The sequence below is a fragment of the Tursiops truncatus genome, chromosome 11, assembly GCF_011762595.2.
Source record: "Tursiops truncatus isolate mTurTru1 chromosome 11, mTurTru1.mat.Y, whole genome shotgun sequence".
Lineage (NCBI taxonomy): Eukaryota > Metazoa > Chordata > Mammalia > Artiodactyla > Delphinidae > Tursiops > Tursiops truncatus.
This window is the reverse complement of record NC_047044.1, coordinates 30,894,603-31,138,395: the sequence shown is the minus strand read 5'-3', so window position 1 is coordinate 31,138,395 and position 243,793 is coordinate 30,894,603. Positions and strand designations below refer to the sequence as shown.

Sequence of the window (243,793 nt, the reverse complement as noted above, 5' to 3'; positions counted from 1 at the left end):
GCCAGTCCCTTCTGGCTTGCAGAGTTTCTGCTGAAAGATGAGCTGTTAACCTCATGGGGTTCCCTTGTGTGTTATTTGTTGTTTTTCCCTTGCTGCTTTTAATATGTTTTCTTTGTATTTAATTTTTGACCGTTTGATTAATATGTGTCTTGGTGTATTTCTCCTTGGATTCAGCCTGTATGGGACTCTCTGTGCTTCCTGGACTTGATTAACTATTTCCTTTCCCATATTAGGGAAGTTTTCAACTATAATCTCTTCAAATATTTTCTCAGTCCCTTTCTTTTTCTCTTCTTCTTCTGGAACCCCTATAATTCGAATGTTGGTGTGTTTAATGTTGTCCCAGAGGTCTCTGAGACTGTCCTCATTTCTTTTCATTCTTTTTTCTTTATTCTGCTGTGCAGTAGTTATTTCCACTATTTTATCTTCCAGGGCACTTATCCGTTCTTCTGCCTCAGTTATTCTGCTATTGATCCCATCTAGAGTATTTTTAAGTTCATTTATTGTGTTGTTCATCGTTGTTTGTTTCATCTTTAGTTCTTCTAGGTCCTTGTTAAATGTTTCTTGCATTTTGTCTATTCTATTTACAAGATTTTGGATCATCTTTACTATCATTATTCTGAATTCTTTTTCAGATAGACTGCCTATTTCCTCTTCATTTGTTAGGTCTGGTGGGTTTTTATCTTGCTCCTTCCTCTGCTGTGTGTTTTTCTGTCTTCTCATATTGCTTATCTTACTGTGTTTGGGGTCTCCTTTTTGCAGGCTGCAGGTTCGTAGTTCCCATTGTTTTTGGTGTCTTTCCCCAGTGGCTAAGGTTGGTTCAGTGGGTTGTGTAGGCTTCCTGGTGGAGGGGACTAGTGCCTGTGTTCTGGTGGCTGAGGCTGGATCTTGTCTTTCTGGTGGGCAGGGCCACATCTGTTGGTGTGTTTTGGGGTGTCTGTGGACTTGTTATGATTTTAGGCAGCCTCTCTGCTAACAGGTGGGGTTGTGTTCCTGTCTTTCTAGTTGTTTGGCATAGGGTGTCCAGCACTGTAGCTTGCTGGTCGTTGAGTGAAGCTGGGTGCTGGTGTTGAGATGGAGATCTCTGGGAGATTTTCGCCATTTGATATTATGTGGAGCTGGGAGGTCTCTTGTGGACCAGTGTCCTGAAGTTGGCTCTCCCACCTCAGCGGCACAGCACTGACTCCTGGCTGCAGCACCAAGAGCCTTTCATCCACATGGCTCAGAATAAAAGGGAGAAAAAGTAGAAAGAAAGAATTAGTAGAAGAAAGAAAGAAAGAAAGAAAGGAAGGAAGAAAGAAAGGAGGGAGGGAGGGAGGGAGGAAGGAAGGAGAGAAGGAAGGAAAAAAGAAAGAAGATAAAGTAAAATAAAATTATTAAAATATAAAATAAGTATTAAGAAAAATAAATAAAACAAACCAAAACAGACGGATAGAACCCTAGGACAAATGGCGGAAGCAAAGCTATACAGACAAAATCTCACACAGAAGCATACACATACACACTCACAAAAAGAGGAAAAGGGGAAAAAATCATAAATCTTGCTTTCCAAGTCCACCTCCTCAGTTTGGGATGATTCGTTGTCTAGTCATGCATTCCACAGATGCAGGGTACATGAAGTTGATTGTGGAGCTTTAATCCGCTGCTTCTGAGGCTGCTGGGAGAGATTTCCCTTTCTCTTCTTTGTTCTTACAACTCCCAGGGGCTCACCTTTGGATTTGGCCCCGCCTCTGCATGTAGGTCGCCTGAGGGCGTCTGTTCTTCGCTCAGACAGGACGGGGTTAAAGGAGCCGCTGATTTGCGAGTTCTGGCTCACTCAGGCCGGGGGCGGGGGGGAGGGAGGGGCGTGGAGTACAGGGCGAGCGTGCGGCGTCAGACGCCGGCACGGCGTTGCACCAGCCTGAGGCGCGCCGTGCGTTCTCCCGGGGAAGTTGTCTGTGGATCCCGGGACGCTGGTAGTGGCAGGCTGCACAGGCTCCCCAGAAGTGGGGTGTGGATAGTGACCTGTGCTCGCACACAGGCTTCTTGGTGGCGGCAGCAGCAGCCTTAGCGTCTCATGCCCGTCTCTGGGGTCCGCGCTTTTAGCCGCGGCTCGCGCCCGTCTCTGGAGCTCCTTTAAGCAGCGCTCTTAATCGACTCTCCTCGCGCACCAGGAAACAAAGAGGGAAGAAAAAGTCTCTTGCCTCTTCTGCAGCTCCAGACTTTCCCCCGGACTCCCTCCCGGCTAGCCGTGGTGCACTAATGCCCTGCAGGCTGTGTTCACGTCGCCAACCCCAGTCCTCTCCCGGCGCTCCGACCGAAGCCCGAGCCTCAACTCCAGGCCCCGCCTGCCCCGGCGGGTGAGCGGACAAGCCTCTCGGGTTGGTGAGTACCGGTCGGCCCTGATCCTCTGTGCGGGAATCTCTCCGCTTTGCTCTCCCCTGTTGCTGTGCTCTCCTCCGCGGCTCCGAAGCTTTCCCCCTCCGCCACCCGCAGTTTCCGCCCGCGAAGGGGCTGCCTAGTGTGTGGAAAACTTTCCTCCTTCACAGCTGCCTCCCACTGGTGCAGGTCCCGTCCCTATTCTTTTGTCTCTGTTGTTTCTTTTTTCTTTTGCCCTACCCAGGTACGTGGGGGGGTTTCTTGCCTTTTCGGAGGTCTGAGGTCTTCTGCCAGCATTCAGTAGGTGTTCTGTAGGAGTTGTTCCACGTGTAGATGTATTTCTGATGTATCTGTGGGGAGGAAGGTGATCTCCGTGTCTTACTCTTCCGCCATCTTCCCAAAAGCCTCGAGAGAAAAAATATTAATTAAAAAAAAAAGAATAGGAGAGGTCTGTCATCTGACTTCTACACCAGTCGTAGACCAGTGGTTTTCATCAGTTTTCTATGGAGCTCTTCTGTTCCGTGGCAGTGCTTCAGAGGCCTGGTGACCATACAGTTTATGAGTGTGGAAGGGGGGGACTGTTAATAATTATGCTGGAACACCTGGTGCAAACCAGGAGTGTCCTGAAGCAACTGGCACCATTTTCACTCCCTTCAGAGGCCATGGGATGAGGCTGGAGGCAGCCCTACCTGCAGGGCTTCAAATTCTCTGTCTCAATCAGAGCAGCTCTGCTTTCACCTGTTCGGTGTAGGTTATTCTGCAGAAAACATAATTCTAAAGGGAGTTTCAATTGCCATAAAAAAGACTGAAAACTATTGGCTTAGGAAAAAGTTTGAGGTTCAAGAACAAAAAGGTTTTAATGGAGGAGGTATTTTTCAGAAGTTAAAAAAAAAAACCTGGGGCTTCCCTGGTGGCGCAGTGGTTGAGAGTCCGCCTGCCGATGCAGGGGATGCGGGTTCGTGCCCCGGTCCGGGAGGATCCCACATGCCGTGGAGCGGCTGGGCCCGTGAGCCGTGGCCGCTGAGCCTGCGCGTCCGGAGCCTGTGCTCCGCAACGGGAGAGGCCACAACAGTGAGAGGCCCGCGTACCACAAAAAAAAAAAAACCTGCTTTTTTTGTTCCCTCTACCTCACAAGTCAAGGGGTGTTAAAATATTATGAAGCATGTGTACTTTTAAAATTACAACTATATTTTTAAACAAACCATTTGTTGGTGATGCAATTGCAAAAGGCATCTAAAATTCTCACATCTATACTTGATTCATAGAATGGCATGTTACAAAGGGGGGAATAGATGATAAGACTATGTTTAAAATTGACTTGTAAGTTGTGACTTTACAAGCCAGGTTTCATCCTGGATCACGTTTTTTTTATAATGCTGTGAAAATGAACAACTTTAACAATAACAACAAATGTGGTGTGAGAATCAGTTGCTAAAGAGCCCGAGATTTCCTTTTACAGTTCACTAGTGTTGAAAGGTAGAAAAATTATCCATATAACATGTGAATGCCAATAAAAATGCTTAAAAATATCCATAATAGTGAATAAGAACTAAGAGTTCAATAAAAATAAGCGTTGGAGAGATATGTTAGGATCTAGAAAATCATTGAATTCTGATTGATTTCATTCCCAGACTTCAAGTCTTTTCCTTGTATTTAATTTCACTGAAAATTTGAAATTCACACCTAAAATTTTCAATTTCAGTAGAAACTTGACACTCAAAATTTGGGAATAATATTGTGTGTATTTTTCTTCCCCTTCCTCCTCCTCCTATTTCATCTTTCTCTTCTTCTTTGAACATTTACTGAGGTTAGTGTGTGTTTAAGAACTGAACTTGATGAATTTTTGTTTCTCAAGTCTAACTTTGGTTTTCAAGTTAGGCAAAAAGATCAGTACCATCCCCCCCAAACTGAGATGCTATTAATAACAGGATTTCCTGTCTAGATCCATTTGGTGAAGTGTCATTTTTTCCTCATAACTCTAATCTATTTGTCAATATCCTCTCAGAAGTGTCCAATAGAGTCTTTAGGCAAGGGGTACCCTTCACAATGTTATATTCATTCACAATATAGAACTTTATTATGCTGAAATACTATTTGGAGGTTTTAGCGTTTAGACACCCAGTCCCTGCCCTTAGGATACACACAATCCTGTGGAGAAACAGAGAAGCAGAGAGGCAAATAGGCAGTTGCATGTAATGGTAAGTGTCACGATAGGAATAGGCACAAGTTCCCAGGGAACAAGAAACAGGGGACACCTAACTAGGTATTAGGAAATTGAGGAAGATTGGGATAGGATGTCTGAGATGCATCCTGAACACTAGTAAATGTTCTTCATAAAAACTATGTAAGTAGAGATTCAAGTATTCTAGAGAGTTCAACCTCATGTTCATTCATTCCCACCTCATTGTAAAGTCCCTTGGATAGCTATCTCCATGCTGGAACCTGCCACACTGAGACACCTGTGTTCTGATTCGGAGGAATCAGAACACAGGTGTTCTGGGAAAGGGAAAGAACACAGGTGTTCTGGGAAAGGGAAAGGTGAATGTATCAAATATCAGGGAAGTCTAAGATTGAGTGAAATACTGCAGCAGGGCCATGACTTCAGAAGTCAGAGGTCAGTATAACAAGATATAGCTCTCAGTCTACACACTTACATGGGCAAAGATGATCACATGCAAAATTGTTCATTTAAACCAACTGAATTCAAATGCCAAACCTCAGCCCATCAGATCTCAGTCATTTTTGAGGCTCTTCATTCTTTGCTGGGCAAAGTCCTTGGATCTTACCTAGCTCAAGGCTGTGGGGAATCCTCTGGTTATTGGATGTTTAGTCCATGCCACTTATCATAAGGATATTCCGTTTCTAAGTTCATGGTTCCCTAAGCTTGGGCATCTCTGCTGCTTGGACACATGCATCTTTGTCTTTGGAGAGACTAAGAACCCTGGTGCCTGGGCTCATGGCTCTCTAAATGCTCAAAAGGCGGCACACTCCCTTGGAAATCTTTCCCCTGTATGAGGTGCTACAAGGTTGCACCACAAGCCCTCTCAGACCTCTCTCCCCCTCCTCAGTCAATCCTAGAGTGCTCATAGTTTTTCCAGTGCCCTCTCCACTTTCTTATACTTCCCTGGCATAATCGTTCTAGAGATTTTGTTTTAAATAAAAGCAGAAAAAGCTCTCAACATTTGGCTGCTTCTGCTTTGGCTCTGCCCAAATCTTTGAGGCCATAATTACAAAGCTGGCTGCCTGTTAGAAATGAGGGGAGGGAATATGTAGGCAGAACATGCACACTTTAATCTTTCAATACGTTATCCTGCCATTTAGTGCATGGTCCATGGGAAGGAGTAGGGGGAGGAGGTCGGTGCCATTGAGCTAAGCTAGAAAAGTGCCAGGGACCCTGGCCACTCACGTCACCTGCATGATGCTTGGTATCATCTTGCCTGCAGCCTGTAGCAGGCCTGGTGCAGGTTATCAATGCTTGGCCTCCTGTGTCTTGAAGCCAGTGGTTTTATATCTGATGTACTTCAAATCCCCAACAACTTTGTCTCTTTCAAATTGTCAGCGACAGAGCTTTTGGTCTTCTGCTTTGGAGTCATCTTCAAAGTTATCCCGTGTGTTCTTCAGCTGCCCTACATTTTCAGGGCAGAGCTGGATTCTCCTTATGCCCCTGGGTCAGAAGTATACACCTTGTGTTCCTGCTGCCAAGGAGACCTGAGTTTTTCCAGCAGAATTGTTGTCATTATTGACTCTCATTATTATTAATAGAATATTCCACTCTATGGCAATTAAGGTTTTAAAGCTTTTTCACTCATTATCCCATTTGATCCTCGTGAGGATCCTGAAAACTAGGACAAATGTATCATCTATGCTTCCTAACTATTGTCTTGATTAGAGCCCTTAAAAGCGGTAGACTGACTGAAGGCTGGCTGATAGAAATTTCAGTTGCTAAAAACATATTCCAGATAACCAGAATGAACTGTTCCCAAGGCATTTATGTCTTATTTCAGCTGAGGACAAATCACTGCACGGTAGCCGAGGTATTCACATACAAATCTATTCAGAACATTATAGGAATTGTCATGGGGGGGTTGAAGGACATTAGTTATACACTTCACTCTGAATCAGATTATATCTCTTTGATGCCAGTTAAAATCTTCATGGGGAAGTTGTTCTCAGTGTAACAAAAGGATCACTATGAACTTTTTTCTTTGTTTCTTTTCTTTCTTTTTCTCACTTCCTCCCACCTTCCCACCTTCCCTCTCTTCTTTCTTCCTTTTTTCTCCCATTCATTCATTTGTTCATGCATTTGTTCATTTGTTCCTGCATTCCTTCCCTCCCTTCCTCCCTCCCTCCCTCCCTCCCCTCAAGCACATGTGAAAAACATCATTTTCTACTTCCAAAGCTCTAAAAGAAAAACTAAGCAATAACGATTTCTCCAGAACTCAAGGGTTATCATTAACTCAATTAACTAAATAGCAAATATGTTTGTTATACATACATAGTTAACATATATATGTAGTTTTATATTTACAATTTACTAAGGTGAAAGGAACGTTTATTTATTGATCCCCTATAATATGTCAGACACTGTGCTGAATTTTACATGTGTTTTGTCATTTAAACCTCATAACCATCCTTTGAAATAGATATTACTGTGGCTCAAAGTAGTTGAATGTATTTGCTAAGACCTTATAATTGAAAAATGACAGAAGCAGAATTCAAAATCAGTTCTTGATACATTGTCATTCCAGGAGGATGTATTGAAAATGGTATAATTCAAATCTGGACTAGAATCACAGAACATTTAACCTCAAACTAGGAAGTAACTTCAGAGGTCTCCTTGAAACAAAATGCTGCTCCTTTAAACTTCTTTGCCAAGTGATTGCCTAGTTTCTACTAGGACAAATCTAGTAAGAGGTTGGATTATTTTCTTGAGAAATTCATCCTTGTTTTGAGCCAAATTGTGTTTCTCTTTCTTTCTCTATCGCATCCTTTGATCCTGGCTATATCCTGTGTGCGGGGAGACCATACGTCCTACTTGATTCAGGACAGTCTTGGTTTATATGAATCTGTTGGCCCAGCATAATTAGTAATAATCTCTCCTTTTAACTGTCAGAAATGCCTCATTTTGGATGATAAATTATATGCCCACCCATCTATGAGGTCACATAGATTCGACAGTTTTCCAAATTTTGAGGAGAGTCATCAAGCCTCTCATCTCCTCTGCTGGCTAAATGTTCCTGGTTGATCTTTACCACAGATGATACAGTTGCAGGTTTCCCTCAAACCCCTCATAGTCACAGTCCTCTGGACATTTTCTAATTTATATGTTCTTCACTGAGTCTTCTTGGACCCTTGGGGAGTCCAAGCATAGGGTTTGATACTCTATGTGAAATATTGCATGTAAGGGGATCATATTAGTTTTTGTGCGATGCTATAACAAATTAGCACAAATTAGGTAGGTAAAACCAACAGAAATTTTTTCTCTTACAGTGTGGGGGGCCAGAAGTCTAAAACCGAAGTGTCAGAAAGGTTGGTTCCTTCTGGGGGCTCTGAGGGAGAATCCATCCCACACCTCTCTCCTAGCTGGTGGTGGCTTCCAGTAATCTCTGGCATTTCTTAGCTTGTGGCAGCATACTTCCAATCTCCACCTCTGTCTTCACATGATATTCTTCTCAGTGTTTCTGTGTCTTCTCCTTTTCTGTTCTCTAATTCCAGGATGACCCTATCTTGATATTCTTTACTTAATTACATCTGCAAGGACTCTATTTCCAAAATTCCCAGGTACTAGAGGTTAGGACCTGGGTATCTTCTGGAGGAACACAGTTCAATTCACTAAAAGCATATATGCATTGTTCTGAAAAGTGGCCTAATAGATTTTCTCATACCACAGAGGAATCTGTAATTTCCCCAAAAGATGAAAACTGTTCCAGCTTTTCATCTATCCTGCATACAATATTCCCAGCATCCTTAAGGACAGTTTTTACTGAAGTCATAATGCCTGGCACATGGTAGGCTTTTAATAAATATTTGTTTAACAAATGATTGAATGGTTTGATCATTTTAGAGAAAAGTTCCGTCCGAAAATTTGCTTTGCTTATGGCAGCCAATGGATATATTTGTTTTTGAAGGGAAAATGCTAATGCTAATTAGAACTGAGTTGGTTTGTGATTATAGCTAATTGGAGTCACCTACATTTCAGACAAAATAATAGGAGCATCTTCTTGTAAAAAGGATTCCTTACTTTCCTTATCTTACGTGGTTCAGGCGGAAATTGATCAAAACAGATCAGGTCTCCAGAAAATGCCAGGGTTCCATTAGAAACAGACATCTGTCTCCTTTTTTTCCATCAGTCCCTTGCTCCTCTGACTCTAGGCCAGGGATGCTCTGGCTTCCTGGATTACTCTGTTTTTCTCCCTGTGAGAAAAAGAACTTAACGTTGCTTTCTCCACTCCCTGGCAAAAACCTTATTAAGACACCACTCCATTTGATGGGGCCTATAAAATTAACCTCTATATTCCCCCACGTTTTCCCTTGGGGAAGAATTATTTCTTCAAAACCTCATCCTACAGTCAACTTAGATCCCTAATTGTCCCTTTCCAAAATCTAGCACCAGTCTTTTCTGGTATTTTTTATGATGTATTTCACAGCTGGAACATTGCCTTTCAGAATGAAGTCCAGCAATCTGCAGACTTTTCCCAATGATTAGTTATACTACAGTCTCAGCAACCTAGGATAAAACCAGTTTTGAAACCAGTCAATCAACTGACAATTATGCCCCAGTTAATTCTGTGCTGCATGAGACATGTTTCCTCACATTAGATTTCCAATGGTGTGCTTCCAATGTCCAAGATTCTTTTTTTGCAATGTGACTGAATAGAGACCTGATTTTAGTAATTTAATTTTACTGGGTCTTTTTCTTCTGAGTTTTAACAATTTATGCCATGAGGAAAAATGGATTCTAGAAAAATAATTTTAGATTTTTCCCTCACAGCTGAAAATCAAGAAAGGTAGATAAAATGGTGTATCAGCTATTATAATCTTGGTTACTATCAAGGGATTCTTATTGAGCTTTTGGTATTATGTAAATGGAACTTCTTTTGCCTTGATGGAACTCCCAAATAAGACGAATGTAAAATTTTTTAATGTTTATATACTCCTGCCAAGGTACCAGTTATTTGTTTAGATATATGGCTACAATGCAACAATCTTGTGAATTCCATTTAGTCCACGTATCCGACAGATGAAATAAATATTGCCATGGACTTGAATGCCAGGGTAGAGAGTAGGGTTTCCAGAGCCTTATGTCGACTCATTTTCAAGTAGGAGGATTGTTTCCCCATGGGTCATTCTTTTAAGTGGAATGTTCCTGTTCAAATTAATTTTTGGACTTTAACTTTACTAACACTGCCATTTTAAGACCCCCTCCCTCCTGCAAATACTTAGTGTCCCAGCTATGTTTGTACAGTCCTGGACTTGATTATTTTTCCTTGTCCTATTTTCTGAAATTAGAATGTAAACTGTGTCTGAGTTGTTACAAAAAGTTCTACAAACTTAAAAATATGCTTTTATGGTTTGAAGAGTTCCTGAAACTCCATTCTTATGCCTTTTAAAAGAACCTTCCCTCCTTAGCTCCTAACAGCAAATTGGCATTCTGAAGTTCTCTTATTTGTTCTTTGTTAGACTCATTTTAAGCCCTAATTTGAAGGATTACCAGGATGTTAAAAAATAATAATCCTATTTTAGCAAGTTGTCATAGAAAATGGCACTGAAAAGAAGCTACTTGGGAATGTAATTAAATTTAAATATTATTTTAAACTTATCACTTCTCAAAAACCTAAATATTACAGTTTTTGCACTTATTCCTGGACTTGGCTGTTAGAAAAATAGGGGTAGCTAGTTTAGGGAAATTACTACTACTGAATAGGTTTGTTGAGGGAGATTATAGAAATAGGATTGCTAATAAATATCTAAGAGGGGTTTATTTTTCCCAGCTGTGTAGTTCTATGAAAACAGCCTGAAAGTTTACAAATGCTAAGCCCCTCCAAGATACAAGAGCATCAGATATTCAAAGCCTGATATGACTTGTGAGTTAATCTTTCATTTCCACATGCTTCCTTTTGTCTTGCCTTCCTTCTTTCCATTTTTTTAATGTTTTCCCTTAAATACAATTAAAAGTAATAACATTACCACTGAATACACTAACAGGTATTAAAGAAAAATATTTTAGTTAATATTTAAATCTAATTAATTTTATAAATAGCTGCATACTATTCTGTAGAATATATATGCCACAATATTTTTCAACCATTTTGTATTGGCAAACATATGTTTTGCTATTACAAAAAAATCTTCAATATTTGTACATATATATATATTTTTTTTTCTATGGTACGTGGGCCTCTCACTGTTGTGGCCTCTCCCGCTGCGGAGCACAGGCTCCGGACGCGCAGGCTCAGCGGCCATGGCTCACGGGCCTAGCCGCTCCGCGGCATGTGGGATCTTCCCGGACCGGGGCATGAACCCGTGTCCCCTGCATCGGCAAGCGGACTCTCAACCACTGCGCCACCAGGGAAGCCCTGTACATATATTCTTATATACTAATTCTTTTGGGTGAAATTCTTTTAAGTGATTTCTTGATCTAATTGTAAACTTATTTTAAATTTTATTAGTTACTGCCTAAGTATTTCTTTACAGATTATAGCAATTTCTTATGACCTTTTCACATAAGTAACAATTCTGACATAATACCATCTATATGGTTTAAGAGGCATGAAGAAGAGATCTAGAAAAGCCAGTTTCTCTCCTGTTAGAATTTCTAAAGGAGAGATTAGAGAAGATACAAGAAAACAAACAATAAAAAATGTAACAAACATATCCCCATAATTCTGAAGGAAGAACTAAAACGATATCTGACTTCTTGGCTGTGAGGTAGGTTGCTAGCAAACAATGTCTCTGAGGTACTAAAGAAAAATTACTTAGGTGCTATACACAGGCCAGATTCATTCCAATGTAAGAACAAAATTAAATGTCTCTGCCCACATTTCCTTGGGTGGGTCAGTGCCTGCCCTACTGCCATGTGAGTAGGGAAGGCACAAGAGGCAGAGGTAGAGATGAATAACAAGTGCTTGAGTGTTTCCTGCTCCCCCCTTTTCCTCCCATACTCCAAGGGCTAGATGACTGCATCTAAAGAAGAGGGGTGGGGAAAAAAAGCATTCTGGCAGAATGCTGACTGGCTCCCTAAAGAGATAGGCAATTTGGTAGAAGGATGGCAAGGTGGAAAGTTGAGGCCACATTTTAACGCCAGAGGCTGTCTCTCCTGAGGCATGTGCCTCCTCAAGCAAATAGGAAGTAGGGTCTAGGTTTTTACCTTCTCATAAGATATTCTTTACCTGCTCTATTAGTTATTTATTGCTGTATAACAAATTATCCCAACACTTAGTGGCTTAAAACAATAAACTTCCATCATCTCAAAGTTTCTGTGGGTCAGCAATCTGAGTATGGCTTAGCTGGGTGCCTCTGCCTCAAGGCTTCTCATGAGGCTGCAATCAAATTGTCAGCAAAGGCTGTTGTCTTATCTGAAGGCTCAGCTGTGGAAATATCTGCTTCCCAACTAAGTTCCTTATGTGTTTCTTGGCAGGATTTAGTTTCCCATGGACTGGTGACCAGAGGCCTTCCTCACTTCTTGCTATATGGCCTCTCCATAGGACAGCTCACCCCTGGACACATGACTTTCATTAGAGTAAGAAAGTGAGGGAGCAGGAGAGGATAGAACCCAGAGTCTTTTCTAATCTGTTCTTTAAAATGACATCCCATGCCATATTCTCATTAGATTAGCATTGCTAGGTCCAGCTCACACTCAAAAGGAGGAGATTACACAAGTATAAAAACACTGGCAAACATCTGATAGACTACATACCGCGCTTGCTATTGTTAAGTTCCTATGCCTAGTGAAATATAAGCACACAGGAAAGAATAAGGAGAATCTGAGGGATGCAACAGAAAACAAAAGCAGCAAACTAAAGAGCTTATGCCAGAAGAAAAACAATGAATATATCAGAGAGAACAGGGTTTAAAGTAAGCTTAATATCCTCAAAGGAGTATGGGCAGATATTGGTAATATGACGTAGGAAACAAACATTGATTAAAAGGACTGGGGAAGGGCTTCCCTGGTGGCGCAGTAGTTGAGAGTCCACCTGCCGATGCAGGGGACATGGGTTCGTGCCCCGGTCTGGGAGGATCCCACATACCGCGGAGCAGCTGGGCCCATGAGCCATGGCCGCTGAGCCTGCGTGTCTGGAGCCTGTGCTCCGCAGTGGGAGAGGCCACAACAGTGAGAGGCCCACGTACTGCAAAAAAAAAAAAAAAAGGACTGGGGAAAATTATGGTTTTGAAAAATACGATAGAAGAATTCCATATGTAGAATGTATATCAAAAATATATAATTGAAAATGAAGGTATATGCAAGGTGCAAGAACTAATGGAAGAAATTATCATTAAGAAATGACTGAAATGGAAAATAGAAAACTCAAGAGATAAAATAAATCAATACATGAATAGCAGGAATCACAGAAGAAGAAAAATGTATAAACAGAAGGGAATAAATATTTGAAAAAATAATGACTGAGAATTTCCCTGAAGTGTTTCTAAAACTTAAATATTACTGTGTGTATCTTCAACTCGCCTAGTGAGTCTATAAACAATTTAAAACTCTGTAATTAGAGCAGAAGCAAGAAGAACTACAATCCTGCAGCCTGTGAAACAAAAACCACATTCACAGAAAGATAGACGACGAAAAGGCAGAGGGCTATGGACCAGATGAAGGAACAAGATAAAACCACAGAAAAACAACTACATGCAGTGGAGATAGGCAACCTTACAGAAAAAGAATTCAGAAAAATGAGAGTGAAGGTGATCCAGGACCTCGGAAAAAGAATGGAGGCAAAGATCGAGAAGATGCAAGAAATGTTTAACAAAGACCTAGAAGAATTAAAGAACAAACAAACAGAGATGAACAATACAATAACTGAAATGAAAACTACACCAGAAGGAATCAATAGCAGAATAACTGAGGCGGAAGAACAGATAAGTGATCTGGAAGACGGAATGGTGGAATTCACTGCTGTGGAACAGACTAAAGAAAAAAGAATGAAAAGAAACGAAGACAGCCTAAGAGACCACTGGAACAACATTAAATGCAGCAACATTTGCATTATAGGGACGCCAGAAGGAGAAGAGAGACAGAAAGGACCAGAGAAAATATTTGAAGAGATTATAGTCGAAAACTTCCCTAACATGGGAAAGGAAATAGCCACCCAACTCCAGGAAGCGCAGAGTCCCATACAGGATAAACCCAAGGAGAAACATGCCAAGACACATAGTAATCCAACTGGCAAAAATTAAAGACAAAGAAAAATTATTGAAAGCAGCAAGGGAAAAATGACAAGTACCATACAAGGGAACTCCCATAAGGTTAAAAGCTGATTTCTCAGCAGAAACTCTACAAGCCAGAAGGGAGTGGCACGATATACTTAAAGTGATGAAAGGGAAGAACCTACAACCAAGATTACTCTACCCGGCAAGGATCTCATTCAGATTTGATGGAGAAATCAAAAGCTTTACAGACAAGCAAAAGCTAACAGAATTCAGCACCACCAAACCAGCTCTACAACAAATGCTAAAGGAACTTCTCTAAGTGGAAAGCACAAGAGAAGAAAAGGACCTACAAAAACAAACCCCAAACAATTAAGAAGATGGTCATAGGAACATACATACCGATAATTACCTTAAACGTGAATGGACTAAACGCTCCAACCAAAAGACACAGGCTTGCTGAATGGATACAAAAACAAGACCCATCTATATGCTGTCTATCAGAGACCCACTGCAGACCTAGAGACACATACAGACTAAAAGTGAGGGGTTGGAAAAAGATATTCCATGCAAATGGAAATCAAAAGAAAGCTGGAGTAGCAATACTCATATAAGATAAAATAGACTTTAAAATAATGAATGTTACAAGAGACAAGGAAGGACACTACATAATGATCAAGGGATCAATCCAAGAAGAAGATATAGCAATTATAAATACATATGCACCCAACATAGGAACACCTCAATACATAACACAACTGCTAACAGCTATACAAGAGGAAACTGACAATAACACAATAATAGTGAGGGACTTTAACACCTCACCTACACCAATGGACAGATCATCCAAAATGAAAATAAATAAGGAAACACAAGCTTTAAATGACACAATAGACCAGATAGATTTAATTGATATTTATAGGACATTGCATCCCAAAACAGCAGATTACACTTTCTTCTCCAGTGCGCAGAGAACATTCTCCAGGATAGATCACATCTTGGGTCACAAATCAAGCCTCAGTAAATTTAAGAAAGTTGAAATCATATCAAGCATCTTTTCTGGCCACAACACTATGAGATTAGAAATGAATTACAGGGGAAAAAACTGTAAAAAACACAGATACGTGGAGGCTAAACAATAAGTTACTAAATAACCAAGAGATCACTGAAGAAATCAAAGAGGAAATCAAAAAATACCTGGAGACAAATGACAATGAAAACACGATGATCCAAAACCTATGGGATGCAGCAAAAGCAGTTCTAAGAGGGAAGCTTATAGCTATGACAAACCCACAGCAAACATCATTCTCAATGGTGAAAAACTGAAAGCATTTCCTCTAAGATCAGGAATGAGAGAAGGATGACCACTCTCACCACTATTATACAACATAGTTTTGGAAGTCCTAGCCACGGCAATCAGAGAAGAAAAAGAAATAAAAGGAATATAATTGGAAAAGAAGAAGTAAAACTGTCACTGTTTGCAGATCATATGATACTATACATAGAGAAGCCTAAAAATGCCACCAGAAAACTCCTAGAGCTAATCAATGATTTGGTAAAGTTGCAGGATACAAAATAATGCACAGAAATCTCTTGCATTCCTATACACTATTGATGAAAAATCTGAAAGAGAAATTAAGGAAACACTCCCATTTACCATTGCAACAAAAAGAATAAAATACCTAAGAATAAACCCACCTAGGGAGACAAAACACCAGTTTCCAGAAAAGTATAAGACACTGAGTATGACTGAGTAATATTCCATTGTATATATGAACCACATCTTCTTTATCCATTCATCTGTCGATGGGCATTTAGGTGGCTTCCATGACCTGGCTATTGAAATAGTGCTGCAATGAACATTGGGATGCATGTGTCTTTTTGAATTATGGTTTTCTCTGGGTATATGCCCAGTAGTGGGATTGTTGGATCATATGGTAATTCTATTTTTAGTTTTTTAAGGAACCTCCATACTCTTCTCCATAGTGTCTGTATCAATTTACATTCCCACCAACAGTGCAAGAGGGTTCCCTTTTCTCCACACCCTCTCCAGCATTTGTTGTTTATAGATTTTCTGATGATGCCCATTCTAACTGGTGTGAGGTGATACCTCATTGTAGTTTTGATTTGCATTTCTCTAATAATTAGTGATGTTGAGCAGCTTTTCATGTGCTTCTTGGCCATCTGTATGTATTCTTTGGAGAAATGTCTATTTAGGTCTTCTGCCCATTTTTTGATTGGGTTGTTTGCTTTTTTAATATTGAGCTGCATGAGCTGTTTATATATTTTGGAGATTAATCCTTTGTCCGTTGATTCCTTTGCAAATATTTTCTCCCATTTTGAGGGTTGTCTTTTCGCCTTGTTTATGGTTTCCTTTGTTGTGCAAAAGCTGTGAAGTTAGGTCCCATTTGTTTATTTTTGTTTTTATTTCCATTACTCTAGGAGGTGGATCAAAAAAGATCTTGCTGTGATTTATGTCAATGAGTGTTCTTCCTATGTTTTACTCTAAGAGTTGTATAGTGTCCGGTCTTACATTTAGGTCTCGAATCCATTTTGAGTTTATTTTTGTGTATGGTGTTAGGGAGTGTTCTAATTTCATTCTTTGACATGTAGCTGTCCAGTTTTCCCAGCACCACTTATTGAAGAGACTGTCTTTTCTCCATTGTATATCCTTGCCTCCTTTGTCATAGATTAGTTGACCATAGGTGCGTTGGTTTATCTCTGGGCTTTCTATCTTGTTCCATTGATCTATGTTTCTGCTTTTGTGCCAGTACCATATTTTCTTGATTACTGTAGCTGTGTAGTATAGTCTGAGGTCAGGAAGTCTGATTCCTCCAGCTCCGTTTTTTTCCTCTCAATACTGCTTTGGCTATTCAGGGTCTTTTTTGTCTCCATACAAATTTTACGATGATTTGTTCTAGTTCTGTGAAAAATGCCAGTGGTAGTTTGATAGGGATTGCATTGAATATGTAGATTGCTTTGGGTAGTATAGTCATTTTCACAATATTGATTCTTCCATATAATATATATATCTCTCCATCTGTTGGTATCATCTTTAATTTCTGACATCAGTGTATTATAGTTTTCTGCATAGAGGTCTTTTGTCTCCCTAGGTAGGTTTATTCCTAGGTATTTTATTCTTTTTGTTGCAGTGGTAAATGGGAGTGTTTCCTTAATTTCTCTTTCAGATTTTTCATCAGTAGTGTATAGGAATGCAAGAGATTTCTGTGCATTAATTTTGTATCCTGCAACTTTACCAAATTCACTGATTAGCTCTAGGAGTTTTCTGGTGGCATGTTTAGGATTCTCTTTGTATAGTATCATGTCATCTGCAAACAGTGACAGTTTTACTTCTTTTTTTCCGATTTGTATTCCTTTTATTTCTTTTTCTTCTCTGATTGCCGTGGCTAGGACTTCCAAAACTATGTTGAATAATAGTGGTGAGAGTGGACATCCTTGTCTTGTTCCTGATCTTAGAGGAAATGCTTTCAGTTTTTCACCATTGAGAATGATGTTTGGTGTGGGTTTGTTGTATGTGGCCTTTATTATGTTGAGGTAGGTTCCCTCTGTGCCCACTTTCTGGAGAGTTTTTATCATAAATGGGTGTTGAATTTTTTCAAAAGCTTTTTCTGCATCTATTGAGATGATCATATGGTTTTTATTCTTCAATTTGTTGACATGGTGTATCACATTGATTGATTTGCGTATATTGACGAATCCTTGCATCCCTGGGATAAATCCCACTTGATCATGGTGTATTATCCTTTTAATGCATTGTTGGGTTCTGCTTGCTAATATTTTGTTGAGGATTTTTGCATCTATATTCATCAGTGATATTGGTCTGTAATTTTCTTTTTTTTGTAATATCTTTGTCTGGTTTTGGTATCAGGGTGATGGTGGCCTCATAGAATGAATTAGGGAATGCTCCTTCCTCTGCAATTTGTTGGAAGAGTTTGAGAAGGATAGGTGTTAGCTCTTCTCTAAATGTTTGATAGAATTCACCTGTGAAGCCATCTGTTCCTGGAGTTTTGTTTGTTGGAAGATTTTTAATCACAGTTTCAATTTCATTACTTGTGATTTTTCTGTTCATATCTTCTGTTTCTTTCTGGTTCTGTCTTGGAAGGTTATACCTTTCTAAGAATTTGTCCATTTCTTCCAGGTTGTCCACTTTATGGGCATAGAGTTGCTTGTAGTAGTCTCTTAGGATGCTTTGTATTTCTGCAGTGTCTGTTGTAACTTCTCCTTTTTCATTTCTAATTTTATTGATTTGAGTCCTCTCCCTCTTTTTCTTGATGAGTCTGGCTAATGGTTTATCAATTTTATCTTCTTAAAGAACCAGCTTTTCGTTTTATTCATCTTTGCTATTATTTTTTTCGTGTCTATTTCATTGATTTCTGCTCTGATCTTTATGATTTCTTTCCTTCTACTAACTTTGGGTTTTGTTTGTTCTTCTTTCTCTAGTTCCTTTAGGTGTAAGGTTAGATTGTTTATTTGAGATTTTTCTTGTTCCTTGAGGTAGGCTTGTATTGCTATAAACTTCCCTCTTAGAACTGTTTTTGCTGCATCCCATAGGTTTTAGATCGTCGTGTTTTCATTGTCATTTGTCTCAGGTATTTTTTGATTTCCTCTTTGATTTCTTCAGTGATCTCTTGGTTATTTAGTAACATATTGTTTAGCCTGCATGTGTTTGTGTTTTTTACGGTTTTTTTCCCTCTAATTGATTTCTAATCTCATAGCGTTGTGGCCAGAAAAGATGCTTGATATGATTTCAATTTTCTTAAATTTACTGAGGCTTGATTTGTGACCCAAGATGTGATCTATTCTGGAGAATGTTCCGTGTGCACTTGAGAAGAAAGTGTAATCGGCTGTTTTGGGATGGAATGTCCTATAAATATCAATTAAATCTATCTGGTCTATTGTGTCATTTAAAGCTTGTGTTTCCTTATTTATTTTCATTTTGGATGATCTGTCCATTGGTGTAGGTGAGGTGTTAAAGTCCCTCACTATTATTGTGTTATTGTCAGTTTCCTCTTGTATAGCTGTTAGCAGTTGTGTTATGTATTGAGGTGTTCCTATGTTGGGTGCATATGTATTTATAATTGCTATATCTTCTTCTTGGATTGATCCCTTGATCATTATGTAGTGTCCTTCCTTGTCACTTTTAACATTCTTTATTTTAAAGTCTATTTTATCTTATATGAGTATTGCTACTCCAGCTTTCTTTTGATTTCCATTTGCATGGAATATCTTTTTCCAACCCCTCACTTTTAGTCTGTATGTGTCTCTAGGTCTGCAGTGGGTCTCTGATAGCATATAGATGGGTCTTGTTTTTGTATCCATTCAGCAAGTCTGTGTCTTTTGGTTGGAGCGTTTAGTCCATTCACGTTTAAGGTAATTATCGGTATGTATGTTCCTATGACCATCTTCTTAATTGTTTGGGGTTTGTTTTTGTAGGTCCTTTTCTTCTCTTGTGCTTTCCACTTAGAGAAGTTCCTTTAGCATTTGTTGTAGAGCTGGTTTGGTGGTGCTGAATTCTGTTAGCTTTTGCTTGTCTGTAAAGCTTTTGATTTCTCCATCAAATCTGAATGAGATCCTTGCCGGGTAGAGTAATCTTGGTTGTAGGTTCTTCCCTTTCATCACTTTAAGTATATCGTGCCACTCCCTTCTGGCTTGTAGAGTTTCTGCTGAGAAATCAGCTTTTAACCTTATGGGAGTTCCCTTGTATGGTACTTGTCATTTTTCCCTTGCTGCTTTCAATAATTTTTCTTTGTCTTTAATTTTTGCCAGTTGGATTACTATGTGTCTTGGCATGTTTCTCCTTGGGTTTATCCTGTATGGGACTCTGCGCTTCCTGGAGTTGGGTGGCTATTTCCTTTCCCATGTTAGGGAAGTTTTCGACTATAATCTCTTCAAATATTTTCTCTGGTCCTTTCTGTCTCTCTTCTCCTTCTGGCGTCCCTATAATGCAAATGTTGCTGCATTTAATGTTGTTCCAGTGGTCTCTTAGGCTGTCTTCGTTTCTTTTCATTCTTTTTTCTTTAGTCTGTTCCACAGCAGTGAATTCCACCATTCCGTCTTCCAGATCACTTATCTGTTCTTCCGCCTCAGTTATTCTGCTATTGATTCCTTCTGGTGTAGTTTTCATTTCAGTTATTGTATTGTTCATCTCTGTTTGTTTGTTCTTTAATTCTTCTAGGTCTTTGTTAAACATTTCTTGCATCTTCTCGATCTTTGCCTCCATTCTTTTTCCGAGGTCCTGGATCATCTTCACTCTCATTTTTCTGAATTCTTTTTCTGTAAGGTTGCCTATCTCCACTTCATGTAGTTGTTTTTCTGTGGTTTTATCTTGTTCCTTCATCTGGTACATAGCCGCCTGCCTTTTCATCATGTGTGTCTTTCTGTGAACGTTATTTCTTACTTCTTAATAGTAGACATGGCATGCAAATCTGCCAAGGTTTCTTCAAGGTGAGGCTCTATTAGCTGTTGAAAGGCAAGGAAATCCTTCTATCTCTAATTTGATTTTTACATAATGTTTTGGCATTTGACTATTCAATTAAACTCTCCTTTCTTCCCTAGCTCTAAAGAGGTAGCTTTTACACTTCAGAAATAAAGTTTAAGGCTCCAAATGTCAAAGGTGAACAAGTGTATCAAAGTAACTGCATTAATTTCTGTTACTTACATATTCACATCTAAGGAAGAAAATGTCATAACCTAGTTTATAAATATGAACAACCTTTTAAATTAAAGATAAATCATCTTTGCATCTGTACTTAAAAGTCAACAACACCATAGGTGAGCATCTGACCATAATTTGTTCATCAATAATTTATTAGTTATCAGTATTACTGGCTCAGTCCCTTGAGCACTTGGAAATAAGGGAAATGAGATTGCTTGTTCAGAATCAAGAATTTAGGTCCACATCAGGAGGACATGAAAAGTTATTTTAAAGAGGAAAAATGCCTTTTAGATTTGCAAAATTTGGCTATAATCAGACTAAAGATATTAATTTAGTGAAAAGACTGTAAGTCAGATGGGAGTTGACCAGGTGTGGAAGCATATAAAAGGAAGCTTGCAAAGGCACACCACAGCATGGAAGAGAAAAGCACCAAAAAGCAGTAACATGAATAAAATATTTTAAGTGTATGTATAATTAATGAATAAAAAAAACTATGCTTATAAAGTCTAAAAATTTTAATCATGTACCAAAGTAAAAATCATAGAATCATAAATATTTACATTTGAGAAGAACTCAAGGGGCATATGGCCTACCTTCTCCTCAATAATCCTCTTTCAGAAACATCCAAGAACACCTTCAGTTTTTGTTCTCTGCCCAGCAAGCTGCCCTCTCCCCTTTGGACTGAAGATGTCAATGTGCCCGTCGATTCTGTCAGTTCATTTCTGACCCACCGTAAAAGTAGCACACATAAAACCAACATTTATTCACTAGTTAGATGAGTTGTTTCCTAAAATAAATGGCAGAAATGGTTCATGTAAACAGAGTTAAAAGTAGGGATTATTTTCAGACACTCTGCTGGAGTTTTGGATTTGGGTGGCCTCTGGGGGAGAAGGGTGTATTCTCTTGATTTTCCCATTGCTCCTTTCCCCAGGCTATGTAGTGGTGGCAGGAACTTTAGACTGAGTGCAGGAAGGCACTGGCCTTGAGAAGAGTAAAGTACCCATCACACTAGAGGTTCTATTAGCCTACTCATCACTGGTTTGCCATCAACTCTATGAGGAGCATGATACTACTTGTTTTTCATAACCATGTCATGTAATTTTCACAGCATGCCTTCAAGGTAGTTTTATTAGCAGCCAGCCATGGAGATATTAAGAACCTTGTCCGTGATCATTGTTTAGAGTTTATATTTGAACACAGGGCTACCCGGCTGCAAATGTCAGGGGAGACACTAGCTGCCATGACAACATTCTCTTAGTCTCCTTTCACCAATGCCTGGCTCTCCTCTCATTGCCCACCTGCATGGCTCCGCCCACAATCTCTTAGTTCTTTTCCTCTTATAAGGCTTATTACAGTTCATATTATTTTTTTAAAATCACGCATTTATTATATATATACTACTGAAAAACTTGAAAATACAGATAAATAACAACAAAAAAGAATACCCAAAACAAAACAAAAATTGCTTAAACTGTAGTGCTACTACCCAGAGATAGCCATTGTTAACCATTGCTATACTGATACAACTTTAGGTTGCTTCTGTTTTTCTGAACACATTCGTAAATAGCATCATATTATAATACTGCTCTATATCCTGCATTTTATTATCATTTTTCCATTTCTGTAAGTAGACATGTTCATCACTATGTGTGTCTGGGTTTTTGAAACTGTTATATTAATTGAACTTTGCATCAAGTGTCTCAGTTCACTACTTTTAAAAATTATTTGTTTCTGAGTATAATATATTTTTAGTATTAAAAAAACTGTAGTAATTATATCATGTAGCAACTGAAAGCCTCCCTTGTGGTTTGGTTAGTGTACATACAATTCTTTATTTGATTTCCTTCAAAGTAGTTTTTTTAAAAAAAATGAATTTATTTATTTTTTACTACGTTGTGTCTTCGTTGCTGCACACGGGCTTTCTCTAGTTGCCGTTGTGGTGCGCGGGCTTCGCATTGTGGTGGCTCCTCTTGCTGCAGAGCACGGGTTCTAGGTGCGTGGGCTTCAGTAGTTGTGGCTTGCGGGCTCTATAGTGCAGGCTCAGTAGTTGTGGCTCATGGGCTTAGTTGCTCTGTGGCATGTGGGATCTTCCTGGACCAGGGCTTGAACCCATGTCCCCTGCATTGGCAGGCGGATTCTTAACCACTGCACCACCAGGGAAGTCCCTCAAAGTACTTTTGATATTGGTGGATGTTTCTCTTTGAAGATTTCTTTATGTCAACAGATACTCCAGTAATCTGAGAGATTTGGGTATGTATACAAGGATAGAAGAAGTGTGCCTTGGTACTTATATATTTTAATTAGGGGAAAAATTCTTATTTATTTTGTAAACAAATAGAGATTGTGGTTGAAAAAAATAATGTTTTCTTAGTGTACATTTATCCAAAGTTAATTGGTGAATTTATTAAAAATTAAAGTCTTTTAACCAAATGTAAATTAAAATTCTCAGTTTTTATTGTCTCTTTAAAATTACTCATCATACAATACTTTCAGCCTCTTAAAAATATTAACTAATCGTACTATTTCAAATATTTTATAAACAAAGCACTGCTCTAGAACACTGCTGGTGAAATATACAGCTCTACATTTGGAAGTTAAATGTATTAGAGAAATATAATGTGAGCCACGATACAAGCCACATAAGTACTTAAAACAGTAGAAACAGTTAAAGCAAACAAACAAAAAAACCAAAACCAGATGACAATCATTAATCTTAATAGTATATTTTATATATGACCCAATATATCCAAAACATTATTATGTCAATACTTAGTCAAATAAAAAGTTTTACATCCTTTTATTTGATTGTAAGATGTTTTACATTCTTTTTTTTGTATTGTCTTCTAAATCTAGTATATATTTTGCATTTGCAGCACATTTTACTTTGTACTTAGACACATTTTGAGTGCCCAATAGCTACATATAGCTAGTGTCCATTATATTGAAAGGCACAGCCCTAGACATCAACAACTGTTGATGTAATAATAATTAGCTATATAGATTTAAGACTAAAGTACAAATTCTGAATCCAAACTTTAAACAACCTAGATAAAAACAGTGATTTGCCACGTATTTTTCTTGGGTATGCATTTATGAGGCAATTGGCTCTGGTTAGACATCCAAGCTAAGTTCAAGCAAAAAGTTAACTAATTAATCTCAATGCAAAATTAGCCTGGAGCACCAATTACTGATTATGTCATGACAAGTACATAGTATATATCTCATATGTTGTTCTGTGATTGATTGGGATTATAAGACGTTGGTCTTTTAGCATTATGCTCTGACTCACCCAGCTGGTCTTGGATATATTTCCAACAGGACACTGAAAAACTTTGGTAGATTGATAATTATTTGTATGAGATGACCATTTTTTGTTAGGAAACCAGAGTTTGGTGATATCTATAGAAAGATATGGGGCTTAGGACAGAAGACATGGAGAATATGCCAATATCCAGATTTCATTTAATCTGTATTCCATTACAGTAAACAGAGGATTGGGAATTTTTGTTCAAGGAGATTGGAGAAGTAAGCACTCTGCTTTATTAGAGGACACCTTATAATTTAATGGATAGGATTTGTAATTCTGTTACTGCTTATCTATACAAAGGATAGAATATTTCTTTGGGTAAATTGGAGTGCTTTTAATTCATCTTTGTATCCTCTTTAGATAACATATTTGGAAATGAGTGAAAAACAGTAGTAATTAATGTTAATAATATATAGCTATCTCCTTTCTTAAAAAATAAAATAATGAACACAAATCTCACATATTAAAAAAGTGACCTTTTAACAATAAAAACAGAAGAAAGAAAACACACACACACACTCACACACACTCATACACAGGGAAGAGTAAGGAACATGAGAATAATACTCCAAAATATTCATTCCCTAAAAAACATATTCCGCAAAGAGAAGAGAAAATCTGAATTCAGTTGAGAACTATTTTTAATCAGACTGTGTGAAAAGTAAATGATTTGATAGTAAGTCCACAGATGAGCCAGACTAAATTGGTTGACTTAATCAGTCCTTTACTACCTGTAAATGATAAGTTCTTTTTTCAAACAGCTGAAATATTTAATTGAAAAATATTCATAATGAATGCTTTATTGCACCCCTTCTTAACTCCAGCAATCCTTTCAGAGTTTTGAGTTTACAGAATCAAATTATTAAAATCATGTTTCCTGTTTGACGAAACTGAAATGGTAAAGCACCAACATTACTGAGAGCATTTTCCTTAGCATAGAAGTTCAGCCGTATTTATTTACTATTTACCATACAGTTTCTCAATAAGAAGCATTTCTCACCTTATTTATTAGCTCATTAAGAAAAATATGGTTTGATTTTTATCCTGCATACATAAAGATTGCTTCTCCCACTTACTTCAGATGATGAAAAAAGATGTCTCCTGGCTGGATGAAGGTGATGAATCTCTCGTTTATGTTTTATAGTTATAGCTTTATGATTAGAGAAAGAAAAAGAAGTAGGGAAATACACAAAACACTAGATCTTGAAGAGCTCAAAGGGAAAACAACAGAACACTTCAAAGCCAGGAATAGAAAAATTTTAGAGCAAAATGCTAAAACAGATTATAAGGAATTTAGAAACTAATATGAATATTTAGAAATTAAACAGTACTTTTCTTGTGATGGTAAGGAAAGTTATATTTAACAGGTTTTCATTCTCTCTTTTTATTCTTCCTCTACTCTGTGATCTACATGACTACACATACCCACAGCTTGCAAAAATCTTTTATGAATAGTTCTGTCAAAATAGGTTACTTCAAGTTGAACAAAATAAAAATCTTAAATTTGAATGCACAGTAAGAAATCATTTCCAGAATTGTGTTCTGTGGAACAACACTACCACTAAAAACCCAGGAGAAAAAGGCCTCTGTGGTCAAAGTTTGGGGAATGCTATATATATTTCTCTTCTGCAGATTTACAATGGGCTTTTTCATATTAAGGTTCTGATAAATCCTGTAGTAAAGACGTTGTATAGCCTAATATTTTTCAAATTTATTTAAACAGGAAGGCTGTTTAAAATCTAGCATCTTGTGGAACAAATGTTTAAGAGAAAAAATGTTTGGGGAAATGCTACTGTAGATCCATAGTATTTACTTTGGTTACAGCTCCAAGGTAAATTTTGAGTATTATCAAATTCATAAAACCCAGAAATTAAGAAACTAAGAAACAGATGTTTGGGGATTAGCTAGGCTAGCAAGGTAACTTGCTTATCAAAACCAACATCACAGCCCATGAGATATAAATTTATGCTAGATGCTTTCATTACAAGATCTTTGTTTCTCCAGATGTTTATGTCTCAGAAGAGCCATATGGTAGTAATGCCTTTTTTTTTTTTTTTAATTTTTAAAACAAGCTCTGGCCAATTTTATTAAAGAAAAATTGTGCACGATTTACTTTTCACCAGTCTGTTCTCGCATGCCTCTAATAATATCAGAATCACCTGGATCAATGATAGCCAGTGTGCATACTCTGTAGTATTTTCAACACACTGTGCCCAATTCAATATTATTGCCACTGTAGTGACGGACACCAGTTTTGGCCAACATGGCATAATACTCTATTTCAGATTTCCTCAAGGCTGGCCAGTTGTTGGCAAGGATGACCTGTTTCGCTTTGCCGTGTCCGATCATTTTCAGAGTCTGCTTGTACCCCAGCACGTACTTTCCACTTTTCGTAACCAGTTAGAGCCCAGAGTTGATCGACTCCAGTGACTTCTCCATCTTCTTTGTGGCCACCATCTTCCTGCCTTAGTTGTGGGATGCCCCCAACCAAGAGCAGCCACCAAGATGGCCGGAGAGTGAGAAAGGGGTAGTAATGTCTTTATTCTCATTATAGTTGAATAAATCATGGAAATTTTGTGATCACTGATAAGTAGTTGGAACTGCAAATAATAAGTCTATGATAGCCAAGGATTAGAGATGCAGCATAGTCACTTAATAACTGTGTGACGTAGCTGTTTACCATCTCTGTCGCTAAGTTTTCACATCCATGAGTTGGGGTAATAGTAGTTCCTACCATGTAGAGTTTTATAAAAATTAAATGAGTTAGTACTTGTTAAAGTTCTTAGAACAGTAGTTTGATAAGTGCTATTTAAGGATTGCAAAATGAAACATAAAATACTTTCTTCATCAGTCTTAGCCTGAACATGGATGTCACAGATATGGATTTGTAAACTGTGGGCAGCAGTTTTGTGTCCCCATGAGTGGTAGGAAAATGGAAAGGAAGAGAAAGAGAAACAGGAAGGCTACCCAGTGCATCAAATGCATCAACTGCTCCACTTCCACACATTTGAGAAAATTTTTATTTTTTTGTCATTTGTGGGGTTTGGTTTGTTTGTTTAAATGTGGTCTTAAGACCAGCATCAGAAACTAAAGTTTAACAGACACTTCCAGTGGTTCTCAAACATACTGGAGTTTAAGAACCTCTACAAAAAAAACAACATAAAGAGTTCAGGTAAATAACGTATTGGTTGACATTCAGGAGCAGAAAGAGGAAAAAATACTATGTGTTGGCATCTCCACATGGTCCCCACGAGCCGCCTGTGTCCCTGATGGTTTTACACTTGTGATTTTAAGAGGTTATGGTCTTTTAATAAACTGATCTTTTCTTAAATTAAAAAAAAAGAACCTCTACCAGACACAGTTCAAAGTCTATAACTGTGCAGGGCTTCTTATGGTTGGCCTCGTCTAGTCTGCTCAGGTTCACACCGTCAGTTTGCCCAAGTAACACAAATCTGAAAACCGATGGCTTAACTAAAACTACTTAAGGCATTTCCCCTCTGATGGTGGGAGAGAAGTCTGTGATAGACTGTGTAGGGTCCACAGAGCTGTTCTCTCCTATCTCGGGGCTGCAGGCTCCTTGCATCTTTCTGCTCAACCATCCTCAGCGCTTGCTTGTTACCTTGTGGTGATGTGGCCTTGTCCTTCCTCTGGGCATCATGTTTACATTCCAGGCAGGGAGAACAGGAAGGGAAAAGGGCAAAAGGCCCATCCCAGCTGAGCCTGCTCTGCTTTTAAGGAGTTTGCCTGGAGCCTCGTTTGACAAGGAACACTTTTAACTCACTGACCAGGCCTGGGCTGCACTGCTGTTCTTCACCCTCATTTGCAAGGAAGGCTAGGGAATGTCGTGTTTTCACTGGGCACATTTTTATGCCCAACAAAACTGCAGTAGGCTCTTTGACATACTCAACATTCCAAGCTTAAAAAAATGATGTTTTCTCAGCCTCCATGCCTCTGTGTATACAATTCACTTGAACAAGACTGCCCTTCCTCACTTAAATATTTTATGACCTTCTCTTCCTTCAACATCAATGCACGTTATCCATCCCTCTGTGAAGGATTCCAATCTCACCCCCAACACCCACCCCGTGTCATATTCATAATCCTTTATTATGGCACTATCATGTACACTAAGTCAGTAGACTGGCATCACTTTGAAGGCCAAGATATATGGCTTATGCCCGGAGGCCAACTACAGCAGTTAACTCACAGTAACTGCTTTAATAACGTTTTCTGAATGAATGAATGAACAAATGAACATATGAAAATTTGAATGAACAACTGAACTTACGAATGAATAGCGGAGCATTGCTGTTTTGGGGTAATGACTTCTATTAGACTCTGCTATTCATTTGTACTCATTCAGGGAAATACTTGCTATATATTTGGGAAGATATTATATTATGAAATTAAATGAAAGTAAGGAGGAGTATAGCAAAAACAATAAATACGTGAGCTCCTCTAATAGAGAACCTATGTTTATTACCTTTCGTCTCTATTGCTTCACCCCATGAAGGGTTTGATTCATAGTAGGTTTTTAATAAATGCTGAATGAATGAGCATTGAATTAAAAGGAAAAGAGAGAATAATGAAAGAATTAGCAGGCTGCTTTCATTTCTTAAAATTCCAGCAGTATCTTTTTTTTTTTTTACATCTTTATTGGAGTATAATTGCTTTACAATGGTGTGTTAGTTTCTGCTTTATAACAAAGTGAATCAGTTATACATATACCTATGTTCCCATATATCTTCCCTCTTGTGTCTCCCTCCCTCCCACCCTTGCTATCCCACCCCTCTAGGTGGTCACAAAGCACCGAGCTATCTCCCTATGCTATGAGGCTGCTTCCTACTAGCTATCTATTTTACGTTTGGTAGTGTATATATGTCCATACCACTCTCTCGCTTTGTCACAGCTTACCCTTCCCCCTTCACATATCCTCAAGTCCATTCTCTAGTAGGTCTGTGTCTTCTTTCCCATCTTGCCCCTAGGTTCTTCATGACTTTTTTTTTCTTATATTCCATATATATGTGTTAGCATACGGTATTTGTCTTTCTCTTTCTGACTTACTTCACTCTGTATGACAGACTCTAGGTCCATCCACCTCATTACAAATAGCTCAATTTCGTTTCTTTTTATGGCTGAGTAATATTCCATTGTATATATGTGCCACATCTTCTTTATCCATTCATCCGATGTTGGACACTTAGGTTGTTTCCATCCCCTGGCTATTGTAAATAGAGCTGCAATGAACATTTTGGTACATGACCCTTTTTGAATTATGGTTTTCTCAGGGTATATGCCCAGTAGTGGGATTGCTGGGTCATATGGTAGTTCTATTTTTAAGGAACCTCCATACTGTTCTCCATAGTGGCTGTACCAATTCACATTCCCACCAGCAGTGCAAGAGTGGTCCTTTTTCTCCACACCCTCTCCAGCATTTATTGTTTCGAGATTTTTTGATGATGGCCATTCTGACTGGTGTGAGATGATATCTCATTGTAGTTTTGATTTGCATTTCTCTAATGATTAATGATGTTGAGCATTCTTTCATGTATTTGTTGGCAGTCTATATATCTTCTTTGGAGAAATGTCTATTTAGGTCTTCTGCCCATTTTTGGATTGGGGTGTTTGTTTTTCTGTTATTGAGCTGGATGAGCTGCTTGTAAATTTTGGAGATTAATCCTTTGTCAGTTGCTTCATTTGCAAGTATTTTCTCCCATTCTGAGGGTTGTCTTTTGGTTTTGTTTATGGTTTCCTTTGCTGTGCAAAAGCTTTGAAGTTTCATTAGGTCCCATTTGTTTATTTTTGTTTTTATTTCCATTTCTCTAGGAGGTGGGTCAAAAAGGATCTTGCTGTGATTTATGTCATAGAGTGTTCTGCCTATGTTTTCCTCTAAGAGTTTGATAGTTTCTGGCCTTACATTTAGGTCTTTAATCCATTTTGAGCTTATTTTTGTGTATGGTGTTAGGGAGTGATCTAATCTCATACTTTTACATGTAGCTGTCCAGTTTTCCCAGCACCACTTATTGAAGAGGCTGTCCTTTCCCCACTGTACATTCCTGCCTCCTTTATCAAAGATAAGGTGACCATATGTGCGTGGGTTTATCTCTGGGCTTTCTATCCTGTTTCATTGATCTATATTCTGTTTTTGTGCCAGTACCATACTGTCTTGATTACTGTAGCTTTGTAGTATAGCTGAAGTCAGGGAGCCTGATTCCTCCAGCTCCGTTTTTCGTTCTCAAGATTGCTTTGGCTATTCAGGGTCTTTTGTGTTTCCATACAAATTGTGAAATTTTTTGTTCTAGTTCTGTGAAAAATGCCAGTGGTAGTTTGATAGGTATTGCAGATCTGTAGATTGCTTTCCAGCAGTATATTATTAACATCATTGTTCTGAGCAAAAAATTTTAGGGTACAATAGATAAGTAATAGTAACAACAATTATTGCTCAAAATAATGATATATAGGAAGCTGGTATTTTTAACTTCTTTTAAGATATGTAGGGTAACTGCATCGAACATTGAAGCTTAAACTTTGCATTTTTATAACCACACATATGACATAACTTTGTAGCTACACACTATTAGGATTTAATTATGAAAACCAGTGCCTTCACACAGAAGTACATTTGGGAAGAATTTTTTCTGTCATTTAGGAAAAAGAAGTATTCTATCTAATTCATGCATAATAAATCCAGATATTTAATTTTCAAATATTAAAGTGGTGGGTCTTAATTTGCTCTGCAAAATCTGGTTTACAGCAGGAGAAGACTGAGACTTAGCCTCTTTGTAAGATAATACTGATGAGAGGCTGGCTTTATGTGTAAGGAGGATGTGCTCTCTTTCAATATGCCAAGGACCAAAACCTGGGGACTCCAGTTCTTAGAGTGCCCAGTCCACTGTTAAAATTGGGAAGAAGAAGGGTAGCTAGAGAAAAAAAGCTTACCCCTTTTTCATGTCCAGGGACTGGGAAAAAGAAAATGGAAATCAGAAGTAGGATATCAAGGTTAACAGATATTTGGTCCTGTCTAAAGTGTCCATAAGACATTTGGCCCATACCAAAAGGTCTTTAATATTTGGTCCTGTCCAGAATCATTTGGCACAGACCAAATATGCTCATGGACATTTTGGATAGGACCAAACTTCAAGGACCCTTTGGCATGAACCACATGTCTTACGGATGTTTTGGACAGGACCAGATTTTAAGGACATTTTTGTGTGGACCAAATGTCTTATGACAGTTTTAGATAAGATAAAACATCCGTCAAGGGGATATCAAGTTTTGCTCTCTTCCTGAATAGGACTCAAAGAGTAAGGCATGTTCTAGAAGTTGAGAGAAAGAGCAAGGCAAGGTGCTTTTCCCTATCCCCCTACTTTCAAACTTTGGGAAGGAGCCATGTTGGTGTTGGCCTCATAGTAACCTGGAAAGGTGGCTCCTGCTTCCCTGAAGTTTAGAGTTTCTGAGCCACCCTCAGTTCCGTGTATCACAGACACTGATTCAAGAACCACTGTGACTGGGCAACAGAGGCTGGGGGTAAACAGCTAGGCCAGCAAGCCAAAGGGAGGATCCAGCAGAGACTCTGCTGCTAGCTCTAGGTTTACATAAGGCACTCAAATTGAAAGGTAGAATAATATAAAAGCACGGGGAACAATGCCAGATTTGAATTTCACCAGGAATAATCTCCATCAGCAAATTTTTATATATGAATCTATTATGCATAGGAAAGCAAACGATTTGTCTTTCTGAGAATGATTTGGCTGAATTGGGCATAGACACTGAAGACATGGAACACTAATACTGCCATGTGTTGGAATTTATTTTATTAAAGAGAGTATGCCAGTACTTCAGATTTTATCAGGTAGATAAATATGAAATAATAAACAGGTGCTTTGCTTTTTTATCTTGCTTTGCTTTCTAGAAGTGGCCAAAGGGAGAGCAGGCAGGAGGGGAACTAGAAGCGATTTTGATGGGAAAGACACATTTCTCATCATATATTTGAAAACACACTTTATGTGAATGACATATGACACCCTATTCTGTATCATCAAGGAATTAACAATTGAGCTAAAGAAATTTGTTTAGGAACATAAACCTATGATCGTAGTAGCAAAAGGGAGTGCTATTGCAAAAACTTATTGGTTGATCAAGGATTTAGATGCAAGGTTATTAAGCAGTTTGGAGGAGAGTTCAGTATCAGAGAAGGCTCTAAGAAAGGAAGCAGGATTGATTCTTTTCTTAAAGATTATACAGCAACTTGATTAGAAGAAAAACATAGAAAGGCATGGTGAGTAGATGTGAACATTCTAGGGCTGTCCAAGTAGCATTTGCAGAAGCATAAAAAAAGAAAAAGTATCCTTTTCGGATACTTCTGGGGACTCCATGGCTGTGCTTAGGACATAACAGGAGGTAGATAGATGCAGATCAAACTGTCATAAAAAGCTAAAAAGAGTAGTTTATTCTTTGGGAGAGAAACACTGCAGATTCACTGTAGGTTCTTGAGCAAGATGTTGGTGCCAGAAATGGAGTTCTGGGTATATTTATCACAAGGGAGAGATTAGCAAGAAAGTGAGGAGGGTGCTATCGAACTCAGTGTATGGATGGGGGCAGAAGCAATGAAAAATGAAGAGAATTAAAGAATTGTCAGAATTTAATGACAGAAATATTAAATAGGGTGACTGTTAACCCTGGTTTCCCAGGAACAACCAGTTTATATCTGTTGTGTCCATGTAGTTATTGATAGCACTCCTTTCACTTAGAAAATCAATTATAGTGTCATTTTATATATGGGAGAAGAGCCCAGGCAGCTGTGATGATGAAACTGCCTTGCAGCACCTCTGACAAGTACAGGGAAAATGGGCATCCAGAATGGAGAAGAATTTCATTTTTGACCGGATTAGAGGAAGGAGTAGCAGGATTTCAATGTATAAATGCCCAGTAGACAGTTAAGATAAAAGACAAACTGAGACGTGCATTCCAGAAATTGATTTCATAGTTACCTGCAGACTTCTTTAGAAAAAGCCAGTTTGTACAAAGCTCTACATTTTGATTCTGTATATGAGAAGATGGACTGAACAGGGAATTAAAGACATCTAGCACAATCTACCAGAAGTCCATACACCACCAAAGGTCAAAAGTGAAAGACTATCATTCAGTGGAAATTTTCAATAAGAGTTTGACTGAAGGAGTCCCATGCTTTCCTCAATTTAACATTCCATCTTACTTCCCACTATTCCTCTTCATAAGTATCTGAATCTAGATGATTGTATCCAGACTAATTTGTCACTACCTGATATTAATACTGGATTCCCCTCTCCTCTTTGCCCTGGGTGTCTGTTACACCACACTCGCCCCCATTTTTTCCACCTCTCCCTTCCTAAGAGCCTTTCCTTAGCTTCTCCACATGCCCATTTCCTACCAGCGCTTTAATGCTCGTTAATTTCAAACTTCCCTGTGAAGTTTTCTTGGCAACACCAAGACTTCACTCAGTAGTATGACCTCATAGCACTTAATATATTTAATGCTAATTGGATTCCTATTTTAATCACATATTTGCATCATGATATCCATTTTTCTATGGTGTTATATGATCTATAACTATTCAACCATTCTATTATTTAACTTTCTATACATATCTAATTTTCTCAAGGATATATGCCTTTTGAAAGTGGGGTTGCCGTCCTTCTCTTGATTTGGTGCTAGTCTGTATTTCTCAAAAACAAAGCAAAACAAACAAAGCATTTTAATGCTTTTTATACTAATGAATGAATTCAAATCTTAACACTATTGCTAATGCATTTTCCGAATATTATTTCAACCTTTACTACAAATTATGTCAATTATATCCCTTACCAAACTTACTAGAATCATCATAATCTTGAGAGATTCTGGTAATTTGAAGGCATTTGACACAAAACATGAGTTCTTTCACTTGTTTTAAAGACATTTTTTACTGGACATATAATAATAGTATCATTTACATTTAAAAATCATATTTATTTAACCTGCTACTTCATGTCATATAATACAGTATAGTGAAGTAAACAGAATATGTTCTGTTTATTTTCAGAAAACAATCCAAATTTAGAGCTGTATATTTCACCAAATTAACAAGGATACAAACTGATTCACATTTCCAAGGTGGCAATGGCACTGAGTTCAGGGTGTGATTTTCTTTCCTATTCCTTGTGAATGTATTGATGAGCTTTAATTATTTAATCATTGAACAAACCTGAGATTTTTGTTGCTCTCCCCTGTCTACCACTGCTACAAGTGCATTTACAACTAGCAATCTCATAAATTGTTAAATAGAATGGCACCCCTTTGTGATAACACAGGAGGTGTGAAAAAGGACAGCTTCCAGTTTTACAGAGAAACTCTGAAGGGTTATAATGAATCGAGGGTCAGAATTTGCACCATGATATATATAAAACAAACTATGGAGAGAGTTATTATATTAAGATTTCATTGAATTTTCAAAGGTACCTCACAAATTCTGAATGTAGGTATTTCTTGCATTATCTGTTTAATACAAGCTTTAGAACATAGACTGTGTCCCTGGATACAGCCAGTGTAGGTTGATCAAGAAGTTAACCTTCATGGCCTTCATCAACAACAACTTCCATGAGAGTAGGTGTAATTTACTGAACATCCATCCATCTTGACCTCCAGAAACATGAGTAATGTTCTTATATTTTTAATTTGCCCTTAGTCTGTATGTTAAAGAGCCTGTGTAAGTACGTGGAAATTAAATGAGTAGAAATGTATGCCTGAAATTCAAATAGTGGCATGGGAAAATATTTTTACTATACTAAATACATCTCTGATGTCTTCAGGGGAAATTGAATAGTATTTTATTGACTAAGATCAAACAATCTCTAATTACCACCCAGAGGCACAAAGTGAAATTGCAGCAAGTACAGGCAGCATTCGGTTGCATCACATAGGCAAGCACTATTCTAGTATGTGCCCAGGCATATCCTTGGGAGCTCACACAAGGTTTACCAGAAAGTCCATCCCAACAGGCATTATATAGGAAGGTCTTTGTTGCCCTTCTCTGCCATGTCCGAGTTTGTTTCTTTTTACATTTGAGGTCCTCAACAAATTTCAATTAACTGGAAGGCAGAAACTAGGCTGTTCTGGTTAACTGAAGTACACAGTTGTTGTTTTTTTTTCCAACTTATATAAAGTATTTATATAACCTGTCAATCCATTATCTATACTAGTAACTGCAATATCCTGAATACACATGAGTCTTTTTGGCATGATTCTTATGGTCTGCATGTTTTATTCTCCTGTATGTAAATCTTCAAGATGTCCCTATTTCCTGCTGGATAAAATGCACAAGTCCTACCCTGAGACAGAAGGAACTTCCTCCAGCGTCTGCCTCCAGCCTGCATTTCCTGAGATGCTCCACCTCAGGCCCTAAACTCTAGCCTTATAAAATTAGCTTCAATTCCTGAGTGTGCCGTGTCTTTCACAATCTTGTGGCTTTGTCCATGGAGTCAGAGTGATTTTTTTTTTTTTAAGAAGATTTTGGGGGTAGGAGTTTATTAATTAATTTATTTATTTTTGCTGTGTTGGGTCTTCGTTTCTGTGCGAGGGCTTTCTCTAGTTGTGGCAAGTGGGGGCCACTCTTCATCGTGGTGCGCGGGCCTCTCACTGTTGTGGCCTCTCTCGTTGCGGAGCACAGGCTCCAGATGCGCAGGCTCAGTAGTTGTGGCTCACGGGCCTAGTTGCTCCGCGGCATGTGGGATCCTCCCAGACCAGGGCTCGAACCCGTGTCCCCTGCATTAGCAGGCAGATTCTCAACCACTGCGCCACCAGGGAAGCCCCAGAGTGATTTTTAAGATTACAAATTCAGGGCTTCCCTGGTGGCCCAGTGGTTGAGAGTCCGCCTGCCAGTGCAGGGGACATGGGTTCGTGCCCCGGTCTGGGAAGATCCCACATGCCGCGGAGCGGCTGGACCCATGAGCCATGGCCGATGAGCCTGCGCGTCCTGAGCCTGTGCTCCGCAACGGGAGAGGCCACAACAGTGAGAAGCCCGCGTACCACAAAAAAAAAAAAAAAAGATTACAAATTCGATCATTTCCTTTCTCTCTTTTTAAATCCTTCAATGGCTTCATTGACTGTTGCTCATGGGTATATTCCTTAACCAACCCCCTCCTCCACCACCCCTCTCGAAAGCCATCAGGTCACTCCTGTCCCTATTGTTTATGTCCAGACCCTGCTCATCTTTATGCGCAGCTGATTACTGCCTCAGGGCCACTAGACTGTGGTATAGTCTCTTAATGCCCTTCCTACTCCATAATCCACTTAGGGTAGTTCATTCTCCTATAAGCCTCCAGGCTTTAACTTCAGTGTCACTTCCTCAGGAAGTAGCCCTGCTTCTCTTTTATCCTCTCTATGCCCAAATTAAATCTCCTTAACAAAGATTTTTATTGTACTTTTAAAAGACAAATCACCTGTAGTTAACCCTTAGAATTCCCCGTGGGATAAAGATGCACACAGGCAGAGACCTTATTGTCTTGCTCACTCTTGTATTCTAGTATATGCAGCATATGTCCTGGCCCACAGTGGCTTTTACATGAGCATTTGATGATTGATCTATGTTGTTTCTGTTGTCTAGAATTCCACCCTCTGGTGAAATGCTCTTCCTTTTTCAAGACACAGCTCAAATGTTAACCTCTTTTGAGTAACTACCCTGGATTCCTCTCTTAGAATTTGGATTTACTTTTTTCCCCCAGAAGCACATTGTACCAGTAATCATGGGCTGGTCTGGGCTTCTCATGTGGCGTGGAGGTTGTCTGTGCTCATAGGCATGAGCAGAAGAAGACAGGCTCTTCTTCAACATGTCTGTCTTTGAGGACCATGACTGTGACTCATTGTTTTCACATTGCCAGAACCTAGCGTGGCGCCTACATAAAGTGAGTGCTCAAAAACTATTTTTATTAAATAAGTAATATTATTGAGTTTCTCAGTCATTGCATTGATATATTTTTCTCTGAGAAAATAGAGTGGAGGAAGTGAATCAAACAAGGATATTAGCTGTCCTGGAGTTAGTCTGAGCTTTATCACTAATTTATCAATGAAAAAAATAGTTAACCTCTCTGATATTTTATAAAATAAGGGAGATGTCAGTGATGATTTCTAATGTCTCTTCTAGCTATTAAAAAAAACTTGTAACTAAAGAAGTAGATGTAGGAGCTATAGAATGCATATAAGAATAATTTTAAATATATGATGGACATCTGCTTTTGTGACTAAATTTTTAATAACATTTTGTTCACTTCTAAATATGCCTTTATCTTAAAGAAGAATTTGGAAAAAAAGCATTTATTACTTGAAATGCAAGGACCCATTGAAAAGAACAAGTCAGGTGGCAAAATTCCCTCCATCTAGTACAATGAGTATATATTGAGGTCCTGGACTAAATGCTGGAGCAAATAAGAATAAGATGGAGCCTTACTCTTCAAAGCTGACCATCTCACAGGAGAAGCAGACGTTCAAACAATTAAATACAGAATAATAGTTAACACTTGAGCAATTACTGTGTGCCAGGCTCTGTTCTAAGCAGTTTACAATTATCTCACTTATTCTTCGCAACTTGTGTAGGAAGGTGGTATTATTATTCTTATTTTGGAGTTGAGAAAACTGAGAGGCCAAGTGACCATCTGTGGTTCAACAACTAGTGAGAAGTGGCAGGGCTGAGGTTTGAATCCAAGAAGTTTGGTTCCAAAGTTCATGTGCTTTAATAGCATATTCTAAAACCCTACCTTTTCATACACAAAATAACAGATACATGCAAAAGATCATGAAATATGACAGAGAAGATCATGAAATATTACAGAGAAGAAGTAATTAATTTTGTTGAGAAAGTAGTGGTTAGGGAAGGCTTAAGGAGGCAACACCTGAAGCTGAAGATGGTACAAAGCATGGAGTTCTGATGAGAAACATGCTCTCTCTCCCACCACGTACCAGCTACATAGTGGTGGTCCAGTTACTTAATCTCTCTGAGCCTGGGTTCTCATCTTCAAAACCAAGACAATAAGACCCACATCATAGGTTTATTATGAAGATTAAATCAGATATTACATACTAATATATTTTTCCCAAATGGCTGCTACTATTTTCTTGGTCTCACATGTACTTCCAGAACCTGCAGTGCAGAGGTAGAGTCTACCTCCCTCTCCTTGAACCTGGACCGGCCTTTATGACTTCTTTAGGCAATGGAATATGGTGGAAGCGATGCTATGTGACTTTTGAGGCACGTCATAGAAAGTAACACAGCTTCTACCTGATTCTTTCTTGGGATTATTGACCTTGAAACCCAGTCATGAGCTCTGAGGATGCCCAGGCCACACAGAGACAGCCAATGAAGCAGAACTAAGGTTCTTGGTCCTCATTCCTGGCTAGCTCTAACTTCCCAGCATGCCAGTGAGTTATGTAAGTTATGAAGCAAGAAATAACTGGATAATACTTAAATCAGATAATATAAAGTACTTATTGTGGTATATGACTTATAATACATGTTTAATTAAAGGTGGCAATTAACTACTAATGTTATACAGTGGAGGTTAGAATGACAGACCTGGGAGTCGGACTGCCTGGGGTTAGAGCCTAGATCTGCCACTTTCTAGCTATGTAGTTTAGGGCAAGTTACTTAACTTCTCTATGCCTCGGTTTCTCATTTGTAAATGGAGGTGATAATTGTACCCACTTCATAGTGTTGTAGTCAGAATTAAATGAGTTGCAGTTCTCCCAATAAGCTATGATTTTCATCACAGCCAAGCCTTTGTAGTAGATGTTCCTCCACCTCCAACTCCTTTGTTTAGGTCTCAGTTAGCTAGACCATCCTCTAGGAAACCTTCCACCTTCCCAGTTTGGATGCCCCTCTTATGTGTTCCCATACACCCATGTGCAGACTCTGCTGACACGTGTATTGGGCACAGCTTTCTTCACTCAGAACTCCTCTGCAGGTACCTCTGTATGTGGTGAGGCCACAGCCTGTTCCTCTGTCACTGACACTGAAGCACAGATCTGTTTTAAACTCAAGTCTGCCAAATGGGAGAGAAGTCCTTTCTCCTTCCCCTGCTCCCACCTTTTTTCTCCCCATACACTGCCTTGAAGAAGACCTAAAGCAATGCTGCTTATGGTTCAGTGTGATACCAAGATCCTGAGAAACTGTCCTTTCAGATTTAACATTCATGTGTAGGGACTAGACAGGAGTCCATGGGGCTGCTCTGATAGGCAACTAGAAAGAGAAAGACCTGCTGTTTTCAGAGTTACCTCTCCTCTGTGACCATTGAAGCTCTGCTACTGCCCTAAACTTGTTCCCCAGTCTCTCTTTTTGCTCAGAATGAATTAATTCCCAGGGGGCTTCACAAATCCTTCACGTAAATAGATTTCTGAAGATCCCATTCTAAAATTTCAATGAAAATGACCAACCTGTTCTAAATCTCAGTAAGAGACATATCCCTAGGTGAAAGCTGGGCTCTCCATTGTATTAACAATTGAGAAAAATATCTCCCCTGCATACTCTGTGGCCTCCTGTGTGTGTGTGTCTGTGTATGTGTTTCTTTTAAGTGCAGGGATGATTTTTAATTCCTTATATTGTGGTAATATCTATTCTCGTTTCTCAGCCAAGTTAAATGCAGCCTCATGTGCAGAAGACAAGTAAGTTAGTAGCAAAAAAAAAAAAAAGAAAGAAAAGAGAAGTTGGCCCAAGAGCACACAAAGCCATCCCCAAGAGTGAATATACTGCCCAGAATGGTTCCTATAAAAATCAGAAGATTGTCCTCAAGCTAATAAAAGTTCAGAGTTAGTTACTGGAGCTTATATTCAGTATAACCCCTCCTGTTTAATCAAACATCTCATATTTTCTGGCATTTGAATGAAAATGATTCCTGGTTTTACTGCATTTTTTCAGTTCAGCTAAAAGTCATAAAAGTAGCACAAATTTGTGATATGAATATTAAATATCAGTTTAGTGCTCACCACAATCCACATTCATTCTCACCTGCCATGGCCATGACCCCATTCACATTCATTCATTTATTATTTATTGAGCAGCCATAGACAGTAAGTGAACAGATGAGCAAGACTGTGTTCCAATAAGGCTACATTTATAGCCATTGATATTTGAACTTGGTGTAATTCTCACATGTCACAAAATATTATTCTTTTCATTTTATTTGAGTTTCTAAAAACTATGTAAACCATTTTTAGCTCATAGGTCATCCGTTAACAGGCAGAGTGTTGGATTATGACTCATCAACTACAGTTTGCTCACCTCTGGTTTAGAGAATGTGGCATATGAGTTCCATTAAAGGATGAGTAGGAGTTTTCCAAACAGACAAAGGCATTCTAGGTTGGGGTAATAGCATTTGGCAAAGACATAAGTAGGTAAACAGGCATGAGTTTTTTGAAGAGCCATAAATAGTAGCCTTGGCACTTACAGTTGGAGGGGGTGGAAGTAAGGCAAACGAAAGGAAACTGAAGGATCCCATCACCATACTGGGTTTTTGGCCTTTACTAAGTAGAATGTGGGAAACCATTGTAGAATCTGTAACATAAGGAGTTTTAAATTTAGAAAGGTCACTCTAGCAGCAAGGCAGAAAGCCGATGAGAGTAGTCCAAGAGAGAAAGAAAAAAAATGAGAAAATTATTCGTAGTTCAGCAAAAGACACACCCTTAGTTTCATGAAATTGTTTTCTCTACACATGCCACGTCCTTGACTAACTCAGAACCGTTGCAGATGTTATTCCTTCTTTCTGGATTTTTTTACTTTTCTTTTATCACTTAACTCCTTTTCGTCCTTTAGATTTCAGTTTCAATGTCACTTCTGCAGAAAAACCTTCATTTACCCTTCAGATCAGGATATACAGCCCTGTGACAGACAATAGGATCTTGTACTTTGTTGTAGCAGTGATCGCACCCAGGATATCTACTCAATGTCTGCCTTCTGTGCTAGACTTCAAGCCACATGTCCACCACTGTACCCTGGTGCCTACTTCATAGTAGATGCTCAGTGAATATTTGCAGTGGCCATGAGGTTGAAAGAGAGGAGATTACAAAGCAGAACTGACAGGATTTTATGGCTGAATGGTTGACATGATGGGATAATATAAAGTTAAGGATAATTCCTAGATTGGGGTGACAGAATTCTTGGTGGGACAGTGATAGAGAATAGAGGATGCAAATCATATTTGAGGCGGCTTGGAAACGTTGATTTTTTGAAGTTCCTGTGGGACCCCTAAGGAGACACACCAGAAGACATTATGTCTGTTTTCTACTAGGCTAAGCTGATCATTTCACATCTGTACTAGTGATTGCAATAACCTGTGTCCTAGTTCCTGTTTCAAATTCTTCCTATCCAACATATGCTAAGATTTTGAGCTCTTTTCCAAAAACATCACTTCTATTGTGTTATCCCCTGCTTCAGAAGTCGGTGGAAGGCGAATTAAAAGTCATGTTTTCTCAACGCAGAATCCAAGCCCCCTTCAATTAACTTCCTTTCACTGTTTTGCCTTAATTTCTTGATTCCTCAACATAAATATTCCCTGATCAGACTGGTCATCTAATTTGCCTCTGTTTTTCACCATTCTCTTTTCTGTCTTGTCTTGTGCTGCTCCTCTATCTGGAATCCTCTTTTTGACCAACCTAAAGCTTATCTTCCTCTAAAGGCCAATTTAATTTCCATCTCTTCCTTGATGCCTCCTTGAGCAGATTAAATATACAATACTCCTTCCTGGATTTGCCTTAACTCACATGGACTGCTGCTCTGATAATAGTAATGCCTTCCATTTGGGGGAGCCTAGGTGGGCTAGCCCCTCATGTGATCTCCTGTCATCTGTGCAACACTTCAGAGGTAGTTATTATTCACTTTTCAAAATATGAAGACTCTGAAACTTAGATTAATATCTAAGAAATTTATTAATAATTCTAAGAAACCTAGTATTGTAACTCTACCAAAGACTCACAGTTGGCTGTGAGTGGCTCCAGGTCTGACTGTTTACAAAGCCCACACTGCTGCTTTACTCTGTTAGAGTAGAAGGAAAATTTTTGGACTTATGAAATGTGAGGGTCTCACTTTAAATTCTTCCCAGCTGAGTGACCATAAGGAAGTCACAGAGCCTTCAATGACCTCTGTCTAATCACCTGAAAAGTTAGAACACAGTCTGTTCAAAGGGAAAAAAGATAGTTATGTGACAATACTTTGAAAATTGAAAAGCGATAGACATTGTACAAGTATTGTGGCTGTTATTAGAGGTCTTGAGTAGAATTTCAACATAAATAAAAAATTGAAAACTCAGATAAAATAAAGCTGAAGAGAATAAGAAATTGTCAGCTTAGGCATTTACCAAAGAAAGTGATTTAGGTATTTAGTAAGGATCAGTTATCAGGGTTCAGTGGATGAATTATCAAGTTCAGTGGATGAATTTTAAAACATTAAATATAATACATCATACATGCTCTCAAGAAACTTTCTTTCCTAAGGTAAATACTGTGTATATATATCTTCATTATGTGTATATATATATATATATATATATATATAAAAATACATATAATTAAAATTTTGGATATATACATACACACACACACACACACACACACACACACACACACACATACACATATAATTTGCTTAATTCTCTTTACTTAATTCTCTACCTTGGCAATTTTCAACTGCCGTTTTTGCTCTCTTAGGACCTGGTAAAGGATTGATTATATTTTATAATTATCTCCTTACATGCACGTCTTCTAGGATTCATCATTGTAGTCTCAGCATAAAACATAGAACCTTGCATATCAGTAATTAATTAATGTGGAAAGAAGAAAAGAAAGAAGGGAGGGAGGGAGAGCAGGAGGAAGAAAGAATCTATGTCACTTTGTGAATGTTTGATTTCTCCTTGGAGAATTTTCTCAACTAAGGAGAATTTTCAAATGCTAGAGTCACAGTGATCACCTGTGTCTAGATCTTCTCATCTTTTGCACATAGATTTTATTCTCAGATTATCTTCCTTCCTGTGGCTTTTTTCTAGCTCCATTCCTTGTCCAGCCCATAACCTTGCTGATTCATTGCCTAAAATCAATAACTAAGATCTTTCTTTAATCCAAAGCCGAGTAAAAATATATTGAATGAATGAATCGTGGAAAACCCATACTAGTCAGTGAAATTTCAAGATACGTTTCCCTGACCATGAAGACTTTCCAGTAAGATTTGGCAGACAACCCCCCCTAACATGTAAAGGGGTGAGCTATGGCGTCAGTCTAGGTGTGGAAGACCCCTCCCCCACTACTAGATTTGTGACCCTAGATGTGTCACTCAGTGCCTATGAGTCTCAAGGCTTCACTTATTTAAAAAAGAGTAATAATTCCAACTCTGCAGAGACTTTGGGGAAGATTAGAAATAATGTATCTAAAACATTTAGCCTAATACCTGACTCATGGAAGGAAATAAAAATATATTATTTGAAATGAGTGAGTTTTTGTTAAATGAATATTACCGATATTACAGATAATAAATTGCTTAGTAATTTAAAGAGAGAAATACAGTTAACTACTAGCAGTGCCTAAGAATATAGTAATGATGTAATAAATATTGATCAATGAGTTGAACAGTGGATATTAAATTCATTCCCAAAACACATGAAATAATTTAAAAATATTGTTTGATGATGATGTTCCCATTGGCCAGGTTTTCACACCTGATTTATTCCATTGGTGGGAGGAGTGAAATAGTGATGCATTGTGACGTTGAACATGGCCAATCATACTATTAAAAAAAAAAACAAACTAGCCTGAGGATCTTAGAAAAATACTACAAGCAACCAAACCCAGTGAATCATAGCAAGAGAAAGTTCTTGAGAAATGGTTTGTTATGTAAGTCTAGTTGAGTTATTATAAAAGAGCATGAGTTCTGTAATGCGTCAACATGGTAAGGCTTCAGAGAAACTAAGAGAAAAGTAAGCACAGGCGTGCTGGGAAGTGACATAATGGATGAGGCATTGATGCAGCATGGCTCGATCCATTTTCACATGGATTCCGTGTAAGGTAGAAAGGTGAAAAGTAACTCCTCTCCTAGAAAATACCCCCAGCTTCCCAGAAAGAGAAACCCATGTTTTCTATTTGCCTGCTTAGTGTATGTACTCATTTTACTATGACTTCCTGAACACGCCCTGAAAAACAGTGACTTTCTGAACTCGTAATGAATTCCACTAATCATCTTTTATTCATAAAATTACTTTCATAGAAACACTTCAATGAACCCCTAAAGCATATTCAGTTCTCACTCAGACAGTGGGTCTACGTACCTTCTAAAATCTTGAAAATCTTCTCCGTCTTCCCCGGCATTAAGAAAGGCTAATGCCATCCCTGTATGAAATGTGCCTGCCCAAGATTTTTTGCCCAGCATCCCTGCCACTTACGTGTATTGGTTTTCATTTGGCATATGCTGCGTGTGCTCACGGGTACTCTTCCCTATCACATCACAAGCTATAGAACAGCTGAGCCTTTCAGGGCTTTTTTTTTTTTTTTTGTCACTTTATACAGGGCTGAATTATAGAGATGGACAAAAATGGAATAAAACGGATCCCATTGCACATATTGGCTGCACTCCTTTGGTTTTGTGCAAGAGCTCTCCAAATCCAACCATAGGATGTCAATGAACTGAGCATCCAAACATATTTGTAAGAGTCAGGGCTCAGACCACCTGAAAGTATCTGTGATTTCTCTCTTTGGCAAGTTCTCACAATTTCTTAGAAATAGACTTACTTTTGTGTATGTGTGTGTGTGTGTGGTACTCGGGCCTCTCACTGTTGTGGCCTCTTCCGTTGCGGAGCACAGGCTCCGGGCGCGCAGGCTTAGCGGCCATGGCTCACGGGCCCAGCCGCTCCGTGGCATGTGGGATCTTCCCGGACCGGGGCACGAACCCGTGTCCCCTGCATCGGCAGGTGGACTCTCAACCACTGCGCCACCAGGGAAGCCCCGAGAACTACTTTTAAATCCTTCTACTGTACAATGAGTTCATGTGAGCACAGACATTCCTTTACTTGATCCCACACCTTTTCGGAGACTTTAAAGGCTGGATATGCTTACCTTGTTCATAGGACTGAGGATATCAAATGTTGTTTTAAGATTGATTTGTATTTATGTAAGCCCTGGTGTTATAACTTAAATACTTACACCAGCCTTTTGTGTTTTTTTAATTTTTTTTTTTCCTCCTGAGCTACAAAGCCTGTGACCTGTCATGCCATACTGAGACATAAAGAATCTACAGTCACATTACAGGCTTGGAATGTATGCTTAATAATGTGTTCCCCGGGGTCTTAATTGTTTAGCTAAGCTCTCCCAATTGGTTTACAATTTCTATCTCCTTTCCGCTCCCTTTCTTCCTTCCTCAACTCAAACGTGACACTTGCACTTGTTAATAGTCAGAAATGTTTGATTTTAAAAAAGGTTTCCAGTTTTTCATTTCCTCTCCCAACAAGCATTTTATGTATGTACATCTACTCTAATATGTCTTTGGAGGTTTAGGAGAAAAAGTAAGGCTAAGCACTCCTTGAATTGTAAGAACTAAGAATTTTGGGAAGGGTGGCAAAAACAGGGCAGTTATCTGCCCCCAGACATTCACTTGCCTCAATTTTCTGGGACCCTGACAACCACATACTAGAAATAAAGCAGCGGTCTGATGACTTGATGGGAAGTCATCCTAGGGATACCCAAGTAACTTGTCTCAGCTGTATCACCATCTGGGAAGGATGTCATTATGAGATAGTTTATTAGGTGCTGGAGCCAAAACATGAAGGAAATATCACAAGAAACATTAACTTAGAAAATGGAAAGCTTCCCAAGAATCCAAAGCATTTGCTTGTAATTCGGAGTGCTGTTTTCTACCTTTGGAACTAGAATAAGGCAAACTTATAATAATAATAGTAATACTGACACTTAGTAAAATCTTGAGAGCCTATATTTTGCTACTGTGCTAAGCACTTTCCATATATTATCTCTTCCCTTTTAATCCTCACATCAACCATGTGAGATATTATCTCCATTTTACAGATAAGGGAATTGAGTAATTGAATAATTAATAGCTGATTAATAGTAGTAATAGTTACAATGATAACAGCAATAACAATAATCAACACTATTTTAAGGATATAAGTTACCCAATTTAATCTCAATAACAAGTCAATAATATAGGTTCTAGAATTAGAAACTTTACACAAGAGGAAACTGAGGCACAGAGAAGTTAAATAAATTTCCCAAGGGTACTCAGCAAATAAATGGTAGAGCTGGCATATGGATGCAGAAATTAGTTTCATAATCAAGGCCACTAAGCATTATGCATCTCCCAAGAAGCAAAGTATAAATAAATGTAGATATAGTTAATCAAAACCCACCTCATAACAATAGCTTCTCATTTCACTGATAGAACTCAGGTGGTATTAGGATGAATAAAATAGTGTACTCCTGGTTGCTAAAGCTCTCTAAGCATGACATAAACAAATCAGCTAGAGAGACCAACCCTTTCCGATTTGCCCAGTACATTCCCAGTTTTTAGCACTGACAGTCCCCACATCCCAGGAAATCCTTCAGTTCTGGATAAACTGGGACAGTTGGTAATAGTAATGTAGACCATAAACATTGCTTAACTGGTACCCTAACCCCTCCACCCTCCAATATCAATTTCGACTGGATGTTACCAAGAAGAGAAATAAGACATCCATCATTGGAAGCCTAGCAAATATACCCTATCCTAAGGATCCTGTTATAACGCTTAGCAACTTTGTGGCTTTCAATATCCCCAACTTTTATGCCTAAGAAAGACTCAATAAACCTGAACTGAGATTAAGGAATTCATAGGCACTAAGAAATAAGTATACCACATGCACCATTTAATTCTTTCTGAATTTTTTCCCTTCTCTATCATACTACATGAAAGCCGGTCCTATCTTGTCTGGGCAGACAGGCTAGGTCCTAAAGGCTGTGACCTTCACTAAGAATTTGGGCTGAGAGTCAACAAGGGCCTTCTCAGGGTACCCAGAGAGTGACCTCTTGTCCCTGGATAGTCTGTGAGAAAAGCTTCTCCAACTAAATTAATTTGTGTGTTTGAGAAAGCCAGTCCTAGCAGCAAATGTTGGAAAACACAAAGACAGTGGCACATCTATACCTGGTGAGGTTTGGCAGGTAATAGGACCCATATATTTAACAATATCAGTAATCACCCTTAGTAAACAGAGCCCTACAATCCTGAAAAGAAAATTGAAATGACTTTACAGCACTACATGAAAAATCCATATTATACTAAAAGCAAACAACCTGCTCATTTGCATTCACACATTCTCACAGTAAGCATTTTTGCCTGTTATATGCTGACTATGCTCTAGAAGCTTGAAAGGGGTAAAAGTCATTAAGATAAAAATATGAAGCAAAATGTGCTAAAAGTACTATGGACAAAGTGCCATGAGATTGAGATGAACTCGGACGTGGAAGCCTTGAAGTCAGGACTGAGTGTGCTAAGGAGACTAGGAAAAGGAGAGCCTTGCAGACAGAGCAAATGTCATATGCAAAGGTGAGAAGTTCACGTGGACATGGTGTTCTAGAGCAATCTCAAACAATTTTCTGTGGATGGGGCATAGCGTGGGAAAGAGGGGCTAGAGGTAAGACTGGCAAAACACATAGCTTTGGACACTATTTGGATAGCAGGCTTTCACATTTGTGTTATGAATGCAATAAGCATATAGTACTAATTTTATTAATGATGATACTAATAAGTAATTAATTGAGCACTTACTATGTTCCAGGCACTTTGCTACAAGCTTGACTTGGATTTTCTCTGGCTAGCATAATTTATCTATTACTATGAAAAGTAAACATGTTATCCAGAATAATAAAAAATAAAAAAGTAGTGAGAAGAGTGGCGATGTTTTACATTCTTGCAAATTTGTTTGCTTCCCAGCTTTATTGAGATATAATTGACATATAGCTTTTTGTAAGTTTGAGGTGTACAGTGTGATGACTCGATACACATGTGTATTGTGAAATGATTGCCACAATAAGGTTAATCAACACATACATCACCTCACATAGTTACCTATTATTTATTTATTTTTTTGTGATGAGAACTTTAGCAGCTTTCAAGTATATAATACAGTATTGTTAACTATAGTCACCACGCTTTGCATTAGATCCCCAGAACTTATTTATCTTATAACTGGAAGTTTGTACCCCTTGACTATTATCACCCATTATCTACCACTGCCCCCACCCCTGCCCCCAGTAACTACCAATCAAATCTCTGTTTCTATGAGTTTGGAGTCTTTGTTTTTTGTGTTTTTTTAGATTTTTTTATGTAAGTAAGATCAAACAGTATATTTTTCTCCATCTGATTTATTTCAGTTAGCATAATTCCCTGAAAATTCATCAAGTTGTTGCAAATTGCAGGATTTCCTTCTTTCTCGTGGCTGAATAATATTCCTGTGTGTGTGTGTGTGTGTGTGTGTGTGTGTGTACACATACATACATACTACATTTTCTTTATTCATTCACCCATTTACAGACACATAGGCTATTTCTGTGTCTTGGCTATTGTAAATAATGCTCCAATGAACATAAGGGTACAGATCTCTCTTCAGGATATTTCCTTTGGATTTATACTTAGAAGTGGAATAGCTAGATCATATGGTAGTTCTATTTTTAATTTTTTGAGGAACCCCTATACTGTTTTCCATGGCAGCTGTACCAATTTACATTCCCCCCAACAGTGTCTGCCCAAGTTGGGGAGCAAATTTGTACTTCCACTCAAATGATGAACATAGTCTCCAATTCTGCCCTACAGGAAGCATGGGCACAGATGCCCAGGAGCTGGGGAGCACATCCTAAGGACCACTTGGGCTGGAAGCCAAGCCAGCAACTGTGCCCAACTGTTGAGCATAGCCTCTGGCCTTGTATAACCAGTAAAACAATGTAAAACAATGACCCTGAGCAGCCTCAGAGCCCAGCTTGCAGTACCATCCAGCCACGGAGCCCATTCTACCATCCCACCCAGCAGCAGAGCCCAGCATGTGGCCTGCTGGTTTGATGGACACAGCCTGAAGCCTTTTCCAGGCAGGGAGTCCATCAGTGACCCCTTCCAATTATGGAGCATAGCCTGTGGCCCTACCCAACCTGGGCATCTGGACAGCAACTCCATCTGACTGGGGAGCCCAGACAACACACCCACCCTGTGCCCTCAGAGCAAAGGGAGTAACCATGTCTGACTAGAGACCCCACACCCAGCTGAAATAAAAGGATGCTTATTAGCATCGTAAAAACATGAACATGCAAAACTCATCAGTAAAGATAAATATATAAGGTCAGATTTTCTAATATTGTAATAGTGGTATGTAAATCACAACTCTAGATTAAAAATTAACAAACGTGTTAAAAATAACCATAACTACAATAATTTATTATTGGATACACAATATAAAAAAGATGTAAATTATAACATCAATAACCTAAAATGTGAGGGGCGGCGAGAAGTAAAAGGTTCTGGGTGCTATTGAAGTTACCAGCTTAAAATAAGATGTTGTGAGATACTTTGTGTAAGTCTCATGGTGACCACAGAAAAAACCCTGTGATAGAAACAAGAAAGATTATGATAAAGGAGTTGGAACATACAGCAACAGAAAGTCATCAATGCACAAAGAAAGACAGCAAGAGAGGCAGCAGAAAACAAAGGATCTACAAAACAGTTAACGAAATGGCAATAGTATTAAGTCCCTACCTATCAATATTAAGTCCCTGCCTATCAATAATTTAAACATAAATGGATTAAATTCTCCAAACTTGCAAATTTCTTAATGTCTGGCTTAAATATAGCTGGTTCTAATATCTGTATCTGCATTACATACATGATATGCTGTTTTTGGTTGAAGTCTATCTACTTGTTACGTATTGAGCTCTTTGCTGGACAGCAGAAATATGATGAACAAAACAAATGTGATCCCTCTATTCATAGAGTCTACAGCCTATGGAGGGATGCAGTCTATCAACCATGGTTACACCAATAATTTCCTAACTGCTCCTGCAATAACAGCTATAAATGAGGAGCAGAGGATGCAGTGAGAGTACCTGACCAGGGAGACTGATCTAGGGTAAGGAATCTGGGATTAGGTGATTTGACAATATAACCACATTACAGCCTTCAGAAAAAAAGAAATGCACATTTTCATATCTTCATTTAAAATGTTCATTTTAAAAAATAAAATTCATTATTAGCAAACTCACATTGAAGCAATCAGCTAGCCAGATGGAAACTTTGCATTCAGAGCAGATTCATGTCTTTCTATCAGCTAGCAATTAGACATGTGAAAGCATATTCTTAAACCATAATGTGTCAAAGATTTGCAGTTTTTAAAGCAATACTGTCAAGCTGCAAAACTTATGAAATTATCCACTTTTTTTTATTACTGCCTTTGATTTTTATGTTCCCAAAAGCAAGGCTTGGAAATCTTCCCATTTTGTTACTGAAGTCACTAGAGAAAATTGAAAACATAACATTTTTTTTAACCTTCTTAAAATTGTATTAGAGTCTTTAAGGGGATCAAATTTTATTAATTTATTCTCTTTGGTGTACCGAATATCCTGCTTTCTTAGTAGCAATAACGACAATAAAAAGACTATTTTAGGAATCTGGAAATGTCTAGTCAACTCTGCTTTTGAATTTTGAACCAGGAGCCAGAGATAAATGAGCAGCCCTATAATGTTAGACCGGCGAGCACAGTGCAAACTGTTGGTTTAAATTAGCCTCTGCTACTTCCTCTCTCAAATCCAGACCTAGAAGCTACATACAGAATTTCAGAGCATCACTATAACTCAACTGAGCACTGGGAAGATTCCAGCCTGCCCCTGTAGGGCAAGGAGCTCTGACCTGGTAGACAGAAGCAGAGCAGATGAGGGAGGCCTGAGGACAGGCAGATCGCAAAAAGCCAAGTGGAATCTGAGTCAAGCGAGTCCTGTGACTCTCGGTTCACTCCTTTGTCGTCTCCTCCTCCTTGGCCTCTGGAAAGGGGGCTAGTGGAAGAGGAGAGAAAGGACTAAGGAAAGAACTTGGAAAAAGGGAGAACACATTCGCTTCTTCCAAATAGGATGGGATTTAAAATCAGGGTCCGGGAATAAATAGCTTCGCTTCTTTGTTACCTTCATAATTTCTTTCTGCTGGGGCCGGCACTAGAAACAGAGGCATGTAAAAGGCGCTCTTCTCCGCACCTTCAGCTAACCCATTAACTCCGGCTTGAAAACCTGACATGTTCCTATGAAATCTAGACTTCCAGCCTTCTCTGAAATCGATCCTAGAAATGATTTACAAATAATAAGATTTCGACATGGTACGAGGTGAAGAGCTTGGTAATCAGAGACCCACCCCTCCCCCAACACACTCCCCCAAATGATACAACCTTTGGTGAATTAACTTTCTGAAACACAATTTCCTCTATATAATTGGGTAAAGTAATATGAGCTCAAATCTTTTTAAAAAAACTCAAATGAGAGAATACGTGCACATGCAGTATTTAAATAAATCACTATTCAAATAAATATTCAATTATTTCTTATTGATTACAACTTTATTTGAAGGTCGGTAAGAGGTACAATGTCATTGATGGTATACAGAATGCACTTTATTCAGTTTTTCAGAATTTTCAGTAAAGTTCCTAGGGATGTGTACTCTTAAAGATATTTCTAATTTAATTCCTCCTACCCTCCCTCCCTCCCTTCATCCTTCCTTCTTCCCTTTCTTCCTTGCCTCCATTCTTTCTTCCTTTATATCTTTCTTTCCTTTTGGGGGGATGGGGTCCAAAGAGTATGCCCTTTTTTGTATTAAATGACGTGTATAATTTTAGAACTCCCTTGGGTGTAGGATTCTTTGTACTATCTATAAAGACTTTAGTGCTTTATTTTAAAAATGCCCAGTTAAAACCTGATTCATCATAATTCAGCCTTAACATCAGAATTGGAAATGCATGAGTAGTCCCATGCACTTGTAATTTAATAGTTACCTAAGTTACTAATAGCACTCTGAACTTAGGGCTATTTACTGTCCAACACTGATTTTTATTATACTCCATATATCACTGCAAGGGAGGCAAATATCTTACAAAGTAAAAAACAAAAAAACACCCCTCAACTCTGAGATTCTAAGATAATTACTCTAGTAAGTGTTTTAGTTTCTACACACACAGAGACAAAATTCAGTGCTTTTCATTATTTGACTTAATTTGTCATTCTTTTTAAATTTTTTGGCTTCCTTTAAAATATAACCATACAGGGGGCTTCCCTGGTGGCGCAGTGGTTGAGAGTCTGCCTGCCGATGCAGGGGACGCAGGTTCATGCCCTGGTCTGGGAGGATCCCACATGCCGCGGAGCGGCTGGGCCCGTGAGCCATGGCCACTGAGCCTGTGCGTCCGGAGCCTGTGCTCCGCAAAGGGAGAGGCCACAAGAGTGAGAAGCCCGCATACCCCCCCCACCACACACACAAAATATATATATATATATATATATATATAACCATATGACTTTAACACACTGCCAGTTTATTACAACTTTCATAAGTTCACTAGTGTACTTTAATTGCTCCCTCCTCCCTCTCTTCCTTTTTTCCTCCCTTTCTTTATTCCTTCTTTCTTTCCTTTTTTCCTACCTTCCTTACCTTCTCCTTTGTTTTGAATCTCAGTCTACACATTTTCCTCAAACAAATGTTTGCAACATTGTGTTAAATATATAAAACAATAGCAAAAAAGAAATAGTGGACCTGTGAAGATAACAAGTCAGTATAGGCCTAGGTGGAAAAGGAGAATGTATTTCTCCATTTTGCCTTAAATACATGCTCCATTTTTATTTTACTTACATAGAAATCAATGAATCTATCCATATATGACCATATAGTGAGTCCATCCTCAGGAAGGAAAAAGTACTCATTTTTCAATTTTAAGTATTAATCTGTAGAGCCCAATACACCACTTATTTATCTGTGGTATATCTATATAGACTAAGAAAATTGCTCCCAGAAAAAAAAAAAATACTGGTTTACCACGTGAAGGATATGTTAGGATATCTTTTTTTTTTTAATAAATGTATTTATTTTTGGCTGTGTTGGGTCTTCGTTGCTGCACAAGGGCTTTCTCTAGTTTCAGCGAGCGGGGGCTATTCTTCGTTGCGATACACGGGCTTCTCATTGGGTTGGCTTCTCTTTGTTGTGGAGCACGGGCTCTAGGCGCATGGGCTTCACTAGTTGTGACACGTGGGCTCAGTAGTTGTGGCGCACAGGCTTAGTTGCTCCACGGAATGTGGGACCTTCTCGGACCGGGGATTGAACCCGTGTCCCCTGCATTGCCAGGCGGATTCTTAACCACTGCGCCACCAGGAAAGTCCCATTAGGATATCTTTTGAAGCTGTGGTGGTAGGGGAATTCTGCTGTTGTGTTTACTCAGAAAATACTTTTATCTCAGTTACCAAGATAAATTTCAGCACATGTAGCACCAGTTAGTACATTCAATATGGTCACACAGCTTTGTAACAACACTTCCCATGCTCTTCCACTCCCATATCAGAAAAAGGCAGACGTTTCCAGATTTTGGTTGCACAACACAGCTGTAGTGGGAGGGCCTTGGCAAATAACTGGTCTGGATATTCTGGCCCCATAACTTATCTTCTGTTATCATTGTTATGCTCCTAACATAAGTCATAGTTTGGGCAATAGCTCCGCCAAATTCTTTGGGGGTTTATTTGGTTTTAAATATTTTAAAAAGCGCTTAGTAATATTGTCTAACTCTCATATATGGTTGTAAAAAAATTTGTTCGTAGATGTTAAAAAATCTCGTGTACTGGGAAGTATTTCAGTGGAGTAGCATGATATGTTTATTTAACTTAAATAAATTCAATTATATGTGTGCGGAGGGCAGAGAGAGAGAGAGAGAGAGAGAGAGAGAGAGAGAGGAAAGGATCAGTTGATTTTGTCCTCTGTCCACAGGGTGAATTTTTGGCTCTGAGTGAGCATGAAATGGAAGACACGAATCTGCTGTTTGCCTGGTTATCTCAGTTTCCTACCACCTGAGTGTATCTTGCTGTGGTAAGTGTAATCCTCATTTTAAAACACACAGTAAGTATTTTTTTCTGCGACATGGTCTTTAAATGCCTTACATGCAAGCCAGCTGTCATCTGGTAATTAACCAAAAAAAACAGAATTCTGTACTAACACTGGAGAAGAAATTGTGTTGGACTTAACTAATTCCCACATGAGATGCTACTGTGCTGTGAATCCATCATTAGTAGTTGGAACCATAATTTAGCTAGTATCATCAACAATTTTTTGATGCAAATCAGGAGAAAATTATAGTGTGAATGGGAAAAAGAACCTTGTTACTAAGATGCTGTTAAATAGTTTGGTTTCCGTTTTATAATTAAAGTAAGATGCTGAAGACGTTTTTAAGCTGAGACCGGGCTCTCGTGCAAATCTGAGATTGCTGGAATCTGAATCAAGAAGGCCATAGGTTTGCTTAGTGAAAGTGCTAAAAATGAGTGAATGCTTAATAAATGCTATGGCTACTTGTAGAAACTGAGTCTTAAGTTAATAAAAACAGTATTATCTGATTGGACAAAGTAAACAGGCAACTTGATTTTTTTTTCTTTTTTTCTCTTTTGCATTTTGTTATTCTTAATTAATGATGCCCATATTATTATACATTGGAATATAAGTATAAAGGTTTAGTTTACATATCATAAATTGATAGCCCCTCATCATTTATTGTTGAACAAAACTTATTTAGATATACTAGTTACTTAATGCAGAATGAAGAGGGGTTAAATTTTTTAAAATATAGTAATAGCAGTAGTAGTAAACATCAATTGAATACTTTGTATGTGATTGGCATGGTGATAAGTGCTTTCCTTACATTATGTAACAATCTTCAGAGCATGTTTATGTAATGAGTATTATTATTATTGGCTACAGTTTACCAATGAGAAAGTTGAGGGGTAGAGAACTTCGCTAATTTTTCCAAGAATCACAAAGAGTGTTAGAGCCAGTTCTTAATCTCTCTAATCTCAAAGCCCATTTAATAAGCTACTATACGATTCTGACACACACAAGGACATTAGAAACAGACCCAAAAACAATTTAGAAAAATTAAAGGATGGATGCTCATTAAATTAGAAGTGGATATGCTTCATTAAAAATCCTTGTAAGTCATTACTTTTTTGTATATTCTTTTCATTCTTTCATTCTTAAACTTTGTCTCACATTCCTTCTGCGCTGCTGCCTTAGAAATTAATGTGGTCAGCTTTTCGGTGTTGACTCCCTCTTCTGTGGTTGTTATTGTTAGGAATGGTGTGTGTCAGTCTCCTTTGCCTCACAATGAGACACCGGACTTGCATGGCAAGAATGCAGAGGCAGTGCCAGGAGGGGCAGCAGGAGGTGGTGGCAGTCCAGCACCACTTACGTTTGACTCCATTAGTGGTCAAGTTTACTTGTTCCCAGAATAATGAAGCTGTAATTGTGAACTTAACTACCAGGCTGGTACTCACTTCTTCTCCTTCACAGTTAAAAGAGTTGTTTATACTCCCAGCCTCCACCACTGTACCAATTTTTCATTTGGGGCACTCCATTCTCCCTTCTGACCCACCACACTTTGAAACTTCTTTGCCAAGGTCATAAATCATCATTTTGTTGCTAAATCAAATGACTATTTTACATTCTTTTTGTAGTTGCCTTAGCACCATCGTTAGTCACAACTGACCATTTCCAACTTCTTGAATATACTCTTCTGTTGGTTTCTTTAGCACCATAATTTCCTATCACCTTCCTGGACATTTTTCTGTTTTCCTATGTCCATTTTATAATGTGTGGATTACATGACTGCAGTGGACATTTTTAGCCATTCAATCTGGCCACAGAGGTTGAATTAGGGATTCCACATGACCCAAATCAGGTCAAATAGAGCCAAGGAGATTCTTTCCTAGAACTTCTGTTGAAGCCATCAAGGAAGAATTATGTTCTTTCTACTGGGATTGCTGGTGGTGAGAATGATGTTAAGTACAGTGTTGCTAGAGGTCAGAAAAATGAGGCCATTACTGTGGAAGCAGATAAATACTAAGTCCTGAGTAATTCATTTAAGTCCTGGATCCAGATGGGTCTGAAATCTTAAGTATACTTATGGATTTTTCCATAACATGAGGCAATACATTTCCTTGATTATATGGGTGAGATACTGTGTCAATTGTAAATGAAAGGGTCTTTCATGATAAGATATTCCCCTCCCATCTACCCATCCATTTCCACTGAACTCTAGACTCCATAAATATAATTTTCTATTAGAAATCTCATTTTAGATGTCTCACAGGCCCCATACACTCAACATGCTCACTTCTATCCACCTAGTATCCCAACCAGAAACTCGAGCATGATCTTTGACTCTTTCCTCTCCCTTAGCCACAGCGCCCCATATCCAAATCGATCACCCAGTCCTATTTACCTACTTTATTCCATCTAATTCTCCTCATCTTCAGGGCCCCAACATAGGGTACACCACTATCTCTTGCCTAAATTACTTTAAGTTTCCTAAGTGATTTGCTTGCCTCCAGTCCATTTTTTGCCTTGCATTCACGGTGATGTGTGTCCAAAGTGCAAATGTAATTATAATCTTCTGTTTAAGACTATATATGGCTCTCCTCTGCTCACAGAGTACTATGAACCTAAACACTTCACCATGGCTCACATCATGATCTGGTCCCTGCTTACCTCTTCAGCCTCAGCTTCTGTTAGTCCCTCCACCCACGCAATCTTCTCACACACGGAACTACGCTTAATCCCAAAAGGGCCATGCTCTCTCTGGACTTGTGGAATGCCACGCTCTTTCCTTTGCTTTAGAACACTCTTCTCCACTGCTGTGCCTGGTACAATTCTATGTACCCAGAGTAAAACTTCTATCAGACACTGCACTCCTCTAAGACAACTTCCAAGTCTGAGTTAAATGCCCTTATTTGTGCTCCTTGAGCTACTCAACCACATTCACCTACTGTAATGTTTAATTGCCTATTTACGTTATCATTGCCAATTTATATCACTCAGCCTGAAGGAAAACCGCTCGAGAGCAAGGGTCTCAGTGCCTTCAGCAGCGCTGCTTCATAACTACTTGTGTAAATGAATGAATGAACAGTGATTAAACAATCAGTCATGCCATAGAATCGACAGAGATTGAGTTTTCCACTTATATAATTGTATAAGCCTCTCTCCAGTATATTCTAAGCAGCTTAGGCTGGAACAAAAGTTTAAAAAATGGGGTCTTTGGATACAGGAATTTCAGATCTTACTTGAAATATTTCTCTTCCCAAACTCGTTTGATTGACGTTACACTTAAAATTAGGCAAAGGTTTATATCGGGGAAAATGAGGGCATGCCCTTAATTTCCCAAATCCATTTTCTTATTGAAACATAGACCTTTTGACCCCAGTTTACATATTCATTTTTAAACTTAAAATAATAAAATTATACAACAGATAGGTTGATAGTTCATGAAGGAAATTTTGCTGCTGTGTGATAACTGACTGAGTGCTTTACACAAAACATCACAGCTGAGAGGCTGCCCTGACAAGCCCAATGCCTCAAGTAAGAGATGCCTGAGGGCGGGAGGACACAAAGCAAGAGAAATAAAGGACACTCTGAAGAGAACCCAGTTCTCAAGTCCCCAGCCCTTCTGACCTCTCCTTACCGCCCCCCCCCCCCCCCCCCCCACACACACAGCCTGTTTCTAACCTATTACTTGTTGGTTACCAAGTATGAATTCAGATTTCAGTGATTTGGGTTTCTTGGCCCCTAAAGAAACAATCATTTGAATCTTAAAAACCTGTCAAGGAAATTTCCTATTCTTTATTCCTAATTTCTTATTAAGGAAAACAAAGCACCAAACATAAGGAACAGAAAATTCAACAAAAAGTTGGCAAGATGCAAAAGTTCCCAACAGGCTTCCTTGAATATACTTTTCCTCTCCTCCAGTCTGATCATCGCAAAGATGTCAGAGCAATATTGCAAAATTCAAAACTGATCAGATTCTGCTTCAAACTCTTCAACAGCTGCCCATTACCTTTCAGATAAAGCCCCTAATCTACAAAATGCCTCTCTTTCTCACCACATGCTGGTCCATGTAGACAGCCCTTCACTTCCCTGAAGGCACCATGTTCTTCTCTGTCGTAGGCTTTTGCACATGCTCTTCTTTCTGCCTGAAACTCACTCCTCTACTTGCTTAATTAACTATTACCCACCTATCAGTTCAAATCTCACTTTCTCAAAGAAGTCTTCTCTGAGTTATCAGAGTGGGTTAAGTTACTCTTACCTTTGACACCTCCTTTCGATGACCTTATTGGAATTACTTATCACCCTTATCAAATTCCATGTTAGATTATAAACTCCATGAAGACAAAGACTGTGTCTGATCATTTTCTTTGAAGCTCTGTTACTTCTCACAGTATCTAACAGCTACTGGTGGTTCATAAATGTTTGTTGAATGAATAAGTATTAATTGGGGGAAAGAGATTAGATGTGTATGTAATTCACAGATCAGGGAAGGTCTCTCAGTAAGGCTTTGTTGTCAGTTGCTTTGGTAGGAACCAGTTCTAATCAGGGCCAATTTCTTAAGCTGTGTTCCACAGCATCTTGTCTCATGGCTTATTAAAAATTTGCTTAAATTTTAATACATATATGGATATACTTAATCAGCTTTTCCTCCATGTTACTAAATATCCTTCTGCTACCAAAATGTATGCATGGACAACTTTGAGATCATATAAAATTACTAACCCTGGGTGCTGAAAATCTTTTATAATTGTGGTCACTTAGCCCAACTGAGAGGTGTGCCAGTCCTTCTATATTTTATCAGCATTTTTTACAACAGTTAAAATCTTCCTGCGAATTTCCCACCCCATCATTCTCTGCAATATCGCTAGTTTCTGATAGCATGTAGCCTCAAATAAGTTTCAGTGATCACTTGAAAACTAGCCTCACCAGAGCAGTCTAGACAAAATCTTGTTTCTGCAGGTAGATCAAGGTAGTAGCCCTTAGTCAGCTATCTCCTGCCCTCCTACATACCCTCTTTTCTTCTAGGAAAGAATCCAGTTTCTTAAGAAGTTGCAGATCTGGTTGGATTAATTCCCAATTTCCAACCTAATTCTTACACTTTCAATTTTTGAAAACTACTTACATAGTTTAAAAGGTGAAAATAATTCCCAATTTCCAACCTAGTTCTTACACTTTCAATTTTTGAAAACTACTTACATAGTTTAAAAGGTGAAATAGTTTATAAAGAAAATCAGTTTATTTATTTCCTACAGCTTAACTCTTTATTTTTTCTATGATTTTCTTTTAAATTTATCTTCTAACTTCTCCTTTTAATTTTTTATTTCTACTCCTCAATTTTTAATTTTCAAGACTAGCTTTTTTCTCTGAACCTTTCCTACTGCTTCCTGCTCTTATAATGCAATTTAATTTCTCTTCGATTATAATTTCTACAAGAGTCTGTTCCTTTCACTGTCTGTTTCAGTTTTTCTTTTTTTTTTTTTTTTTAATCATTTTGATTTCTGTCTTTCATTTTAGAGGATTTTCTCTCAAGTTTGGTGATTGTTGGCTGCCCATTTATCTTTAAAAGAGGCTAAAATGCTAATTGGATGTTCAGTGAATGAAAACAGGCTTTTCTACTTCTGGGCTTCACCATAGTGTGATCTGGCTGGGCTGTTTCATTGGACAAGCAGTATCGAAGACTGTCAATATCTACAGATTCCTTTTCTGAGACTGGGCAGTTTTCCAGAGAGGAATTCTGTAATGTAATTCTGAAGAGAATGAGACTGGCTACCAGCTACTCATTCATAACTAAATGAGTCAAGGAGGCCCACTGTTTATATATAGCCTTTTACTTTGCTCCCCTATATTTCTTGTGATGCCCTTGCCTTCGTCTTTATATGGTGTCCCTCATTTTCAGCTTTCTAGAAGATAAAATCTTATCTTCTACTGGGGTACACGGGGGAATTTCCTGACTGTGGGGAGCATGGGAGTGGATCTGGGGTTTGAACTACTGTTTACACAGATTTTTAAAAATAATTTCCCCTTTCAAGCCCCAGCTGTGCCCTACTCCACTTTAGGGTAACCAGTGTTTCCTATTCCTGAGTTTTGCTGGGCTTCTGCATTGTGACTAGCTTGCTTCAGAGGTTCCCACCCTTCTGGATGAAGCTTCAGCTTTCTCTAGTCTTTTAAATCAGTCATTAAAAGACTGATTAAGCTTCTAAAACATAGGTATCACCTTTCTCCTGTTTATTTTTTCCTTGTAGGTTTATACCATTTTTTAAATCCTTTTATGGTCATTTTAGTATGATTTTAAGAGAAAATACAGGAGTTTATGGTCAATCCACCATATTTAATCAGAACTTTGTAATTTCATTCTTTTTTATTGAGATATAATTGACATATACTGTTTAGTTTCAGGTGTACAACACAATATTTGATATTTGTATATACTGCAAAATGATCACCACAATAAGCCTAATTAATATCCATCACCATACATAGTTATAATTTTTTTTCCTTAGGATGAGACCCTTTAAGGTTTACTCTCTTAACAACTGTCACATGTACATTACAGCATTATTAACTATGGTCACCATGCTGTACATCACATCCCCATGACTTATTTATTTTATAACTGGAAGTTTGTACCTTTTGACCATATTTACCCATCTGTAACTTGATTCTTTATAAGAGAATTTGTTATACTTATACCAATAAATTTACTTCATTCTGGGTATACCAGCCTCCATTTGAAATATCATGATTCCAAAATGGCAATGAAAGTCAACCTAATAGTCATTTCCAAAATTTTCTTCTAAGTGATGATTTTCACAGGACCATCATAGCTTGTCCAGGTCAGAATATGCTTCTCAATATCATGTCTAAATCACTTGGAAACTCAAAAACACACTTATAACTAATTTGAGTAAAAGAGACAGTCTCAAGGAAATAAAAAAAATTTAAATACATTGAATTAAATGAAAATGAGAGTACAACATATATTTTGTGGGACGCTGTTAAAATAGTGCTGAGAGGAACATTCATAGCACTAAATTCTTACAATGGAAAAAGAAAAATTTACAGACTAATGATCTAAGCTCCCATCACAGGAAACTGGGGAAAACAAAAACACAGATAAGGAGAGACTACTGTACCCTGTTTCTAAATAAGGTCACATTCTGAGGTACAAGAGATTAGGTCTTCAACATATAAATTTTGGAGAAATGCAATTCAGTCCACAACAGTGGGGAACTTCAACTTGTTTAAGAACATGTATAAAAAACCTACAGCTGAGGTTCCCTGGTGGCGCAGTGGTTAAGAGTCCGCCTGCCGATGCAGGGGACACGGGTTTGAGCCCTGGTCTGGGAAGATCCCACATGCCACGTAGCAACTGGGCCCGTGAGCCACAATTACTGAGCCTGTGCATCTCGAGCCTGTGCTCTGCAACAAGAGAGGCCGCGATAGTGAGAGGCCCGCACACCGTGATGAAGAGTGGCCCCTGCTTGCCACAACTAGAGAAAGCCCTCGCACAGAAACGAAGACGCAACACAGCCATAAATAATAAATAAATAAATAAAAGTGTTAAGTGGAAAAACAGCATAAAAATTGATCTTAAAAAGAAAAAAACCTACAGCTATCATCATACTTAATCATGAAAAACTAAATGCTTTCCCTCTATGACTGGCAACAAAGCAAGGATGTTTACTCTCACCATTGCTATTCAATCTATTATTGAAAATTCTATCCAGTGCCATAAGCTAATAAAAGGAAGTGATAGACATACAAATGAGAAATAAACTGTCCCTTTTTATAGATGGTATGATGATCTACATCAAAAAAAACACCAAAAACTAATAAATGAGTTCAGCAAGACTGTAGGGTATAATTATACTTCTATATACTAACAATGAACATGTGGAAGCTGAAATTTAAAATATAATATCATTTGCAGTTGCTCAAAAAAAATGAAATACTTAGGTGTAAACCTAATATGACTTGTGTAGGATTTGTATGTTGAAAAAATACAAAATGAAAAATGTTAATGATAGAAATCAAAGAGGTCTAAATAAACAGAGATATACCATGTTTCCTGGATTGGAAGACTCAACATAATAAAGATGTCAATTTGTTACAGTTGCAATTTAATATAATTCTTATCCAGATCCCAGCATGATTTTTTATATATAGACAGGATGATTTTAAAATTAATATGGAAATGGAAAGAACTAGAATAGCTAAATCAATTTTGAAAAGGAAAAATAAAATGGGAAGACTCACTCTTCCCATTTCTTCTGTGAAAAACCATGTGGAAAGATGAAAAAACAAACTATAAACTGGCAGAAAATATTTGCAAACCACATATCTGACACAACACTCATGCCCAGAATGTATAAAGAACTTTCAAACTCAACAATAAAAAACCAAACAGTCCAATTACAAAATAGGCTAAATACATGAAGAAACACTTCACCAAAGAAGATATATAGATGGCAAGTAAGCACACAAAAATGTTCACCATATCACTAATCATCATGGTAATGAAAATTAAGAACATGATCAGATACCATTACACATTTATGGAAACAGCTAAAATTAAAAATAGTGACAAAACCAACTGCTGGTGGGGATGCAGAGAAACCAAATCTCTAATACATTGCTGATAGCAATGCAAAATGTTACAATCACTCTGGAAATTGGTTTAGCAATTTCCATTTAAAAAACTAAACATATGCTAATGATATGGCTCAGCAATTGCACTGCTGAGCATTGTATCCCAGAGAAATGAAAACTTAATGTTCACACAAAAACCTCTATGCAGTTGTTGATAGTAGCTTTATTTGCAATAGCCAAAAACTGGAAATAGCCAACATGTCCTATAGTTGATGATTGGCTAAACAAACTGTGGTATATTCATATCATGGATTAATACTCAGCAGTAAAAAGGAAAAAACTTCTTGATACGTGCAACAACTTGGATGGATCTCAAGGATGTTATACCAAACGATAAAAACCAATCTCAAAAATGCATGTACTGTATGATTCCACATATATAACATTCTTGAAATGATGTAATTATAAAGATGGTGATTAAATTAGTGGTTTCGAGGGGTTAGGGATGATGGTAAGGAAGAGGGTAAGTATGATTCTAAAGGAGTAATATAAGTGAGATATTTATGGGATAAAATAGTTTTGTATTTTGATTTCAGTGGTGGTTAAATGAATCCAATGTGCAATTACAACAAAAAAACAAAACACTGTATACATGTTGTACCAATATCAATGATTTTGATATTGCATTATAGTTATGTAAGGTGTAACTGTGAAAAACTGGGTGAAGGATATCTGGCTCCTCTCTCTACTATCTTTGTAGCTTCATGTGAATTGATAATTATTTCAAAATAAAATGTTAAAAGTAATATATAAAAGCTGGGGAGGGGATAGGATGAGCACATTGGTAAAATAAAACTTTTAATAAATTAATAATTATTAATGCAGAGTGATGAATATGGGACATTTTTATAATTATTCTAATTTTGTGTATATTGGGAATTCTTTATAATGAAAAGTTAGAAAACAAAACCAGGGACTATGTCATATTTATTTGTGTATCCCCAGTGTTCAGCATAATGGTAGATGCTTAAAAATATTTACTAAATAACAAACTTCAAGAAAGTCAACCTTTCAGTCTTGCTTTCCTCCTTTACAAAATGAACCACATAGTATTTACCTCTCAGGGTCATTGTGTGGGTAAAAAGACAGTAAATATGAGCATTTTACACATAAAAGTAATGAAAAAATCATCAGTGAGTTGTGGAGCCACTTCAAGCAACCTAATCTACATGTATTTGGAGTCTCTGAAGGAGAGGAGAGAGAAGAAAAGACAGAAAAATATTTGAGAATATAATGGCCTAAATTCTCTAACTTTGATGAAAACTATCAACCCACAGTTCAAAGAAGCTCAAAGAAACCTGATGACAAGAAACATGAGGAAAACTACACCAGGGTGCATAGTAATCAAATATCTCAAAACCAGTGTTAAAGATCAGACTATAAAAGCAGCCAGAAAAAAAGTGACAGGTACATACAGAGGAACAGTACATAAGACTGATCGCATTGTTAGAAACAATGCAAGCAATAAGGCAAGATGAAATAGATAAAATGGATACACTTATAACTTAAAGTTTAGAAAATAAACTTAAAGTTTAGCAAATATAACATAATCCAGTAATATATGAAGAAAAAATACAATATGAGCAAGTGGGATTTCTCTCAGCAATGCAATGTGGGTTCAACATATGAAAACTAGTCAATGTAATTCACCTATTAACAGGTTATAAAGAAAAAACTGATATAGTTGTCTGCAGAGATACAGAAAAAGCATGTGACAAAATTCAAAAGTTCTTAGTAAACTAGAAAGCTAGAAAGCTCTTAGTAAACAAGGAATAGAATAGAAAATCCTCAGTATGATAAAGAACATTTATGAGAAACCCACAACTAGCACCATACTTAATAATGAAACACTGAATATTTTCCTCCTCGACTGGGAAGAGACAAACATGTCCCCTCTCTCCACTTTTTTTCTACATTGCACTGGAAGACCTAGCCAGGAGAATAAACCCCCTCCCCTGCAAAAATACCCATATAAATTGGAATAGAAGAATAAAACTGACTTTGTTTGCTGTAGGCATGTTTATGTAGAAAATCCTAAGGATTCTACAAAAAAGCAAGAAAAATTTATAAGTGAATTTAGCAAGATTGCAGATTCAAAGCAATTATACAAAATCAATTTTGTTTCTATATATTAGCAAGGCATAACTAGAAGGAGACATTTGAAAAACAATACCAGTTAAAATAGAGACTTCCCTGGTGGTCCAGTGGTTAAGACTCTGCACTCCCAGTACAGGGGGCACAGTTTTGACCCCTGGTCAGGGAACTAAGATCCCACATGCTGCATGGCACAGCAAAAAAAAAAAAAAAATTTTAATAAATAAATAATAAAATAAAAATTTGTCTTAAAAATAACAGTTTAAGCATAAAATATGAGATACTTAGGGACAGATTTAACAAAATATGTTCAAATTTTATGAACTAAAACTACAAAACATTGCTGAAATTAATTAAAGAAGATATAAATACATGAGGGATACTGAGTTTTTTCGAAGGGCTTTTAGTATTAAGACTTCAAATTTTTCCCATTATGACCTATAGAATCAATGCTATTCCAGTCAAAAACCCATCAGGATTTTTTTGGAGAATTTGACAAAGTTATTCTTAAATCCACATGGAAATGCTACATACATAGATTAGCCAAGGTGATTCATGATGAAAAGAGGATTTTTGATGAAAAGACAAAATTGAAAACTTATACTACTTGATTTCATGGCTTACCACGAAACTTTAGTAATCAAAACAGTGTGGTACTGGCATTAGGATCAATGTATAGATCAATGGAATAGAAGGAAGAGCAGGAATTTCAACAAAGGAGCTAGAGTAATTCAATGGGCAAAGGATAGTCTTTTCAACAAATAGTGCTGGAATAATTGGATATCTTATACAAATAAGAACTTTGGCCCATATATCATATACACAAATAATCCTGAAAGGATTGTAGGCCTAAACATAGGAATTAAAACCAAAAATATTCTGGAAGAAAGGAGGAGAAAATCTTTGTGGCCTTAGGTTAAGCAAAAAAAATTTTTAGTTATATCACAAAATGCATGAACCATGGGGAAAAACATGGTTAAATTGGACTTCATTAAAATTAAAACTTTTGCTTTTCTAAAGACACTATTTAAAATATATGTGAAATATATAGCTGGAAGACATTTGTATCCTGATTATAAAGAAGCACAACTATAACTCAATAATTAGAAGACAAAAGTCTGAAAAAAATACACAAAGATTTTTAACAGACATTTCACACAAAATATATATATATATAAGTGACTAATAAGCACAGAAAAAATGTTCAACATCATTAGTCATCAGGAAAATGAAAATTAAAAGCACAATGAATACCACTGTACTACAGTGGCTAAAGTTAAAAGACTAATAATATTAAATGTTGGCAAGGATATGGAACAACTGGAATGCCCATGTATTAGTGGAGGGAATGCAGAATGGTACAGTCACTTGGGAAAAAGCAATCCTACTCCTATATATTGATCTAAGAGAGATGAAAACATAAGTGCACATATTAGCTGTATTCATATTAGCTGAAAATTGGAGACAATTCAAATGCCCAACAACTAGTGAATGGATAAACAAATTGTGATATAGCCATACTTTGGAATAACTATTAAGCCATAACTAGCAACTATATACTGATGCATGCAATAATGTGGATGAAAAAGCATTATACTCAATTAAAGAAGCCACACATAAACACTACATGATATATATTTCCGTTCACTTGAAATTCTAGATTAAAAAAACTACATTAAAAAAAAAAAGGATCAGTGGTGTCCAGGGGCTGGAGGTTGAGAGATAGGATATACTGCAAAGAGGCATGAGGAAGCTTTTTCAGGAGATGGGAATGCTCTGTACCATGATGGTCATGGTGGTCCCATGACTGTATATAATTTTAAAATTCATCAAATTGTACAACAAGAATTGACAAATTTTACTGCATTTAAATTATTCTTAAATTACGAATATATTTTAACTATATCATAATCAAGGTATAATGTAAATACACACACATATAATTTATATTTATACATCTGATAGCAGAGGTAGGGTGGATAAAATTGAAAAAAGACTAAAGGATCAACTATACTTCAATTAAAAAAATAAATTAAAACAGACAAATATCCACTGAAAAAGAGAAAAAGAAAGAAAAGACTAAAGGTAGAGAAGACATTAAGAAGTCAGGGTGATCCTGGTAATCCTGAAGAAAGGCAGTTGTAGAGGGAATGGGAATGAAGAACATGAAATACATGTTAGAGATGTTTCAGAATTAGGACTATTCCACAGAACTTGCTAGCCCCTTTTCTTTCTCTTTTTTTCTTCTGGTATAAATAAGAAATCCCTCACCTTAGTCTCAGGCACATTTGATCACGTTTGGTGGTACCAGTCACAAGGAATGTACGAGGAAGAAGGAGATTGGGGTATCCATGAGCCTAGCATAGCCATTCTCAGCTGAAAATAGTGGGAGATTAAGATTGCACAAAATAACCCATGTGCTTTTTTTCACTTTATGTCCACTTTCCCAATTCCCCACCCCAGGAAATTGTGACACAGTTTTGTGGAGAGAGATTGATTTGAAAACCTCCATACATAATTCTGATTCAGTCTCACTTTCTAACAACTTCAGTTTCCCTCTCCAGAACTTGAGTTGAGAACCATTGATTTAAAATCTGATAAGACATACCCAGGGAAGAGAGTAAGATCAGCTTTTAGATATGCTGAGTTTGCAGAGGCTGCAGAGAATTCTAGGGGGCATGTGTGACAAGAAATTGAGATTGAAGATATGAAATTAAGGAAACTGGTTAGAGCTGAGGATGTTAAATTGAAAATTTTCAGTATGGGGACGGTATTTTAAGCCACAGAAGTTGAAGAAATCCTCAGAGAGAGAGAGAGAAAAAAAATAGATCTGAGGATTGAATTCAATAAATTAACCAGAAACAAAGGGCAAGAGGAAAAAGAAGAGTCAGCAAAAGAAACAAAGTAATAGTGATAAGAGAAGTAGGGGAAACTCAGAAAAGTGTGATAACATATTTAGTCAAAGATTGGAGCAAAAATATAAGCCAGAGAGGGTAAGAGTCACTTGTACTTATGTGATTTACCTGAAAAGAATTCCTCTAACAATCTGTCTTCTATGTTAAAGATGAAGGTGAAAGATCTTTGGAGGCTTTTAAAAACTACATATATTATCTGGATAGAGTCGAGTGTGTAATGGAGAAGAAGAATTATGGCATTTTAAAAGATTTATACTGAGATATTTATGCACTCAGTCTCATGTATGTAATTCATTTGCCAGAACATGACTGATCACTTTGCTTTCAAAGAGAGAAAGAGTAAAACCCTGACAGTTACATGTTCAGATGTCTCAATTTCAACTTCATTTTAATTGTAAAATGCTGTTATGTCATTTCTAAACCAGTTTATAAAGAATTACTTTGACATAATTATATAATGACTTCTGTCAATCATCGCTTTTGCAATTTTTCAATCCCAGACTTAACTTAAAGCACACTCAGTGGCCTGTGCAGCTAAATTGCCTTAAATAAAAGCCATGCTATCAAAAGTAAAGAAACTAGAAAACTTTTTAATCATGTGTATATATGTAGATTCCAAAGAGTTCCAATCATAATTCTTAGTCAAACGTATCAGCCTCAAATGATCTACATGGAGACACTGAAAGCAGTAATAAGTCAGTTCTGTCCAAGAAAGTTTATTTAACATCTATACAATGCCAGACACCCTACTTGATTTAAAAAGAAGGAAGGGGGCTTCCCTGGTGGCGCAGTGGTTGAGAGTCCACCTGCCGATGCAGGGGACGCGGGTTCGTGCCCCGGTCCGGGAGGATCCCACATGCTGTGGAGCAGCTGGGCCCGTGAGCCATGGCCGCTGGGCCTGCGCGTCCGGAGCCTGTGCTCCATAACGGGAGAGGCCGCGGCGGTGAGAGGCCCACGTACCGAAAAAAAGAATAAAAAGAAAAAAATAAAAAGAAAGAAGGACATAGTCTCTTTCTTCAAGTAGTTCACAAACTAGTGAGGGAGACAAACAGCTCCTCATCAGCTTCATCACTTGAAAGTTATTTATACGTTTTTAATACTTATTTAGTTTTGTGAATTTCAAGCAATAAATATGTAATTTTAACTTTTTCAGTACCTCTAATTTAAGATGGCAAAAATTGAAAGAAACAACAACCACAAAAAAAGAAAAATGCATTGGCAAGAACAAAAATAAGTATAGCGGAAATGTAGATAAACTTTCAAATTCTGTTTTTTATAAGTTGGTATCACTTATACTTCTGAACATAATAAGGCTTAAAACTGTACTAAGACTTTTGGGATAGACTATTTTTCTTGAGATATTTTTCCATACCCCATTTGTATCAGTCTAAGTTATGCTGCAGTATTAAAATCTTAGTGGCTTAACACATTAAATGTTATTTCTTATTGATACTACAAGTCCAACATGGGTCATCAGGGCTCTGTTGATTACAGTCACTCAAGAACCCAAGCTAATGGAGCCTCCTTCTTTTTTATTTTAGTTTTATTTTTCCAGGTTTATTGAGATATAATTGATATAAGATGTATTTAAGGTGTACATAATGGTGATTTGAAATACGTGTACACTGAGAAAGGATTCCCACCATCTAATAACACATTCATCACCTCACATATTTATCTTTTTTTTTTTTTTTGGTGAGAATATTTAAGTTCTACTCTCTTAGCAGATTTCAATTATACAATATCATATTACCAACTATAGTCATCATGTTATACATTAGGTCCTCAGACCTTGTTCATCTTATAGCTGAGTGTTTATACCCTTTTACTAACCTCTCTCTATTTCCCCCATCCCTAGCCCTTGGCAGTCATTTTTCTACTCTCTGTTTCTAAGAGTTGGACCTTTTTTAGAGGGGGGGTGGTATTCTACATACATATAAGTGATATCATGCAGTACTGAAGCCTCCTTTTTGATACGTGTTTCCAAAGTTGACCAAATGGAGAGAAAAGGGAATGTAGTAAATTAAATGTGAACTCCTAAAGCCTTTATCAGTCACACTTTTTGGGGGGGGTCCAATCGTCACACGGCCATGCCTATCAAAGGAAATGAGAATTGCAATCTTGCTGTGTTCCTGGAATGAGTAGAAAATCACTTTTCTCTTCTTCAGAAACAGCCATTAAGTGTGTGTTAGTTCTTCCCAGTTACTTCTCTGAAATCTTGGTGTATAGTTTTTCCATTTCATTTGGGGATAGTTTCTCTAACCTATTCTCCATATTTCTGACTTTTTCAGTTGCATTTATCCCATTTGGGGGGTTGTTGCTAGAATGTGTTTCATCATTATGATGCTTTTATTGGTCTTCAATTCCTGAGTTTTATAAGAATGCTTTTCATTCCTTTCCATGCTCTATTGAGTACTTCTTTGTACACTTATATAACTGTTTTGAACTTTTTAATTTCTTTTTTTAATCATCCTCTACAATTTTACTAGGTAGAATCATGTAATTTAATTTCTTTGTGTGTTTTTCAGCTGCCTTTTGCTCATGTTTCTTTTTCTTGTTTGCTTCCAGTCTATTTTTTTCCCCTCTTTTTATTTTTATTTTTTCAGGCATAGGTCCCAGGATGATGTCTTTTCTGAATATTACTGAGCTTTAAATGGTGGTAAATACCTGCTGCTGAAGTTGGATTTATTTCACACTCTGCTCTCTTCAAGTTATTTTCTTTACCCGAGGAACAAATGTCTCCTTACATTGCAAAGTGCAGCAACTTTGCCTTGATAGTCTTTAAGTTCTTCTATCTTCCTCTCCATTGACTTATCCCTTACCTTTGGCAGAGAAGCTAAGTCATGGAAAATAGAAATGACATAAGCACCACCATGAATTTTCCTTATGTGTTCCCTGTTTCACAATTCTGGGCTGTCAAAATCAGTCTAACTGGGCCTTCTAATAAAAAAGTTATTGTATATGTCCTTTAGAATGTGACAATTTGGAGGGGGGGATTTATTTCTGGCTCAAAATCCAAAAACAGCATGTGTTGGAACTAAGCATGTTCTCTTCTCTCAGTCTGGGTGTGCTCCATAATCTAGCTTAGGAGTCACAGCAATCTCTTCATCTTAATGAATATTCAATTTTTACTTGTCTTTTTTTTTGTTATTCTTGATGGGGTTTGAGGTTGAAGGGTGGAGTAAAAATGCCTTTAATACATGGCCTTAGACATTTTCATTTTTTAAAAAATAAGTATTTATATGCTGTGTTCCTATTGAACATTGACCTCTTTGAAGTTATTCCTCATCATTTTATCTCCAGCGCTGAACATAGTGGGCCCTCAACAAATGTTTTTGAATTGAGGTGAAGAGGGTTAAATTTTCAAATATTTTATTGTCTACTTTTGGTCATAAGGGGGAACCAATAAAATATGGAGATATAGCATATCTTAAGACATCATCATGACTGGAAAACCATACCAAACACTCTGTTGGTTTTGGAATAAGATCATCGTTTTTTGCACAGCAAAGCATCAGATTTATGTTGCAATTCAATTTCCAGTGCTTATAATAAATTGCTTTCACTTCTGGTAGGCAACTGGGAAAAAAGAATCATTCAGAAGTATACTATTCACTCCAATGTTAAGGAAAAGCCTATTACTTCAAGTCAATAGCTACAGGAATTCTATTCAGCATATATATCTATACCACAATCTTCAGCATTTCCAGTGATCATCAACCCACCTTTACAGGTAGTTTAGACACACTGATGACCAAACATGGAAGAGATGGGAGGGTTTCTATTTTGTCTGGTGTAATAATCAGTGTGATCCAGAGAAACAGAACCAATAGGATGTGTGTGTAGATAGATGGATGATAAATAGACAGATATTTTAAGGAATTTTAGCTCATGTGATTGTAGGGGTGGGCAATTCTGAAATCTACAGGTAGGCCAGTGGTCTGGAGACTGAGGCAAGAGTTGATGATGCAATCTCGAGTCCAAGGGAAATCTATAGGCAGAACTCTCTCTTCCTTGGGCAACCTCAGTCTTTTTTTTCTAAGACCTTCAACTGATTAAATGAGGCCCAACCCACATTATGGAGGGTAATCTGCTTTAGTCAAAGTCTACTGATTTAGATATTAATTTCATCTAAGAACTACCTTCACAGCAACACCTAGACTGATGTTTAACGAAAACTCATTACCATGACTACCAAGTCAACACATAAAATTAACCAACTCACCTGCCATGCTTAGAAGAATTACGGATTAGCATCAATTGATCTGGCTTTCAGTTCAAGTGCTGCTGTGCTATTTTATACCACAAAACGTGTCCACAGGGGAGTGATGCAGAAGTCTCAAGCAGTAGTCTTTGTTGTGGTATCTAGATTTATTTAGCTTATTCAATATGTTATTGTAAAATGTTCTTGATAGCTTAAGGCATCCAAAAAGTAGCACATTTATAGAAAATGCAACATCATTATTGGAGCTGAGCCTCCGTCCTCCCTACTCCCCCACTTCACATGATGGATAATTTGGAACTCACTCATGTATATGTTTTGTCTAAATTTTGAGATTTATAATGTTTTATAATCAACCTGCAAAACATGTCCTAATTTCACATGAGCTGAATGAGGACTAAAAATCAAGCAACAAATATTAGGATTATCCTTCCATTACACTCCCTTTGAAAAATGACTCCTTGCTGCCACATGAAGGATTCTCTAAGCTTTAATACTGAGCAGAGATTTAAAAGGATTAACACGAACCACCTTCCAGTAAACACACAGAATGCATTTTAACATCTAGTATTTCATCTTTATTTGAGTAGTTTCAAATTGTAATGTTCTGGTCACGCAGAAAGACAGGCTGGTATTGTCCGTTAGTATTCCTGCTAAGTTATTCACAATCCCTCACTGACCTTTTTGCAGCAAGTTTTTCAGATCTTTTGTTTCGGCTGCTGTTTTCTGTCTTGCTGACGTTAGTTAGTCAGATTTATTGTGCTCCGTGCTAGTCAGATTTATTGTGCTCCGTGCAGGGGTTCCCATGTCATTATTACTAATGCTTCTTCCTTTAGCAACCAGTATTTATAACTTCGCCACTTAGTTGCTTTGCCCAACTCTTTGAATTCCTAGGACTTACACCTCACTGGAATAGCACTTCTTATTGCCAAGGTACTTTGTAAACCACTTGACTCTATTTTCATGTATAACTATTTTTAGAGCAAACAGTGGAATTGGGCAGACCTGTTCTTTGATTGTTTATTTTTGCCTAGACATTTATTTGGAAGATGTTCATTCTCTTTGGGCTTCCACAGATGACCCACTCGTTCATTCAGCATCTTCTAGTGCACCAAATATGGACACGACCAGCCTGCTCACAGATGAAATAAAAGTTAACACTGTCTTATCATGAAAATAGCTGCAATGTAGGTCTGTTAATATGTGACCTGCTTTTAGTTTTCTCTAACTATGTGAAATACTATCCCTGCCCTCCAATAAAAGGTGCTTCTCATTATAACTTTCAAATGGGTGGTGATAATAGGCACAGGCAAATATTAGATGACTTTGTAACCTTTAAAAAAAAAAGCTGTAATGACCGATAATGAGGATTATGCCACGGTACAGCTGGAATAGAATGTTACTGAGATAGCAAGATCAGAGGGATGTTGAAAACCTCCTTGCTCCAATTCGTCTCCCCATTGACCTGTCTCAGTGATTAAATCACCTAGATTCATATAACATTGTGGATAAGTTGACATCTTAAAAATACACATGCCTCTGGGCTTCCCTGGTGGTGCAGTAGTTGAGAGTCCGCCTGCCGATGCAGGGGACACGGGTTCATGCCCCGGTCCGGGAAGATCCCACATGCCGCGGAGCAGCTGGGCCCGTGAGCCATGGCCGCTGAGCCTGAGCGTCCGGAGCCTGTGCTCCGCAACGGGAGAGGCCACAACAGTGAGAGGCCCGTGTACCGCAAAAAAAAAAAAAAAATACACATGTCTCTAGGTGAAAAATGCCTCTAGATGAAATATCACTCCTTAAAACTTTTTGAATTGTCTACTTCAATCATTTTATGGAACTTATTACATAATTTAAGGTTTTGTTATTTATCTGCATTATGTCTGTCTTATTCAGTTTGACTGTAAGGTCCTTTAGGGTGAAGTGAGTGTGTGAAGTTTTCTTTAATTTTTCTACAGTAGATAGCAAAGACTGTGTATGTTGTGGATGCTTAAAAAACTGCTGAATAAATGAAAATAGAAATGACTATATTAAAATTGATTAGCCTATCAGTTTAACTAGAGAAGGTATGTAAGATAAGCATAATATGATGGTGAAGAAAGATGTAGGTTGCTGCGACAAAAGTTAGTTTCCAAGCAAAGTGATAAAAATAATTGTTTGAGGTAGAACTTCCAGAATGACAGAGAAAACCTTGGCAAATCTCCTCTGTAAGAACAAAGAAAATACTAGCAAAAATTATCTAACTCAACCATTTCAGAATCCTAGAAATTAACCAAAGGCATAGTTCAAAGTATAAACTGTTTATTTAAGAAAAGCTACTGGGTGAAGAAAATGAAAATACCATCTTAAAAAGATATATGCACCCCCATGTTCATTGCAGCATTATTTATAATAGCCAAGATATGGAAACAACCTAAGTGTCCATCGATGGATGAATAGATAAAAAAATATGGCATATATGTATGTGTATTTCAGCCTTTAAAGAAAGAACTATTGCCATTTGTGACAACATAAATAGATTTTGAGAGAATCATGCTAAGTGAAATAAGTCAGACAGAGAAAGACAAATATCATATGATCTCAGTTATATGTGGAATCTAAAAAACAAACAAAAAAAAAAAACAGAAAAAAATCCCCAAGCTTATAGACACATAGAACAGATTGGTGGTTGTGGGGTGAGGGTGGGGTGGGGGGGTTGGGGGGTAGGGTGGTGTGTGAAATGGGTGAAGGGAGTCAAAAGGTACAAACTTCCAGTTATAAAAAATAAATAAGTCCTGGAGATGTAATGTACAGCATGGTGACCATAGTTAATAACACTGTATATTTGAAAGTTGCTAAGAGAGTAGGTCTTAAAAGTTTTTATCACAGAAAAGAGATTTTTGTAACTATGTATGATGACAGACGTTAACTAGACTTACTGTGGTGATCATTTCTCAATATATACAAATATCTAATCATTGTGTCATACACCTGAAACTAATATAATATGTCAATTTTACCTCAATAAAAATTTGTTTGAAAGACTCATGAAGCTGAATATTAAATATCTGTGCATTTCATTGCATATATATAGTATGTATATGCATACATACTATATATATAGTGTTAATATAAAGAGAAGCTACTGAACTTTAGTAACAAATGCAGAATCTGTGTCATTTTGTTTTGAAGATACTCCTATCCCTCCCCCTCCTTCCATAGCATGGCAGCTGCAGCAACTACCAGCCTCACAGCCACTGAGGGGACTGAATTGTTTTGGAGCTCTGCAAAAACCACATTCCCCAGAGTGTTGTCACTATTTGACCAGACTTGGAGCTTTCTGAAGAAGTCCCATTCTCAGGACCTTGTTGCTATTTAACTTGACTTGGAGTTCAGCTTGGTAGAAAAACGCTACATTCAGGTCATTATTAAAAACAAGTACAGTTAGCTGCAGTAGTTAATAGTACAGCTGTCTAAGGCAGAAATACCAGTTGGGACAAATAAGAAGCTGGCCAGAAGTTTTGAGAGGAAGATCTAGGGAACGACCCAACCTTAAAGGGTTTGAAAAGCCCCAAGTATTCCTAAGGATCTGTAGGTCCACGCACATGTGTGCACATGCACAGAAAAACTGGAGAAAGACCCATTTACTTATTCATATCTGGCTGACTTTGGAGCCCTTTGCAAGCGGGAATGAAGGCTAATGAAGACGCATAAAGTGCCTGCACTTTGAAGCATGCTTCAGTACGCATGTAGATCCCCTGGGAAAGGGCAGAAGATTTGTTGGCTGAAGGAAAACTTCTGACAAACCACTGACTGACCACTAAGCTATGCTGACTCAGGAGTGAACCCTACAAATCCAGGCTTAAAAATACAAACAACAAAATAAATAGATAAAAAGCAAAGATTTCAGTGGCCACACACTGCAGGGAATACTCTACAGAATTAGCCATGGAAAGTCATTAAACAAACAGCAGCAGCAGCAACAACAATAAAACAGTAAAAACAAAATCGTCGGGGGTAGTGTCTGATTCCAGAGTTGCTACAATATACGGTTGATCCTTATTATTCTCAGATTCCATACTTGTGAATTTACCTACTCACTAAAATTTATTTGTAACACCAAAATAAGTATTCATGTTGCTTGCTTTTACAGTCATTCTCATGAATGTGAGTGCACAGAGTAGCAAAAATGTAGTCACTCAACATGCATGTTCCCAGGTGAAGTCAAACAAGGTGGCCCTCTGACTTCTTGTTTTAGCTCTCGTCAGAGGTGACCAAAGGATGAAGACAGTAGTGGGGAGGCTCAGGCAAGTTATTAACATTCCTAAACCTCATTTCCTCTTTTGTGAAATAAAATAGTCTACCAGGATGAGTTGCTTTCAGGATTTAAGATTATAATCTATGTGATATATATGTGTAATAGTTAAGTATTCATTAATGTAGTGTTTGCAGTGGCCTTATAGAGCATAACTACCATGAATAGAAAGAATCAACTGTATCATCTAAATTTCCCAGTTTTCAAAAAAAAATTACAAGACATGCAAATAAACAGGAAAGCTTAGCCAATACACAGAAAAATAAAATTAGTCAGTAGAAATTGTCCTTGAGGCAACCTAAATGTTACACTACAGGAAACCATGTTTTAAGGATTAAAGAAAAGTATGACAACTATATCTCACCAAATAGAGAAAATCAATAGAGACAGAAATTATAGGAAAAAAGACAAATAGATATTATGGAGTTTAAAAATATGATAACTGAAATAAAAATTAACTAGAAGGGCTTAGTGACAGATTTCAGTTAACAGAAGAATGAACCAGTGAACTTAAAGAAATAATCAGTGAAAGAAGATAAATTAATAGAGATTACTCAGTATGAAGAACAGAGAGAAAAATGAATGAAGAAAAATGAACAGAGCCTCAGAGACTTGTGGGTGTTTCAACATGTACATAATGGGAGTCCCGGAAGGAAAGGAGTGAGAGAAAGGGTAAAAAACTTTTGAAGAAATAATATCTGAGAACTTCCCAAATTGATGGAAAACAATCTACACATCTAACAAGCTCAATGAACTCTAAATTAAAAAAACCTCAAAGAAGTCCACATGCATACTCATCATAGTCATACTGTTGAATTATCAGTGACACAGAGAATATCTGGAAAGCAGTAAGAGAAAAAAGTGACTCAACAAATACATGGGATCCTCAGTAAGATTAATAGCTGATTTCTCGTCAAAACCATGAGGACCAAAAGGTGGGATGACATATTCAAAGTCCTGAAAGGAAGACACTGTCAACCAAGAATTCTACATCCAACAAAACTATCCTTCAAAAATGAAGGAGAAATTAAGACATTCTCCTATAAGCAAAAACTGAGAGAATTTGTTGCTAGTACACTGCCCTATAGAAAATTAAAAAGGGAACCTGTTAGTCTGAAAAGGAAGGACACTAGATGTTAACTCAAATCCACACAAAGAAACAAAAGCATCAGTAGAGGTATATACATAGGGAAATATTAACTATTTTCTTCTCTTATTGATTTAAAAGACAACTGCATAAAATAATAATTATAAAACTTTGCTAATGGGCTTATATAAAAAATGTAATTTGTGTGACAGTAGTAATGCAGAGGAGGGGAAAGAGAAGAATTTAGATTGAGGCAAACTTTTTTTTTTTTTTGCAGTATGCGGGCCTCTCACTGTTGTGGCCTCTCCCGCTGCGGAGCACAGGCTCCGGACGCGCAGGCTCAACGGCCACGGTTCACAGGCCCAGCCGCTCCGCGGCATGTGGGATCTTCCCGGACCAGGGCACGAACCCGTGTCCCCTGCGTCGGCAGGCAGACTCTCAACCACTGCGCCACCAGGGAAGCCCTGAGGCAAACTTTTAATATAATACTGGAGTTAACTTAGACTTAATCTGAACTAGATTGTTTCAAATTAACATGCACTTTTTAATTCCCCAGAATAACCATTATGAAAATAACTTAAAGAGTGTAGTTTAAAAAACAACAAAGGTAATAAAATAGTACACTAAAAAAATATGTTTAACAAAAAAAGAAGACAGCAGAGAAATGGAAGAACAAAAAAGACATGATGTATAAGAAAACAAACAGCAAAATGGCAGGTGTAAATCCTATCACATCAATAGTTACATTTAATGCAAATGAATTAAACACTTTAAATAAAAAAGTATAGATTATCAGGCTGGTTTAAAAACCAGAATCAAAATATATGCTGCTGGTAAGAGACTGATATTAAATTCAAATAGGTTAAACCAACTCAGAACTGGAGTAACTATACAAATATCAGGCAAAGTAAATTTTAAGGTAAAAGATATATTACTAGAGACTAAGAGGTATATTTTATAGTAATAGATGGGTCAGTTTATCAGGAAGAATTATAAATTTGTGCAGCTAATAACAGAGCCACAAAATATGTGAAACACAAATTAACAAAATTAGATAGAGCGGGCTTCCCTGGTGGCGCAGTGGTTGGGAGTCTGCCTGCCGATGCAGGGGACACGGGTTTGTGCCCCGGTCCGGGAGGATCCCACATGCCGCGGAGCGGTTGGGCCCGTGAGCCATGGCCGCTGGGCCTGTGCGCCCGGAGCCTGTGCTCCGCAGCGGGAGGGGCCGCGACAGTGAGAGGCCCAGTTACCGCAAAAAAAAAAAAAAAAAAAAAAAAAAAAAAAAATTAGATAGAGCAACAGACAATTCAATATTAATTGTTGAAGAGGTCAATACGTCGACATCAGTAATTGATAGAACAACTAGACAGAAAAACAATTACTTGAGGGTGAAGGAAAAATAATTGACTTGTAGCATGGCAGTGAGGCTAAGGTAGGGGTTGGACCAATTTTTCCAAAACAGGTCTGTAGGTCTTCGATGGTATCATTTAAAAATTATTTAATGCTCTTTAAGAGTTGTTGGACTTACGTTTTACTGTTTTAATAATGATTGAATTTTATGATTTTTTGGTTGTTTTAAAACCTATAGGTTTTAAAGCCTATAGGGTAGTTAAATTGCATTGTTGTGGTAGTGTCTTTTTCTATGACATAATTTTTAAATGTATAATGATTCGTAAATAAATATAAGCACATGACAGAATACAGAAAAGGAAGACAAGAAAAATAATGGCCATAGTTCCATAAATTTTGGCTAATTTGAATAACTTTGCAATACACTTGTTTATAGCTAAGTGATAACACATATTGTAATTATTTTCTTAGAATAAATTCCTAGAAATAAAGTTGACAGAGCAACAAGTAGGCCCATTTTAAAAACTTTTTGATACACAAAGGCAAATTGCTCTCCTAAAAATAATGAATCAGTTTATATTCCACCATTATGGTATGAGAATCTGTTTCCTAATGAATCTGTTTTCCTAAAGAATTTATGATGGTGAGCTGAGTGAATTATTCAGTAATTTATTTAATTATTATGCTATAGTTGGACATTTCATTCATTTAATAAACAAGTATTTATTAGTGCCTGCTATGTGTAACATGCATAGAGTAATTTATAAAATAAACATGGACTTTGCTCTTATGAACTTTTCCCCATTACACTACTCTACTAATATGATGACTATCTTTTTACATATTTGGATTGCTTTTAAACAAGTCCCAAAAGGGATGATGTAACACTTCTGGAAGTTCAAGGTTCACAATGCCTGCAAATACTCTTCATTGGAAATTCTATGAACATTAGTAAGGCTCCCAAAGGCACACCAGAGGATAACTGAGGGACTGGAGTAAAGAAATCTGGTTCATGCTCATTTTGAAACAATCTTCAAGACAACAGAGTAAATGAAAGTTGGTTCTATGTGTATACGTGAACTAGGATAGGCACAGACTTTCAGAGATAGACTGACGTTAGAAATCTCATTCAAATTCTTAATTTTGCATTTTCACTATTTTTAAAAAGATGTGTTTTTATAGTCTCATGACTGAAAATTTTAGAAACATAAATAGTAGCTAGAAGAACTTGAAATCTTATTAAACTTTCACTATGCCATATAGCAAATATCAGTGGTCCAATAATTATTGATCCTGAAAGGAGTATTATTCTGGAATATAAACACTGTTTATATAACTTTAATATATATAATGTCAAAAGAAGGGGAGTTTGTCCTTTCTAATCACTAACTGATAATAAATATGCCTAAGATATTAAGACATTCAAGTTTCTCCTTATTTGTCTTTCCAGAGAGAGTGGCAGAGAATTTTGAAAGAGCAGCCTAAAAAACCTTGCTCTGACATTGTCCACATAAAACATCACTGCTTTATTAGGGTCTACATGAATATCATAAATGTTACAATTTTGGAGATCTCCTAAGGAAACTGGAGAAATTGTTCTGAAGAATCAAATTTTTTTTGGCTTTTGAGAAATATTTCCCTTTTTTTGACATGATTTTTGTTTTTATAATTGAAAGTATTAACTTTTTTTAAAAATTTGATTTTTTTTTTTATTTTTAAGTACTTACAGTATGTCTAAATAACCCTGTTCTGTTTCCTCAGTTCTTTGGGGTTTGGGGTTATAAATCTATAGATAATTTTATCAAAATTCTAATTTACGCAGCAGGACACTTTATTTTCATAATCTAAAGGACACCCTCAGACACGCTCATGAATAACAGGTTGCTGATTTGCCATCAACAACTCATGTTTCAGCTACCTGGAAGAATTAACTTTGAAAAAGACTGAGGATCTCAATACAATAAAGTTTCACATTTACTATCCATAAGGAAAAATAACACAGACAGCAGCTTGCTATCTGGAGAATTCCAATTCATGATGTAATAAAAAGAAACAAGTTAACACCCAGAAAATGAACTGTTTCTGATCATCAAAGTCACAAGACCTCTGCTTTTTCTGTTTAAAACTATTTATTAACAGGAACTTCAAATAAATTAGTTGATTTTAAAAAGCAGTATGATAAAGAAAAACTTAATGTGATGTCTTAGAAGCTCTCCAGAAGATAAGCAAGTTTCACTTATAAAAGACATTTGTTAAGCAGAAATTGACTGGCCAAAGATGAAAAGCTGTAAAACTTTACAGTAACAATAAAAATAAATCTTTATTAGCTTCAATATGGAAAACTCCTTCCAGAATGAGTGTCAGCAAAAATAACAGGGAATTAAGAGTCCCTATCCTTACTTCTTTAACCTTGATCATAACTTTGGCAATATGTTTCAACATGCAATGTTTGTCTCTGCCAACGGATTTTTTTTACATAAAATGTATAACATAACAAGAAATGATTGTTAGGTCCGTGAATTGCCCTCATAGGAAGCCTATAACTTTACTTACTCATCTAACTGTCCTATGTTACTACTTCCTATTTTATATAATATTGGCTCAGTGGGATAGTAATCAGGCTTCTCAGGAAGTTTAGGTAGTGTGTTGTTTTTGCTGAGTATCCCATATTTGCATAACCATACATTAATTTTTTTTTTCTGGGAGATTTACTCTGTAGCCATTAAGGTTAGTTCTCAAAGTTCTGGGCAATGGTATACTTAAACCCTTGACCCTCTTATGGGTTAGATGGGACTGTGTGACTAGTTCTGACCAGTGATTTTTGGGCAAAAGTGATGTGTGTAATTTCTAGACCAAGCATTTAATAGCTAGTTTTGGATCCTCCAGAACCCTCTTTTTTTCCAGTTACATTTCAGATGTTGGCTACTCTTTCACCCTGGGTCCCTGAATGCCTACAATGGCAAGCAGAAGGACCTACAGGGAAAAATAGATGCCAGAGATGGTAACATCACTTTTGTTTTTTATAAAAATGATTTATGTTCGATTCATATGAATTAACTAGGTTTGGAAATAACTATCTAATTATTTGGTCAGCTTCTTAAAAAAATGAGCTATATCATCATTTCAAGGGTATATTCACTTATTGTGGCACATGCTGATAAAAAGAATTTTCTTCAAGGATCACAGAAGCTAACAATGTAAGAAGAGATAACAGTGATACAAGCAGAGCTGGTTTGTTAATTAAAATAAAAATGGAGGCTTTTAACATTTATTCTTCCCTCATTTTGAGTGTCCTGTAAACAATTGGGTCTCTGTCGGAGCTACTCTCTAGAGATCACTTCTTGGTTACTGTTCTTGCCAATTATTAAGGTATATCATTTTGTGGAAATTTTTGATTAAAGTGAATGTAAATAAGCACTTTATATCTAAGCAATATAGTCTAGGGGTAGATATAACTAAAAGGAACTAATCTGTTTTGGGGTTACTGCTCCCTACCTGTATATGTAATGTGTAAATTCATTTTTGGTATAACTTTTTGTTTCTTATGAAGTTGGTTAATTTTAAAAATTAGCATATGAAAATTGCAGAGACATTTTTATTCTAGTTCCCTTCCCCTGAACCCACCAAAACCATTGTCATCGATGAAGGAGGCATTGATTTATACATTTTAGTATTTAGCTACATACAAAAATGTATAAAATACTCTGGCCAACTACTTTGAAATTGGACTAAACTGGACAGAATTAAGGGCTGACTTATAAATTTTCAAAATTTGCGGAGGAAAACAGTTTCCCTAAAAGTGTCAGTCCTATCCAAATATCTTGATTAAAGTGGCAAGATTTTGAGGTGCAGTTAGATCAAAACAGAAGGCGTATCATTATGTAAACTTGGTTGGACACAGCATAAAGGCAGAGAAAGTAGCGCTAAAAAAGAAACTATCTTTACTCCTCATTTACATTTTCTATGAATTATAAACCTAGACGAGGGAAACTTCCTGAGGAGAAGTGGGATAAATTATGGAGGTGAGGCAGTAATTGCTATACTTCAGCATCAAAATCCTGTGACTTAAGGCTTTGTTTTAAGCTATTTAAATATCTTAAACATCAGACACTAAGGAAAAATGAACTATCAGGGCAAAGGAAATAAGACATTTGGTGAGATGGTTTCAAAACAATAAATCAGAAACAGAACTGTTAACTACCCTGTTTATTTTCCCTATGCCACCCACCCTATTTAAAACAGAAACTGACTCATAGACTTAGGTAAGGAACTTATGGTTACCGGCGGTGGTGGTGGGGAGGGTGGATGGAAAGGATAGACTGGGAGTTTGGGACTGACATGTATATACTGCTATATTTAAAATAGATAACCAACAAGGACCTACTGTGTAGCACAGGGAACTCTGCTCAATATTCTGTAGTAACCTAAAATGGAAAAGAATTTGAAAAAGAATAGATGCAGGTATACTGATCACTTTGCTGTATACCTGAAACTAAAACAACATTGTTAATCAACTATACGCAATATAAAATTTTTTTAAAAAAGAAAATAAAGCATATATTTATAAAGTATATATTTATAAAATATAAAATGAGTAATTATCAAAAACAAAACAAAACACAGAACCTAAACATAAATACTATATATAAATGCAGCAAGTGTACATAAGCTAAAAGCAAATGAAAGATCTACATCATATAGAGACTTACCCAAAGAAATAGAGACAAAAATAGTTCAGATACATTGTTCTTCATAATTTCAAACACATTAAAATAACACAGTAACCCGAATAAAAAGAATCTCAAAGAATAAAGTAGCCAAAATGTGATAAGATAATGAGAATATTTGAAAAGGAAGCTTGTAAATCATGAAAAAGAAATTGAAGGGAAAAAATCCATTACAGAAATAAATGCCCTTTCTAATACAGAAGCCATAAAAAACAGATTACTAGTAACTGAAAATACAATCAAGCATAGGTTGATTGACTATAGGAAAATACACACATGTACACACACACACACACACACATATGTACACCCAGAGGTGTTGTAGACTTTTGGAAGATTTCTTCCTAGATAATTTTTAGTTTTAGTTGCTGTTATAAATGGGTTATTTTTTCAAGGTTTCCAGTTTTTGCTAGAGTATTGAAATGCAATTGACTTATTTTTAAATCATCTTTATTAAGATATTATTTATATATAAGAAAATGCCTCCATTTCAAATGTTCAGTTCTGTTAAGTCTTGATAAACACACACACCTGTATAACCTGTGCCCTTTAACAGTCAATCATTCTATTTGCTCCTGGTTACCACTGGTTGGTTTCATTTTAAATAAAATTTGTCTTTCCTATAGGTTCATGTAAATGAAGTTGAATCTGTAGACCAGTTGGAGAATTGACATCTTAACAATATTTTAAATCTTCCAGTCCATGAATATGGCATATCTCTCCGTTTATTTAGGTCTCTTAAGTTCTTTTAGCAATATTTTGTAATTTTCAGCATGCAGGATGTGCATATCTTTTGCTAAATATATTTTGAAGTATTTTACATTTTTTATTCTGTTGTAAATAATGCTTTTAAACTTCAACATCCAACTATTTATTGCTGGTATAGAGAAATGAAATTGACTTTGTCTTTACCTTATATCTTGCGATCTTGCTTAATTCATGTATTGCTTTTCCTTCTGAGACTCCAAATACAGGTATGTTAGACTGCTTCCTCTTGTCCCACAAGTCACTGAAGTTCTATCCATTAGTATTCAGTCTTTTTTTTCTCTCTCTGTGCTTCAAGTTAGATTGATTCTATTGCTATGTCTGCACAGTCTAATTTGCTCTTTATCCCATCCTGTGAATTGTTCATTTCACATTTCTTTTTATCTCTAGTCATTCCACTTGTTATATTTCTGTAGCTTCTATTTCTGTCTTCATGATTCCTGTTTTGTTTTTAAATCTCTGAACATATTGAGCATATTTATTATAGCTATTGTAATGTCCTTGTTTGCTAATCTAGCCTCCCTTTTTTTAGTCTGTTTCTATTGACTAAATTTTCTCCTGACTATGTGCTATAACTTCCTGCTTCTTTGCATATGCAGTAATTTTTTAAATTGTATACTAGACATTGTGAAGTTACATTGTTGAGTATCTGTAATTTGATCTTGCTTTAAAGAGTGTTGTGTTTTGTTCTGGTAGGCAGTTAACTTATTTGAAAATTAATTTGATCCATTTAATTTTTATCTTTAAGCATTTCTATGGCATGTCTAGAGTAGTTTTCATTCCAGGTATACTTCAATTTCTTTACCAAGATATGACCCTTCTTGGGGTCTCTTGAATGCCTCAGTGATGACTGAAGAATCTCTACACCGGCTCGTCAGAACTCAGATGTCTTCCTGCCTTGTGCAGGATCTGAGGATTGTCCATCTCACAACTCTTTGCCTGACTTCATTGAATTTTACCTCACACGTGCAGACACTAAAATATGGCAAAGACTCAAGGGACCTCAATGCCAGTTTCTGAAGTTCTTTTCTTTAATAGCTCCTTTGTCTATAAAATTCTATCCCACAATTTCCAGCTGTCTCAACTTTCCAGAATTCCTTCTCCATCTGCTAAACTAAGTGAGAGTACCAAGCTTTATTTGGATTCTCCTTTCCTGTACCCATGGTACGGATATTGCCACCAGGCAGAAAGCCAGGGTGATTATTGGGCTTACCTCATTTGCTTCCTTTCTCTCCTGGACCACAGTGCTGTCTGTTGTTCAATGTCTAAAAATAATTGTTTCTCCATTTGTCCAGTTTTCTAATTATTTATGTCAAAAGATTATGTATGGCCCATATTTCTCCATTATGGTCAGAAGCAGATGTCCAATTAATTGACTTTTATATGTTGATATTACATCCAGCTAATTTACTGAACTCTTGATTATTTCTAGATACTTGGATGGGAGTCTATGTGTTTCCCTATGTGGATAACTATATCACACATTAGAAATAATGACTTTAGTTTCCTCTTTTCCAGTTCTTAAACCAGTCATTACTTTTTAGTATCCTTATGGCAAGAACCTCCAATAAAATATTGTCTTATTCTGAGAGGGATAATGCTTGTGAATATACTTACCTGAGAAGTATAACAATTACTTTGGCTTTTACCTTAATTCTTAATTTTCATTTCTAAATCGAGTAAAATTAAATTTAGTATATTATTCTAACATTAGCAAAATAGATCCCGTTTTTTTCTATCTACTTATCCATCTGTATAGTTATCATATATGGACAAAGGCATATCATGATATTTTAAATATTATCCACCAAATTTTGACATTTATTTCTGGGGAGTAGGAGTTGGAGTGGATTTTTTTTTTGTAACTTGAGAGAGCTTTATTATTATTTTTAAAAATTTTTATTGGAGTATAGTTGCTTTACAACATTGTGTTCGTTTCTACTGTACAGCAAAGTGAATCAGCTATGCGTATACATATATCCCCTCTTTTTTGGATTTCCTTCCCATTTAGGTCTCAGAGCATTGAGTAGAGTTCCCTGTGCTATACAGTATGTTCTCATTAGTTATTTACTGGAGTGGATTTTGAAACTAATTTTTACTTTCCTTTTTGTTTCTTTCTGCATTGCTTTAATTTTTTAAATAACAGACTTCTATTATTTTATGAAAATAATAGTCCTTAATCTAAAAAAATTACATTTTAGAAAGTCAAATAATTTGAAAATGTAGATAGGAAAATATGAAAGTTATTTTCATTCAATACAACCCAATTCCCAAGGGTATACACTAAGTGATGTATATACATCCATATTTTTTTCAGTGTATATACAAGCATTTATGTATGTATAAATGGGTGTATATATGTAATAAATATATGTAAATGTGTATTTATATAGGTATATATGTACATCACATATGTGTGAATATATAAAATATGTATATATATACACACATATATATACACATATGTATATATATATGTGTATACAATGTGTGTATATACATATATATATAACTAAAAATATACTTTTTCCCCAAATGAGATATTGAATATAATAATTTGCAATGTACTTTTCTTAGTTTAGCAGTATAATATATATATTTCTTTATGTCAGTATATATATATAATTTTCTAACTTTGTAAAATTATATTTAAATAACTATTATCTTCTATCTATATTTAAACAATAGAGAAATATTGATAGAAAACTGTACATTTGTCACTTCGGCTACTTCTCTTTTCTATCATCTTTTCCAAAGGCAACACTGTAAATAGTTTGTTATGTAAACTTCTGTCTTCTACACATTTAAATTTATTCAATTGTACCTTTAAATAATATAATTATATATCCCCATATATTTAATTATACATATATACTTAAATATATGTGTACATAGTTTTTATGACACTTGATTTTATACCTAACATATGTACTATAAGTTTTTCCATTTCATTGTATGTATTCTTTTTAATAGAATGTTAATATTTTTTTAGCATAAATGTTCCACCGTTCATTTAGCTCCTCTCTCACTAATGGGCTTTTAGGTCCTATGGCGTATATTACACATTGACTCACTTCAGTCCATTTAAGGTATCTTGGAACATGCTTGGCTGAATGACAAATGTTGAAAAGTTATAGACTACTTTTCTCAGACTCCTTTACAACTCAGGTTCCAAATGGCCTTAGCTTTCGTTGAACAGACACATTCATATATTGAGAAGGCATGCTGGTACTTATGCTGTTTCTGCTAGTGAGCTTAGTTGTGGCATTTGGTTTTATGAAACAGCAGTTACTGGCCTATGCATGGTACCTAGTTTCATAGGTGTTGTGAGGCAGGGTGCTTGACACCCACTTTACTGGCTTGAATCTTGTCTAAGTGAGAGTGGTCCTGGAACTGGATGTGGTGGCAGCCTCACCTTCCCTACATTCTGGCAGAAGAGGCATGGAATGGTATACATTCTTCCTTGATTCTTCTGATCATGGTGACGGTAGAAACTTGCTTGATGGTACAATTCTATGGGGGTGTTCTGGGAGTCATTTCTAGAGATTCAGCATAAAGATTGCTTTTTAGCCCTTCAGTTGATTTCCAGGCACCTAATTTCCTGTACTATAAATCCTTTTGAGCTTAAACTAGCTAGAGTAGTTTCTGTTATCTGTAACTGAACATTGAGTGCAAAGGAATTTTGAACTTGAAATCGAGGGTTGCATGTAATAGAAGCCATATGTTTGGCATTGATTTAGTAATCAAGTGGAGGATGGGGAGGACTCAGATGTTATATTCTAAAAAGATGATGAACTTTGTTATTCGATGATAAAAACTAATACAGTTGTTTCCTATGGTTCAATATACTGACCATGGCTGTACCATTAAGAGAAATGGGAGAGACACCCATTATTACACTAGGGTGTGTTGATTACTTCTTTCACCTTTACCAAAATTCTACAAGAAAGTTATGTGCACAGTCTGAAGCCAGCCAGTCTGCAAGCAGAGATGGAAGGAAATACAATCCCATTCACTGAGTGCTCTCTGCCTAGCTCTTCAATCTAGGCTGGCTGAGGGTGCAGTAATATAGTTCCTTGAAACAAAATTTCATTAATTCAGTTGAAGGAAGGTTTTAAAACTATTATTGCTGTCCCACAACTTTGGGAAGTCAATAAGTATATTTTAAAGTGTATGTTACCTATGGTATTAGCATTTGAAAAAAATATGATATTTAAACAATTGCAGGTATTTTAGAATAAGGACACTATATGAATATATATACTGTTGATGTGTTTATATGAATACCTGTGTTGTTGATTGGTTAACAATTTATGAATGTAATGTATCATTTTTCATTTTATTATTCCAAAGCAAAATAAGCAGCTATCCTTCCCCCAAAAGCCTCTGGGTCTATATTTAGACAAAGAATTAATCCAACCCCAATTCTCTTTTCTGTATAGTCAGATGTTTTAGTGCATGTTTAATGAGATAGGCAAATATCGGTGTTCTCAGTTTCCTTTGATTGACAAGAAACTGGCAGAAACTGGAATTTCTGATTTCTTATAATTCTGTTAAGTGAATGTATTAGTATTGTGAAATATTTCACTACAGATACTGGTTTGGCCAAAAAATGTTCAGGTTTTCCATAACATCTTATGGAAAAACCCTAACAAACTTTTTGGCCAACCTAGTACTATGATTTAATAGTTATTATGTGGACAGAAAGACTCTGACATTGGATTAATGTTGATTTTGCATTAGTAAGAGATGAGTATATAACTTTTAGAAAAATTAGTGAGAAATGCAGAGCTTGATTATTCTTTGGCTACTATTGCCTCTGTCATAGTCACATGGCACTGTTTAGCCAGCTTTGTTTTAACAGGTTCTTTATTTCACACAACTCACCCTGGAAGGGATTTGATAGTATACTTTCCCAGTTGCTGTTGAGGGTCAGCTCCTAATTAGCCCACATGTATTTGCTGACTGGGATCTTCCCCAGAGCCTGAAAGAGGTGGTGGGCATTTCCTCCACCTTCTCCCTTTGTCTTGCTCCAACAATAGAACTAGGTTGCAAGGGTCACTCTAGAAGGAGGTTGTTTACACATCTAGTCTCCCAACTTTTATGACTGACACCTGAGGGACAGGCCCCCAAATTGCCTAGCTCTGAGAGCCAATGGAGCTTGCATTCACGAATCTCAAAATATAGCAAACAAAGAAGCAGTTTGTTAAATGGGTGTGAGAACAATCCCTCCAGCTATATACCCAGGCTCTGCCCAGAGGGAGCAGCAAAAACTCTCAACAAAGTGAGTGTAGAAGGAACACACTTCAACATAATAAAGTCAATAAGTGACAAGCCCACCAGTGACATCCTACTTAACAGTGAAAAGCTGAAAGCTTTTTCTATAAGATGAGAAACAGACACAGATGTTCACTCTCTCCACTTTTATTCAACATAATACTGGAAGTCCTAGCCAAAGCAATTAGAAAAAAAAGAAAAAAAATGCATCTAAATCAGAAAGGAAAAAGTAAAACTGTCACTATTTGTAGATGACATGATATTATAGGCTGAAGACTCTAAAGACTCTACCAAAAAAACTGTTAGAACAAATAAATGAATTCAGTAAAGTTGTAAAATACAAACTCTATATACAAAAATTAGTTACATTTCTATACATTAATAATGGACTATCAGAAAGAGAAATTAAGAAAACAATTTTATTTATAATTACATCAAAAAAAAACCCAAAACCCTAGGAATAAATTTAACCAAGAAGGTGAAAAACATGTACACTGAAAACTATGACATTGATGAAAGAAATTTAAGAAGACACAAATAAATGGAAAGATATTTCACACTTATGGATTGGAAAAATTAATATTGTTACAATGTTCATACTACCAAAAGGAATCTACAGATTCAATGTAATAACTATAAAAATTCCAATGGCACTTTTCACAGAAATAGAACAATCCTAAAATGTGTATGGAAACACAAGAGACCTTGAATAGCCAAGCAATTCTGAAAAAGAATAACAAAACTGGAGGCATCACGCTTCCTGGCTTCAACCTACATTACAAAGCTGTAATAATTAAAACAGTATGGTAATGGCATATAACAGACACATAGCTCAATGGAACAGAATAGAGAGCCTAGAAATAATCCCATGTGTATATGGTCAATTCATTTATGACAAAGGAACTAAGAATATATAATGGAGGAAAGAACAGTCTCTTCAATAAGTGGTGTTGGTTGGGAAAACTGGACAGCCACATGCAAAAGAAAGAAACTGGGCCACTATCTTACACCATACACAAAAATTAATTCAAAATAAATTAGACTTGAATGTAAGACTTAAAACCATAAAACTCTTAGAAGAAAATATAGGTGGTAAGCCCCTTGACATTGGTCTCAGCAATGATTTTTCGGATTTGGCAACAAAAGCGGAAATAAATAAGTGGGACTACATCAAACTAAAAAGTTTCTGCACAGCAAAGGAAATAATCAACAAAATGAAAAAGGCAATGTACCAAAAGGGAGAAAATATTTGCAAATCATGTATCTCATAAGGGGTTAATATATAAAGAACTCAACAAGTCAATAACAAAAAAAAAAGAAAAAAATCAAACAATCTGACTAAAAAGTGAGCAGAGGATCTGAATAGACATTTTTTCAAAACAAGACATACAGATGGCCAAAAGTACATAAAATAAAATGGTGCTCAACATTACTAATCATTAGGGCAATGCACATCAAAATCACAGAGATGTCACCTCACTATTGTTAGAATGGCTATTATCAAAAACACAAAAAATAACAAGTATTGGTGAGATGTGGAGAAAAGGAAACCCTCCTGCACTGTTGGTGGGAGTGTAAATTGGTGCAGCTACTATGGAAAACAGTATGGAGCTTACTCAAAAAATTAAAAATAGACCTACCATATGATCTAGCAATTCCACTTCTGGGTATTTATTTGAATGAAATGAAAACACTACTTGAAAAATATTTGAATCCTCAGGTTCGTTGTGGCATTATTTACGACTGTCAAGACATAAAAGAAACCTAAGTGTCCACTGATGGATAAATGGATAAAGAAGTTGTGATAAATATATATACAATGGAATATTATGCAGCCATAAAAAGAAGGAAATTTTGACATTTGGGACAACACAGATAAATCTGGAGGGCATTATGCTAAGTGAAATAAGTCAGAGAATGACAAATACCATTTGATCTCACTTATATGTGGAATCTACCCCCTTCCCCAAATGAATTCATAGATACAGAGAATGGATTGGTGGTTGCCAGAGGTAGGGGTGAGCAAAATGGGTGAAGGTGGTCAAAAGATACAAACTTCCTATTATAAAATAAATAAGTCCTGGGGCTGTAATATACAGCATGATGACTGTCGTTAACAATACTCTATTGTATGTTTGAATGCTGCTAAGAGAATAGATTTTAAACGTTCTCATCACAAGAAAAAAAATTTTGTAACTGTGTGTGGTGATGGCTGTTAACTGGACTTACTGTGGTGATCATTTTGTAATATATACAAATATCGAATCATTATGTTGTACACCTAAAACTAATATAATGTTATATGTCAATTATATCTCAATGAAAAAATAAGATAAATTTTTTAAAAGATATGCAAATGGCCATCAGGTATATGAAAAAGTGCTTAACATTATTAATCATCAGAGAAATACAAAGGAAAACCACAATGAGATATCACCTCACACCTTTTAGGATGTATATTATCAAAAAGTCAAGAGATAACAAATGCTGACGATGATGTAGAGAAAAGAGAACCCTGTACACTGTTGGTGGGGATGTAAATTGGTACGGCCACTATGGAAAATAGTATGAAGTTTCCTCAAGAAATTAAAAATAGAACTACCATGTGATCCAGTAATCCTACTTCTAGGTATATATCCAAAGAATACAAAAGCATTATTTCAAAGAGATATCTATACTCCCATGTTCACTGCAGCATTATTCACAATAACCAAAGTATGGAAACAACTTAAGTGTCTATTAACAGATGAATGGATCAAGAAAATATGGTATATCTATTCAGTGGACTATTATTCAGCCATGAGAAAGAAGGAAATCCTGCCATAACAACTACATGGGTGAACCTGGAGGGCATTATGCTAAGTGAATTAAGCCAGTCAGAGAAAGACAAATATTACATGGTATCACTTATATGTGGATTCTGAAAAAAAAAAGTCAAACTCATAGAAACAGTGTAGAATGGTACAAACATTCAATTTTAAGACGAATAAGGATCTAATGTGTAACATGGTGACTATCGTTCACAGTACTGTATTATGTAATTGGAATTTGCTAAGAGTAGAACTTAAGTGTTCTCACAAAAAAAAAAAAAAAGGTAACTATGTTAGATGATGGATGTGTTAACTCGACTGTGGGAAGCCTTTTACAATGTGTACATATATCAAATCATCACATTGTACACTTTAAATATATTATAATTTTGTCAATTATACCTCAGTAGAGCTAAAAAAAGAAATGAGCTATCAAGACATTAAAAGACATGAAGCTTAAATGCATATTACTAAGTAAAAGAAGTCAATCTAAAAAGGCTATATGATTCCAACTGTATGACATTCTAGAAAAGGCAAAACTATGGAGACAGTAAAAAGATCAGTGGTTGCCATGAGTTTGAGGGGAGGGGGGTTGACTAGATGAAGCAAGATGTTTTTTAGGGCTGTGAAATTAGTCTGTATGATATTGTAATGGTGGATATATGTCATTATACATGTCACATGGGTCAAAACCTATAGAATGTACAACACCAAGAATGAATCCCATTGTGAACTATGGTGATTATGATGTGTCAGTCTAGGTTCATCAGTTGTAGCAAGTGTACCACTCTGGTGGGGGATGTTGACAGTGGGCGAGGCCAAGCACGTGTGGGGTCAGGGGCTATACGGGGAATCTCTGTACCTTCCTCCTCTCACTCTTGCTGCGAACCTAAATCTGCTCTTAAAAAAAAAAAAATCTATTAAGAAGTTTCTAAAAAGATGGATCAGACTTTCCTGGTGGTGCAGTGGTTAAGAATCCACCTGCCAATGCAGGGGACATGGGTTTGAGCCCTGGTCCGGGAAGATCCCACATGCCACGGAGCAACTAAGCCTGTGTGCCACAACTACTGAAGCCCGTGTGCCACAACTACTGAAGCCAGCGTGCCTAGAGCCTGTGCTCCACAACAAAAAGAAGCCACCACAATGAGAAGCCCACACACTGCAAAAAAGCATAGCCCCCACTAGCTGCAACTAGAGAAAGCCCGCGTGCAGCAACTGAAGACCCAATGCAGCCAAAAATAAATTAATTAATTTAAAAAAATAAAATAAAGAGATGGATCTCATCTAATTCCAAAACAACTCTAAGAGTTAGATATTATTGTAACTCTTATTGTATAGATGCAAAGATGGAGGCACAGAGAGACTAACTTGATCAATACCAGACAGTGAGCAGGTGATAGACCTGGGATAAGAAAACAGTGTGACTTCAGAGTCTGTGCTCTTAACTACTACTTCATACTGCTTCCCAAAGTTATAGAATTTTGAAAAAGACTCCACATGGACACAGGCTGCCTTTCTCTTCAGGAATGTGACCATCTCATCAACTACCTCCAGTAAGAGTATTATGAGAACTACCCATAATATTTGCTGTGTTATAAAGCATATACGTATGTGAAATATAGTATCTTGTAAATTTTAAAATTGTCCCTAGGTATTTATACTAAGTCTTCTTCCTGAAAGTCTATATTACAAAAGAGCATTTGCTTTTTATTTGCCTTTGGGTTTTTCAATGAGTGTTAATCTGAACCTATAAAGCTTGTCCAATGTCAACAATGTCAACAAACAAAACTGCCTTTTCTTTTGTGAATTAATCTGTGACTTTGCATACATACATCCTTAGACCATTCCTGTAGGACAGCAGCAGCAGATTAATTCAGAAAGAAGCAGACAGGTTTCTATGGGTACAGAGAATGCCTATACACTTTCAGTAGATTTACTTTTATGGCCTAAAATTTTAACAAGAGTCTTTGAACAAGCTGTTGTAGAGAAATTCTTGTTAACAGATCCAGTGAAAAGACTTGGGCAGAGAGTCCGGCTGTTACTGCTTTACTTCACTTTACCTAATTAGAAAACCTGCAGATAATTCGTATGGGGTGAAGAGAGTCATTTTAAGTTAAAAAAACCACAACACATTAATTTGCTCATCTCATGTAAGTAAGCTAGAGACACAGATTAAGAACATGCTTTCTCGTATCAGGATCACAATATCCTTTTCCTAAAAAAAGTATTTGTATCACAGTGAAAATTCCCCTTTTCCCTTAGATACCTATGGGAAAGCTTCTAAATATTGCATTTGTTTTGGCTGTAAAGCAAATCATGGGTAACTTGAACCTCTCATCAGTTTCACAATTCTCTGTAGATTAGTACTGCTTCTTCAGCAAATTTTCCTTGATCACAATGGAAATTTGGGCAAAAAAGTGTTTATCTTTTCCACCAGTAAAATAGTGTTATCTGAAGGGCCTACTCTGTGGTATTTGGGGTACTTTGCTTGTCTTTTACTGTGAGCAGTTTAGACGAGAACATGAGTCAGGCTGCAATATTTGGGCTGTTTCAGAGCTCATTCTAGGGCATTTTGTTCAAATCACAAACCACAGTGTGATGGGAGCTCTTACAAATTTCAAAAACACACTCTCCTGGGGCGATATTTTAGTGTGGTTAAATATCAGCAAACCATCTTCCTTACCCTTGCTAAAGATCACCAGGGAACGATGTGGTCCATTTCTGTGGCCCAGTAGCAAAAATGACCATTGACAGAAATAGTTTATATTTGGCATGTGCATGCATGAAGCCCTTCAGTCTAATCTCCCCAGACCACTTTTTTCCTTTCTTCTTTCTGCTCTTCTACTTCACTATTTTAAATCTTTTTCTAAGTTTTTCCTCCCATAATTGACATAAAATATTCCTTCAATATTTTAAGTGTTTAATAACAAGCCTCTGGGAGGACATAACATTATACATATTTTAAAACCTTTTGTTAATTCTGGTGATTTATAAAGATAGGTCTGCCATTAAGTATTCTTGTTCCAGGCTCTGAGCAAAATTTTTAAGTGCCTTAAAGAGAGAGCAAATGACATAGTAGAAACACCAGAGTAAGAGAACAGTTAAAGAATAGTTCTGGAAATTATATACAAATTAGGAATTTTAGAGAAATAGTGGCTTCAAAGGAATGAGAAAAAACAAACAAACACATCCAACAATTATTGAATACTTCCATGCACTAGGTACAAAATTACATATTTTTACTATCCTGTGTATGAGAAGCATCTCACATAACTTAAATAAAACTAATTTTTAATAATGAAAACATTTATAAACATCCTCTTGTTAATTGAAAAGCTAATTTCATCAATGAAACACCACTTCCAATATAAGTAGAGCTTCTTACGCCAGCATAAAATAAAGATGTCCCAGAGTGTAATCTTTTCTGATTAAATGTTGAGCCTACTATTCTCCATGAACTCCTAAGTAAGGCAGTTGATGTCACATACATCATATCACAGTGTCTATGCTGAGGTATTTTAAAATAAATTACAGACATCTTAGCACACCATGGATTTTCCTTCCTACCTCACAGATCACTGTTTCTTAGTTAGCTTTGCTGGTAGATCTGGAATCAACGTATAGATGTTGAGCTGCCTAGGGCTGAAGCTTCAACACTCTCTTTCTCTTTAAATAACTTTAAACATCATCCATATGCTGATGAGTCTCAATGTCTATCTCCTGCCCTGACTTTTCCCCTGAGCCCCTTAACCACTACTTGATGTCTCTACCTGGATGGCTAATCAGCATTTCCAGCTCTTCACAGTTGAAACAAGTTTCTTGATTCCCACACCCAACTCCCAATAAGGGAAAAAAAATCCTGTTACATTCTGGGTCCTCTCTCCATCTCAGTAAGTGGTACCACCTTCTATCTAGTTTCCCAACTCAGAAACAATGGAGTGAGCCTTGGTTCTTTCCTTCCTTTTATCCCTTGCAACCAATCCAGAAATTCTAGTCTATCTGACTTCCAAAATACACGTGCATTGTTCCACTCCACTCTATTTTCTTCATTACAGTCCTAATCCAAAGTAGCATCATATCTTACCTGGACTGCTGCAATAGCTTCCAAATTGTTGTCCCTGCCATCCAAACCATCCACTGTTCACCCAGCAGCCAGTGGTCATTTAAAAAATATAAATCAGATCATATTGTTCTCCTGCTTAGAACCTTTTAATGGCTTCCCATTGCATTTATATGAAAATTCAGTCTGTGATCTGGCTGCCCACTTCTTTATCCTTTTTTTTGTCAAACCTACTCCTTCACTCCCCTCTCCCATTTGTTCATTACACTTCAGCTTCTCTGGCCTCCTTTCTGTCCCTGGAGTCACCAAGTCCTTTACCAATTCATGAACTGTTACCTCTGCATGGTGTGCTCTTTATCCAGATCCCATGTCGCTGATGCCTGCTCATTCTTCAGGTCTCAGCTCAAATCCACAGAAAGCCCTTCCTTGGAAACTCAGCTGAGGTTACTTTTCCTTAAAGCCTCCACATTCACACTCCATTACATCAGCCTATTTATTGCCACAGAGGCACTTGCCACAATCTATAATTCTCTATTTACTCACTGGCTTCCTTATTGTCCCTCCAAGAGAATTTAACCTTTCAGAGAAAAAGGACTTTGCCTATCTTGTTCATGGCTACATTCCCAGTGGCAATCACAATGCCAGATCTATAGATAAGTGCTCGATAAACATTTGCTAAATGAATGAATGAATAAAAACAAAGAACAGAGGAGTTGTTAGAAGAGTGAGAAGTGAAATCATCACGAATAATAAGATGTTACAAGGCAAAAGGGCTTTAAAGACTTCTCTGATGAACCTTCCAGATGAGATAGCCCAGAGGGGTTAAGTTGTCTAAAGCTGAGAAAGTGAGTGCTAAAATCTGAATGTCCTGACTCCGAGTTCAGTGCTTTCCACTAGACAAATGGCTCATAAACTTGTTCCATGATAAGGTTTTCACTGAATTATGTTGAGAAAAATAAGAGCAATATTACATGTGGTTATCTTTCCAAGAAAGAAAGCTTATCTTTCTTGGAAAGAACACCTCTAGCTCATGCCTTTCCTTTCTTTTTGTTTTAAATGTCTTTTCTTTTATAAAATATTGATAATATAAATATTTAAATGTTCTATTTTGACAAAGTAAAAAATTGGCAACTTTAGGCCAATTTTTTGTGTTTTTTGTTGTTGTTTTGTTTTTCATTTTAAAGAGACTGAATTTGAAAACTCTGATAATCAAGCAGCTCTAAACAAACCTAGTCATTAAAAGTGATTTAGTTTATAGATCCTACCTTCTACCCCATCAACTCTTCCAATCCTGCTCCAGTGAGATAACAAATAACAGTCTGGTGTATCCTTCCACATCTTTCTCCATACTCACAAAAATGTGCACCTGTGCACGTGCCACACACACACACACACACACACACACAGTTTTTATTTTGATTTAGTACAAAGGGATCATGTTATCATATTATGCACATCACCCTAAATTTACTTTTGTAACCTAGTAATCAGTCTGGAACAATGCACATATAATTGTAGATCATTCTTTAAATTTTGCATAATATTGCATAGCATGGATGTGCCAAAATGTATTGAACCATTCGTCTATTGTTAAATCTTTTCAATTTCCCAGTTTTTTTTTTGTCCACCACAAACAGTCCTGCCATAAACATCTCTATGTTTGTGTCAATAAATTAATATAAAAATCTCCATCTCTTCCTACATTTACATTTCTTCTCACATAATAGTGCTTTTACTTCTTTAGGAAACATGTTCAATAGTAGAATTGTTAAATTAGGGGGTGTATATATTTTTTAATATTTTGGTAAGAGTTAAGAAATTCAACCAGCATGGCCTATATTCCCAAACACAGTTTTAGCTCCTTGAAACTTCCTGCTGTAGTCATTGTGGCCTTGGCGCAGAGCACTTCAGTTACCTCCAAGACACAACCACTTAAGCTGTCTCTTCGCTGTCTCTATTTTTTTCTGTTATTTGCCACTCTAGAGACAGTTTAGTAGTCTGAACTACCCAAGAGATTAACGTATCTTCAGGTGAGATGGAACTCTATATTCAAAAAGATACCCTCAGTTTCTGCTCCTTATTTTGTATTTCCAACCACTTGCCCCAACATGGTAACCCACTGCCTGAAAATGCAATTAGCTCTGACACTAGGGCATAGTGCTTAATGCTGGTACATGTTGCAAAAGAAAGCAAAAATGCTGAAGTCACCTAAAATAAAGCTGCTATGAATTGCTATACCAATTTTAAATTATGGTAGTTTTGCTTATTTAAAAAAAATAAAACCAGTCAAATCCTCACCTGTCAGATTGGTAGGAAGCCCATGGTCCAAGGAGTCTGAAGGGTGGGAAGATTGACCTTCACTCCCCAAGGAGAGAAGCCTGTCACTGCTTTTGGTTCTAAAGGCTTTACAGTCACAGAGGTGATGGGGATGTACCCTGGGTCCAGGTCCCCGCACAGGAACGTGAATTTTCTCCCAAGCCAACCTCAGCCTGGTATTGTTTACAACACCTCAGGCTGGCCAATCCCTTAAAATGCTGCTTCAAGAGTGTCAGAATTGGGACTTCCCTGGTCCCAGGTGGTTAAGAATCCACCTGTCAATGCAGGGGACACGGTTCAAGCCCTCGTCCTGGAAGATCCCACATGCTGCAGAGCAACTAAGCCCGTGTGCCACAACTACTGAGCCCATGTGCCACAACTACTGAAGCTCAAGTACTCTAGGGCCCATGTGCTGCAAATACTGAGCCCACGTACTGCAACTACTGAAGCCTGCACGCCTATAGCCCGTGCTCCACAACAAGAGAAGCCACTGCAGTGAGAAGCCTGCGCACCGCAATAAAGAGTAGCCCCTGCTTGCCGCAACTCGAGAGAAAAGCCCGCGCACAGCAATGAAGACCCAATGCAGCCAAAAATAATAATAATAATTAATTAAATAAAATTATTTTTTAAAAAAGAGTGTCAGAATTAATTCTCGTGTCCATCTGCAAACTTAAAACCATCTTGCCCTTTCCTTCACTGGGGTATCTCACTCCAAAGTTTCAATTCTTTTTATGCTCCTGAAAGATAAAGGGGGTCATGACACCCTTTTTAAATAAGCACTGCTATGGGGTAACCTGCCTAACTACCTGGGGTGGTAATTCTGATTGCCCCAAAGAACCCCGTAATTTCCTCCTCCCACCTGTGCGTGCATGCACACACACACACAGTCAGAAAGGGAGTGATTTGTTTCCTCAAAGGTAGCTTACCAGGCTAAAGACAACAAGGTGACCTTCTGGTCATGGAAAGAAAAAGGGAAACAAATCTACAAGATAAATCTTCAATAAGATGTTTATTCTGCAATATAACAAGTGGATTAAAATTTTGACAAATAAAAATGAATGTGGGGCTTCCCTGGTGGGGCAGTGGTTGAGAATCTGCCTGCTAATGCAGGGGACACGGGTTCAAGCCCTGGTCTGGGAGGATCCCACATGCCGCAGAGCAACTAGGCCCGTGAGCCACAACTACTGAGCCTGCGCGTCTGGAGCCTGTGCTCTGCAACAAGAGAGGCCATGATAGAGAGGCCCGTGCACCACGATGAAGAGTGGCCCCCGCTTGCCACAACTAGAGATAGCCGTCGCACAGAAATGAAGACCCAACACAGCAAAAATAAATTAATTAATTAAAAAACTCCTACCCCCAACATCTAAAAAAAAAAAAAATGAATGTGCACTCTAAAATATTCAAAATGTGTAAAATCTAATCAGAAATCTGCTCTTGTGCCTTAGTACAGACTACAGAAGAGAGTCATTGATGTTCATTTTCTCATAAACAAATTTGGAACTTATTCTATTCTTTAAATATTTAAACAGCTTCCAAATCGAAGAAAGTTTTAAAATGTCAGTTTATTTACCGTGAATACCTATTCAAGAAATCCAAGAAAAAACAGTCACTTATAGAGTGAGTTCTTAGGTTACATAAACAGGCTGGACTGCATTTGGTGTTGGGTGAATTAAGATATGAGTCTGCTGGCAACATTTTGCATAAACAGTACATGTCAGGCAAAGATTCGACAAACTGTACTATTAATTTACTCCCCCAAATTCCTTAGCTGAAAATGTTCTTCAAATTATTTTTTGTGTTTGTTAAATGTTCTATTAATGGGAAATATTTCTGCTTTACTTTCCTCAGAAGGTCTATATATATATATACACATATATATATATATATATTTTTTTTTTTTTTTTTTGCGGTACGCGGGCCTCTCACTGTCTCGGCCTTTCCCGTCGCGGAGCACAGGCTCCGGACGCGCAGGCTCAGCGGCCACGGCTCACGGGCCCAGCCGCTGCGCGGCACATGGGATCCTCCCAGACCGACCGGGGCACGAACCCGCGCCCCCCACATCAGCAGGCGGACTCTCAACCACTGCGCCACCAGGGAAGCCCCCATATATATATTTTTTAACTGTGCTTCACTTTGCTTCATGAAGAAACTGAATTGTGCTTTTTATGACTTGAGTTGGTCTGCATAATAATTTAAAAAGAATACATCTACATGTCTATGTGATACCTTAAGAACTGAAGTTAATCTATAAGTCAGTTATTTGCTGTAAAAAATGACATAAAAATCCTAGAGCCAGACATTTCACGGATTTGGCAAATAGTTGGCTATTGGATATCATGGATTTTCTTTTCATATAAGGCTGAGTGCTAAATGGTTCGATTTAGTATGAATAAAGGGTTCATCTTTCACATTCACTTACTTTTAAAATACAGGCAGTCATTAAAAATCCCACAAAATGCAAGAGTCCACCTCTCACTCCAGTTCCTGAGTAAAATAGGGGATGAATCTCACTAAGGAATAAACTAAATACAATTTTATTTTATAAATAAAGAGCCAAAGACCATGGGCTATTTTAAATATCAATACCATGAGGAAATTTTAAATGGTAAAATGAACCAAAAACCAATTTCAAGCAGTAAAAAAAGATAAGGTGGGAGAAATGATTACAGACTAAATAGCTGTGCTCAAATAGAAAATAGCGATAGGTTGAGCATGATAACATACCAGTTAAATCTGAATTAAAAAGTAGATTTAACTGCCCCCCATTAGTAAGTCAAGAGTGATTATGACGCCCAAAGTGCAATTTGGAGGAAGGAAGATAGTTTTCTGGGTTTGGGTGGCAACTACTGCATTCCAGAAGCAAGCAGTCACAGTCTGCTTTTGAAGATGGAATTATAGAGGCTGTGAGAGTCCTAGATTTGTCCTCTAGTGGGAGTGGCAGAGACTCCTCCTCCAACATGCCTTCCTTACTGGCTAACCCTATTATCAAGCCTCAGAAAGGGCCATGCTTGATTTTGTGATCTCTTGTACTTAAACTGAAAACATCTCTAAAATTATATTTCAGCCCAAAGGGTGTGTCTTCTTTTCCTGACATTCACAAACTGCCAGATGTTCTTTCAGGCATTCCATACACTGATCTAGATAACTTATAAGCAACTCGTACTAGATACCACATCACTGAAAGTATTGGCTCTTTGCTGTTCCAGCCCTACTGCCAACCCCACAGAGTAAGAGAGCTATGTATCGAGCACTTACTGAGTGCCAGCCATTGTGCTAAACTGTTCACCTGTTGTCATATCACCTTAGCCTCACCCCAACTATATGTGATAAGGACTGTTACTATCTTAAGTTTACACAGAAGGAAAGTAAAGATTAAGAAGATAATAACTTCCCCAGAATTACACTGTGGAACCTGTGTTTCTCATCTCGATGACGTCATCCTCTGTAGAGTTGAACAAGCCAGAAACAGTTCTGTGTCCTTCTCGTCCACCTCCTGCATTTAATCAGTCACTAAGCCTTGCCAAACACTCCAATACCCCTGGAATTCATCCTTATCTTTTCATTCCCTATCACTGCCAAGTTCAAACTTTCATCAATTTTCTTTTTTTTGTCCTAAGGATTACAATAATCAAATAATCTCCTAACTGGTTTTCTTCTTTCTTGTCTTTCCCACTGTAATCCTTGAGCCACACTGACATTTCCAGCCTGCCTTTTTTTTTTTTAACCTTTTTTCCTTTCCTCCTCCAAGAAACCTCCCAGAATTTGCTGCCTTGTCATTCCTGCCCAAGGTTAATGTGCTCATTTCTGCACCAGTAGAACCTGTGTGTCTTATCAATATAAAACTCATGGTATTGAAGCACAGATAGCTAAGGTATTTCTGTTGCTCCCACAACCGTACTATTAACTTCTTATAGACAAGACTCTGTCTCACTATACCTTCATTCATTCATCCATCCAACATTTATTGATTACCCACCTTATGCCAGGAACTTATTTTTTTAATAATGATAGCTATCTTTTACTCATAATATACTTAACTATCCTATGAGGTAGGTATTGTTATCTTTATTTACATTAAGGAAACTGCAAAGTAGGGAGGCAAAGACACCTATGTCAAGAGAAACATTTTGGTTGTATGCCTGGGACTGTGTAAGGGTTCAACAAGTGTTAGTTGAATTTAGCTAAACTTAAAATCAAAGAGCAGACCAGCACTTAAGAGAAACTTGTTCAAGAGGCTAAGAATAGTAGAGGTAGTAAGTAAAGCAGTGGTTGAAGAACTTGGGGACCTTAGAGTCAGACAGATACACACATTGCAATCCCTGCTTTGTCACTAGTAAGCTACATTACCTCAAATAAATTGCTTTAAACATCAATTCAAACCCTATAAAATGGAGATATTATTAGTACTACTTTAAAGGGCTATCATATTGGTTAAATGTGAAAATACATGTAAAGTGCTTAGTAAGCCACCTGGTACAAAGTAAACCCACAATAAAGATCAACTATTATTATAATAACAGTACAATAACATAATATAATAGGGGTCAATAATAGGCTATTCAGTGAGGAATTACAAATTTTCTAGTTAGAGTTCTCAATGTCATTATTTTCATCAATATATTTGTTTTTGTTATTGTTGCTGTTATTGTTGTTATTTTTATAGAGAGCCAATAGGAAGTACAGCATGGGAATGGCCAATAAACATTGAGTATCAACTGATGAGTTCCTCCAGCTTTACCATAACAGGATTCAAAACTATAAAATATGACCCTAAAGGAAAAATAATACTATCTCCTTCTTCCATAATGAAATAGAGCTATTTTGAAATGTTTTACATTTTATCTTTCTTTCATAGGATTGCTGTACCAGGAAGAATAAATAAAAACGAAAGTAATTACTGGGTTAAGAAACTAGGTTAAACATCATAGAAACATTATTTACAAGCTAACTTAACCATCTCAATGGTTGAATGTTGTTGAATTAAAGAGCAAATGCATTTTTAAACAACCCTAGGGATTGTCCTCTTAAGGGAGAGAGAAGAATTTCAGATATCTCAGAATACAAAGAAGGAATTTCTGAAACTTAGAGAAGGCTTCTGGCTAGAACATCAATTAACCAGCATACTCTAGGCCTGAGACGCCAATTGGCCTGACCTGCGGTTTTCATTGCGCTGTTTGGAACAAGATGGCACATTGCCCAGAAGTGGCTGTCCTGTGTGGCGGGTGGGTGAGCACGTGGCCCTTCTTTCTTTCTTCCCATTAGGTATGCCCAACTCCACACTAGTGGTCACTTTCCCAATGAGTAAATAAGGCCTGATTTTTGACACACATTCCCCAGGCAAACCAGATTTTAGGAGACAAAAAGTCAAATGTGTCAAAAGGAAATTACAGAAGCCCAAGAAGCCACAAAAGAGTGGGGATTGTGGGAGGTGGTAGCAGGGGCTTTGCTGAAAAGCCAGGGCAAGCATTACTCAATCTTCTCTTTCTATAAACATCGTTAGGATGGAAGCACTAGATTGTGGGCCACTCTAGTAATTCCCAAGCTAATATATTGGGCCTTTTGTGGCTTATAGTCTAGGATTTTATTTTGCTGTATCATCTGTGTAATTTTCAATGTTGTATTTCTTTTGGTTAATCTTCCTTCCTCCTGGGAAGCAAAATGTTCTGCAATAACAAACACTGTCTCTGGTAAGTCCCTAAAACTCCAGTGCAACAGATTGCAAAGCCTGCTGTCCATTCTAAATACACTTGCACTGTTTCTCTCTGAAGCTGGTTGTGTTCATGTCTCCAACTTTATATTCCATATGTGTCATTTTTCTTTGGTCACCAATCATCGATCAGTCTTTTCAAAAGATGTTTCACCATGCACAGCAAATGTGTTCTTCAAATGAAATCCACAAACCTGCTTGACTTGGAGAAATTATTGACACCCCAGTAATAGGATAACTGTACCTTTTTTGCTGCTTTTACTATGTACAAGTCTGTATACATGTTTCTAAGTGTAACCTTATAAACGAAGGCTAAAATCTGAAAGATTTTTGTAGCCAGTATCTTAGAGACTAAGAATGTATAAATTTGCTTTTATGAAAACTTAACGTTCCTTATTCACCAAATGGACCACTGTAAGTCGAAGGTAGTCTTACAAGTTCTCAGTATTATATTCTGAAAGACTTCCTGCTAAACTTAGGAATGAAGGTAAGGATCCACACTGTGACTCTAATGTACCCCAAGCCCCTCCCCCAACTATATAATTCCTACTCTAATCAGAAAGTATCCAAAAAGAAGATATGTCCATTCTTTTGTAAGATATTTTTCATCTTTTTATTAGATCACGGACCCTTTGAGTGAGTGTGTGTGTGTGTGTGTGTGTGTGTGTGTGTGTATGTGTGTGTGTATTTTAAATGTTCATCCTTTCCACTTACACAGCAGCAAAAATCTTCCTCTCCCCATCAAACCCCTCTCAGAATCAATATCATCTGCCTCTCTAGTATCAGCACAGAAGATTCTGTGGTGCTCATTTCTGTTAAAAAACAATACAAAACAATTACAAAAACAATATGACTTTCCCTTTTCAAAATTAAAAGTATGACATTGAGTAAGCTTTGCAAGCTAATATGCTATCCCTTCAGAGATACAGAAATTTGTATAACCCTGTTGTGAAACACTGCTTTCAATTTTCAAAAGAAAAATATTATTAAATAGCCACATCTACATATTGGTTGAACATAAATGTGCATGACCATTATTTCCTTGTTGAAGAAGTCAAAGAATTTAAGATGCACACGATGTAAGACACAAGCAAGTTTTTTTTAGAAATAAGCAGTCCTTTAGCTGAGATTAATTGATGGTCTTTCTGAGAGTAGCAAGGATGGTGGTAAACACAATTTCTGATTTGTCTGCCATGGTCTTATCAAAAGGCCATATACCCTAGAGTAAAGGGCTATGGTTTGGCACTAAACCAACCTCTATATCTTACTAACCTATCCAACTCTGCATTTGTGTATGTGTGTGTGTGTGTGTGTGTGTTTGTGTGTGTGTGTGCAATGGAATAGATACTCTATGCAATTTGTTTTTGTGAAGACTAATGATAATATAGAGAGCCTAGTACAGTGTATAGCATGCAGTAGGAATTTAGTAGTTGATAACAATTGTAATTATGGTTATTATAATTCTAAGAGCAAAACTGTCAAGCAAGAGTTCTATAAATATGTCCAGCAGTACTTGGCCTAAGGTTCCTTTAAGGATACAGCCAGCACTCCTCTCCCCACCATGCAGTGATAATTTCCCATGTTTGTGGCCCCAGCTTAGACATTAATCTTCCAGGAAGCCTGCCCTGTATCCAAGCCTGAATGAGACGTGCCTTCTATGACTTCTCCTAGACTTTGTCTTATTATAACTATTATCACTTGTATTGATAATGTCTGTAAGCCCTTGAATACATTTTGCTTGACCTGTATCCCCACAGCCTAGTTTGGTGCTTAAAACATTGTGCATGCTGAATATGTGTTTTTGAATGGCTGCTGATAAGTAATTAGTACATACACTATTAACAGGCTGAAAAGATGCCAACTGAGAAAATTATTCAGATCACCCTAGGAACTGATTCTGGTGGGATTCTCTTTCGTTCCTGTATCGATTTTCAAATTTGTGAACCTAACTTTTCCTCTTGGTCAGCGTCTTCCTAGTTTGGCATACGCCAATTAACTGAGGCTATTTGACCCTACCTGTCCTCACACAACTTCATGTATTGGATCATGGACCAAATACAGCACCTGCTCTTGCTACCTCTAGAAATGATGCTACGTATACCCTGATTTCCTTCCTGCTCAATCCTACTTGGGTCCTATTGAGAGAACTCTCATTTATATTATCTGCTTCTCCAAAAATCTTTCCAGTTATGCCCTTCACTATGATTTCTAGTCTTTTACCCTAAGGTGACTTTACTTAATGCATGGCTTTAATACCCCTTTCCTTTGGTTTAACCCACATAGTTCTCAGTATGGTTATCTTGACCATGTATTCTGCCTTGTCTTTTCCTAACTTATTCTGGTACTTGCTATCTAATGGATTCACTTTTGCCATTGACTTACTATTTTTTTTTAATTTTTACTTTATATTGGAGTATAGTTAATTAACAATGTTGTGTTAGTTTCAGGTATACAGCAAAGTGATCAGTTATACATATACATTTGTCTATTCATTTTCAAATCTTCTCCCATTCAGGTTATTGAAAATGTGACTTTTTCTTTGGGATTTGTGCAAATGAAACTCCCTCAAGGAGTGTCCTTCCTTTACCAATAATTTAAAAGATGAGTAATCAAATACCGAATTGTGGTGTGGTAAATTGTCTGCGAAAATGACCACAATACTTCCTCCCATCCCTGTGGGCTTTTGTAATGTGACTTGTCCACTTCCCCCATCCAGAGGCAGAGTCTATTTTCCCAGCCCTTAAATTTCAGTTGGGCTATTACTTGGTTTGACCAATAGAATACAGCAGAAATGATGATAGAGGACTTTTAAGCTTAGGTTCCAGGTGACCTTACAGCTTCTGTTCTCACCCCCTTGAATCACTGTGCTGAGGTACCATGTGAGGAAACCTAATCTAACAAACTGAAGGTAAAAGGCCTCCTGGAGCAAGAAGAACCCTCCCCTCTGAAGGTCCCTCAACCAACTATCTGACAGCCAATAGTAATCATCAGAAACATAACCAGCTTATACCATCCAACCCCAGTTAAACCTCCAGATGATTGCAGTTGTATGAATAACTCCAGATGAGAATAGCAGAAGAACTACCCAAGTGAACCCAGCCCAAATTTCTAACTCACAGAATCATGATGAAATAAGTTAAGCCAGTAAATTTTGGGATAGTTTGTTAGATAACTGATAGCAATAGTTAATGGATAATACACATGGCTTTCTAAAGAAGCACAATTTATTTTTGTTTGTTTTAAGTCAAATCTGGAAATGTATCCTTTTTGAACCTACAGTGTTATTTCATTGTTCTTTCTCTTATCTAACATTTGTGGAACATCTTAAAATTCAGAATCTATTTTTATATCTATTCCTTTGATCCTGATATCCACTCTGTAGGAAGGAGGCAGAGCAGGTGTTACAAACATCCTCATTATCTGGATGAGGAAATTGAATGCAGAGAGAGCCCTCTGTCCATCCAAGGGCACATGGTAGAGGCCAGGATCATAACCCAGCCCTCTATTCTGCGCAGTGCTCGCAGCCCCCTCTGCCTCAATAGAATAATATTATTTCTAATATTGGCAGAATTGCATTAGGTCTAGGTTTGCATTTACCAAATTTTTGATTCTCAATTTTTAAAAAATCCAATCTAATGTTCACTTTTCATCATTGCCTTTTTAAAAAAGTTTTACAACCATGTTCATTTTAAGTAAACTTAACTTAGCTCTGAAGTTTCTGATTCATTTTCGATCAAATTTTTGTTTAACAATAATTCTTTGATGTTCTATAATCCCCTTGAAACATTTTATAAGCCACTTATACCTTTTATCTTTGAATCATCCAGTCACATCTTGCCAAGGTAACTCAAAATTATGTTTCATACTCTTTGTATTAGGTTCAAAATGCACTGTATTTCTCTAGAACTAATAATGAATTTGGTAAGGTTGCAGGATACAAAATTAGTGCACAGAAATCTCTGGTTCCTATACATTAACAATGAAATATCAGAAAGAGGAATTAAGGAAACAAACCCATTTACCATCTCACAAAAAGAATAAAATACCTAGGAATAAACCTACCTAAGGAGGCAAGAGACTTGTACTCAGAAAACTGTAAAACACTGATGAAAGAAATCAAAGATGACATAAACAGATGGAGAAAGAGACCATGGTCTTGGACTGGAAGAATCAATATTGTGAAAATGACTATACTACCAAAGCAATCTACAGATTCGGTGCAATCCCTCTAAAACTACCAATGGCATTCTTCACAGAATTAGAACAAAACTTTTTACAATTTGGATGGAAACACAAAAGACCCCAAATAGCCAAAGCAATCTTGAAAAAGAAAAATGGAGCTGGAGGAATAAGGCTTCCTGACTTCAAACTACACTACAAAGCTATAGTAATAAAGACAGCATGATGCTGGCACGAAAACAGAAATATAGATCAAGGGTACAGGATAGAAAGCCCAGAGATAAACCCACGCACATATGGTCACCTGATTTATGACAAAGGAGGCAAGAATATACAATGGAGAAAATACAGCCTCTTCAATAAATGGTGCTGGGAAAACTGGACAGCTACATATAAAAGAATGAAAGTAGAACACTCCCTAACACCATACACAAAAATAAACTCCAAATGGATTAAAGACCTAAATTTAAGACCAGACACTATAAAACTCTTAGAGGAAAACATAGGAAAAATACTCTTTGACATTAACCACAGCAAGCTCTTTTTTGACCCACTTCCTAGAGTGATGAAAATAAAAACAAAAATAAACAAATAGGACCTAATGAAACTTAAAAGCTTTTGCACAGCAAAGGAAACCATAAACAAGATGAAAAGACAATCCTCAGAATGGGAGAAAATATTTGCAAATGAAGCAATGGACAAAGGATTAATCTCCAAAATATACAAACAGCTCATGGAGCTTGATATCAAAAAAACAAACCAATTAAAAAATGGACAGAAGACCTAAACAGACACTTCTCCAAAGAAGACATACAGATGGCCAAGAGGCACATGAAAAGCTGCTCAACATCACTAATTATTAGAGAAATGCAAATCAAAACTACAATGAGGTATCACCTCACACTGGTCAGAATGGCCATCATCAAAAAATCTACAAACAATAAATGCTGGAGAGGGTGTGGAAAAAAGGGAACCCTTTTGCACTGTTGGTGGGAATGTAAATTAATGCAGCCACTATGGAGAGCAGTATGGAGGTTCCTTAAAAAACTAAAAATAGAACTACCATATGACCCAGCAATCCCACTACTGGGCATATATCCTGAGAAAACCATAATTCAAAAGGATACATATACCCCAATGTTCATTACAGCACTATTTACAATAGCCAGGTCATGGAAGCAACCTAAATGTCCAATGATAGATGTTGGGTACAGAAGATGTGGTACATATATACAATGGAATATTACTCAGCCATAAAAATGAACGAGATTGGGTCATTTGTAGAGACATGGATGGACCTAGAGTCTGTCATACAGAGTGAAGTATGCCAGAAAGAGAAAAACAAACATCATATATTAACATATATATGTGGAATCTAGAAAAATGGTACAGATGAACCTATTTGTAGGGCAAGAATAGAGATGTAGACATAGAGAACAGACATGTGGACACAGAGTGGGAAGAGGAGGGTGGGACGAATTGGGAGATTAGGTTTGACATAAATACACTACCATGTATAAAATAAATAGCTAGTGGGAACCTGCTGTATAGCACAGGAAGCTCACCTCAGTGCTCTGTGACGACCAAGGTGGGTGGCATGGGAAGGGTGGGAGGGAAGTCCAAGAGGGAGGGGATATAGGTATACATATAGCTGATTCACTTCATTGTACAGCAGAAACTAACACAACATTGTAAAGCAATTTTGCTCCAATTAAATGTTAATTAATTAATTAATTTTTTTAAAATGCAGTGTATTTCTAACCCGGGTATACTGTTGCTTTCTTCACTGAAGGAATTGCTTTATTGTATCCTTTACAGACTTGTCTTCCCTAGAAGAGGATATTTACCTCATGCAAATTTATTGCTATCTCAGGTTGTTATAGTTCAGAATGGGCTTTTGGAGGCTTGTTTTGAATTCTGAGAAAGCAGTCACATAAACTATGAGGACAGAAATTATAATAAGCACCAATTCTGGGAAAAGCATATTAAGAATAAAATCTTAAGTAAAGCTCATTGAGCCACCAATGCAGAAACACACACACACACGCATACAACTTGGATTACTTATTTAACCGCAGTTTAATTTATAGGTGATATATATTGGTACTCAGTGTTCCATTGAAATGCAAAGGACTGTTTCTGTCATCTGTCTAAAAGTAGCACTACTAACATTGACTTTACCTCTACTGTGTGCCTGGAATGGTTCTTGTTACATATTACCTGTTTAATACTCTCAATAATCCACTGGGGAGGTAGGTATTTGTTATCTCCAGTTTACAGACAAGGAAATTTAGACTTAAAAGTACTAATGGCTGGGCTTCCCTGGTGGCGCAGTGGTTGGGAGTCCGCCTGCCGATGCAGGGGACACGGGTTCGTGTCCCGGTCCAGGAAGATCCCACATGCCGCGGAGCGGCTGGGCCCGTGCGCCATGGCCGCTGAGCCTGCATGTCCGGAGCCTGTGCTCTGCAACGGGAGAGGCCACAACAGTGAGAGGCCCCCGTACCCCAAAAAAAAAAAAAAAAAAAAAAAAAAAAAGTACTAATGGCTGAACCTCCACTCTATCTTGTACCCTATCATGGGTGTGAAAATTGCTTGTATAAATGTATGAAAATCAGTGAATCTCTGGATTTTCCTTATATGTAAACGAACATATTAAAGTATACACACTGCATAAAATAATTGATGTGAGAGCAAATCCTAACCTCTAATATGCTATCCATATAGCTATCATCATTAAATTTTTCCGAAGAAATCATTAGTCAAAATTATTCTTTAGTGTGCTGTGGAGTAAATGTGTTTCCATTTGGGCATGCAAAACACACAAAGAAATGACAAGAATTAATACCTATTCATGAAGCACACAATGGAACCCCACATTGGGGATTCCTGAGCTGAGGGGCCTGGTCTTAATTTCTATTAGCAAGTGAGGAGCCAATTAAATACTTTGATTGAAAGAGCTTTACTTGTACCTAATTGAAATACACAGCGTGAGAAGAAACCGTATCTTCCATTCCGAATATTCTAAAATGTTGATTAAAATTAGTAGATGATAATTATATTTTTAATTAAAGTGTTAAGTCACTTATACTTTATTCGAAAAAATCTTATGAGAAAGGTATCCCATGTCTATATCTCTATTTCCCAGTTGTGGAAATTGAGGCAAAAAGGCATTAAGTCTAATAGTCACACAGCTAATAAATGGTAGAGTGAAACCTAGATAATCCAGTACCAGACACGCATTCCTAAATTCTCTGCTCTTGGCAAACCCAAGGTTCTTAGGACAATGATACGATATTATATCTAAGAGATTTCGCAAATCATAAATGTAATACCAGTGGAAGCTACTGTTTTGACTAAAGAGTGAGAAAGTCAACAAAGGATTTTAAAGATACAGGCACCAATGTGCACACAGTGTAAGATGATTGCCGTGGGACTACTTGTTCATTGAACTAAAAAACAAAACAAAGTCAGTAAAAAATAAGGAAAAACGTTAGAGACAATGGAGCACTGACTTCTAAAATAGTTTAGGCATAATTGTCTTAGCTTCTTTTCCTCCTGTCCCCCCAACTATTTATTAGATGCAGAGTAGAAGTACATTTATGAGATTAATCATAGGGCTAATTTAGATTGTATTATTTTGAAGACCAAACTTAAGCATATACTTGGGAATAATTTCTTTTTCTCATCTCCTCTTATTATAATAGTTTTGTTTTTTGGGTTTTTTTTGTTTTTTGGGGTTTTTTTGGTCTCGATGTGTCTTGTTTTACATGACTTACGTTTCAGGATGTTAGACTACCCCTACCTATGAAAAGACCATTCCACCAGCACCAGCTTCAGTGAGTCTGGATCAAATAGCAGTTGGATTTAATAAGTCCATAAATAAGGCAGTAAGTAAATACAAATGGAGTTACTTTTAAAACTTTATGGCCCAATAAAACCATGTCATTCCCGAGGGATAAGATATTTGAATAGTCAGTATAACTCTGGATATGCAAGGTAATAGAGTGCAAAATGTTTTAGCTATTGAAGTGAATAGATCTGGCATCCTTGATTCCACCACCAATCGCCTGTCTGAGCTCAGGCAATTTATTAAACAGTCAAACTCATTTTCTTCATCAGAAAAACAAAGTTAGTGAAAACATGCCTTAAGGTTTTTAGGGAGGACTAAAAAAGATATGTAATGTTTCCAGCAAAATTTCCTTTCACATTGCAGGTGCTTGATAATTTTTAATCTCTTTTCTTCTTCCTTCTGGTCTCCTTCTCCAACTCTCCATCTTCTTTCATTTATGGATTAATTGTGTCAATGAGAACAAAAATGCTTACAGACTTTCAGGTTTAAGCTGTGAATTATCATATAACATCTTTCATGTGAGACTTTTTAGAAAATGAATTAACCATAGTGTTAGTTTTGATACTGTGAAAGAGCTAAATTAGCCTTTCCTGGCTTTCTGTGGGTCTCCATTTTCATAAAAATTGCTAAGGTTTATATACAAGACATAAAATGAACATTTGTACAATTCAAGATTTATGGAAGTTTAGAATTGGAATATTCAAGAAGGAAGAGATGAGTATTTATTCAAACAGTCAAAAAAAGTGTGAGGTCTAATTATGTGCTAAGTCAAGAGGTCCCTGAATTTGAGAAGTTTTTTTTTTTAATAAATTGTATTTATTTATATTTGGCTGCGTTGGATCTTCGTTGCTGCACGCGGGCTTTCTCTAGTTGAGGCGAGTGGGGGCTACTCTTTGTTGCAGTGTGCGGGCTCCTCATTGCAGTGGCTTCTCTAGTTGTGGAGCACGAGCTCTAGGAGCGCGGGCTTCAGTAGTTGTGGCTCGCAGGCTCTAGAGGGCAGGCTCAGTAGTTGTGGCACACGGGCTTAGTTGCTCCTCGGCATGTGGGATCTTCCCGGACCAGGGCTCGAACCTGTGTCCCCTGCACTGGCAGGAAGATTCTTAACCACTGCACCACCAGGGAAGCCCTAAATTTGAGTAGTTTATATTCTAGTTGGGAAGGTACACAATGTTCAGTTTTACTTAGCAAGAAAGAGACAACGCAGATTGGGTGGTGGAACAAGATCTATCCAAGAAGGTTTCAACTAGCAGATGCTTAACCCTGGGAGAAGTCAGCTGCGTGGAGGGTGGGAAGAAGAAAATAGCAAGTATAAAGATATTAGGTGGGAACAATCTTGGCCTGTTTGAGGACTAGCAAGAAGGTCAGTCAGGAACAGAAAAGGAGAAATTGGCAGGATATGAAGTCAGAAGGGAAAGCAGGAACAGACTGTGTAGGGTAGGTTTTGTAGACCACGATAAGTAGTTTGAGTTTTATTTTAGTGTGATGGGAAGCTGTTGAAGAATTTTGAGCAGAAGAGTGACAGATCTCTTTTATAAATTTAAAAGGTATTTCTGGCTGCTGTGTGGAAAATAGATGATCAAAGGGCAGAAATGGAGGCAAGGAGACAGTTAGAAGGCTCTTGCTATATTAAGACTGAACAGGATAGTGGTTTAGATTAAGGCAGTAGCAGTGGAGATAAGAAGTGGTCAGATTTAGGTTGAGGCAATGGGACTTGATTGTGGATTGAAGTGAGGAGGCAGGGAACTCAAGAAACCAACTGTGATTCCTAAAATTGGGGCTTAAGCAAATGGTTGGGAGTTGTTGCCATTTACAGTGATGGGAAGGGTTTTGGGAAAATAAAATTTGAGGCGTCTTAAGAATTCTGTTTTCAACTTGATAAGATGGAGATGACTATTAGACATTCAAGAAGAGATGTTGTCAAATAGTCAATCAGATACATGACTTGAGTTTGGGAGAATAGTCAGGAATGGAGATATAAATCGGTTGGTTAGCAGCATTAGATGGTTTCTAATGTCATGGGCCTGGGCAAGTTCACCTAAGAAAGGAGTATGGCTAGAGAACGGTTGAAGGTCAGAGACTGGGGCTTTTATCAATTATAAGAGGAGAAGTCATCAGGAGAGTTTGAGGAGTATCTATTGAATTATTGGGTAAAAAGAAAATCAGGCAAAACTAAAAGACAACCAGTTTTAATTCAGAGATAAATCAACAAATAAAAAATGCTGCATACAATCTTAACAGGATGCCAAGAAAATGTCAAGGTAATCAATCGTGAAGGTTAATATTGTGATCTTAGAACCAATGCTGATTTTTTAATGTTTTTGCCAGACCGAGTGATGAGTATTATTTTATTTCAGAAGTCCAGGAGAAAACCTGGAAATCTGAAAAGAATTGGTAGAGGGAAAGAAGGAGGAATAAAGGAAGGGAGAAGTCAGAGAGAGGTGCTCTGAAGACCTTGCCTCAGGTATTTCCCCTCTCAGAGACACTAATTTTCTTTTTTTTTTTTGGAGTATAATTGCTTTACAATGGTGTGTTAGTTTCTGCTTTACAACAAAATGAATCGGTTATATATATACATATGTTCCCATATCTCTTCCCTCTTGCGTCTCCCTCCCTCCCACCCTCCCTATCCCACCCCTCCAGGCGGTCACAAAGCACCGAGCTGATCTCCCTGTGCTATGCGGCTGCTTCCCACTAGCTATCTACCTTAGGTTTGGTAGTGTATATATGTCCATGCCTCTCTCTTGCTATGTCAGAGCTTACCCTTCCCCCTCCCCATATCCTCAAGTCCATTCTCTAGTAGGTGGGTCTATGTCTTTATTCCTGTAGAGACACTAATTTTCAAGCGGGAATCAAAGAAAGGAAAAAGATCATACAGGCTTTCTTTTCTCCTGATGCCACTGCCCGTAGCTGCTTCCTGCCACTTTTTGTGTTGCCTGTCTTCATTCTGGCTCCAGTCCCAAGCTAAAATGTGGAAGCCTAAGCTCTAGGGGACATGATCTAACCCCCTAAGTCAGTTGAAATTTGAAAATACATAGTTACCCCACCAGGGTCAAACTGACCCCATTACTCAAATGACTGATCCCCTCAAATGGTTTCCTTATTGTGTAACCACTATCCATGAAGGAATGGAGACACGTTCTGAGCCGTGAAGGAGTGTTGCAGGACATCAAAGTCCCAGGTGGCTTCCTTCAGAAAAAGCTGTTGAAATACAAATGTCTAACATCTAGCAACCGGCTTCAGAGAGGAAGAGAATTACACTATGAACTCCAGTCAGTGTAATTAAGAAAATTTTAGATTGAACTAGACAATCGAGCACAGGCTTTGGAGTCAGTCAAACATCGGTTCAATTTCCAGCACCACCACTTATTATATTTTGACCTTACACGTATTACATGACTTTTGTCATAAACCTCAATTTCCTTTCCTGAAATGAGCATTATGATAACACTTAACTGAAAGTTTACTTTGAGAATTAGATGACAAAATTTCCCTTAGCCTCTTCCAGGCATACTTTTTCTCTGACTCTCTCCAGCAGCGGATCTGAGTAGGAAGGGCTGCAAATCCAGGTTCTTTCCCCAACTTCCTTAAACACACTTGCTCCCTTGACTACCCTCCCCATAAGGCCCATGAAATACAATGGCTCTGCTTGATAATTCCATTCTTATCCAAATTCATTTTCCAAAACTTCCCACTCCTTACTACCTGCTTCTCAGCCTGTTCTGGCCAAGTCAGTCCCCTCCTTATACCCATTATACTCATTGCTTAGTCCTGCTTAATACCTCTGACTTTCATTGCCCCGCAGCTACCTCGTTGTCCTGAGCTTTCCTTCCTTCCCTTTGTACATCCAGCTATTATTCATCTTCAAAACTTAGTTCAACTAAATGCAATGAGTTGTCCTGAGTCGGGTTGTCCTGAAGCAGAAAAAGGACATTAATGGAAAAAACTGGAGAAATCTCAATATATTAATGTACTGATGTTTCAGTTTTGACAAACGTACCATAGTAATATAAGATGTTAACATTAGCAGGAACTAGGTGGGGAGTATACTGGAACTCTCTGAATTATCTTCATAGCTTTTCTGTAAAACTAAAATTATTCCAAAATAAAAAGGTTATTTTAAAAAATCAATATAGCATAAAAGAAGCAGACTCACAGATATAGAGAACAAAGTAATGGTTACCAGTGTGTGAGGGGGGAAGGGCAATATAGGGGTGGGGGAATGGGAGGTACAAGCTATAGGGTGTAAGATAGGCTCAAGGATGTATTGTGCAACACGGAGAACATAGACAATATTTTGAAATAACTGTAAATGGAAAGTAACCTTTAAAAATTGTATAAAAATTAGAAAAATTCAGGCCCTAACCTTTCTTGAAGACTACCTTGCCTATAACACTTTCTTTGCCCTCCCCCCCACAAACCCCTGTACATCTTTCCTAGCAATGTGACCTTGGGTCCATTGCCTAACTGTCCTGCGTTTTAGCTTCTTCATCTGTAAAATGATGCGAATGAACATAAACCACAATTAAGAGAAGGTCTGGGAGGAGGTATTATACGTTGTGTGTGTTTGTGGAGGTGTTAGGGGGTTGTGTGGAGCGGGTCTGGAGGAGACCTAGGGAAATATTGAGCTGGGCTTCACGCCAATGCTGTCTAGTTCAAGAGTCTCTGTTCTTAACCATTAAGCTATGCTGCATGTGGAAACATTATAAAATTTTTTGTTGTAAACATTTATATAGTATTCATAGAGAAAGGGAAACATATCAAATCTTAGGGGTTGTCTCTAAGCTATGGGATTGTGAATGATCTTAATTATTTTATTTTCCTTCATTTTCAAATGTTCTACAACAAATACATATTCCTTGTGATGAATAATATATAATTATACACACCAAACTCATAGTAGTAATGGCCTCTGGAGACAGAGTGATAGAAATGAGACTCAGGTAAGGATTAAGGGGAACTCTCATTTCATTTTTAAAAATCAAAACCAAATGCCATGTAATGCCAAAGAATGTTTCTTCTGGCCTACGGACAGGGAAAAATTTAGAGGACATAAGGAAAAAAGAGGATTTTTGGCATCACCTCAACGTTATTTAATTTTTTTAATAAAATAAAAATAATCTATCCAAGTTCTAACTATTCACAGTGAATGATTTTAGTACCTGTTTTGAAATACCAAATTCTTTCAAAAAATTTTTGCACGGCGCCTGTGCTTTACTGATAGGCGTCACAAGTGTTTCCTCTGCCCACAGCGTAATTTGGCTTCACAAAAGTTACTTCTTCATTCACGTTCCAGCAGAACAGGATAGGTTTGTATGCACAAGTGTGTCCTCACCAGGTTTCCCAATTGTTAAAGCACATGGTCCATAATAATCCAGCAAAATGAAATAACTGAATTCAAATATCTCTTTGAGAGTACAATTTTATACTCAAAGTTGCTCAAAACCTTTCAAATGCATTATGAAGGGAAATATTATCTAGGGAAGTTGCCTAGATACTCAGTGATCTACCCTAGAATTAAATCTGTCTTATACTGACTCAAGAAGTATTTTTACTCATTTGCCTTTTAGCATGAAGTGACTGGCTGTATCAAGGGATGTTATAAAAAGCAACCCATCACTGTTAATATTGTCAGGATATCTGGGGGGGTTGTTGACCATTATAATCCACATATAAACCAGTCCTAGAGGAGGAGTTTTACTCTGACCTCATTATCAGGATATTTCTGAATATTATTTTACTTTTACCTTGTGACCACTGTGAACTCTATACTTGGTTGTACATTCTTTTCTTGTTTGGCTGCTAAAAAATTCTTAAAGTAAAATTTGTGGCCTAAAAAGGTTAGAGGAATATCTGCATGACATTATTATATGCAAAAATTTCTCAAACAGGTCTCAAAATCACAGTGACTTAAAAGAAAAGATTGAAAATTGGACCTCATTAAAATTAAAGTTTCTGTTCATCAAAAAATACCATTAAGAGAATAGAAAGACAAGCCATAAACTGGGAGAAAATATTTCTGACAGATACATCTAATGAGCAATCCATTCTGAACATGGGCAAGAGACTCAAAAAGACACTTCACAAAAAAAAAATATCAAAATGACCACTCAGCGTGAAAATGTGTTCAGCATCATTAGTTATCAGAGAAATGCAAATATAAAAAATAATAAGGTACCATGATCCACCCATCAAAATACAAGATATAGCTTATAAGCAAATACATGACCATATGAATAAAAGTCCAGGTTTTCCTAAACTGAACATCAGAATACTTGGAATCAGACGACTCAGATTTTCATCCTAACTCCACTTACTAAGAGTACAACTGTTGGGGAAATTACTTAAGATAGCATCTATTTCACATAGTTGTTGAAAGAATTAAATAAAACAGTACAATAAAACTTACTTTAAAATTTTAAAGTGAAATATAAGTTACATTTAAAAGCAGCCAATATTAATCTAGAAACATAAGCCTGAGAGTAAACAAAAAAAACAGCAAACCACCGTCAACAAAAACTGAGTCTTACGAGGAAACAATTTTTTTTTTTCTTTTTTTTTTTTGCGGTACGCGGGCCTCTCACCACTGTGGCCTCTCCCGCCGCAGAGCACAGGCTCCGGACATGCAGGCCCAGCGGCCATGGCTCACGGGCCCAGCCGCTCCGCGGCATGTGGGATCTTCCCGGACTGGGGCACGAACCCGTGTCCCCTGCATCGGCAGGCGGACTCCCAACCACTGCGCCACCAGGGAAGCCCTACGAGGAAACAATTTAAGTCTATAATTTTTGTCTTTCCCGAGATTGTTTAGAATTGCTTTAGGAAATATTTGGCATCCTTCTTTAAATTCTGTCCAAATGACTGTTAACATGAGTTTAGATGTTTGAGAAATTGCTGGTTCTCCCTGGGTCAAATTGTGATAAGCTTTCAGAAGAGAGGACCAGTTTGCCCATACAAAAAGTATCCCATTCATGCAAAATGGTTTGTTGAATCGGGAGATAAATATGCAATATACCAAAAGTCAAGTTGAATTTGTAAAATAAAATCTGCTGTAGCCTCTATTTAGAGGGGAAAATGAAAGAGGGAGTGAGATGAATGTAGGGGTTTTTTTCATCTCTCATTGTGCAGCTGAGCAGTTTGTGGAAAAATAATAAGTGCTATGAGACCTTCCCAAAGGAGTTTCTGAATATAAATACTCTGACTTTCATGTTTAGAGATGTCAGCTCTGCCAGGTGATTTTCTCAAGTTTCTTTCTAACTTGACACATTCCTCAACACATTCCAAATAGCTTCTGCTCCCAATATCCCATTGGGATCATTCTCATTGAGATAATTTTCAATCCTCTTGTTGCTAGATCTAATACACAGTTTTTAATCTTATCTTATTTGACCTCTCGGTATTTCACCCTTCCTCCTTGAAAAACTCCTTGAAAAACTTCTGTGGCCCCGTACTGTCTTGGTTTTCTTTCTTTCTCTAGCAGCTGCTTCTCAATGTTTTTTGTGACTTCTGCTTTTGCTCATCTTTTAAAATTTGATGGTCCTTAGGTTTTCCCCTGTGTCCCCTTTATTCTCTCTCCCAAAGCAATCCCATCCATTTATCTGGCTTCTAATACCATTTGACAATGACTATCAAACCTCTAGCTTCAGCCAAGATTTTATTCTTGTGCTCCAGACTTGTATAACTCCCTACTGGACATCTCCACTTAGGTTTCCTGTAGAGGCTTCAAAACCAACAAGTCTTAAGTAGACTCTGTCTTCTCTCTCTTCACCCTGATGCGACTTCTGTTCCTGTGATATTTCTCAGTATATGCACAATCACCCATCAACTCCTTTCTTTCTATATTCTCCACTTTCACACAATCAGCAAGTCCTGTCAAACCTATCTGCTAACTAGTGCTGCAATCCATTCACTCTCCATCTCATTTCTTTCAGTTATATAAATGCTTGACTATAGTCAATTCTACACATAACCACCAAATCTGATTATGCCCTCCCCTTGCTGAATATATCCCATTTTTAGCAAAAGATGTGCATCCCATAATGACTGTTATTGACTATTTGTTATAACAGCTCTTGAAGAGTTAGATTATTTTTTAGAAAACTTATTTTTTAGTATAACAAGTTTTATTTTTACTTCCAAACACACTAAATAAATACACCGTATGGAAAAACATTACAATTTTAAGCAAAGGCACGTTTACCAATTTAAATGACATTGAAGGACAAATTTGATGTGAATGCAATTTTGGGGTGAATCTAAAACATGTTGTTTTGCTTACGTGAGCTGAATTAGTGATAAGGAGGTATCACTCTTTAGTCTATTGTGAGCATGCACTATTTTCATGTTAGCCTTTCCTTTAGCTTCTAGCTATTTTGTGTTTGTATATATGTGTGTGTGTGAAAACTTCCTTTTTAGTGCAGTTTGAATACAAGATAACCATATGCCCCTTCCCAAGACTTTCTCCTTTACATGCTCCTCCACCACTCACAAGCAAGTTCTTTCTCCAGCAAGTACAATAAATTTTCAGGTGTCATATATATTATACATACAGATTGTATTTACCATCATACTGTGATATTATGGCTTATAAGAAATACTTATTTGGTCATTCAAATGGCCAAAATGTATTACTCATATGTATTTGGTCTTTGTCCATGGTTCCTGGCTCTCAGCTTTTAAGAACCTTGGGATTTCCTGTGATAAGAGTGATTAAGGTGTCTTTTGTTATGTTAATGAGGTTTTTTTTGGAAAGCCCTTAGGTAACTTGAGGATGGAGGGGCTAACTGCCAGGAGAATCAACCACTTGATTAGAGGGTTAGAACTTTCAGTCCCTCCCCAACTCCCCCCCGCCCCCCTCCCCCCCCACCTCTAGGGAGGGGAAAGAGGCTGGAGATGATTGACTTAATTGCCAATGGCCAATGATTTAATCGATCATGACTATGTAATGAAGCCTCCATAAAAATCCAAAAGGGTGGTGTTCAAAAAGTTTCAGGGTAGGGCTTCCCTGGTGGCGCAGTGGTTGGGAGTCCGCCTGCCAATGCAGGGGACACGGTTTCGTGCCCTGGTCCGCGAAGATCCCACTTGCCGCGGAGCGGCTGGGCCCGTGAGCCATGGACGCTGAGCCTGCGCGTCCGGAGCCTGTGCTCCACAACGGGAGAGGCCACAACGGTGAGAGGCCCGCGTACCGCAAAAAAAAATAAAATAACAGAATTCTTTTCAATTAATGACATTTCATCTAGCTGAAGAGTTTTCAAGAACAAATGAAAGTTGTCAAGTGCCATTTGTATTCTCTTTGCTTTCAGGATAAACTCTAAACTCCTTAACCTAGTTTGAAAGGTATGTGACCTAACCCCTGCCCCATCTGACACCACACTTTACCTTTCAGCCATACAGAATGACAGAAACTTTGCACCAATGCAAGAGCTGTACTTTCCTTAAAAGTACCTGGGCTGGCAGAACTAAGGCTGGCATGATTAAGTAAAATCTTATATAGGATAGAGGATTCAGAGAAAACAATAAAATGATATTAAATGTGTATACCACAGCAAAGAGGAATTTTAGAAAGCATGTTCTTCTAGAACAGAATGAATCAACAAATGACTATTCTCCTAAACCATCTTTTTGAATGCTTTCTGAAAAATCATGGTGCTATGGTGATCTAATGAGGCAGAATAGTTTACATGTTTTGTTACACTGACTACCTCCATTAAAAGTTTGTAAATCAACCCCTGTAAGTTTCAGATTTAGGTAGGCTACTCATAAAAATCGATTCATCCTATGCCATTCATCCTATGTTTTGTTGATTATAAACTCTCCGTAGCGCTTAATTGTTTTTTGTTGTTGTTTTGGTTTGGTTTTTAACCAATACTGGGGTGCTTTAGTCTTTAAGGCATTTGAATGCATGCAGTACCTAAACATTTTCTTGAAGGATCTTTTTAGGTGAAATGCTATTAATTATCTAGGCTTTAATGAAAGCATCTCTCTGGCTGCTTTGTCAAGAATGGATACTAGGGCACAAGAATGCAAGCAGAGAGGTTAGTGTGGAGGCTATTAGAATAACCCAAGTAAGAGATAGTAGTAGCCTACCTAGGCCAGTGGCAAGGAGATGGAGAGAAGTAGGATAAACAAGATTTTAGAATGAGAAATCTTGCCTTTCGTGACAACATGCATGAACCTGGAGAACATTGTGCTAAGTGAAATAAGCCAGACACAGAAAGACAAATACTACATCATACCACTTACATAAAAAAAAATCTATAATAGTCACACTTACAGAAGCAGAGAATAGCATGGTGGTTGCCAGAGGCTAGGAGATGGGAGAAATAGGGAGGTATTAGACAAAGACACAAAGTTTCAGTTATGCATGATGAATAAGTCCTAGAGATCTACTGTACAACCTAGTGCCTATAGTTATTAATACTATATTGTATACTTCAAATTTGTTAAGAAGGTAGGTCTTATGTTAAATATTGTTATCACCAAAATAGTAATAAAATAATAAAAAGAGTGGGATGAAACTCTTGGGGGTGAAGGATATATTTATGGCTTAGATTATGATGATGGTTTCACAGATGTATACTTATCTCCAAACTCATCAAATTGTACACATCAAATATGTACAGATTTTTGTGTATCAACCATACCTCAGTAGAGTAGTTTAAGAAGAAAAGAATGAGCAACTGAAATGCTTAAGACTAAAGAAGGAATAGGTTGGGGTGGGGGAAGTAAGGGATCAAGAGGTTTGTCTTGGACATGTTGTTTAATTTGTTTACTAGACATGCAAGTGGGGATCTTAAGCAGTCATTGGAGAGTTGTGGGAAGAAGATGTAAATTTGAAAGTCATCTCTATAGAGCCATGAGACTAGCTGAGATCCCAAGTGAGCCTAGAAGACTTTCATATTCATATTCAGACAAGCACAGGAATTAAAGTGAATAGAAATGGACCCTTGGTGGATTAAATGTCAAAAGAAAACGGCATAAAACAGGACTCTATTCCAGCCTTCCTCCTCGTCAGTTTACTCATGAAGAATTTGTATACCACTGCAAGCCTTTTTTAGAATGAAATGGACCTTACATAAATGATATAAATCATTTTTTACAGGATGTCTGCCTTCCTGCTATGCTAAATGGGAAGTTAACATTCTTCTCTATACTGATCCTGTGATATTACTGTGGCATTCTAAAAGTAGCCTTAGTCAATCTGAATTTATTACCAAGTCAATCTGAATTTATTACCAAGCTCAATATCATTTTCACCAAAACCAGAAGTGTTTGGCATATGTTGACATGCAGAGGGATAATTCTAAATAAATCCTATTCCACAGAAAATCCACTTACTTGTCTTACAGTATATTTTCCAATTAACCCAAGTTATTAGAACTCCTGAAATGCTATTTTCCGCAAAACAAAATATTCCAGAAGAACCATATTAGGAGTCTTTAGACAGTAGAAGCTAATTCCTGCTATCATATACTCTCAGACCACAGTTTATCTCTTGATAACCTAGGGACAGAGCTCTTATTCAAGACTTGCGTCAAAATCTTTTAGGGACTTTGTTTTTAAATACTCATACCCAGGCCTCACTTTTGGAGATTCAAATTTGGTGGGTGTGTGAAGAGAGTATTCTGAAAAAAATGTCCCAAGTGACTGTGCTCTGGACCCCTAGTTAAGAATTACTGCTTGATGAGAACAACCTTTGGGTCTCTAAGCATTTGAGATCTAGATGGATTCCTAGAAAATGTTTCTTTACCACCACCCCTACACCACCACCACCCCCCGCCTCCCACCCACCCACCTGTCTGCCTGCAACCCACCTGTGAAAGTCACTTTTTCATTTACATCAGAATCAGGTCAGATTCTTTAATTTTTATAACAAAATAGGTAACTTCATCAAACACATGCCAAGCATTTGATCTAAAGCAGATGGATCTCCTTTAACAATTAAGAATAACTATATTTTAGGCACGTATGATGACTTCTATATCAAGTTGATGGCTCTCCTAATTCAGGCAAAATCTGGGATATTCAATAAGTGTCCAACAGGGACTGTACTGTATAAGTTGTATTCTTACCGATTCAATCTAAGCCTCTCTTCCTGAATGATCAGAAAGCCAAATTTCTGGACTGTATCACTTTTGATTACTTTTGTTCCCTATGGAAATGCCTTCAGAGAATGAAAATTTTAAACAGTAAGTCCTTCAAGTGTTATGAAAGTTTATAAAAGAGATAGCTTCATCTAATAAAAACTACTATTGTGGACACTGTCTACATGATAAATTTCCCCTCAGAGTGGAAAGCTAGGGAAAATGTACCTAATATAAATTGATATGCTTCATTTTATTTATAAAGAGAATTGTTTAAGTGCTTTGATCTTAACAATAGCAAGTTTTATGTGCTGCTGTAGTAATCATCCCTAACCAAGTCTTTCTGGTTCGAGCATCTTCTCATATCATTTGGCCTTCATTCTTTAATCCTTACTTTAGTGGTACCGTAGTACCTATCCCTTTTATTGTAAGTTACACTTCAAATCCTTTTTTGGAAGTAGGTGAATTATTAATATTAAATCTATCCTGGATTCTACTCTTGCATAAAATCAATACCCATTTATTTTCAATTATTGGGAGACCAACTCCAACAAGTCTAGTTTGAAGACTGTCTAAGTAGATCCCCAAATCTTCTGCTTTTTTTCTTTGTTTCACAACAGGCCCTGCCATGACAAAAGGCTTTCTCTATGGAAGATCATGTTGTAGTCAAGGGTTGAGAATGCTCCTTTTAGCATCTGGAATGGAACTTTGTGACTCTTCTCTCCATCCTCTTCTTCTGCATCATCATTACTGACATTTGAGCACTTTCTATGAGCCAGGAACCGTGCCGGAAGCTTTGCATGCAAGCACTCATCTAATCCTCACAAGATTGAAGGCCATCCTAAATAATGTCCCTATTTTAGATGAGGAAACCAAAACTTAAAAGATTAAATATCTTGCACTCAATATATGTTTTTAAGTAAATGCATGAACTTATGTAACTGAATATCCAATTATTAGATTTAGTTCTGGCTGAGACTAGGAGAAACAAGTTAAGGAAATGCTCTGGATCTGGATGCAGGAATAAAGCACTGCTGTTCCAAGCAGCTCTCTGGGGCTTTCTCAGTCTCACCGTAGATTAAAAGAATGGCCTGCTCTTGCCCTGTGCTTGGGGCAGACAGTTCAACTTAACATAACATATAAAACAGAGTTCTCCTTCTTTGATCTGGGCTTAGACTTTTCTCTTTACCTGTGTTATTTATGTTTGAAATTTAAATAAAGGGTAGATCCAGCTGACCAAAGGATCAGTCACATACACTTGACTGCCCCAAGGCCCATAGAATAGAATCCAAGTGACAAGGATCATGGCCAGTATCTACTTGGTTGACCACTGACTGTGCCATGGTTTTCAGTCCCCAAAACGGGTCTCTCACAGCACTTCTTCTGCATGTGAAGAGTTAGCCATTGTCTACTTAACATGAGGCATGTATTTCACCATAGCCTGGAGAATGATAAGTAGTAGCCCATTTGACTCATATTCTTTGACTATAGGATTCAAAGTTAATTAATAGAGGCAAGGATCTAACGACCCAGGAAGTCTTCTCTGGCAGCAGTGGATTGGGAATCAGGAAACCTGTTTATTCTAGTAATGTGTGACTTCAGATGAATTATTTAAGTGCTCTCAGCCTCAGCTTTTTAACTGTGTGATAAGAGAGTTGTGTTAGATTGTCTTGAAGGTGTCTCTCAACTCTGAAAATTTATAGTTACCAATCTCTCTGATTTACTGTCTCAAGTGAGCCTTTATCAAGATAAAGGTATGCTTTATATAATCTTCTTCAGTCTGGCAAAAAAAATAGTTCAAAATCAACAGGCAAAAGCAAGAAAGAGCTTCTTACAACACAAGGATAAATTTAGAAATGATCTGTTCTCACATGCCTCATCCAGTCATTCATGAGGATTTTCTTTCATCACTTCTCATTTCCCTAACTGATTTTAGATATGGGCATATGATACATGGAGATGAGGTCAAATAATCATTGATGAATTTTTAAAGAATTAAATGTAATAATTGCTTCCCATTGTATCATACCCTGAATGAGGTCATATTTTCCAAGTTAACAGATCCTAACACATTGCATTTATTTATCAAGGTAGGTAATTATAGACTGCTCTCTAAACCTATAAATATTTAACAACAAATTTACTTACAGATGTTTAAGAAAAACAAATCTTTCCTTTCACTAACTCCCCAGTTCAGTGAAATCAGCTCTGTGCTCAGAAGCCTGGCCATCCCTTGCTCACAAGCCCACGGAAATCTTTGTTTTAAAAAGATATAAAAAATCAGAACTTCAAGTTACAATGATTCCAACTTAGTCAAAACAAAAACAAAAACAATTTCCTACCATAACCCCTTTTCTCAGTTTATTATCCTTTATTTCAGTACACTTTACACACAACCATGCTTATTTTTTAAATTTTATGTTTGCTTTTCTAAAGCCATCCCTGCCTGCAGTTCTTTCCTTATTCCAAAAATGGCAACAGGCCAAGCCCCATTTTCTTTTAACTTAATTTTTCCAGACTTCTTAATGGCTATGTCAATTTCCTGTCATTGTTCTCTTATAGGATTTCCTTAGTCCCCTCCTAATGCCTTTGGCAGCTACACGTTTACACTGAAATTGATAAAGGTGGGGAATAGTCATCAACACAGTCTAGAGAAGAGACTGAGTCATTAATGATGTAACTAAGCTGAAAAGCACCGTTTAATGGACTATTTCAGTAGCATGACTTGAGACTCAGAGGCTATGCTTTTTACTCCCTGGAAATGGTTGCTTTTAAATGGTATTCCCAAGGTCAGGAAGGAAACATGACATCACCAAGGAGAAGCTGCTCCTGAGGTAGTGAAAAAAAGCTTCAAGAAGCTCGTGTGTTTAAAGGTTGCATGCATTGTGACTATCCAGTTGGCTAAAAGATAAGATAAATACTAGGAGTTGGGGCAAATTCAGAAAAACTCAGAGGAGAAGAGATTGGAGTTTTGTCTTCAGAATCAGTGAACTCAATCTTTGTAAAATGCTTCCTATTAAAATTTATTGTTTTTTCATTCTGTAAAGAAAATAAGTGCTACCATTTTCTTCTCACGTACAAGGTCAATTGAGTGGTCCAGCTTCTCCCTTCAGAGTCCAGTGTTAAAACTCAAACACATAGTTCAGAGGATCTATGTTTATCTCAAGGCACATGAAGATCTGGGAAGAAGAGAACTATTTTGGAACTATGTAGATATTGGACATGAACATTTTGAAACACAATATTATAAAATAAATTTTATTGTTATTAAAGAATATACACATAACCTTTGAGGAATCCAAAGAACCTAATATTTCAGCATATTTGGAAAATTATTACTTTTCCTAATTGGTAAAAACTTTATTTAATGGTAAAACAGTCAGAATTTTGCTAGTATTGATCTCATTTGTTATAACAACTTCATTTAGTCCTTTATTTTTATTTAGAAGCTATGCTAAGCTACACATATATATGCTGTCAAACTCATGAATATTATAGGTTATATATAGGTACATATGAATATGGTGGCTATAAAACTTTAGAGTTAAGTTTAAAAATTATATCTCTTGAGTGAGTGTACTGGTTCCCTATTGTGGAAACAAATTACCACAAAGTTAGTAGCTTAAAACAACACAAATTTATTCTCTTACAGTTCTGGTTCAGAAGTCTAGAATCCAAGTGTTGTCGGGGCTGCTGTTCTTCTGGAAACTTGAGGGGAGAATTCATTTTCTTGCCTTTTTCAGTTTCTAAAGACCATCTTCATCCCTTGGCTCCTGACCCTTTGCATCTGTTGTCACATTTCCTACTGCTCCCTCTAATCTCCTGCCTCTCTCTTATAAGGATACTTGTGACTACATCAGACCCACCTGGATAATTCAAGATAATCTCCCCATCTCAAAATCCTTAACTTAACCCATCTGCAAAGTCCCTTTTGCCATATAAGGTAAGATTCACAGGGTAAGAGGATTAAGATATGGACATCTTTGGGGGAGGTCATTTTCAGCCTAGCATAGTAAGATTCATTTACCCAGTAATATACTTCATAAATCCTGTAGTCTTAGTGGAAAATGACAGTCAAAAGTCAGTTAAAAGATATTTATAAGTAGAAGTCAAACAAAGGTTCTACATGATAATATTATAAAAATGATAGTACTGAGAAATAGATAAAATATATGACAGGAAAATTTACTGCAACAGCAAAACATCAACCAATCAAATTTAAGAAGGATAAAATGGTAAAGGAATGTTAAATATAATTAACCTGATCTGGGGTTATATTGGAAATAATGGAGCTTGCAAAGTCAAACTTTGAATGGATAAAAACATTTATTTTGTTAAAGTTCTGAAGAAAAAGTATCAATGGATGAATGGATGAAATGAATTGTATTTATTCAGCTATAAAAAGGAGTGATGTACCTATACACAACACAGCATGGATGAACCTCAAAAACATTATACTAAGTGAAAGAAACCAGACACAAAACATCATATATTGTATGATTCTTTCTACATGAAATATCCAGAATAGGCAAACCCATAGAGATAGAAAACAGATTAGTGATTGCCAGAGGCTGGGGGATGTGGTAACTAGTGAGCAATTTCTTAATAGGTAGGGAGTGTTCTTCTGGGGTGATGAAAATTTTGAAATTAGAAAGAGATGGTAGATACACAATATTGTGAATGTACTAAATGCCACTGAATTGTACACTTTAAAATGGTCAAGTGTATGTTTCATGAATTTCACCTCAATTAAGAAAAAACTCTAAAGAAATCCCAACATGACAATTCTCTTTAATAGCAGCCAGTCGAAAAATAGATTTTGTGAGGACCACAAGAAATATATAACTCGATCTCAAGAAGTGCTTCTAGAATGCTGATGAGCAGTACAGGCGATGAGCAACCTCTGCTCTAATCTCAACTTAGCCACATATTAGCCATCTGACTTTGGGGAAAATCACAATGTCTCTGGGCCCATTTCCCTATTCATAAAATAAATTGAGTAAATCAGATAATTTCTAATATTAAACTTCAAAATTCTATGATTCTTTTGTACTATCTGTTCAACACTGAGCTAGTTTCTTTGGGAATCAAAAAGTTACTATATTTTCTGCCCCCAAACAGTTTACATTTCAACGTAAAAACCAAACATGACAAATGTTCTATTTATTTGAATATATATACGTTCTGGACAAATTTGTCTACAACCACCAATAAATTAAAAGTGAGAAGGACAGAGAGACACACAGAGAGAGAGAAGGGAAGTGCATATACCTACTAATGGTTGGTTATATCTGGATGGTGAGATTATAGCTTTTCTGTTGTTATTTTTATCTCCTAACTCTTTAAAAAATAAGTATTATTTGTATTGTTAAAAAAAAAATTAAATCTCAATAAATTTGTCTCTGTACTTCAATGTTGAAGTATGGCTAAACCTGTAGTTATTAGAAATTTATAGTAATCTGAATAACCAGCAGTACTTTTGAAAATAATAATAAAATTCTTCTTAAAAATTAGCATAAAAAGTCATAAACCTATTCGATTATTTGACCCAAAAGAAGTAGTTCAACAAAAGCAAAAAGTTGTATAAAGGAAGATGTTCATTGCAGCATTATTTATAATATTTTCAAATAGAAAGTTATCTCAAGATCCCAAAAAAGAGGAGTGGTTTACTGAAAAGCCCTGCACCCCTGCTTCTTTTATTTTCTTCAGACATACCAATTGCATTCCCAGGACACAGCCCCAGGTCTGAAACATTCTTCCCTGGCTCTTTGCATAATCAGGTTCCTCTCCTCCATCAGGACTCAGCTCAAATTGCAGCTCCTCAGAAAGTACTCCTCTGACCACCCAACCTAATACCTCATCACTCTATTATGTCATGTTTTTAATTTCTTTTATATTATCTTTTATAATCTAAAATTATATTGTGAATTTATTTGTTTACTCCTTATTGTCTGTCTCTTTCCACGAGGATATAACTCCATGAGAAAAGGCATTTGCTGAATGGTCACCATTGTATGTTTAAGGGCTAAAATAGTATCTGACACACAGTAAGAGGTCCATCAATTTCTATTATTAAAAAAACCCACACTATTGTAAAGCAATTATACTCCAGTAAAGATGTTTAAAAAAAAAGGAAAAAGAAGAATGATAAATACCTGTACCTAAGAAAAAAGTTTAGTAGGGAATGTACAAAACTGAAGTAATGATCTTAAGTAGATGAGATTTTGATTATTTAAAAGTTTATTACATGCATTTGCTAAATTATTTTCATAATACCTTTTCTTTCTTTCTTTATTTTTGGCTGTGTTGGGTCTTCGTTTCTGTGTGAGGGCTTTCTATAGTTGCGGTGAGCAGGGGCAACTCTTCATCGTGGTGCGCGGGTCTCTCACTGTCGCGGCCTCTCGTTGTGGAGCACAAGCTCCAGACGCGCAGGGTCAGTAGTTGTGGCTCATGGGCCTAGTTGCTCCGTGACACGTGGGATCTTCCCAGATGAGGGCTCGAACCCGTGTCCCCTGCATTGGCAGGCAGATTCTCAACCACTGCGCCACCAGGGAAGCCCCCTTTTCTTTTTAATTAAAATTCTAACAGGGTATCCTCAATGGTAGTTGTTGTGGCCTTGGTTTCCTATCACTATACACTCTGTTCAAATATAAGGTCTAGTAGCCATATTTACTTACTTTTCTTTCCCTGATTTCTCTCACATGCAAGCAAAGTGTTATATAAGAATAGCACAGGATTTGTAATATTCCTGGAAGTACTATTTTATCAGCTCTGTGATCTTGGACAAGTTACCTGACTTTCATGGCACTAATTTTTTTGTTTTTATCTTATTAGGTTGTGTATCTCATGAGGTTTTGGTAGGAACTGAGACAATATTTGAATTATTTAGCACAGTTTTTGACACATTGTAGCTCAATAAATGATTGCTGTCACTACTGTTATTGGCTCCTTGTAATCAACAAATTGATGTTGAATCCCATTTTCTGTTCTTGGAGTAAGAAGAGCAGAAATATTAAAAGGGTTTTATTTATATTCCCATTGTTCAGCTTTTCTGATCCTCTCCAAGCCTTTGTTCTACTACAAGTTTGGGTTATCAGATTTGCATGAAGGAGGGCATCTTACTCTCTGTCATCCAGAAAACTGGAAGGTAGCATATTGAATACAGTGTTTTAACCATGCCGGTGCCATGTGATTCAGATATATATATATCCTGCTATATGAGATTGGATGCACCTTCACCAGGAAACAGAAAGTCATCAGCCCAATTTTTTGAACACTTTTTTGTGAATCAAAGAACCACTGACAAATGAAAGTTTTAGAGCTGGATGGACCCATTCACTCCACTTGATCTATCTCTGTCTAAGAGACAGAGAAAGGAAGAGTATGCAGCCTAAGGCTACCCAGTTAGTGTCAAAATTGAGAGCATAGTCCAGCTCTAGACCCAGGCCAAGGCTCTTTTCACATACCTCCAGAACTGAATCTTTACCAGATGGCATCTAATGTAAAAAAGAAAAAAAAATTCAGTTCTGTCAATCACGAAAAAAGATCAGTGCCACTGGCTATGTGGCCTAAGTAACTGTCAAGATTTATTTTGTGATGTTTGTTAAACGGCCAGTCTGGTTTGGCATGAAGACACAATGTTTTAAAGCTTGAGGACTGTAAAATAATAAGAATATTAATAATTATAAGATTCTTGATTTAATTTCAACATTTTCTGCTGTAATCATTCTGAATTTTCAGAGATTAGAATGGCCATGTTCTTGACTCTATTAACTGCATGGCAAGTCAACTTCCATGTTCCTTGATGGGGTGTGGCCATCACTGTTTGATATTTACGGGGTTGCTCCTGTCTTTTCTTCATCAATGTACAGAGTTCTTTTGAAAAAATAACCTCAAACATCTTCTGAGTTGATTGTCATCCTTAAAGCAGAATTTCCTGGGGATTTCATATTCGTGGCCATTCTCTGGGGCAGTTATACTCATAAGCAGATCAGGAAGAACAAACAGGTAGTTAGGAAACATTAAAATGAACATAATAGCATGCAGTTAGAGGAGACAGCTCACCCTTCAACCAAAGTACTCTGATTCTGCTCATTATAGAATTTGCTGGTGTGTCTCTAACTTGAATGCACTTACTTGAATGTACAGAATCTGCCCCAGGAAAGGTCCCTGGACATAACTGTAGTGGTGATAACAATGCGTGCATGACTTCAAAATACCCAGTTGGCAAATCGAAGATTGAGCCAAACTTCTATGATTATTTTCTTTTCTAATCGAGACCAAAATAGGTTGATTTCTGGTTGTGCCACTGTATCAATTTAGCAAATATATTCTTGGCCTCATGTTGGTACTCCCAGAGAATATTCCCTTGTTTGACCACAGCTTCCTGGCTCGCAATATTTTCATGTGTGCTGATACTGACAAATATGTCCTAATCTATCATTTTCTTGAGAATTTATGATCCCCTTACACAACACAGGTCATTGCAGTAGAATCAGTTCACTAAGCAAGCTATGTTTTCTTCATTTTTGTCAGTATCTACTCAAATATGTACCATTTCATGGATTTTGTTCTTACACATTTGTCCTGATTCGAACATACAGAAGTGTTAGTCTTTTTTTGTCTTTTCTCTGGGAAATAGTTTTTATCAGAGTTTGATTACTGCATCAGCAATGGAAAAGACCTCGTTTCAGCATGAAGTATTTTAATCTGAAGCAGTTCCAAATAATACAGCTCTAAATTCTAGAGTTATAGTATCTCCTTTTAATACTTAGTACGGCCTTTTAATTCTGTGGAAGGGATTATGGGTGGGGAGAAGCTCTTATTAAATACATTTTACATTTAATTCAGTTTTGCAACACTCCTTGCTAATTCCCAATTCGGCAAGCTGTATCTTGGAATGCTTACTAATAAAGATCAGAATGGTTTTATTGCCAAAACCTGAAATCGTTTAAAAAAATCAGGCATATTTCCTATACAACCTATAGGGTATTAGGAAGTTATTTAAAATTGACCCCTGTTGTGTTAACATATAAGTACAGACTCACAGTTCTCCAAGGATACCACTTAAAGCTAATGATGCTTTCAGCCATCCATCTTATTGCTCAATACAAATTAAGCGTTTATGACCAACCAGGAACAGTGCTAGGCTTCTAGGATACAGTGGAGAATAAGACATCATCCCTGCCTTCAGGGAGATTACATTTCAGTGGAAGATGGCACGTAAACTGACACATTGCATACAGCAGGACAAGAATTGTATGATGGAGGAAAGTACAAAGAACTATGGAAATACATAGAGAGATATCTAACTTAGTCCTAGCCAGTCAGGAAAGGACTCCTGTGAGAAATGTCATGTAAGCTGGAATTTAGGATGAACAGGAATTAGCCAGGGAACGAGGGACTGGGTGAGTGTGTGCGTGAATGTGTAAGTATATGTGTAGATGGAAGTTTTCCTAAAACCGAAAGTAGTTCAGTGCACTGGAGCATAAACTGACGTGGGGCAGAGTGTGTTTGTTGATAGGGTGGGGTTAGCAATGACAAGGCTGAGTCAGGCGTTAGGTAATAACGTTCTTTTTTATTCCATGCCAAGGAATTTGGATGTTATTAAGGGGCCAATAGGAAATGAAAGGTTTTAAGTCCTGTGGGGAGGGAGGATGGGGAGAGATGTGGGCAACACTATCAGGTATAAGTTTTTCGGGAAGATCACTTTCCAGCTACAGAGAGGCAGCTATATGGTGGGGAGATAAACCACCCAGTGGCACTTAGGTACCACTAAGGGTTAGTTCTGAGGTTGCTCCCATGTGCCCCAGACATGTCCTTGGTTTGTTGCACTTGAGAGACAAGGAGTATTTTCAGACGATGCACAACTCCAAGGAGCACCCATTCCCTTTCCAGCCCTGATAGGGATGTCCTCTCACACGGGGAAGGCATGGTTGCCAATGCAGAAAGGCTTAAAGAACCTGACAGGTTCATGGCCTATAACCATTTCTTTTTCAGAGGCACCTGAAAAATGACCACTAGTTACTCTGTCTTTTGGGTTTCTGCACCTTTGGGAAGAAAGATACCTCGCTTTACATCATAAGGCTACTTACTGGGAGACACAAATAAGGATACACATGTAAACATATTATTTATGTGGTACAAAATCTAAGAGAATATCATTAGAGATCATACTTTTTGGAAATGGATTATCATTTTTTAAAATTTATGTATATAGTCCAATTCAGGAAAAAAAAAATGTATAGGCCTCCAGACTTGTTTTTGTAAAATAAAAATGTTTTGAGTCCCATTGGAAAGATACATTTTTAGAAATGCATCATATCATTAGTGCCTCAAAATATCCCCTTAAGGTAGAGGATTATTATTATTTTCATTTCACATCCGGTGAAACTGGGTTTCAATAAGCCAAAAGTGAGTTGTCTGGGCTGCCCTGAGCTCATAATACAATCAATGGCAGAGGTGGGCTAGGATTAGTTCATTCCACTCACCATAACAAAATGCTTACTCTGTGCCAGATGTTGTAAAAGGTTTTGAAGATGCAAAGATAAGTAAGATGTGGACCTCTGCCCTTCCTCATCTTAGGTTTCCTCCCATGTTTGTAGGATTTTCTCTCTGCTTTGCCCACAGTGGACCAGGGAAGTTCTGAACCCAGAGCAGCACAAAGGACTCAAAGGACCACCACATTCCTAGACAGCTAGGGGGTCCACGGTTGTTTCACTCTGTGCTGGACTCAGTGACTCTCCAGCTTTCTATAGGACTCAGCATTGCACTTACTGGCTTACATGGTATGGCCCTGCAACCCACAGCTTCTGAGAAAAAAAAAAAATCTAAAACCAATTTCTGGAATTTTTATGATACTATTCTTGATCACAATACTTTGCATGCGATAAAAGTTTGCATCTAAAATTTTCTAGGTGACTTCTGGGTTACTCATCACTGACCTAGACTGCAGACTCTGAAAACAGAATGTAAACTTTATTATTTTGCCTAGGATCTACTCTTCAGAAGGAAATAAGCCCAGTCAAGCATTACTTCAAATATGTACTGAGTAGCATGCAATTTGGACATCTGAGTGTAGAAAGGATTGCTTTATATATCCCTGGAGTAAAAGGCCTATTTTGGCTCCACAGCTATTCCTAAGAAAGACATTTCATGTGATGATTGAAAAAAAATAACATCTTTTAACAATTTATGCCTGCCATTTAAAAGTGATTGTGCTAGGGGAACGAAGGCTGCCAGCAAGTCCTGCCTGCCCTGCATTGCACAGGAAGTGCTTCATCTTCAAGAAGATCTATAGGAAGAACCTTTTGACAATAACAGGTCCCTGATAAATGTCAGATTCTACTGCTGAACAGGTCTGAGGGAGGAAATCTATTCAAGGACTGAGCAGCACCGGCCTCACTGTGGAATGACTCTAACTGCTGGTTCTACAGCGAGATGCTGTTGCCGTCCTCCTCTGGACTTCCATGAAAAACTGACCTGGCCACTGTGACTGTAGGGACTACTGACCATGGGGCAGAGAGACTCTCACCATCTTCCTGTCCCACAAGCCAGTACATCTGAAGGACCTCCACTGGTAAACGTTACTGTACAACTGACTGCCCTTGAGTCCCCCCGGACTATGCTGTGTGGAATGGAATAGGCTGGCTTCTGGACACACAAGTCCAACTAGTGGAATTAACTGGGTTTTGTTTGCAAAGACCTAATGGGTCCACCACTAATGGCACTCAACATTACATGGGGTGACAGATCTGTACTGTGACTAATACAGTCTGTCTGGTGGCTAGGCCACCAGAATATTTCTTGTAAAGTCAGGCCTTCCCCTCTTCATGGGGCTGGATCTGGGTTTGTGAAAAACAGAGGTGGCCTTACCTTCCTTATAACTGGACAGGGCACTGCTGCCGTTGACGCCCTTTCCATTGACTCGGTAAGCTCCAAAGTATGCCCATATCTGGACAAGTGACGGTTCTGAACACACTAGGTGTCTTATTCTTGATACTCTGGCTGCTGCTGTCTGTATTGAATTTGTGGTATCTGGTTGCAGTGCCCCCTACATACCTGACCCCACAGAAGTGGGGAGGACCAAGATGTAAGGGTTGTGCAGAGTATGTAGGGATGGGGTGTATGGTCAAGATGGCTGCTCTCTTGCTCTCTGTACATCGCCTGTCTGACCAGTGCCCGCTTCACCTATACCTACTCACATGACTGACCTTCCTACCTACTTGCCCTCGGCCCCAGCTGGTGATAACTTATAAGAGGGGCAGTGAGGGGCATGCCCTTCTACTGGTTTCCCTGGTAACTAATGAGCCCACCTGAAGTCAATTCCCCTGTAACTGGTAAAATTCCCCATCCCCCACCCCCAGCGAAGACTGCCACTATGTCCTGCCTGCCAAGGGCCACCCATGCTGGGGTGTCGCTCCAGGGCCTTGTTTCAGACATGTAAGCTCACTCATCCTAAACCACTGATGTCTCTATAAAAAATAAAATAAAATAAAAGTGATTGTGATATACGTGCAAGAAGTTCTGCAAGAATATATAATCAACAACCATAGTATAGGGAAAACAGAAGACTTTTCACTTCCTAAGTTAAATATTGTTTAAAAAATTTAATAGGAACCTTTTATGACCAAAATTTTAAATAAAAATAAAATTTGGTGCTCCCCTGGTGGCACAGTGGTTGGGAGTCCGCCTGCCGATGCAGGGGACACGGGTTCGTGCCCTGGTCCGGGAGGATCCCGCGTGCCGCGAAGCGGCTGGGCCCGTGAGCCATGGCCGCTGAGCCTGCGCATCCGGAGCCTGTGTTCCGCAACGGGAGAGCCCGCAGCAGTGAGAGGCCCGTGTACCGCAAAAATAAATAAATAAAATAAAATAAAATAAAATTTGAAAACTAAAAAAAAAAGTGATTGTGATATAGCTATCAATTTTAAAGCAGGTTAATTTTAGGGCAAAGTGGGTTTAAAAAACAACTTATCAATCAAAGATTGCCAAGATTCATCTCCAGTCACAATGTAAAATTGATTTTATAAAATTAACTCACTAAGCAACAATTTAAATAGCATTTTGGATTCTGCAACCTATCACAGTCTATGTCAGTGGCTTTTTTTCCTGAGAATTTGGTATAATAGAGCAATGAAATCAAAGGGTAGTTTTCATCTGATGATCACTTAGGCTTCAGAAATAAGTACCAAAAAACTCTCTGGGGTTTAAAGCATAGACTGTCTTAGGCTATGAAGTACTAAAGTTAGCAAACCACATTTTCACATCTTCCTTTGTAGTGAGAACCAAAAGTGACATAAAATCTATTCTGTGATAATAATATCTTTCAGCTTTTCCATTATTCCCTGAAGATCCAAATATCTGTCATTCTCATACTTGCAAGAATCTCTCCACCGAAGTAAAGCTAAGAAAAATATCTGTGTCCCAGTTTCCAGTTTATATTATTGCTCCTGTCAATCAGACCCACCCCACTATCACAACAAGTTAACAAGGGCCTCTGAAATAAATGAATCCTTCAGAACCAATAAAAATATATGTAAATTTTCAACACAAGAGTGTCTTTTGGGTTTTCACACACACTCTTTATGAGCCTCAATGGAAGGGCCCACAAACTGTAAAATTCTAGTCAGAATTGATAAAAGTAGCAATGTTCGCTGGTAAAGTTATTTTCAAGCTCAAAGAATCCATATTATAAAATCTTTTGACCAAAAAATAAAACCCAGCCTTAGATGGCTTCACTGGCAAATTCTACCAAATATTTAAGGATTTAAAAAATACCAGTACTACAAAGCTCTTCCAGAGAATATGAGAGAAAAGGCTACTTCCCAGTTCACTTTATGAGGCCTGTGTTATCCTGATAATAATACCATGTGAAGGCATTTCAAATAAAGAACACTTCATCAATGTGTTAGCCTGATAATATTTAAAATATCCTTCATCAACATAATGGTTGCAAAAAAAGTTCTTAAAAATTTTAGTGAGCCAAATCCAGCATATATAAAGAGCTTAGGACCTAAATGCAAGAACCAAGACTATAAAACCACTAGAAGAGAATATAAGAGAAAATCTTTGTGACTTCTGGATTGGTAAAAATTTCTTAGATAAGACATAAAAGAAAAATTGATACATTTCCCCCAAATTAAACATTTTCTCTTCAAAGGATATTAAGAAAATATGAAAAGACAAACCAGAGATTAGGAGGAAATATTAGCCAACCATATAACAGATAAAAAACTTGCATCCAAATTATATAAATAAATCTTATAAACCAATTATAAGACAAACCACCCTATTAAAATACACTAAATATTTGAATATCCAGATCATCAAAGATATACATGAATGTCAAATGAACACGAGATATGTTCCATATCATTAGCCATTATAAATATGTAAAATAAAACCACAATTAAATATCGGTACAAAATAGGGCTAAAATTCTTTTAAATGACAACACTAAGCATCAGTGAGGATTGAGAACTTTCGTACATTTCTCTTGGGACTGCAAAATGGTACACTTACACGGGACATATGACCCAATAATCTCACTCCTACACACTTATTTACGAAAAATGAAAACATATGATCACACAAAAACTTTTATGCAAATGTTCATGACAGCTTTATTCATATTACCCCAAAACTCAAAACAACCCAAATGTTCATTAACTGGTAAATGAATAAGCAAACTGTGGTATAGCCATACAACCTAATACTGCTGAGCCATAAAAGGGAGTAACTTACCTATGCATGCAACAGAATAGGTTAATCTCAAGAGTATTGTGTTAAGTGAAAAAGATAGACACAATATACTGTATAATTCCATTTATATGAAATTTTCAAAAAGGCAAAATTAGAGTGACAGAAACCAGCTCAATGATTGCAGGAACTGGCTGGAGGTAGAGGATTGATTGCGGAGGATCAGCAGGCGAGTTCCTTGGTTGATGGACATGTTTTACACCTTGACTGGTGATTACATAGGCTAAACTCATCTAATTATACACTTTAAGTTGTTGAAGTTTTTTTATTTAAATTATACCTCAATAAAGCTGACCCCAAAAGAATGAATGTTCTACCTAAAGGTCCCTGAGGTTGTCTCAGTTGAAATGTTAGGTTAATGATATTTAAAAGAATATTAAGAGGCCCCCCCAAAAGCTTGGAGAAATCATAAAAGGTAGACCATAAAAATGTGAATAAAGAGAAATTGCCCAGAACTGAAAAGTTACAATTGGAAAATCAAACCAGTGGTAATTTTGTCAGGACAATTAAAAAATAATGAGGGAGAGAGGAGGGAGAAGAAGGCTGAGCAATACAAATAGGAAAAACAAGGGAAAGGAAGTGAGAATGAATATGGGTGATCTCAATATTGTCACATAGTGAGGTTTGCAAAGTTACTTTTAAAGCCACTTTCTTGCATATTAATGATGTATTGGTTCCAGTGCCCGGATATTGATTCCTTGATGTGGACAGTTCTTGTGCTCTCCTGCAACAGCAGGGAAAATTTCAGAGGGCACCTCTTCTCTCTGCCAGTGTCAGAAGGGGGCAAACTTGAACAATGCTTGATTGTTTTGTAGTTGAATGGGTTTGGGGAATGTTTTGGAATTAAAGACAAGAAATGCTTATTGATGGCTTCCATGTCCTGGCTATTGTAAATAGAGCTGCAATGAACATTGTGGTACATGACTCTTTTTGATTATGGTTTTCTCAGGGTATATGCCCAGTAGTGGGATTGCTGGGTCGTATGGTAGTTCTATTTTTAGTTTTTTAAGGAACCTCCATACTGTTCTCCATAGTGGCTGTATCAATTTACATTCCCACCAGCAGTGCAAGAGGGTTCCCTTGAATGGATAAAGAAGATGTGGCACGTATATACAATGGAATATTACTCAGCCATAAAAAGAAACAAAATTGAGTTATTTGTAGTGAGGTAGATGGACCTAGAGTCTGTCATACAGAATGAAGGAAGTCAGAAAGAGAAAGACAAATACCATATGCTAACACATATATATGGAATCTAAAAAAAAGAAAAATGGTTCTGAAGAACCTAGGGGGAGGACAGGAATAAAGATACTGATGTAGAGAATGGACTTGAGGACACGGCGAGGGGGAAGGGTAAGCTGGGACGAAGTGAGAGAGTGGCAGTGACATATATACACTACCAAACATAAAATAGATAGCTAGTGGGAAGCAGCCACAGAGCACAGGGAGATCAGCTCGGTGCTTTGTGACCACCTAGAGGGGTGGGATTGGGAGTGTGGGAGGGAGACGCAAGAGGGAGCAGATATGGGGATGTATGTATATGTATAGCTGATTCACTTTGTTATAAAGCAGAAACTAACACACCATTGTGAAGCAATTATACTCCAATAAAGATGTTAAAAAAAAAAAAGAAATGCTTTTTGAAGGGCAGGTTTCCAATTCTACCAGCCCATGTTGAAGGACTGGAGAAATGAAATGCTTTGCTGAAGAAAAAAAGATGTTCAGAAATGGAAATAAGCAATTTCAAAATAGAATGTGATGAAAGAAATGATAGAATGAATGACATCAAAAAGTTTTAAAAGGAAAACAGAAAAATATTTTGTAAAGCAATTTCAAAGAAGGCCTATATTTCCAAAATAAAATAATTGGTCTCGAGGATGAGCTCATGAAAAATTCTTAACTAGCTTCTGGAGATAGAAACCTCAAGACAAGCAGAGCAGTCATGAGGAATGTCTCACAAAGCAGGAAGCATGGTGAGAGGTAGCATAGCCTTTCAGGGCAGAGATGAGAGAAGAACCAAGAAGAGGGCTGGGAGTGGTTAGGGCTAGAGGGAAGGAATGCAAGGAGGTGGGGCAGGAGGACACAATAACATCTTATCTCCTAATGACCACAGTGAAAAACTTGGAAATATTTGTCACAGTTACAGGTGGCAGGTTAATGTGGCTGAAGTGGGTGGAAGACAGCAGACAGCTATAATTATAAAGAAAGAGTTCATGAGTTCAATTTTTTTTTAACTAAGGCACATAAACTTCATGCTCTGTCCCACTCAATGTTTACACTGTCACATCTTGACCGTTTCTCCCCATTTGTGTGTGTTTTGTGGCCAGAGGCACCCAAATACATTTTTTTTCCTTCCCATGTGGCATTTTTTGCCCTTTACCTTGAATACACTTCCCTCTCAACTGTCACTTTTTTGGAAAAAGAATGTTTCCAGATGTATCTTTACTCCAAAGTGAGTTATTTTGAGTCTCTGTAACTCATCCAATAAATATCATTATATAATAAGCAAAGCCACCTCTGTTGAGCATGTATTATGTTCTGAAAGTGTAGTTGTTGCTTTATACATGTTATTCCTAATCCTTATGAAAGCCAATAGAATAGGTACAGTAATCTTTAAAGTTAAGCAAGCTGGGGCACAGGGAGCTTTTGTAAAGAGCTTGAGGTCACACACCTGGTAATCATTGAGATTTGAGCCCAAATCTGTCTGCTCTAGAGAACACATTCTTCTCCATTTCACCAGGCTACCTATTGCACTAGTCTTTCATATTGTAATTATTTTTTTACGTGTCTCTATCCCTTACTAGACTGTGAGTTCTTCCAGGTTGAGACATGATTATTCATCTTCGTCTCTCCAATGACAAATACTGAGCCTACTCAGGATTAAACAAATATTTGATAATATATGAATAAAAGAATGAATGAATGATAAGTGAATGAATAACTGAGAAGTTTCCATGGTGAGCATGAAAACAAAGCGGGGGGTGTGAGTTATACAATTTAAATATGTAAAGGTACCAAGCTCTAAAAATTGAATTCAGTGTTTAACTCTTTGTAAAAAGTAATTAAAATAGAACACACAAATGTGTTATATATTGAAATCCAAGACAATTTAAACCACTTTCATATAAACATATGCTACCAGTCTGACTTGTTTTGACTCAGACTGGCAGAAAATTTCTCCTGCCACCTCTGTGCCTATGTTTGAACTTCACTGTAAATGTGTCATTGGTTCTGAAGCTGATTGCTTGGCCTATTGACTTGATGTTTCTACTTCTATGAAAATCCCGATTGCTTACATAGCTCTGAATGACAGCAAAAGGGAATCACTGGAGCAATGAATCAGGAATTTGGAAAAATATAGCAATATGATTTATCTAGATGAACCAGCATAATTCTTAACTTTATCTATGTGTATGAGGGCTAGACTTTTTCAAATGAGCAGTAAACAAACAGCATGTGGTAGGTTGTATTATTGTTTGCAATATTCATCTCCTCTTTCCCTGTAAGAGGATTATGTATCCCAGCCCATTGCTGTCTTCCTTATAGTTGTTACATATTTCCCTGCCTTTTTGACTTCAGGCTTAGCCATTAGACTTGCTTTGGCCAGTGGCCTTTGAGAAGACACAGATGTTTGCCACATCTGGGCAGAAGATTTAGGAGACATCACCTGTCTCCATTCTTGCTCTTCCCTCACTGCTCTGAAAATGGCACATCCTATAAGGGGACAAAAAGAAGAAGACACATAGAACTGAGCCAAGCAGAGCCAAACAGAGCCACGGCAACTACACCTTACTCACAAATGCAGATGTATAACTTGAGCAAGAAATAAACGTTCATTTTTGTGAACCACTGAGATTTGGGGGATGTTTATTATGCAGCAAATCTGACTGATAGATTGAAATTTAATGGAAATGAAAATGCAATGTTATTTTTTTACAAAAATGGAAAGAATAGCCCTCTCTCCAGTGATATATAGAAGTTTGCCCTTGGGTCTCAAAGGAGGACTGCCTATACCCAGAGTCTCAAAGAAATCACTCAGCCCTTCTACCAGGACTTGCAAATTCAAGGGGACACTGGCTTTCAGATCCTTCCTTGTTCTCAAACAACAAAGCTCAAAAATCAAAACCAAAACAAACAACAAACCTCCTCCTTTACCACTTGCCAGAAAATACCAATGCATAACAATTTATGCAAGTAGAAAACAGAAGTGGTCACCAGGCCACTTGTCCTGCAGTCAATTCTGAAATCCATCTAGACATAATCTGGGGCTCTCTATCCTCTTTTTTATAGATGAGGAAACTGAATCTCAGGGTGATTACCATGTTGAGTTTCCAAGGTTACTGTTATGGGCTGAATTGAGTCCCCCTCCCCCCTGCCAAATTCATATTTTGTATTGGAGATAAGGCCTTTAAAGAGGTGATTTGTTCGGGAGCTATTGAGGCTGTTAGGATAGGCCTTAATCCAATCTGGTATCCCTATAAGAAGAGGACATTTGGACACATAAAGAGACACCATGGAAAGATGAGGTGAGGACACAGCAGGAAGGTGAGCATCTACAAACCAAGGAGAGAGGCCTCAGAAGAAACCAAAACTGCTGACAACTTGATCTTGGATTTTCTGCCTCCAGAAAATAAATTTCTATTATTTTAGCCACCTAGTTGTTAGTATTTGTCATGGCAGCCCTAGTAAACCAATACTGTCGCAGAATTAATAAACAGCTGAGGAGTATTTGAAATTTGATCGGCAAAACTGCAGAGCTCTTTCCACACTAGTGATTTCCTGCCTCTTCTCAACCAGTGTTAATTTATTACCTGTGTATATCTATATAGAGATACGACTCTGCAGCTAACGATAGCTAAATCAGCCCGTATTGAGCACTTACTGTGTATGACTATGTAACGAGCTTTGCATGCAAACAGGCTAGATCATACTATGAGAAGCAGTTAAACTGCTAAGTAAGGGAGATCAGTTGTTTTCCCAAGTCCTACTCACCACTCTAGACTCAGTTAAACTCCACTTCCTGTTGGAAGGATTCAGACTATAATGTGGATTCCCCTTTGAAGATTTCCTATGAAGTCTTGTGTTTATTTTTATCATGATTCTTTTTTTTTTTTTTTCTTTGCGGTACACGGGCCTCTCCCGTTGCCGAGCACAGGCTCCAGACGCACAGGCTCAGCGGCCATGGCTCACGGGACCAGCCGCTCCGCGCCACGTGGGATCTTCCCAGACCCGGGCACGAACCCGTGTCCCCTGCATTGGCAGGCGGACTCTCAACCACTGCGCCACCAGGGAAGCCTATCATGATTCTTATCAAAGTTTTGAATTGCTTACATTTGTAAGCAATTATTTGTACATTTGTAAGCTATTTATTCTGGATACTGATTTCTTAGATATCAAAGACTGTTTTCATTTATTCTTACTCTTTGCACAGTATCTGGCACATCATAAGCGCTAATTTTTTTTTCTCAAAATGAGGCTTCATGCAGTTTGTTACCATTTCTTACCAAAGATAACTGACTTGATAAAAGATGATCTAACTGACTTGAAAGAGTTCTTCATTGAATGTATCATCCCAGAGTGAGAAAAATTATCCTCTTTCCTTGGAAGAAACAGGTCCATCTCGATGTGTACCAAATATTTTTGGGCAATTTAGGGGGTGGAATTTTGCAGAAATACAAAATGTGATGAATCAGACAGATGACAATGATCTTTTTTTAATCACATCTTTGCCACCTGTGTGAACTTCCCTTATACCATTTTTATTTTCATTTAAAAGCCTACGATCACCACTCCTAGTGGTGCAAGGAATGGTAGTGGTAGATTTTTAAAAAATCTTTCAAGGGCTAAAATAGCTTAACACATAATTATCGTTTGATAAAGATTTGATAAATGAATGATCAGAGGTAAATATCAGATTTTCCTTGCTTCTCCTTTGGTACCATAATCCTTTCCAGCAATTACCTTACTTCTTTACCTTGCTTCACAGAAAGTCTTCTTCAGCAAGTTGCCACCTTCACTGTCTCCACCTAACCACCTCCAGTTTAGTTTTTTTTCCACTCCAGATAGACTTCCAGTCCAGTCTGACCATTGCACTAGCACCTCACATCCAGGTCATCAGTGATTCCATGTTGCCAAATCAAATTAATACGTCTCATCTTTTTCAACTTTCAATGGCTTTTCACACAGTTGACTAATCCACCCTTTTTGAAACACCTCCTCTCATAGGCTTCTATGATAGTCATGTCTCTTCTGGTTGCAAGTAATAGGAACACAACTCAAACCAACTTGTTTAAACACAAAAGGAATTTATTGGCTCTTTTATCCAGGAAGTTCAAGGAATGTTGCTAGCTTAAGGCACCATGGGATCTAGAAGTTCTAACAATATTATCAGAAATCTATTTATTTTTCTCTATCTCAGCTTACATTTCCGCTGTTATCTTGGTTGTTAGGTAGGTTCACCTCACATGGCAACAAAGAAGGCTATTAGCTGTTCTAGACTTATATCAATCATCCTTCTCTTTACTGGTCTTTATTGGGGTGGGGGAAGAAATGCCTCTTTCCTGTGAGAATTAGCAGATGTCATAGTAAAACCTTAATTGAGCAAACCTAGTGCCACGTCCAACCTAGAGTCGGTGAGGAGGGTCAGTTGTATTAGGAAAGAACCAACCCCACCTGAACTGCATGTATTGTGGTGGAGAGGAAAACATTCAAGCTACAAAAAGCACATGTTCCATAGCTTCTGTGACAACCCCCTGTCTGTTTTTAAGTCCCTGCCTATTCCTTCTCAGTTTCCATTGTTGGCTTTACCTCCAAGTGTCCAACTCTGAGCTTTGTTATGAGCCTTCTTTTCTTTTCTCTTCATCCTCTCTTTTTAGCTGTTGACTAGAGTTCTAAGATCCATGGTTTAAATTTACTTATGAAGATAATGATTCCTCAAATGTATGTCCACCAGAAGCAATCTCTCCTCTGAGTAACAAATATATGTTTCTAACTGCTTACTTGAAATTTCCACATGGACATCTATATGAATCTCACAATGGTGTTCTTGGGTTCTTTTTCCCCTCAAAACCTATTATTTTCCCCAGTCTTTAACATCTCATTAAATGACATCAGCATCCATTAGTTGTTCAGTCTAAAAATGTAGAAAACATCCTTGTCTCCTATCTTTCCTTCAATTCCCATATTTAATTCATCAGCAAGTCACACAACATACAGCATCAAAATACATTCAAATCCATCCATCTCTGTCTAAGCCATCCTAATTTCTCATTAGACAGCAGCAACACCCTAATAAATTGTCCTCTTCTACTCTTCCCCTTCTCTAATCCAGTTTCCTACTTGGTGGTTGGAATGATCTTTTTATCATCTCTTACCTCGTCTCGCTAAACTTCCCATCTCCTTCACTGTATTAGACCCATACTGGTCTCCTTTCTGTTCCTGTAACTAAGCCATTTCCTGCCTCAAAACATTTGCATTTGCTCTTTCCACTGTTTGTAAATGTTCTTTCTCCTGCTCTTTGAAATTTTCATTTCTTAGCTTAAATAGCCTCTTTGTAGTGGGACCTTCCTTTACCTCCCTATCTAAGTTTACTTCCTCCTTAACGCTCTTAATTCCTCACTCACTGGAAAGGATATAAGGTCCAGGAGCATATGAACCTTGACTATTTTGTGTACCACTAAATTGCCAGGACCTAGGACAGTGCTTAGGCATTCAAAATCTATTTGAATGAAGATCCCCATTTCCTTCATGGAATTCATTAAAGTTCCTTTCTTTCTTATTTTTCTTACTTGTTCAATGACTATCTTCTCCACTAGAATGTAATCTTCATAAAGGCATGGCAATTTCACCATATTTCCAGTACCTTGTACTTATTTTTTTTAATTTTATTTTATTGAAGTATAGTTGATTTACAATGTTGTGTGTTGCCTTGTACTTAGTAGGCACTTAATATATATTTGTTAAATGAATATTTGAGACAATGCTTATTAGCGATTCCTTCCTGAAGTTAAGCAGAGACCATCACTAATAAAGCATTCATATTGACTCTCCCACATGAAAAGAGGAAATCATACTAATTATGATATAAAAGCTATACCTAGGTCTTGGCCAACATTTGCCATTTTGAAACAGGAATTGGAATTGTTAATCATTAAAACTAAATTAAAATATGGTTAGGTGCAAATTCTGTAAAAGGACATATAGGACCTTTATAACCAGATTTCTACATTATGGGTCTCTATACTACTATAGGCACCAGATACCTTTCAGTACCATCAGTCTCTCATATTTCTTGGTCTTTCACACCTCAATGCTTTTTGCATTTTGTTCCCCCATTCCTGTAGTGTCACTCCCCTCCTTTCTTTACATAGTGAAGTCCTATTTACCTTAGGCATAAATGTTCATTCTATGGATGCACTCCCCAAATTTTGCTCTCCCCTTCTTGGTATTCACAATAGTTTTACATATTCTTAACATAATATTTATTAAATTTTATTCATACACACACTTATGTGTGTGTGTGTGTGTGTGAGTGTGTGTGTGTGTGTGTGTCTGTCTGTCTTTTATTTTCTAGTATCTTTCTCTCCTCCGAGACTCTCAGTTCTCAAGTTCTGGGACCCTGACTCACTAATTTATTTTAACTTCAGTAGCTATTGCATCACTGGCATGTAGTTGGTACCAAGAAATGTAGGCAAAAATAGAATTAATGTGGCTGTCATATTTCATCCCAAATAGGCCAGTGATATGTTTTGTAGTCAACCAATTGAAGAGGCAAAAATAAAATCAACTTACATTTTTATATCATTTCTAATTTTTCTTCCAAACACTTACACATCAATTCTCTCATTTAATCCTCATGATATCTATAATAACAAATCATTCCCATATTACACTCAGGAAAAGACAGGTGAAGTCATTTGTCTGCAGTCAACAGCTAGTAATTGGCATTAAAGAAAAAAACTTTAATCTCTTGACTCCCAGCTGCACACTCTTTCAACTGCCTCGGGCATTCATTTTCGACCTTGATTCATGATAGAGTCATTAGTACTTGTACTGATATTATAGTAATCCTAAAAAAGATAACGAACATGAAAAATAATATTCAATTTGAATAGTCATCAAAGAAAAAATGACACAGTTTTTCCTTATTCAATTAACATTAAAATAATACTGTTGTGGAGGGATGTGGTAAGATGACTTTTTTTTAATTGGTATCAGTAAAAATTGATTTAAAACTATCCTTTGGAAAGTAATTTGGCTATATTTTGTAAGAAGCTTAAACCATTTAAACACCTCATAAATCCACTTCTTGGAATGTATATTACAGTAATATGAGACATAGCTTTATGTACAATAATGTTTATTGTAGATAATAGAGCATTGTTTATAATAATAGTAAAAATTGAAACAACCTAAATATACAACAATGAGAAATGACTAAGTGATTTGAAGTATGAGGGAATATTATGATGGCAATAATTATACTTTCAAATCAATTTCAGTAACAGGAGTATCCTTATCTTATAATGCTAATTTTAACCAGATAATATGTTTTCATAATCTCATACTTGTAGAAATACGCATAGAAATAAAACCAAAAATAGATTAAAATGCAAAGGGTATTTTTCTTTTGTTGGTGGGACAAAGGCAATTTTTAATTTATTTATTTGTATAATAGAAAAAGTAAAATAAAAAGTAAATACTTTCAATCTTTTTCAATACATAACAAGCTCTAAAACACAACAGGCAGCATACCCACTACAACTGACAAGAAGGTTCAAAGATAAAGAAAAAATTTAATCTCCCTTTTGTCTAAGAAATTTGATTACTCAATGAAACTGTGGTTGTTTCCATGGGGAAAAAAGGGTCAAATAATGGAGCTAGCAGGGGAAAGTATGGGTTTTAGTGGGACACAAGGAGACAAGAGGCCATGAGAAAACAGGAAAGAGACTCCCAAGCTATTATAGAGTAAGGCAAGCACCCAACTCCCCAATAACATCAGATGACATTAAGAACAAAAGTTTTCAGTTGAATTACATAGTATCCAGTGTCTCTTTTCTTATTGCATTCCACCTGCTCCCATCTTTACTGGTCTTCATATTAAACTTCTTAAATTTTCTATCTACTGACCAGGTAGTGTGATCTTTGTAACTTCCCAGTGCCCAAGATGGTTGGTGCTTATCACATAGGAAGTTCTTGCGAGTTTATGGAATTGAGTTAGATAAGCATTCTAAGAAGTTTTCTAATAAGGGGAGATGATGAAAACAGATTTTTAGGAAGGTAGATGTGGTAGTGATAGATGAAATAACTCAAGTGCAGAGAGGCTGAATTTAGGAAGCGTGGATGAATCACGGGTATAGTAGCTGAGGTCAGAAGGGTTCTTTTAGAGTGGGCTACAAGAATGAACTAAAGTAAGAGTGATGACCAGTATATTTAACAACCTGTGCAGCTTGGATACTGACCAGCCAGAAGAGAAGCTGGCTGAGCAGGGGTTCTGGAGGGCCCATGAAGCAGAGTCTGGTGTAAACCGTCAGGCTGCTGGATGGTGCAAGGTTGTTTGGGAGGTCCAGTAGTCAGGACACAGTGGTCAGGTGATGGTGAGTACCTAGGGGGCTCAGGACAGAGGTAGAGGGAAAAAAATTCTACAATTCAAAGTCAGTACAGATGCACAAATACACAACACCTGATGTCTTCCTGGGTTAGAAAGAGTGACTGCATTTGGGAAGAACGAGTTAGGACAACTTAGCAACTGGTTAGAAAACAACAATGTAAAAAAAAATGTATTAGAAAAGCTTCTAGCATTTGTTGGGGAGAATATTGAATGGAGTCAGTTTTGATGATAAAAAAATGGAATTGGTTTGAGATGATAGTAGGACATCTAAGTGGGACTAGTCAAAGTAAAGTTGAAGATTTATGATTTATGAGAGGTACTAGCATCTGAACATATAAAACAAAGAGTAACAAAGGTGTTAACTGGGGAAGCCCAAGGAGGGAAATCCACTGGAGTTTGCAAAAAAGGAGAAGAGGAGAGATCTTAGCAAACAACATCATGGATTGCTCAAATTAGGGGCATTTGAAGAGTCGTTTTCTTTTTTTTCTGTTTTTCTGAAGTTTCCATATTTTCTACAACAGTCACGTCAAATGGGGAAAACATTTACTTTTAAATCTGATTTTATTTTCACCAAATACATTATCTAGAGCAGTATACCTGAAAGTGTGATCTCAATCACAGGGCTAGCTAATTAAAATAATTATGTGTTGGTTCCAGGCCTAATGAGTCAAGATCTCAGTGGATGGTGCCAGGAATCTACATTTTTAACAAGCTTCCCAGGGGACTCTCATGCACACTGAAGTCTGAGAAACCAGTGACCCAGAGCACAGAAGTACAGCACTCAGGAACATTTCCTTATCTCTTTTGGCATCGATTCTAATCAGTGTGTATTGCTTCCATCTGGAGCCTGGGGCCTAGCTCAGCTTCACTGAGCACAGAGCTTTCCTAAACTCCCAAATTCTTTTCAGAATTTCTACCATGTTCCTGCCTGAGAGAGATTACTCAGTAAACCACTTGGTTAATGTGTTCCAGGTAGACTTAGATAAATCAACTGGCCCATTAAAATTTTTTGCCCTTTTTAAGGGATAGAGTTTTGAGGGTTTTTTCTTGACCCTTTATCCTTTTTCATAAGTTTCATCTTGATACAAAGTTACCCCTTTATTCTTTGATTTTCTCCAGTGATATTAGTCATAAGAGGTGCAAAAAACGAGCCCAGTATGAAACATCCATTGTTGCAAACAATGAGATGACCTCACAGTTGGAAGAGGTCTGCCTGCCTTTGAGAAAAATTGAACAGAGTTTAATGACTTTATTTACACAAACACACTGTGCACAGCCTTTGTCCAAGACCTATTATCCCTCATACTAACCTTGGGAAAAATATTAAAAAGATAATAAGGACATTTCTTTCTAAAAGTTGTGGTAAATCATTAAAAGATGTATAATTTCTGCTTGGATAAAAGTTGGATAAAAAGATTTAAATACAGATTTTTTTTGAGAAGCATTAAAATGTGTAAAACCATTCTTACTGGGAAAGACATTTTTTATCTAGGTTTCCCTTTTTTCTCCACTCAAATGTAGATATCGTCTTGAAGATTAAAACACTTTTTGAAATTATGTAATGGGAAACTGAAGGGCAGTATTGAAATCACACATTGAGCCATGCTAACAAATAGTACTAAGGGTTATTTTCTCACATCGATACCCTCTAGCAAGATCAGAGACAAGGTTACATATTCCCAAATGGAACCAGTTAACTGCGGTATCCAGCGTGTGGTACTAATGAGGCTAAGGTCAGGGTTCAGTTCCAAAACAAGCTGGTTAGCGTGACAAGAGCGATGGCCTCCCCAGCCTGGCTATACAAAGCATTAGTCACCTAGGGATTTTTAAAACATCTTTTTGTATTATAAATTTCTGGGCCTTATTCCAGGCCAACAGAATCAAAATTTCTGGGAGTGGGGTGAGAAACCTAAGCTGTTAATGAAATCCCTAGGCAATTCTTATGCCAGTCAGAATTTGGGGATCAATAACCCCAGGGGAGCCAGCCCAAGCAAGAAGTAATCCAGGGTGACTGCTTGGTGGTCTGCAACTCAAAACTGCAAATTCTAAAACTGTATCAATTGAGGAAGAACCCTCAAAATCTCCAGCAAGTTTGTCCTTCTGCACCCACAGATTGGGTTTCTCAGGAGAAGCGATGAATACATGAAGATTTCAAGTCTTAATGATAAAGAGCAGGCCTGGTATCTTAAAATAGCCCTTCTAAATGCCTCTTTTCACGTACACTTCACTGAGCTTTTAAATGCCAAGTGATAGAACTCACCTTTCCTCACACAACCTGAGACACACAGGAGAATCCTGCTCTGGGAAATGGACATCAATCTCAATCCTCTGAAAGCAGAGATCGTTTCTCCTGAACTTCCCCTGATATGCTTCTGGAGGAAAACATAGAGAAAGGATATATTCTTTGGAGAATTTGGGAGGTTTGTTCACTGCTGGATTATTTCCAAACACAAAAATCAGTCCCTGTCCAAGACCAGAAAAAACCAGGATGGTCCGGGAGGCGATCATGAGACCAAACCACATGATAAATCGAAGTCTCTACTGAGAATTTGTGTTGGAACAGAGGGGAGGGGCTCTGAGGCAGTGTGTCCTGCATAGGGCAACAGCAGGTGGACCAAATGGAAAGCCAAAAAAGCTGATAAATGGGGTAGAAAACAAAATACCAACAAAGTACATAAAGTCTTCACTTTCTGATCATCCGTGCTGAGGTAGAGTATATATCATCTGACTGTATTTGTTATATTGTTCAAGTCGGATAGATAACAAATAGCTCCCAGAGTTACGCAAATGCATTGGGATGGGGAAACTCAATTCATCTTAAGGCACAAAATAAAATTCATCTCTTTTCTTTTTTATAGTTTTAAGGCAATTTTTTTTTTAGTTTAGGTTTGGAAATCTCAATTTTAAAAAGTTCCTCCTACCTTTGAAGCTGGTATTAACTCCCTTTCTGTCAGAAGTTGGACATGTTAACTCCTCACCAGCAGAATCTTCAGACCTAACCCAACTGGCTCAGCAAATCCTTCCTTAAATGCAAGTAACACACCCATTTCCACTGTCATCTAGCTAAAGCCAAAACCAAGGAGATCTGCCTTTGCAAATTTTGGCAACTATAATTGACATTTATCCACCATCCTGTCTGTTACATATTTGGATACTTTTTGTTTAAAGATAAAGTTTCTCTCAATGCCTCCTGTTCTAAATATGTTTAAGAGGTGGAATGGGCCTTGGGGAGAAAGCTGGCCCATGACATTACATGCTTTGTAAGATGCCGGGCACCTACACTTCTTAAGAGTTAATACTTTTAATACAGTGTTTTTCCCTAGAGAATCTTAACCTTAAAGGAGTTTCCATTCTGTTCTAGAAAATGAGGCAAAAAGCCATCTTTTCCTGAATTCAGCAGGGTCCTTGACCTGTCAGGCTACAGAGAGAAGTCTGGTTGCTGTCATTTTGAGACAGTCAGCCAAATGCTTTTACAAAAAAAAAAAAAAAAAGGAAACTGTGGGTAGATGAAAGTTCTGCCTATAAAGTAGCTGTTACTACAGTGCATTGTGGTTCTATTACCGTGTACCCAAAGCATAAAGAATTCAGGTGTGAAGTGGTGTGGCAAGAGTTGCAAATTAAATAAGATGTGCTTTGGGGTTTTTCCTTTAGTGGGCCGCAGAAACATGCCCATGACTTCAGAGAACATGGTGACTAAGTCGAAAACAAAACATTCATGCCTCATGTTAAATGTAGCAGAGGAGAAGTTATTAAACACTTCTTGGCGATTAATTACATGAGATATGCCCTTTTTTCACAGCTTTGGTTTCAGGTTGGCAGAGTTGAAAATGTTTAATTGCGCCGAATTTGTTTCTGCAGTTTAATCATATTGCCTAAGCATTGTGCTGATGTCTGTAATCTGTGTAAGAATTTGTAAGGGGCTTCATTCTGACACCTTCAGAGGAAGGGAATTTTTTTTCTTTTTACTTTTGTGAAATAATCATAGCTAAGCTTTGATCTACTTTCTTGGAAATTAAGGAAATTATGAAAACATGCCAAGTATGTTACAGGTTAGGTACAATTTGGAAAGAGAGTCCTTCTTACCATTCCTGTAGGCTTTACTTAATTAGATGCAGTCGTTTTCATCACACCCACCAACCTATTGGCCCAAATCCTGAGAGAAGTTCCTTCCCAGATAGAAGCTAAAATAGAGACAGAGGGTAAGCATTCCTCTGTACCTGGCCCATTTCAGTGTTTTCTGTTGGCCACTCCGTTACCATCAATCACCTGAGATCTGATCATTCCTCCAATCTTGCTGACTTCCGATTTTCTAGACTTCTTATTTAACCACTACATTCAAGCATTTTCACTCCTGGCTTCAAGACAGTCTTCTCCTTTTCAGACCCTCTCTACTTTTCTTCATAGTACTTAGTAATACTTAAAATCACATTATTTATTTATTTATTTATTTAATGTCAGCTGTTTGTCCATTTTCTCTCACTAGAAACTCCATGAAAGAACAGAGCTTGTTGGTCTTGTTGACTATTAAATCCTCAGTGTCGATTCTGGGGTCTAGAACAAAGTTTGTCTTCATTAAATGGTTGATGAGGGGATGGGTGGATGGATGAAACCCTGACATTTACTAGGCTCTGTTCTGGACTGGTTCATGTCCCTGATTAACTCCAATAGAGTAGGCTCCATGGAATTCAGACCTCATGGTATATTTTAGGCAGTTACCAAAATCTTTGTACATACAGTACAAGCAAAAAAAAAAAAAAAGAAAAGTTAAAGAATTTAAAATCTGCTGAGAAGGTCAAAACAAAATAAACATGAGAATAACATCTGAGTGATAGTTGACCAGAAAGGGGAAACCATATGACAACTGATGAGACTGACTTAGGACCAAAAGTTTTGGGAAAGCAGACTCACCATTAGAGCTACTCCTGGTGCCTTTGCTCTAGAGGTGATGGATAGAATGGATAGAAAATAAGAATCATTGTTTTCCAGATCAAACTGAATCAATGTCTTCCCCTCAACGGTATATCCAAATGTAAGGACCAAGCATAAATAAGAGCAAAGTAGCAATGGTAACTATTTTAAGTCAAAAGTTTTAACTGGATATAAGCGAATGTAGAGAGATGATGAAGGGCCCTTGTAGCCAGGATAGGATTTCACTTACTCTTCATAAGAAAACTATCAAGGAGGTAATGACCAATTTTATAGGAAACTGAAACTCAGACTTATTAAACGTCTTTCAGGTCATATAATGATGAATATGTGATTCAAACCCATATACGTGCTCTTTCTACTATACCAGGAAAGGCAAATGGGTATCATTTTACTTTCCATTCTGATTCATTGGTAGCAACAGTCTCAAGACCAGTGTTGGAAAGCACTCTAAGACTCCAGCAGGATCCATGGGGATGAGTGGGGAGGTCAGCCATGTCAAGGAGGAGTGGCCGCACCCATGTGGTTTGCCATCTCTACACATGTTAATTTTTATCATGTTTGGTAATTTGGGGAGAAAGATACTCCATGAAAGATTACTAACAGTCTTAGTACAGGGAGTAAACCTGACTAGGCTTTTCTTCTAGTTAAACAGACAAATCATGCTTTTTCTTAATCAAAGTATAGTTGATTTACAATGTTGTGTTAATTACTGCTGTACAGCAAAGTGATTCTGTTATACATACTTATATACATGTTTAAATATTCTTTTCTATTATGGTTTATCACAGGATATTGAATATAGTTCTCTGTGTTATACAGTAGGACCTTGTTGTTATCCATTGTATATATAGAAGCTTACATGTGCTAACACCAACCTCACACTCCATCCACACTTTTTGAGGGGACCTCTACCTGGGTATAAAATGAAGTATTTATTTTAGATTTTCTTCATTTTTATTCATTACAAAGGAGTACATACTTGTAACAAGCAAAAAGGTACGAAGACCCAGAAAGAGTTTAAATAATCTCCCTCCACTCCACCAATCTCTCCCACTCCCACCTAGACAAACTGCTATATTTCCTTCCACATCATCCTCTACGTTCCTCCATGTTTTCCATGTTCTGCATACATACACCAAACTGGAGTTTATCATTTGTTTTTGTAAGTACATCACTCTATCTATCTATTATTTATCTATTTTCCTCAGTATTTCTCATTTAATATTATCTACTATGCCACATACCATAATTTATTCTACCATTCCCCTGTTGATGGACACTCAAGTTTCCAATGTTTTACCATGTCATATAAAGCTATAGTAAATATCCTTGTACACACATCTTTATGCACAGGTGCTGTCATTTTTATAAGATAGATTATCAAATGTGGAATTACTGGCTCAAAAGGTGTATTCATTTTTAATTTAATACACATTTCCATATTATTTTGCAGAAGTCAGTAGCAATTTATCCTCCTATCGGCGATGTATGAAAGTGACATTCCCCTGTGTCCTCATCAGCACTTAGATGTTACATCTTTTTTTTTAACTTTTGCAATTTGAAGAGCAAAAAGTGATATTTGATTGTTGCTTTCCTTTGCCTTTGCCTGACCACTCATAAAATTGAGCAGCTTTTATGGATTAGTTGGGTTTCTTCTGTAAGTTGATGTTTCGTCAGCGTTTAAAATACACGTTGTGTAATTTACCATTTTTCTTACCAATTTATAGATATTCTTTATATACTCAAGAAGAGTCACCCTTTATCTGTCAGATGTGCCACAAAAACATTTTATCTGTCATTTAGTTTTTTAAATTTTGTTTGCAATGTTTTTGTTGTAAAAATATATTTTACTTAAAGTAGTTAAGACTCTCCCTTTTTATGACTCTGCTTTTCAAGCCTTGGTCAGTAAGCTTTCTCTTTTCCCAAAACTATTTTCCCACAAGTATTTTCCTAAAATTTCTTCTAATATATCTGAAGTTTTTTTTCTTACATTTAAATGCCAATTTTTCTCTAATTTTTTTAGTTAATTTTTCTTTTAGGTGGGGTTGCCAAAGGGACCACTATTTGTTAAGTAATCTAGAAGGAGACTCCACATAAACAGATCATTAGAAAAGAATGTAGACGGCAGTGTGGGCATAAGGGATGCTCATAGAGAGAAGACGTATTGAACTTAGCCAGTGTATGAGAGTGTGCCCAAGGTGAGCCTTAAAGAATACTGCAAGCATATGCAAATCATATCAGTATTCTCTCTCTCTTTTTTTCTTGACTCAATCCATCATCGATATTTCTGATGCTACTCTCTAGCTCAGTCCTTATCACCGAAGAGTCCTACTTCTAGTGGACGAATCTCAGTCTCAATGTCTAAAATTTTAGGCAAGTAACATACAGGAGTGAATCCAGCCAGCAAGAGCATGCCCTGTCTAAATTAGTCAGCCTCCCAGCAACACTTTCTTATTCTTGCCATGTGGGAACACATCCAGATTATATAACTTTTAAAGAGAATTCTAAAATATTGATTTTTATGTAAACTAATTTTTAAACATTAGCAACTAATTTTGTTTAACAACACACACACACACACACACACACACAAACACACACACAAAACATGTGAGCCAAACAAAAACCACCTCTACGCTTTATTCTTTCTAAGAGATACCACTTTGCAATCTCAAGGCTACTCCAAGCTCTACTGACTTTGATGTGTTCTGCATACTCTGCCAGGTTTGTCGTCTCACACTCTTAATCAAAAACTGTCTGTTGTATTACCCCGTTTAATGAATTAAATCTCAAGCTCCTAGCCTGACTTTCAATATTGTCAGTGCTTGGCCTCCACCTACCTTGCCAGCCTTATCTCCCACACAGCCTGTGAAGATTAGTCCCTTCAGGCATATAACAGAATGTCTTATTCATGACATGCCCAATAAACATTTTTACACTGGCTGGATAAATGGCTTTTTGAGGAATAATGTGTTGACAAGTTTAGGTATGAGAGTTAGAGTAAAGATTGGCAGGATAGATAGGACTTAAATGGTGCGAAGCCTGGAATAAAGATGAAAGAGCTTGGACATTATGCTATAGGCAGGATGTGTAGTAGAAAGCATTCAAGACTAACAGATCAGGAAGCCTGGGTTTAAATCCAGCTCTTCCGTTTTAAAATTATGTGGTTCTGGATAAGTGACTTCCTATTAATCAGTTTAAATGTCTTTATTTATAAAGTGAGGAGATTGGAGGTTTTAGTTTTTGTTTTCATTAGGTAAAGACCAATTTGAGGGCGGGAAATGTTCTCAAAGTAGTCTCTTAGAAAGATTGATTTAATGATGAAAGGGGATATGAAGCAAAAAGAATCTTGAGATAGCAGTCATTTTGGAGATCATTGCATTGGCCAAACTGTGAAGTGATAAAGTTGAGGGCCACAAAGTAGCATTAAGAATAAACAGAAGAAAGAGGATGCAAGCAACTCTATGAATAAAGAATTTACAGGACTTGGTTTCCAATTGGAGAGAGGAGAGAAAAAACTCAAAAAACATTATGGTTCTGAGTTTAGGATACAGGAAATATTTTGAAGACAAGGACTAGTAGGTGGTTAAAAATATTGTGTTAGGACATGTATTAATAACCTTACATAGTTACATGGAAGAAGCAGTAAATATAAAGTAAGCAGAAAACATTTAAACTTCTCCCATCATTCCAGTCTACTCAGGGAGAGCATCTCTAAGCAAATGACTTTGATAGTCAAAGGCTTCATCGTGACTTCTCTTCACTTCTATTAAATGGATGTCCTCCACATCTTAGACTGGAGATCTGAAAACCACGGAACTCTCGTAAACACATCACTCTTATAAAACACTCTTATAAACACATGACTCTGTAAACACGTCCCAATACATTTGGGATTTTTCAGATCAAAAATGCATCAAGAAAAAGAGCTAGAAATGCAGCATTTATCTCTTTTCCTGATAGCTTCCCTCCTCGGCATTGCTACTAACGTCCCCTGAAAACACGTGCCTTCCAATCAGTTGGAGTTGAGTAGTAGAGATGTTGAATTAAAACGGGGGTGCAAATTATCGGGGAAGACGTGGAAATATAATGTTATTTTGTAGCTTATAAATTCCTTGTGAAGAACATCTAGGACTACATCGTCACTAGTCATATATGGCTGTTGAGCTATTGATAAAATGTGCTCTTAAAATCAATTTCACCTATTTATTTTTCTTTTTTCTGTTTCTTTTTACTTTTCTTAATATGGCTATGAATAAATGTAAAATCGCACATGTGGTTTACATTTGTGGCCCACATTTAGTGGATGGTGCTGCTCTAGAGTAAGGTTTGATCAACACTGAGGGCTAATCATCATGGCATGGGAGAAGCCATGTGCCAGAATTATCATATTCTGTCAGCTAAATAACTCCTGCCTTCTAGTTTCTTATTTAATTAACTCGCACACCCTAGAGTCTAAGAACACAAGCAAATGGGTATTGATACCACACATACTGATATCATAGAGAAAGAAAGAATCATCTCCATTCTGGAGAAAATTGAGTTCTATTCTGGCCATGCTGAGTTTGAGGTAGTACATCCAGAGAGAATGTAAAAAAGGGTGAGAAACATGGAATTGAAGCTAGGGAGTGAAGATAGGGCCTGAGATGTCATATTAGGTGAACTGAAGCAAAAAAGGTGTTTAAATGTCTACATCTCCTAATACTCCATGTTCGGTCATAAATAAATTCATTTTCAATTGCTGAGACTCATTTCTCAGTGGTAAAGTAGGAATGATCATTTGTATTCCTCAGCAAATATTACTGGACCCCATCTTCAGGTGCTGAAGATGCAATGGTGAACAAGGCCCATCCTTGACTTCCAGAAGCTTTGATCTAGTCAGGGAAGCATTAGGGAAATGGGCAGTAACGAGCTGGTATCAGAGTTGTCACAGTTGGATAACTACTGAGGAGCAGCAAATTCAGTCTTAAAGGGGGTCAAATTCCTTCACTCTGATCATCCATATTCAGATTTCTGTATTCAGCACAGCTATCCCTCTTCTGGAAACCTTCACAGTTGCCACTCCACACCCCAGCTATCTACCTCTTACCCCCGTGCATACCTCTACTAGCTCTGCCATCTGTAGAGTCATTACATTTTTGTCTCTCTGTCTCCATTACACTATGAAATCCTTGAAGGCAAGGTTTTTGTTTTCTATCTCTAGATGCTTAGAAAACTTCAAGTACCAAATAAATATTTTCTCCTTCTCTTTCTTTCCTGTTTCTTCAAGCAGAGGTAAGCGCTAAAGTTATAAAAGCAAGCAGAGCTGAAAGACAGAATAAAGAATCCAAAATGTAGAGGGCTCAGGACGGTTCTTTGGGAAAATCTCCATTTTAGAAAAAGAGAGTTCTATGTCATGGAAGAGAATTTCTCAAAAAGAATGTGGCAAAGATTATTATCAAATGCTGCAATAATGAGAATGCAGAAAGACTGTTGATTTGGCTGTTGTATTACATTTGTTATCTGAATTCATGTCAAAATACTATAGAATAATTGTCCCAGTGACTTCTTCAGCTTTTTGTCAGTGATACATCTTTGTTTTTCTATCTGTGAGCATTACAAAGACCTTAGGCAAGGTTGAGATTCTTCTGCCAATGACAACAAAACTCTTGAAGTCTGGCAGATGCCTTCAGTGAACATACAGTGAGTGGTGAACTCCCAGCAACAAGGGAAGTCGGGTGATTCTCTTGTTAGCACGAGCCACGCACGGCCTGACTCTAAGCATTGTTAAGGAAACAGCTTCAGTTTCTTCTTTCACTTATTTCCAGCGGGTTGTTGAAGCAAAGGTTCAAAAACATGAGAACCTCGATGAATCATACATCCTGTCTTCCTCCTCACAGACTCCATTATGACTCAAGGATCTTCACCCCTCAGGCAAAGTACTGTGCTGGAAAGACGGCTGAACTCACAAAGGCCTGATTCTGAGTCCTGACTTTGCTACTGTCTAACCAAGAGCAAGTCATTTTTGAGGGTCTCGGTTTCCTCATCTGTAGAAGATACCTTCCTGTTAGCTTATAAGCTTCTTCAGAGTAAGCACCAAGTTTCACTTCTTTGTATCCTCATCCCTTAGATAGTATTTATATAAAGTAGACACTGCATAAGAGGAATCTTAAAATGACTTTAGACTCCTAGTTTTAGTGTTCAATATCTGAAGTTCTGATATTTACCTAAAAATTTAAAATGCTTCTTGACCACAAAATGATAGCCAGATATATTTTTGAATGCTGTATCATCAGCAAACTATGAGCCAGGGGCCAAATCCAGCCCTCTTCCTGTTTTTATATAGTTTTACTAGCACACGGTCACACCCATTCATTTACATATATTCTATAACTGCTTTCAAGCTATAAAAGCAGTATTGAATTGTTGTGATAGAGACTGTCTATCCTGCAAAACCTTCAATATTTACTATCTGTTCCTTTATGGAAAGGGTTTGCTGACCCCTGATATAGACTGTAGTCGACTGTGAATACCAAGAAAGCACGTTGAATAAGATCCAGGTGGGACTTTGAAGATAGTGCTGAACCCATGGGCATTCTTCCTTTCAGAGAATACGTAGCCTACCTTTCAGTAGGATGAGCTGAGTGGTCAGTAAACATAACTTTACTTGAGGATCACATTTATTTAGAGGGTCTGCATGCTCAAGGAAGCTGCCAGAATGCAACTCTGAGAAGTAAAAAATCAACCTTCAGTTTTGAAAGCACTGGCAATTCAATAAGGTCTGAAAAGTAGGCCAAACCACAGACGCGGCAAAAGCTATTTTTGCCTGGCTAGTTCTTCTTTACATTCGAGAGCAAACTCTAGCCTCAGCAACTCTAGGAAGTGCTACTAGAAGCACACCTGACATGTTTAAATGGTATATTTCATGACTGGCTCTCCTTATGACTCGGGGATTCTCAAGGGATCATCTTTCTGTTCCCAGTATGCAACACATTTCTTGGTGTGGCACATAATACAGGCTCAATAAATGCTTTTGAACCAAACTGAACTGAACATATGGGTCCAGGTTGGACAAAGACATCTACCTTGGCCTGAATTGTTGAATTAATACCAAATATCTTTCTTTCCAAACTTAGGGAATAAATACTAATTTTCCTAGATTTTTTTCACTCCCTCCCCCACTATCAAATCTGATTTCGAAAAGCAATAAAACCACACAAAGTTCAAATGTTTGCTAAGCACCTACTCTGTGCAAGGCAAACAGAAGCAACCATAATTCCTTTTGGCCTCATAATTCTTTTTTCTCCCAGATTCCCTTGAGGTCAATTAAGATCTCCCTTTATGCTGAGGACATGCAAGCCTGCCATTATTGGCATGGCCAGGTGAATGTATAGGCTGACCTGTAATAAGAGAGAGAAGGCAATCGGGGTCCACATCATGCAGGCTTCACCAGAGGAATCAAAGTAAAGCAGCAGTTGCCTTAAGTTCGCTGGGTGAAACAAGCACCAGTTACTGATGGGCTAACTGGTTCAGACAAAAGCTTCTAATTAATGAATCATTAAAGCACACACTTTGGAACATGGAAAAATCATGCAGCATGCCCAGAAGCAATCTTCCAATTCTGCGGCTATGCTTAAACGCAGTGCTAATTTCTGAGGGCCTGCCATTTGTTATAGCACTGAGATGAATCACGAATGTGATTACTGCATCGCCCAATACACAGGCTCTCCCCTGGGGAAGTGAACCATCCTGAGAGCAACTCCTAATAAGCAGAAATTAAGTGTTACTCTCCCTTGCCACCAGGAGAGGAAAAAAAAATGCATGCCTGGAGAAGGGGCGGAGAGGATGGATAATTTGGCTGTCCATAAATTGTGAGAAGGGAAAGAGATAGGCATCTATTTTGAGCTTCTGTGGCCTGGGGAACCACACTCCCTGTGCTCAAAGCCAGGAGCCCTCTTACACAATAAATAATTCAAGAAACCCCAAGCAAGTGCCTGGCGAGGAAGCCTGCTTCCTGAAAGCTCCTCCTCTGCTAATCTTGGAAAAGCGGTGGATCACCCTGTAGCTCAGAATGCCTGCTTTCCACCTCAGGATTCTGACCAAGGTCCCCAGCCAGGGGCCGTAAGGAGGAAACCAACACAATCCTGTCATTGTTTGTGTTATTTATAGCTTATTGTTTAAAAAAATTGGAAATGACTATGTCAAACTGAAGATCTCATACATAAATCTGGCAGGCACTTTTACTGGAGCAGATTTTTAAAACAAATTCAATATATTGTACACTGTTTGAGGGAAATGACAAACCACAAACCCCTCCTTCTGATATTATGTCTTCCCCTGTGTTCGTCCAGCATCTTCTCCTAACATGCACCCAGCGTAATTTTTGATGAAAGGCCAGTTGGCTTTCAGTTTCCAAATAACCCCCAATTTTTCTGTGCAAAATCCAAGGAAGCAAAAGCACAAATATCTCCTGTTTTTTTAATCTCTGATTTTATTCTGAGCTCTGTAACACTAAGATGTTTATGGAAAAGATTAATGAGATATGGTCAATATATAGTATACAAAATACAACAATGTGTAAACTATAAAATGTCATCAAATGCTACTTTATGATTCTAGAGCAAGGCACCATGCTCCAAGTCAACCAAGGTTACATTTTTGAGTGGGTGTGGTGTTTCGTGTTTGTTTCTCAGACCTCAGCCCAGGGCCCCTCAAAAGTCTTATCCTTTAAGATGTCTTTAATCAGTAAAAGACACTAGTAAAGGTGATGAGAAAGATAGATGGAGTGGGAAAACTCAGTACTGACACGTGTATTTTAGTGTGAAGGGTGATTTCTTCAAACTTTTAAAATTATCCAAGGTCACTGGCACACAGTTGAATACCAAGGTGCTCTTACTTTATTTACTGTAGAATGGAAATGAGATCAAATTCCTTTGGGCCTTGCAAATGATTGTCCCCCCTGAAATGTCTCTATAAATCTGCCAAGTAGACAGCAGCTGTTCTTACCCCTCGCCCTGACTCTTCCACACACCACCTTAAAAAGAACCAGCAGGAAATATCCTCTTATACTTTTTATTTACTGGTTCTGCCAAATGCTTATTTGCCTCTAGGGGGCATTTCTAAAGACTGCAAAGGAAAGTATTTCAGCTCTTATGGTTGTCAAACCAGATGGCTCAGGAATAGGAACAGAAAAGAAATAGTAACAGAAAGGGGAAAAGAAAATCACTTTGATCAAGTCAGCTTTTATTGCCATGAACAGAAATAAAGTCCAACTGGTTTCTGAATTGAACTGGGGAATGAAAAAGATTGACTTCTTAAAAAAATTTTTTTTTAATTTTTATCTAGCTAACTTTCCTGGATGGACAGTCTCTGACCTTTGACCTAGAACAAATGCCATAAAATTAAGTGTCATTAGAATGACACTGTCATAATCAAGGGTTAGTATCACAAAGATCACATTAATTCACTAAAGAGTGGAAAAGACAAGCTTAATTGAGATAGCCACCACCCATTTTTTAAGGTCAAAATTTATTTGGAAAAGAAAAAAAGTATTGCAGTACTCAGAAATTATTGCATAGCAAAAGATATTCTTTTGAATGAGCTCTTCAAAACCCTTGTATCAATATTATGACTTACTGTTACACCAACTTTCTCATCTTCTAGGTTCCGTTGCCCAATGTATCTATTAGTCCCATTGCATCCCCAGTCACTTTTAATACCTTACTTTGTTCTCCTTTAATATAGTTTATATTTCCATAGTGTCTTTCATCTCCCAGTATAATGCAAACATCAATTAACTAAGCTACCCAACATCCCCGTGTGGGTGGAAGAGTCCTATTATCCTCATTTTGAAGCTGGGAAAAGCAGGTTCAGTGAGGTGAGGTGACTTGGCCAGCCAGCCAGTAGGAGAGGCAGAAATGGCCGCAGTTGCTGGTGCCTGGTTATCTGCTTTAACTAGCAGACATGATAATTTATGCCCTCTAATTTCCTCATAGCCATTCATATGTGGAGTGAGGACATCAATACCGAGGTCCATAAGAGAAACCAGTCAAATTTTTACAAACATCCACTTTTGCTTCCAAAACAGAAAAACCATATTGATTTCCACTGAAAAACTTCAAGAGCCCCTTCCAAATATATGTCTTAACTCTTATGTCTCAATGAATGGGCAGCTTGGCACATAAACGTGGTTTGGTTAGGACAAAACTGACTTTACTCAAACCTGTTAACAGGTCGAAAAGAAATGAATTAAAATTTTTTTTTTACTTTATATTATAGTTGATGAACAATGCTGTGTTAGTTTCAGGGGTACAGCAAAGTGATTCAGTTATTGGGAGTTTGGGATTGACATGCACATACTGCTATATTTAAAATAGATAACCAACAAGGACCTACTGTATAGAAAAGAAATGAATTTTTACAAAGAAAGATCCAATGAAATTGAAAGTAATCTTTGCTAATAATAATAAAAACTGCCATTCAGTGAGCTCCTGAGCTTCTACTGTGAGCTGATGCCCATGTGCATTTTCTCATTTATTGCTGACAGCTCAGTGGGGGAGGACTGTTCTTATTCCCACTCGAGAGATGAGAAAATTAAAGCACGCAGAGAGGTGAAAGTAAATCATCCCAGGTCAGATAGCTAGTACGCGAGGGAGTCCAGCCTCAAACTCAGGCATTCTGTCTCCAGAGTCCGTGCTTTTAACTGTTTTTGCTGTAATTATTCCATTGCCTGGGTGTGATGCCACGTACTTTTTCCTCCACATTAGAAATTGCATGCTCTCTCTGACCATATAGTAAATGTTAGTGAGCATTGTGCTTGCATTTTATATCACCCAGGAGCTTTCAGGAACCTAATAGTAAGATGTACCCTTTCTTCTCAATAAAGTTTATGCCCATTTGCAGACAAGAAGCTAATTTATTTTTTTAAATTTCTACTCCCATATTGTAATGTTGAGGGTAGTGACTAGGTCGTCTTCCTTTTTCTTCCCCTCAAGCTCCCAAGAAAGCCTCACGCAGTATTAGCCTCACAGTAGGCACTTTTCTCAGTTTGATTGGGTTTGATGGTTTCTTTCTCATTTTCTCTTAATGCCCCTTGAAATTCTGAGGATTTAAAAAAAAAAAAATTCTCCTTTGTGGTGACATTGGCAAATTAGAGGATCCATGTCTAATCTCTCCAAGTTAGAATTTTTGTGCCCCCGGGACCACTCAGGCATCTGCCTGAACCGCTATGGTGGGTACAGGAGCCAGTAACGCGGGCAAGGTCATCCTAGGTAAGGGTGAGTAACTGAGACCACTAGGATTCATGTACTCTGATTCATAGCTACCTCATTCTTTTCTACTTGTTTATTCTAATAGCCAAAATAATCACCACTTCTGTTGAGTGTTTATACTGAGTTTGGCACTATGCTCAGTGCTTTACATGCATTATCTCATTTACTCCTCCTCCAAAGCCTATAACATGGGGCTATTATTCTCATTTAAGTATGAGAAAACTGAGCCACAGAGGCAATATATCACTTTCCAAAGATGGCAACTCTAAGTGTTGGTACAGGCATTTGACCCAGGCAATCAGACTCCAGAGCCCAAAAGTAGAATCTGTATGTTATTGCCTTTCTATCTTTGGATTCCTGGAAAATACCCTACTGTTTAAGACATTCATATACCAAGATAATTTTTATCATATCTTAGAATAATTGAAGATATTATAGGCATTTTACAACTAGTAGCTAAAGCAGGCACTAAAAAATGGCTTTTAAAAAAGAACCAGGTTTTCTTTTGCAGCAAAGTGTCATTGGGCTGCTTTGTGTTTGCAGCTACAGAATGAAAGTGGCCATACGGAAATCCCCATAGTGCCTGGGAGGAAGGGGAGAGGAATTAGGTCATCCTAGCTGGCATCTCAAGAAGGATCACAGGCACGACGAAGCTGATCTCTTATATTTTCAAAATTCTTTCTAGTCTCTTTGTAGGTAGAACTCACTCCCTAAAAGACAAGAAAGAAACTGGGAGGGGAGCTGATTGAAATCTATATATCTAAGATTTGTGGGTTCAGCTGATTAGCAACTAAAGAGATGGCCTTTAAGGCCCCAGGGGAGGTTTGAGTTTACCCTTGGTTATCTTTTCCTCCTGAATAGTAGTATGAACTCCTGGGGAGCAGAAGAAAGCTGCCCTGCAAGACAAAGTCACAGGAGTTGCTTCTTTTCTTTCTCAGATGGAAGAAAAAGAACTCTAGGAATCCTTTATAGTTAACTATTAAAATTGGTTTTTCCTTTTTGCTTTTTTGAACTTCTTTAGCCTCAATCTCTAAGAGCAATCAAGCAATAAAACTTCACCCTAGGTAAGCAGGAAACACCAAGGTAGCTCATCTTATTCTTTCCTCTTCTAAAGCCAGCATCCAGAACAATGGCTTAAAAGAAAACTAGCTTGTATTCTTTTGCAAAAAAAGGATCTCAGGGCTGGGTTATGTTTTCAGCTTTGGTGCTGACCCCAAAATGTTAGGATTTCTTCAGGGTCTATGAAAGAGGGTTCAGAGTAAAGGGAGGTGAGAGACGTGTGACCATCTTTATACCCTATCCAAAGACCCTGCTTACCGCTAGACCCCTGTAGTTTAAGGTGGAATTACCTGGGGCAAAAAAAGGAGATCAAGGGATAGGAGAAATAGATGTGGGCGAAGGCAGGACCAAAAGAAAATAGAAATGTGGAGAGGTACTAGAGGAAAAAAAAAAAAAAGGAACCATAGAAATCACTTCAGAAGAGTAACACATATGGAAAAGGCAGAAGGAAGAGAAAAGTGAAGTTAAGACATCTTGGATAACAGTTCACTTGTGTCAACCATTTATTCAACCAGTTAGCCAAAAAAGACCAATGTCCAGGAAATATGCTAAACATTAGGGGTTCAAAGATGAGTGGAACAGGGGACACAAAGTTTTTAGGGCCTTAGACCGCTGTGGCCCCCTTTGCCTGGCAAAGCAATAAAGCTGTTCTTCTCTACTTCACCCCAAATCCTGTCTCTGAGATTTCATTTGGTGTCGGGGTACAGAGGCCGGATTTGGCCTCACAATCTGTTGGTTTGATACATTGTAATATGATTACCATCATAGTGTTAGCTAACAGCTCTATCACATCACATAATTATCATCCTCTTTTTGTGGTGAGGACACTTAAGATCTAGTCTCTCAGCAACTTTGAAGTTTCTAATACAGTATTGTTGATTATAATCACTGTGCTGTGCATTTGATCTTCAGAACTTATTTATCTACCAGTTGCCAGATTGTAACTTTAAACAACAGCTCCCTAATTCTCCACCCCTCCAGGCCTCTGGTAACCACCACTACACCCTTAAAAAAAAAAAAAATGAGTGGAACATATAGCCTTAACCCTAAAGAATCCAGTTTAGGTAGGAAGATTAACATGTAGATAAATAATGTAATGCATACATTAATATTATTCTTAGTTGCACTCTATTTCTTTTTGTCCTTCAAATGTGGCAACCTTGATCCCACAAAATGTCTTTTGTGCTTATCGGTCCTTCTGTTTGAAGTGTTCTCCACAATTAACTTTACGTAGCTGGCTACTTCCTACTATCCAAGTCTCATCTCCAACCCACCTCACTGAAGCAGCACCCCCAATCCCACTCTACACTCACCCATTTTATCTTATCTGAAAGTCCATGTTCAACATCAGAAATTATCTTAATTTTTTATTTTCCCACAGGTTCAAAATCTATCATCCTGTACTAGGACGTAAGCTCCTTGAGGAAGGAAACTCAATGGTAAGTCATTGATGAACTCATATTTTTTGACTATTTGACTCACAGACTGACATATTATAAAAGATAAGCATATTATCAAAGAGATAAGCATAGGATTCTGTGGTGCCAGAAGATGCAAAAAACTCCATTATGGGAACATTAAGGAAGGCTTCTCAGACGGGGTGATTTTGTTGTCGTTGTTGAATATGTAAGCTTGAATAGGTGTGCAATAAGTGGGCAAGGGTAGCAGAGCATTCCAAGCCAAGAGCGTATGTGATGAGTCATAAAAGAGCCCTACTCCTTCTGGAAACTGCCTTTCACTTAGTGTGTCTAGAGTACATACAGATGATGCTGGAAGAATGTGAAAGCCATGATGGAGTACAATCGTCCCTCAGTGTCCATGGGGGAATTAGTTCCAGAACCACTGCGGATACCAAAATGCACAGATGGTCAAGTCTTCTATAAAAATGGCCTTGTACAGTTGGCCCTCGGTATCCACAGGTTCTACACAAATTCCATTAGCGGTTGGTTGAATCCACGAATGTCTATTAACAGGATTTAACTGTAGTTAAAAGTCCAAGCTTTGAAGCTAGACTTTCTGTAAGGACAGGAATGCCTTATTTTATTGTGTTTCACTTTATTATGCTATGCAAATATTGCTTTTTTTACAAATTGATGATTTGTGGCAACCCTGCGTTGAGCAAGTCTATCGGCACCATTTTTCCAGCAGCATTATTTTTTAAGGTATGTGCATTGTTTTTGGAGACAACATGCCATTGCACACTTAATAGCCTACAGGATAGTGTAAACATAACTTTTATATGCACTGGGTAACCAAAAGATTTGTGTGCCTCATTTTATTGTGATACTCACTTTATTGCGGTCGTCTGGATCTGAACCTGCAGTATCTCTAAGGGATGCCTGTAAATCCTGGTTTTTCTACTTGTAATTAGGGGATGTTAGGCAAGTTATCAGTCTTCTCTGTTCTTCAGTTGCCTTATCTGTAAAATGGGAATTTATTTGATTTATGTCATGCCTACCTCAAGGGATTCCTGGGAGGATTAAGTCAGTTAATATATGTAAAATACTTAGAAGAGGGTAAGTGCTTAAAACTGTTATTACTGGCATGGGGTGATGAGAAAAAGTAATTATGACTGTTGACAGTCTTATTTTATTCTAAACACTTCATGCAGGTTAACTAATTTAATCTATATACACTTATAAAGAAGATACTGTTATCACCATCTTACACATAAGGAAACTTGATAGACACAGAGGTTCAGTAATTTGTCCAGAGTCACACAGCAGTTAATAGCAGGGCTGAGGTCTAAATCTAGGGGGTCAGGTTTTTGAATCTTGCCTTTCACTATTATACTATGCCACCTCTTTGGAAGCTTAGTTCGTAGGGATCCTGTGAGGAAAAATGAAATAAAGTATATAAGTGGCTCATCATAGGGCCTGGCCTATATTAAGCACTCAATGTGGTATGTATTTTTTAAAAATGCCTACAGGACAATAGAGCTATAATTGGAATAAGTCAATATTCAGAAAATATAGTTATCTGTGGATTTATTGGGAGACTCAACAGAACCTGGAGAAGACAATTAGGGAGCATCTCGGCAATAACTGACTGGTTGAATTACTGCTGAACAGGCGGTTGAAAGGTCGAATAGCCATAATCACTTGCTTGACCTTGATTTCTGGTGGGAGTACCAAAGCCTTCTTGTGTATCAATCTTTGCCCAGCTGTACTTCTTCACTAATTAATTTTTAAAAGATCTAAGTCAATTAATTATAAAGTAATGGGTTGTCACTTCCAGCTGCCAAATTATCTACATTGCAGCTATATCTAATTAGCTTATTCTAACTGTTTCTTGGAAACATTTTATGTTAATTTATGTACATAAGTTCTGTGAATAACAAGTTGTACATTATTCTGTAATAAATTGCGAAACTAGTCCTTTTGTGGACATTCAGAATAAAATAAAATAATATAAAATAGTATAAAAACACCAGAATGACAAAGGGAAAGTACCTTTAACATACCTAATTAAAGTTAATAAGTAATTAAGCAAGCAAATTAAACAAGAATTTCATAATGGAACATAATAAATGCCTCTAAAATGCTAAATGCTTTAAAATGTGTAAAGCTAGCCAAAAAACCTGGTGATTTGGTGTTGTCAACAGACTCTTGATGTTGAACAGGATGGAACAAAGGCAGAATTAAAGGTGTAGTTTCATTTATTACACATAGAGTTGGGCAGCTGTAACATAAATGTGAAGAGATATATTTTCTTTTACAAAGAACCTATAGATTCCCTTCGTCTATTCTTCCTGTTTTTCCTTCTGTCTTAGAAGAAAAGGTGTCCCTCTTATGCAAGGCTGAAACCTCCACCAAAGCTCTAAGTCTCATTCCCTCCCACCTCTCCTGAGACTCTGCTGCATAAACAACTCCCTGTTTTCCTTTGCATTATCAATTGCTGCCTCTCTTTGCCCCTTCTCAGCCCACAAACAGGCGCATATCCTTCTGCTTGTGGGAAAGCAGCTTCCCAAGGCCAAGCACTGCACTACCACTGTAAACTATGTCCCTCGCCTTATTTCACTCCCAGGGGAGTCTCAGCTCTTGTGTTTACTTCTGTATCTGTGTAAAGCCTTTCTAGGAAGCTAAGCTGCTATGCTCTGCACAGATTTAGCACTTTGCTCACAATCCACATAAAGCCCTTTGCATAGTAAGTACCCAACAAGATTTAGCTTTTGTGTTGTTGTCACTATCATTTTGAGCAATGGCATATCATACTTGCTTCAGAGAACAGGTTCCAAAATCAGACATTGCAGCTCAAATCCTGGTTCCACTTCCTTGTAACTGTGTGACCTAAGGCAGACTACTTAATTTTTGAAACTTTGACTTCTTAAATATAAAATGTAGATAGTAGTTGTAACCACCCCATAGAGTTTATGGTAGAAACAGATTAAATGAGGTGAAGCATTAAGTGCTTAGCTGTAGGTCCAGAGCATACTAAATCCTCACATATACCTTTTTAAAACACCCAGTGTAATACTGTAAGTATATTTTTTTATTCATGCCTCTCTCTTCTGATAAGTACTATGAATTTCTTTTGGGGAATAACTTTCCTCAATGCTCAGTCCAAGAGCATTGGTCTCTATCCCTGACTTCAGAGGTGAAACATGTAGCTCAGGTCTGATGAATCCAAACACTGAATTCCCTTCCTGGGAATGTTACCCAGGCCTGATTAACCAATACTGAATTCACCTTCTGGGCAAATATCTTAGGCTTGGCCAATCAGACCAATTAATCCTCTTTCCGGTCATATGACCCAGGTCTGACCAATCAGAGCACTGAATTCCCTTCCTAGGTCATGTGACCCAACTTCACCAGTCCACATAATCCTACTACTTTGGTCTCCTTGTTCAGTTTACAAAAGACACTTGGTGGAGATGTTTCCATCAGAAGGAACTCTCAGATTTTTGTAGAAATTATTAATAAGAGATATTATCTCTTTCCCACCCAAGAGGAAATGATATGGAGAGCTTCTGGAACCATCTTGCCATCATATCAGTTGGGGAAGGAAGTCAACCCACAGAGGGGAGCAGAGCTAATCCAACAGACCTGACATTGTTTGGGCCTCTAAATCCAGCCATGACTGATGCCAGCCCTGCCCATGTGCTTTTCATTCATTTATCAAAACAGTTATTTCTGGTGTAGGCTACTTTGCACTTTTCTGCTACTTGCAACAGAAACCAATGTAAATGCTTAGCATGTTTTAGCATAGCCAGTTGTTGAAGGTAAGGACTCCTTTTGCATATTATTTTTGAGCCTTAGAACAATTCAGTCGATGTTCAGTAAATAGCTGTTGCACAGACGTGAAAATACTTTGATGGTGGTGATAGAGGGGTACATTCTGCACCCAGGCCTCATTATTTAGTTCACCCTTTAGGCAAAGCATGGATCACATGACTGCACAGATTATATATTTCAGGACCAGCCTGAAATGGAAGTGGTCACAAAAGTCATGAGAAAAAATATTCCTTCATAAATCCATAACTTACCTGGGGCCTAGAAAATTGTTTGCCTTTGAAATGCTATCTCTTCCAGCTGCTATAGAAGGAAACAAATAGTTGGTTTAGCGAAGTACTTAATTGAGCAGACTAGATGAATATGTCAATAAGAATTTCCAAACCAGATAGAGTTCTCCCTTGGTATCCATGGAGAATTGGTTCGAAGACCCTGTCCCCTCCCAACACCCTTGGAAACCAAAATCCATGGAGGCTCAAGTCTCTTACATAAAATTGCAGAGTATTTGCATATACCCTATGCACATCCTATCACATATTTACAATCATCTCTAGATTACTTACAATACCCAATACAATGTAAATGCTATGTAAATAGTTGCTGGCATGCAGCAAATTCATGTTTTGTTTTTTGAAACTTTCTGAGATTTTTTTTTTCTGAATATTGTCAGAACCCACGGATATGAAGGGCCAACTGTAATACCGACCCTAACAACGGAGAATTGCACGTTTCTGATTTTTAAATGACTTATTGTGTGACTTTTTAAAACTATCTTTCAGGACTGATTATTTTCTCCAAAAGCAACATTTTTCCAAGTTTATAATGGGTAAAGGGAATAAAAAAAAAATTCCCTTTCATCCAAGCTTTCAAATTTCATACTTCTGGAAATTATCTAGCTTAACGATGTCTAAAAATAATTTAACAATTCAATAGTTTTGCAAAAATATTTCTATTCCCTCTGCTGGACATAAGGATGAGGAAGGAAGGAGTCAGGCACATGGATAAGTCAAAAGAACACAGGATTCAAATGGAAGATATATTTAGTTGAGAAACATGGGCAGCAAGGGAGAGGTGAAAAAAAGAGACATTAAATAATTTATGCAAATTGTTTATGTGAATTGAAGGCACTCTAATTGAATGTAAAAAAAAAATGTTACTTTGATACAGATGGCAACAGAAATACACTGAGAAAAAAAATTCTGTGCACAACATCAAAAGCCCCAGGCATAGTCCCTTCCTTCTGTTGCTTTGCAGCATGGAAACACAGCAAAGAAAACTGGAACCAGTCAGAAAATCCTGGTAACCAGTATAACTGCCTTGGAAGGGCCCTTCCCATCTTTGGCACACTTTACAGGCCTAAAAGGGTTTTCATTTGTGAAAGGGCTGCTGTCAAACAATAAGCCCCACTCCTCAAGGGTGAGGAAGGTTGTTGTCTTTTCAAAGTGGCATCTGCAGCTGCTGGTCCTTCAGGTCTTTGCTAGACAGTGCCCCTCCTCTTTCTTGTAAAAGCTTGCCCCATTTTAATTATTTTTGTAAATGTTGCCCTCCATTAGCTCCATCAGTGCTGGGATGTAAATGAAAAAAATCTCCAATTTGAGGATTCATTAAGCAGCTGTTGTTATTTATGTGGTGCAATAGATGCCTGAAATTTGCTGGTTTGCTGCACTGGGATAAGAAACTATAATATCCTAGCCAGACTGGTTTGTATTTGTTTCGCTCTGAGGTCATGACACTAGGGAGCACAGACATCCAGCTTGAAAATACGTCAATATTTGTTTCTCTTCTTAGAAGGGTGTTCATTCATTCAACTAATATTATTGACCATCTACTTTCCCCACCCCCTTATTGAAGGGCAAGAGAATTCTGCAGCCAAAAACATCATCAAAAAATCTTTACCGTTCTACCCTTGCTTCATCTCTCCAAGTCAAGAAAGTGTTGAGAAGTAGTCTGTCTGGTCAGTTTTTTAATGGATACATCTAAGATTTTGTTAAAAAGAAATAAAGCTCCTTTCTGATTTTTAAATATATAAAAAGAGTCTTCCTATTGTATTTGACCTCTAAATGTCAGCTTTCTAAAATAATACAAGTTAGATTCATCTATGAAGAAAAAAAAAATGGCATTAGGGAGCTCCCCGGGGAAGATTGAACACCACTCAGGGCAAAACATTTTCTCCAAACATCAAGTGGTCACCCCCACAAAAGTTGCTGAAATGAGGACTCAACCAGAGAGTTAGAATTATCTCCAACTGGAGAGAAATTGGCACGAACTACAAGCTGAAAAAAGAATCCTTCTACAGTTTCTGTCCCCAAAGGTCATTCCTGGCCACATTTTGTCTCTGAAGATAGAGAACTGAAATATTATTTGTTCTCGTGAATTATTTTTTGTTCCTTTATGAAATTCAATAGAATAAAAATAACCACGGCCCATTATCCCTTGCCTGTTGGCTCTACCTGGGCTGAGGTGATGGGAAAGGACAGGAAATGCTGTTACAGATGTTTAATAGAAGAAAGCCCTTTTTGGAATGTGTTTGCATGACTCATAAAGAACAGTTATTCTTAGCTTTCCTGTCACAAGAGATAAAGCTCTTTGTCCTATAATACAGACTTCTATTTAAAAGGAAAGCCCAAGGTCCATTCAAAGCTAGAGCCGAATAATAAGCTCTCTTTACAGTACCTGCCCCAAACCCCTAGAGTTATATTATATCACTCTTTGCAAGCCTAGAATATGATGCAAAATTTTATTCTGTTTGGCTTTTTCATTTGTCAGGGTTGTGTTACCTGGAATGCTAAGAACTACTTAATGTAGTAGCAATGACATTAATTCAGTTATAGGAATCATTAATTTAGCAGCACAATTTAATACAATTAAATATGCTATGCTATATAGAAAATTCATCACCTTTTGGGGTCACCTCTGAAGTTTCAGATCTCATAATCAAACTTTAATCTAATATGGATTATATTTTAGATAAGCCTGTCGATTCCCAGAACCTATAAACCAATAATATTTTGAAGCAATTTACTAAAGGATAGCAGCACTCTTTGATGGATTCTATAGCACAAAGTCGGTAGAGACTGAAAGGACTTTCTTGGAATTAAAACATATCTTCTCTCTAACTTGCTTCTGAACTGGTTTCTTACACATTCATAGATTTCTTTCCTTTAGGATATATTCAGCTCACCAATCACCTTTTCCCCTTGATCATTCTATCCTGTTTTTTATTCTTTCAGCATTTGTCAGACATTTTTAACACTTATTTGTATCAAACTCTATGTTGGTCTTTATGGATAAAGTGATAGAGGTCCTCAAGGAGTTCTTAGTCTGGAAGGGAAGACAAATAAGCAACATGTTATAAGACATAATGATAAGAGCTATGAGGACGGGAAGCTCTCAGGGCTAGGTGAGAATAGAGAATAGGTGCCCATAGCTCTCTTGTGCCAGAATATGCCTTTGGTAAAGGGTTACCATTTCAGTTCATAGAGAAGTAGGTTACCATAGATATCTATCAATTATTCCCAGGGTTAGTGGAATAATTATATGTGCTCCTTCTTCTGACTGGAAAACTTCCTTTACTGAATCTTCCTCATCTCTTAGGTCTCACTTTGTCAACTCTCTCAGGAAGCCTTCTCTGACCCAAGTCTGGTTTGGGGACAGTTTCCTAATGTGCTACAATGTCACCTTGAATTTATCCCTGTAGTACGTCTCATGGAATTGAAACTGATTGAAAATGACTTAGATGTCCCCATAGTTTTATTTTGTATTACTGACCTCTGGTGTCCCTATTCTCATTGATGATGGTCAGAGGAGAGGAAATTTGTCAACTGAATAAAATTCAACCTCTTTCAGATTAAACAGTTTTCTTTGTGAAAACTGCTTTGTCAATTCAAAGCTCAAATTCTTTATTAGGGCTGTCTCTGCCTTTTTAAAAAGAGGAGTCTTCCTTGATGCCTTCTTCTCCCAGATGGCATCTAAAGGAAGGGGAAGCCTATTCTTTTTATAGTGTCGGGGCAGAGCTCTCGTCCACATGTTGTCCTCTGGATCTTCATTAGTCTAAAAGAGATGACTTTCACCCCATCAGGTCATGCATGTGGGTGATCCCAGAGGTATGATTGTTCCTTCTGTGTCTTGCATTCATCATTATTGTTTTATAATGGAAAATTAAGTAGATATGAAATATTTGCATATACATAAATATTAAAAAGTATACAACTTCTATTTACCCACCACCCGGTTTAACAAAAAGAACTTTTTCTTAGCTTTGCCATTATCCCACGCACCTTTCATCTTACCCAAGGCTCTCGTTGTTCAGGGGAAGCATGATGCTGCATTTTGTTTTTATCACTCCCCTGTTTTTCTTTATAGTTTTACCACATATGTTTGCATTTTGTAATTTATTTTTTTCACTGAACATCATGTTCTTGAATTCATCCAGATTGTTTGGGTATAAATCTTTTATTAATTTTTCTCAAATACATAGTATTTTTTACATAAAATTAATAGGATTTGTTTATCAGTTTTACTGGTAATGGGCATTTAGTTAGTTTCTAGATTTGTGGGTTTTGTTTGTTTGGTTGGTTTTTGGTATTTATAAATAGTATCTCCTGGAGAATATGTGCAAGAGTTTTTCTAGAATATCCAACAAAGACTGAAATTGCTATATCATATGTTATGAAAGTATTCAATTTCTTCCAAAGTTGTTATATCCATTAAAACTCCCACGATCAGTACATAAGTGTTCTGGTTGTTCCACAGCTTCACCAATACTTGAAGTCAGACTAGTTAGTAGACATGAAATGATAATCTCATTATGGATTTAATTTGCATTTCCCTGGTTGCTAATGGGACTGAACAATATTTAAGTTAATGGTCATTCATGATTCCTCTTCTACAAAGTCTTTTCTTTGGATCGTTTTTTGGCGATGGGGGGAAAGTAGGAGTTCTTTGTATTTTTTGTGTACATCTATTTTGCATTTTATGTTTTAAAACTATATTTTCAAATCTGTGGTTTTCCATTTCCCTTATGGTATGTTTTAATGAATATAACTTCTAATTATAATACAGTCAACTTTGTGGACAGTCTAGTAGGGATAATTTTAACGCCATTTAATATATATATTTTGACAGAGTATGTTTTATGATTTTCTCAATGTTTTATCATTTTGACTTTTACATTTAAGTTCTTAATTCACCTAGAATTAAGTGAATTCACCTAATTCACTTAATACCTATTTGGGGGAAAATAATGTTTTGGAAGCTGTGGGATAAGGAGCCCAATTTATTTTTTTTCTATAGAAAAAAACAATTGTCCAGCCCTACTTAATTTAAAAAAAATCCTTTCTCCTCAGATCTCAGTTCTATTCCTGTTATAAATCAATTTTCCATACTGTCAGGAGTATATTTCTGTACACCTTTTTCTGTTCCAATGGTCCATTTGTCTGTCTCTACACCAATATCACACCATTTTAATTATTAAATGGTTTTCAGTCTTTAGATATGATAATGGAGGTTTGATCATTGATCTTTTTCTCCAGGAGAGTTCTACCTACTTACAAGCTTTTCTTTTCACTATAAGATTTTAAATTAACTTGCCAAGTTTCATAAAATTACCTGTTGGGATTTTGAAATTCATATATTTCTAATATGGAGGATTTGTATACACAAAAGTGATGTATCTCTTTATGCAAGTCTCTTTAATATCTTTTAATAAAATGGTAATTTTTTTTTCTATTATGGTCTTACACATCTTATGTTACAACTATTCTTAGGTACTTAATATTTCTTGGGGATATTATAATTGACATATTACTATTATTATGACATTTTCTTCTTCCTTGTTGCCTGTGCTTAGAAAAGTAATTGATTTTTATATTTGATTTTGTATCTAGAATCATCACTAAACCTTATGTTGCAAATAATAATTTTTTTCTTTCTTTGTAATCCTTATGCTTCTCACTTCTTTTTCTTGCCTTATTGCGTTAGATACAAAATTGAGGTGCTAGAATGCTTCCTTATCTTTATGATCTGAAAGGTCTGAAGATTTTTAATAGTCCATTATTAAAATATTTCCTGAGTATTTTTCTGGATCCTGTTTATTAGTTAAAGAGTTCTTTTTTGTTCTTAACTTACTAGGTGTTTTTACTAGCCAGTATTGAATTTCATCAAAAGCTTTTTATGACTCTACAGAGATAGTAACCTAATTTTTCTCATTTAAACTTTGTTTTTATTAAAGTATAGTTGATTTACAATGTTGTGTTAGTTTCAGGTGTACAGCAAAGTGATTCAAGTATATAGATATATATATTTTTCAGATTATTTTCCACTGTAGGTTATTATAAGATATTGAATGTAGTTCCCTGTGCTATACACTAAATCCTAGTTGCTTATCTATTTTATGTGTAATAGTTTGTATCTGTTAATCCCAATCATTTAAACTTTTTATATCAAAAATTACAATAACTGACTTTCTAAGGTTAAACAAAACTTGCATTACTGGAATAAACCCAAATTGTTTAAGATATATTAACCTTTTAATATATTCCTGGTATTGTTTGCTAATATTATATATAAGACTTTTGCATTCATGTTCATGGTTAGGATGGTTCTATAAATTTTCTTTCTCTTCCTGTTCTTGTCAGGTTTTGCTACCAAGGTTAACTTTGCCTTCTAGAATTATTTACTGGGTGATAGTTTCTCTTTTTTATTTTGTATTCTCTACAATATTTTGTGTAAGGTCAAAGCATTTGTTCCTTCAATGTTTGATAAAACTTGCCAGTAAGACAATCAGGATCTGGTGTTTTAACTCAAGGGAGATTTTGAATCACTGATTCAACTTCTTTATGGTGTCATTCAGGTATTTATTGATACATTCTGCATGAAGAGTTGTGTTAGTGACAGAGTCCTACAAGTTTGTCCATGTTATCCAACTTTTACAAATTGCTCATATGATTCTCTTATGTCTTTGTAATCTTTGCTACATCTCTGGTTATAGCACCCTTTTCATGTTTTGGCCTCTTTCATTTGACCAAGCTTGTCAGAGGTTTCTCAGTTTTGTTAGGGTTTTTTTTTTAGGAATTTGGTTTAGTTAATAACTTCTTTAATGTTTTCTATTAATTTTTTTCTTTTTTTTCTGTTTCTTTCCATTTTTATGGGGATAGTTTATTCTGTGCTCTCTTTCAAGTCATTTAAGATGAGATCATGGTTATATTTGGTTAATATTTGCATCATTCATGTCCTCCTCCTCTATACTTCCTTGTATTTCTATATATATTTCTGTATTTCTTTGCCCACTGATTGGGGTCTAAACGCTGTAATTTGCTTTGGAAAATGGAATGTGAGAAGTAGGGACAGGATGCCAGTTCTTTTACTTCCAATTCTGAGTGGAAGCATTGAGGCATTGCTGCCAGAAAAGCTGGACTTTCACAGAATGGAAGGACAGCAGAGCAGAGCCCAGCCTATTTAAAGCATCTAGCTGAATGGCAACTGACCCAGGACTCTGTATAACATGAGCAAGAAATTAATTTTTGTGGTTAGCACTAAGCTTTTGACCTCACTTGTTATTATAGCAAGTTGACTAAAACAGATATTGGTATCTTCAAGTGAAGTGCTCCTATAACAAAAAGTTGAAAATCTGTATATTGGCCTTGGATCCGAGAGACAAGTTATAAATAGTTATTAGAGTCTGGAAAAATGGTGACCCACAGTACGCAGTGGCAAAACATTTAAGCAAACTGTCACCTGCAGCAACTTAGAAAGCAGATAATCTGCCCAATGAATGAGTGGCTTTGGAGATAGAGGTTTCAAAACAGAATGTTACTAGTATGCCTTGGTTATTTTTTCCCCAGAATTATCAGGTAAACTCAGAAAATAATTGGGCTGATTTGTAAGCAGGGAAGAAAGAGAAACGAGAGCAACCAGGAATTATAGGGATTGTAGAGTTGGAAAACAGAACTGTTTCCAATTAGTAAAAGATAAATGGAAGTGCTTTGAGCAAAGAGGCACAATTAAGATTCAGATGAAAATACATGCCCAAATAAAGGGCATTGCCACTTGTAGCCTTTATTTAAAACTCTGGTTTAAGGTAACCCCTAGAAAATCAGGTTAATTGGATAAAATGCCTTAGCAAAAAAGAGATGCCCAAAGTCTCCTTGAAGCCTGGTAGCTCAAGTTATCTGTAAATCTAGAGAGAAAGGCACATCTCAAAAGAACAGGAGTGTGGCTATCTGCACCAGTTGCTGATTGAAATCAAATAGCTTTTTAAAACCCACATTTGAGAGAGTTTCTGCAAAAGTTTCGATAACCAGGATTAAAAGAGACTAACTATTGATATTAAGGCATAAAACAACTTTGGGGCCCCCAGTGTTCTACAAGGAGGGAGCAGACTTAGCAAGCTGATCTGCCCCCAAAGATGTATATTGTCCAGTGATCTTATGAGATGTGGCTGAGGAGTATAACAGAAATGAACGTTCTTCCAGAGAGATGATTCTACCACCCAGATAAACAATGGATTGGAAAAAATAGAGGCCTAGTCAAGTAATATTTCTTATCTTTCCATTAAGAGTGTTTGTTGCAGTTATTAGTCACTGTCCCACGATTGTATTTTGAGGGAAGTGCACCTTTATTGATAGATCTTCAGATCCTCACACTACGGAAGGACTATTGTGAGACCCTAAATTTTGCACTTTGTGCCCAGATTGGATGAGATATTCAGGATTTCTTCCTCAGAGGTGGGGGGGGGGGATATATTTTGATTGCAGAAGGAAGGAAACAATGTATTTGATCAAGACAGCAGACAGTAGTACATTTCATTGTAATACATGTCAACCCATTGTCTTTGGACTTAGGCATGACTCGCTTTGACAGTGTTTCAGTTCTGAGTAGAAGCTTTGAGGTAAAAATGAGTTTCCACCAGCTCTATGATTCTTCACCTCAGCTGTAAAAATAAGAGCAGACTGATCCCCACAGAGGGTCCTTCTGTCTGCGTCTTAGAATCAGAAGACACATGGAGCAGAGGCACAGGCAAGAGAAACACTGGGGTTGAGCAGTAGCTGACTCCTAGTTATAAGGAAAATACATGTGACAAGGAAATACATTTTTATCATTAGAAAACTCTAAGATTCATGGTTGTGTGTTACCATAGAAAAACTAACTGAAAGAGATGCTTAGTTCATTATTTTTTCATACTTTCTTTACTTGTCCTAATAAAATAAATTCAGGTTATAATATTTTTTCTAGGTACTACTTTGACTATATTCTGTAAGTTTGGGCATGTAGTAGGTTTACAACCATTCAGTTTTAAATATTTTCTAGTTTCCATTTTAATTTTTTTCCCATGTCTAATTTAAAGTGAGTTTCCCAATGTTCAAGTTTTTGGAAGAGTTCTAGTCATTTTTTATTGATTTCTAATTTAATTGCCCTTTGTAAGACAAGGTGGCCCATAGTATATCAATCCTTTGAAATTTCTTGAAGTTTTCATCAGGGCCCAGTCAGAGTCAATTTTAATAAATGTCAAAAGTGCAATAGGAAAGAATGTATGCTAGAACAGAGGTCAAAGCCAAACTAACATACAAAACAACAACAACCAGAAAAACCACTTGCATCCTCGAAGTGATTGATAAATGTGCTTCAATTAGTTACATTTACACAGGTGCACCTAGGAAAGTTTTCATCTGGAACCAGTATCTAGAAAACCCTCTGCCAGGAGAGGAGTTTAGTGATACATTTTTTGAAACATTCACTTACTTAAATAAGGGGTAGGATGCACTGCTCTCGGTGAGAGCAACCACTGGCCTGGGTGAAGGCCATGGGCATACTGGAACAGAATAGGTATCTGGAGACGGTCCCAAAACCTCACCGCCATCTACCACACCTCTCATCCCTCCCCCCGCCCACCAACTGAAGTGCTGCCAGTCAGAGGCAGGAAGGACTCATGCTTTTCTTCCCACCCGTCCTTCCTTTCTTCTCTTTCTTTCTCAAGAAAGAAAGAGAAGTACCAGGCACTATGGTGGATATGAAGACGAATGACTCATAACCTCTATCTTCAAACTGTTACACACTCATAAAGACGCCAGTAACACTAACCAGAGGTACACTAATGAAAGGCACGAGGTGTTAGGGCAATGGTCCCCAAACGTTTTGGCACCAGGGACCGGTTTCGTGGAAGACGATTTTCCCACGGAAGGGGGAGGAGGGTGGTTCAGGCAGTAAAGCAAGCGATGGTTCAGGCGGAAACGCGAGCGACAGGGAGTGATGGGGGGCGGCAGATGAAGCTTCAGTTCGCTCACCCGCCGCTCACCTCCTGCTGTGCGGCCCAGTTCCCAAGAGGCCACGGACTGGTACCAGTCCATGGCCCTGGCGTTAGGGACCCCTGTGTTAGTGAATAAATGAGAAACCGGCCAGAAGGCCCAGGTGAAGGAAGGATGGTAAGTACCCCCAAGTCTGGGATAAGAATTTGTCTGGGCCCTTAAGAAAATGATCGCTCTGGCTTCCCTGACTGGAATGTGTATAATATCAGGAATGCAACTAAGATGACCATGGGTACATCTGTCTCCTGAGAGAAAGAAAGGATAGGCGAATACTTACAGTGTTTTACACCTGCCAATGCTATAAGGTTTCCTGTATATGATTACACAAGTTTTTCTCTTTTGTTCGTTGACTCCCTACACCAGATATGGTATATCATTAATAATGATCTATATTGTTTATAAAAGTCCTTTCCAATAGAAATATGTGAGCCACGTATATTTAATTTAAATGTTCTAGAGGTAATATTTAAAGAAGTAAAAAGAAACAAACTTAATTTAATGATGTATGTTATTTAACTCAACATATATCACAAATATTATCATTTAAATATATAATTAATATAAAAAGATTAATGAGTTATTTTATGGGTTTTTCTTTTTCTTCTGCATCTAAAATTCAGTATGTATTATACACTTACAGTACATATCAATTTGTACTAGCCACATTTCAAGTATTCAGTAGACACATTAGCTAATGGCTAGCATATTGCATAATTCAGATCAAAACATAGATGAATTGTTAAATATTTATATTGTTTATAACACAGGTAGGAAGAAAGAAAATATAGCGATCAGTATAACAGTTTATGAAAGTCAGAGAGGTTTATACATTAAACATCTAAATAAACTTGAGAGCAACAACAATGGAAGTAAAGGCTATGTATAAAATTCAAGTTCAGATTCACAAATAAACAGAGATCCCTTTAAGAAATTGTCTGATAAATGATTGTTTCTCCTATTTACATGGGATTACCTTTGTTTTTAATTTACGTCAATGTGTTTTAAATTGTTTTGTTTACAGGGTGGAGAGTTCTTAATATGTCATCACAATATCAAATACAATGACTTTTTGGCCTTGCAGAGAGGAAATCCTACACTATATGGGGCTGCTGGACTTCAGGGTGGGGCCTTGTATTCTGCAGAACAAGCCACTCAAATTAGCCAAGGCTTAATTCAGAGCCAAAACAAAAATAAGGATTTCTTGGGAAGAACTTCATGTGTTCTGAGAACAGGACATGTATTTGATCAAATCACAAACTATATTTCTTAAGCACCTGACATATTCAATGCACTTTGTTATTCCCTGGGATTAGTAGTTTCATAAACCAGTTACACAAACCAGTATCTAATCCACAACTAATCGAAGTATTCCAGAATGTTGTCAGGTTTTTTTTTAGGGAGAACTCAAGAATAAATCAAGTCACTCTGTGGCAATAAGCACATCAGCCTTCAAAGAAGGCAGAGTTACTGGGAAAGAAGTAGATAGAGGGGAAGGAAACATAATTCTGTGATCTCTGTGCTGTGAAGGAAAGTCAGACTGTTAACAAAAGATAAGAGACAATACTGGAAAGTTTGACAGGAGGATAGACCCAGGGACATAGATTTTTGTGAGTCATGTGACAAAGGAAGATTTAAATTTAGATTGTTTGAGCTTTGAATAGTCCCTGCCTACCCTTGGACATTCTTATTCACATCTCAAACCTTAGCTGGTGCCGTAATTTTCATGCTCAAAATACCATCATCCTTACTTTGTTATTATTATTCTATACTTGCATTGAGAATAAGATTTAATATTCAATCTTATAAAACAAAACAAAAAACAATGCCCAAAGTACAGCTAGGTATTTTGAAACACAATCTAAAAATCCATTTGCCAGCCACACTTCTGGGGCTAGCTGGCTCATAGATTCAAGATTGGCCCTTGGAGATCAACGGTTCCAATTTATCGTCATTTTGTAATAAAAATAAGTCATGGCCCTTGACAGATCTTGATTACAACATTACCAAATTCTTCTGCATCCAGAATAATCTCCAGCATGACCCAAATGGTCCTCCCTGAGTCCTAATCAGATTACAAAACATAGAGGTCACATGCAGAGCAGAAAAAGATAAATGTCATCACCTCATCCAGGCAGTAGTCTGCCAGGCTTCCATGACATATTAGCAGTATTTGAATTGCTGTCATTAATGATATGAAAAAAAAAAGTTACGCAGTACATGGTGTCCTTCTAACTCCCATGCAGTATGCAGTTTGCAAAGTGAGCCCAGCCTTACGTATACCCCCAACCCCTCTCCCTAATTATTCATTAAGCTTATTCCCCAGCTGACTTCTCATTTCCATAACCTATTTTCCTCTTCACCTTTCTACCTCTCTGCTCTAGTTTTAATTTTTTTTCCCTTTTTTTACTCTCTAATGCAAAAGTACGTTATGTCCCTAGATAGCACATTTTTAATATTCAGGTTAATATTATTAGACTAAAACATTCCTCTCTACCACCTTTGGTCCCTGAAGCAATCCTGAAATGGCAATCCATTTAAAGCAGAGCTCCAGTCTAGGTGCAAAGGCACAGATCCCTCAGCTGTAAATGGGGTATAGATTTCATTGTATTTCCTATTCGTGTTATGTATTCTAAGAGGCTATGGAGCCTCTTGCCTAACTGTATTTATAGTGTCAGGGAACATGCAACCAAAAAGGTAACCTCTTTGGTTACCTTTTACAATTATTTCCTTAAGTACTTGAGGAAGGTAAAAGCCCTAGACAGGGAATCTTGTTCTTAGGTACAAGCTTCCAGCTTCATATTGGCTGTGGAATGATGAGCAATTCATTTAATTTCTCTAAGACTCTGTTTCCTCATCTGTAATATGGAAATAATAAAGTACTTACAGTAGTGTTACTGGGTAAATAAAAGAAATAACACACAGTTCCTCACACATAAGGAGGACTCAAGTAATTAGTTATATTATTATCATCATCATTATTATTAATAATAAACTAGCATGATCATAATGAGGTCTTCACCAACTGGAGAACAGGTCTCCATAGAGTCCATTCAGTGTCCAAAGTACAGATTGAAAAAGGATGATCAGAGACAGAAGCTGTGGCTGGGATCTGCTCTTTGCTTTATCCCAATTTTGATATGAAACACAAGATGCATGCTTGACTCTTTCCCTTATTTATCAGTTTAGCACATTAAATTTTTTTTTAAATATCTTTATTGGAGTAGAATTGCTCTACAATGTTCTGTTAATTTTTGAAACACAATCTAAGAATCCATTCGCCAACCACCACTTTGTTCTGCTGTACAACAAAGTGAATCAGCTACATGTATACATGTATCCCCATATCCCCTCCCTCTTGTGCTTCCCTCCCACCCTTCTTATCCCACCCCTCTAGGTGGTCACAAAGCATCAAGCTGCTCTCCCTGTGCTATGTGGCAGCTTCCCACTGGCCATCCATTTTACATTTAGTAGTGTACATGTGTCAACGCTACTCTCTCACTTCGTTCCAGCTTCCCCTTCCCCTTCTGTGTCCTCAAGTCCGTTCTCTACATCTGCATGTTTATTCCTGCCCTGCTACTAGGTTCATCAGTACCGTCTTTTTAGATTCCATATATGTAGCACATTAAATTTGGTTGATGAATCTCTTAAATCTATTTTAATCAATAGTCTAATCCATTTTATTCTCTTGATATTTATTTGTTGGAAATATTGAGTCATTTGATCTTCAGAGATCTTTAGAGTTTCCCTCAGTCTGGATTTTGTTAATTGTATCCCTATGGAGCAGTTAGTAGTTTCCTGTGTTCTCTATTTTTCCTGTCAGTTGTTTGATCTAAGGCTTGATCAGATTCAGATTTGATTTTTTACAAAATTTCTCTATAGATGATGTAGTATTGTTCATCTCTTCTAATTTTATAAGCTACTATTGATGGTCAGTGTCTTGATCCCTAATGGGGATCAATGAGAGGCAAGGAGCAATGAAAAGATAATACTGCAATGCTATTATTCCCTCATTTATTTCCCAAAATATTTCTATAAAGGGAAATTTCCCCTCATTACCCAATAGTTACCCAATAGTACAATATAGGAAGGGCATCTACCCAGTGGTTATCTAGTGGTACAATATAGGGAAGGTAGGGTAAATGCTTGATTCCTCCTTATTTTTTACTAGTTTTAAATATTATAAATTGGTTCCCTAGAATTCTGGAACCAGTTCATTTGGTTGTAGTGGTGATTTTTTTATAAGTATTATTATGAACCAATTGATTAAAACATATTTTTTATTAAAGCCACTGTAATTGGCATCCTTACTGATGATCAAATTGATCCATATTTTTTCTGATAAAGTTGATTTTATTGTAATGTATGAATACTTGCCCAGTAACTGAAAGGATAATCAGACCCAAATCAGTAAACATGAAGAAACTTTAAAAATGACTAACAGAGTTTACATAGTTGTATACATAAAACATTGCTGAAACAACTATAGAACCTGTTTTTTTCTAGTACAATTGGAATTGTTCCATCTTTTGCCAGTGGGATCCTTTTAAGTTTGATTCCTGAATCCTTTTAACATGACCTTAGTAATGTTTGATAGCTTCCTTGCTAACCAGTATGGTAACATGTTTCAAACTCATCTGCATATTTCCTATCCCAACACTTTGGTTTGCTTTAGTGGAAAACAGTACAATAAGGCCAAATTCTGAGTGCAAGGGGGCTTATTGCTCTTCGGTAAGTCATAGTTTTTAGGCCTTTTCATTCGACTAAAAGTTCTGCACCCAGTTCCACTGTTGGGGATGGGGTGTTCCCCAGCACCTCCAACAAGCAATTCTCAGACCCCATCTGGGTGTCCTACAATTCAACTAAATTCTGACAGTACCTACTCAGAGAAAGCATCAGATTCCACAGGTTAATGGTTCAGCCCTACAAGACTGGCCCCAGCACATACACTTCAGATGCCACTTGCAAGCCCATGCTGTCCTCTGTGCTTTTGACTGAACTGCTACATATTGAAGGTTCTAACAACCCCCTCCTTGGGTTCTATTAATTTTTTAGAGTGACTCACAAAACTCGATAAATATTTTAGTTACTAGATCACTGGTTTATTATAAAAGGATATAACTCAGGAATAGCCAGATGGAAGAAACGCACAGGGCAAGGTGCAGGGAAGGGGCATGGAGCTTCCATGCCTCTCCAGGCACGCCAGTCTCGACAAACTTCCACGTGTTCACCAACCCAGAAGTTTTTTGAACCCTGTCTTTTTGGGTTTTTATGGAGGCTTCATTACATAGGCATAATCGATTAAATCATTAGCCATTGGTAATCAATTCAATCTCCAACTCATCTCCCCTTCCCTGAGGTCCGGGGGTTAGGACTGAAAGCTTTAACTAGCTCTAGTCACAAGTTTGGTTCTCCTGGCAATCAGCCCCCATCCTTAGGTGAGGTCCAAAAGTCACCTCATTAACATAACAAATGACACCTTTATTGCTCTTATCATTTTGGAAATTCCAAGGGCTTTAGGACCTCTGTGCCAGAAACAGCAGACAGAGACAAAATTCATATTTATTATTATAAATCATAATATCATACTAAGCTAGTATTTATATTTAAGATAAATTACATCAAAATAAGGTATATTTAAAGAAGCTTTCCTGTTCTCTCTACCCTATTCTCTCCCTCTCCCTAGAGGTAACCATTTTTTTTAATGTTATGTGTTTTTCTTCATTGTTTTATTTTTATATGTATACCATAATTGGAAAATATAGTAAACAATACACATTTTCCCCACCTTGCTTTTATCACTTCACAATATATCCTGGGCATATCCATAGTAGCACATGGAGATTTTCCCCATTCTTTTTTATAGCTGCATAGTACCTCCATTGGTTGGTTATGTCAGTCTACTTATTGCATGAAGGGGGACCCCTTCCAGGGCCTGAGTGGACTCTTGTCTAACACTCAGAAATGAATTGTGGAGATACACGTGCTGACAGAGCAAGAGACTTTATTGGGGAGGGGCGCCCAGGAGGAGAGCAGCAGGTTAAGGGAACCCAGGAGAACTGCTCTGCCACGTGGCTAGCAGTCTAAGGTTTTATGGTAATGGGGTTAGTTTCTGGGTTGTCTCTGGCCAATCACTCTGACTCAGGGTCCTTCCTGGTGGCGCTCGCATCGTTCAGCCAAGATGGATTCCAGCAAGAAGGATTCTGGGAGGTTGGTAGGACATATGGACTGGAGGCTCCTCTCTCCTTTTGACTTTTCCAGAATTCTTCCAGTTGGTGGTAGCGTGTTAGTTCTGTGTTCCTTACCAGGACCTCCTGTTGTAAGATAACTTATGCAAGTGGTTACTATGGTGCCTGGCCAGGGCGGGTGGTTTCAATTAGTGGTTCCCCTACTATACTCAACCACTCCCTTATTGATGTACATTTAGGGTGGTTCCAGGATTTTTTTCTTTTCTTTTTTTTTTTTGCGGTACGTGGGCCTCTCAGTGTTGTGGCCTCTCCCGTTGTGGAGGACAGGCTCTGGACGCACAGGCTCAGCGGCCATGGCTCATGGGCCCAGCCGCTCCGCGGCATGTGGGATCCTCCCGGACCGGGGCAGGAACCCGTGTTCCCTGCATCGGCAGGCAGACTCTCAACCACTGCGCCACCAGGGAAGCCCTGGTTCCAGGATTTTGATAGGATAAAAAGTCCTTCAATAAATAGTCTTGAGCAAATGTGTTTTTGAATCTGTGCTAGGGTAACTCTGGGATTAATTCCTAGTAGTGGAATTGCAGGGTCAATGGGTAAATGTATATGTAATTTGTAGATTTTCCCAAACTACCTCCATAGACATTGTACCATTTTGCATTCACATTGACAGTGCATAAGAGAGCCTGTTTTTCCATAGCCATGCCAACAGGGCATGTTGCCAAACTTTTGGATTTTTGTTCATTAAATAGCTAAAAATTTTACCTTGGTGAGTTTTAATTAGCTTTTCTCTTACTATAAGCAATTTTAATCATCATTCCATGTTTTTAAAGCCATTTGCATTTCTTTTTTATTTTGGAACTGTTCATTTTTCCAGCTCAACTTTCTATAGTTACTAATCTTTCTCTTCTCTAGTTATTCAAGTATTAGAAACATTTGTGAGATAAACTGAAAATATGTTCCTAAGTTTGTCATTTTTCTTGCCTTGAAAAAATTTCATCAATATGTATATAGACATACATACAGGCATCTACCCTTATTGCTTTTGGATTTCGAGTCAGATTCAAGGAAGCTTTATCTACTTCTATTTATAAAGGAATTCACCCATATTTCCTCTGTTACTTGTATGGTTTCATAATTTTACATCTAAATCTCTTGTGAAGTTGACGCTTGAACAATGCAAAGGGTTAAGGATGCTGACCCTCCAGGCAGTTGATATTCCGAGTATAACTAATAGTCAGCCCTCCATATCTGAGATTTCATATCCTCAGGTTCAACCAACCCCAGATAATACAGTACTGTAATAAGTAGTTATTGAAAAAATTCGCATATAAGTGGACCCATGCAATTCAAACCCATGTTGTTCAAGAGTCAACTGTACATGTGAAATTTATCCTAGTATATGGTGAGAAGAGTGAATCCACTTTTATCTTTTTCCATAAACTATTTCTTTTGACATCGTTTATTTTATAAATTCACCTTTTCCCTCATTTGAGATGCCATCTGTGGTCCCCCACAAAGATATTCAAGTCCTAATCCCTGGAACTTGTGAATATTTTTACATGGCAAGGGGGAATTATGGCAGCAAATGGAATTAAGTTTGCTAATTACCTGACCTTAAAATAAGGAGATTACTTTTATCCAGGCAGGCTCAGTGTGATCACAGGTCTTTTAAAGTGGAAGAGGGAGGCAGAAAAGGACGTCAGAGTCAGAGAAAGATTTGAATGCTACACTGCTGGCTTTGAAGGGCAAGGAAGGAGCCATGAGCCTGTTGGGGCCCAGGGGAGGCCACCCCAAAGCACACCTCAAAGGCATATTGATGATTTTGAATTAAAGTTACTTAAGAAACAGCCAATGCAAGAGGGGTACTCTGACCCTCTTTTCTGTCTCCCTAAAAGCAGGAAATAAAACTCCCATGAAAGGTGCCCTCCTGCATCTGGAGGTAGAAGGACACCCTTTTGCCAGAGACAGGGAATTGGGGCAGAGAAACCAATATAAACAAACCTTGTTACTTCCTTAATAATTACCCCCAAACAAATGCTGTTTAGATTCTTCACTAATTGAGCACCTGAAACCTAAGTTTCTTTGCCCTGTCAATTCCTCACAAATTTATTACTTCTTTTTCTAAAAACGTACAAAAGCTGCCTGCTCGGGCCACTTCTTAGGTCCCATTTCTATGAGATTTCCATGCCCATCATTTAAAATTTCTTTGTTTTTCTCCTGCTAATCTGTCTTGTGTCAATTTTATTATTAGTCCAGCCACAAGTACTCAAGAGGGGTAGAGGGATAGATTTCTCCCTCCCTGACAAGCCATGAGCCATAAAGTGCAGGAAGCCTGTTGAAGCTGGAGAAAGCAAGGAAATAGCTCTCTCCTAAAGCCTATCAAAGGAATGCATTCCTGCAGACACCTTGATTTTAACCCACTGAGAAGCATTTCGGATTTCTGATCTGCAGAACTGAAAAGTTACTAAATCTGTGTTGTTGCTAAGTTTATGGTAATAGCAATAAGAAACCAGTACATCATCTTTATCATAAACTAAATTTAAGAATTAATTTGGGTTTCTTTCTGCATTTTCTGTCCCATTCCATCAGTCTGTCTTTCCATGTGCCAATATAATACAGTTTTAATTATAGAGAGTTTACAGTAAGTTTAATATATCTGCTAGAGACACCCCCTCCCATTTCTTCCCCAAGGCTTTCCTGGCTATTCTCACTTGTTTATTTTTACAAATAAATTTTATAATCAACTTAACTGTGGGGGCGGGGGTGTGAAGAACTCGATGATAGCCTTACTACCAGTAGTCTTTTAACTTTGGGAAGTCACATATTTGCTTTGTGATGGAGGCTCAGTGATTCATACAATGAAAGATGAGACAAGAGTACCTGGGATAATACACCAGCCAGAAACTACAGTGGAAAAAATAAGAAAAGTGCTATTAAAAGTTACTTGGAAATCAGTTATGTAAACAAACAATTCCTTTATTATCAAGACTTTTTAAACACCAGGCGACAGAAACCACATTCCACCTAACTTAAGGGGAAGAAAAGACACTAATTGGCTCACACAATTGAAAATCCCAAGTAAGGTTCAGTGCAGGTCCTCGAATGACGTCACAAACAGGTCTCCCTTTTTTCAGCCCTTTGTTTCTCACTGTGGTCTTTCCTGCTCAGGCACACCCTCTTCGTGTACTGGCTCCCTCTAGCTACAGACATGGACTTGACCAACTTAGCCACTGCTGAGGGAAAAGGGTGCCTCTTCCTCAATAGCTCCAGCAAAAGTTGAAAAATTAAGTCTCATTAGTCTAGCTTGCTTCATTACTCACCCCTAAGCCAATCACTATGACCAGAGGAATAAAATACTCTGAATAGTTGTGGGTCATGAAGCTGCTCTTGAGGATGGCATGGGGTCAGCTCCCCCTAACTGCAAAGGTGAGAGTAAAGGAAAAGGCAGACAGAGCACTGTGAGCAGAAAAAGATTTAATGGATAGAAGACAGGCAAAAGGAACATAGGACGCCTCAATGGATTAGTTCCATGTAAATAAATATAGGTGTGAAGTGTCACTGGGTGGTGTAGAGATGAGGAAAAAGGAGTAATTAAACTTGCCTAGGAGCTGATCAACTGCCAATGTTTAAGGAATGCACAAAATCCCAGTTCTGAACTCAGAAAGAGGCACTGCCAGACTTGCCAAACACTTGCTCCGGTTTCACCAAGCACCAACTGCAGAGTATCTGACTCCTCTGAGAGACTTGGTGCCTTCCCAGCTGTGCTCCTGAGCCAGATGGGCTTGCCAACCAGATTCATTGGAAAGGGTTTCAACCCAGTGCAGTTAAAATGAAAAACAAGTTTGGAAGATTTGAACCTGAAGTCTATTGAGCAGAAAAATCAGTCCGGCAAGGCAGTGCCAAAGATTTCATATAGTTATATTTAAGAAGAATCCTAAAGGCCAAGGTAAGAAAAGAGAGAAGGACTTTTCGGGAAAAAAAACCATGGCAGGGTGAAAGAACATGCTAGGTTTGAGAGGCTCTGGAAATCCCCTGCAGCTGCTGCAGAGCTTGGGCGTGAAGATACCATACAGGATGCAAGAAGTGGCACAAGGATCTTTCAGGCATGCTGAAGAGTTCACAACTGATTCTGAGTGTCGTCAGGTGGTTCTAAAGAGGAAAGGAGGAGGGTCAGATTTTAGTGTATAATGAGTTGAGCTCCATTTTCCTCAAACCTGGATACATTTCTCATGTTTCTCCATAAGCAGTGATGTGGTTAAGAGTGTGGGTGTGCTATTCACACGGCCTGGGATCAAAGGCCTGCTCCACCATTTACTTGCTTTGTGGCCTTGGGCAAGTTAATTAATCTTTGCACCTCTGTTTCCCCATTTTTACAAAGGGGATCAAAATAAACCTAATTTATAGAATTGTTGTGAGGACTAAATGAGAGAAACATATGTGAAGCGTTAGTACATGGGTTGTTACCAATAAATTCCTAATTTCATTGGTTATTCTAAGGGATTTCCTTCCTTCTTTGTCCCAAATTCCACCTTTTAAAAATCCTCCTTATCTTTTAACATTCAGTTTGAAAACCTGCCATCTTGATGAAAATATAGTCCTCAACTAGATATTTCTCCTGCATATGCACATATCTACACATGCGCACACACACACCATTGTCAGTGTTAACCAAATAAATGTAACAGCCAAGTAGAATCTAGAAAGGAATAAAGCAGTCACAGCCCACAGGATAGGAATGACACCAAAGGCTAAAGGACCTGTCTCAAGATTTCTAAATGGCTAGAATTGATCCAGTGGGAATGCAGGATAGCTACAGCAGAAGGAGATCTACCCCATGATGGCTGAGAAAGAAGTCATATAGTGTGTGCTTTGCACACTTTAATAGGCATATGAATCACCCAGGGATCTCGTTAAGGTGCAGATTCCAATACAGTGGATCTGAGAAGAGGCCTGAAATGCTGCATTTCTAACAAGTTCCAAGGCAATACCATGCTGCTGCTCCTCTGATCTCCTTTGAGTAGCAGGGCTTTAGGGAAGAGGATAAGGTGCAATTCAGGGAAGTCAGGAAAACCACTAAAACCTGTAGGTCAACAAGACAAAGAGTGGATGTATTTGAAGTGATGTCAGCATTATGACAAAGATGTCCGTCATACATGTTTACCCCACCTCAACAACAACAATTTGGCATCCATCCCTGTATATCCATGCCTTGGTGGTTACTGTGGGATCCAGCACCATATGCCAAGGGACCTGGAAGGAGTCTTGCCCACCTGTGCATCAGGTAATAGGCATATAAACCTTGGTCCTGGCTGTAGACCCTGTAGTAGACTGTGAACTGGCTCCAGCCTCTCTCAGCAATTGTCCAGGAGCCCTGGAAAACACTCTCTTAGACAATCACTCATCGATGAGACAGCCTTTATGGAAGTCCAGGTTTCCATCAGAGAAGGTCCAGCATGACATTGGAGCAAACAAATACAAGTTTGAATGCATTGGAGACAGTAAAAAGAACAGTTTGAGTTTACCCACATTATCCCTCCCCCAAGGTGGCAAACTTAGGGCCAAAGGTGATCTTCTCAGCTCATGTTTTCTCCTAGCAGGGAAAGTGTGAACATGTGAGTGAGCACCCAGTTTCCGTAACTGTGTGGGACGCTGCCAAAGAGGCTCATTTCCCTCTTACCCCTTCCATAATACTGAATCATGAGGTGCATGACTGGGGGCTGTGAAGAGTCTGGAAGAGAGGTAAAAAGGATTCTTGGAGGACATTAAAGGAATGCAGATCCTACTAACTGTATTGCAGACTCCATCAAGAAGCCTACCCATGAACTGCTGGGGACACCTCACCTGTAGATCTCCCCAACTAGTTCATGAGCACTCCCAGCACCTTGTACACCTTACCCACACATGACCCTGTGGCCATCCACATGTGTACTCCCAGTTGTGGCAGTGAGAGCGTGCTTTGGCAGATGGTTAGTGAGCAAGTATAGAAAGCCAGCCTGGATCTGTGAGCCAGGGAGAGACCACACACTTGAGATTTAGTGCCGCCTTTGGGAAAACTAAAGGGAGGCTATCGTCTCTCAGCTTGATGTGTTGCAGAAATAAGAGAAGGCATAGACACTTAATATTTCTGGAACAAGAAGCATGGAGCAGGTGTATCCATAGAAGGTCTGAGAAAGCCTCAGAATCCTTAGCAGAGCTGATGGAAGGTATTTCTCTCTTGAAGGCATTAAAGACTGGTGGAGGTGACTGCTACTTCAAATGTAAAGACAGCAACACAAAACTCCAAGGAACATGAAAAAGTCAAGGAAACATGACACCACCAAAAGATCATAATAAAATTCCAGTAGATGATCCCAAAGATATGGAGATCTGGGATTTACCTAATAAAAAATTCAAAATAGCTATTTTAGGGAAACTCAATAAGCTACAAGAAAACTCAGAAAGACAATTCAGTAAAATCAGGAAAATAATACACAAACAAAATATGTTTAACAAAGAGATATAAATCATAAAAAATAACCAAACAGAAATTGTGGAGCTAAAGAATACAATGAATGAAATTAAATTAAAAAATGCATAGGGAACATCAACATCAAAATGCATCAAGCAGAAGAAAGAATCTGTGAGTTAGAAGACAGGAACTTTAAATAATTCAGTCAGGAAAACAAAGAAAAAGAATAAAAATCAATGAAGAAAGCCTACATGATCTATTGGATACCATCAGAAGAAACATTTTCCAATTTTTGGAGTTCCAGAAGGAGAAGAGAGGGTGAAGTGGACAGAAAGCTTATTTAAGGAAATAATGCCTGACAGTTTTCGAAAGTTGGGGAGAGATATAGATATCCAAGTTCATGAAGCTCTTAGGTCACCAAACAAACTCAATATAGAGAGATTTTCTCCAAGACAAGGTATAGTAAATCTGTCAAAAATCAAAGAGAAAAACAGAATCTTAAAAGCCAGAAGAGAAAAGAAGCTTATATACAAGGAAGCACCCGTAAGGCTATTAGTGAATTTCTCAACAGAAACCTTACAGTCCAGGAGAAAGTGGGATAATATATTCAAAGTGCTGAATGAAAACAAACAAACAAAAAACCTTCCAACCAAGAATACTCTATCAGGCAAGGTTTTCCTTCAGAAATGAAGGAGAGATACAGACTTTCCCAGAGAAACAAAAGCTGAAGTAGTTCACCACCACTAGACCTGCCTTACAAGAAATGCTGAAAGGCATTCTCCAAGCTGAAATGAAAGGATGCTAATTAGTAACATGAAAACATATGAAAATATACAACACACTGGTAAAAGTATCTAGTCAAATTCATAATACCCTAATATTATAATATCATGGTATGTTAACCACTTAACTCTAGCATGAAGTTTAAAGGACAAGAGTATTAAAAATAACTATAGCCACAATAATTTGTTAATAAATACACAATATAGAAAATGGGAAAAAGCAATTCTAAAATTCATACAGAATCACAAAAGACCCCACATAGCCAAAGAAATCCTGAGAAAGAAGAGCAGAGTTGGAGGCATCATACTTCTTGGTTTCAAACTATACCACAAAGGTATAGTAATCAAAACAGTATGGCACTGGCATGAAAATAGATACGAAGCCAATGGAACAGAATTGAGAGTCCAGAAATAAACCCTCATATATCTATAGTCAACTAACATTTGACAAGGGAGACAAGAATATTGGATAATCACATGCAGGAGAATAAAATTGGATCCCTATTGTACATTATTCAGAAAAATTAACTTGAAAAGAATTAAAGGCCTGATACTATAAAACTCCTAGAAGAAAACATAGGGAAGAACCTCCTTGACACTGGTCTTGGCAACAATTTTTAAAATATATCACCAAAAGTGCAAACAACTAAAGCAAAAACAAATAAGTGGGACTCTGTCAAACTAAAAAAACTTCTGCACAGCAAAAGAAATAATCAACAAAATGAAGAGTCAGCCTGCAGAATGAGAGAAAATATTTGGAAAGCTTATATCTGAGAAGTGGTTAATTTCCAAAATATTTAAGAAACTCATAGAACTGAAGAGGAAGAAACCAATCTGATTTTAACATGTGCAGAGGAATTGAATAGACATTTCTTCAAAGAATATATACAAATGGCCAAAAGGTACACAAAAATATGCTCAATACTATTAATCACCAGAAAAATGCACATCAAAACTGCAATGAGCTATCACCTCATGCTTGTTAGAATGGCTATCATCAAGAGTAGAAGAGATAACAAGTGTTGGCAAGGATGTGGAGAAAAGGGAATCCTCATGCACTGTTGGTGGTAATGTAAGTTGGTACAGTCACTATGGAAAACAGTATGAAGTTTTCTCAAAAATTAAAAATAGAATTACCGTGTGATTTGGCAATTCCACTTTGGTATATAGCCAAAGGAAATGAAAGCAGGATCTCAAAAGGATACCTACATTCTCAGTCATTGCAGCATTATTCACAATAGCCAAGATATAGAAAAAACCTAAGTGTCTGTGTACAGATGAATGGATAAAGATTTATTTATATATATAATATATATTATTAATATATAATGAACATTATTCAGCCATGAGAAAGAAGGAAGTCCTTCCATTTGTGACAACATGGATGGACCTTGAGAGCATTATGCTAAGTGAAATAAGCCAGACAGAGAAAGCAACTAGTGTATGATATCACAAATATGTGGAATCTAAAAAACCAAACTCATAGAATAGAAAGTAGAATGGTCGTTGCCAGGGGCTGGGTTGAGGAGTGAGGGTAGAAATGGGAAGGTGTTGGTCAAAAGATACGATCGTCCAGTTATAAGATGAATAAATTCTGGGGAATCTAGTACACAGTATGGTGATTATAGTTAACAATACTATATTATATACTTGAAAGTTGTTAAGAGAGTAGATCTTAAATGTTCTCACCACAAAAAACAAATGGTAATTATGTAAGGTGATGGAGGTGTTAACCAATGCTACTGTGGTAATCATTTTGTGATATATAAGTGTATCAAGTGAACATATTGTACCTCTTAAACCTACACAGCGTTACATGTCAGTTATATCTCAATAAAGCTGGAAAAAATTAATTAAAAATCTATATTGAATAAAAAAATACCTGAAGAAAAGAATAAGACATAGTGTGAACAAACTGAAGAATAACAGTAGCAAGAAAGGAACATGAGCCAGGAGACAATCTAAATCAAAAGCAGGCACATTACATCGTTCTTGAACCAGTGACGCAGAAGGTCCAGAAGGATACCTGGAGTCGAAGTCTAGGACAGGGATGCAGAGCCCAGAGAACTGAGCAGAGATCCATATGGGCTGTTGCCAGACTCTCACACTGACTATACACACAGCCTGCTATCATGTAGGGAAGCAGTGTGGTGGAAAGAGCTCTAGACTTGGAACAAATTCCAGTGAGATACTAGATTCTACCACTTACTGGCTGTATGATCTCTCTGAGAACCCATGTCCTCACCCAAGAAGTTTGGGGGGTGGTGGTTAATACCTTCTTAAAAAGTCTGTAGAAATTAAATAAAGTAATTCTTCCACTGAAAGAAAGCCTACCTAGATGATCTCTAAATTACTTTCTAAGATTCAGATTACACACCTATGATTACCATAGTCCTGTTTTTTTAAAATCACCATCTCCTTGCCTGTAAGAAAACTCAGAAGTCTCGTCTAAGTCACTCTCACCAAATCCATTATTATGTAAGAGATGACAGAGAGGTTGCAAAGTGCAGGCAGATAACTTCCAAGAGTGTCATGAATTGGGAGGGAATTGGAGACCCCTAGAGGGTGCTGCCCTTTCACAAGATTATTGCCAAGGGAGAAAATCAGCCTGATTTCAACACAAAAAGAAATATTAACTTGAAAACCTCTTAATTTTTTAAATTTTGGCAATAATTCAAATATTTAAACACTTGTTTTAAGCCACACACAGCCTATCTGCAGGGCCAATTCCTGCCCCCGACCAACTGTTTTTCCCTTCCATCTTTGCCTTAATCCTTCTAGGAATTCATGCATTTTAAAAGAGGACGAATATATGGTAGATTTTTAAAAGACTTGGTATGGTAGATTTTCAGGCAACCCTACAGTAAAAGTAGGAGACATTTACAGCACAACCCATTTTCAGCTCCCTTAACTCAGATCATCAGACTTCTTTTCCTTGGCCTCTTTGCATATATGGAGGATCTATCTTAGACTGGGTGGTCAAGAAGGCCTCTCTGAGGACGTCACATTTAAACTGAGACTGAAGGATACGGAGAAACCTATCATGTAAAGATCTGGAGGAAGACCATTGCAAGAAGCAGGACCCTAAGGTGGAGGAAACATGGATTATTCTAGGAAGAGGAGGAAGGCTAGTGAGGCTAGAGTACAGAGAGTGAGAAGGAGGGGGCTACTGATCTGAAGAGGGAGGGGCAGGCAGCAGGTACCTCATGTAGGGCCTGGCAGGGAAGAAGCTTTAATTCTAGTTTGAGTGCAGTGGGAACCCAGTGGGGAGTTTTTAAAAGGTGAAAACATGATATAATTTTATTTTTGAAAGATCACTTAGGCCACCGTATGAAAAATGGGTTGGAGAGTAGCATGATAGAGCAGAGGACCTATGTTTCAGATTAATGCTAAGTGCAGGCAAGAGATAATAATGACTCAAACTAGAATGGTGTCAGCAGAGGTGGAGAGGGTCAGCATGCATTTTGGAGGAGAAGCCAATATGATGTAACATACACATAATAACCAAAGGGGGAGAAAAAAAGAAAGGCAAGGGCTGCCAGGTTCAAGTACATTTAGGAAGTGCAGGGCTAAAGGGAAGAGAGAGAGAGAGAGAGAGAGAGAGAGAGAGAGAGAGAGAGTGTGTGTGTGTGTGTGTGTGTGTGTGTGTGTGTGTGTGTGTGTGTGTGTATGAAATGTCTTCAGAGGCTGGTGGCAAGAGGGTGAATATGGAATCATTTTCCCCATAAAATATCTCTTGGGACTTGTATACCCCAGAATACATTTTGTAAAACATCTGTCAAAGTATAATTTCAAAAATTTTAAAACACAGTGTTTATAAATGTAACCATTAATTAGGGAACCAGCAGATGGTAAAAAAAAAAAGTGAGTATTTGAAGAAGTGGGTGTCTGTATGCATTTGAATACAACTGCTAAGTTAGAGGCAAAACTGATTAATGTCTTCCAGGGCAATAAAGATTTTATATTCTGTGGCTCAGAAATTATTTGCTTCCCTACTGGACACTATTGTCCAAGTGTAATGATTAACAGCATCCTGGTTTTGAGGACAAATATACAGTTTTTCTATTTATTAAGTGAACAAGTAAACTCACAAAATCTGAACCTTTAATCAAGAGTGAATTACAAGTCCAACAAAGGTACATTCCCCTAAATTAGGTAAAGGATTCTTGGGTAGGCCTATTAAACAATGTTCCCGTATAACATTAAAAAGACATGCTGCCCTCTATTTGTCTTATTTTCAAGTTTGGGATAATTTTTCTTTTTTTTTTTTTTTTTTTAATTTATTTATTTATTTTTGGCTGTGTTGGGTCTTCGTGTCTGTGCGAGGGCTTTCTCTAGTTGCGGCAAGTGGGGGCCACTCTTCATCACGGTGCGCGGGCGTCTCACTATCGCAGCCTCTCTCGTTGCGGAGCATAGGCTCCAGACGCGCCAGCTCAGTAGCTGTGGCTCATGGGCCTAGTTGCTCCGCGGCATGTGGGATCTTCCCAGACCAGGGCTTGAACCCGTGTCCCCTGCATTGGCAGGCAGATTCTCAACAACTGCGCCACCAGGGAAGCCCTGGGATAATTTTTCTTAACAGACACCTTTACAATGATAAATAATCTCCAAAGTTTATTCATGATCACTCGTGACTACAACACATACACACACACACACACACAAAATGATAGTCGTGTTCTGGCTATTTTATTGGTATAGATGTAACATAAGATGTTAACTTTCTTGAGGATATAGAACCATACAGTGGCTCATAAGAAATTACTAATGCCAGAGAATCATCTTTCATGTGGAAATATGTAGAAGAAACCTAGGATTGTATTTTCAAAAGCCTCTCTGTTGTTTGCTCTTTGATCCAGAGGCTAAGACACCAACCTCAAGAAATTTATTTCCCTGAGTTTCACCTGCAGTACCTATCAATGTGGAAGAATTCCTGTCTTGTCAAGGTCCCCATAATCTGCTGAAGTTCCTGACCCGACAAAAAGAGACCTAGGGAAGGCTGAGCTGCTCTTTTGTATCAACAATTCTTTCCTCCTAAGACTTTTAACAGTAATTGTCCCAGTAAGACAATTACAGATCTTACTATAGTGTTGAGCTATTTAAGAAATACTGAACATACAAAACAAACCTAATCATTTGTAGCATCCCTTTTTTTTACAAGGTGAAAGAACAATGTTTGTGATTTCTCTCATACTCCCTGGGAAATCTCAATAATAATTTCAGGTGTAAAAGATATATTGAATCTGCCATCCCCACCCCCCTGAATTTAGGGTCTGATCTTGGAAGCAAAAGCAAAGGAGTTATCAAGTGGTCACTTGATTAAGATAGGATCGTGCATACTTGAAAAGAATAAATCAAAGAACATTGCCTATCAGTCAGAATAACAATATTGTATTTTAATTGCACAATAGTAAGGAACTTTAGCTCAAGTAAGCAGCTTTTTTTTAATAATAATAGCAAGATACAGAGTATCTGCTGTCTAAGTAGACTGCATAAAAAGTAAAGGATAAACTTTTATTACATCTGTAAAGAGTAGAATGTGCCAAGACACACTTAGCATTTTCAAAGAGAGAAAACCAAATTCTAGTGTTCCGTGGATATATTCAGCAGTAAAGAATCCACAAGGTCCTGCTTTATAAATTATTTCTTGAATAACTGCCTCAAAACTGAATAAATTTTGCTGGAATTTAACATATTTTATTACTTCTTTTCGGATTCATTATTTTTAGAGATCATAAAGGAAGGAAGTAAAATTTAATTTCTATTAGCCTACAGTTTTCTATAACCGTACAAATTTTGTCTCTTACTGTCTTTTTTCATATTCTGAACATCCTGATACTTTACTTAGGGTCAAAACTACACTCTTTTACCCTTGATAAACTAAAGCACATTTCTTACATTGATACACAGTTATACTCCTTTGTCATTATTGTTCCTAACATAGTCTCGATCACTGTGAAATATCAGCATATATCGTATACATATAGGTGTATATATGTGTGTGTGTGTGTGTGTGTGTGTGTGTGTGTGTGTGTGTCTCTGCCACTGGTTCCTGGCACAGAGCTCCTAAAACCCTTATGATTTTTTAAATGATAAGAGCTCTAGAAGCCCCTTTTCTTCTATTTGGTTTTGACCTTGGTTCCTGACACAGAGTTCCTAAATCCCTTGAAATTTCCTGGGTGATAGGAGCTCCTTTTATTTTAGTGGTGACTCTTGGGGGGCCCCTGGATGGGGGGCCCACCAGAAATACCAAGCCATGATTAGAAGCTTGGAACTTTCAGCCCCCCCCCCCGATTCTGCAGAGATGGGCTAGAAATTGAGTTAATGATTTATCATGCCTGTGTGATAAAGCCTCCATAAAAATCCCCGAAGCGGAGTTTGAGGAACTTCTAGGTTGGTGACCACATTCAAGTGCCAGGTGGGTGAAACACCACAACTCCACAAGGACAGAAGCTCTTGCACTTGGGACCCCTTCAGACCTCATTCTATGTATCTCTTCATCTGGTTGTTCATCTGCATCTTTTATCGTGTCCTTTATTGTATAATAAACTGGTAAACATAGTAAGTGTTTCCTTAAGTTCCATGCTAGTTTGCTCTAGCAAATATTGATAACTGAATCTAAAGAGAAGGAAATCATGGGAACCTCTGATCTATAACCAAGTCAGGCAGAAGTTGTGGGTAACCCGGGGACCTACTACTTGCAACAGGGGGGCAGTGTCCTGGGACCAATCCCTAACCTATGGGGTCTGTCCTAACTCAAGTTAGTGGCAGAACTGAATTGAACTGTAGGACACCTGGGTGTCACAGAGAATTACTTGGTGTCGGGGAGAATCCCCAGATATCAGGTGTCACAAGTGTTGTGAGTGTGGTAGGTAGTATGAAAGCAAAGGAGAAACTCATGAGGGAGGGTGAGGTTTTCCTTTACAGTTGCCCATTTTAATTATAATTTTTAGCCAGATTAACTCCTTTTCCACAGAGAGAACTGGGAGATAGGTAATTGATAACTGTGCGTCATTAGCAAGCATTTTAGCATACTAACAAACCTCGTGAATGGAGAGATGTAAAAATTTCCATCCGGATAGCATAATTCCACTCACAGACACACCAGTTTCTTTTACACCTTCTTAAAGTGGCAAAACATCATTTGCCACTATGCCAATATAGTGCCAATATAATCCAGTGATAAGGCTACCCCCAAACATATAAAAATAAAAATAAGGCAAAATAATATATGTATTAAAACAATATTTGGTGACCAATGTTTTAGTATTCTGCCTTACTGAACAATTATCTGTATATCCAAGATTAATTACCTGAGTATAATAATACTTCAAGAATTTAAAAAAAAATTTTTTTTAATTAATTATAGATTTTGGAAACTTCGTTTAAGCTGACACACTCTAGAACATAATTACTATTTATATAAAAACATTTGTCAAATGTGTAGTTCGGTTTGTTTGAACACATGATTTTACCCTTTTTCTGAATTTTAAATGCTATGTGGAAATAGTAGTAGGAAGTATTGTTGGCTTATCTGATTGGTGAAACAGTATTAGAATGTTAATAAGTTCAGATTAACTAATTTCTTCAATTAAAAAAACTGTAAATGTTATATAAAATAGAATTGCATTCTACTTGTTTTCTCCTTGGATTCTACTGCACATTCATAAGGCCAGAAAAAGACATTGCTTTTTTAAAAGCAAAATGATTAAACCCGGCATATTTTGTCCTAAAATTCACCTTATTTATATGAATTTGGATTATTATTTAACATGTAATATACGAGAATTTAAAAACATGGGAACTTGGAGAATGTTAGATTTATGTAAGCGTTCATGAATCTCTTTTAACCAATCAGAACAGAGCTCTTTTATTTTGAGACTTTATTATTTAATTTATTACTATCCCCTTGAGATAGGAAGATACTCCACATTCATATGGTGAGAGGGGCTTCAATTACCTATTGCTGCTCAACAACCTGCTGCAAAACATAGTAGCTGGAGACAACAACTATCAGTTATCTGGATTACAAAGCCACAAATTGGACAGGACTTGGGGAAGGCTCCATACAGTGTCAGTTAGGGTGGCTTGCCTGGGGGATGAGGATCTAATTCCAAAATCCAATCCCACTTGGCTAGCAAGTGGGTGCTGGTTGTTGGCTGTTACTCAACAAGGGCTGAAGGCTGGGGCCTCCGTTCCTCTCCTTGTGGGTCTTTCTACACGCATGGCTTGGGCTTCCTCGCTGCATGGTGGTGGGTCCCAAGCACAGGAACAAACTCTATCACCTATTATGACCCAGCTTCAGAAGTCACAGTGTGTCACACCATAGCACAAAACCTGCTAACGATCGTACAGAAAATAGATCCTGCTTCTCAATAGGAGGAGTGTCAAAGTCATGTTGTAATAACATGTTGGATGGAAGAACGTGTTGTGGCCATTTTGGGAAAATACAATCTGTCAAAAGGAGTAAAGACTATTCTCAAATACAGTCACAGAGACACACAGAGAGCTTATTCCACAACCTCAGCCATGGGTCAAAAGTAAAAACAAAATGCAGAAAACACACTTGTCCAGATGTCAGTGCCTTCTTCTCCTTTCCAAAGGGACTGAAATAGTTTCTTAAATAATTTAAGAAAAATATTTTTAAAATAATATTACCAAAAAAAAAAAAAAAGGTCAACAAACCAGATCCTCTGTCCTTTCTTACCATCTGAATGAGATGCCTGAATGATTAAACAAAACCAGATTCCCCATCATTGCTCCTATCAGGGGAAAATAACCTATTGGCCATGTGCCTCTCTCTGACCTACAAAAAGTCATTGTTAGCTTGCATGAGTAAAAGTTGCCTTTAGTGCATACTCAGGAAAATAGAGTGTGTTTAAATTGCACAATTTAGCCTTATTTTCACAAATGATATTTTCTAACAAGAATTTAATCTCAACAAATATGATTTTTAAGCTAAAACTTGTAATCAGTATGAGACATCTGCCCAATAAAAAGCTAAACAGAAATAATATTGATTCATTTTTAGTTATTCTTCCATCTTTATGGCCAGTGATAAACCTTTGGCCTTTAGCAGCAGAGTGCAGTAGTTGGAATTTGGATATGGGCACAAGTACTGGCTCTACTACATACTAGTTATGTGTTCTTGGGCTTCTCGCTAGTCCTTGGTTTCCTCATAGGCAAAGAGGGTCACATGAGTGTTAAATAAATAAATATAGGTAAACACTTAACATGGTGCCTGGCACAGAGTAATCCCAGTAAATGCAAGATATTATTATAATGATTACTACATAATAGTAATATAATGTAGTATATTACTAGTATATTAATGGAGTATTATATAGACTATATAATATAGTATGTATTTTACTATATATTATATATAATATAGTATATATAAATAATTATTATACCTATGGTAATATAACTATAACCCCCTTCTTCATACCCCAATATATATAAGCTAATGTGATATCAAGAGGGCTGTTAATTTGACTCTATTTTTATTTGGATGGTCCAAAAATTAAAGTGATAATGATCAGTCTCCACAAACGTTCAATATTTCAACCATAAACTCTAGCGGAAAACACATTGTCATCCAACACCTTTCTTTTAATCCTAGGATATATGTGATACATTTCACTATGTTTTTGCATGAATTTGAATTGCTTTTGGTTCGAAACTACTTCAGAAAGAATTATTTTTGTTGCTGGGAGCTGAGGAATACTTACTGTCTGAAAACAGACAACCAAATACAGGCCCTTATTAGACATGTCTTTCATTCATTCCAGGAGCCACTTGGGGGTGTTGAGATCTGGAGTCACATAAATGCAAGGCTGATCCCCCGCCCCTACCGGCAGCTACACATGCAAATAAATTCTAGTCCTTTCTCCCTGAGGTTTCCTCTTGTGCTTATGCCCAGAAAGCAGACACATGCATTCCCAAGCAAATGCAGAACTTTCCAAAGTCCTCTCTTAAGAAACCACAGACTCTCATGTATCCAATTCCTATCCAGGTTCGCAAAGCCATTCAGATGGAGACTAATAAAAACTCCTTCCTGTGAGAAAACAGTTAATAGCTGAATATACTGCAGCACCGTCACTAGCTTATCTCATATATCACCATCTTCATAACACAGAGCTCCAGATCTGCATACAAAGAACTCCTAAAAGAAACATAATGATAATAGGAAAACAAAACCCAAGCGTTTTGGTGGCACATCTTCTACTTCTGATAAATAACCAGCTAAACTAAAAGCACCTCAATCCAGCATCCTCATTTTCTGTGCAAGAAGGACGACTAGTGGTAAGAATATGTACTTTTCACAATTTCTCATGCCTTGAATTCATAGAATCAAATATTTAAAATTAAATTTACAGATCATTTAGTTTAGGTTTATCACTGAGGAAAAATGAGGCCATGAAAAGGAGAAGTGAATTAACTACTCAAGATTTCCTATTTATTTAGTGCCAGATCCCGGTCTTTTTCTAATATGTAGCCTCTCTTAGGTTCAACTTTCTTTGGCTTGGAATATGCAGTATAAAATAATTAGCTCAGATTCCTTTGGTGTCATTTAGAAGAATTTGGTTCTTTCTTTTTTTTTAATTAATTAATTTATTTATTTTATTTGGGCTGCGTTGGGTCTTCGTTGCTGCACGCAGGCTTTCTCTAGTTGCAGTGAGTGGGGGCTACTCTTCATTGTGGTGCACGGGCTTCTCATTGCGTTGGCTGCTTCCCTTGTTATGGGCTTAAGTAGTTGTAGCGCGAGGGCTCTAGAGTGCAGGCTCAGTAGTTGTGGCTCGTGGGCTCTAGAGCACAGGCTCAGTAGTTGTGGCTCACAGGCTTAGCTGCTCCGTGGCATGTGGGATCTTCTCGCACCAGGGCTCGAACCCATGTCCCCTGCACTGGCAGGCGGAGTCTTAACCACAGCACCACCAGGGAAGTCCAGAATTTGGTTCTTTGTGCAAAGGCACGCTGAAACTGGTATGCTCAAAACTGGGAACCTTATACCTTAGTCTTCCTGAAGAATTTTGGTAGAGGTTTGTCTTAATTTCTGATTGGTTTTGAACTTTCTGAAAAGGAGTAGGTGTTATGTATTTATTTTGGTCCATATGTGTGCACTGGAATTTTTTCAATGGAGTGATTGTTGAACAAGTAGATGGAAACGTGGGATGTTCTACCAGGACTAAGCTCCCCAGCCCTCTATCCACATACCTAAACATCTCAAGAACCCAATCGCCAGAGCCCTGCATTCCTCAGACCATGACTAAATGTTGACACTCCTGACTGAATGTGTGTCTAGGAATAACTGTGTACCAACAAGTTCATAATTTTTAACTAAATTTAATTTTGCTTTGGAAGCTTGGAACAGTAATTAGGTAATGAGTGTGTCTGGAAGTAATTGTTTTCAATTCAAAGCTTAAACAAAGATCTCTGCAAATCATCTAGGTGTTTGCTTTTCATCACTTACTCAAAGTATTTCTGAATTTTAACATAAAACTGTCCTCTGGGCAGAGACTCCCACACAAGAGAGAAAAGAAAATCTTCTTACAGGTGGCTAATATAAAAACAAAACAGAAAGAAAAAAAGAAGAACTGAGAAATATACTCTTGAAAGTGATCTTACTGTACTGAATTGGTAGCCAAGAAATGAGTGGGGATGAATTAATTCTGGCCTTTCTGATCTCCTACTCAAATTAAAGATGTTCCACATTTCACGTTTTTTTGTGCATAAACTCTATCTCAACACTGCTCCCACAGTGACCACATTCGCTGGCATGAGGAACAGCACAGAAGTTCCTCTTCTGTGAAGTATTTATGATGGACTTTGAAGATTGTGGGAGATCACAAGGGTTAAAGTAGACAAGAGGAAAAAGAACCTTCTCAGAAAAGACAATCATGAGTAAATGTTAATGGTAGAAAAAATACCATGGTGCATACTACCTCTTCTATGAAAGTATTTTCTTGTACACATTACTGAAAGTGCTCTTTTTTAAAAAGTTGAATCATCAATCTCTACCGATTCTGTCCAGTATATAAAGGGTGAATGCTCTTTTCGAAGTGGTAGGTGATAGCATGTCCTTATTCATTTATTCAACAACATGCAGCACTTACAGCCCCAGTGAACTATACTGGGGGCTGATGTCATTAAGTAAATAGAAGTCTAGTAAGGAAGCCAGATTTTTTTTTAAATTCCAGTGCAATGATATATAAACACTCTGATAATGTATACATACCAATTTGATGGTATGTATATATTAACCAAACATTTATTGATGGGAAGATCATACGTTCCAGCTTGCCCACCTCACATCCATTGTCTCCATGGAATGAGTAATAGCATCCTAGTTTGGAAGGCAAATCATACGGTTGCCCTATTTATGAAACAACTCATGCATGCTGAGCACTAGAGATACAAGAAAATCTCTACCTTAAGGAGTTCAGTATAGCAGAAGAGAAAGAGAATTAAATAAACAATTTTAATACATGTGGTAAGTGTTATATATTATAGATATATACATAGAGTGTGTTCAAAGTTTATTTATAGCCTACCTGGTCCAGACCTAAGGTAAGGAATACTTCATAAAGTCCAAGGGGCATAGAGCAGGTAGTCTCAAAGAAAAAATAAGAGTTAGCTAAGTGAAAGAAGAATGTTCCAAGCAGAAGGAGGTATAGTTGCCAAGGCAGAGGAACAAGAGAGAGCAGAGCAGCTTTCAGAAACTAAAAGCATTTGATTTGTCTCGAGCATCACATGCAAGCATGGAGAGACAGGAGATAGAGCTGGTGAGGTTAATAGCTGGATTGTGAAGACACTCACATGCAGATTTAAGGTCTGAACTGAATCCCAAGGATTGGGAAGTTATTGATGCATAAAATACAGGATTGCTTTGGCACAGCATGGAGTATAAAATGGAGGGGACGAGACTACAGAGAGAGGTAAGCAGAAGATTTTTTGGGGTGAGATTTACATGAAATCTCATTAAGTGAGCTTAATTTGGTATGACCCTTTTTTTTTCTTTCCCCTCTTTTTTATTGCTTTCTGCTTGGAGTAAGAATGTGATGGCTGGATTCCAGAAAACATATTGAGACCTTGAGGAAGGAAGGGACACATGTGAATGAGCAAAGCAGAAATGATGAATCTGGATTCCTATAACATTGTGGATTCATCTTACTAATTATAGATCACCTCCTAAGCACCACTCCTTCCATTCTCATTTCTCCTCCCCAGAGTTAACCATTATCCTGAAGTTGATATGTGTCATCTCACAAATATTTTATACTTTATTGTATAAGTATTTAAAACTAAATGTATCATTTTGTATTACATTGGTTAGGGTACATATTGAGCTGCTATAACAAAGAAACCTCAAAATACAGTGACTCAGAAATACCATGTCTCGGGCTTCCCTGGTGGCGCAGTGGTTGAGAGTCTGCCTGCCGATGCAGGGGACACGGGTTTGTGCCCCGGTCCGGGAGGATCCCACGTGCCGCGGAGCGGCTGGGCCTGTGAGCCATGGCCGCTGAGCCTGCGTGTCCAGAGCCTGTGCTCCGCAACCGGAGAGGCCACAGCAGTGAGGAGTCCAGTGATAGACTAGCAATCCAGGCCAGATGACCACAAGGCCATCTGGAACCTAGGCTCCTTCTCTTGGTGTTGCATCATCATTGTGGGTGTCCTAATAGTTGAAGCTGGTATTTCTGCTATCAGAAGGGGAAGGAGAGGTAGTGGTGGGCATGCAGCCTCCTTTACACATTTAAGGATGTAACAGTGAAATTACATACATAATTCTGCTTACATCACGCTGGGCAGAATCTGGCTCATGGCTACACTGAGCTTCAAGGAAGCCTAGAAATTATCTAGCAATATAGCCCCATACTCATATACTCTGCTGAATCTTGGGTGAGTGGCTATTCTTTTACTGGAAGAAAGAAGAGTAAATTTGATCCTGAGTAACAGTTAGTCACTCATATGTTTTTAACATTTATATAAGTTGATTTCATTGTGTTTATCCTTTTATAATTAATTTCTTACATCAATGTTGCATTTTTGAGATTTATCCTTATTGTTACATATAAATAAATTTTAGTTATTTTAATAACGGCACAGATCCCATTGTGGCTATAAATCACCCTTTATCCATCCATTTACTGGTGGATATTGAGGTATAAAAATCTAGTAAATAACACCCATCTTCCCTGAGTGTTGAACTAATTGAGAATCAATTTTACCATGTGGGAAATTACCTTCATACAATGGTGGCCTCCAAGTACAGCACCAGGAAAGCTCTCCTAGAGGCCATAGAACAGAAACGTTCACAGACCATGTTAAGATGCTCAAATCACATAGTTTATTAAATCGATGTAAAGTACACAGTGAGGAGAAAGAGCAAAGAGATGGGGTAGGTTAACATAGTTATGAAAGAATACAAGCGATGGAAGGAACACAGAACCTGAATCCTGTCTCTCTCTGATCATCTGCCTTCTCTGTTGATGATGTGATTGTGGAGATCAGAGTTGAGTTTTGAAGCAAGAGGTCCACAGACAGAAGATGACTAAGCTAACACAAGTCTTGCTTCATTTAAGAGATTTAGGGACAATTAAGCTGATGAGCAAGCATGAATTTTGTCTGCATTTTCTGGGCAGAGAACTTGTGGTGCCAGAATGGGTGTTACCAATAGGTGACTTATTTAAATCTTCATGAATATTGAGTGCTACTTCATATGTGCATATTTAATGACTTATAATTATCTGTATCCTCTTGGTGCTTCTTTCCTTCTTATCTGTTTCTAGCACTCATATGCTCTATTTACTTCATCCATATCTATCATATCTTATAGATTACCAACTTGTCTATACTTAAACACATTCTATGAGTTTCATTATCCCATTTGTTTTTCTTGTCCTCTATAGCAGAGTTGAATATTCTCAAATAATATAGAAACACATAGTATAAGTTGAAGCAAGGCAGATGCAGGCTTTTCTGGTAAGAGTGGAGCCTTTACCACTGAGTTCATGATATGGCCAAGAACAATAGGCAGACTTATTCTGAAATGGAGGAAAAGATGAAGGCATGCCTAGTTGTTTTTCCCCCCAAACTACCAATAATATAAACTGCTTTACTTCTCCAAGTGGTAAGTGGGGATATAGAGAGGCCAGGAATGTTATACAAGTGTAGATCCTTCCACATGGAAGAAAATATCTGGAGTGTGTATTATTTCCCCTCTAAAGTAAGAACAGAATTGTCAGATGAAGAACCAAAATGTCACCATTATAATTTATAAATCAGATACCAGGAAATACAGCTTATTTCTGCAGAGAAGTTGTTTTCATAATATTGAATCTCAGAATTAGACCGACTTACCCACAATCAACCACCCACAGTCAGTGCTGGACCAACACAAGCTTCACCCATGGAACAAGACCTTCACCACTAAGATGACAACATGACTGAGAGCAATTGGAAGCAATACCAGGCCCCAAGATGTGCACGTGCAATCACGTATCCCAAATCACCAATGAGATATTTCACTCCTCACAAGGCGGGGAGTGAGGGAGGATGGGTGGAAAAAAATGTCCATCCTAAAAATTTCCAGTGTTTCTCTTAACCTATTAGATCTAACCAATAAATGTATAATCAAACAGGGAAGAACCCTTCATCCTTTTAGGGTGGTCCTGTTCCTACCTTTACAAAGCTGCTCCCCTAATACCAACCATAAGTCTATGGGTTCTTCCTAGAATGACTGCCAGTGAAGAAAGCAACCTCAAAAATCAAGTGTAAAATATCTTCTCAAAAGGTTCTGACTATGTCAGAGCAGCAAATTAGTTACATTAACTCTGAGACCACTTCACTCCAAGGCTGAAATTCACTCTTCATCCTATTTCTCATCACAAATTTTGTCCAGCATCATTGTTCACTATGGCTCATGAGAAACTCCAGTTCAAAGATTAAGTTCCTCAAATGTTCAAGGTCAATGATATCAAAGCCAAAAATCAAATTGTTTTTCCACTGTAATTTGAAGTTAAAATAAATGAGAAAAGAGAGTCTAAAATTTATCCTCTCCAATTTCTTATTCTGCTCAGTCTAAGCTGGAGGGGTTCTAGTGGCTAAAGAGAACCCAGAGTGTTTCAGCAGTGGCATCCTGGGTTGAACTCGCAAGAACTAATTTAGTGTCTTCATCTCAAAATTTAGGTAATTTCAACAATGCACCTCAGTTATTAAATGGTCCAAAGGATTCGTAGGATACAGAATATTATCCCAGCACCAGTACTACACCTATAAGATGCAGGGGGAAAAAAGTAACTCATAAAGTAGTTATCCCAGGCGAAATTAAGTTCCTGAAACATATTAGTTAGTGATGTCAAAGATCACAGCAAAACCTCACTGATATCTGCGGTAAGGAAAGTAGAGAGAAAAACTTGGTTTGAACCTCATCAGAATGCTAATAAATCTATTCCAGATGTTCAGTGTCTACAAATCGTCAATTTAAATTAACATGGGAAAGATCTCCCAGCAAGTGGTTAATGCGTGGCCATGCATTTGCTGTTTTGAGTGTCTGGGGTGGGTGGATTTGGGGCTTGTTATAGGGAATCTATTCATGCTTATAGTCTTGTCTCTCTGACTGTGGCACTTTAGATATTGTGGCCTTCTCGCAATGCTTAGAAATTCTCATGGTGGCAGCCTACAAGTCCAATTCAAAATGCCTTCTCGTCCAGACTATCCAATGAATTTCCATTTCCCCTTTGTGCTTGTTGTTTCTGGCTTTGTGGTGCTACTTTCCGGTAGGACTCTGCCTTGTGAAAGATGCACCCATCCGTGTGAGCAGACACATTCATTCCAGGGTCTTCATGGCTTTTGCCATCAGCACTTGCAATAGAATTGCTTGAGATTGTGATATGAACCTCCTAGGGAAGATTTTCCCCAACTCTCTGAATTTATCCACCTAGAGAATCTGTTCTCAGCAGGTTATTTTGTTTGTTTATTATTTATAAAATAAAAATTGTATATATGTTAGGTGTACAATATGATGATTTGATATACATATGCATAGTGGAATGAAGTATTTACTACAGTCAAGCCAATGACATACCTTCTCACGTAATTACTTTTTTTGTGTGTGAGGGTACCCGAAATCTACTCTCTTAGCAAATTTCCTGTATTCAATATAGTTTATTTTTTTAATATTTATTTATTTATTTATTTGGCTGTGCCTGGTCTTAGTTGCAGCATGCGGGGTCTTCATTGTGGCATGCGGGCTCTTTTAGTTGCGGCATGCAGGATCTAGTTCCCCAACCAGGGGTCAAACCCAGTCCGCCTGCATTGGGAGCTCAGAGTCTTAACCACTGGACCACCAGGGAAGTCCCTCAATATAGTTTTATAACAGTCCCCCCTTACCTGAAAGGGATATGTTCTAAGACCCCCAGTGGATGCCCGAAACCGTGGCTACTACCAGACTCTATATACGCTATGTTTTTTTTCCAGTATGTACATGCCTGTGATAAAGTTTAATTTATAGATTAGGCACAGTAAGAGATTAACAGTAACTAATAATAATGTAGAATAATTATAACAATATACTGTAATAAAAGTTATGTGAATGTGGTCTCTCTCTCTCAAAATATTGTACATATTTAATACCTTTTCCATCTTAACTAAGCACTCATTGTGCAGTGTGGCCATATAACATTTGCAGTTTGAGATGCAACAGCAACACTAGCATGAATTTCTTTTTCTTCTTCACAATTTCATTAATCGAAGATTCATTCTTACCACAGATCTTAGCAATCTCAGCATACGACTTTTTTCTTTACTTATTAAGTCGAGAACGTTCACGTTTTTACTTCAAAGTAGCAGTTTACAGCTTCTCTTTGGCATATCCAAATTGCCAGCATCACTCCTCTTGTGCCCCGGGGCCATTATTAAGTAAAAGAAGGGCTACTTGAACGCGAGCATGGTGATAGCACGACAGTAGATCTGATAGCCACTAAGGCTACTAAGTGACTAACAGGAGGAACTTGCTAGACACAAGGATGATTCACGTCCCAGGCAGTACAGAGAGGGAGGGTGTGGGATTTCATCATGGTACTCAGAACGGTGCTGCAACTTTAAATTTATGAATCATTTATTTCTGGAATTTCCTGTTTAATATTTTCTGACCACAGTTGACTGCAGGTAACTGAAACCATGGAAAGTGCAACCACAGATAAGGGGGGATTACTATATTCACTAGTCATCATCCTCTACATTAGATCTCTAGAACTAATCATTTTACAGGATGCGACTGTATACCTTTCGATGAACATCTCTTCATTCCTCCCACTTCCCCACCCCTACTAACCTTCGTTCTACTCTCTGCTTTAATATATTCGACTTTTTTTTTTTAATATATTCGACTTTTTAAGATCCTACATTAAGCGAGATCGTGTAGCTTTTTTTCTTTCTTAGCAGGTTCTTAAAATGAAGCTGTAGTTGGTTAGTCTGAAGTCTGTGCCCCTAGTGACATAACAAGGTCCAGTAACTCGATGCTCCTCAAGGGACTGTCAATTCTGTTTTTAAATGTTCTAGCCTTGTGTAGCATTCTTTCCATTAAATGCGTGTGTGTAGTGTGTGTATTGCAAGAGCAGGATAATCCTCTAATGCTTTATATCACTCTAGTCTTCCCCTACATCTTTGGGAATGATTCTACAGGGTTTGTAAACAGTTTATCCTGCTTCCTAAGTTACTCCTTTACCTTCCGTACCTCACAGAGGACTAGGATTTTTGCCCTGAATGTCCTCTTTCCTTAAACTTACAGTTTGATTTCTGACCCAGACATTTAGTTTTCTAACTTATATTTCTCCAGGGTTTGTGTTGTATTTCTTTCTTAACAAGAGATATGAAATTAGTTTGTTCTGAACCTGCCAGAATTATCCACTGCTCAATAAAGCTTATCCGCTGTCACCTTTCTTGGTTGAAGGCTCAGCTGGAAGGCATCTTCTGTAGCTCAGCCTTCAACCAGGCCTGGACTTGACCTACTATTGCACTGTGTACTCCTTTAATATTTTATTTCTGCTGGGCCTTCCTTTAGAGCTTTAATTTCCTAATTTTCTCAGACATGTTTCCTTTCAGAACAAGCAATTCCTATGTTCCCACATACAGAAACTGGTGCCTTGAAACTCCCTCAATAATTCTTCGAGTCTGATACTGATCTTCCTCATTTTCTCCTCTGAAATCTATCTAGATTTCCTACCACCACTCTGAAGAGTTGTTTTAAATTTTAGGGAATCCAATCTTTAAAGTTCCCAAGACAATGTCTCAAATGCCTCCATTAAGGGACAAGAGCTTAGCAAGTTGCTTTTCTTAAAAAAACATTAGAAAAGTTGCCTCTTAACAGGGCCCTAAATCCTGGCCTTCCCTGGGGCAACCATTCCGGTTTTCTCCCTAGGATTTTGCCTTTCTTCTTTGCGCCCCAGTCAATGTTCTGACAGGATAAAACTAAGGCAGTGCCTCCCCCTCCCCTTCTAATGACCCCAAGAGACGTAGTTTAACGTGTATCTCCATTTTTCTTTAGTATTTTTTATATGCTCCATCCTTAAAATTTTCATCTCTCTCCCTTTTATAAAAGTCTTGCTTCTTCTATAGGATCTCCACTGTTTTCCTTAAGAAATTCCTTCTCTCCTAGTCTAATCAGCCTGTCTGTTTATTATTGTGTTTTAATTTTTATTATGCCATGTGTTTCAAACCTCTACAGTTTATCTTTGAATTCCTACACAGAGCAGACTATGTGAGACAGATTATTCCAGGCACAGAATTCTTTTATTGTCTTTCTAATTATTGAGTCTGCAATAATTTCATTGAGTGCTCTACTGCAATCTCCCCAGAATAGTATGTCTCTTTATAATGGGTGCTCTGGTCCTTTTTTTTTGTTTTCTTGAAAATAATAACATCTACCACAGATTGGATCTCAATTCAGGTCTGAATTTATGTAATTTTCAAGTCCAAGGTGCATATGAAAGCACATGATAGGAAAAGTTTAACAACTAGCTGGGAGTTAGGATAGGGAAAAACCCTGATGTGTAGGGTTTACCGATTTCAAAAGCATAAATGCTCCCATCATGGCCAATTTCAAGCTACCAGTGTGATATCAACCACCTCACAAAATTACTGAAAATTTAACAATCAGCTCTCATGAGTTAATACAAACGAGCTTTTGCATACAACTGGGTGACCCCTTTGCCTGTGAGTAAGCCACATAAATCCAAGATGTCTAAGATTTGTTCCTTTGAAGGCCTCTATAGTCTTGGTAGCAAAATGGAATTTGAAACACCAATCTAAGGCTACCTAGCTAGGCCTATTTCTTAATGTTTAAACCTGGAACCTCTGCTAGTGTTCTGTAATTCATGTGGAATTCACTTCTGTCTTCAGCTTAAAATCAGCAAATACTGTTCTGTTCAAGAATGGCTCAGAGGGCTTCCCTGGTGGCGCAGTGGTTGAGAGTCCGCCTGCCGATGCAGGGGACACGGGTTCGTGCCCCGGTCCGGGAAGATCCCACGTGCTGCGGAGCGGCTGGGCCCGTGAGCCATGGCCGCTGGGTCTGCACGTCCAGAGCTTGTGCTCCGCAGCGGGAGAGGCCACAGCAGTGGGAGGCCCGTGTACCGCAAAAAAAAAAAAAAAAAAAAAAAAAAAAAGAATGGCTCAGAAGATTTAATCCTGCCTCTGCCTGATACCGGGTCCAGGTGTAGGTCCACATCGACCTGGAGATCTGCATTTTCAAGTCCCCACCACTTGATTCAGATGTCACCTTGGCCTGGGCCTCTGCTGAAGCTTACAGCCTGCTGAGCAGTTGCTTTTGCTAAATGCAGAGCAGGGCTAGATGATGTTTGCTTATGGCCTCATGTGTGTAGGCCTTGCCTTTCTGAAAACAGTCGCACACACATGTGTAGAAAGCCCCTATAAGCTGAAGAAACTCACTAAGGTAAACATCTCGTATAGCCACAGCCTAGCATAGTAACCCCAAAGCATAAATTTATCCACCTTGGGCATCTAAGAGCCTCTTTATTCATATGTTCTTTTCTCCTGAATTGTATTTCTTACTTGTTTCTTAATGTTGGGGTTCAAGGGGTTCAATAAATAGCATACCTCTATACTGAGCCACTCAATAAATGAGGTAAGAGGATGGCTGATGGAGATCAAATGTCACCTTTTTACGGGTAAAACTGAACTGGAGAATATGGCTTCTATCTGTGGGCAAATGGGTTTCCTAATTCTGAACCCCAGAACCTAAGGCATAGGCAGTGGTCACCCAGGGCCATCCTCCCCATCCCAACAGGGAGGGCAGGACTATAAAACCTGTAGAATGAAGCAGAGCAAAATGTGCACTTTTTGCCTGGAGGCACTGTCCCAAGAAAGGAGGGAAAGGAGCCAAGCCATGCAGCTCCGTTTCCTTATGTAAGACTCGCCAATAATTTGCTCCTCTTCCTGTGGAAAGAACATGAGAGGTTGTGCTAAACATCATTATAAGGGTATAAGCGTTTTGACTTACAATAAACAATGTATTGCTTCCCGGTTTTCTTACTATTAACAATAATGCTGCAGTGCAAATCTTTATCCCTATATCCGTATGCAGTGTGCAAGAGTGTATCCCTGGAACACACCTAGAAGATTTGCTGGGTCATATCATGTTATGTGATACCTACGGTTAAATTGCTCTCCACAATGGTTGAACCAGTTTATATTTTCACCATTAAAATATGAGTTCCCATTGATCTATGTCCGTGCCAAGGCTTGAAATTGTTAAACACACACACACAAGTCCATCTACTGGGTATAAAAAAGATATCTCAATATAAAAGCGGTATCTCAATATGGCTTTAATTTGTACTTCCGTTTTCCTGGTGAAACTGAATTTCATTCATATTTACTTGCCATTCATATTTCCTTTTATATGATTTTCTCATTCATATTTTTGCTTATACTTCCGTATTTTGTTTCACTTCTTACTGATTTTTAAAGGGCTTTTTTTCTTTCTTTTAAAAGTCTGAATACAAATCTAAGGTCCGTTATACATGTTGTAAATCTCTCTCTTTTTTGTATTTTCTAACTGTCTCCCTATACTGCATTTTAGGGGTTTTGTTTTTGTGGGGGAGGGGGGCACAGGGCTCTATTTTCCTGTTGACTCATTCTCTTTTCTCCCGAATCTAATCTTTTGTTTAACCCATCAATCAAAATTTAAATATCAGCCAGAATGGGAAGAAGAAAAAGAAACTTTGTATCAAATGCACTGCATAGCAAACAACTCTATAAACATCCCTGTTTGACTTAAGTTCTTCAACTTCCTTTCTTGGCCACAAGCCTTTGAGTCTACTCCTTTCTTTAAATTCTTCTCTCATTTAACCTCTCCTAATTGCCTTTAATTCTCCAAGGAATTCATCTCAGCCCCTAAGTCACACTGTCCGCTCTGAAAAGCAAAAGTCTTGAAGTTAACTAAACCCAAATGCCTTAGAAGGCAATTTGATGACATATCTTCCATATTTTTAAGCAGCATCTCAAAATATTCACTGAGCAAAAGGGAGGGTTCTGCTGTAGTGTGGTTACCAGTAAGGTAGTCAGGACTTGCTCAGCACTGAGGGAATTACAGTGCTAAAAAAGGGGAAGGCCCCAGCAAGTCAGGATGGGTTGGTCACCCTATTCTGCTGTCAAGAAAAATGATACATATTTTTCTCCATAACAATTTCACTTGTTATTTTTCTAGGATACATTTCTGCGTATGGAACAAGTAGGCAAAATTGCATTCATTGCTTAAGGATTTTCACCAGTGTTGAATAAAGTATCCTTCTAATATAACTGATCCTGGTTTCAATCCCATAGGCAGGAACAATCATTTCTAGAATTTTTTGATGGGCCAGAATAGAATCCTCAGCATTGGAGAGCCACAGTACTTTCGAGACTATTCATCTGAACAGATGAGGAAACTGAACAACACTGTCCCTCACTTTTGTAGGACATTTAAGCATCTCTGGCCCGTGCACAGAACCCTGCTCCTCTACTCACAAACACACATCATTGGGAAAAACTCCATGTCTATAGTACTATCTCCAGCAGTCCAAAGCCATTTACTTAATAGTTATCCTGTGCTGGTTATTCTATACCAGGTATCGTGTAAGATAAAATGAATTAGAAAAACTCACTGCCTTCAAACCTCATCTATTTACTGGAGACAAGCATAGAAACAATACTGAAAATATCTATAGTCTAAACTTTAACTTTTCTAAAACTATTACATATTTCTGGTGCACTGAGGAGGTAAATAAAAATAGTTATTTTTCCTTAATAGTTAGAATATATGTGTATTTCTATTTTAACTCTAACTTGTAAATTTCTTAATTTCCTGGAATATGAGGTTTGTACTCCTGGCAATTATTATATCCATTGTGAATCCATTTTCCAGTACACTCAACTTCAAAAAGAAAACTGGATTTTAAAATGTAACCTCCATTTTATAAAAAATTATCTTTATGGCGATACTGATTCTAATGGTGGACCATAGACTTTTTATTAAGTAAGTGGCTTTTGTACTTATGAAAGTTTGTTATAAACCAGAGGAAGCGGGTCTAAGTACATTTCCTTTTTTAACCAGCCAGAGAACAGAGCTCCTGATGGGCATCTTCGTAGGTCTCATACATTTACACAGAAATTGCCAACATAGATTTAAAAAAGAAAAAAAGATAGCCCCACAAAGGAGTAATAACACAAACAAATTGTGTGGTTAAATGGGGAGAAAAAAACCCCAAACCAGTATGTGTCAGTGATGCACACCTTCACATTATTTGAGCTTTTGACTTTTATATATTTTTCATACCATCTGTTCTTCTTTTCCCCCTAGACTAGAACCTCTGAGAAGGCAGTTTGCTCAACTGCCCTGGAGCACCTGGCACCCCAGATCTCTGACCACTGGAGGGCTAGAGGTCACTGGAATATTCCAACTCAGAGTCTCTGATATTTTTGTCTCAACCTTGCAGTTGGCAATAATTCTAAAACATGCTACTCCCTTTCCTGTGAGGAAAGGCAGCCTTTCTGAACACAATTGAACCTTTCTTTGGGGATTCTGAAGATCGGTGCCCCAGGGACATCCTCTGGAACAGCAGTTTCCTTTGCCCAAAACCATAACTGTAGAAGGTGCGGGAGGTTGACCTTCTTAAACTGAATCCTTTATACCATATGGTTTTATTAAGTTTCCTTTCTTCCAAAGGAGGAGCACAAAAAAACAAACTATCTAGAGACATTAAACCGTGATCAATTTAAACAAACATTTTGTAGGACCTCAAATTGTAAATGCTTATCACCTGCTCATTCTGGGTTCTATTTTTCAGCCTCCATTGGAGAATTAGTCACAGGCATCACCTTTGTTAAAGGATTAGCGTAGCTCTTCTCAGCCACCAACTTCTCTCCTAATATGGCCAGTTGCTTTGCAAAAGCATGGACTAGACTCAGCTATGGATGGGTTCACACACATCCATCTTTGCTGAAAAAACTAACAGCTCAATGAGCTTGGACTTCTATTGCTTTTTCAACATATGAAAGATTCCACTAAATATTTTGCCATCTACTTGGCACTGAGCCCTTAGGTAAACAGTTCAGTTCAGCCAACATTTATCAAATGCTAACCTACCACAGCAAGTGCCTACCATTTGTTCTCAGTGTGTTAGAGGGAACTGAGAAATTAGATCACAAACCAGCTCTACAGCCCTAACTGCCGGGACAGCCTCCGTTTGGTGTTCTGAGAGATGCTCCAGGGTCTCTCCAGAGCCGTCTTCTCCTTAACCTGGTATAAAATTCCTACTAATAAAGTCCACTCCCCTGGGACATCAATAAACACGTCCCTATTCAACTGATTTGTTTGTCTTCCTCTAGGTACTTGTAAGCTGCTTAGGAGCTGCATAAAAATATTCGTTAATGTTTGCTTAATTAATAATTGAATGTATTGGAATCAAATTATTTCTAGTAGCCCCCCTTAAAATGTTACCTGGAGAAGGAGGAAAACTTCAAGGCTCACAGTCTTTCTTTCTCCTACTGCATCTCTTGAACTTTTGACACTTCATAGCCTGAGAGTCTCAGGGCATCTGTTGTTTGAATCGTCATCTTCCCTGAGCCTCCAGAACTAACAGATCAACTATTTCCAAAAGCAGCAATGGCCATAGGCAAAAACTGTGATGTGCATAATGTGTGTCTATGGCAACAATTTGCTTCTTATCTCCTCACCTTCCAGACTCCCACCAAATGTTTCCAGAATTATTTAAAATTATGAACAGACAGCCCACCTATATGGGCAAAAAAATCATTGGGAGAGTAACTCTGTGACAAGTGTTCTATTTATTTCATTGTTAATCTTAACAACAACTTAGGAAGAAGATGTTGTTAACCTCATCCTGCTCATGAGAAATGTGGAGGCTCAGAGAGGTTGACTTGCTCACCCAAGGCCCCAGAGCAAGCAAGTGACAGAGTCAGGCTTTGCATCCGTCTAAGACTGACTTCAAAGTCTTCATACTTTTGTTTTCAGTCAATGCCAGTTTTTTCTTGAGGGTTTTAGATTAGATGACCTTGAGTTTTCTTTCTGGGTGGACCTTTCAGGACTTGTGTTTCATTATCTCATTTGTCAGTATTTTAACATCTACTTGGCCCATGAGTAAACTGAGATCCAGAGAGGTGAAGTGACTTGCCTCAGGCCAGCAGGAGACTCCTTGTAGCCCCAGGGCTACAGCCCAGTTTCTAATATCCTTCCCCAGTGTAGTTAACATCCAACAGTCTTTTTTGTTTGTTTGTTTCTCCATTCACTCTTTTGTTTTTAATTGAAGTACAGTTGATTTACAATGCTGTGCCAATCTCTGCTGTACAGCACAGTGACTCCGTTATACACATATAGACATTCTTTTTTTATGTTCTTTTCCATTATGGTTGATCACAGGATATTGAATATAGTTCCCTGTGCTACACAGCAGGACCTTTGTGTTTATCCATTCTAAATGTAATAGTTTGCATCTACCAACCCCAAGTTCCCAGTCCATCCCTCTTCCTTCTCACCACCTCCTTGGCAACCTCAAGTCTGTTCTCTATAACATCCAACATTCTTAACCTAGCCTGCTAATCCCTGATCTTTCTGGCTTCTCCTCTCTTTCCAACATCAATAAATGCCATTTCCCCCCACGATTCCTTACCTTATGCCCATGATGACTACAATTACCAGATCCTTTCCCACTTCAGTACATGTGCTATTCCTTCTGTCTCTCTGACTTGTCTGTGCCCTCTCTTGCCAATTACCCTTTAGGGCTAAGTTCAGGTATCACTTCCTAAAAGTAGCCTTCCTTAACTATTCCCTCCCCGACCCCCCACATAGGATTGCCAGATGAAATACAGAAAACTGTTAAATTTGAATTTCAGGTAAACAAGAAATAAGCTTTTAGTATATCTCAGATACTGTATAAAGTATACTAATACTGAAAGATTTGTTGTCTATCTGAAATTCAAATTTAGCTGGATGTCCTGTAGTTTTATCTTCTCAGTCTGGCCACACCACATACATTTCCAGATGAGGTTTGTCCCCCTTGTTATACACTCTTGAGAGTATGACTGAAAAGTAGGCAAAGGACTTCTTCCAAAGAAGACATACAAATGGCCAACAGATGAAGGAAATGATGTTCAACATCACTAATCTTGAGGGAAATGCGAATCAAAACCATAATAAGATATTGTCTTACACCTCCTATCAAAAAACAAAAGATAAGTATTGGCAAGGATATAGAGAAAAGTTAACGCTCGTAACACTGTTGGTGGGAATTAAAATGGTGCAGTTGCTATGCTAAACAGTATGGAGGGTCCTCCAAAAGTTAAAGTTAGATCTACCATATGATCCAGTAAGCCCACTTCTGAGTATATATTCAAAATATTTGAAATCAGGATCTTGAAGAGATATCTGTACTCTCATATTCATTGTAGCATTATTTACAATAACTAAGATATGGGAAAAAAACTAAATGTCCATTGACACATGAATGAATAAAGAAAACGGGGTATATACATACAATGGAATATTAATCAGTCTTAAAAAACAGGCAGTCCTGCTCTATGTGACAACATGGCTAAACCCAGAGGACATTATGCTGTGAAATAAGGCAGTCACAGGATAAATACTGCGTGATTCTACTCATATGAGGTATCTAAAATTGTAAAATAGTCAAACTCACAGAAACAGAGGGTAGAATGTTAGTTGCCGGGGGTTGAGAGAGGGGAAAATGGGGAGCTGCTGTTTACCAGGTGTAAAGTTTCAGTTATACAAGATGAATAAGTTCTAAAGGTATGCGGTAAGCATTGTGCCTATAGTCAACAAAATTGTGTTGTGTACTCAAAAAATAGTTAAAAGGGTAGATTTCATGTTAAGTGTTCTTACCACACACACACACACACACACACACACACACACACAAAGTACCATAAGCTTCTCCTTCACAGTACTTAACAAAATTATACTTAATGAATATTTTTATGATGCCTTGTTTACAAATGGTCTCTATGCCACCCTAGACTCTAGGCTCCTTAAGAGACAAGACTGTGTCTATTTTGTTAATTACTATTTCCCCTGCCCTTAGCACAGTGTCCTTCACATAGTCAATGCTCAATAAATACTTGTTGCATGAAAGAACAATTGAGGAAGCTGGAAGGAAGGAAGGAAGGGGAGGGAAAGAAAGAAAGAAAGGAAAGAAAGAAAGAAAGAAAGAAAGAAAGAAAGAGAAAGAGAGAGAGGGAGGGAGGGAGGGAGGGAGGAAGGAAGAAAGAGAGAAGGAAGGAAGGAAGGGAAGGAAAGAAAAGAAAGAAGAAAGGAAGAAAAAGAAAGAAATAAGAGTTATCTTAGTTTTCTCCTATCTCTGATAGGGAGAGTTCACATTAATATGTGTGTAGCATTATGACTGCAACAAATTATTACAACTGTCATTTAAGGCTGATAGACCTAGGGCCCAGGCACAGCGCATATATACAACATCTTCATTTCTTCCTCACTCTCTCCTTCCCTACCTTCCTTACCTTACCACAGCGTCTATTTGCATGTGTTGATGTGCTTGGAAATTTCTTTCAAACAGGAAAATTTTGGCACATCAAGTTATAGCCATTTTTAAAAGTCATCTCCACTCAGCTTCAAGGGCAGAGGATGTGGAGAAGTGGGAGCCAGATCAGGAAGAACTGAAAAGGCAGATGAGGTGACTGCAGCTGACCAATTCACTTGTGGGCTCATGAGAGGCACCCATTTGGTACACACAGAAATACTGAGAACTCTTTGAGAGGCCCTAACGTAAGGCAAGCAAGTTTGAAATTTTTAAGATTGAAATTTTTAAGAGGGCTCTGAAACAATGTGATTCGATTTTACAAAAAAAAAAAAAAAGTAACCCTTTGTAGCCACAGGCTAATGAGGAATCCTTCCAACTGAACTATTGGTAGAAATAATATTTATAACATTTTCTAGGCTTTTCTTCTAACCGTTTTCAACCTTATCCTGCTACTAAGAATAGTTCTCTTTACACCTCAAGATGTCCAGGAGGTTGGGTCATGTAGTGTGTTCACTGTATATCTTCTAAAGTTTGCAAAACTTACTAAACCCCACTAAACCAGATCCTGCAAATCTATTCATTTCTCTCTCATATTTTAAATACCTCCCCCGCCTAGACTCCACCCCAGAACATTTTTGTCAGCCAAGTTTAATCTATATGATACCTACTCCTTTGTTTCCTGATTTCCCTCCACCTTGCCTCAGGCATAAATGATGACAGGTTTGCCTAAACAAATGCAGTTAATAATATTTCTTACACAACCAAACCAAACCAAACTGCATCATGATGCACTGGGCTCTGACTTACATTGGGAAAGACAGATTCCAAGAGGTTGAAACAGAAAGAATCATAGCAGAGGGAGGAGCCCACCAAAAATGAACGTTAATGTTCCAAATTACAAGTTGGTCTGCCAGTTCCCTTCTGTCCCTGGAGAACAAGCGCAGTCACTTAATTCCTCATTAGTTTCCTCAGGCCCAGCCCCAAGTTGCCTTTAGAAGTGAACTGGCTCCATGGCAACCAGGAAAACAAAGCCTGAGGAAGATTTTGCAAAGCTAAACCCAAGAGAAGCTGTGCCAAGTAAACATTAGATATTTGTAGAAGTGTTTTATTCCGACCCATGGCAGTTTCCTGTGTACATATTGCAGGAACAATGCCCTCTACAACTCTTCCAAATACCCTCAACTTATGTTTCATTACAGAAGAGCCTTAAGTCTCTTTTTTTTCTTTTAATTTAATTTTATTTTTTATACAGCAGGTTCTTATTAGTTATCCATTTTACACATATTAGTGTATACATGTCAATCCCAATCTCCCACTTCATCCCCCCCCACCCCCCCCCCCCCCCCACCGCTTTCCTCCCTTGGTGTCCATACGTTTGTTCTCTACATCTGTGTCTCTATTTCTGCCCTGCAAACCGGTTCATCTGTACCATTTTTCAAGGTTCCACATATATGCGTTAATATACGATATTTGTTTTTCTCTTTCTGACTTACTTCACTCTGTATGACAGTCTCTAGATCCGTCCACATCTCTACAAATGACCCATTTTCGTTCCTTTTTATGGCTGAGTAATATTCCATTGTATACACGTACCACATCTTCTTTATCCATTCATCTATTGACAGGCATTTAGGTTGCTTCCATGACCTGGCTATTGCAAATAGTGCTGCAATGAACATTGGGGTGCATGTGTCTTTTTGAATTATGGTTTTCTCTGGGTATATGCCCAGTAGTGGAATTGCTGGATCATATGGTAGTTCTATTTTTAGTTTTTTAAGGGACATCCATACTGTTCTCCATAGTGGCTGTATCAATTTACATTCCCACCAACAGTGCAAGAGGGTTCCCTTTTCTCCACACCCTCCCCAGCATTTGTTGTTTGTAGATTTTCTGATGATGGATGGCCATTCTAACTGATGTGGAGCCTTAAGTCTTATAGACTCAAAACTCTGCTCTATAGAACATTAACATCTACAGAAAGATGTTAATATATAGTCCATGAAAAATGGATCCCATGATAAAAGATGCTAAGAAATGTTACAGTGTAGATGATAGATAGATAGATAGATAGATAGATAGATAGATAGATGATAGATAGATAGATATCTTTGAGATTCACAAAACTCCTTAGCCCACTAAAGGATCTGAAAAAAACTTTCAGGAAAAAAACTTGTACAACTTTTCATAGTGTTCTCTATATTATTAGATCCAAAAATTATTTTCAACTTCAAGGCAACACATTTTTTAAAAACTTACCACAAAATACTGTATTAGTTTCCTAGTGCTGCTTTGACAAATTATCACAGACTGGGTGACTTAAAATAATAGCCATTTATTCTCTCACAGTTCTGGAGGGCAGAAGTCCAAATTAAGGTGTCCTCAGGGCCCTGCTCCCTCCTGAAGCCCTTGGGTGCGCCTGGCTTGTGGCTGCCTCTCTCCAGCTGCTGCCTTCATGGGCACAGGGCCTCCTTCTCTTTTCTGTGTGTGTCTCCCCAGTTATCAGGACATACATGATTGCATTTAGGGCACTCCCTCACAATTCTGGATAAACTCCTCCTCTCAGTATCCATACAGGTTAATATTAACTCTTGCCACATAAAGTAATATTCAAACGTCCTGGGGACTAGGATGTGGACATGTCTTTGGGGGACCACCGTTCAACCCACTACGGATGTTAACTGATAAATACTGATAAATGTAAAATTGTTATCTTTAACTCAATTCAACTTAATTCTGCTCAGCAATCATCTAATGATGGAATAATACTTATGCATAGTGATAATAAATCTCACAACACTTACCACTATGCATAGTATTATTCCACTATCATGTCAATCTGCTCCACCAGGCTGTGAATTGATTAAGGTGGTGACCAGGACCTGAATCATTTTATGATCAGGCCTAGGACAGTGCCTGGCTTGTACTAAAAACTCATTAGATGAGTAGACTTGAGCTGAATTGAGTATGTGAGTTATAATCAGAGCAGAACTGAGGAAGTGATTAGCTCTTTCTGGGGAAGTAAGGAGGGCTTCTCAAAGGAGGAGATTCTTCAGCTGAGATTTGAAGGATGAGATGCAATTTGCCAGCCAAAGCAGGAAGGGAATTCCAGGTGAAGGGAACACCATGGTCAAACACACAGAGGTATGAAATCGCATGACGATTTAGGACACTGTCATGAAGACTAATTGAAAAAAGGCACGTAAAACTATTCGCACAGTACCCGATACTTAGTAGTGTGACTGTTTTTCCTGGAGTGAGGAGAGTGGACTCAGGAGAAGACACTAAAGACATAGGCAGAGACCAGACTGCACTGGACTTACTGTGCCATTCTGCTCATCTTAGACTTCACCTTAAAGACAATAGAGAAGCATTGGAGTAACGTGGGAGTAATGCGATCAGATTTTTGTAAGGATTTTCATGCTTTATTATATATATAGAAGTGGAAAGTCTTAAAATACATATTATAAAAATATATCTAAAATTTATATTTTAATGACAAGATTTAAGATGACAAGTGAAAGGCAGGAAGAGAAAAAGAATATTTGCAGAACATCCTCCACAAAGACAGCCATGCATATGGCTACTTAGAAAAATTGCCCTGCGTGTACCATGTTCCCAAGCATTAGGAGCTCTGGTCACCACCCCTCCACAAATTCTCTCCTTCAAGAACCTGAGGCCCATATTTCCTTTGGGTCCATATGCCTTAGGTGAAAGCACCCAGTAACCCTGCCTTTGTGTAAACACATATGCAAGTCATCTATTTGAGAAAATACCAGATAACTGTCAATATATTGAAGTTATATATGTACTAGCATACATTTTTCATCAGGTGCTCTTCTTTTTAAGGCATGTATGTTTGTGTCGTGTGCATCCACATGAACATGGAACACGGCTAGCATAGAGGAAACCCAAGAAGGTTCTAGAAGAACGGTCTTTAGGAGATTATGTACACAAATAAATAGAAATAAACCTGTTAACAGTCAAACAGGTAGTTGTTTTGGAGAAAAAGAATGAAATTAGTCAATAGCTAGATGACTGCTTGGCTGACTTTGTTCATTAAAACAAACATACACAAAATATTGAGTAGAGTTCCTGTGCTATACAGTAGGTCCTTGTTGATTATCTATTTTATATATAGTAGTGTGTATATGTTACTCCCAAAGTCCTCACTTATGCCTCCCCCCACATTTCCCCATTGGTAACCATAAGTTTTTTTCTATGTCTGTGATTCTGTTTCTGTTCTGTAAATAACCTATATGGGAAAAGAATCTGAAAAAGAATATATATGTATAACTGATTCACTTCTCTGTACATCTGGAACTAACACAATATTGTAAATCGACTATACTTCAATAAAAAATTAATTAATTTAAAAAACATACACAATAGTTAGTCTGCAGAGACTCCCGTGATCATTGGGAAGCAACTGCACCATTTAAATGGGATTGAATTTTTTAGATATGCCTCTGTACATGTCTTCCAAAGCCTCATTGAGTGTAATTCCCAGTTCTGAGCATCTGGCTCTTGAAATAGCACCCTAGAACGTTTGTTTCTCATAATAGCCTCCTTCTGAAAAATGGCCTCGTTTTAATGGTACTGGCATGTTGTCTGGAGCTGAACCTAGGCTTGGCTGTCCAACCCCTCTTGCCAGTGAAACATTTCTCACATGGTAACCTTCATTTGCAAGGGCTTACAGTTCACAAAGCTGAATTTTGATGGAAATGATTGAGTTTTCACGGCTCAATTGAGTTTTCATGGCTCCTTTAGATTTCAGGTCGAATTTCATTTCCTCATAGAGGTCCTCCCCAACCACTCATCTGAAATAGCCCCCCACCCTACCCCAGTGCATCTTTATCACTCACTGCACTCTGTGCCTTGTCCAGACACCTCTTATCACAGTCTCTAATGTTGTGTTCATTTTTGTGTCCATGCATACCTAAATTCCTTGAGGTCAGCACCTTCTCTGTCTTGTTCAACTTTGTATTCCCAACACACTGAACAGTAACTGGCATAGTTGTTGATCAATAAATATTTCTTAAATGAATGAATGAATGAAGAGTGGAGTGACAGAATAACTAAGCTGATAAAAGGGCCAGAATTGATGCTACCAGGAAAGAGTTAAAATATTCCCTTTTGGGAAATGGGTCAATCAGAATAGTAATTTACCACAGGAAAATATCAGGCTTAAATGGACACTTGTAGAATGAGTTCTCATTTGGACTCTTTGAAGGAGCTCCTCCAATAACTTTTACTTTTGACACTTAACAAATGTCCAGATACTGGTCACAAAGAAAGTTCTATACAAGGAAGAACCAGATTGGATCTCCCAAGACCTGATCTTCATAATGCAAATGAACTTTGGGGGATGGGGCACTTTTCTAAAGAAAAGAGAAGTTCTCTTACTTGCAAATGACAGAGATCAAACAGAATTAACACCCATAAATATATGGGCTATTGTCATACGTGATATTGTGATTTATAATAAGAAATACATATTCGGTCTTTGTCCTGTTTCTGGCACAGAGCTCCTAAAACCCTTGGAATTTCCTAAGTGATGAGAGCACAGAAAGTGTTTTTGTTATTTTAATGAGGTAGCTTTGGGGCCCACCTAAGGATGGGGGCTGGTTACCAGGAGAACCAACCAATATATATATATATTTTATACAACAGGTCCAACCAATATTTTTAATGACTATTTAAACAAAGACACAGAAGGTATGCTTACCAATTTTTCAGATACCAGAAAATTGGAGTGATTTCTTTGATGATAATCAGAATTCAAAAAGTAGACAAAAGGGTCAAAACTGAAAAATCCAACACTTCAGCCCAGAGGAAAAGTTTAACTGCCAGATTAAAGAATGACTATGCAGTGGTTGTTGTAAAAAGATGAAGAATTTTAATCACCTGCACATTTGATGTGAACTAGCCCCAGTGGAATTTCCAGAAAACATAACAGATTCACAACTATCTAGGACTGTAATTTCAAAGCTGAATCAGACAAAGGCTGGCTTAATTAATATTTTTGAATGACTGAAAAAAGGAACAATTTAATGAATGAAACAACTAACCAACATGATCTTGAGGCTCTACTGGGCAAAACTGGTCATTCAAAGAATTATATGAAGTATTTCCTCACAATCCTAAGTGCAAATACGTGATAGGTTGCTTTATGAAGTAAACTCCCCAGATCTGTCCTTATTAAAGAGAGTGGCAGCCTCCCTTACAAAGAAACCTTGAATTGCATGAGGGAATTGAGCCAGAAAACTTTCAAGGCTCCCTCCACCTCTAGGAGGCTCTAGAACAAATTTTTCATGGAGGAAGAATAGATATCATAACCACAAGAGGGAAGGGAGACTGATGAGCTCTTTCCTTCTCCCTAGGTCAAAAAAAGAATATATTAGTTAAGAATCAAAATGTCCTTGATAAAATGCCAGCTCTTCCACCAAAAAATTGTGGACTTTGGGCAATTAGTTAATCTCTCTAAGCCCCAGTTTTCTCATCTGTAAATTGGGAATAACATTATCTACTTGACAAGGTGGTGTCCTTACTAAAGAAGATAAAGAATATGGTGGCCAGCATTCACTAAAAGTGCAGTACATTGGGTTCAAGGTGGAGCCTGTGTGTTCAAGCACATGCCAAGACTGTGTCCCTGGGGGCAGTCCCTTATCTGTTACTCTGCCCTTCTAAAAAAATACATCAAATTGCATTTAATTATTCTACCTTCTTTATGGTCTCTTATATATACATCTATCTTTCTCTCTAAACTAATGGTTTAGCTTTTTAAATTTAACACTAGTAAAGTCACTGATCTTTAAGATACATAGAGAACCACACACACATGCACATGCACACGCCCACACTGATATATATTTTTATGAAACCCTGAATAATTCTGTTTTGGAAATGTGTTTTCACCAAGTCAAGCCAGTTACAGATAAGCATTTCCCTCAATTATTTACAACTAAAATTTTCTCACACCCAGAATTCAGAACACATTTGCAAGTCTATGATAGTACGATTTCTCTTGGGCACACAGATTTTGTAATACAGTAAGAATTCACAGGAATATCTAAAAGTTAAAAACATCTCGAATACGATTTTGCATTTTGTTTGTGGGAACATTATACGTTTAAAAACAGGAATTTGCAAGTTTGTTATGTAAAAGACAAACCAATATTTGTGGTTCTTTCATAGTTTCTGTCAAACGTCTCATAGGAGCTTCTGAGATCACCTTTAGAGTGATGGGGAACTCCTCCTGGGGCAGAAAGTATACTTGTCTTTCTGGGTCGGGGGGCAGGGACTAAATTCCCTGCACTTCACTGTTGAGAGCCACGGAGGGGAGCTTGTACCACACTGTCATCATACCAAGCAACTCCATAGATCAACACTCCATTCAACTGCCCTCTTGGTATTCAGAGACCATTTTTGCTGTGAAAGTGCACACAGTTCTGAAATGCCAGGTGAATGGAATCACCTCTCCTGAAAGGAACAAAGGAGAAGTTTGACGTTTTTTAAGCACCTGACGTTTGTTGGCACTGTGCAAAGCACTGTTTCTAAATTAATTCTCAAGGTGTTGCCCCATAGTAAAGATAAGTTACCTGACGCTTACTCAGGTTAACTGATTCGCCGAAGCTGTGCAGCTAGAGTGGTGAACCGGTGTTACTTAACGTGTGGTTCCAGGGACCTCACATGGGATGATAGAGAGCTTCTAAAATAGCAGTTTCTTCCCACGCCCAAACCTGCTAAATCAGCATGGGGGCTGGCAGTGGAGCAGAAGCTGCATTCTAAAACAAGCACCTCAGGTAATTCTGACACTTTTTAATGAATCACTATGGCGGATAAGGTCTCTGAAAAACACACATGAGAAAATGTCCATTCTTAGATCCATTAATGATTTGTTTTCTCCTATTGAAATAATGTTTGCTTTTCATCAAACAACTTTAATTCCATCTTCAGATACTTCTCATCCATGTCTTCATGTTAAAATCAAGGCTAATGCAATTCCATTCCTAGGTATTTACCCAAAAGAATTGACAACAGGTACTCAGACCGTACATGGACACTCTTGTTCACAGCAGCATGATTCACAATTGCCAAAGGGTGGAAACAGCCCAAATGTACATCATTGGATGACTGGATAAACAATTGTGATATATACATAGAATGGAATATCATTCAGTCATAAAAGGAAATGTAATATTGATACATGCTACAATGTGGATGAACCTCCAAAATATTATGCTAAGTGAAAGAAGCCAGTTGCGAAACGTCACATACTCTACGATTCCATGTATATGAAATATCTGGAATAGATAAATCCATAGAGGCAGAATGCAGGATGGTAGTTTCCGAGGGCCGTCGGGGAGGGGGTATCAGGGAAAACTGCTGAATGAGTAATGGGTTTTACTTAGGAGTGTTGGAAATGATTTGGAACTAGACAGAAGTGGTGGTTGCACAACACTGTGAATGTTCAAAATGCCTCTGAATTATTCACTTTAAAATGGTAAGTTTATGTTATGTGAATTTCACCTCAATAAATTATTTTTTAAAAAGAGGAGCTAGTGGGCTTCCCTGGTGGCGCAGTGGTTGAGAATCTGCCTGCCAATGCAGGGGAAACGGGTTTGAGCCCTGGTCTGGGAAGATCCCACATGCCGCGGAGCAGCTAGGCCCGTGAGCCACAACTACTGAGCCTGCGTGTCTGGAGCCTGTGCTCCACAACAAGAGAGGCCGCGATAGTGAGAGGCCCGCGCACCACGATGAAGAGTGGCCCCCACTTCCCGCAACTAGAGAAAGTCCTCGCACTGAAACGAAGACCCAACACAGCCAAAAATAAATAAATTAATTAATTAATTTTTTAAAAAATGATCTAGTACTGTTAGCTCCTAACTTCCCCTTACATTTGGTCCAAGATTGCTGCTAAGAATATTTTCTTTGTTGAAGAAAGCAATGGTGATGATATAGTTCTTAATTTTCCTGAATCAAGTGCCTAGAACTCTGTGGCCAACAGATGGCGCTCTAGTTTCAGTTATTGCAGTTCTCATTCCATACAACCGGCTCAGTTTCCATTAATGAAAAGAGAATAAATACGTGTGCATAAACTCTGTTATGTATAGATAGTTAGAAAAATATGACAAATATTCCTTAATTTCCTTTAGAAATCACCTTCAATCTAATCACGAACTGAATGTAAAGCAGGGACTTTGAGTACAGAAGCCGCACATGAAAATGCTTTGCATGACCAAAACAGCAAGGATGGTAGAAAAGCAGCAGTTTTACAGGCAGATAGACCTGGATTCTAATTCAAACCCCACCATTTGCTGGCCAAGTGCCCTTGAGCAAGGTTTTATTCTCTCTGAATCTGAGTTCTCTCTTCTGCAAAATGTTGATAATAACTACTTACAAAGGTAGTTGTAATAGTTAGAAATAATATATGTCAAGGGCTTTGCAAAGTGTTTAGTATTTAGTAGGGACTCAATAAAATTTAGTATTCTAATTAGTGACATAAAATACAAACAAACAGGAGGGCTTTCTCGGCCTTGGGTCATACACATTTAAGTGCAGTCCATTAATATTACTTGTATATTAAGGGCGTGGATTTGAAGCACCTGAGATCTATTTGTAAATTCTCAGCCAAAAAGTCTTAATTGCTTATGGTTTCTCTTAAGTCAAACACTGAAGTGACACTATATTGATACGGCAGAAAGTTCATTATGTATTTTTAAGTTGGAGGGATGAAACAGATTGCAAAACAGTTATTATAGTGTAGTCCCAATCTTGTTTAAGAAAACTGTATATATCTGGTAAGATATGCACTAACATGTTAATTTGATTATCTCTGGGTCATTAAATGAGCCGATTTCAATGTTCTTAATACTTTTCTGCATTTTTTATATTTTCTATAATAAACATGTATTAATTTCTATACACACACAAGCAATCTATACACACACACACCCTTTTTCATGTACTACTATGAAGATAGGCATATATCAGAAATATACACTTCAAGACTCCCTCTGTGAACCAGTCAGATCCCTAGAGAGATTGCTCTCAGAGCTCAGACACAGTGCTCCAGGCTTTTCCCTCCTACTTAGAGTTCTCCATGGGGGGGGGGAGGGTGGAAGAAAATGAAAGAAGCCCTGCTGTGCTTCTATTTGCCAGTTGTTCAGGATAGCACATGAAAACAGTATCTACTAGGTGTTCAAACAATTGATTGGAAAGCAGTTGTCCTCATAATTTGGAATCATGTTAAACACCCTCTCAAAAATAAACCGACATATAGCAATGTCAATATTTCTTACTGACCTTAACTCATGAGACAGGACCTTTGTATTCATAACAAATTTGGGAATATTTATACAAAAATTTAAACACACATATAATTTTGACCCAACACCACCATTTCTAGGACTCTGACCTATAGAAAGACATGTGCCAACATTCTTGGTCAAGGATTGAACAGGGCAGCATTGTTTGTAAGAAGGAAAATTTCCACTAATAGGGAAATGATTTTAACATTATATGACATTCATACTATTGAGTGCTATGCAGCTGTTAAATAGAATGCTACTGAATTCTAAATATGGACCTGGAGTAATTCCCCACACACAGTAAGTAGGGGGAAAAAAGAGTAAGAGAACTATAACAAAAATAAAATCCCTTGTACATTTTAAAAAGTACATATGTGTGTGCATATATATGTATACATATTTATATATGTAAATACACTGAAATATTGAAAAGATCTAGAAAGATGAATACATAATTTTTTTAACATCTTTATTGGAGTATAATTGCTTTACAATGGTGTGTTAGTTTCTGCTTTATAACAAAGTGAACCCGTTATACATATACATATATCCCCATATCTCTTCCCTCTTGCGTCTTCCTCCCTCCCACCCTCCCTATCCCACCCCTCTAGGTGGTCACAAAGCACCGAGCTGATCTCCCTGTACTATAAGGCTGCTTCCCACTAGCTATCTATTTTACATTTGTTAGTGTACATATGTCCATGCCTCTCTCTCACTTTGTCCCAGCTTACCCTTCCCCCTCCCCGTATCCTCAAAGACGTAGGTCTGCGTCTTTATTCCCATCTTGCCCCTAGGTTCTTCATGACCATTTTTTTTTCTTTTCTAGATTCCATATATATGTGTTACCATATGGTATTTGTTTTTCTTTCTGACTTCACTCTGTATGACAGACTCTAGGTCCATCCACATCTCTACAAATGATTCAATTTCATTTCTTTTTATGGCTGAGTAGTATTCCATTGTATATATGTGCCACATCTTCTTTATCCATTCATCTGTCACTAGACACTTAGGTTGCTTCCATGTCCTGGCTATTGTAAATAGAGCTGCAATGAACATTGTGGTACATGACTCTTTTTGAATTATGGTTTTCTCAGGGTATATGCCCAGTAGTGGGATTGCTAGGTCATATGGTAGTTCTATTTTTAGTTTTTTAAGGAACCTCCATACTGTTCTCCATAGTGACTGTATCAATTTACATTCCCACCAACAGTGCACACCCTCTCCAGCATTTTCTCCACACCCTCACTTTAGTTTTGATTTGCATTTCTCTAATGATTAATGATGTTGAGCATTCTTTCATGTGTTTGTTGGCAATCTGTATATCTTCTTTAGAGAAATGTCTATTTAGGTCTTCTGCCCATTTTTGGATTGGGTTGTTTGTTTTTTTGATATTGAGCTGTATGAGCTGCTTGTAAATTTTGGAGATTAATCCTTTGTCAGTTGCTTCCTTTGCAAATATTTTCTCCCATTCTGAGGTTGTCTTTTCATCTTGTTTATGGTTTCCTTTACTGTGCAAAACCTTGTAAGTTTCATTAGGTCCCATTTGTTTATTTTTGTTTTTATTTCCATTTCTCTAGGAGGTGGGTCAAGGATCTTGCCATGATTTGTATCATAGAGTGTTCTGCCTATGTTTTTCTCTAAGAGTTTGATAGTGTCTGGCGTTACATTTGGGTCCTTAATCCATTTTGAGTTTATTTTTGTGTATGGTGTTAGGGAGTGAGGGAAGTGTTCTAATTTCATTCTTTTACATGTAGCTTTCCAGTTTTCCCAGCACCACTTATTGAAGAGGCTGTCTTTTCTCCATTGTATATTCTTGCCTCCTTTATCAAAGATAAGGTGACCATATGTGTGTGGGTTTATCTCTGGGCTTTCTATCCTGTTGCATTGATCTATATTTCTGTTTTTGTGCCAGTACCATACTGTCTTGATTACTGTAGCTTTGTAGTATAGTCTGAAGTCAGGGAGCCTGATTCCTCCAGCTCTGTTTTTCTTTCTCATGATTGCTTTGGCTATTCGGGGTCTTTTGTGTTTCCATACAAATTGTGAAATTTTTTGTTCTAGTTCTGTGAAAAATGCCAGTGGTAGTTTGATAGGGATTGCACTGAATCTGTAGATTGCTTTGGGTAGTAGAGTCATTTTCACAATGTTGATTCTTCCAATCCAAGAACATGGTATATCTCTCCATCTGTGGGTATCATCTTTAATTTCTTTCATCAGTGTCTTATAATTTTCTGCATACAGGTCTTTTGTCTCCTTAGGTAGGTTTATTCCTAGATATTTTATTCTTTTTGTTGCAATGGTAAATGGGAGCGTTTTCTTAATTTCAGATTTTTCATCATTAGTGTATAGGAATGCAAGAGGTTTCTGTGCGTTTATTTTGCATCCTGCTACTCTACCAAATTCATTGATTAGCTCTACTAGTTTTCTGGTAGCATCTTTAGGATTCTCTATGTATAATACCATGTCATCTGCAAACAGTGACAGTTTTACTTCTTCTTTTCCAATTTGGATTCCTTTTATTTCTTTTTCTTCTCTGATTGCTGTGGCTAAAACTTCCAAAACTATGTTGAATAATAGTGGTGAGTGTGGGCAACCTTGTCTTGTTCCTGATCCTCGTGGAAATGGTTTCAGTTTTTCACGATTGAAGATGATGTTTGCTGTGGGTTTGTCATATATGGCCTTTACTATGTTGAGGTAAGTTCCCTCTATGCCTATTTTCTGGAAGTTTTTTTTTTTATCATAAATCGGTGTTTAATTTTGTTGAAAGCTTTCTCTGCATCTATTGAGATGGTCATATGGTTTTTCTCCTTCAATTTGTTAATATGGTGTATCACATTGCTTGATTTCCATATACTGAAGAATCCTTGCATTCCTGTGATAAACCCCACTTGATCATGGTGTATGATCCTCTTAATGTGCTGTTGGATTCTGTTTGCTAGTATTTTGTTGAGGATTTTTGCATCTCTGTTCGTCAGTGATATTGGCCTGTAGTTTTCTTTCTTTGTGACATTTTTGTCTGGTTTTGGTATCAGGGTGATGGTGGCCTCGTAGAATGAGTTTGGGAGTGTTCCTCCCTCTGCTATATTTTGGAAGAGTTTGATAAGGATAGATGTTAGCTCTTCTCTAAATGTTTGATAGATTTTGCCTGTGAAGCCATCTGGTCCTGGCCTTTTGTTTGTTGGAAGGTATTTAATCACAGTTTCAGTTTCAGTATGTGTGATTGGTCTGTTCATATTTTCTGTTTCTTCCTGGTTCAGTCTCAGAAGGTTGTGCGTTTCTAAGAATTTGTCCATTTCTTCCAGGTTGTCCATTTTATTGGCATATAGTTGCTTGTAGTAATCTCTCATGATCCTTTGTACTTCTGTAGTGTCAGTTGTTACTTCTTTTTCATTTCTAATTCTATTGATTTGAGTCTTCTCCCTTTTTTTCTTGATGAGTCTGGCTAATGGTTTATCAATTTTGTTTATCTTCTCAAAGAACCAGCTTTTAGTTTTATTGATCTTTGCTATCGTTTCCTTCATTTCTTTTTCATTTATTTCTGATCTGATCTTTATGATTTCTTTCCTTCTGCTAACTTTGGGGTTTTTTTGTTCTTATTTCTCTAATTGCTTTAGGTGTAAGGTTAGGTTGTTTATTCGAGATATTTCTTGTTTCTTAAGGTAGGATTGTATTGCTATAAACTTCCCTCTTAGAACTGCTTTTGCTGCATCCCATAGGTTTTGGGTCGTCGTGTTTTCATCGTCATTTGTTTCTAGGTAATTTTGGTTTTCTCTTTGATTTCTTCAGTGATCTCTTGGTTATTAAGTAGTGTATTGTTTAGTGTATTGTTCGTATTTCCCGTTGTTTTTGTTGTCTGCTCCCAGTGGCTAAGGTTGGTTCAGTGGGTTGTGTAGGCTTCCTGGTGGAGGGGACTAGTGCCCGTGTTCTGGTGGATGAGGCTGGATCTTGTCTTTCTGGTGGGCAGGTCCATGTCTGATGGTGTGTTTTTGGGTGTCTGTGGCCTTATTATGATTTTAGGCAGCCTCACTTTTAATGGGTGGGGTTGTGTTCCTGTCTTGCTAGTTGTTTGGCATAGGGTGTCCAGCACTGTAGCTTGCTGGTCGTTGAGTGGAGCTGGGTCTTGGCGTTGAGATAGAGATCTCTGGGAGATTTTTGCTATTTGATATTATGTGGAGCTGGGAGGTCTCTTGTGGACAAATGTCCTGAACTTGGCTCTCCCACCTCAGAGGCATAGCCCTGACGCCTGGCTGGAACACCAAGAGCCTGTCATCCACATGGCTCAGAATAAAAGGTAGAAAAAAAGAAAGAAAGAAAGAAGAACATAAAATAAAGTTATTAAAATAAAAAATAATTATTAAAAAAGTTTTAAGTAATAAAAAAAGAAAGAGAGCAACCAAACCAAAAAAAAAAAAAATCCACCAATGATAACAAGTGCTAAAAAACTTTACTAAAAAACAAAAACAAAGAAACAAGAATGGACAGACAGAACCCTAGGACAAATGGTAGAAGCAAAGCTATACAGACAAAATCACACACAGAAGCATACACACACACACTCACAAAAAGAGGAAAAGGGAAAAAAATATACATATCGTTGCTCTCAAAGTCCACCTCTTCAATTTGGGATGATTCGTTGTCTAGTCATGTATTCCACCGATGCAGGCTACATCAAGGTGACTGTGGAGATTTAATCCTCTGCTCCTGAGGCTGCTGGGAGGGATTTCCCTTTCTCTTCTTTGTTCGCACAGCTCCCAGCGTTCAGCTTTGGATTTGGCCCCGCTTCTGCGTGTAGGTCGCCTGAGGACGTCTGTTCTTCCCTCAGACAGGATGGGGTTAAAGGAGCTGCTGATTCGGGGCCTCTGGCTCACTCAGGCCGGGGTGCGGGGTGGGGTATGGATGTGGAGCGAGCCTGCTGCGGCAGATTGCACCAGCCTGAGGCGCGCCGTGTGTTCTCCCGGGGAACTTGTCCCTGGATCACGGGACCCTGGCAGTGGAGGGCTGCACAGGCTCCCGGGAGGGGCGGTGTGGAGAGTGACCTGTGCTCGCACACAGGCTTCTTGGTGGCTGCAGGCGCAGCCTTAGTATCTCACGCCTGTCCCTGGAGTTCCTTTAAGCGGCACTCTTAATCCCCTCTCCTCGCGCCTCAGGAAACAAAGAGGCAAGAAAAAGTCTCTTGCCTTTTCGGCAGCTCCAGACCTTTTCCCGGACTCCCTCCCGTCTAGCTGTGGTGCACTAACCCCTGCAGTCTGTGTTCACGCCGCCAGCCCCAGTCCTCTCCCTGCGATCCGACCTCTGAAGCCCGAGCCTCAGCTCCCAGCCCCTGCCCGCCCCGGCGGGTGAGCAGACAAGCCTCTCGGGCTGGTGAGTGCTGGTCGGCACCAATCCTCTGTGCAGGAATCTCCCCGCTTTGCCCTCCGCACCCCTGTTGCTGTGCTCTCCTCCGTGGCTCCGAAGCTTTCCCCCTTCGCCACCCCCGTCTCCACCAGTGAAGGGCCTTCCTAGTGTGTAGAAACCTTTCCTCCTTCACAGCTCCCTCCCACTGGTGCAGTCCCGTCCCTATTCTTTGTCTCTGTTTTTTCTTTTGCCCTACCCAGGTACGTGGGGAGTTTCTTGCCTTTTGGGAGGTCTGAGGTCTTCTGCCAGTGTTCAGTAGGTGTTCTGTAGGAGTTGTTCCACATGTAGATGTATTTCTGATGTATTTGTGGGGAGGAAGGTGACCTCCACGTCTTACTCTTCCGCCATCTTGAAGCTCCTCCTGAATACCTAATTATTAATAATGATTATGTCTAGGTGCTTTTTTTAAACTTTATATTTTCTGAGTTGTTTTAACTCCTGTATCACACACACTAATACACATGCCTATTAATTGCCTACCATCTGCCTACTATATACAGGTTCTGATGTAAGTGCTGAGGATACACCAGCAATTCACAGCAGAAACAGCCCATTCTCAAGAGAGCTCACAATGGAGAGGTTCATCCCTGGGGCTTTTCACAGGCTATATGGTCTCGCCAGACAATGAATCATTGTTTCTTCAAGTTGATCAAACAACTTGTGCTCCTGGGTCCTCCTTTATACTTAGAATTCTCCATAGGGGAAAAAGAAAAAACAAGCCCAGTTTGAAATGCAAGCAACACAACTTTAAAATGTTTAGAAGAAAATATAAAAGTTTTATTCAGTGAGGGTTTTTTTTAAGACAAAAAAGCATGAATTGGGCTTCCCTGGTGGCGCAGTGGTTGAGAGTCCGCCTGCCGATGCAGGGGACACGGGTTCGTGCCCCGGTCCGGGAGGATCCCACATGCCGCGGAGCGGCTGGGCCCGTGAGCCATGGCCGCTGGGGCTGCGCGTCCGGAGCCTGTGCTCCGCAACGGGAGAGGCCACAACAGTGAGAGGCCCGTGTACCGCAAAAAAAAAAAAAAAAAAAAAAAAAGCATGAATTGTAAAGGAAAATACTGATAAATTTGATGGTATTAAAATTTAACATAACTACTCTTAAAAGCATCAGAAAGAAAGTAAAAAGGAAATGTTATAAACTTGAAGAAGACATTAGCAACACAGAATTAATAAGGGGAATAGAAGCCAGAATGTGTTTTCAAAATACCTACAAAAAATATGAAAAAAGATAAACAACTCAAGAGAAAAAATAGGAAAAAGTAACAAACAGTTATTTTATGGATAAGAATCACAAATACTGAATACACACATGAAAAAATGTTCCACTTCCTTAGTAATTGCAGAAATGCAAATTAAGACTACAATGAGATATGAATTTATAACCACTAAATGTACAAAAATACAGGTCTGACATTGCCAAATATCAGTAAAGATTTGAATCAGCATGATACTTATACACTGCTGGTGGGAATGTAAATTGACTTAATCACTTTGGAAAAGAGTTTGACACCTTTATATTAAGTTAAATATTTTATACCCAAAGACCGAGCAATTCCTCTTTTAGGTATGCACCTTAGAATAATTCTTGTACATGTATACCAAGAGAAATGAATAAGAACATTTATGATATTATCATTCATATGTGCAAAAAGTAGGGAAAAAACTCAAATTTCCAACAAGAGAGTGACTAAATGAACTATAGACTAATCACACAATGGAATATTTTACAGACTAAAAATGAATGAACTATAGCTCCTCGTAAGCATATGAATACATTTTAGAAACATAATGTGACAGAAATAAAATAAGCAAGTCACAGAAGACAGCCTACAACACAATATAAATATTATAATTCTCAAATTCAAGATAAAGCAAACAGTGTATTGTTAGGGAGACATAATTTAAAAAACTAAACTACTTTTTTTAAAATGTAAGGGAATGAGTTCAGGAAAGTAGTAACCTTGAGGAAGGAGGCATGGGAATGGGTTTGGGGAGAATCACTCTTCTCCAAAGATTGATCAACTTCTAGTTCTTAAGATCAGGAGTGGATTCTCAAGTATTCTTTTTATTATTGATACTATAATGTTATAGCTTATATAAATGTTACTGTGATTTTTATATATCAATCGTTATGTCTTAAATTTTAAACGGATTTATTAAGAGAGGAAAATAAAACCTAAAGGTTAACTATAGTATATATTCTGGCATACTTAGCAGTTTGCTTTTCTCTTGTATTCAATTTTATTTTGTTTAACATTTCTTAAAATGTACAAATTTCAAACATCATGCTCTTCAGATTCTTTCTTGTAGGACAGCATTTTGTCACAGAAGGACAGGAATGCATTAGGAATAGGAGGGGAAAATCAAAGAACACTTCCAGGTGCAATGGAACCCTGAAGAGACAACCATTGATCTGTCACTAGAAGATAAAATAAATTTTACTTTATCTGATTGGAAAATACCATAATCATAGATTCTGGTTGTTCGATCTAGCCTGCCATTTTGAGGGTAGGTGATAAGGTCCTGCCACTTCTAAAATTTTAAGTTGAAACAGGGTATCTCCACTAGCCTTCAGAGCAGAATATTATGGTAGATTTGTACATTAGGGTAGAGTTTGTATCTGTAATTTACCACTCTCCGTGATTTAACAAAACTTTCTTAAAATTCTGAAGGATTCCTGAATGAAATGTACTTATCTTTTAATAATATAAAGTTTGGGCTTCCCTGGTGGCGCAGTGGTTGGGAGTCTGCCTGCCGATGCGGAGGACACTGGTTCGTGCCCCGGTCCGGGAGGATCCCACATGCCGCGGAGTGGCTGAGCCCGTGAGCCATGGCCGCTGAGCCTGTGCTCCACAACGGGGAGAGGCCGCAACAGTGAGAGGCCCATGTACCGCAAAAAAAAAAAAAAAAAAATTAATAATATAAAGTTTAAATTCTCATGTTATTTTTGGTACTTAGTAGATTCATTTTTTATGTAGACATCTTAGACTCTTCCAAGCAAAGATCTATGTAAATTTGGATCAAAAGCAGTTCAGTTAACTCAGTATTTTCATATGGTATATTCCTCAGCCAGCCACCTTTGACCTATTTCTTACATCACATTTTTTTCCCATGAGTTTCATACCTCTTTAAGAGATGCTAAAGAATTACAGTGTAGTAGAAAGAACGTGGGATTTAGAGCATTAGGACATGAGTTCAAGTCTGGCTTACTTATTAAATAGATCAAATTACTTATTTTTTCTGGGTTTCAATTTATTCATCTGGAAAATGGAGAAAATATTTGTATTAGTCAGGACTTATTTACAATTCAATTTGTTTTCAAACTCAATTCAAGATAGCTCTAAGAACAATTTCAGGTACTTCACATTCTAGAAGTTCAGGAATCAACACAATTTGATCCAGAATGTCATAAGTCTCTTTCTCCGTCTGTCTTCTCTGCCTCTTTCCAAATGCTCACTTCCTTATGCAAGCAAGATCTTTATCATTTGGTGGGGAAAACGACTTCTAATTAACCCAGTGTCACTTTCTTCCAGTCTAGCAAGCACAGAAGGGACAAAAAGAGTGGGGGTGGCAGGGGGGTGGATAACAATTCTATCATCCAACATTTGATTGGTCTTTCTTAGGGTACCTGCTCACATCTAAGCCAATCACTGCTCCTGGAAGGATGGTCTATTAAAATTGGTCCGCTTGGGATCACATGTCCACCCCTGAGAACAAAGGAGCAGACAGTAGCACATTCCCACAGCACATAGGGGTGGTGTCTAGACAAAAGTATCAACTTTCTACTCCAGTAATAATTCCTCTAGGTAGGGTCTTACGAAGGTTGAAAATCTGGAACAGAGTGCATTGTATATTGTAAAATACATTAAGTCTTGGGTTAAAATAATTTTTGTAAAAATAAATTAATATGAAGAAATAGAAGAGAGGAACATAAGATCCTGTTAATGAGGCATCTGTCCAAGACAAGTCATTTCTTTTGTGAAGTTGGGAAAATTGTTACATATTCTTTACAAAGCAAATTATCTACAAAATGAAGGAACTACACATTACTTTTATGTTTAATACAGATTTTTTTGAGAAATGAAAGCTGCAGTAAAATCCCCAGTGTCTTTATATGCCTACAATAAGCTAAACGTCTCATTCTCTATCAAGAAATAAATGTGCTCAGGGGTGTGAAAATGTCACGATCATTTAGCTTAATGGGTGTGAAGTAAATGCGCTTTTTTCTAGAGGGAAAATCTTTTCTAAAGATCACTGCAACATTTACAAAACTAGGCACATT

At 37.8% G+C, this 243,793-nt stretch overlaps 1 long non-coding RNA gene and 1 pseudogene across 1 annotated transcript; one reads left to right on the top strand and one right to left on the bottom strand.

Annotated features, from left to right (window-relative positions):
- The first annotated feature begins 1,913 nt into the window (after positions 1 to 1,913).
- On the top strand, positions 1,914 to 168,233 carry LOC141275839 (uncharacterized). The gene is made up of 3 exons (XR_012324270.1): positions 1,914 to 2,361; positions 53,716 to 53,814; positions 168,175 to 168,233. It is a non-coding gene; the product is annotated as an uncharacterized lncRNA (long non-coding RNA).
- On the bottom strand, positions 25,751 to 26,165 carry LOC101323403 (large ribosomal subunit protein eL30 pseudogene; annotated as a pseudogene).
- Positions 168,234 to 243,793: the final 75,560 nt, after the last annotated feature.